We start from the raw sequence: 274539 nt of genomic DNA, 5'->3' as shown, positions 1-274539 counted from the left end.
CAGGTGTGCTGCAGCCCTTGCTGGATGCTCTGAGGCTCCTGCTTGCTGAAAAGAGGCTTTTAATTACTGTCAGTGCCCAAGTCCTGCAGCAAACTGCTCTTTCCTCTCCCCAAAGATGGGCCAGGGGCAGGTCAGGGCTTTGGGCCATTTTCAGGCACAGATTTGTGATCCAAAGTGAAGGACACAAATCCCAGGAGTACAACATGCACAGTGCAGCTGGTTTTTAACCAACAGGGCACGGGGACAGCGATTCAATCCCTGCCCAGAGCTGCCCAAGGCATTTCTGGTAAGGAAATCCTCAGAGAGAAAATCTCTTCTCTCCACAATTATGGCCACTGGAGCAGTGTTTGGACACACTCAGTTGGTGCAAGTCCACCCTTTCCTTCCTTAATCTGCCTTTAGAACGTCTATGAAACCACAGCAAAAGCAACTCCCTATTTGGCCAGGTCGAGTATTTTTTCCTCCCCAAGTTCCTGGCAAAAAGGAGGCACTTGAATAAAGTTGAAAAAAATAAACACAAGACAGTGAGGTTGTGCTTTAAATTAGCATTAATTTACAAAGCCCAGACAGACCCGCTAAGCAAACTGTGCCCATTAATATATTAACAACAGATTTTCCCTACTGCTCCTTTGGGTCCAGAGCCTGAACAGGGGCTGGTGATTAAGGCTTTTTTAATTCTAAGAGCCTCAACGACCGAGCTGGACCCGCGTGTGCCCACGGCTGGGAGGGTGTCAGGGTGACCTCAATAAAGTAGGTGACCACGGCACCTCTAATCCCCTCTTTTAATTGATTACTCTCACCCAGCCCCCGAGGCCATGAGAATGGGGGACCCACCCTCTATAGATTAGCACCCTTTAGTTTACAGATCAGCCACTTTTTCAGTCCTTTGCCCTGCAGCAATGCATGAAAATAACACTAATCTCATTAAGGACAGAAGGGAGCCCTTCAAAGTTTATTAATAATGGGAGCAGACAGGGAGAGAGTCAGGCTCTGGGTCAGATTTCAAAGCCAGGGAAGTGGCAGGAGCTTTCCAAGGGCCTGGTTTTGCCAGGCAGGAGGGATTTTGCCACATTTCCAGCTGGGTGTGGAGGTGCTGGTGGTGGCTCTGAGGAGCACTGGGGCTGCTGAGCACCTGGGACCTCCCCAGGTATGGCTGGGAAGGAATGGACAGTGCCCACCACTGGTTTGGGAGATGCTCCAAGCTCTGCTCCACTGCACAGGACTGTCTTCCCTACAACCCCCAGCTGAAGAATTTCTTGAATGGTGGCAAGATCTCATCACCTTGAAAGAGACCTGGCAAACAAGATCTTAACACCAGGACTCAGAGGCTGACGTTAAAAAGGAGAATAATTTCAAGGCCAAAGCAGCATCCTAGCCCTGGTGCTGGTAAGAGCTGATGGCTGATGGTTGTGAACCTGCAGTAGGGCACAGGCTGCCCATTTCTGCTGTCTGAGAGAAGGATGTCTTGAAGGGCCACTGGCACCTGAAACTGGGCTTATTTCATCTTCCTCTTCCTCACTGTGGGATGAGAGAAAAAACACCTTTCAGCTCAGAGGTCTGGGGCTCTATCAGTGCCATGAGCAGGCTGTCAGAGGTTATGAGAGATCACCCAATTTCTCCCAAGCTGCCTGAATCCCTCAGGAAAGCCCATGAATTTTTAAAGCACACTCCATGTGCAGTGTCCCCAGCACTTTTGGGGGATGAGCCCTGATTTTACTCCCTGCCTTCAAACAGGAGATGATGGCACAAAAGCTTTGGCAGAAGCGGGACCTCGGTGCTGCCACACCTGAACTCCACCTCTGTGATTTCCCAAGCATCCTGAGGGATTGGGGACCACTGACCAGTCCTGTGGAATGCTGTAAATCCCAGAGGATCTGCAGAGCCCCAGGGAGACACCTCACCTGTGAGAGGGCTGAACCCTGAGCAGGGCATCCCTCCCAACACATGGGGGGGTCCCAGGGCTCAGAACTTGGGATGAAACTAAACTGGGATCCTTTTATCACCTGGAAGTGAGGAGAGAAGCAGCTCATGGACCACAGGAGCTGCCCCAAATCCACAGGGTTAAACCACCAATACCCCAACAGGGCTGGATTTTGGGATGGGTCTCTGGGCTGTAACACCAAGGGTTTGAGGGGGGCTCAGCAAAAGGATGAGCTGGATCAAGAGGAGGGAGGGTCCCAGGCTGCAATCCCTCCAGGCCTAACCTAATCACCATCGCTCTGCATTATTACCCTGCCTAACGTGGCATGCTTTTAAATAAAATATGCAAAGATTTCTCAAATTATTTCCCCGGGGCAAGTGCGTTTTCTATCTTTGCTCGTGCATGTTAATCTGAAAAATGCAAATTCCACACACACCCCCATCTGTTGGGGCTCGGCCATTTATTAACTTCTTTTTTTTAATGCAAACTGTTTCTTTCTTTTATATATATATATATGAAAAAGCAATGAGTTTTGTTATCTCTGCCCCTATTTTATTTCATTTAGAGAAAACAGGTTTTAATGGGTAAAAAAAAAAAGATAATAATAAAATGGCCCCAAGGTGCTACGAATTACAACTCACTCAGCACTGGAGTTTTAATTGGAGATTGGTGTTGGGTAGGATTAGGGCAGCTAGAGGGCTGGGCCTGTTTTAAGAAGAAATGCTGATGTTCAGGGGACAAGATTTGCTTATTTATTTATCCAGGATGACTTTGATATTCAGGTCTGAGCCAACAGCACATCTTGAGAGACTGACAGCTTCCCTGTGGCTGCCTGGACTTTGGTGGCACTTCCTCAGGCTGCAGGGCTGTCCCCGTGCCCATCCTGTCCTGCCAGGGGGTGACAGTCCCAGCCTCCCCAGAGCAGCACGTGGGCAATGCCCTCATCTCTGTTGTTAGGGCTCCTTTGCAAAATCATTAAAAATACCAAGAAAAAAGCAACGACAGACAAAAAAAAACCAGGGGAAAGGAGGACCCCAGTGCCGTGTTTTCCCTGACAAGAAGCCGATGTGACAGAGCTCGGCGTGCTGAGCATAATTGGCAGCCTCTGCCCAGGAGAAGCCCATGGACAAACTTGCTCCAGGACGTGAGGATGCCCCGTCCCCGAGCCCGCGGGTCCCCATGGCAGGGGGGGAATGGGGACCGTGCTCCAGCACGGCCGCCGTGGGGAACATCAGCCTTCACCTGAGTAATGAGACAAAACCCAGGGAAAACACACATGAAAAGGAAGGGAAAGAGAAACTCTTAGGAAATAAGATCAAAGTCCTGCCTTCAAAAACGTTGTCCTGCAGCTACGAAGAAATCCAGATCACCCTAATTGCGGCAGCCGCGCGCAGCGCTTGGCACGGTGCTGGAGTGGGGGACGGGCTGGGGGGGACCCAGAGGTCCCAGCACCCAGCTGGGAGGGGCAGGAACACAGTGGGGATATGCTGGCCTTGCTGGTTTTATTTTTGGAGTACTCCTGTCCCTGATCCTGCAGGAGGCCCATGGAGATCAGCAGTGATGTCTGAATGAGAAGTGTGGTGTGGGTCCTCATGTGGAGGAGCAGGGGGAAGCTGCTGGCTTGGGACATATCATACATTGCACTTAATACAATTGTATTAAAGAAAAATGTATTAATATTTATTATATAAATACAGTATTTTATTAATATTGTTCCCACTAGACATTATAAAGAGAAACATTGGATAAACTGATGGCCAACTGCTTGGACACAGGCTGTTGGTTTATGCAGGGCAAATGGTTACAGAAAAGGAGCTGCACTGGAGAAGAAATGTCTCTCTTTTGGAAAAATGCAAAGAAACTCTGGAACCGAGGCTCTCCCAGAGCAACTTCTAGAAGATGCAATGGAGCAGAGTCATGGACTGTTGGGGGCCAAGGAAAGCCCAGGTGTGCTGGGTGCTCTGGGCACAGGAGCGTCACTATCCTGGGCTGGCCCTTGCCAACCCCCATTTATTGCCATGTTCTGGGCACAGAGTGGCTCTGCAGGCAGACACTGCTGCCTTTCATGGGGCTGGTGCAGGGATGGATGAGCCAGCAGCTTTGCCTCCTCTCACCCCTTTTCAGCAGTTGCTCCCAATCCTTCTCTCCACCATAGTCCCACAGCACCCAGATCCTACAGCACCCGGGCAGCTGAGGGGACAAGGGGGGCTGGGAGTCACAGCCTCAACCCAGCCTGACCCCTGTAATGGGTGCAGAGCACCCGGGTCCCCACCAGCATGCAGGGAAGCAGCTGGCTGGCCCTTTAAAGCCTTTTTTTTCCCTCTCTTGTTAAAAGATGTCTGGGAGGGGAGCTGCCAATCTGAAAAATGATCCTTCCTTTTTTCCATTTTCTTCCTTCTCTCCTTCTAGCTCATGCTCATCTGTTCAGGTGAACCGCAGGCACATTCATTAAATCTCTGTCTTTGACACCTCAGCTGCTTTGGAGCCCTGGGCTGCTCTTTCTCTTTTCTTTCCATGTTTTTTTCCTGTTCCCCATCTCCGAGCCCGCCTGATCAGCACACTAAGGCAGCGAGAGTGAGCTGCAGAATCGTTAACGAAGCACAACTCTGCTGGTGAGGTGCTGAGTGGCCGGTTTTGGGGAGGATGCTGGGAGCACCCACCGTCCCTGCTCGTGGACAGGGAGCACCAGGGCACTGGGAGGTGCCACTGATGGCACTGGGGTGGCACGGAGGGACATGAGCATGGTGACAGCACAGCCTGCACCCAGCCAGCGCCCCAGGGCTGCGGCCGGCAGCCAAGGGATTGGCTCGCTTCACTCGTCCTCAGTCCCACTAAATCCCCTGTTACTCCATGCAGGAATGCCTTCCCTGCTCCCCAGCCCCCTGGATTCCCCCAATCTTCCCAGGGCTCACCCTCATGCACCCATTCCTTGCCTGTCCCATAAGTCCCATCCTGACAGGGAGGCACCTATGGCTCATCTTGCCACAGATTTGCTGCTTGGCCAAGAGGGACAGAGTCCTTCTCCAGCAGCTGCCTCTGGATCAGCTTCTGATGCTGAGTGGGGCTGGAGGAAAGAGATAACCCGCCCAGCAGCCGCCAGGAAGGATTTGGCCTCGGCTGTGCTGGCCCCTGGCCGGGTACCTGCTGGCTGCTCCCAGCCCTGGAAGCCCCAGCACTGAGCAGTGAAGGGAGTGGGGGATGAGATGCTCTCCATGGCCTCTGCTAGTGGGTTCAGGACAAAGGGGCAGGAGCAGAAAGGATCCCTTTGGTAGAGGCAGAGCCCTGGAAATGAGGAGGAGGGCAGAAGGACTTGGGCTGGACCCAGCACCTCAGGAAAGCACGTGTCCAAATCCCAGCTCTGTCTGGGATGGAGTGTGTGCACCCAGGGAGGGCAGTGTGTCCTGCAGGAAGGGACAGCCTGGTGTGGAGCAGTGAGTGGCTCCAGGAGGCTCAGCAGGACTGGGACTGTAAAGCTGTGAATTCCTGCAGAGTTTTGTTAGCGGGATCGGCGCACAGCCTGGTGCCCTGCTCCGAATTAATTATCCGCTGACACGATTTCGCTTCTTTCCCTTTGTGTTATTTTAATTAACAGAGATCTCCTCCAAGCAAGCCAGCTGTCATGTAAATTGTAAAACTGTCAGCATGTACAGGAACTTAACAGGGACTGGAAGAAAGCCTTGCACAAAGGGATGTGCTACTTTCCCTTTTTGGTTTTCCTTCTCCTTTTTTTTAAATCTGGCATATTTGTAAAGTTAAAAAAAAGTGTGAAGATTAGGGTGGGGCAACAGATGAAGAAAGCCCAGATTTTACTTTAGATCCATTTCTTGAGGCAGAGGTGCAAGACAGAGGTGCTCTTAAGTACTTTGGATCAGGATTGTTTCCTTGCACATCCCTGTAGCCTGGACATTCCTCCCAGTTCCCCTCCCCTCCATCCACACAGGCTGCAGGTGGAATGAAACCTACCATAGGAAGGAGCCAGCACTAAGCTGGGCAAAAGGAGACATCCGTGGCTTTGATATAATTAATCTGGTCTCTGTCCATTGCAGATTTCACCCGCATTCATCCTGAGCTTGATGAACCCCTGTGTGCTGACAGCCAGCTGCAGGGCTGGCTCCAGCTCTACTCCTGCATCACCTAGGCTTGAGACTTTTAACTGTGAGCTGAAATCAGCCAGTTCTTCCCAAGATCAGACTCTGCAAACAAGCAAAATCGTGTTAATGGGCCCCATATGTCTTTGGTTAAAAGCTGCTCCAGCAGCAAGAGCAGCAGATGCAGAGTGGAGCCCGCGGAGCCGGAGGTACGGCAGGAGTTCATGCGAGGATACTCCGTGGACATCCCATCTCCCCTGAACGCCAGCAGAAGCCTGTGGTAACCCTGCAGCAATCAATTAATAAATGTTTAGGCAAGTCAATGAAGGTTAGCAAGGCCCCAGCTCCACGGGAAGCTCAGGGAGGACAGTGGGAAGTGGAGATGCTCCGGAGCAGTGGATGGCAGCAGGACACTGAGGGTGAGATGTGCCAGGGCAGCCAGGGGTCTCTGCACTTGGTGGGACCTCACAAGGCTGTGGGGCAGGAGGGATGCTCACCAAACCTGCAGAGGCACCCCCATTTTTGTAAGAAATTATATGCTTTTCTCACTGCCTAATTTTTGGGAGAAGATCAACAGCCTGGGAAGGGCCTGGATTTTCTACAGTGCGATTTTTAGTGCATATTTCATCCTTATAATCTCCAGATCTGGGCTATGTCTGGATGAGGACTGAGCTACTTAATTCCATTTCTTCCCTTCCTCACCACAAATGGGTTTTGTTCCCCTTTAAGAACAAAGCAAAAAGATTCCAAACCACATTCTGGTAAAGAAGGATGGATTTTCTTTCCCAGCAGCAGCCAGGGATAAAAGCCTGGAGACAGCTGAGCAAGCTACAGCATCACAGCCCAAATGCTGAGCTTATCCGAGGAGCACAGCCGGGCTGTGAGGGCTCCAGCCTGAGCTGAGGGTTTCACAATGAGGCCAGGGGCTGGGATATGCCAGTCGCATATGGAGGTTCCCTCTCAGCCCCGTTTGCATGCCAGGCATGCTGCTTGTCCACTGAAACAAATGACCTTGAGCTGTGCTGCGGGTCAATAAAATAATTTGCTAACTGATCCATCTTCTGTGGCAAACAGATGAATCAACTCCAGCTCCCTGGGCTGTTTTATGTACGGATGGGAGAGCCGTGAAGTTAAAATAACGTGTGTGGCCACATCCATCTCCGTGCAATGAAAGGATGGCTCTGAGTGAATAAAGTTGTGCATTTCTAGATGGGGAAAAACCATCTCTGCATGTCCTGGCACTCGGTGAGGTGGGTGCTGCTCCCCAGGGCAATGTGGCCCAGGCCACACTCTCCCTTAGTGGAGCATTGTGTCCCCTTGTTCCTGCTTTCCACACATCTCCTCAAGCAGCTTTGCTGCCCTGCTGTGTTCCTGATGGCCCCTCCTGGGCTTCAGCTCCCAGACAACCCTTGGCCATCCTGTCCTTGCTGCCACCTCATTTCTCCACAAGGAATGGACCAAAGACTCCAGTTCCAACAAAGGGGACTCACAGCTGGGAGCTGGAGTACAGTGGGAGGCACACTTGGGTTTTACCGGTCTCCAATGCAGCTAAGCACTAAAAGCAATTAAGAAATGACCATTTCTATCCTGGCAACACAACCTGCAGAGGGTGGGCAGGAGCTGGAGCCACCGGGGCTGCTGCGCGCGGCCGGGCTGGCTCTGTCGGAGAGCGCGGCATACTGGGGCATCAGAGGGAGCAGAAAGGCCCCGAGGCAGGCTGTGCTCACTGAGCCCCTAATCACAGCGAGGTGATTAATGCCCTTCTGCTCCCGTGCGCCGCTGCTCTGCTCCGTGCTCCCCTCGCTCAGCCCTGCTGCCTCGGCAGGTCCCACACCGGCGGGCACCCGGCACTTGGCTGTGCAGGGACGGTGCTCAGCTCTCCTGGTGCTGAAAGCAGGGATGGAAAAGGGCAGGGCACAGCAAAACCAAGGGTTCATCTTTGGCCATGATAGTCTGTGAATTAATGTCTGGTTTTGGGAGAGGGTTTTTATCACCTTTTCTTCCAGAGCTTCACAGCACTGTGTCTGTCAAGGGCCAGCATATTTCAGGAATCCCAGGGCTGAGACTCAGACCCGGTTCCTGCCTCATGCAGCCTTGGACAGGCTGGAACTGGCCCATATCCACCTCTTTGTGGATCAATCTGCTGAGTGCTTTGCTGTTGGTTTTAGGCTGGTGCAATGAAAGCAGAGTCTGGCAGCAGGAGACAGCCCAGATTTAAGCTCGGGACCTCCCCAGGGAGTGGCATCCCAGGTTTCAGTGCTGAGGCAGAGGTTGCTGGGGTTAAAAATTCCCTGTGCCCTGCTGCTCCAAATGCTTATCTTCCAAATTCTTTATTAAAATTGCTGGTACAAACACGATTTTGTAGGAGGTTCCTGCAGTCCCTTCAAGCAGGAGGAGGGTACTGGTGAGTTCCTCATGCCAGACACAAACCTGGTGCCCAAACTCCTCCTCTGACAGCTGGAGCACAGAGCTGGAAGCAGAAAGGTGGAGTCCTGGAGCCCAGCACTTGCTGATCTCAACACTGCATTCTGCTGCAGGATGGGGGATGCAGGTGGAATGTGTCCCCATCTACTGTCCCATAGTGGGGTGGGTTACCTGGCCATGCTCCTCTAGCTTCTTCCCACAGGTTAACAGGGTTGGGCACAGCTCAGCCAGGTTAGGCACAGTTCAGCCAGGTTAGGCACAGTTCAGCCAGGTTAGGAACAGCTCAGCAGCAGCAAATGTCAGTGAGCAGGAACAAGCAGCCGTGCTCATTCCCAGGAGGAGAGAGGTCACGGTTTGCCTGTCCCAGAGGTTAACAAACCCTGCACAGCCACCCTAAGGGCACAGGAGCTGCTTTAGCTGAACACCAGAGATAAAAGAGCTGCTCAGAGGAGTCAGAAAAATGGGGTCCCTTCCACAGGGCCACAGGAAACACCTCATGGCCCAGCAGCGTCACACCGTGCTCCTCTTCCTTGGCCACGTACCGGGCAAAGCTCGCTGCGCGCCGGGATCGCTGCAGGGCACTTCCTGTGAGCCATTAAAGCACGCTGGGTAATTAATACCTTCCATGCATGAGGAAAAATGAAAGGCAGGTGGGAGGAGGAGGGGAGCAGGGAGGAGGCAACTCCATTTTGAAGGCTGTCGGGGTGGTTTTCCCTTGGTGAGTTGTTATAATTTGGAGGCTCCTTCACGCTGCAGTGTTCACACCTCTCAGACATTATTCACAGCCTGGTTCCAGCCAGCATCACGATGCTGTCAGACTAAGTAGGATCCATGCTGCCTGCTGGAGCAGCTCTCTTCCTCCTCATCCCTTGGGACCACTGTAGGATGAGCTGAGGCTGCCCCACACTCCAGGCTCAGCACCCAGCCAGCTTCTCCAAATCCCCTCCATAGCTGATAGTTACAGGAAAGGCCCCTCTGTGCTAAAGAAAGCTCCATTTCAGCACCTTAAATACAGTTTCTTAACAAACAAAATGTTTATTTTCTGAATAATAATAATAATAATAATAATAATAATAATAATAATAAAAGAATTCCAGCCTTGGGGCATGTGGTGGGATGGCTGCAAGCTCATTGGAGCGTGTGTCCATTACCGTCCGTGCTCCAGACCCTGGCGCTTTATTCCGGGAGAGTGACTGACAGACCCTGATCGATGCTGATTTGGGTCTTAAATAAACACACTGGCCCTGGTTTGCTGGGAAGAGCAAGGTGTCAGCATCTGGCTGACAGGCAGAGAGAGGCAAACTTTGCCAAATGGGCATTTCTTAGCAATATTTCCCTTTTTTGAAATTTATTTCCCTTCTCTCAGCACTATGTCATGGGAGCGAGGCAGAAGCTGGGATAGGGCAGTCAGGAAGGTTTCAGAACTGAGTTATTTTGCATTTTGCTCCTTTAACTTATGTCTTCTGTAAACATAGAATGAAAGAAAAATAGAGTTCAAACATTCAAACAGCATTGTGCTGCTAAGAGCCACCGGATCTCGCTGGTGCCTGATCAGACCATCGAGCAGGGAAAGGTGCTTCACTGCCGTCAGCTGCTGTCAAGAGAAAAGCCCTTTGATAATTTGCTGAGCTGTGGCAATTCACATCTGCAAGAGCTGTAGAGCTCCAAGGAACCCCGAGCTTCTTGGAAATGTTTTTCACCAGCATCATGTAGGTCTTAAAATTACTGGAAATGGCACTTGAGACTTGAGTGACTTGGGCTGATACAGTTTGGAAAATATCACTCCGGTCATTTTTCTCGCCCTTTGAGCATGATTTTGTCAAATCAAACACTTCCCCAATGCCCATTTCTCCTTTAGTGCCACGTCAGGCATCAATAGTGAAACAGCAGCAGATAAAGTTTGCTGCTGCAACACCCCAAACACTTGTGTGCACCCATGTTCTGGTTGTGACCCTGTGGGGTGACTGTTATCTCCTCATCTCTGACCCTGCATGCCAGCAGATTCCAGCCTGGGCAGAAATGAAGGTCACAAGTTACTGAGCCAATCTGGGAAAGAAATTCCAGGAGAGCAGATCGGGATTGTTTTAATTAAAGGAAAGAGGCAGGGGAAGGGGGGCAGAGCAACAATCGAGCAATCAAACAATGTTTTTCCCTTGTGAAGATGAATAGTTTGAGGTAGGATTAAGAGGGCTGAAATTGTCTTTTTAAAGGAATGTAAAAATGTGGAAGTTGGATGATTGACAAATAAAGGGCACTTTCCTTTAATTTAAATATGTTCCTAGTTTGTGCAGAATATGTTAATTTATACATTGCCTAAATAGCCAGTAGCTATTGTCTGTAAAACCACATCAGATCAGGGCAGCAGGGCAGTTAATGTACTGGCTGGATGTTATGGCTGGTCAGTGAAGCGATCCGAGCTTCCTTCCACTGGCTCCCAAGCCCTAAATGGAATAGCTGAGCTGTAAAAAACTGCCAGGGGCATAAACTGAAGTTCATTCTGTCAGCCTTCAATAGGACAAGGCTCTCCTTCCCACAAGGACCCTCAGCCCCAGCTCAGCTCCTGCTCCTCTGTGACCCCAGAGCTGTTCCCCTTCCACTGGAGAGCCCTCCAAGCCCCTGTGCTCCCCACAGGGATGATTTCTTGGGGAACATACAGCCCACTCCAGGAGCTGTTCACAGCTTTACAGCACCCTCCCCTGACCCTGTGCTCCCCCCATGCCTCAGTTTCCCTGGCTGGAGGCTCTCCCAGACCCTCCAGCCCAGCTCTCCTGGGGCTTTGGTCACATCTGCTGCCTCCCAAGGTCCCACAGCAGCTCTTAGCCTCTCCAAAAAGTCCTGCTCTGCTCCTGCCATGCCATGACCTGCCCTGGGATTCTCAGCTGGGCCTCCTGAGCAGCCTTGGGACCCCAGCTGGATTTTTAACCCTGACATTTGGCAGCCTCTGCTCCAAACAGGTCCTGACTGTGATCCATCCATGACTGACCTGCCTCTTCCTCTGCCTTCATGTGTAGCCACAACTTGGTCTGGTCTCTGGAGCAATTTTTAATGCAGAGAGGCTTCTAATTAACAGGGTTCTGAAGTTAATTAAAACAATCTCGTTTAGATCTCTCCATGAGTGCTCACAAGGGCAATGCTGCTTCCCTGTGCTCCTTGGGAGCCTCTGCTCACCTCACAAATCACACCCCAGGGGCTGTTGTGTCTTTGGGAAAGGGTCTGGGGTGTCACCTTAAAGGCTGCCAGGTCCTGGAACATGTTTGTCCAAAGGACCAAAGGACTAGCATGGAATTCCAGACTCCACTGACTCCAGGGCCATGCTCCAGCCCTCCTGGGTCCTCCATTCCCCTCTGGGACAAAGCTGCTTCTCCATAGGTGACTCCTAAAAAGAAACCCTTGTCTCCCATGTCAACCCAAAACCAACAACATTATGGACCCGTCTCGTTCAAGAAAGGTCCATCCTCTGCATTCCCAATGCACTCCCAAAGATCAGTCTGGATTAAGTTTAGAGTGATATGATAAGTAGTAATAATACTGCTGCCTTGCCCCTAATTATTTTCAATATAATTATGTACCCTCAAGAAACCTTTTAAATAGCACACTCTCCTCAGTGCTCCGGTCCAAGGGATTCATTTGTCTCAGGAAAAAATTATTCTTGGGGCTGAATCCTTCATTAGTCTTTCCTGGAGAGACTCCTGCTGAAGTCAGCAGGGTGTGTGTCCCACTGGAGGATGTGGGGCTGTGCCTGCCTGGGCAGTGCCCACCACAGGAAGATTTTACAAGCCCCTCGGAATTCGGTTTCTTGGCAGCAGAAAGCATTTGGTAGGGAAAAAAAGCCTGGAAGTCTTCTGGAAAGTATTAGTGAAAGACTCAGTTTCACTGTCTTTTATCAGCTTCTCATGCTTCCTTCTCTTGTGTTTTAATACCACACAAGTGCTGCAGCTTCAGTGTGTGAAGAAAAAAGAGGGAAGACACTCGAAGTCTGGGATCATACTGTGTGAGCAGGTGCAAATCAAAATTGCATAACCTTCACGTCACTGTGGTGCCCTGCCCCACCTGGAGATCAAAATGGGGAAGGAACAGCAAGGCCAGTGTGTTTGGAAGGAAGGAATTAAATGCATACATTGAATTATTTATACAATATATTTTCAGGTGGTCCATTGTTCTTCTGAGCAAATTGACTTTTCATTCAGAGTGTGCTCGGGTGGGATCTTGTCTGTGGCACCCATATGGAATTTCCTGTAGCAAAAGATGCCCTTGACTGGATTCTCCACTGTCCCAGTTACCTGCTGCCCTCCTGTCCCACAGCTGGCAGCATGTCCAGGGTCTGGGATCCCTGTGCACGCTCACAGATGTGGGATGGGATTTCCATACATGCCCCCAGCCTCAGGACAGGATCCCAGCCCAAACCTGATGCGCTCCCGCTTTCCATTTTCAAACCTATGGGAAGATCAAAGCAGGGTTCAGTTTGTGGCTTTTCAGCCATTCACAATCTTTTAAAGATAAAAAACCCACATCAATGGATGCTTTCCTATGATCCTATTTTATTTACTTGCTGGCACAGTGGCTGGGAGTCCACTTCAATTTTCATCCTGCAGAGACTCTTTTGTGCCCTACAGGGTGTCCTGAGCACTCCCCTGGATTTAGGGGTTATTCCTGGTGGATGAAGCATCTGTGTAAATCAACACCTGCTTGACCCCTAGACCAAGGAACAGGACCCGTGGCATCCCCAGTCTGCATCCCTGAAATCCTTTGGGGAAAGGGAGGACTCTTAGTGGGAAGAGAGCCCAGCCCATCCCTCTCTGTGCATTCCCACACACCTGCATTCCAGACCGTCCCTTCTGTGCACCAGTGTCTGAAAATCATGGATGGCTTTCCAAGGAAATTTCCTCACTGAAATAGTTAATGAGGACTGATCCCATCCCCCAGCTCTCTCCCCCCAGCTCGCCACCCCTCTGAAAAAAAATCAGAATAATAATTAAAAGATGCCTAGAAACGCTCTTGGAAGAGCATAAATTCTGAAGATGAAAGTAAATGATTAAAATAATTAAATACTTCAAGTTGACAAGCAGAAGCAGAATCTTGCCAACGGACATTTGTCGGTAATTAGTTAATTAATCCTAACACAAATTATAAGCCATAACAAACCAGTCAGGCTGAACACAGCCGGCTGTTCGGAATTAAACTTAGAAAAAGAGGGAGTGAGAGAAAGAAGAAAGAAAAGTTTGGAGATTCTTGCAGATCTGAAGGAAGATGCTGTGCAGGAGCTGGTGTCCCTCTGGGAAGGGCAGCCAGGACAGGGGCAGGAGTTGGGCAGAACAGGGCTGTGTTCCCACCTGGCAGGAGCACAGTGGGGTGGGATGCATGGGATAGGCAGTACAGAGCAGCATTTGGGACTTCCACCCTTCTTCTGTGAATAAATTCAGCACAAAAGCTTCCCAGCTCTGTTTCCCACTCTGCCACTGGTACCAGTGTGCACTTGAGAACATCCTTGCCATGGGAATGAGCTGGTCTGGGCAGGTCCTTCAGATCCACAGGCAAGTGGTGGCTTTAATCCAGGGGTTTCTGGAAGATGTGTGGGCCAGCTCTGTGAAGGGCTCAGTTCTGGGGTGCTGGGAGGGCAGCTGGTTTGCAGCTGCCCATTAACACCCTGAAAGTGTTTCTAGGACAGGCTGGAAAAGCAGGGTCAGTGCTTGAGAGCTGGGTCCTGCCAGGGAAACTCGGTGCAAATGACACCAGGACACGTGTGTGGTCAGCAGGGACCCTGATGCCATCCAGATCACTGGGACTGGGGAAGACAGAGCCTTTGTGCAATGGGAAGAGGTTAATGAGCTGTGGGCTGGTTTCTCACCTCTGCTCACCTTGGCTCAGGTCCAATTTTCAGCCCTAGATTAAGTGAGGTTGGTGATCTACAGGCACAACACAGTGACTGACAGCTCATCTGTGGCTGCACTGCTGAGTTCACACGTCCAGCTGGGGCTGGGGAGGCACTGAAGGGCCAGGCTTTGCCCTTCCTCCAGCATGAAAAAGCTCTGGAGCAGCCAGAGTTGGTGTTCTGACAGGAGAGGACCTGCACATCCCTAGCATGGGGACACTGCTGGGTGACAGACTGGGCCAAATGACAGCTGGCAATGCAGCTTAAGTGAGAAATGGGACATACAGGTTGCAAATGGGCTTTTAACAGCACAGGAAAGAAGGCACGAAATGTTTTGAAAGAATAAACAGCTAGCAGGGAAGTGTGACTATCCCACAGATCCCTCACTGTTGGAGGAGCTGCCAGTGACTGATGTGCCACATCTGGGCACTATCATGTGAGGGGAAGTACGAACATGTGAGTACACATGACCATCTCCTGATGTGATTTACAAGCAGAGGAGAAAGAGATTACTTACAAGACAACGAGAATTAACACTGAAGAAATGCAAGTCTTGTCTCTTTTGGCCCAAACTCCCTGAGTTGCCTGCACAGTGGTTCCTATTTTCCATCAAACCCATCCAGAGCTCTGCTGAAGAGAAAGTTTCATCCGCATGTGCGTGAGCATGTGTACGCGCGTGTTCTAAGTGTTTTGCATTATGTGAGCTCTGACCTTCAGAGGGGAACAGAAGGAATATTTTCCCCCCTGAGGCTAGAGTTGTCAGTGAAATGTCTGTCTTCCTTAATAATTTCAATCCGGGTGACAGGGGACAGGGCATTTTGCTCTGAACGAACGTACTGTAAAAACTGTCAGATAGAATTTGTCTCAAGAAGCAACATTTCTATCCATTCGGGGTCATAATTACAGGCATCTTATGACCTGTGGAGCAGCACATTTTTCTCAACTGAAAAAAAGGAGTCCTAAAATAGGTGGTTTGGTCTTCTGCAGAGCTTTGGATTGAACCTAAATGGAATCTAACAAACAACGGTGATCTGCAGCAGAATGCTTTCTTCCTGTTTGCTGGCTGCTATTTAAATCCAGAACAAACTGTGCACTGAAGTGACGTAGTAGAAAAGAGGGAATAGAAATTGCCATTCACTGGGCTGGAGTAATGGCTATTTCTCCTATATCCTGTCTCCTAACTGCCTGCCTCTCAGAATTTCCTCCACACTGACACTAGCCAGCGTCTTGTTAATGAACTGAATAAGTAACTAAATGGGTGATTAACCAAATGAGCATGACGATAATTTGATTGCGCTTTCCACACTTTTAAAGCACAGGAAATAGTAAGAAAAGAAATAATTCAGTGACCAGCAGGAATTCAAAGAGTACAGAGCTAGAGGAACTGGGGGAAGCTTTGACTAGATGTGGCTGTCAATAAATCCCCCACAGCACTGCAGAAATCTCTGGCTAAATATTTAGATTTCTTGATTTGTGCCTCCACACAGGAGAAAAAAAACCTATTCATTGGTTTGAAGCAGCTTTTACTTTTATGGTTTGATTTTATAATTAGCAACAATCATGAAATTGATCATCCTGCTGTTATGTGCAGTTATGAGTCACAACTTAATGCTGGACATCATTTTGGGGTTACCAGCCTGGGTTTGTGTAGCAGAGCCTGCAGTGCCTGCTGCTTTCCCACCTCACTGAGGTCTGAGTGACAAATCAGACTGGGAGAGGGAACCCAAAGTTACCACAGTGGGGAGATGGTCTGCACTGCTGGGGAGAGAAAAAAGGGAAAACTGAGAAATAACACCCTGTCCTCAGCCATCCCAGCTGCCCACAGTGGCTAATCCTCTTCCCCACCCCAAGCAGACAGTGGTGACCATGACAGAAGCACAGGGAAGGAACATCCAGCCGAGGAGCAGGGCCCCAGCTGGACTCTGGAATGCTCTCATCCTCAAATCAATCCTGCCAGAGATACAAACGTTAATCAGCTGTTGGCAGGGCAGGTTACAATCCATTTTCACCTGCACACTCTGATGGATGCCCTGTTCTTGCCATCACAGGTGGAGGGAAAACACTCTGCAGTGAGCCTGGGAGCAGAGCAGCTCTGGGAGGCAGAGGGAGGCCTGTAGGGTTCACAGAGCCAGGCACTGGCATTCCCTGACATGTTTGCCAAGAATGGGGACCCTTGGAAGGAGTTTTGCTGGTGGTGGGCAAGGAGGACAGTGTCTGCACACTGATTAGCCTGGGAAATGTCTGAAGGGAAAATGGGGCACCCCAAGGTCAGAACAATCCCTCTGCAATGCTGCTGTGCCCCTGAAAGCAAGCACTGAAGGGAGATGCCAACAGCCTGCTCTGCATGCCAGGAGAGCCAGGCTCAGGATTTAAATCCCACTGACAAACACCTCCATCCAGGTAGTGTCTAACACGGTCAAAATAAACATGTGAAAGAGATTCTGTAGCTTTGCTCATTAAAAATTCAGCAAAAGCTGCTCTCCAGGCATTGTGGTGGGAAGGACAGAGCCAGACTTGGCATCAGGATTGCCACAGGCCGGGCATGGGATGAACAAGGCAAGGCTTGTCCCAGCCACCCATCCCTGAGGGGAATCTGTTGAGAGACACCACGTTGAGGCCTATAGAGAGTCAGTTCTGGGAGCTCTGTGGAGCCCAGACAGGAGATTAGGAGCAAAGCCCCGTGTAAGCCTTGCAGGGTTCATGTTGGGGTTGGTGATCTGAACCACACGGTCCAGCAGCTGCAGAGAAACTCAGTGAATCAAGACATTTCTATTCCCATCCACTCTGTTACCCTGCCCTGTGATCTCCTAAATCACTTCTCCTCTCTGCACCTTCATTTCCTGCACCTGAAACAGCAAGAACACACAGATTCTTTTCTTCTCTGGCAAGCAGGAGCTCCGGCAGGAAACTTCATCCAGGCATTCCAGTAACTGTAACATCATCTTTACTAACATCACATTGAGAGACAACAAAGGACAAGCACTGCTCAAACAATCCCTGGAACAATAAATCCCTCCTATCCCACCATCCTGGGTCACACCACAGCCCCACAGTGGTCATAGGAGCAGAAAGCTGAGCCTAGATCCCTCAGCACAGCGTTTCCCAGCCCAAGGCAGCAGCACAGCACCCAGGATGGCTCAGCATAGCCCTTCTGGAAGGAGAACAGGATATTGGGATCACCGGACTGGGAGGCAGAGTAGGCCTGGGATTCTCCCTTTGGCTGTGAGGAACCAACCTCAATGGTTTTGGGGGCTTTTGGACACTGTTCCTCCCCCTTTGCTGGCACTGCTGGGCTGCACGTCGGATCCTGAGGCAGTTCTTCATGGCAAGAGAGACATTGAGAGGCTGGAGTGGGTCCAGAGAAGGGAACAGAGCTGGGGAAGGGTCTGGAGCACCAGGAATGGCTGAGGGAGCTGAGGGGCTCAGCCTGGAGAAAAGGAGGCCCAGGTGGGACCTTCTGGCTCTCCATAACTCCCTGATGGGCAGGTGGGTGAGGTGGGGCCATCTCTCCTACTATGAGAAGAGTGAGCTCAGTGAAGGACAAGAGGAATTGGCCTCAAGCTGAGATAGAGGAGATTCAGATCAGATATTGAAAAAAATGTTCACTGTTTGCATGGTGAGACATTGGAACAGGCTGCCTGGGGAGGTGGTGGAGTCACTGTCCCTGGAGGTGTCCAAGAGCTGGGTGATGGGGCTCCAGAGGCAGTGCTGGTTGAGAGACTGAGCGATCTTAAATCCAACCTTCATGATTCCATGAAAATCTTATAATGTATTCAGAACCTGGGGGACATGGTTTAGTGGATGGCACAGTGGCAGCACTGGGCTGAGGATGACCTTGGGAGTTCTTTCCAACCTCAGTGCCTCATTCAGCCACCCTGTGTGTCTGGGATCTTTCCCACCTTTAACCATCCCGTGATTCCAAAGGGATAGAATTTGACCCCCTCAGATTCGAGGCCACCCTGTCCTTTTATTCCAAAGGGATGGAACTCAACCCCCTCAGATTCGAGGCCACCCTGTCTTTTTATTCCAAAGGGATGGAACCCAATCCTCTCAGATTCGAGGCCACCCTGTCCTTTTCCACCTTTAACCACTCCGTTATCCCAAAAGGATGGAACCCGACCCCCTCAGATTCTAGGTGACCCCGTCCTTCTCCACCTTTAACCACCTCATGATTCCAAAGCGATGGAACTCAACCCCCTCAAATTCAAGGCCACCCCGTCCTTTTCCACCTTTAACCACCCCATGATTCCAAAGCGATGGAACTCAACCCCCTCAAATTCAAGGCCACCCCGTCCTTTTCCACCTTTAACCACCCCATGATTCCAAAGGGATGGAACTCTTTCCCCTCAGATTCGAGGCCACCCCGTCCTTTTCCACCTTTAACCACCCGTTATTCCAAACCGATAGAACTCCTTCCACCCCAGTCCCCTCAGGGCTCCCGGCCCCGCGCGGGCGGGCGGCTCTCGCGAGCGGTGACGCCATCGGCGCGCGCGGGCGCGCAGGCGCGGCGGGGCGGGCCGGGCCGCGCTGTGTCACGGCCATGGAGTACCTCATCGGCATCCAGGGCCCCGACTATGTCCTGGTGGCCGCGGACACCGTAGCGGCCACCAGCATCATCCAGATGAAGCACGGTGAGACCCTGGAAGGCGCCGGAGCCCCGTGCTGAGCCCTGGCCCGGCAGGGCCCCGCGGTGTGCGCGGTTGGGTGCGGCGGGCCCGGCGCTCGGGCTGAGGGGAGGCTGTTCCCGGGGAGGTTTCTGGATTTGAGCGGTGCCGGGCCCTTCAGGGAGGTGTAGTGGCTGTAGGAAGTGCCGGTTTGAGCTCTGCCGGGCCCTTCAGGGAGGTGTAGTGGCTGTAGGAAGTGCCGGTTTGAGCTCTGCCGGGCCCTTCAGGGAGATGTAGTGGCTGTAGGAATGCCCGGCGGCCTCTGGAGCACGGAGCCAAAGTTGGGCTTAAATCGCCGCTTGCTCCGGGTAAAGTCCCCAGTCGTGACCGAGTGTGACCGCTCTGTGTAGGGTTGTCAGCCTAATTTACCTGTTCAGGTGAGCGTTGGCTTGTGATCCCAAACCTCGCTCTGCACAGCAGTGTAAAAGGGTTAAAAAACCGCACAGGGATAGAGGTTGTTAGAGGTTGTGAAAGCTGGTGGTACATACAAAATAAAAATTTTATCACTTTAAATAATGTTTTCTAAGTTAATATTGGTTCCAAATAGGTTTGTTCACAAGCTGTAAGAAATACGAACTTCGAACATAAGATTTAGTTGCTTTTGTTGGGAGGGGGAGAACCCTTAAATTTCAGATCTATATTTAGACTACTTATTTGTAAATCAATTTCAGCCTGGAGAAGTTTCTAGGTGACCTAATTGCCCCTTCCATTACCTGAAGGGAGCCTTCAGGAAAGATGGAGAGAGACAATTTACGAGGGCCTGGAATGACAGGACAGAGGGAATGGCTTCCCACTGCCAGAGGGCAGGGATGGGTGGGATATTGGGAAGGAATTGTTCCCTGGCAGGGTGGGCAGGCCCTGGCACAGGGTGCCTAGAGCAGCTGTGGCTGCCCCTGGATCCCTGGCAGTGCCCAAAGCCAGGCTGGACAGGGCTTGGAGCAGCCTGGGACAATGAAAGGTGTCCCTGCCATGGTAGGAGATGGGCTTTGAGCTCCTTTCCAACCCAAACCAGTCTGGGATTGCAGGGCTGGGCAGTGGCAGTGGCTTTCCCTGAGCTCCAGAGAGCAGCTCCAGTGCTGTGATGACTTCTGACATAATTTTAGAGGATTGTGACACTCGGTGCCTGCCTTGCAGCAGGGATTGTTCAGCGCCTTTTAGTGAGCTGGAGGGGGAGCTCAGAGGTGGAGGCTTGGTGTTTGTGCAAGCCCTCAGTGGAGAAAAGGGATTTTCCCTTCAATCCAACAGCTCCTCAGTGTCTGTCTGAGATATCCAAGTGCCAGATACCTGCTCTGGTGAGAGGAGAATCTGTGAGCACAGGATTGTCTTCAGCACTGTCATTGCAACAACCTGGATCCCCTCAACACAAACTTAAAACTGTTTTAAACTGCACTTACATTAAAAAATATGGATTACTGTTCCTTAATTTCCTGCTTATAGGTCAGCTTCATTATGATTTATAATCATTACTTTAATTTTCATTCTCTTTGGTAGTTTGGTTTGGTTTTTTCCTCAAAAAATGACAAGCAAAAGAAATGTTTCTGGAAAAGCTTCATTCATGTAAACTTCTGGTTTTTTGGGACTGCTGGATATAAGTAAAAGGGCATCATTTGACGTGGAATTTGTTTCTGGATTTCCTAAGATTGCTTTTGCTCAATGTGTTGATATTTCAGCTTTATATTAAATTATTTGCTTCTGTTGCAGAATATTTGAATAAAGTTGAATAGTCCCTGAGCAAAATTCTTACTCCTGATCCCGGGAAGCAAAATCTTATGCTTTGAACACAATATTCTGTGTGAAGCTTTATTATTTCCTACCTTGCTTCTAAGGTGGGAAATATTTTCTATTTCTGGAATGCCTCCTTCCTGAAGGGCTCTGTTTCACTTTAACAACTCTTGTGTTCTGTGTCACCAGCTGTGAGACACCAAATGTCAGTCTGTGCTCAGAAAGGCTTTTTACTGGTGCTCCAGGTCATGATGCAGTTATCCAAATCTCTTTCTTGCTTCTGTAAAGTCCTGATGTGTCAAGATATTAGCAAAATAATTTTTTCTTCCTCATGACCATGGCACTCAACGTTATTTTTCTCTGCCTAGACCATGACAAAATGTTTAAGATGAGTGAAAAGATCTTACTGCTGTGTGTGGGGGAGCCTGGAGACACGGTGCAGTTTGCAGAATACATCCAGAAAAATGTTCAGCTCTACAAAATGAGAAATGGTGAGTGAAGCAGGACAGGCCCTGGGGGCTGGGAGCAGAGCTAAGGGTGGTTCCCAGGTGAATGTTGGTGGAAAGTGCTATTCTCAGTCCTTCTGTAAAGATTCCTACATTTTTAGTGCCCAGCAAAGGTGATAATTCAGGCAGGATGCAGAAATAGAGTCTGGATTGTATAAACAGTATAAATTAAATCGTTTCTCCAAATCCTAGCAAACTTCTTTGCAATATAAATGACACAAATATTTTACTGACAGACTTATTATTCTCTTAATACATCCATTGCATGCTAACTGTCACCAGTTCTTCTCTTCTACTGGACAAAAAAGTCAAGCTACTTGTCCTTAATACTTTAATTTTTTGAAGCCATGTATTTCTATGGTCCATACAGATATGAAATACCCAGAGTCTGAGAACCCTCTTTATGCTTGTAGCTTTCAGAATAAACCAGATTTAGACAAAAGGCACTACATTTTGTCACTAAAGAACACTTTGTTATTTCAAAAACGGCATGGGAGGGTGAAACATGAATGATTTGGGCTGTTACCAGCTAAATATTTGTCACATTTCTCCTCCAGGTTATGAATTGTCTCCCACTGCAGCTGCAAACTTCACCCGGCGAAACCTCGCGGACTATCTCCGGAGTCGGGTGAGTAAAGCTGAGAGATCTTGGCACAGGTTCCAGGCAGCATTTCCATCCTCAAATAATGGAGTCTGAAAAAGGTGGGAGCTGCTGTCTTTGATGATGAATTTGGAACTGGCTGCTCAGGGGTTTAGTGGAGCCAAGGAACAACTGGATGTTGCATCCAGTGCTCTGGTCTGGGTAACAAGGGCTTGATGGGTCAGGTTGGACTTGATGATCTTGGAGATCTTCTCCAACATCACTGATTCTGAGATTCTATGAGTTCACATTGCTGAAATAATGTCTTAGTAAAATAGAACTTGATTTGCTTATTTTAAAAACTTATCACATCACCTATCAATAACTGATACAGCCATAGACTTAAAATTCCAGCCTTGGGCCCAGTAAACACTTTGTCACACACTGCAGACGTGAAGTGAATGAAACTTCTTGAACATCGAGATAAGGTTCTGGGTTTTCATGCAAATGCTCCAAATCCGTTTAATCTTCTTGGAAAATGATTTCATAGAGCAAAGCTGTTTGATGTACTTAGGAAAACAAGTGCCTTTTGTAAACAGCAACATGAGGCTTTTTGGTAAATACCACATTCAAGTTGGGGTTGTGTTTTCAAGTTACTGAACTGCAATTAGTGATGTTTCCCAGGGTGATTTTCAAAGTATGAGAAGCTGCTGTGAGGGGGCAAACAAACCTTTAATGATTTAAGGTTAGGAAGCATTTCATTGAGAAGAATGTAATGTGCTACATGAAAGAAAACAGGAAGAAAGAGGATGTTGAGAATGAAGTTGTTCAGCTCTGTCAAGGACAGAGTGTGGGTTAAACTGTGTTGCTGTTCTAACAATGCACTGCTCAGGCCTGAAGTCAGGTTTTACAGTAGCAAATAAAGGCCAGTATTAACCTCAGAGCTGTATTGTTGAGAACTACACATGTTGAGTGAGAGTTCTTCCAGAACTCATGCACAGGAACAGCCAGAGATTATTGTTCTGATTTCTGACATGGATCACAGCTGCAGGTAGAACTTGTGGGTCCCTTCCAACTCAGGATATTCTGTGATTCCGCACTGCTCTTCTGGTTTAAATGGCTTAATCCAGCTGCATGGCTGGCAGGTGATGGTTGGCAGTGATGCTGTTTGCTTTAGCTTGTGTTGAGGTGTGATTTGGAAGGTCTGTGTGTGTTCTGTGCATTCCTGTGCAGTTCTCAAGGCTGATGTGAAGCAGTGATGCTGTTGGGGCCTGGCCCTGGTGCTGATGGCTCATCTCAGGGCCATGACCTGCACAGATAAGTCTGAGTGTCCTGTCCCTTTCAGCAGAGGCAGCTATTTCTTACATATGATTTAAAGTACCTTTAACAGGCTTTTAGGTAAACCTGCCCATCAGGAGGCAGCACTGATGTGGCACCTTTGTCTTGCTCTGTGCCACGTCCCTTGGGGGCTGCTCCTCCCTGTGCCTCCACTCCTTGCTGAGCCCACGCCTGTCTTCCAGCTCACCTTCTGCAGAAGGCAGCAGCGTGGGGAGGACACTGGCAGAGGCAGATGTGTTTATTTACCAGAGACAAAAACGCTGCTCTGGTGCAGATGGCAGCGCCCCAGGGCGCGCGGCGCTCTCTGACACTGCTGTCACACTACACTGATCTCCACATTGCAGGCAGAAGCTTTTTTCTCTAACTTAGCACTTCATGGTTTGTTTGTGGCATTTAGAATTTTACAAAACAAGCCTTGCCATCAAGAGTTGGTTTTTTCCTGTGAATTTTGTTACATTTTCATCATAATGTACCAGAAGGATTAACACTGGTGCTTGAAACTGCATAAGGGATTCCTGGAGGCTACTAATGTAATCATGTGGATCATGAAAATAAAAATTAAAAGGTAAAACATGCCAGTGCCTCCTGTTAGGAGTAGGAAAATAATAGTTGAGAAGTAAAAAGTTTGGTGGGGAAAAGTTTGGTACAAAAGTGTTTGGTACATTGATCTCACTGCTGAGGTTGTGTGTGTGTGTGGGGGGAAGTAGGAAAAAAAGCTCCCTGCCCTCCAAAGGTGATGAAGTTCAGTCTCTGATTGTGATGCTGTTTAATTATAGGTGACAGGGTCTGGCTGGATTCCAAAGGCAGCTCTCAGCTCCCTCTCCCCATGTCCACACTTGGCAGGAGGCTTTCCCTGCTCCCACCTTTCCCCCCTCGCTGTGACTTTGGCTTCCGCCAGATGTCACAGGGCTGTGTCACCACGAGCTGGGCTTGGGCTGTTTGGCACAATTGTGCTCTTCAGCTGTAAATTCTGAACAATTTCACACATCTCCTAATTGCTGTCGTTATTTTAAATCAAACAGCACCAAGTGCAAAACTACTTGGGATGAGAAATGGTGCTTCTGTAGGAAGGGAAGTTTGGGGTAAAAATAACGTCCTGGAGTGTTAGTCATCACTCATTTGATGGCCTTTTAACTACACCAGCCTTGTCAAGAGTTGAGAATTGTTGGCATGGACCGAGTTGGAGAAGTCAAAGAAGGAATGGACAAAAGGATTGGGATGTACAAGAAATTCCAGTCCCAGCCTTGAGGTGTTACACTGCAAATTTCATTTATAATCATGGAAGTAGTAAATAGATTATGTATATTTGCTAATGTTTAAATCCTGCCTTTCTAGAGTAATAAGGCATGGGGGATAATTATTTACATTTGAGTTTTAAGAAGTCTCAGAGACCATTAGCAGGAGAACTTAAAACTGAAAATCAGTTTACAGATGGGTTTAAGTCTGTATAACACCATTTATTTATGGTTGAGTATCTCGCATATGCCAATGTTGGTAATTCCAAGTCACACAATAATTTGAGTGATCTTGTGTCATGGCTCTTAAATATCAACTTGTGTGATGTTTCAGAATAAATAAATGATGAAATACAGCCTAATTAAACCAATACAGCTGCATGGTAACTTCATTCCAAATATTCTTGGATGCTTTGAAGATTAAATCACACAATTTAAAGTGATGTTTTATATATAACTGTAGCCTGCTTTATTCTTTCATACTGACTGAAAGTAAAATATAGTGGCATGTGATTTTTTTTTTTTGTGTGTGGAAATTTACTGTATTGAGTATCAAAATGAACTTTTCCTATGATGCAGTTAATGTTTTGGCTTTAGGGTGAAATTTTGTTTGCTTTTTTAATCTGGTAGTTGCATCATCATTTTTTTTCTTGTTTTGTTGCTTTGTTGATCCAGGTTTTCCAGCAGTTTGGAGATATCCTGTTAGGACAATTAATTTAATAAGAAACATTGTGTAGATATGGAAATACTGGAAGTATATAAAAGCTGCTTTTAAAAATACATACAATGCCCAAATTTTTTCTGATCCTGTGTTTAAACATAATACAGTGCATGTGTGTTTCATGGTTTTACAAAGTACAGATCTTGGAAGGAGATGTAGGAGAAGAAGAGATGTCTGATTTATTCATGATGGTGGAACACTAAACCCAGAACATGGAGTAAACTGCCAAATATTAAAGATTAAACTTGGTACATGCCATAAAAACCAAATTGCCAGTGCACAGGACACTGTGTGTAACTGCACTGTGTGAGAGCTTTCACACGTGCTGGGACGGGCTCTGCTCACTGCGAGGGGGAGTGGGAGGAGAGCACAGGGCAGGTTAAATGAACAAAGAGTTCTTACAAACTGCAAATGTTCACCTTGTGCTCACGTGCCAGCAGTAAAAATCCACAATTTTTATGTTGAGATGAAAGAATCTGGCGTGGAAACTTCATTCAAGTTTTTTAAAGTTTGAGTGTGTTGTGAAAGCTGTAAAAACCCCTCAAAGACACTGGTTTTCAAGAGAATAAGAGTTCTATGTTTTTATTTGCTTGTGCAGTCCATGTTACCAGAAGACCTGATCACTTTTAGCTTGAGAATGTGCTGCAGACAGGATTGATGTAGCATTTTATGATAAGGAATTGGCTCATCAGCTCTGCTGCTGTTCCCTGGTGCACAGGGAGTCAGGATTCAGAGATGTGCTGTGAGTGCTCTAACAAAAACATCATTTCTCTTGGCAGACCCCTTACCATGTGAACCTTCTCCTGGCTGGCTATGATGACCACGAGGGCCCTGCCCTGTACTACATGGATTACCTGGCAGCTCTGGCCAAGGCTCCTTTTGCAGCACATGGATATGGAGCATTCCTTACCCTCAGCATCCTTGACCGCTATTACAAGCCAGGTGAGTGGAGCCACTGGACAGGAAAATTCTCCTGCTTCAATTTAGGCCTTGAGTTTATTAACCAGTGAGATTGACATTTGCTGAGTCAGGTGGCATTGCTGTGGTGCAACAGATTGGAGCTTGACTTTTTCTTAGATAAATGGAGCTCAAAAGGTTGCCTTTGGTTTTGCTAGCATGGTAACAGAAAACTAGTCAACTCCTTAATTTTTTTTCCTGTTTGCAGCATAACAGACTGGGAGTAAAGGACATTTCAGTTATTCTAAAATATGATTAGACTTTCCTGGATAATTGGCAGCTGGTAGTCTGCTTTTAATAAATAACAGTTTGACAGCTCTATCTTCTTGCTGGTCTATTGGCTCTGACATGTACATTTTCCCAGAGTATCAATATTCAGAGGTCAGTCCCAGATGCTATTGCTCCATATCTTGGATTGGCTTCATGTGTGATAAATTAAAAACATTCAAATGAAAAGATATTCCTAGCAAGTTCATCTCCAGCACTCTGAAGTGGTGGTGATAAATCACAGAGTATGGAATGGTTTGGGTTGGAAGAAACCTTCAAGCTCATCTCATTTCACCTCCTGCCATGGGCAATGACACCTTCCACTGTCCCAGGCTGCTCCAAGCCCTGTGCAGCCTGGCCATGGACACTGAGAAGTGATGGGGCAGTCACAGCTTCTGTGGGCAACAGAGAGGTTTTAGACTGATTCACAGTTCTGTGCACTTGGCAGCTGCTCATCATAACTCTTGCACAGGTTTGTACCTGTCTAAACTTTTAGTTTTAGCATCATAATCCAGTGCCAAGATACATGGCCCCATCCCCACTGTGCAGATATGGAAATGTGCAATACACAGAATATTGTTAATCTGACATCTTTGGCTTTAGCTACAAACTATTTGACTCCTGTGTGCAAAGCTGAGTTTAAGTTATTATCTCTGCTCTGAGATTAGAAATCCTTTCATCTACCTCCTTCAAAAAATGTAGCTATAAACTGATCATTTTCATTTAACTTGCCTGAGCAGTGGATGTAGGTCTGAAACAAAGCCTAGAAAGAAGTTTTAGACCCACCAACCCTGTTGGTTTTCTAGTCATGTCCCTCAACAATCTATTGTTCCATTTTCACCATTCCTTGTGGAACAGAGGAAAATAATGAACTTCATTGTCATGGCTTGTCACCCCTATAGAGTGCTGGATTTTATCCTGAAGTGTGAGAATAGCAGGAGCATCCCACACGTGCCTTGTCCTTTATTGAGCTCATACCCAGCAGGAACATCCACTAAACCCATCTCCACCTCCTGCCCCGGACTCGCAGCCGGCTGGGGCAGCTGGAGCTGATTTAGAGCTGCAATAAACTGCAGGAGAGGGAGGTGGCTGTGCTTCTCTGAGCCAGGCCCTGGCCATGGGAGGCAGAATTCCGTCATGCTTCCCATTCCCTGTAACAAATCGATTCTCAATGGCTTGTTGGGGCGTGAGCACTGTGGTGCAGGCCGTCCTCGGGACATCTGGAAAGTGTTTTCTGTGAGCTGGGAAGGAGAGGTTTTGGTGCTCAGCTGAAAAGTTGTTTAAATTTAATAAAAGTTTCTGTGGAGAGAGATGGCCTCTAATGAAATCAATCTGTGGATGTTTTCCCTTTCAGATATCACACGTGAGGAAGCTGTGGAGCTCTTAAAGAAATGTCTAGAGGAGGTGAGTTGCTGAACTCAGGCCCTGATGCTCCTGAGAAAGAAATGTTTGTTTGCATTCATTCGCTGATACTTTCCTGTTCCTCTTGTCGCATTTCTTGCTGCCTTTGCCAGAAGGGTAATAAAGGCACTGGCCAGATGTGGAACAGCTACTGAGGAAAAGGATTTACAGGCACTTGCATTGCCTTTGCACGGTTCACGTCCTCCAGAACGTAAACTTGAGCTTTTTGCGTGCTTAGCATAATATTGATCCAGACTTTTTCCTCTTATGTTTCTTCTGAATGCACTGCAGCATGCTTGTCACTTGTGTTACACTTAAGAACTCTTAGAAGCATATACTAATTCTTTTCCAACTTGTGAAGTGATACCTGAGGTAAAGCCTTGACCTTAAAGTTCATGACCAGTTTTAGTGTCAACATTAGACTCCAGCCATTTCAGACACCAAGGCTTTTATTGTAGGAAAATAGTCTTTATCCTTGTCTTTAGGAGATTGATTTGAATGTAGATTTGAATCAAGAAGAAGTGCTCCAAAGAGGTCCTGTTTGAAGTATCTTTGTGATATGTACACTTTGGGTCCAAAATTTTAGCCCTCTCTAGTTTTCCTGTTTAAATGTCTTCCTTGTTAAGAGGCCTGGCTATTTTACATCTCTACCCAGGGTTTGTCTAATGGCACCATCTTACAACAAACTCCCACTAATTCACTCCTGAGCAGTGAAAAAACCCCCTCTAGTTCCTCGTATTTCAGATCACTAGAACCAGGATGGAAATTGAAAATATACCCTTCTCTTTTATTTAAGCTTTGAGTGAATCTCATTTCTTCTTTTTGTCTTTGCTGAACAGCTCCAGAAACGCTTCATCCTCAACCTGACCTCCTTCAACGCCCGGTTCATTGACAAGGAGGGCATCCACGAAGTGGACAATATACCCCTTGCCAAAGTGGAGTCCTAACCCCAAGATCTTTCTTCAGCAATCTTCTTATTTTGTTCTCTTGGTTTTGTTTTTTTTTCTATTCATTTGAAGTACACGAGTAATGTCCTGCAGTGGGAGCTCAAATAAAGCCTGACATTTATATAGCCAGTTTTATCTTTTTATTCCACTGATCCTTCCTGAGAGGATTTGAGTAAATTGTTCCACAGTAAAAGGGAAACTTGGTTTACAGTTCATGGGGGCACATTCAGGTTATTTATCTTTCCTCTTCTGAGATTTTACTGCTCTCCAAATTTCTTTGTGGGGAAAACTGTGTTTTCTAGATGACATTGTGCTGTCATCCCTCTCATCACTAAAGCTCATCAAACCCCAGGCAAGTGGTCCATGCCAAACATGCAGCATCTACATTATTTTTTCAAAGATGTTACCACTCTTTGTTGTATAAAATACTAATCAGGTTTTCAAAGACCTAATTTACTTTTGATAGAGTTTTTTTTTTTTCACTTGAATTAGATTGATACAAAGGTTTCCAAGTAGAATGGATTTTGAAATGCACTTTTAGCTCACCTGGCAATGGTTCTGTTACTGGGAAAGAGCATTCTGCTGGCACAGTGGGTTCATAACTACATTAAATAGAATTTAAGTAGTATTTTAAATAGAAACTAATATATCAGTTGTGTGATGTTTCTTAATTGATGTGTCTGTACATTTAGAAGTACATGAAAGCAGTTCAGTGAGAAATTAAACTGCAGCACTCCTCATAAACCTTTGAATTACTCTCAGCTAGCTAGAGCTTTGTTTCCTTGAGAATAATCCCTGATGATCCTTCTAGGCTCAAGATGCTGCTTCCCTATAAAACCCCCATTCATGGAACAGCCTCAGATCATTATCATGTGGCTGATACTTGTGGTCTGCCCAGAAGTGATTTTTCTGAGAACAGTTTTTGGTGTGACTCCTTCCCTACTTGAATTGGCATTAAAATTGCTCTGGGTGCTTATTTTTATGTTTGAATAAGCTCATAAAAAGAATCTTGGAAGTAGGGTAGATGTGCAGACTGATAGTTTTGTGTTGTGGCACAACACCCAAGTTCTCAGGTGGAGAAGGTGAGTGACAGACTTAACTGTTAATTTGTCTAAGCCTTTTGGTCTTACCTCAGTGGTCTGTTTGAGAAGCTTCGTTTCTTCCCCCCAAAAAAAAGTTGTCAGTCTCAAAAGTATTCCTGTCTTCTGGAATGGATGAGAACTGGATGAGACTGAGACTTGCTTAATGACACAGAAGAAATTTGCAGCTCCAGTGCCTTAACTCACCCTGTCTCTTACTTAAATCTAATTCTTCCCTAGAGTCCCATCAGGCTTTGTTGTTTAATTCTTCCCAGAATGAGTTTAATTACAGCTGGTTTTGCTGTAATGGCTGCAATGGCTTTTATTTAAGGCCAATGGCACAGAACTCTAAAACATTTTGCTAAAACTCACTTTATCTCTTGAAAACCTTTTAAACTTTCACACTCAGCAATCCCCAGCCTGATGATTTCCTCTTGGCAGGTCACATTTAACACGAGCAGAGTCGGAGCGTTGTCGTTCCGCCACTGAAATCTCACCCCTTCGTGTTGCATTAATGTACTTGCTTAGCTTAATGCAGCATCTCTAATTTATTTTCCCACTGATGTTGAATGTTTTTGCAGGTTTCTTGTCTCATTTCAAACTCATCACTGCAGAGGGGCTGAGCTGCTGTGATATTTTTGTCACTGCATATCAAAGCAGCGATGCCTCTTCATTGGAGGGATTCATTGTTCAGACACCAAACTGTGGTGTGGAGCTTTTGAATGATGTGAGCCTGGCAGAGAATCTGCCTGGAGTTTTTATTGGCACCTATTTGCATGCAGGTGATTAATAAACATAAAACAATTATTCTCTGGTTGGATCCAGGTTGCAGTGGAACATATGTTTTGCCCAAGGGCAGGGCCCAGGATCTGAATCCCCCAAGGAAAGGAAGATCCAAGGGGTTGCATCTGAAGCCAATGGAGCAGCAACCTTGAGGAATGAATAAATACAGCCCTTGATTCCAAACCAGGAACAAAAGAACTGGCCCATGATGAGATTGGACTGTAGCCTCTAACAAAGGAGATTTTTTTGAGGACTTTCCAAGAATTCATACTTTTTAAGGAAAAGTGTGATACTTTGCTATATAATTTACTTTTTAAAATGTGCTGATACTCAAATTCAGAAGCCAGTTTTCATTTTTGATGGTATTACATGGAATCTGCTTGAAAAACCAATATTTAAGTTAATGAAAGAGTAGAAAACTTACCTGCTTCACATTTAGCCCTAAAGCTTCTGAAAACCATATTTTGCCTGGAATCCAGGAATCCCTTTTCAAAAGAATTCACCTCTCCATTTGTATTTGTCATGACAGACCTCTTTCATAAGAAATCTCTGAAATAATTGAGCACTGCAAGAAAATACTGCTTTGTACTAATTTTTGTGGTTCATATTATGAGAAATGAATGTAGTAGTCAAGGTACCTTGTTCCTGGGGCACTGTGGCCACGGTGAGCTGCTCTGCCTTGCCTTGCCTGCTAATTCTGACCATATGTTTTACTCTCAAAGCCTCAGGGCCCAAAGAGTTAACAAGGCCCTTTTTCTCGTGTTAGGTTTCCTGTTTAAGGATGGTCTTTTCCTGGGGAGCAGATCATCACCAGCTCATCTCTCCAGAGCTTGGAGTGAGCTCCAAGATCAGTTTACAGATTCTCTGTGCCTTAGGCCACATTGGGTTGGGAGTGCTTTGCTGGAAGAGGAATGTGAGCGTAGGTGCAGCGCTCACGGGGCTTTTTCTTGGTGTTAATTACACCCCTCCATGGAAGAAAATCTGTGTTTTGGGATAGACCTCCCTGTGACCAGAAGCATTGGCCCAGAGGAGCCATCAGAGCTCAGCTGCCTTGTGGAATTGGTCTCACAGAAATTTGTAATGGTGCCAAGGCAGTTCTGCTGCCTAAAAGTGGCTCTAGCACTCAAAAAAGTCCTCCCTGAGTGAAGTGACAGCCAAGCAGGGACATCAACCAAAAGCTGAAATGCCTGGAAGGTGAAACTGTCTCCCATGCTGCTGTATTCACTTTTGTGGGGAGCTGCTGGTGAGGGGGAGCCCCCCAGGCTGATTCACCTTCCTTTCCCCAGGATTTCTTCAAGAAATCCACGGCCCTGTTGTGTTAAACCAAGAGATGCTCCAGCCCTGGGCAGGTGAACGGCCTCAGGCAGGGACTGGGTATCAGTGCAAACCTGAGTGTCCTCAGCAGAAATTCATGAGACATCATAATAATAATAATAATAATAATAATAATAATAATAATAATAATAATAATAATAATAATAATAAAGTGTGTGTGATCAATCCTACAGCCTATTCTCAGCAGTCCCTAAGTTAGGGGACTGATAATAATAATAATAATAATAATAATAATAACAACTACTAAAAATAAAGTGTCTATGATCAATCCTACAGCCTATTCTCAGCAGTCCCTAAGTTAGGGGACTAATAATAATAATAATAATAATAATAATAACAACTACTAAAAATAAAGTGTCTGTGATCAATCCTACAGCCTATTCTCAGCAGTCCCTAAGTTAGGGGACTAATAATAATAATAATAATAATAATAATAACAACAACAACAACTAAAAATAAAGTGTCTGTGATCAATCCTACAGCCTATTCTCAGCAGTCCCTACGTTCATCTTCTGCTCATGGTGATCAGTCACTGGCAGAAGCTTTGTCACCAAATGGAGCTGTCACTTCCCAGAGTCAGGACGTGGGAGCAGAGGGGAGAGATCAGGCTGAGCTCTCCCAAGGATGTGTTTTCCTTTGCTCTTGTCTCTGGTTTTGACAGGAGGCTCTTCCAAGAGGCATTAGCCCATGCCAGGGCTGACATTAGGGATTATGCTCATAGGATTTGGTTGAGTCCATTTTCCCATCTGAAGCAGGGACAAATATGCCTTTTGTATTAAATAACTTGACATTTAAGGAATAAAAAAAACCTCTGCTTGCTACCTGTGAAGGACTATATTTATATATTTAAGGAAGGAAAATTATATATTTAATTATATATTATTATAGAATTAAATTATATTATATAATTAAATATATTATATAATTAAATTATACATTAAATTATATATTTAATAAGGAAAAATTCATTTATCCTACTTGTAAAAAGTTTATCCTTCAAGCCATTTTTAATTCTTTCAGGGTTTAACCTTACATAGAGTTTCCATGTGTTGTTATCAGTCATCAACAGTAATCTAATGCAGGAAATTTTCACTGATCAAGCTAAACAGACATCAGTTGTTTTAACAGATTAAAAAAAAAAAGCAAGCAAAATGTAAATGGTGGAATTAAAATATACAACTTGTCTATTTTCCATGCCCTTGACTATGTTGGTTTAGATCTGACTGGCTGAGGACTATGTTAAGAAATAAGTTAGTTGTCTTGAAAATGTAAAGTGACAGTTTAAGTGTTTTGTTTCTGTGCTAATGTGCAATTAGGTCGTTATCCAATAAGCTGATTCGTGTAGTTTAACTGGAGACAGCTGTGGAAGGCAGAGAAAACCCTTGGCTGTTGGGGCATGGGGAGAGGGTGTCTAAAAGGATCTGTTTCAGAACTGCCAGGATGGTATTTTCCCCTGTGTAATACAGCAAAATTAGCAAGATTTATGAAAAATTAAATTCTGCTGATCAGATCTATAGAGAGAAAATCAAAATGAATGCCAGCAAGTGAGGAATAATTTTTGATCTATAAATCAACTCTAAGACAGCCCTACAAGGTGGGGCCAAGCTAATCACCGAATCCTCTGAAGTGATTTCTTGGTTGGGTGTGTTTTGATTTGGTTAAATTACCTTTTCCTTAGTAGAGGTTTCCTTGATGTTGTTAAATATTTCTCATGTTTATGCACAAACATAAAAAATTGTGGATCTCCTCGAGTTAATTTCCATCAGACAAAGGAAACTCTGGGGGTTTTTGTGTCAGTATTTTGGGGATTATTGACAATATCCTGCTGCTGTACCACCAAAACACCCGTGGGCCTCAGTGGTGCTTGATCTCCTCCTGCCAAAAGTTGCACTGGGAATGTGGCTGATGCCATTCCTGCTCCCAGAGATTTTGGGTTGTAGGGAACACCTGTGTGTCTCCCCAGCTCTGGATTCAGCAGAGGGCAGTGATCTTGCACGCTGCTGCCTTCTCCCAAACTGGTTTTTCCTCTTCCTGCCTTGCAGATCAGCTGGTGGTCACAGAACCCATGGAGAGGGGACCAGAGCCTTGTCCAGCAGTGGCAGGTGGGATGTACAGGGTTGTTTCCTCCTTTAAGACACTTATTTTATTTTTCAACAATTTTATTTTTCACAAGTGTTGGGCAGTTGTGCCACGAAACAGGAAATTATCCATATTTTCACAAAGGAAGATAGCCAGTGACTCACCAAAACCCCAAAAAGAACAGCTGGAACCCATCCTGTCCTAGTTAATCCAAGCACTGACAAGCAGGGATGTGAAGTTAAGGTAAATATTCAGGGTTTTTAGGTTATTACAATTCTCCCTTGCAGAGCTGCTCTGGACATTCACTGCTGTGTGCTCACAGTGAGGATGCTCACAGGATTTTATCAGCAGCTATGCCAGGGAGGGAAAAGCTCCTCCACCACATGGGACTGTTTTCAAAGGACTTTCTGTGATCCCACAGCAAAATTTGCTGAAGAAAAAAAATCAGGAAAAGTCTGCAAAGGCTGGTTTGGAATGTGGGATATCACAAGCCATTCATTTGCTCCCTCCCAACAAGCCTGCAGTGTGCTCAGGCTGTGGCTCAAGGGTGGCATTATGGGCCTGGCTGGAGCAGAAAATGCATTTGTCTGTGTAATTAAAATGTCCCCAGTTGGATTATATGGGAATCAGAAACTTTCAAGTACATAGCCAGACTCTGACATGGGAATTAGGAAAACATTTCCAAAGCTGTCAGCTCGTTTGGTGGTTTTCCTTTTTTTTGGACAGCAGTTCCTTGTATCTTTGGAACTTTTCTTACTGGGCAAGGCTGAGTTTGGGATGTGAAAGGATTTCCAGGGTTTACTTATTCCTTATTTTCTCTGATTTAAAATGATACAGTTCAAACCTGGTTTTCTTCTTCTTTTTAAACTCACATAGTTCTTAGTGAGCACCTTAAAGAAGAAAATAATTAAAACAGGGGTTTGATTTAATTTGTCTTGCAATGTCCACTCCATACACTTGAGGAATCTGCCCGGAGCATCACTCTGGGGGCTTTGCTTGGGCACATCTGATATTCCAAGATTTTTGTGTTGGTTTTTGCCTCAGGATTGATGGCCTGTGCTGTGATGAACCAGGGCAAGGCTGCTTGTGTGAGCTCCATGTTCACATAAGGCAGGAAAGGATTTGAGGTTGACCCCTCCTGATGTGTTTAGGAGCTGTGAAGCCACAGAGTTACAGTTTTGGTTTTAGTTTCCATGTTGGCTCCAAAATTTACAGGGTACTAAAGCAAAAGGTTCTTTATGTTCAAAAGCTGTGAAAAAGCTTATTAACACATGGAATTAATAGAAAACATTTTTGCCCCAAGCTGAGCTGAACGGAGCTGTTTTTCCTCACAGGATTTGCTGGATTACTCCTTGGCTCAGCAGGTTCAAAGGCATTGACAACTTTTTTTTAGGAATACTTTAAAACAACAACGTTCCTTAATTTTTTTAGCCTTCTATTTAAGTTTTCTGCTTTACCAAGTAAGACCTTTGTATTCTCCAAAGAATATTTTGAAAGGTGCTCCATAGGGTTTTCCCATCTCTTGGGCCTTCCTCACTTTCCTGAGGAGAGCTGAATGCTTCAGTTTGTCTGAAACCTTCCCTTTTCCCCATCCTGGGATGGGCTGGGGATGCCCTGTGCCTGTTTTGGCTCTGGAGAACTTTGGAGAAGTTTTCTTTGGAGAAGTTTTGTGCCAAACCCCATCTTCCTCACAAAGAGAACCTGGACAGGGCCAAGCCTGGGCTGTCTGTGCTACAGGACTGGTCTCATCTCTCATGGTGATTACTGTGTGCTCCTGGAGGATCCCTGTGATGACCAAATTAGCAGGAAACTCCAAAAGCCATAATCTGTAATATATAATATATAATGTGCTGCTGCCATATGACAGGGCTGGGAGAGGAAATGAAATGAAAATGGGTCAGGAGTGGGAGGCCTGGGCTGAAATAATTCCCTGTGGTGCCAGGGTCCATTTAAGAGGCAAAACAGCAGCACATTACCAAGAGGGTGTAGGAAAGGTTGTTTTTATGGTCCAAACTGAGCAAACTGGCCTTTCCACCAGCCTCCTCCTCCTCCTCAGCAGTGCCTGCATCCTGTGTCCTGCCTCCCTGCTGGAAAGCTTTTGCAGGGAGTGGAGTAGAACAGAGATGCTTAAAGGTGACAGGCTTTTATCATTAGAAATGTCATTATAAACGTGCAGATTATATCTTTGAAACAGACTGTTGAAATGAATTTTGGGTTTTGTTTTTGGTTTTTTTTTTTTTTTTTTTTGTAGTTGTGGTGCAATTATAAGTTGATTTATCTGTGTTTGAATCCCAACCATTTCCTAAACTCCCCAGGTCCCTTCAGCTCTTTATGTCACATCTGTTTTCAGTGAGGTGCAGGTAACTGTTTCCTTTGTAAACTTATCTGCTGAAATAGAAATTTGCAGGGAAGACGTTTCAGCACGGGGTCTTATACAATGAGGATTTGATGTTTGATGGCACAACAAGGTACTGTGGGAACACAAATGTAACACTCCTGAAACAGAGGCACAGATATTTGGATTGGATAAAATGTTTTCATAGGAAATGCTCCTTTTTTTTTGAAACTATTTGCTGCATGCTGAGGAAAAAAATATCTCAGGAAAAGCAACATCCCTGGAAGATCCAATCTGCCCAGGAATCTGGTCGGAATTCCACGTGGCTGGCAATGAGGTCTTCAACACATGGTGAAACTCTCAGAACTCCTGAATAAAGGATCTTGGCATTTCAGGCACTGATGTTCTGAGTCCCATCCAGTAAAAGAATCCATGGATCCACTTTGATCAGGCCCGTGACAGAGGAAAATTTGGATGGGAAGACTTTGAGTGTCCAGCGAGAAGAATGTGATTTACTCATAGCAGGTGTTTAATGATAAAGAAATCCAAGATGCCACTGCAGAATTAGCTGAAACTTCTCTGCTCTGTGAGATAATAAATAGAATCACAGAGAACATGTGGAATTTTGGGCCAGAGGAGGATGATGGACCAGCTGTTTTTTTGTTGAGTGCAAGTTGTTCAGTTGCTGCCTCTTGGGGATTTTTTAGTGAATTTAATGCTCTAAACAGTGGAAAAACTCAAGAAGGATTTAAGGCACTTCTGCACAGCAGAGCCATTGTCAGGTGGGAAGCTGGAGCATCCAGGCACATCTTGAGGTGCTGCAGAACTTCTTGGCTTGGAGCAATAAATTGATTTTTCTCTGAACCCATTTCACAGCCCAAAAAAAGCTGAGTTGTCTCCATTTAACATTTTCTTTGGTTGTAACCTTTGCTACTAGAACAAAGCTATCCTGATGAGAAATCCTTCTGGATCTCAGGGATTTTAGCCTTTTCTGTGCTGAAAATAATGAAGTTAGAAGCATCTGAATGTGTCTGGATAAAAACATACAAAGGAACCATCCAGAACTTCACTGCCATAATTTTTCCTGCCTTGGAAAAGTTCTGGGATGCTTCATCTCCACAATCATGGGGACAAAGCCTGGGTGGATGTTCAATGTCTGGAATTATTATTACTATTTATGGTATCCTATGGAAATGCTCAGGTGGCCACAGTGGGAATTATTTTCCATACAAAGGAGATGAGGTGGGATGACCAAAGTGATAACTTGTGTCTCAGCATTGCCACATTCTGGGTGATGGCTGGGTCAGACTCTCTGTGCCAGCTCTGTTTGGGTAATGAAGTCTCCACATCCTGCACCTGGACAGGGAGAGCAAGGTCCACACCAATAATCTCAGGAGCATCATGTCACCCTCACAAATCACATTTATTTCACTGCCTGGTTTGAAAACATTTCCAGTGTTGGTGTTTTGATTCAGTTGCACCACCAGGAAAAGCTTCCCTTGCTCACAGGCTGTGTGGCTCCTGGATTCTGCATGTAAAGCTGGGAATTTAATGGACTCTCCTATAGGAAGGAATGCATTAACTACAGGTCAGCAAACTCTGGTTATTGGGTTGTTTCACACCAAGAGCTGTTATTACCCTGTTCCTTTTAAGGTGCCTGTTTAAAGGTAATTATTTAGTCTGTCCAAAGCTGTGTGGAATTCCAGCACAGCCTCTGCTCCCTGGTGTTAATGATGCAGCTCAGTCACAGCTCCAAGTTCCCCTTTGTTTGCCCTTGGGACAGCTGACTCTTAGGGATTGAAGAGTTTCTCTCTTTTTCTTTTTCACTTGTCAAGGATTGGTATGTGGTTTCCCTGGATTTGTCATTCATTCAAAATTAATTCAAAAAAGATTTTTTTTTGTTTCATTCCCCTTTAGAATTGAAATTCCAGCATGTTCTGTAACAAGCGTAGAAACCCCGAGCCTGGATCTATTTTAACTCATTGACACAATCCTATGTATTTTCCCACTATGAGATTTGTAATCAGTGTGGGAATTTATACTGGGCTTGAGCCTGGAATTGTGTAAAATTGTGTATTTTACACAATTGTGTAAAATGCTTTTTTTTTTCTCTTAGGATGGAAAAGGAGAGGACATGTCAGGGGATGGCCTTGTTTGACAGTGAGCTGGGAGGGGACCCCAGTACAGACAAGAATTGGCCTTGCACGACCCCTGACCCTTCTGAAGTGTCTCTGTGGGCCTGCAGGAGTGAGGGTGTCCAAAATTTTGGGGAGTCTTGATGCTTTTAGAAAGTTGCTCCTATGTGACTTGTCCATTACTCATCTTGAGCACCTGGGGTGGAATCAACAAGTGAATCCCAATCATGCAACTTCCTCCCACTCACAGGTCACTGGAGGTGTCCTGGCCTTTCAGGCACCAGACTGTTCTTCATCAAACATTCCAAAGACTTGCAGGTACCCAAAAAGGAAAATGAGGAGGGAGGGATTTTCCACCCCACGGATGTGGTGTGTAATTACTGGAGGCAGATCCTGATTCTCTGTCTGCGTTGCTCATCCGTGCTGTGTCTAAGAATTCCTTGATATTCAAAGTGCCCCAGCCAAGCCAGGTTTGCATAATGTGATTAAATTAGGAAATGATATTTCATGCCTGGATATTACAGTGTGCACACACACACACACACACTTTCATCCTGTGTTGGAGCGTCGCTTGCTCTGCTCTGATACCGTGCACCAGAGGATGTCTGCAAATGGAATTATTTCAGCATAGTTATCCTAAATAACCCCATGTAGGGAAACCTGTATTGTAGCACAAAAGCACCTTACTCTCCTTTATCATAATCCATTTAAATGTGGATTATGCTGATGCAGAACAGGGCACTCCTACTTTGGAATAATTTTAAATAGGAATAGTTTTTGTGCTTTTGGCTCACGCCCTGCATTATCCAAACTGGCTTTGAAGTGTAAACAAGCCTCTGATGTGTCTGTAATATTTCCATTCTGCTCCCTGACTCCTCCTTGTTTCTTGGCTCTTCCTTTGGGAAGGTCCAGAGCAAAACCAGACCTGCAGAGCCCGTCATTTAGGTCTTTGCTTTCACAAACCTCATACCAAGGGACGTTTCCAATCCAATTCCCAATTTAAATGCCTTCCTAAGCTTTGAAGGGAATATTTAGATGCAAGTTTCTGACGCTGAGCCATCCCCACAGATTATATTAGGACATTAAATGTTTCCTTTCACACTTTCCTGAGATGGAGGTTTGTGTTTCAAACCTCCTGTGGTCTCTTTTGGGGCTGTTTGGGGTTTTCCCTCTATTACCATCAGCCTGTTCTGCACCTCCAGAGAAACCTGTGGGGTGCAGCTCTGAGAAGGGCCCAATGCAGGGAGTGCTGCCAGAGCTCATCCCTGCAGCTGCTCCTCTGTGAGGAGCAATGATGTGTAGGGAAGGCAGCAAGGAGGCTCCCTAAAATCACCCTCTTCTCTTGTGTCAAAAGCCATTTTTACACCTGTTCCTGTGAAAAGTCACAGCTTCTTACCTGAGGCACGTAAAATTTACTTAAATCTGCTTCCTGACCATTTCATGGGTGTCCTGGCTCTTGGTTTGGTGTCATCTTTCCCTGTTTGTGTTCTTTTATCCCATAATTTTCCACACCTCTGTCACATTCTGCTCATGTTCTTCCTCCTGCAGCTTGGTCCTGCCTCGTGTGGGAGTTGCTCCCACCTGAGTTCCTCATGGATTTACCCACTGGAATTTACCAGATCTGTAAGTGCCATCCAGGACAGAGCAACACAGGGCTAGCACACATCATCTGGCTTTTGCTTTGTTAATCCTTTTTCTGACCATTCCCATTGAGTTTATTTCTAAGCTCTGGGAGCTGGCGCAGAGTCCTGCTGGTGGTGACGCCAGGAACAAAACCAATTTGGAGCTTCATTGCCTGGAGATCAGTGGGGCTGTTTTATCTCCTGCTTTATCACTGATACCATGAGGTCCTTCTGCAGCTCCTCACAGACAGGTTTAGATTTGACTACCCTGAGTAGTTCTGAAACATCAGCAAACTCATTCATCTCCACTGGCGCCAGGGCTGGGGACACCGGGCAGGAACAGCAGCTCCTGTCACCCCCAAGCTCTCTTTGTGGCAGCACTCAACCCCCAGCCATGAAACTGGGGAATTCTTTCTTCAATCTATGCAATTTTATATAATTTCCATCTAATAAAATATATAATCCATTTTATATACAGAGGCAAAGGATCTTTTCTCACAAAGACGATGGAGGTGCTTTCTTCAAATAAAAAGAGGTTTATTAAGAGAATGAGAATGACATTGTAGTGTGGGTGTTGTACATCTATTGCAGCATTAAGAGAAACAACAGCAAGTACAAAATCCTGCAGAACTTCTAGAGTCATCATCATCACAGCCTAGCTTGTCCATGCTACGGTTTGGTGGATCCAAAACTTCATTCCCATTTCTAATGGCAGAAAATCCAAAGATTTTCATCTTTCAAAAGAAAAAAAACCCAACTCAAAACAAACAAACAATCAAACAAAAAAAGACAAAACAAAAAAAAAAAACCCAACTCAATTTGATATAAATAACTTGCACTGGACATTTTAAAACTTTCAGATTTTAATTACACATAAATAAATATATACAGATTTAGAAGAGTTCCGTTTGGCCTGGTTCAAGTTCTGCTCCTTGTGCTTTATTTATTATTATTATTATTATTATTATTATTATTATTACTACTAAATTTAGAAACTTGTGTGCTGTTATCTGTGGGTTGTGGAGTTTTGTTTAGTCCTGGGTTTAACTTCACCTGCCTTATCCCCAGCCAGGAGGGCAGCAGTCGGGGGGACTCCCCTCGGTCCTGCCCTGGGACCCATTGGCTGCGTGGTTGTTCCTCCCTCGTGCCGTGGCTTTGGGGCTCCTCAGCCCACAGGAAAATCCACAGTGAGTCTCAGTCTGAAGCTGTAAACAAAGCCTGGACCTGCTTTAAATCCACAGCAGTTCTGCCAGCGGTTTTCCTTGGCCTGGTGTCGGGGCTGGGCTCTGGGTGGGGAAATGGGAAGGTTTCCTGGGTGTTTGCCTCAAAACCAGCAGATAAATCCAGGTAGAGCCAGGGCTCCATCCCCCTGCCCTCGGCTGCTCCTGCTCTGGGTCTTGCACTGATGAGGCTTTCGCTCTTTCCTCTCAGTTTTTTTCACTTGGAACAAATTCCAGGATTTCACTATGTTTTTTTTTTTTTTTTTTTAAAAAAGCAAAATAAAATCAAATTGCACATGACTTGTCTTCCTGCATCCACGTTACAAAAAAAAAAAAAAAAAAGGCAAAACCCCAAAGCCATCAGCCTGGCTTCTCTCAACCTCACTACGTTCATTAGCACTGCTTTCTTCTTAAATTCTTTAAATCTTCTTTTTTTCCCTGTCTTTTCTTTGTTTGCTTTATGACGTCCAAACTCGGCAGTTCAGAAAACAGTGCTCTGGGTCACCTTTCTTCTCCCTGGAGCCACCTCTGGTGCCCGGGGGAGGCTCCCCGGGGGGAGGCAGCGCTGTTAATTTTGTTATTTCCGATGCTTCGCCTCTTTGTCTGACGCTTTGGAGTCCCCGGCCGTGTGCCCGTTGCCCGTGCTGTTCATGAATATTTTATCCAGCCCCTTCAGGGACTCCACCAGGTAGTTCTGGAAGGCGGTGAGGGCAGCACAGATGGCCGGGCCCCCGAAGCCGTGGGTGATGAGGCTGAAATGGGTCAAACAGCTCTGCACGCCGGGCTCCAGGATCAGCGAGGGGCGGCTGTTCCCCAGCGGAGAGCGATCCTGGGCTATCAGGTCTGCAAACTCCTTGCAAATTTGCCTGAAAGAGAGAGGTTTGGTCACTATAAAGCATGTGGAGAGCTGCAGGAGACACAGTCATGGAATAATAGAACAGTTTGGGTTGGAAGGGACCTGAAAGATCATCCAGTTCCAAACCCCCTGGCATGGACACCAGGCTGCTCAGAGCCTCATCCAACCTAGCATTAAATGCTTTCAGGTGTGGGGCATCCACAACTCCTCTGGGTGTATTTTGGGGTTCTTTTCCTGCTCTCTGCCTCAACAACCACCTCCCCATGATGAGTTTTTGGCTCCAGCCTGGGGAAAGCCCCTGAGTGCAGAACTGGAGCCAGAGCTTTGAAAGGGCACATGCAGCAGTACCAAAATGCTCTCCAGGGCTGGGTTACCCTCTCCCATGCAAGAACAAACCCTCAAATCCGTGCAGGCTGTCCCCTTTCTGGACACCTTCCTTCCCCACAGAAGAGCAATGTTTGGGGGCTAATGCTGAGCCCATCTCTTCCCCACAGAAGAGCAAAGTCTGGGGGCTAATGCTGAGCCCATCTCTTCCCCACAGAAAAGCAAAGTTTGGGGGCTAATTCTGCCCTTCCAGGCTGCAGATCCCCAATGCCCCAGTGGCCCCCTTCCCTCTGTACTCACTTGGTGGCCAGCAGCATGTTTTTCCTGGTGTGCAGCTCCGTGGGGTCGGAGTGCTGCCGGCACAGGTACTCTGCTGCTGCCTTGGCTGGGAACTCGGTTTCGCAGACGTAGCCGAAATCCCGAGCCAGGTGAATGGCTTCACCTGAGAGCAGGACAGAGGGACATCAGCACTGTGCCAGCACCAGCGGGACAGGGAACTGGGAACTGGAAACTGGGAGCTGGGAACTCCTGTAGAGCTTCAGAACTGTTGGGGCTCAGTTCTGGTGAGACCGGGGCCCTTCCCTGTCTCAGTGGCCACCCAAGAGCTCTCCCCACCTTCACCTCTTGCTGCAGAAACACCACTGAGTTTCTTATTCTCATCTGTAAATGAGTCTGTGTGGGCCAGATGAGCCAGTGCCAGCTCTAAACAGCAGCTGGGTCCTTCCTTTACTACGTTTTATAAGAGCATCAAGACAGTGCTGGCCTTGGAGCAGGCTGAGGAGTGACTCTGGGCATCTGCTGCAAAAGGAAGAATAGCAGAGGTATTTCTTACTTGGGAACATCCCCTGCTGCATCTTTCCCTGCTTCATCCCAAGTTTCCTGCTTGGCCTCTCCAAATTGAGAAGAGATTGAAAGAGAAACTGGAGGGTCACAGTGTGACCTCAGCCCTGGGACTGCTGGACAAGGCAGGGCAGGAGGAAGGGGCAGGAGGAAGGGGCAGGAGGAAGGGGCAGGGGGAAGGGGCAGGAGGAAGGGGCAGGAGGAAGGAGCAGGAGGAAGGGGCAGGAGGAAGGGACAGGGGGAAGGGGGTTACATCCCCCACAGGGCCCTCGGGCTGGACGTGCAGGCAGCGTATCCATCACCCCCTGGAAATGCCCACCCATTGATGGGATTGATCCATCTCCAGGCGTCCCGTGGAAATAATCAGAGCTGATGGCCATTGATCATGCCCAACACCCGAAATCCCGGTCGGGCAGGCAGAGCTAATTTGCCTTGCCCCCCTGCTGCTCACATGTATTAGGCCATCCATCCTAAAGCATTAACCCAGATCCCATCCCAGCCTGCCCAGCTCCCCGAGCTCAGTCTATGGAGCCCTGTTACAGGGAAGTGTCTCTGCTTTCCACACAACAACAGTACTTTCCACTTCATTTCCTCCTCCAGAGAAAGAGCAAATAAGGTAAACCCAAAGACTGCAGAACTGCAGTTATTTGTGTGTTTAAAAAAAAAGAGTCAGGAAGGAATAACTGCTGAAAAACTGATACGGGGATAATAAAAGAGAGCTGAGTGACCTCATGTCAGAGCCAGGGCTGGAGCCAGGATTTATTTCTTCCGTGAGTGTGTGAGTGGCTGCACATTTTAATGTTTTTTAGAGGCAGTTTGGATGCTGGATTAGAGAGGTGCCAGGGGGAACAGGACACTTTGGGTTTAGTGTTAAAGACACATTGAGCCAGATCTTGAGGAGGAGAGGCTGCAGGAGAGTGCACAGAGGGCCATGGAGGGCAGGAGGGCAGCAAGAGCCTGGCTGAGGGCAAACCTCCTCCCAAGAGCTTAGGGGTGTTTCTGGAGTGGAAATACAGCCCTGCTGCTCCCTTGGGTCCAGGCTGGAGGTGCTGTCACAGAGCACTTGCCCAAGAGAGGTCGAGTGCTTGGTGTACGTGGTGAGGGCGCCCAAGGGAGCTGTTTCTACCTGGTGCTCCCTGAGTTCTCCAGGAACATCCTCCCCATCTCTATGAATGGCTGTGGGTCAGTGTAACAAAAAAATATTTCATTAGCACTCAAAACCCCATCCATTGACTCTTTTAAATAATTAGACTTCAGGAAGGCAGAGGGGAGAAAACAAATTAAACCAAGACGGCAAATGTTCAGGAAAGAGCGTGTTTGGGGCAGAGGGGGACAAACCAGTTTGTGTGTGCTGGGTGGTGGCAGTGCAGCAGCAGCTTCCTCTGGGTGAAGCATCCCCTGGTTCCATCATGCTTACAAGCAGGAGGAAATTATATCCATCAAACACACTCCTATTTACTGTGAGCTGGGAAGCAGGAACCCAAACATCAGCAGCCACTTGAAATCAAACTGTACATTTCTTCCTTCCTTTCTTTCCTTCATTCTTTTCTTTCTTTTCTTTTCATGGAAATCAGCCTTTCATTCAGCACAACCAACTGCCCTGGGTAACAACCTCCGCCTAATGAAGCGGGTCATTTAATTTGCTGGCGACAATGGAGATGATTTTCTATTCAGGATCCGAAGGCAGCTGCCCGCACCGAGCTGAGCAGGGACACAATGGATTCCTGAGCTCAGAGGGAGGCAGAGCTGTCATTCCATTTGTTTGCATCCCCGTGTGTGCTTTTCTCCCAGGATGCAGAGGCAGCATCATCATTTCCATGGTGGAGAGAAGTAAGAGGGGAGGAAGTGACCGAGTTAGGCAGGGGCACCTCACATGTCTGGGCAGGCTCTGCCTGCCAGGGCAGCACCTTTTCCATAGCTCTGAGGGTGGCTGCTCCACACCTGAGCTCCACCTGCAAAACCTCAGAGCAGTTTGACATCTCCTTGGTGTCTCACTCATTTCCTGGAGCAGGGAAGGACTTGGATGTGGGCATTTCCTTCTTTTACAGGTGACATCACCCAGACCTGAGCTTGGGATGCTGCCCAAGGATGGCCTGGTTGGAAGCACCTGAGCTGTGCCTTAGGTGGGCACACGGGGCTGCAGAGCGGCTGGGAAATTCTTGGCAGCTTTATTCAGGCTTTTTTTGTGTTTGGTCTCTGTGACCCAACTATTAAAAACAGCTCAAAGAAATGAGGGATGCCCTGAGCTCCAGCCAGGAGGATGCTCACAGTCCTGCTTGGCATCCATGAGGAGCCCTTTTCCATGGGCCACACCTGATCTAACAGAAATGGCTGAGTTTTGGAAAACAGACATGGAAACATAGACTAGAATGGTTTGGCTTGGAAAAAACCTTAAAGATCATGCAGTTCCAACCTCCTACCAAAGGCAGGGCAAATGCGCTTGGACATTTTCTGGGACATTTGCTGTCTTGGTTTCATTTGTGTTCTGCCCAGTGCCTTCCCAAGAGTCTGCCCATTTAGCAGGACACATTCATGAATCAGTGTGGAGGCTTACACAGGGACATTGCCATGCTCATTCAGTGGTGACCACTCCATATTTTAAGAGTTCTGGTTTATGGGAAGCTGGAAATTAAGGGGATACAAGTTTTGGCACTCCACCCTCCACAGGAGCAGGGAGGGACCCTTACCTTCCACGAGGGATGTGAGCAGGGTGACGTTGGCAGCTTTGCGCCTTCCTGCAGGTAGATTTAGTCCAATTTTCTCTAATCTTTCCCTTAAACACCGACCTCCATTTTTTGATTTGGCTCTGAGACGAGAAAACAAAGAGGGAAAATAAATTTGACGTAATTCATATTAAAACAACCATAATCCTAGTTTAAGCTTTGAGGTTTGCAAGGACAGAAGAGAAAGCTGTAAAAATACTATTCCTTGATGTACCACACCCCAGAATTTCTCATCTCTTTATCTGAGGCAAGAGCTGGAACACAGACCCTGGGGCTCTTGGGGCAGCTTACCTGCGGAGGACCCCGCCGAGGAGAGAGGCGTTGAGACACTCGGGGGGTGAGAGCCTCCTCTGCACCTCCCCGACCGTCACCTTGTACTTGGAGGTGGAGCTGAGGAGAGACAGGCGGCCGGGCACGGAGCAGAAAACCTCGTTGGGATTGGTGACCCCTCCAATCAGGCCGTCCTTGTTCATGGACAGCGTGGAGATGGTGGTGCCGTTGGCCTTCGAGGGGATGGGCACTGGAGACAAGGGAGAGGGAGAGAAGAGGAGACCATGGCTGAGAGACCCAGGCTCTCCAGGCAGCTCTCCAGCACCTCCCAGGCAGCAGCACTGCTGCTGGGATGTCTCGTTAGTTCCTTATTTTCCTCAGTGAGAGAAGCCAGGTGGGGTGATGAAAATAAACTAAATAAAGGTTGAAGGAAAGGAAGAAGCCTGGACGCTGCCCTCGCCTGCATTCCCACAGCTCCCAGCCCATCTGTAATTAAAGCCAAGGTTTGGGCTGGTCTCCTGAGGATTGTCCATGGTGTGGATGGCTGGAGCTGTGGCCAGCTGCCCTCCCTGTCCCCCTGGGTCCTCCATGGGGTGGATGGGCAGGCAAAACGTGGCTGGTCCCGCTGGCCAGGATGCGAATCCTCTGCAGGGATTGCAGCTGCAGCCCAGCTCTGTGCCAGCACACACTGCATCCCAGCAGGCAGGATCAACCTCCTCCATTCCCTGCCCCAAACCCAGGAGCTGCTGGGCTGGCCCAGAGCTCTGCTTCCATTGTGTGCCCACGGGAACCAGGGGAAAGAGTTCCTTTGCCTTCAGCTCTGGGATTAACCCCACAAATAGCCACAGCCCTAAACTTTCATCATCCCTGGCTTAAAGGAAGCTTGACAAGATCAAACCCAATTAATGCAGCACAAACTTCCCTTTGCTTAATGGGCAAAAGTCAATTAACACAAAGTTAGGCAGGCACTGGTAACTGCAGCATCTTGTTGGGCCTATGGCATGACACCGGGGCAAAGGGGCTCAGTTTTCCCATTTGTCATTCCAAAAGAAACATTCCTAGATGAAATAAAGGTTTGTAAGTTAAAACTGTGGGTGAAACTTGTGCCAAATCTCTTTGGTTTTTATGCTCTGAAACTAATACCAATTTAACTCAGGGGGAAAAATAAGCAGGTTTTGAAAGAATCCAAAGATCATTTCAGCCCTGGCATTCTTTGTGCTTCCTCAGGAATGACTGTTCCACAGTCAGATGGTTCCTGCAAGTAATGCAGCAGTGACTGCCGGGGTTTATAAAGGAAATACATATGGCCAAAATGAAACAGCAGCCCCAGGATTAAGCAGGGAGGGTTCATGGACTGGACCTATGAGGGGGCGCTTACAATCGGCACATTGAAAATCCAGCTCAACGACTCTCTAGCATGGCAATAAAAATCAGCACATGCTACATAAAAATGACTCATGTTTTAAGACTAAGGGATGAATGGAAAGGAGCTGAAGGACACGGAGTTTCCTCCCAGCACAAAACTTGCACAAAGTCAGGGAGCCAAGGGTGAGATGCACCAGTGCCCTGCTGGAGTTGGCAGCTGTGGTCAGTGTTTGCCATGACTGAGGCTGGTCTAGGGCAGAACAAACACAGGAACTTCCCCTGAGACGTAGGAAACCAGAACTATTTCCAGGAAGGAGCAACTTCAAAGCTTTCTTCCGCAGTCCCAGAACAGGTTAGGTTAGTCTCGAGGGGATCCCTTAAAATCAAAAGTCAGAGCGTGGTTTGCAAATACCCGTGCAGTGCTGCTGAGCTGTGAGGCCCTGCGGGGTCTCATTGATGGGGTTCTGCTGAAGAAGGGGCCACCCCCAAACCAGACTCCCCTGGGGAGCAGGTGTTGCTTGTAGCATGGTGTGAAGAGCTGCGTGTAACTGATCCACTCTGTAACCTGGATTATATTTGGGTACATCCGTGCATGCCTGTGATCATGCCATGGCTGCACTCAAGCTGCATGCACGGCCAGGGATCTGCACACACAGAGCCATGCAGGGAGAGGGAGAGGGCTCGTGCCTCACCACACATCCATGGGACACAGCATCTGGGGAGGAGGCAAACCCAGCTGGCACCAGGGTGACTTAACACCAGAGCCAGGGTGGGATACAGCTCTGCGCTTGCCAGGCACCCCACAGGCAGTGACAGAGAGGCACAGGTGATGTTGATGTGCAGCATGGAGACACAACACTTGGGAAACACGCACTGGAGCTTTTAGGAATGATGCTACTGTCAGAAACAAAGCCCTGGAAAGCTGTGCCCTGGAGCTGACTGCTGTGAAGGGCAAAGCCCAGCACAGCTGGATCAGCCCAGCTCTGTGCCACAAGCAAACCAGGCAGGCACCAGCACTGAGCGTGGATTTTGGCATTGCTCTTCTGCCTCGAAGCCTCAGCCAAGGCCACAGCCCTCTGATCTGGGCACGTGCAGGTGTGGGACAGGGTGGCTGTGTCACGTAGAGCTTGTGCCCTCACAGGGGATGTGAGAGAGGCATGGAGCAGGCAGCGGTGCTGGGAGCTGAGCCGGGCCCCGGAGTCCTGCAGCAGTGCTTCATCCATTAGACAGCATTGCCTCGATACAACAAGAATAAACAAAGCCACATTCGCCATTAATCACGAATTATTGTTATTGAGCCTCACCTGCTGCTGTTTGCCTGGTCTGATCTGCAGCTTGTTTGCCCATAAACATGCTGCAGGAGGGAGACAAGCTACCATTAAAGCCTGACAGCTTTGTTTCCTTGGCTTTTGGGGAACCAAAATTGTCTCTTGTCATCTGAGTAAACCAAAAGTCCCCCTCGATCTTCAGTTGCTGCTTTCCCGCTCCCGCAAGCAGCAGGTGATCGGAGCACCTGAGCCAGCCTGCAGACAAGAAGGAAGCATGAGAGCGGTGCGGGCCGGCAGCCCCGCGCCCCAGCGCCGACCCCCGGCGCCTGCCGAGCCCCGAGCTGCTCCCGCAGCCTCTGCCGAGGGCTCATCCCGGCTCCGGTGCAGGGCAGAGACCCCTCGGGGCAGAGCCAGGGTCTGCACGGTGAGGCTGAGGCGCTGAACAGCCCCGATGTGAGCGGGGATTGCAGCGCCCGGGAGAAGGAGCAGCCGGGCACAGCAAGGACCTGAGGGCCGCCCGTGTGGGATGGAAATGTCACACCGTGTCACTGCACTCGTCACCCCCCCTGCGGGATCGGCCATAGGAGACACCCGCTTTTGGCAGAGTAGGACAGCACCTTTCCCACAGGGACCCGGCTCTCCCTCCCTCGTCCCCCTGGCAGGAGCTCGGGCAGGGTCGGGTCCCACTCCTGACCGTGGAAACCCAGAAACACATCCCAGAGATGCTCGTGCACACAGTGTCACACCAACACACCACAAAGGCTGATGAGGAAGGGTTGGATGCTGCTGCCCAAGCAATCACAGCTCCAGCCCCGCCTGGTGAGCAGAATGGGGCACCCCTGGGTCACCCCAGCCCACCCCAGGAAGCTACAAATGGCTGGGCACAAGTGGGAGTTTGGGTTGATTCAGCCAAAGAAAGGGGAAGAAGGAGACCTTAGACCTTAAATAACTGCTCAAAGCACTCCTGGGGAATGCAAGGTCCTCTTTGTTATCTGTTCTTATTATTTATCAATTATTATTTATTGATGCTTGATTGCTTCACTCTGTCCTCCTCCTTTTCTTAAACTGCCTGGCATTTCTGAGAGGCAGTTTTTCCCATGGAAGTGTTTTTTATTCAGATTAATCCTGCTATTTCTAAACCAGCAAATTTAGGCGAGCTTGGCTGCAGATTTCAAAAACTGAAGCCCCTGGGAAGCATTTTGACCTGCCCTGGGAATGCTGCAGGTGGGCTGGACACAGGTAAGCACTGGCACAGGCCAAAGGGGTCAGATCTGAAAGGGAAAACAGATTTTGGAATAAGGTTATGCTGGCAGACCTCAAAGGGCTTCACACATTGCTGATCCTCAGCCCAGTGCTGGTACAGCTCCAGCCACCAAAGCCATGAACTCACTCCTGACTCAAGCCAGCTCCTTAGTGCAGCTGGGGAAAACTGAGGCACAGAGCAAGTTAAATGATTTACCAGAGCTCAGGTACGTGGGCATGATGTGTGTGTGTGCAATTCCATGTGGGAATGCTTTTGTAAGCAATCCAGGTTCAGCTGCTGCCCAAGTGTTGGGGAGTGCTGTGCTGCAGGCTGGTTACCTACAGCCTCTGTTTTCATAGCCCTGGATTTTCTGTAGGAAGCTGTGAAATCGAGCTGTTTGTCACCACATCATCTTGGCTCCTGGTGCTGCGGTGATTTGGAGAAGGGCAGCATGGCAGCAGCAGAATCTTGCTGAGTGTGGGGAGGGAAATGATCCTCATTTCTTCTGTACACCTCACAGGAAGCTTTTCCATCAGACTCAGCCTCTCACTGCAGCCTTGAACCTCACAGGGCAGGTGCCACTTGCAATCTGTTCTATTCCAGGTGTGTGTGAGCAGCCCTGGAGAGACACAAACTCCCAGTGAGCCACTTGCCTCTGTGCTTGGAGTGGGTACCCATGACTTCATCTTCCCTGTGAACCTCAAGGTTTGTGATCTCCCATCAGAGGAGCCTTTTGTGTTGAGTCAGTTTTGGTTTGTCTTTACAACCTACCCTGGTGTAACTGTCAGATGATGAACCCCCAGAACTTCATTTGCTGTGGCTCAAAAAACTCTGATGTAGAGAGTGATTTCAAACAAGTCCTGGTGACCAAAAACACCAAGGGTTTCATCCCTTGACTTCCCTGAGCTGGAGAGCACCCTGCCTGCCTGGGGTTATGTCTTTGTATCTGCCACAGCCAGAATGAAATTGTGTTATGACACAGGACAAGTCACTATCCCTGTTTGGGCTTGACTGTCCCCAGCAACAAATTGCAGATAATAATATAATAATGTCTACCTGGGAGGGATGTTATGACACCCAATTAAAACTTTCCAAGTAATCTCTGGTGGGAGATTTCTCCAGGTGAGAAGTCCTTGGGTGCTGAATGCACCAGGAGGAGTTGGTCCAGCCCCTGAGCATGGGATGTGATGATGCCCCTTGGAGCAGACAGGCAAAGGAAAGGCAATTCCATGAACAGGAGTCCCACACCTCCAGGGTGCTGCAGCCCATGGGATGGGATGGCACAGCTTTGTCTCCCTGAGGGTTTTCAGGAGACAGCTGGGAGAAAGATAAAAGCTCGGCTGAATGGATTGCTCAGCTATGAATCCAGAGAATGGAATAAGGAGCCTCACTCCTTCAAAGTGTCCCAAAGGAAAGCACAAAGTTTCTGCCACTTCTGGCTTGCAGAGGTAGGTCCTTTGGCTTTTAAGTTTAAGAGGTAAAAAGAAGGAGCAAAACAAACCCATTCTTCAAAGGCTTTCACCTAGAAAACCTTGGAGAATTTCCTGCTTTTGCCCAGTGAAATCCAGCACGCAGCCCTGCGCCTCCTCTTCCTCATCCTCCCTCTTCTGCACGGTCCGGGCTGAGGATGCTCCGTCATTCCTTCTCCTTCCTCATATTTGTTCACCGAAGTCTGTGGGTGAAATTACCATTGTGATTCCTGGAAATGGGCACTTTGAAATGTAAATGTTCGGTGGAAAAGGTGCAGCTGCAGCCCGGCTCAGTCTTCGGTGCGCGGAGCTGCGGGAGCCGGTGTCCGTGCTCAGGGCTGGCAGCAAAACATCGATTTCTGGGTTTAAGGGAAAAGAAACTTTCCTACAAAAAGAGAAAAATACAGAAGTACAGAGTCGTTTCCATAGGAGAAATGCGCTGCTCGCTTGCAAAATTATCTGTTAGCAGGAAAAATTGTGGTACTTGGGAATTGAGTTGCTTTTCGTGGTGTTATTTGTTCTGTTCCATTTCCAGCTGGAGCTCTGGGTGCTGTAAGGGGAAAAACGGGTCCAGAGGGAACATGCAAATCGCTGCCCGTCTTACAAGTCTGTTTTCTTCTCTCTCCAGATACACTGCAGGTAAATTCTCTTCCTCGGTAAGGCGGAATCCCTGAATATCGGAGCTTTTATTGCGACATCCCTTTAAAAGTGGGAGTGTGCTACTGTTGAGGTTGCATTTTAAAGAGCTAGCAGTGAATCGCCTTAGGAGACAACCTGGGACAAAGCAATCGCTCATCTTCAGGCACAGCAGCTCTGTCTCCAGCCCCCACCAAAGCCGCTGAGCCCCCCGTCCCTTTCCAGGGAGGCTCGGCTACCTCGGGCATCGCTGCGGGGCAGAGCTGAGCCGTGCCCCGCACACCTGCACCCTCCGAACCTGCCGCAGGTGCCGAGGTTTTGGTTCCACGGCTCTGCAGGTGCAGCGGTGACAGCCCCGGTTTGTTCCCTGGCCGGGGGTGCCGCTGCTCGGACCCGCTCCGGGTCCCGGCTATGGATGTTTGTGTGCAGCCCCCGAGGAAAACGCTGCAGAGAGGGGAGGGATTGCTGCTGTCTTCCGGGAAGAGCTGTCAGCGAGCTCATCTAACCTTCGTTTGAATGTCTCTGATGTAAATTATAAGATGGAGATACATATATAAAAAAATATCTGGATGTGGGTGTGAGCCAGGGCAGCTGCTCCTGCCGTCCCTTTAAAAGCCCTTTTTCAGGGAGGAGGTGCTGCAGAGTTCAGCTGCACCAATTTCCTGGTGTTTCAGCAGAGAGGTATTTATTGATGGTCCAGGGAAGGAGGTCAGAGCCATCAGCTGTATTTCAAACGCACACTCTGTAATTATCCTCTCTTCCCAGAGGGGATTATACAGGTATTCTCTTTATCTCGAATGCACAACCTGAACCAAGTCCCCCTGTCAAAGAGCCTCTCTAGGAACCACCATCATCGGCCTTTTCAAATGGAAGGATGGAAAGAATCTTGGTTTTATCTGTGGCTTTTCGAGATCGCTGAGCTCTGATAGGGAAATGAATCTCGGACCCTCAGAGGAGAGCAGGGATACAGCCTCAATCTATTCCCATGAGAAAGCTGATCAGGAGAGGTCCCATGCCTATGCAAAACTCCCATATTTAACATTTTGTTTCCCATGCAAATCCATTCATCAGGTTGGGAAAGAAATATGAAGTTGCCATGTGATATTAATTCCATTTTTCATTCTGTACCTCTGTTTGACCCAGTGAAGTCCCAACCATGAGTCACTGCAGGTGTCTCCTGAGGAGCTTTGGGATGGATCTACAGAGCAGGAAGGTTCAGACTCCCCCAAATCCATGGGTACAATGGCTTGGTTAAGAATGGTCCCTGCTGAGTACATCATGCTTTGATAGGAATGGCCAGCTGATATAATATTAAAATTTACTCAGCCCCCTGAGCTTCTGCAGGACTTGGGAAGGGGACTAGAAAGTGCTTTGCAATTGATAATTTCAGCTAATGCATTTTCTGCTTCACCATTTAGGAATGACTCGACCTCAAATATGCTGCTGTTCAGAATAGTTTGTCAGTTTTTTGGGAACTGCTCACAATGAATTTGTGGTGAGCTCCCACATGTTTCCTTTCTATGCTTCATTTCATGGAGTGCATTCTATTCTGCTGTCTGGGGAACCCTGATGTCACAGGCTGAGCAGTAACTGCAGAAACACTGCACTGGAAGGCACCAAACATCAATGATTAAAATGTCCCCCTAAACAGTAAAACTCAGGTGTCTGAACCTTTAAAGGGAATGAATGAAAATTATTTGGGTTCTGCTTTTGAGTGACGAAGTGTTTGGAGATATTTCCTGCACTGCTGGTTGGAAACTGCCCCGATGCAGCGACTTCATTGGAGAAGTCAGTTTAATCTGGTAATTCACATTATTTCCTTCCCCCTTGATTCTAAATTACTTTTTCTGAATCTGCAGCTATGCCCTTCTATATCTACATTAGAAAATTAACCATTTCAATTTCAGTTCAATTACTGAATAATTATTTAAAATTCAGTCAAATTCTGCCCGTTTAGAATTCATGTTTCACAGCACAAACCAAGCAGGTTTAGAAACGGGAGGTTGGAGAGCCAGAGGATTTAAGCCACACTGCTCCATGCTGACACCAAGGGAAGTTCCCCATCCATTGTCACCCCTGGCTGTGCTGCAGCAAGTGCTCCCAGCCCCACACACTCCATAACTCTGCCTGCAGCATCAACCACCCCAAATTCACTCCTTTAGCAGCACAAACACTTTGGCACCCAGTCTATGAGCTCTTTATGTGTTTAATCAGTTTAATCCATTTCACAACAACATGCAGGGCAGCTTTTCCCTGTATTCCCTACAGATGCACCTGAATTTGTGTGGTTGGGATCTCCATCATCTAAAAGAGGAGAGCAAAGCTCTGACATCGCGGGGAGCGATGACCGATCCCGTGGAAGCCATTGCCATGTTCCTGTCAATTTGTTAAATCTATTCAGGTTGTTGAAGGGCAAAAGACCATCCAGCAAAGATTAGAACTGAATAATAACAGAACAAATTCTTCCCTTCGTACTGAGCTCGCTGCCAGCCCGCCAAGCTGGCGGGGTTTCAGTCTGGGTCTGACCACAGCAACGTGAATCTCTCGGTTCAGCGGCTCCTCGGAGCTGCCCTTGGCCAGGGATTGCTCTGGGGACAGGCACTGCTCACCCACTGTCACAGCAAAAAAGGCTTTTCCTTTTCCTAGCTCGGATGCCCTGGGTTGCTGGCACCAGTGTATTGCTGCGACAAACCCTCTGATGATGGTTTTTCAATGGCCACCCCATCTCTTGCTAACTGGGATCCTGTGCTGGAAACCTCCCAAAGCACCCTCGGTCAGATCCTCTGCTCGAACCTCTCCAGCCCTGGGAGGGTGGCTCTGCTTTCTCCCACACCTGTGGCCACTTTGGGGCTCCCAGGAAGCCCTGGGGACACCACTTGCTCCCTGGGACCTGTCTGACCAGTCCGGAGGGAACAGGGCTGACCCAATCCCTCTCTCCCTGGCGCCTCGGCACTCTGGTGACTGATGCCAAATAAATGCCTGAGATAGAGGGTGGGGAGACTCAGCCCGGCTGGAATCCCAAGCACGCACCGCAGACACTGCCATGGATTTTTAAGCCACGAAGGTGAACCTGCTCCCAGCTCCCCTTGTCCTGCTCCAAGCCCCAAGCTCCTGCCATGCTGTGTTTTGGGGTTGTTTAATTGCAATGGGCACCTTGGGCTCTTTTCTAGCAATTCCCTCTCGCTCCCATTCTCTGCCCTTTCTCCCCAAACCACAACCAAAGGGAAGGCAATACCCAGGCACAGCAGAGCTGGGCTGGGGACAGGCCAGGGAGACGAGAGCTGAGCACGCAGAAGCTCCAAGCATCACATCCAGATTTGCTAATTAGTTCCTCCATTAAGAATTAAAATAAACAAACAAATGGAAGGACAGCAAGAGTGAGTAATTCCCTGGATCACACAGGAAAGGGTGGGATGGTTTAGTGGTTAGAGTGCTAGTCTAGGACTTCAGAGAACCTCATTTAGGCTCTTCAAATAATTAAGAGAGATTGCAAACATTTTTTTTCTGAGATCATCTATCTTGGAATATTATTAAACTGGGAGGAATAGTTTGTGTTTGCCTCTGCTCTGCTGCAGGTTTAGTGTGACCCTGGTCTGGAGTGACATTGATGGGTCCCTATGGGTCTTGCCTGTGCTGCCCTGGGTGTGTGTCCTGATGGACCCCAGTGAGGCAGGAACCTGTGCTCTCACACAAATTAAGATCTTGGCACCACTTCCTTTGCAGGGACAAACACCACTGGTGCAACCTGGCCAAGGCTGTCCTGCTGCCAGTCCACCTGTGGATGAAATAGCCCCTGTGGGAGCCAGGGTAGTGATGTGACAGTGGCCACCAAACTGCAAAGATACCTAACAGCCCCCAAAATGAAGGGGAAGGTGCTCCAGAGCAAGCCCAACACGTCTGTGCTGCTCTCTCAGTGCTATCCATGGAGAAGCCTCACCTGTGGTTCTCCTCCCAGAGCAGAGGTGCTGCTGCTTTGGCTCAAGCCACATGCCAAAAAGCAACCCAAGCTGGCTTTCCTGAACCTACCCTTTAAGAGTTGCTCTTTATTTCAAACAAAGAAAAAAATTCATTTAGAAACATCTAATTAAACAGTAAGTCATGACAAGGTACATGAAACTTGGAGATAACACATGCCTGGGAGGCAGTGGGGAGGTTGAGACAAAGCCCAGCGCCTTCACCAGTACCCGCGTGTGTTATCTCACATGAACACACACCTGGGCTTATCCTGGTGCAATTATAGGACATTAAAAATATAATTTTAATGGAGGAATGGTGATCTGGATGCAGTTCAGAGTAAAAACTTTCTTTCAAGTTTCTCTGTTTGATTAGTAGGTGTTCCTGCCGCGCACCGTGAGCGCGCGAGGCAGAAGCGGCAGGCTCGGGAGGTGTGACTGTGTTTTGAGGAACGCTGCTCTATCTCCCTGTGTGTGCGAGGGCTTGTCGAAACTTTAAAGCATTCATGAGCACCACTAAGGCAGCAAAACTTCCAGTCAAGACCCGGCTTGTCCCGGGTGAGCCCCTTTTCCTACTCAGGCAAACTACCGCCGCAGATGGAGCTGCAGAGAGCTGGGAGGGCTCCCCAGCGAGCCCAGCACCCTGCAGCTGACTGGAAGCCAAGTACCTCCACCCACGGCCCTGGACAGTCCTATAAAAGCTGTGTCTTCACAGCCCCAGGTGTTTTACAGGATGACCTCATTTATTACCTTGCTCGTCACAGGAAATGATGTTTATCTAATCTACCATTCTTTCAGGGTTTTTTTTTCCCCCTGCCACATCTGGCTTCTTACATTTCTTACAGCTCAGTTCCTCCTTGCACCAAAACAAAGGAGAAATGGCACTGCTGCCGTCATGCCAGTGCCTCAATCCCACCAGTTTGAGAAGAAGCTGAGAAGCTTCAAAACCTGGAGCTCGCGTGCGGTGGCGAGTGGATCTAAGGATCTCAGTCCTTAATCTCCCTCCTCTGCTGCATTCCTTAGTAGTGACAGCTACTTCTTGCAATATTCCTGACTGTGGGCTCTGAGGCACAGCTTTCCATCTGCCTGTCCAGTATCCAGCCAAACAGGTCCACATTCCTGAGCAGAAACGCTAGCACTGCCCCTCGGAGCGGCTCAAAAGCCTCGGATGGAAACTGGAACAAGTCACAAACATGAGGGAAGGCAGCAGCAGCCAGGACCAGATCCACAGAAATGAGGGACAGTGGCAGCACCAGATCCATAAAAACAAGGGACAGTGGCAGCACCAGATCCACAAACACAAGGGGCAGTGGCAGGAGCAGGTCCCACTGCCCCAGCACGGAGCTGGGGACGCGCGCTGTGCGTGCCTGGGTGCCAGGGTGAGCCCACGCTGGTCACACCCTGCTCTGTCTCTACTCCAGGTTGTAAAATGCCACAGCCAAAACTCGTGCCCGCGAGCGGGTGCACCAGCCCCTGTGGCTCACCCTGCTCCTTCTGCCACAGGGCCCCAGCTCTCTCCTGCCCACCTCCAGCAGGACCCAGGGCTGCTCCCGCACCCCAGCGTGTCCCCAGGTGCCAGGGAAAGAGATTCGTATTTTTCTTTGTAATAAAAAGGCTCTCCCAGAAGCTTTCTGCTGATCCCAAAAGGATGTGAAAGCAATAAAACCCCTCCTTATTTTACAACCAAGCTGCAGGATTTTTTGCTACTGAGCACAACGACCTAAATGCTTGATTTCATAACCAGAAGGTCGCACCCTGCACCAGGAGCTCGGGACTTGCTGAATCCCCAGTTTTATGTCTGGGGGGGTCTCACAGCCAGACCTTGGCAGCTGACCTGGGCATCCAAACATCAGGGCAGCAGGTGAGTGGAGCAGAAAATTCCTGAGCTGCTGTAGACTAAAGCAGCCAGAGCCCCAACTAAACTTTTTCAGAGCTAATTTTAATGTTTCTCAGTCTAATATTTCCTGGTCTTATATAAATGCTTGGAAGGGAAAGTAATACTAATACTAATACTACTAATAATAATTATAATAACTCAACCACAAACAAAACAACAACAAAAGAAAGGCAAAGGAAACAATTTCTGAAATACTGCTGGGAAAAAAGGAGAATGAACAAATAGGGGTACAAGATATTCATCAATGCTCTGCTGTCCTATCCAAGATTTTATCCATTTATTCCCAAACGAAATCTATCACCCCATTTGTCACGACATCACGGGGGAAAAACTCATCGTCTGTTTTTCAGAGCTATCACATCTCTCCCTGCTCCAAGTGAAATCCCAGCTCACACACCGCACCCCACAACCGAACCGGACCCTTCACCCGGGATTTCTCGGCGCCCTTCATCACCCGGCGCCTCCAGCCCTAGGGATCACCACGGCGATAACGAACCAGAACCAGTCCCGAGGGCAGCGGTGGAAAGGGGTATTTGAACGCCTGTTCCCAGCCCGGATCTGCCTCCCTGGGCTGCACCCGCTGCCGGGACCCGGCTGCCCCCGCCGCGATGCGGGATGGGGGTCCCGGGGCGGTCCCCGAGCCCTTTCTGGGGTGAATCCCCGCTTTTCCTCTCCACTGGTTTCATTCGGGGTTACCTGCACCCAAGGAGCCGGAGCGCTGCGGGCTGGGGAAAACACTCGGAGGGGATAGGGTGGCAATGCACCGCATTTCCGACATGCCCACAAAATCCCTGGAATTATATTAACGGCTGGAAGTTTAGTTGAGAAGGAAAAGGAGGGAAAACAGACACGCTGTCAGTGATGCTCCCACACAGCGCTCCGGGGCTCCGGGGGCAGCATCTTCCCCTCGGCGGGCTGGGGGACATCGGCAGTGACCCCCGTTCAGCGGGGATGGCCCCGAAATCCCGGGATACGGGAGAGGAGAGGCTGCGGGGACAGCGCGGGGCTGCGGGCTCTTCCCGCCCGTTCCGGGCTCTTTCTGACCGGGGACGAAATGCGACTCCAAGGACGGGAGTTAAAAGGGAGGTTTGGGGATCTGGGGCAGGTGATTAATATTTTGTTGAACCGGGACAATAGTATCAGGCTAACTAATTAGACGGGATAAATCTGTTTCCACACGCAAAGATTTCTATCAGGTTTGTGTCCGACGGCCATTCCGTCAGGAATTCCAGGATTAATCGGCGTTTGGGATCTCGGTGCGATTTAGGACAAAACTGCGCTTTTTAAGTTTAACCTCGCTCCCTTCAGAGAGGGGGTTCTCGAGCCCTGCTGCCCAGCCGCTCCCTCCGGCTCTTTCTGCCCGGAACCCGCCGGGAGCTGCCTCACATGGCTTTAATTTAATTTTATTTTTCCTGGGGTGTCATTCACCCGCGGGGGCCCGGGCTCGGCTCTGGCCACGCTGGGCTCCAGAACACAGCTCAAAGCTGCCAGAGCCACATTTTATACATTCTAAAAAATTAAATAAAGCCGAATGTAAAGGAATTTATTCCCCGGGCCGTGTGGAGGGCAGAGGCGTTTGATCCGGGATCCCCGGCTGCGGCTTCCATAATTCCTCCGATTTCTTTAGAGCTGAACTCGCCCGTTTGGGAGCTTCCAGGGGCAGGGAAAGAGGAGCGCGGCCATCGGCTCCGGATGCCGTTCTCCCGATCCCTGACAGCGGCGCGGGTGACGGAGCGGGGCCGGGACAGAGCCCCCGGTGCTGCCGCCGCTCCCGGGAGCCCCGGTGGCTCCGTCCCGCCGCTTCCAGCGGGGCTGCCCAGCTCCCCCCGCACACACGCTCGTGGCTTTGGATTTATCGATTTCCCCAGCAAACTCGGAGCTGCGCTCTCCAAACACAGCAATAATAAAAGAGAAAATTAAAATAATAATAAAGAGGGCAAAAACAGGGACGGAAAAGAGATATTAATATTTTAAAAAATATTAAAATTTCCAGACAAGAACGGGCGTGGAAGAAAAAGTGTCCGTGAGCACAGGGGCTGCGGTCGAGCTTTTTGCACCATTTCTGCCTTTAGCCAGAGATATTTTAATTTTATTTTTCCTTTCTTTTTTCTTTTTTTAAATTTTTCTTTCCAAGACTAGGGAACTAGAGAATTTCCAAGGGCAAAAACCAGGCACTAAACAACGACAAATCCTTCCGATAGAAGACAAAAAAATCTAAGTAAAGGCGCTTTTGGAAAAAGGAGGGGAAAAACCTCACTGAACCACTATAACTCTAAGCGAACTTCCAGACTAACATTCCCACTCCGGGATATTTCCCGAGCGTTCCGGGGCGCTCCTGCCCTGCCCAAGCCACGGAGGTAAGGTCGGTGCCGGCTCACGCACCCCTCAGCTTCTTGCGACCATTCCTCACTCCCGAATGTTTAATGAAACGCCTCTCCAGCATTCTGATTAAAGCTCAATTAATGCGGGTCATTAATGTCCCGCTGGCAGCCGCGTGTTCCTAGAATGGCCTTTTCTAGGGAAAGGGGATGCGGCGCACCGGGGCGCCGCTCCCCCCGAAACGACCGGCGGCAGCTGGGGAAGAACAGCACGAACGGGAGGTTTTTCATGCAGTTACCGGGGATCGGCTACGGCCCGGACCAGCACCGGGACTGCGGGGCTGCAGCACCCACCGGCCCACGTTACCGAGCCGTCCCCGTGGCTGCGGTTCCGTTCTGGTTAAACGCATCCTCCCCATGCACAAAATTCTGTAAAAAATCGCGGGGAGAAGCCAAGAGCAGCGCTGGAATATTCCATAGTAGAGATCGCCCCGAGAACCAAACCGGACGCTCCCGAGCCCCTCTCATCGCTCTCACAACGGCCCGGCGGAAAATTTAGTACAGAATATTTTAGGGAGTTGAGCTGTTTTACCCACCGGTTCCTTGGGATGTGGGGGACTGGTCAGGGTGCGGGGCAGAACCGGACGCGGGAGATCTCGGGGGTCGAGCGGGACCTCTGCCCGCAGCCCCGATCCCCACGCCGGTCCCGGAGGAAAAGGCATCGCCTCCCCTCTGGTCCCGGAGCGAAGCCCCGGTTCTGGAGCGGCAGAGGTGGGGGGGTCTCCGCAGACCCGCATATTGCCGAGATGGGGCTGCGGGACAGGCAGCACCGGCCCCAGAGCCGCGCCACTTCTCGTCTCCGTTAAACGCGTCCTTGCCCTCGGTACCGGTCCCGCCGAACGGGCCCGATCCGTCGCGGTGTGAAGCGGTTCGCGGCCCGCGCTGCCTCCCCCGCCGCCGGGCGCGGGGATCCGACCGGGGACGGCGGCACCGGAGCACCGGGAGCTGCCGCCGAGCGCCGCCGGGGCATCCCCGGGCTTTCCACGCAAACCGTACGCGGCCGCCGGCGGGGTGGGCCCCAGGGCTCCCCGACAGCAGCGTCCGCCCGTCCGGGCCCTTCGGTACCGGGAAGGAGCGGCCGTGGTACCGCCCGAGGGAGAGCGGTGGGCCGGGGGCGGGTGGGCGCGCTGGCCCGCCGGGACCCGCCGCTTTCGTTTCAGTCTCGCCAGGGACAGCAGCGAGCCCTTCCCGACGGGCGGGGAGCAGCCCCGCGGGAGGGCGGACGCGGGGGGACCCGAGGGCAGGAGCGGGGCCCGGTCCGGTGCCGCTTTCCGCTGAGCCGCCGCGCTTTTCTTACCTTTCTTGATCACGGACTGATCGAGCAGGTTCATCCCGCCGTCGTCCACGGCCTGAAAGCACCGAGGGAAGGAAGAGCCGTCAGCCGGCCCCGGGCACCGGCTGCCGGCGGCGCGGGGACGGCCCGATCCCCCCGCTGCCCCCGGCCAGAGGGAATTCTGAGGACACGACCGAGCCCCAGTAATGGGAATCCCCGGCCCGGTGTTTCTGTTTGCCCGGGGGTACGGACGCCGTGGGGCCCGACTCGTCCCGGCCTGGAATCCTCGGTCGCACAGGCAGAGGGATCTGGCCCCGTCCCCGGACAACCAACCCACCCCGGGCACCCTCCCGGTGCTCCCGCCGTCTCCCCGTACCTGGATGTCCTCGAGGCCGTGGTGGCCGAGGCCGTGGAGGCCCAGCGGGCCGTCGGCGAGGCCGTGGCCGCCGTCGGGCAGCCCGTGGAGCAGGCGGGGCACGGCGGGGTACTCGCGGCGAGGGTCGAGCCCCAGGGCTCGGTGGGTCTGCGAGAGCAGCCCCGGCTCGTCCTGCCGGCCGCGCTGCGGGGGCCAGGCTGGCTGCTGGTGCTGGTGCAGAGGGCTGAGCGCCGCGTACGGGTCCGCCAGGTGAGGGTAAGCGGGCTCCTGGCCCTGCGGGTAGGGCAACGGCGGCTGCGGGTACGGCGGGGGGAAGTAGGGCGGCTGGAAGTCGGCGGCGGGCGTGTGGCAGAGCGGCGGCGCCGAGCCATAGGGCGCCTGGTTGAGCGAGGGCAGCTGCGGCAGGCGGGCCCCGGCCGGCGCCCCGGGCAGCCCCTCGGCTCGGTCCTGCGGCGGCGAAAACAGCGGCGGTGAGGCGGGCACGGACCCCCGGCCCCAGTCCCCGACCCCCCGTCCCGTCCCGTCCCGTCCCGTCCCTCCCCACGCGTGCTCGTCCCGCACTCACCATGCCCGGGTAGCTGTGCACAAGCATCGGTGCGGGCCCGCGGCAAGCCCCGGGCGGGCCGGGCCCCGGGGGTGCCCCCGTCTCCGCCCCTCTATCCCGCCGGAGCGGCGTCTCCCATCGCCCGCCCGCTCCTCTGCGCCGGCCCCGACTCCATGCACGCCAGTTATAGCGGCGGGGGCGCGCCCGCCGCCCCGGGAGCGCGCGTCAGAGCGCGGGGACGGGGACGCGCCGCCCGCTCCCGCGGGGCCCCGACGGCTCCCGACAGCGGGCGCGGCGGGACGGCGGCGGGAGGCGGCCGGGGCGGGGGGCGAGGGGCACCCGCCGGCCCCTGGGAGCGTGGCTGGTGCTACCCCCGCGCCGTCGGGCGGCCCCGGTCCCCGCTCCCCGGTCCAGCACACCCTCCCCGCGGTGCCACCCCGGGTCCCCTGGCCTGAGAGTCCTGCTGCGGAGCAAGCCCCGAGGGTCGGGAGAGCCCCAGAGTGCGGGCGGGCTGCGGGGCTGCGGCGATGCTCTACGGTTTGACTTTATTAGCCCGAGCCGGGTGCGGGGCCCCTCCGGGAGCGCTGCGAGGGCCCCGGCGGCAGCTGCGACCTCCCGGGAGCGCGGCAGGAGCGGGGCCCGGGGCCGGTCCTGCCGGGAGAGCTCGGGGCTCCTCCCGGGGCGCTTCACCCTCCTCCCCGACGGGGAGCGGGGAGCTGCATCCCGGACTGGGGACAGCGAGAATTGGCTGGGGATGCTCCGGGTCTGGCTCCCAGCCCGAGGAGACGGACGGGAGGACGGGCGCCGGGTGCAACAGAGCCAGGGGGAAACGGGGAGCACCGACGGGCAGCGTGCCTGCCTCTCCGCCCTCCTCCATCCCTCCCTCCGCCTCTCCGTCCCTCCCTCCGCCTCCCCATCCCTCCCTCACTCTCTGTTTGAGCCCTCCCTCCGGGGCAGGACGAGGCGGGCCCGCAACACCGGGTCCCTGAGCGCGGCACCGGGCACCGGACACCAGCGGGGCGAGCCGGCCAGGGAAGGAAGGTCCTGCCAGCGGCACTGAGTGACCCCAGTGCCATCCCCCCCTCCCCGATATCACGGCCACGCGGGTCCCACGGCCGAGCGGCGATGCCCATCCATCCCCACGGGCACACGCACACCCTGGGCCGCTCACAGCCCGGCACACGCTGGCGGCACCGGACACACGGTGACAGCTCCCGCGGCCCCCGGGCGCCGTGGCCGGGCTGTGTCACCGCGGGTCCCAGCGGCCTCACCGTGCCACCCGCAGGGCGGGACCTTCCATTGGCAGCGCGTGTTTAACGTGGAGCAGAGCACAAACCCTTCACCCCCAGCTGCAGCACGCCGCGCTGTGTGATCGACATCAACAAACACAGCCCCACACTGCAGTTAATTTAATTCCACTCTTCCTGCCCCGAGCTACAGCTCCCTTCATTTTCATTTTTCCTCTGAATTCCCACAACTCAGACCTCTTTGATTTCCAGGTTTAATTAACAATGCTCATTAAATGAATTTTTATTCATTTCTTTTAATATTACCCTGCCACCTGTCTTTAGGAGGCATGGGCTGATCGTTTATTCTAATTTATTTCTGTTAAAGATGGCATTTAAGGGTGGGAGGAGGGATATGAAGAGGTATAGAGGGTTGATCCATTCAAATCTCTTCATCCCCCTCAAATGCTCTTCAAGGACGCTGCTCCTGGAAGTTCTGTATTTATTTTCCACCAGATCCATTTCATTTGCTAGGAAAAATTGGATTGGACATGCTGTATTTTGCAGTTATGTTCCAGTTCATTCTTAATGTCCCTTGCTCGTCTAGTGCGTATAATGTCGAGTCTTTATTCATCTGAAAGAGGTGAAACTGTGCAAAATCCAGGCAGGAAGGGCTGTGAGTCAGCCTGCACAGGACAGCAGGCAAGCAGGAGAATGGTCCCTTGCAGCAGCTTGGAGGGAAGCTGTGTTTCCACCCAAAAATGAGACGGAGCAGAGGAAACCTGCAACACTGACAGACAAAGGGAAGGAAAAACAAAAGGCAGAGCTGTCCCACTGCCCCTCACAGAACATGCTGGGGAAACTGGGGTCATGGGAACACATCAGGCTGGGGCAGGGCCAGGCCAGCCTGGAGCTGTGGGGCTGTAGGGCTGTGGGGGGGTTGCCCTCCCCAGTACAACACAGCAGTGCTCAGGAAGGAGAAAAGGGACCTTGCAACAGACTCTGGGCTTTAGGGAACCCCCAGGAGCTCCCCTGCCCTGGCACCTTCTCTCACCTTCTCTGGGAACACAATCAGCACCTTCCCAGCCCTGGTGCCCTGCCCAGCAGCACCCTCAGAGCCCTACAAGAAGCAGAATTGTCCTTGCAAGATGACCAAGACCCACCTGAGTCCTTCAGTGCCCCAGACCCTCTGTACAGCACCTGTCTGATGATGAGGGCAAACCAAACCCCTGGGCCTCTCATGGACAGGAGGCACTCATTAAACCATGATGAACAATTATTCACTTTTTGCTGTCCTGAGGTCCCAGGCAGGGCCCAGGACTGTCACACAAGGGGTTGTCAGTGTACTCTCCCAGCAGCTGCCTGGCTTTATACTGGTTCAACCTGGCCAGGACAATTGCTGGGATCACCTGAGCACTGGAGGCTCAAACACAGCTCCTTGCTACCTGCTTTTTAGCATCCCTGTTTAAGGACAGCTGTGCCACCCCTGCTACATCTCATGGCAGGAAGGAGGGGGCTGCCCTGGGTTCTGGCAGCACAGCAGCCAAATAACAACCTTATGAAATATTTAATTTTATTGCTAGGGCTTTTGGGGTGACATGAATAAATGCTGTAAGATAACGCATACCATGGTCAGGTTTGCAATGGCATTATGACATTTAAGCTGCCAAAGAGAAGCAGAATGTGGATCTGCTCCTCTGGGGCCATGTCCATCTTGTTGGAGCACAGTGAACAATCATCTTGCTCCTGGAGAGCTTGTCCTGGTGCTGGAAATGCACCGGGAGATAAAGCACAGTTTGCTTTGGGTGTTGCTGGCTGCAATCCCACTCTGTGCTGGGATCTCAAACACTGGCAGAGAGGGGATGTTAGATGATGCCACATCCACCTCTCTGGCACCAGATCACCACTGCCTGTGGATGCCAGCTGCCAGAGGCAGAACCTGTGGTTGGGCTTGCAGAGCTCGGGGTGGCTGAGGACATCCTGCAGCCTTTGAAGCCTTGGCCAGGCTGCCAGGGCAGCATCTCCCTCGCGTGGGCTGGGCCAGCCGGGCGTGCTGGGGCCTGTGGACTGGCACACATGGAGCCAGAGGAGGTGCCCACGTGGCACGAGGCTTCCAACAGCTCCAGTGCCCTCCCCTCCTGAACATGCAGTGCTCATGTTGTTAGCACTCAGTCTTGGGGAGGCAAAACAGCCTTTTTGGGGGTGCTCTGTCCAGGAATGTTTGGAAAGTGCCCTGGGACAAGAGAGCAATGATACTGCTCAAGGAGCTCTGCCATCTCCACTGGCATTCAGCCTGGTAACATCCCAGAGCCACGTGGGTGTCTCACCCCTTCCATTGTCAGCTCAGAGCTGTGAGGGGCTCATGAGGAGCACGTTTTGTTTCATGCAAGGAAACAAATGCATGACAAGATATCAGGGTCCCAGGGAGGGTCCAGCTCTGGCAGGGCACAGATGGTTCTGCTCACACTTGAGGGGACCTTACACCAAGGAGTGTGAGAATGAGGTGCAGATGCTCCTCTCCAGGCACCTGCTGGTGGCCAAACCCACTCCCTAAGATGGGGAAGGATAAAACTGGAAAACCTTCTGGGCTCTCTGTTTGCTCCCAGGTAGCCTCTCAGGGAATTAAAGAGCAGTAGCCAAAGGCCTCTGGGTTAGGACTGTGCTAGTGCTGGAACTGTGGGCTCAGGCTGGATCTCTGGTCAGGTGTTGGAGCTCCAACCACTGCCCACGGGAATGAACCATGGCCAAACCAGATCAGCTGCCCACAGCAAGCCCAGCAGTGCACTGGGATAGTGGAACATCCTCCTGGTGATACAGGTCATATCTCTCATTAGCACTAATTAGTGGCTGTCATTAATGGGAAGCCCACACCCCTGACCAGAGGCAAGAGAGCATACAGGACTGGGAGCACTTGAAGGTAAAGGCTTTCAGGGTTTGGGTGTTTTTCTGACACTGCATTGTATTCCCAGCTTTTCCTGCTGCTGTGTCCCTGTGGTGCAGGGATGTGTTCCTGGCAGGCTGAGGAGCCTCTCCCAGCCCAGCTCCACAAAGTTCTGCTCTTTTCTAAGGCCAGGAGGCTCATTTGCTGGTTTGGCTCGCACTGCTCTGCTGGCAGCACCTGCCTTTGTTCCAACTTGCACTGGCTGCTCAGGGCTGAGCTGAAAAGATCTGAAGATACTTTCCCTGAGCAGCAGCCTCCTCTCCAGTTGTGTAAGGCACTCGCTCTAATAAAGCAGCGAGCCAAAAACACAGTGTAAAGCAGGAATACACCCAGAGCCAGCCCTCCTTTTGAGGCAGCTTCGTGCTTGATTTTCCCTTGATCAGACGATTCACAGCCCCCTCCAATGAGTTCTGATCAGCGCCTCGGGCTGGCAACAGAGCCGGTCCCGGCGAGGCAGCAGCGCCCAGAGAACTCCTCGGCTGACACCTGGTGGAAAAGCGGGAGCAGGGAGAGCCGCCCCGATCAGCCTCAGCCTCAGCAGCCCCAGCAGCGGCCGCTCCTTCTGGGAAATGCCCTCGGGACAGCGCGGTACCCAAGAGCTGCAAGGCCAAGCCGGAAAGCCGGTGCTACAAGAGGTTTACTCCACGGTGCATGTGGCCTTTCTCTTCTGTAAAGCAAGACGTTCTTTGGTCTGCAGGGAATCAGCAAGGGGGAGTTCACTCATTTTGGCTCCCACACCCTAAATGGAGCAGAGGCAGACTGAATCCTTCACATTGCAAGAATGGAAATCTCTCCCTCTGCATCCCATCCTGGCAGTGAGAGGGAGGAAATAGAAAATCCCATGGATGTACTTTGGGCAGGTGTTTGATGGGGCAAAACAGGCAAAGCAAGTGGTGCTGGGGAGGTTTTTTAGGTGTGAACTTGGGATGATGGTACCAGTGGAGGATATGAACTGGGGGATCATCTGGCAGCACAGCATCTTCAAGTCACAAGGAGCTATTCCCAGTGCTACCAGTAAGTAATGAAGTTTTTCCCATTCCTGCCTTTTTCAGAGTTCTATGTGTAGTTACTAATATGTGCAGGACTCAGAGAAAATAAGGTGAAAACCTGCAGGGCTTACTGTGACCATATGAACGGGTGAAGCAAGGATCCTGTCAGGGCCCTGGGCAGAAAGAAATCCCAGCACTGAGGAGTGTAAAAAAACAAACTGACAAAATGTCTTTAATAACAAAACAGGCTGTTTTTACAGAGAAATCCTCACAACAGGTTGAGCAAGGGCATGGTGAAATGTTCTGAGGAGCAGCAGTTCTGCACACTGATGTGGACAGTGCTGATCATGCTGGGTGCTGCTGCATCACTCCAGTTTTGTAAAGTTTGGTCATTAAAATGGGGTTTTTTTGTGCCCATCTGGCAGCAGAGAGCACAGCAGAAGTGCTGAACAGACTTTGTGCAGGTGTCTGGTTTCATTTCCCACCTGGAGTGCTGCTGGCTCCTCCCTGCTCAGCCAGACACTGTTCCAGAGCTGCCATTCCATACAGATTGGCCCATTCTGTGCCATGGTGGGACAGGATCACATCCCTGCACTGCTGGCTGGCTTTGGCCAGCTCCACCAGCACGGCCTGGAACGCAGTGACGAGCTCACAATCCACAGAGGCTGGAGCGACCTGGGACAGCAGCTGTGCCAGTCCCTGCAGCCAGTGTGTCCCCAGAGCCACGTGTGGCAGCCAGGGGAGCAGTGGCACGCAGCCAGCCCAGGCCTGCATCCCCAGGAACCAGAGCTCAGCGATGTCATCCCAGGCGCTGGCGTAGGCAGGGGACAGGGCCAGGGCCAGCCCGTCGCTGCTGGGGTCTGCCTGCGCCACGTGCGCCCGCGAGAGGAAGCCAATGGCAGCTCCAAAGAACTCCCTGGCACGCTGTGTTCCCTGAAGGGCTGGGAGGAAAGGGAAATGAACGTTACAATGCAGAGCTTGCTCACTCAGAGAAGGGCCCTGTGGAGCAGAATATCTTCCTGCCCTAGAAATCTCTTCATCCCAGCACACCAGCCTGCTGGTTGTTTCACTATTCCTTGCTCCTGAACATTTTTGGTCGATCATTTTTCCAATGACAAACTGGACCAGTTTCCCTTCTATTTGCTTTTTCCAGCCCAACTTCCCAGCTCCTGGTCTCTGCCCATGCAGCACAATGTGGGCTTTACCAATGGGAACTTCCTTTACCTGCTGACCCTGCAAGGATCCTGGCCATCATCAGGCCCAGAGTGGCAACGTTTGCTGCCAGAACCAGGTGATGCTTCTGGGGCAGCAGAAGTGGAAGAGACTTCAGCAACACATCCATCAAGGAGGAAAAGGTTTTGTCACGCCTAGAGAGAAAATAAACCCTTTTTGACACATTTCCTGAGCAGAGCCAGAAGCACCTGAGAATGTCAAGGTTAAAAACAGCACCAAAAATATAAAGAAATAGGGGTTGAAAAAGGAACATCCCTTTTCAGCATGGCAGGTTAACAGCTCCTCAAGCTTGGTGCACAAGGCACTCTTTCTTCCCACTGCCAACCTCAGAGCCAGCTCCCACAGCTCTGTTACCTGGGCAGGTCTGGAGCAGTCACAACCAGGTTAAGGAAAATCCCACACATGGTCTGCAGGCTCATCTCAGTGCTTGTCAGAGGTGCTGGGGCCGTGGACTCAGAGGTCAGAACCTCCCACTGCTGCAGGAAGTACTCACACAGCAGTGCTGGTGCCCCTTCGGCAATGAGGATGTCCCGGGGTTTGTCCTCTGCTGTCAAATGGCAAAAGCCAGGCAGGAGAAATCTGGAAGGGGAAAGAAACTGGGAGCATGAGGTAGAATGGGTCTGAGCCCTGCATTTACATCCATCTTGGGGGAGAAAGCTCCCATGGAAGTGGCACTGCAGGGAGAATGAAAATAGAAAAACTATTTGAGCAGCTTTGCACTAAAATGCAATAAATGTGCGCTTAAAATGCTCACCTCAGAGCATCCTGGGGTAAGGCAGAGCCCTCAGTGCTGACCAGCTCTGACTGGGGAAGACTCACAGCTGGGCTGCCCTCCTTGAAAAGTTTCCTGGCATAATCAACAAGGAAAGGCAAGAGCTCACAGATTTCCTGCTTGAGGGAGGATGTTTCTTCTGCCATCCAGGCTCCAAGGACTCGAACAGAGGCAAAGATGAAAGGATCTTGCAGCTCCTCCTGTTTAACCTGCATGAAGAAAGCAAAGTGACACATTATTGTCACTGTCCATCAACTACCACAGGCCTGGAAACCACAGTGGGACAAGAGGGAGAGTTTGCTCCACACAGAGCCACCCCCACAACCTGCTCTTTGTTAAAAGCCCTGCCTTACCTGTCTCAAGTAGAATATTACAGCTCCAAATGCCTCCTCCATAATCCTCATCAGCTGCATTTTCTGCACGTTTTCTAGCAGAGGGTTCTCTTCCCTCAGGCACTCCTGGATCCCCATCTCCATAAGGACATAGCAGGCTGTCACCACTTCCTTCTTCCCCTCCACCTCCAGGGGATCTGGCTCCTCCAGGGTCAGGCGGACCTCCACACAAGCCAAGTTCACCAGCAGGGCCAGGAACTTGCTGCCAGCACTCCCTGCTGGGATCCACTCAGCCCCACAGGCCTGCACGAGGCTGGCTGCGAGCTTCAGAGCGGGGTCCCGCTGTGACTGGCTGAGTTTGCTGCCCAAAACCTCAGCCAGCCCTTTGTAAAGTCTGCACAGGCACTCGGAGCCCTGCAAGTTCTCTGTGAGAGGATGTGACAGGGGGATGAAGCGAGGCAGAACCTCACACAGCTCAAATTTGGTCATGTCTTCAGCCTTGAGGAAGTCACTGGAGAGCTTGGTGAGCACAGCCAGGAGCTGTGGAGCATCTCTCTGCCAGCACTTGGCCTCTGCTATGGCCAACAGCCCCACAAGCAGCGTGAGGGCACGCTCAGAGCCATGACCACCATTCAGGTAGGCCTGGCACAGGGCAGACACTGTCCCTTTGGTCACCAACTCCCTGGGGCCTCTGGCTGTAGCCAGGACAGCGCTGAGGCACTGGTACACATCATCAACCATGGATGTGCAGTCTGGGTCGCAGGGGGACAGCAGGACGTCATTGAAGGTCGGGATTTTGTTCAGGATCTGGGAGTGCCCAGCTAGCTCTGGGTCGGTGCAGAAACAGGCCAGCAGGGTGAGGCCGAGGGCACGGAAGGTGTGCGGGGGGCAGTCGGCTGGGGGCTGCTGGGAGATCAGCAGGCGGGTCGGGAATGTGAACCCGATGGCGTCGAAGATCTGGCGGCGGGTCTTGGCATCCACCTCTCCGGCTCTGACTGCTTTGGTCACCTACGAGGCAAAACAGGAGTGAGTATGAGCATAGCAAAAGGATTTGGTACATGTACAGGATAGAACTGCTGCAAATCAGAAACCAAAACAACTTTATTTAGTGGAGTTGTTTTGGGAAGTACCCAGTGAGCTGGCACTTGATCCAAGTGCTAATCCAGACATTTACTACGGTGTTTCAAGAGTGTGGCAGCACCGACTGACTCTCCACACACCCAGGTCAAGGCCAGGCTCTCTTGCTTTGCTGAAGGGAACCCCAAAGCTCTGAAGCAGCTTTGCTCTGAGCTCCCAATCCCCCTTCCCACATCCCCCGGGCACTCCCGTGTCCAGCAGGGTGTTTGGCCTCCCCTTTACCCTCTCCTGAGGCGATCCCGCGGTTCCTTACCAGGAGCAGCGCTGCGAACTGCTCGCTGTCGTTCCTCGCGTCTCTGAGCACACTGAGGCACCGCTTCAGCGTGGCGAGCCTGTCCCCGGCGTCCGAGGCCATGGCCAGGAAGTGGGGTTGAAGGACTAGAGGGGAACGCGGGCAGCCTTCCCTCGGCCCCTTCCCTCACGGCTCCTGCCCCTTCCCTCAGCCCTGTCCTTCACGGCTCCGCTCCGCTCCTTTCCCTCTGCCCCTTCCCTCACGGCTCCGCTCCTTTCCCTCTGCCCCTTCCCTCCCGGTTTCCGCTCCTTCCCTCACGGCGCCCCGCCCGCAGGCGCGCGCCGCCTGCCCCGCCTCCCCCTCCAGCCAATCCGCGCGCCGCCTCCGCGCCGCCGGCCAACCGCGTGCGGCCTTGTTGGGCGGTGCCCGAAGCCGCCGCCTCCGCGCGGAACTGTGGGCAAATCACCTGTGGCTGCGCGGCCTCCGCGCCCGCCCCGCCCGGTGCGACCGGGAGCGGCGGGGGAGCGAGCGCCGGGGACCCGCGGCTCCGCAGCCCTGGCACTGCCCGCACGGCCGGACCCAGCCCTGGTGCCGGGAGGCGGTGGTTCAGCTTCCGGGTGAGCGTGCGCCGCCATGGCCGCGGGGCGGGAGGCCGCGGTGCCCCCGGGCCCGCCGCGCTGGAGCCCCGGCCGTGCCCGGCGCCCGGTGCCCGCCTGAGCTCGCCGAGGAGCCGCTGAGGAGCCGCCGAGCCTCGCCATGCGCCCTTGGTACGTACGCGCCGTCGGCACGGAGCGCGGCCGCCTCCCGCGGGGCCCGGGCCCGGCCCCGGGGGCTCCGTGCTGGGGCTCCGGCCGGGCAGGGGCGGGCACCGGGGGCTGGGGCGGCGGAAAGTTCCCTCAAGGACCTGTTGGCTGAGCGGGCGCGTGTTTACATCCTCCTCCCTCGTGAAGTTTTCCTCCCGTGTCTGTTCCTGCTCTGCTGCGGACGGTTGAATGCAATTCCTCGAGGTGTAACCAGCTCTGAGTGCTTGTGGAGCGCCGGTGGAGCCGGCTGTGACAGCATTCCCTGTGTGACAGCATTCCCTGCCACAACATTCCCTTTGCATTCTTCAGAACTGGCCTATTTAATGCCGTTTAGTGCCTAATGATGCTTTCATTGCTCCCTTAAAATAGACACTATTTATTACCTGTGAAATAATTAATGTTCTCCTACCTATCACCTAGAGATAATTTGCATTCAATTAGCATATACGGCTATTAAATAGCCTTTGGCATTAGAAAGGCAGAGAAGTTTGGCGGTCTCTGCCCTGTGGGGCAAAACAAGAAGCAAACCAGGGCGTTAGCTGCCAGTTTCCCAGCGTTGCTGTGCTGTCGTTTCCCTGTTTCTGGCTGGCACCAGCCAGCACGGACGTGCCTGTGGTGACATCTCCGGGCAGATGTGCAGGGGTTGTCCCTGCCTGTGTTATCCTCACGCTGCTGCTGAGTGTCCAATCCTCAGGCATACATGAAATTGGAATTTCCTAAATTTCCTAAGTAGCCTGTTTGAACAGCTATTGTGATATCAGATGAAAAATGGGGTCTGGAGGAGAAAACCACAAGGGAAAGGCTCTCTGCACTCAGCACTGGGAGCTGTGCCACTACAGATTTCATTTTGGTATCAGACATTGATAGTTCCTTAGCAACAGCTGGACTAATCACAGCTGATAAGACATTCCTTTTCCTCCACAAATGCTCTGTTCACTTTGCACTCTCGCTGGATCTGTGCAGGAACATTTCAGTTGCCACAGGGTGTTTTGTGTTTCATACCCTGCGTGTTTCTAGAACCCTGCTGCTGCCCACAAAGGCCATGGAGAAGAGGTTGGAAGCCAAGCCCAGCATCAGCACCCGGTTCCTGTCCCAATACTGCCTGGGAAAAGCTGTGAGGGAGCTGGGAATTCTGCAGCTGTTCTACCTGTGCACTTGCCTGTGTGCCTCGTGCTCCTCTGCAGGTGACTCTTCTGTTCTCTCTGAGACTCTGTATATGGATTTTTATGGTCTTTATCCCTCTTACTTGTTTAAAATACTCTGAGAGAAAAGTGAAATGATTTACTGGTAGATTATAGGGTTGGTTTTTTATTGGTTTCCTTTTTAATTGTTTTTTTTTAACTGAGAAACCAAAGCAGTTGTTGTTTTCAAACCAAACAAAGCACCACCCTTAGCAGTTACTAAATGTGCTCTCAAAAGTGTAGCTTGTATCTCAGAGAGAGCTTTTTCTGACCTTATTTTTTGACAAAAGGGACAAGTGATAATCTGGAAAATAATTTAATTTAAGGGAAGCAACCTGGAAAGGCAGGAATGTTTTTTAGCCCTAAGATGTTTAATGCTCTTCCCAAGAGCAGTGTGTCAGAAGTCTTTATTTGCCTACAGGCAATGGTTATGTTTGTTTTTTTTTTATTTCCTGTTCAAACTTGAGCAACCAACCTCCTGCTCAAGTAAATAACCAAGTCAGTGCCTAGGATTGGAGTTTTCCTCTAATGGATTGTGTGATGTTTGGTTTGGGAAGGGGGTTGGTTTGCTTTGTTTCCCAGTTATGTGGACATGTTCTCCAGGCAGCTGCAGTGTCCCTGTTGTGTTACTGGACCATCCTGGACAGTTCCCAGTGGCAGATTTGATTAAGCTAATGAGCTGTGTGATTTTAATCAGCTAATTCAGACTCTGGAAAAACATATTTGTGTTCCTGCTAGGGGTTGTGTGTTTGAATGATGAGTGTTTCCTTTTTGGCTGAGCTTCCTGCCTGCATTTCCTGGCTTTAGTAATTTCTTGGAAGTTCAGAGTTAGAGCTCCTATGAGACTCCTAGAGGGGTGTTCTAGACAGTGTTGGTGTGTTTCAGGGCTGCTCTGCTTGGAAGAGTTAAAGCCAGGACTCATAGAACTGTTAAGGTTGGAACAGTGCAGCTCTGAGATCATCAAGTCCAACTGTTAAATGAGTGAAGAGTCCATTAAATTAAAGCTTTTGCGTGTGCAGAAATAAATATAATTATATGGGCATAGCTACCCTGATGTGGACATTTTTTCCATTGCAGAGTTTTTGTTATTTTGGGCTTGTTTGTGTCGCTCAGGCAGCGGAGTCTGTGAAGCTGAGGAGGAGTTATGGCTGCCTAGAAATGAGCGTGGTCATGTGGAGTTACACAAGGGGGACTGTGTTGACAGAACTGACTGACTGACTGTGGGGCAGGTTTAAAAAGTCCACAGAGTCAAGCCTTTAATCATTAATCTGCTATCAGGCAGGATTAACTGCCTGGGCAAGTCTGTAAACCTGAAGTTATTAATAGAAGCTGTTCCTGTGTGTTCCATTCCCCTGCTGCTCAGCAAGGCTGTGAGCTGCATCCCTGGGACAGGAACTCCTGAGTTCCAGGGAAGAGCAGTTTTCTCCACTGATGTGACAAAAACAGTATGGAAAAGTGACTAAGCACACCCACTGTGCAGGTGTCTTGTGACTTGTGTGGTGCTGAGCTTAGGAGGGAACTCATCCTCAGGAATGTTCCTGCTTTCCACAGATGAATGCAAGTGTAGATTTTGTTTTCTCCCAGGGCATGTAGAGTTGTCTGAATGTTTGATGCCCAGCAAAGGCCATGGAATTTGAAAATGCAAAGTGAAAATGAGTATGTCTCTGTGGAAAATTCACATCTGGCGTGCTGGGAGTTGCCTGTTCACTTCTGTCATTCCTGAGAGTTATCTGAGTTTTAACTGTCCATGTACAGCAATTCAGAAGAACATACTGCCTAATTTCAAATAAATATGTCCCAAGCGGCCATTAACAGAGTTCTGGAAATGAAATGTAGCCAAAATGTTATTCAAATCTTGTTTTGGCAGAGTGTTAGAAGAGAAGCAGAATGTTCTCAGCATGGCAATGTTGTGTCATCCAGGCTAAGTCATGGCTCTGACATGCTGAGATGTTTCTGGGGGTCCAGGCTTTACATTTGAGATGAATAAATATATTACCTGTGTTATGTAGTGATTTGTCACAAGGGATATCTTCCCTGGGAACATTTTTCTTTTAAATGTGCCCCGTTCTGTGTGTGCCCCAGTTCCAAGCCTGGTACTAGAAACTGCTGCTGAATTTCACTGCTTCCATATCAAGCCTTAATTTGAGTGGTATGTGTGAGCCAGGCCTGACACATGAGGAGAGATGGATGAGCAGTGATGGAGGAGGAGGAGGAAGGATTTTAGGAATGTGGGAAGCAGCACATTTCCCTCATGCTTAGGATATATTAGTAACAGTGATTCACCTTTAACAGAAAGGGAATTTTACGGGCAAAACGTAAATCTGAGTGGATAAGATCCTGTTGAAATTCACAGGGATGGTGTAATTCTTCAATTTGTTATTGTTTCTCCAAGTCTGGAGAGAGTGTGTGTGCATGCACATGGCTTTGGTGTGTACTCACATTCCATACTCTGTTCTAATTCCAGCCCCATCAGGTTGGTGCCAGGAGCTTGTCCCTGCCTGTGACTGTGACAGTGGTGCCAGGGGCTGGCAGTGCTGGCATTTCAGGTGTGATGAGGCTGGCAGTTGCCCTGGGCACACAGATTCCCTGTCTGCTCTCTCTCCAAGGAAGTGCTGTGTGTTGATGAGGTGTGACAAGGGTGCTGAGGTTTTCAAAGATCCTGGTGTCAACTTGTCTTGCTGCCTTTCATTGCTCAAGTGAGGATCTTCTCCCCCTTCTGCATGGTGGTGGGTCCAGACACCCACAGGGAGCTCTGTCCCCCACAACTCAGTCACTAAACTCAAGTTCATTCTCAATCAGGATATTGTAATTTAAATTCAGGCTTTATTTAAATGGAGAAAAATGTTTCCTATTTGTGTTGTGTTCAAGAACTCCACTCTTGACAGGGAGGGAGCCAGATCTGGAGCATATTCTCCAGCTGCACAACTCCTCAGGCCAGCAATACTATTTGTAAAGTAATCTTCCAATGACCTATTATTGCTTGGATGCTGAACACAGCACAGTGTAACAGTCCCATAGGTCATTAGGCTATTTTTAGGGAGTCCTTAATCTGCAGAGCTCTGAATTTTGGAAGCCTTTAATCCATTGATCCCTGCAAGCACTCAAAATTTTCATGCTAAGAAAAAAAGAATCCATATGCAAAGCAGTTGCTGCTTTACTGCAGAGCTGAGACCTGAAGTGACTTGACTCTTAACTGAAATTATGTCAAATGTTTGAGGGTTTTTAATGAAAAACACTATGGCAGGGTGGGTGGCAAGGCTTTGCCTTGCAGAACCCTTTTCTAGAGACTGTTAACAACTTCCCAAGTGGAGCAGATTCAGTCAGAATAAGCAACTGATGTCAAATATCAGCATGGAAGAGTTCAAAATGCCTCTGTACTGTGCACCAAGCCAGAGCCACCATTTGCAGTGTTTTCTTTCTAGGCAGACTATGGGCAGAGAGGCAAGGCCATAACTGGTTAAAGAGCTGTGCCTGGGATTTCTGGGTTCATTTTCTGCCTCTGAACTTCCTCTGTGACCTTGGCCCAGCTGCTCAGTGTGGGCATTATGGGCTCCTCTGGAACAAGAACATTTCTGTCTTCACTTCTGCTTCTCCATCCCTGTTGGAAAGGGTGGTGGTGGCTTAGGTAGAAGCAGAATTGTTCCTTAAAATGTTGTGTATGTGCTGGATAGTGAGGCCAGGTAGAGATTCTGAGAAGTCAGATTTACTTTCCTATGTCCCTCTCCTGCATTATTCCTGTGTCCCAAATAGTGATGAGATCTATTATCCACTGCTTTAAAGGGCTGAGAATTGTCTGTTTGTCTTCCCTCCTCTTTCCCAGATGCAAACTGGAACAGATCTAAATGTGAGCTGGGGAAGATCCTGCTCGGTGGCCGTTTGAGATCGTGGGCAGGTCACCATCTGCAGCTTCTGGAAGGGTTCCATACTCTGAGCTCCTGTCTGACCACTTGCTGCCAGCACCCCACCTGTGATGCCTTTTGGTTCTTGGAAAATATGTGCATCCAGGTGAACTGCACCATGCCTGGCACATGTCAGGCCAACAAGACTGGCTTTTCAGATTCTGTTTTGGTGTTTTTAAAGAAATCAAAAAGCACAGAGCACTTGTTGAACTTCCATATGGAAGGTAATGGGAAGACTTGGAGTCACAAGTGGTTGGACTGGGATATCCCTGTCCAGAGGAAGAAAAGACTGAGGAGATCATTGCAGAAGTGGAGGTTGGCAGGGAGCAGGGGGCAGCTCCTGAGAAGGGATCTGGCAGAGAACTCCAGAAGCAGCCAGAGTGAAACAGAACGCTTGAAGGATCAGGTCCTGAGGCACTTAGTGGCAGACAGAGCTGCTCCTGAGAAAGAAAATCAAAAGCAAGACTTGCTGAAAAATGGACAGAATCCAAGAGAACTGAACCCCAGAAGCCCAGTCCCTCCTAAGAGCAATAATGTGAACAGGTCACAGGATGCTGATGGTGACTTGCCCCAGGTAAGTGATGGGTGGGGCTGTCTGGGACAGCTGTCCCCTCCTCCTCAGTCTGGCTTTAGGTTGATTTTTGACTTGGAACTGCTCAGTGATGGGATACCTTTTCAGGTTCCAGTTTCCAGCCTCCTATCAACAAGGCACAGCCAGTGGTTTGGGGTTTTGTTGGGATTTTGGGGTAGGTTTTTTTACTCCCCTTTTCTTAGCTGGGATAAACAGTGTTGAAGTTGGAAAGTGAGGCAGGATGGAGTCTGTGAGAATGCTTATCCTCTGTATTATCACACAGCGTGCTTGCCAGATGAGAAGGAAAGGTGACATGTCAGTGGAAATTGTCCGGGAGCTGAAAACTGTTACCTGTAAAAGTACCTGTTCAAATCCACACAATTCAAAAAGCTGTTTTCATTGAAATGCTGAATCAAGGCAGTTAAATACATTATTTTATAGAGTCATGCACAGAACTCACAGTGTACTTTGATGTCAATCTGCTCGCTTGAGTTGGCATCTTAATTCCAAATGTTCTCTTTTTTGAAGAGTGCTCCAGTTTCTCAAATCCTCCAAAGCTTACCTTGGCACTGGTGAATGAAATCAGTTTAGTCTCTACTCCAAATACATACAGTGTTAAGCCAGTACATCATGATGTTACAGAGAATTTGGCACATTTGAATTGTTAAGTGATGTTTGTATTTTTACATCTGCAAATGATTTTTTGAGCCTTATCTCAAAAACGCTTGTGCACTCCTGATGGCGAAATATAATTCTCCTTTGTTAAACTGCTCCTGAAATAGCTTTTGCCACGTTTCAGGGGTTTGGCTTTGTACAAAACTCTGGTTCTGGAAATGACTGACTTTTTCAAATCCTGCTTGCAGGTAGGGCTGTGACTGCCTGAGCCACCACCCTGGAGCAGGATGTGGCGAGCAGCCAAGGGACACTGCTGAGAGCTCCTGGGCAGCCAGGGTGACATGTGAAACCAGGCACTAAACCTGACAAATGTTTGATTTTCCAGAACCCCCCCCCAGCATGTGAGGCTGACTTGAGCTCAGATTTCTTTCTCCCCTGCAATGCTGCAGTGTTTCCACCCTCCCTGTTCTTTCCTCCTCCTAGGAGTTGAGCTGAGATGGTGACCCCATTCTCTCAGCTGTCATACATGTGAGGAGATGTCTTTGCAGCCACTCTTAAATGTTTTCTCTTGCTCTTGGGGAGCAGCTTTTACATCTCCCTGCTTGTTCTTTTTGCAGTTTTGCTTTCCAGGTTATCCTGCTATTACTGTCCAATGTGTGTCTAGTTAAACTGGTTGCAAGTATTAAATTACACTGATTAATCAGCTTCTGAATGTTGCTGAACATGCAGGATTTCCCATCTTTAGGAATTGCTCCCTTTGTTATTAATGTGCACTGTTGGATGTGTGCTGGGGAAAGGTTTTTCTGCTCCTTGATGATTTTTGCTAAGAAAGTCCATGGCTCTTAACTAAATGGAAGTTCATAAAAATAAAACGTTTTACTAAAATATAGTGATATAATAGAATTCCTGACATTTGCATTTTTGAGGTTTAGGATGGAGTTTTTGAGGAGAAGGAAGAATTAAAATACCCACCTGGGCTAATTCCAGGATTATTGAACCATCCAACTTTACCTGCAAAATGCAAAGCCAGCTCTGCAGCTGTCCTTGCACTTCAAATCCAAGAGCAGTTTAATGTGAGCCAAGGATAAAACATTGGGGGCTGTGTTCTTGGACATGGCCAGACCTTCCAGGAGGGAGGTATTCCAGGCTGGCACCAAAATAAAGTTACACCCATGCTGAAATCAATAGAATTTCTGGGTTACATTTGGCCCAATCCATGGAGCACATGGCTGGGTGTTTCTTGCTGTTCTTTAGGAAGGGTTGGAAGATGGGGACAGTACTGGCTGTCACACCTGAGAGCATCAAACACCTGAAGTAGGAGAGGAGATTTGAAATCAAAGTGCTTTTTCTCCTCTGCTGCTGCTGAGCATTGAATGTATGGAAGGTAAATATTTTCCTTTGCTTTTGCAGGCTCAGAGAGAAGGAAAATGATAGTTTTGGGAAAATATCGCCTCTGTGGGTTTTAATTTTCCTTGTGCAGCTCTGATGGCTCCACAGCCATCTGCAGTGGCATTTGCTAATGTGCAGTGAGCATTAATTTCTGGTTTTACTGGATCCATGCTATGGAACCAGGATAAACCACTGTGCATCCTGCTCATCAGCCCTTAACTAAGAGAGATTGGTACTTTTTCATTCAAGTGAGTGACATTTTCCAGGCACCAGTTTTTTTTCTGTCTCGTTGTAAAATTCCTTGTCAATTTTAAAATATAGCCAGGCAGGAGAAGTGTTTAACTGTAGCACTGCTGATGAGCAGGGATGCTGCAGCACTGCAGCAGCTCTGCAGACAGGCTGGGGAAGGCTGGAGCAGGAGTGTTGCAACAGAGCCAGAGAAGTCATTCCTGCCCTCACATCAAGCCCACTGTTTGGCTCTTGCTGTCACATTTCCTGCAAGTGCTGGGTGCTTTTCATCCACAAGGAACAAGGAAACGTCTCTCTTTACCACCAGCACTAACTCTGTAATGGTTTGTGACATTACCTTCATTTTAGTGCCTTAAGAGTCTTCACAGATGTGGCACTTAGTGCAGACAGCAAGGAAATCATCTAAGCTGAAAAGAGCCCATTTTGTGAATTCAGACCAGGCCTATTTAAATTAAAAAATAGAGGTAATTCCCAGGACAGAGGTATTTTTCTCTCAAGTAACTTGGGCTCAGTGTGGATTCTGATGCACAGGGCTGCTCTAGTCCCTCTACCAGACATGGGACTCTCAGACAAGGACACTGGGTTATTTGTCTCAGGCCAAAGGCATTTAGGGGTGGAATCAAAATTGTCTGAGGCTCCTGTGTTGACTCAGGCCAATGTGTCACTCCTCTCTATTTTCTAAGCTAATAAGATAGGACAGCTGGCAAACTTCTAGTCTCCTTGTCATTTATCCCCAAGAATGAAATAATCTGTTCTTTGCTTTAAAGAATTCAGAGTTATGGAGCAAAGATAAGAAATGTCTCAGCTTGCAAGCATTAGAGGCATTTTTGACTGTTGTGTTGCCCCAGGCAAAGCTTATCTAATTCCAGCTCTCCACAGACATTTGGCTGTCAATTCATCCTGAAGATTTTTGGAAGGAAGAGGATCTCTCTTAACTGTAAAGTGGGGTTTTTTGGGAATTAAAAGTGAGTCAAGAAAGCATTCAGCTCACTGGAAATATTACCAGGCAAAGTGGGGACTCTGCTGTGGCCAGCAGGTGAATGTGGATCTCCTGTGTGTTTTTTGTGGCTCTTGTTCTTGTGACCCTTCTGGGTTGATTCTTGAGAGGCAAAAAGTTGTTTCCCATAGTGAAGTCATGGGAACATTCTGCTCCTGTGCCTTTCCTAAAGAGTCTGTCTCACTTGGGTTGCTGCCTGGCTGTTCCCTCTTTCTCCTGCCAGCATTTCAGACTTTATCTTGAGGAATGGGAGGGAGTACCCTTTGCAGTTGTCAGTGGGTGGAAGATGATACAGCTTGGGACATCCAGCTGTCCTGAGGCCACTGAGAAAGAGCAGCATGCCAGATTTTTCCTGCCTGGATTCCAAAGAATCCATACTTCTGTTTAAGTAAGCCCATTATAAAGTAACCAAATAAAGGAAGACAACTGATGTCTGTAACACTAACAAACAGTGTTTGATTCCTTGGTACATAAAGCTCAGATGTTAATCAAACAATTGTTTTACATTCTGTGAGCAAAGGGAGCTGAGATATGGTGAGAGGAAATTATTTGCCCAAGGCTGAAACAAAAACCTTGCAGAGAAGCCCTGAGTGCCTTCAGTGCTGCTCCTGGCTTGGCTGGCTGTTCAGTGTGGGCAGCACAGCTTTATTTTTACAACCAACATTTAGTGTTTTCTAAAGCCCAGCCCATTTACTGACAAGGATGTTGCCCACCATGGTCTGGAGTGTTTTCCCAGTTCCTGTTTCCTGGACTGAATGCCAACAGCATGGTCTAAAAGTATATTGAGTATATTTCCTCCAATAGGAGCTTTTAATCACTCCTCTAATGGGCAGTAGTGGTGGGAAATCCAGCTCCAAAGCACTTTCTGAGTCAAAGATGGTAAATTGCTCTATTTTAAATATTTAGCAGATGTTCTCAAAATAGACTTAGCTAAGAAAAAAAAGGTGCTACACATGGACTTCACATGGTGGAGGGTAAATTGTCAGGAGTATGGCCTGGCAGGCTGGGAGCTGGGATGGGGCTAGGTAAAAGGAATTTTTTGATGAAAGAAAGGAAATTGTTCCAGCCATTCTGATTATTTTCAATCAAGTGGCTCATCCTGTGTGGATGTGAGCAAACTTTGTGCCCCCCAACTCCTCTCCCTGCCCAGCAGCATCTCCTGGGGCAGGCACGCAGGGAGCTGTGTGTGTCAGCTCACCTTGCTTTGAAGAGTGATTCCAAAATAAATTTCCTCTTGCTGTAACAATTCAGTTATTACATAAAAATGCCACTGCAATCCTCCTGCTTCATGTTGGCCAACTGCATGGCTTCAGGAAAAGGAAATCACAGCCAGAGTGAATGAACCCCAGTTTGTGGTCCCTGTCTTCAGGCTCTGTCTTACCCCACCTTTCTGTTCTTTTGCAATTTTGAACCTGGATCTTCTCTTATATTTACCATATCAACAGCCTTGGTACTTAAATGCTGTAGCTAAATCTGGTGTTAACTGGTGTTCAGCTGGGGTAGAATTGTGTGCTCTGGAGGAAGAACATGAAGAAACACTTCAGAAAAGAGAAGGGGAAGCTGTAAAAATTCCTGCTTCTGGAAAAACAAACCAGGGATTTTTCAGCCTCACTAACTGTGGAGGAGGAGAAAGGCAACTTCAAACTGCCATTCAGTGTTCAGATCAAACTCAGACAACTTCTTCCTTTCCAGATCCACACAGGAACATCTGCACCAGAATCATCAGTGCTGGCTACGTTCTCCAGCCCTGTGGCACTGGACCTGACAGCTCCAGGGAAGACTGAGCAGCCTGGGCAGCCTGATGATGCCCAGCCTCAGTTTCCCACAGCCAGCCCTGTGCCAGTGAAAAGCACAGCAAAGGCACAGGCAGAGACTTCTGTGCCCAGTGGAGTGCCCACAAATGGCAGTGTAACTACAGCCCAGAGCAGCACTGCTGCAGCCCCAAGCACTGCTGCCACCACTCCAGGTGAGGACTTGCAGGGCTCCAGCAAATGTCACCTGCTCAGGCTTTTTCAAGCCACAGCAGTGTGGAAGAATATATATAGATATATTATAAATATATTTGTAAATATATGGTATCAAGGTACCATAATTATCTATCTATCTATCTATCTAACTATCTATCTATCTATCTATCTATCTATCTATCTATCTATCTGTCTATCTATCTATCTCTATGTCTGTATCTATATCTATCTATATTATATCTAGATGTAGATATATAGATTATATAATAGATATAATATACATAAAAATAAGTATAAATATATATAAAATATATAGATAGCTATATATCTATATATGTGTATATATCTATATATAGCTATATATTATATATAGAGTATATTATATATAATATAATTTTATATATAGTGTATTATATATAGCATACTATATATTATATATAGTATATATATAGTATATATAATATATGTATTAAAATATATATTAAATATATAGATATCTATATATATCTATATATCTATCTATGTTATATATAGATACAGATATAGTATATTTTATATATATAGTATGTATAAAATATGCATTACAATATATAGATATATAGATATCTCTATATATATATAGAGAGAGAGATAGATAGATATATATATATATATATATAGATAATTATGGTACCTTGGAGAAAATACTGAGGCATCTGTGTCAGCACATGTGCTGTTGGATCCCAGTAATTCCTGAGGTCTGGAATGGAACTTGAACATCATAAATCTGCATGTGACCATTGCATGTGAGGACAGCTGGGAATTAATGAGGATATCTTAGTTCCCAACGTGAAGGCTGAGATGTGATGCAGGGCAGAGTCCTGGGAAATGTTTTTCCAGTAGCCTTGGCACACTGCTATCCATCAAATCCAGCAGAAATCTTAATGTGTGCTCAGAAAAGGGTGTAACTGATTCTTTTCTGTCCCTGAAGTGTCACTGCACAGTTCAGCCGTGGAGAACAGTGTACTTGGCTGTTAGCCCATGCTTTGCTCTGCAGCATGCTGATGTTCCTGTTCACACTGGTATTTCCTAAAACAGACTGTTGCAAGTGCACCCAGGCCAAAATGCCCTTTGGCAGCTCTGTTCCCTGAGCAGGGCTGGCAGCTCTCCCTGGGGCATGGCTGCACACAGGGAATGGCGTGTACTGCCCGTGTGCTGTCTCAGAACTCACTGCAGCCAGGGTGCTGAAGCATTCACTGCTCAATTGCTTTTGAATTTAGGGTGCCTTTCCCTTACAAGGGAACAAATGGAAAGTGTGAGGGAAGCACTGCACCCAAAGATGGTTTTGGCAGGAAGTTCATTGGCTGCTTGTGCTGACAAGTTAATTTTTTTTAAATTATTTTTTTAAGTTTAGGCTTACCTCACCTAAAAGTGGAAAATATGCTTTAAAAATCTTCATTGGTTTGTCTGGGACATCTAACATAGCCAGGGCCTCCTGGTTTTGCTAACCAATGCAAAGATGATGTAAAGAGTAGTTTTTCCAAGGTTTTTTATCTGTTTGTCTGGATTTTGTTTTTATTATTTCCTAATGAGATCTGATTGCTTCTTGCCTTGGAACTCTTTGAAGGTGAAAGATTGATGGAGTATTTGAGAGGGAAAAAAAAGGTGGTTAATTCCACTAGCTATTAAAATTGGAAGATAGATAAATAATAGATAATAAAGGTGGGAAAATAGCAGAATGTCTAAGGTCCCCTTTTCCCATTTTTTAAATTTAGATTTTTTGTGCATACCTCTGAAACATTGTCTTTGACAGGGTCAAACTAAAGAATGAATATTTTCTATGCATAATTCCCAGGTCCAATAATAAAAAGATAAATATAAAGCAAATGGGAAGGGAAGAGAGAGATGAGAAGGCCAAGAGGTGTTTTTAAGAAATGTGTTGAATTTTCTGGTTATCTTAATGCTAATAAAAAGCAGAAAAAAATATGTCCCTGGCTATAGTTTTCAAGGTTATCCTGTAGTTTTTAAAAGGAACCTGTCAGTTTATTTGAAATGGAATGGCAAGAAAATTCTTGAGCGGGGGGTGGAAAAGAAAATATAAATAAAAAAGGACCAAGTTTGTATCTTGAGCTTCCATACCCAGTGTGGCAGCTATGCAAGTTTAAAAAAATTCTCTTAGCCCTCAAGCAATTTTTCAAAGAAGAAATTCTGTGGATTCTTTATATATTTGTGAAGCTTTGGAATTGCAGTTTGGAAGTAGCAGTGTTTGTCTTGCTGTGCCATGAGCCTGCAGCTGAGTTCTCTGCCAAAAAGCTGTCAAGTAAAACCCTTCCCATCCTGCTGGACCTGGGTGAGGAGAGTCCCTGTGCAGGGCCCAAGGGCCAGGTTTCAGCCCAGTATCTGCAAAGAAGTGACTAAAAATTGTAAACCCCCATTAGTGCTTTTACATTGACAAGGAGAGCAAAAATCTGAGATGGGAGGGCTCTTGAGGAGCAGGATGTTTACAAAATACATCATCATTTGTAGCTGGGGTTTATTCCATCAACTGAAACCAAGCTGGGGTTTATTTTTCCCCTGTTCCTCTCCAATTCTGTGTTTGTCCCTTTCAGCTATGAAGGAGCTGGTGGTTTCTGCTGGAGACAGTGTTCAAGTGACCCTGCCAAAGAATGAAGTTCAGCTGAATGCATTTGTGCTTCCTGAACCACCACCTGGTAAAGCTTCCCTGGGAATTCTGTTAAGGGCTTGGGATGTGAAAAGGCAAACAGTCATTATGTGTGGCATGTATTAAGGGCAGTATTGAAAATGTCTTTTGTCAGAGAGCACTTTCCTGTGGAAATTTTTCATACTCAGCTATTGCCTTGTGCTGCCTCTCAGAGAAAATAGTGAGGCACAAAAAAAAATGGAAAGTGCTGCAAAGCCAGTGGATTTGGGAGATTGTGGGATGAGATGGGAGAAGAGATGGCACATTCTCAGGGTGGTGTATGAGGAAGAATTGGACTTTTAGCATCTATTCTTGGTATTAGCTGATAGGAACTGAGTTGTTTTAGCAAGTGATCAAAATCTGAACTGGGGTATTTGCCTGCTGAGGAACACATTCTATACACTCCTCATTTAATCAAATTGTTGGCAGGTATTTTAAAAATTCTTAACTCTGTCCACTGTGGCAGTGGGAGCTGTAGAAGCAGGTGTGATCCATGTTGTGGGCAGCAGGGATTGATTCATTCCTGCTCAAAAATTGGCATTCCTGTGTCTGCAGGATCTGAGGATGTGATAAGGCTTTTCTCTCTTATTATCCTGGAGCTGTGATTGTTCCAAAGCTCTTTATTGCCTTGGAGGCTGAAAGATGGGTTTTGATTCCAGAGTAAATGAGTTTAGAAGCACAGATTGTCTCTTTTCCTGGGTATATTCCCAAAAAGCCACAGCCCAAGCTGTCTCATTTCTCCACAGTGCAGCAGAATGTGCCTTGTAAATGTTTAATACCTTTGCAGTTCTTTAGCATGGCAGAAAGACAGGCTTTGAAAAAAAACATCTGGACCTTTTCTTTTTGTTTAAGGAACCACATATTCCTATGAGTGGGAGTTGATTACTCATCCAAAAGACTATAGTGGAGTAATGGCAGAGAAGCACTCCCAGACCCTGAAGTTGTCTAAGGTAAAGCTTTGGCTACTTCCTATCCTGCTGTGTTAAATGCCAAGTGGAGAAGATGGGGACCCCACCAGCCAGGAAAGACTTGTTTGGGGTTTCAGGGTGAATAGGAAATTGCATGGTGGGCAGGCAGCCAACATTGAACTGCAAGCCCTCTTCTGAGGCTCTTAGAAAAAGGAGATTGATCTGGCACAAGGGAAGGAGGAAATTGATTTCAGGAGGTACAAGCTGCCTACAAGCAGTGTGACAAGGCACACAAATGGGACAGTTTAACAGTAACAAGGGGAGGGAATATTCCTGGAACAGTGGGGTAGTCTGCTTAGGTCTGAGCCTTGTACTGCCCACTGGAAGAGGGTCTTGCTGCTTCCATTAACAAGACCCCTGCAATACCTCATGACATGTCCCTGCTGCTGCTCTTAGACAAGCTCTGACAGGGAAAGGGTTGCCAGTTCCTGCACGTGGGGATTCTTAACAAGGAAATGACTCTAAGTACTGTGAATATACAGTTCTGTACTTGAGACATTCCTCTGAGCAGCCTGGATTCTACTGCACTCAGAAAAAAATTATACAGGCTTTAGTGAGGATATCATGCAGAGCCAAACCTTTGGAAAAGAGTGTGCAGGTCTCTGTCAGGGTTTCAGCCTTTTGGGTGTCAAGATTGTTATCCAGCACCTGGTCCCTCATCCTCTCATTCTGGCTCAATAGTGGATGGTGAAGAGGTGACTGCCTGGCTCATGTCACCTAGAAGGAAAAGAAGAAACACTTGCATTTATAAAAATACACAAGAAGAGATTTTCTTCTTACATGCAGCCTTTTTCACCTCAAATGCAATCTGCTAGCTCAGATTCCTGTGGCCAGACAACCTGAACTAATCTCTATTATCTCTCTTCTGTTTGCCTTTTGTTGCTGGAAAATAAAGCTTGACTGACAATCCTGTGGCAGAGAGAAATAAATACAAGTCTTTCTGCATAGCCATTATAAACTAAAATACCTGTGATGCCATTTTGGCCTGGAAACCCTCCTTTGCTGTGTATGTAGAGGCTGAAGCACAATTGCCTGGGTGCTCCTGTGCCAAAGCACAGGAACTTGACCTTCCAATAGGTCCTGACATGGTGCCACCAACCTGTAGGTAAATAATCCTTTGTGTTTGTTTCCAGCTTACTGTTGGCCTCTATGAGTTCAAAGTCGTTGTGGATGGGGAAAACGCTCATGGAGAGGGATATGTGAATGTAACAGTGAATCCAAGTGAGTGCTGGGATTGGGTTTTCCTTGACTTCAGCCATCTCTGACAAGCCAAGGCAGCTGTACCATGGGGTTAGATTGTTTGGTTTGGTGTGGGGATAGTTCATTGTGCTATGAACTTGCAGCATGTAATATATACATCATTTAATATACACACATATATATGTATATATACACACACACACACACACATATATATGTATATATTAAATAATTTCCTAAGATTGGAAGCTATTGCTAAACATTGCTATTTTTTCTGTACTATATCAAGCCAACCACTTGATAAAAGAGCTCTAATCATGCTAGGGAAGTGCTCAGCAAACATCTCACCCTGAAAGGCCACTGCCTCCATAAAAACTAGCTGCAGTCTGACAAAAATCTTATAGCAGCAGGAGCAAAAACTGAAGAGAAGCCAGAGCTTTGAAGCTCCTTTGGAGGTTCCTTTCTTTCCTGTCCATAAGAAATATCATTCCCAACCACAGGCAGGTTAAGTCAAATCTCATTCCCTATTGTAAGACTTGGTTTGCAGATGAGCTGGTGGAGGTACAGCATCTTGTGCTGCCTCACTTTTTATGTGGCCTGTCTAAAGAGACAACCACAAGTGTCAATAAAACCCCTTCATTTTGCAGTCTTCAGCAAGACTTCTTGTACAAGCTTTGTGGGCAAAGAAGGGCTCTTGCACTCCCTAAATTAGCAAGAGTGTGTGGCTGGTCTTCTGGGTGCTGTGGCTGATCATTTCCTTATAAGCAGTGAGTTTGCAGCTGGCAGCATGCACCAAAATCCTTCACTTTTCAGAGCAGCAGCCACACTGTGGCAAGAAGCTGTAGGTGCTTGACCCAGTAGGGAAAAACTGATGCAGTGCAGCCTTCCCAGAGCACTGATGTGCTGGCTGTTCACCCCACACTGTTTGAAGCCCTTTTTGGCAGCACTGATTCCCCAAGCTGGTGTAGAACATGCTGGAAGCACAAATCACTGTTGCTGATAGTTTTGCAGTTCCTTGGCCAGGACTTTGTGCCTGTAGTGTGATGGTAACAGCTGGGTTGTTGTTGCAGAGCCCCGGGTGAATCAGCCTCCTGTTGCCATCGTGTCCCCACCATTCCAGGAAATCTCCCTGCCAACCATTTCCACTCTTATCGACGGCAGCAGTGAGTACCTGCAGGTTTTAGTGCAGCATCCAGCAGGGGGCTTTGTGTTTGGTCCTGGGCTGACCTTTTGCATAAAGTTTAAGAGAAACAATGACCTTGTCAAACACAGTTCAGTGAAAAGAATTGGCCTCTCTGGCCAGGAGAGCAGAACACACACAGCAGCACCTCTCCATGTTCCTTTTGAAGGGCACTGGCCTGAGCCAATCTCCTAAAAAAGGAAAAGCTCTGGAGGTTGCTGCTCAGAATCAAAAAGTAATTACTGTCAGTCAAACTTACCGAGCTCTTGGCTAAACTTCAAATGTGTAAGTTACTGACACGCCACCTTCAGTGATCCTGGCCTGCACTAGAGCTTTTCAGGAGTTCCTTTAAACAAATTCAGGTTGTCTTAGGCCCAGCTAGCATTGATTTGTTACAGTTTGGGTGTCTGAGCATAACAGGGACTTTGGGCTTCAGCCAAAAATACTAAACCTAGGGCAGAAGTGGGGACTGACCATTGGAATCTGTGAAGCAGCATTTTCCAACTCTTTGTGTGTGTGTGTTTTCCTCCATTACTGAAACAGAAAGCACTGATGATGATAAAATTATCAGCTACCACTGGGAAGAGCTGAAGGGTCCCCTGAGGGAGGAGAAGGTTTCCAGTGACACTCCCATACTGACACTCACCAACCTGGTACCTGGGAATTACACTTTCAGGTAGGTCACACCTGGCAGAGTCCATCAGCTCTCATCCCTTAAGAGTGAAATGTATGAGATTCCTGAAGTGTTAATCTGCTTTAAAAAAACCCAACACAAAACATGGAGAGAACTCCATTTTGTGATGTTCCCTCTCTCCACTCCTACACTTTCAAGTAGTTTTGTAGCTTTGCACTTCAGGAGAGATAAGCTGTCCAGCTACTTCTTATTCTTGCCTTGTAGCCCTGGTTGAGATGATGGCTGCTCTGTCAGTGCTGCAAAATGTCTCTTGAAATGTCAAATCTAAACTCTTTGGGTAAAGGCTTAGGAAGAAATGCAGTCTTCAAATCCAGTTTTTAAATGCAATGTGTTTGTCTCAGATAAGTGAGTGAGGTATAATGGATTGATGCACAACCCTGGCAATAGGTGGTGGCTGATTTTACTTTTGTATTTGTCCTGTGTTTTTCCTTTGGCCTGTATTTTGGTGTGATGTCCATCACTGCATCAGCAGATCTATTTAAAGTAAAATAACCTGGAGTAGCTCTTAGTGATCACTGCTTTCTTGTTAACCCGTTGGCATGAACTTACCAGATCCATGTTCAGGTCTAGATTTAGCAGAAAGCAGTTGTGTTTTGTGGTACCAGCCTACCTGAGGAGATGTGCTGTGTCCAGGCCACTTGGGGGTTAGAATGCACTTCTGTGTTTCACCTTGGAACTGGTTGTTAGATTTCAAGTGAGAGATGGATGTGACTGTTGAATTACTTGCATCACTTTGAGGCTGATAATTGGACATTTGGGGGAAGTTTCTATTCAGAAAAGTCTGTATTCAGCTCTGGTCACCATCACTTCTTATTTCCCTCTTCAGTCTAACAGTTGTGGACTCAGATGGTGCCAGCAACTCCACCACTGCTAACCTGACTGTGAAGAAGGCAGTGGATTATCCTCCAGTGGCCAATGCTGGCCCAAACCAGGTGATCACCCTGCCCCAGAACTCCATCACTCTCTATGGCAACCAGAGCACGGACGACCACAGCATCGTCAGCTACGAGTGGCTGCTGAGCCCCAACAGCAAAGGGAAGGTGATGGAGATGCAGGTCAGTGTCTCCTGTGCTCCATCTGGATTGCTCACTAGCTGGGATTTTATCTGTAATCCAACCAGTTTTAATGGACTGTTAGCAAATGTCTTTTAGAATCCTACAGAGCAAATGTGTGATATAAGTATGTGCCTAAGGTTAAATCCTTGTGAAGCTGGTGGTGGTTTAGTGGCTGAGCTGGAGCACCAGCCTCACCACTGGCATCCTGTTCCTTTCTTGAGCAATGCAGTTTTAAAACCTGCTGAAGAAGGGGGATTGAGAGAGGTGGGAACTTTTGAGCTGAATCTTGGAGTCTGAATTTCACTGATACTGGCCAGACTCTTCTCAGTGCTTAACAGTAAATGTTGGAACTTGTTTCTGTGTCATCATTTTAGTTTTAAAGACTATTACTACTGTCAAATTTATAGAATAAGAAAGTCCATGAATCGGGTTCACAATGTGTGGGATTTGCACAGGGCTCCCCAGAGATTTTACTGGAGTTGGGAACTGTTGAATCCCTAAAGGTCTGCTTGTATGGCATATTACTCTTGTTATGCCCCACAACAGTGTCCTTGTAGTATGCATAAATTTAGCTGCAAGAGCTTTGCTGAAGTGGCACAGACTCCTGCTCCCATAGCAGGAGTTGGTAATAACCCCCTAGAATGTGCTGGTAACAGTTACTTTAGAATCAGAGTCTTCTGGCCCACCATCATCTGCACGAGGATTGTTTCTAATCCATGAAAATCTTTTCTTACAGGGTGTGAGGACACCAGTCCTGCAGCTCTCTGCAATGCAGGAAGGTGATTACACCTACCAGCTCATAGTGACTGATTCTGCTGGGCACCAGTCCACTGCAGAGGTCACTGTGATAGTCCAGCCAGGTAAGCTGCCTTTACCTGCTCTTGCTGCTTCCCTTCCAGGGGTTGGAGGTGAGCAGCAATCTGTCAGCGACCTCTAGATCTTATGGTGACTTTCAGAAAAGCTGATCTGATTTAGGAACATTCTGGGCTGGTATATTGCTGATAAACGAGCAAAAGAAAGCTTGTAGGAATATTACCTTTGTGGGCCATTCTCTTATTTTACACAGTGTAACCTAATTGATATTTTCCTACAATAAAGGCAGGATTGTATTTCCAAACAGCTGTGTCTGCCCACAGTGCTGGGTCCTGGGACAGGGGCAGGAAAAGTGGAGCAGTACTGAGAGAATGAGAGCAAAAATCAGAATTCCTAGTTTTCAGTTTCATTTTATTGCATATGTGTGAATTAAATGCTTATTGAATTTCTTAACTGCTTTTAACCTCACTTTATCTGAATACAAGGTAGTGGGCAAGGGATGTACTGGAAAATCTTATTGGTGGTGTTTTAAGCTTCACCTTTATGGTGTGTGTTAGAGAAATCCTGCATTCTTTTCCAGAAAACAACAAGCCCCCAAAGGCAGATGCTGGTCCAGATAAAGAATTGACTCTTCCTGTGGACAGCACCACTCTAGATGGCAGCAAGAGCTCAGATGACCAGAAGATAGTCTTCTATCTTTGGGAAAAAACACGGTGTGTATCACCTTCCATGTTCTTGTGTATCCAAATCTTTCATTTAAAACAGCCCCACACCTCTCTTGTGTTCAGTCATGGTCACATGGGGCCTGACAAGCTTTACCTGAATAAGACAAGGATTTATATTTGGTTGGAAAGAAATGGGGTTTTCTTTGAGCATGAGAAATAGCTTTGCCTTCATCTCTAGGCCTGGCTCCCACTCTGAGCGTGGTGTGGCTCAGCTGTGTTTCCATTCACAGCAATGGAGCTTGGGTCTCATGGAGAGACAGACCCTTGTAATCAACAACAGCAGGGCCTCCTAACTCGATGCTTTTGCAGTTTGTTTAAAGGAGGCAGAGTTCTCTTCAACTCTAAATTCCCTGAAATGCTTTAGGGAATTCAGGAAAAAGCCTATGAGCAACTTGCAGTAGCTTTTTCTGTTTGTTAATGCAATGTCTGTGCAAAGCCCTAGAAATGAAGGACTGTTATTGCTTTGCACCTTTTTTTTTTTACAAAATTGGCTCATTGTGCAGTTCACAAGCCAAGTTCCTGAAAGTACCACTATTTGTAAACACCACCTAAGTGCTGTTATCAGTATTCCTCTGGTTTAAAATTAACCAATGCATTAACCTGCCAGAAATTATGCTTTTTGTTCTGGATTCTGCACTTATTCTTTAGATTATCTTGCTGTAACTGGAGAACATAATTTTAATTTTTATAATGGCCTATTATTTCCAAGCTCCTGTTTGGAGCGAGGTTGCCTCCAGTGCTCTGTGCAAAGTTTAAACTTATCAAAACCCCTGAAAAAGGCCCAAAACGAACCAAACCCCTTGTGTCTTGGTTAGGGGTCCAGATGGTGTGAAGCTGGAGAATGCCAACAGCAGCATTGCCACTGTCACAGGCCTCCAGGTTGGGACATATGAGTTCACTCTGACAGTGAAAGATGAGAGGAACCTGCAGAGCCAAAGCTCCGTCAACGTCATCGTCAAGGAAGGTACGTCCAGCCATGAGCAGAGCTGCTCAGCCACTGGTTATCTCAGCAGTTCAGCAAAACCTGTGTTCAGAGACACAACAGGAGTAAGGAATGGAGGGAGACAATGTGGACAGCACTGAAGTGGCCTTGAGATTTGCCTTTTTCTGGAGGAATGGTGTTTTCAGCTTAATCCTGCAGCATTTCCCTTCTCTTCCCTGGGGTTAGACTGGGATTTCTGGAGTACACTGGAGATCTAATGCAGTAATTTTTGATTGGGCATTACAAGATCTTTCTCCAAGTGTTTTCTCTCTGTTTATTTAGAGATAAACAAGCCACCCGTTGCAAAGATTGCTGGTAATGTTGTCATCACCTTGCCCACAAACACAGCAGAGTTGGATGGATCAAAGTCCTCTGATGATAAAGGGATTGTCAGCTACTTGTGGACCCGAGATGAGGGGAGCCCTGCAGCTGGGGTGAGCTTTCTTTTGTAAAGGATCACAAAAATCAGTGCAAGGTAGTGTTGACAGCTCCTGAGGAAATACAAAGCTCCTTGTTGGGCTGTTACTCTGTCATATCCTGAAATATGACAATACATGGTGCTGCTTTGATCCTTTGTTTCCTCATACTTACTTTGTTCTGCCTTCCAGGAAGTCTTAAATAATTCAGACCATCATCCTGTCCTCCTCCTGTCCAATCTGGTAGAAGGGACCTACACATTTCACCTCAGAGTAACAGATGCCAAAGGAGAGAGTGATGTGGAAAGGACCACGGTGGAGGTCAAACCTGGTGAGCCTGAGTTTTGTGCCGTACCACATTTGCCTGCAGCCCTCTGGATACAGCACACTGGGATTAAAATGTGTCATCTAGTCTAGTTTAGAACTGTAAATGTCAAAAGTTTTGGGGGATGTGGTTGTGTTTTCCTGTGGTTTTTGAGGGCTGACTCTCACTGCTTCTGTTACCTTGTGTCCCTTCCCACAGTGCCACTCTGTAGTTCTGTGTTCAAATCAGAAACATCCTGGAAAGATAACTAAAAACCTGCCTTGTGCCCAGGCTGCTAAATAGAAACTCTAAAGATCTGTACAATCTACATTCTGTCTAGATCCTAGGAAAAATAACCTGGTGGAGATGATCCTGGATGTGAACGTGAGCCAGCTGACGGAGCGGCAGAAGGGGATGTTCATCCGGCAGATTGGGGTGCTGCTGGGCGTCCTTGACTCAGATATCACCGTGCAAAAGATCCAGCCATACACTGAACAAAGGTGGGGTTCATCTGGGAGGGTACACAGCAAGGAATTGCTCGAGGGTTTGGAAAATCAAGGCCTTTTGGAAAGCAGATTGGATCACTGGGACATGTGGAGTTGTTAACATTGATATTCCTGCTTGCATCAGAGGTGCCAAGCAGGTCTTGAGTATCTTTCCCCTCTGGAGATGGTGCATTGCCCTTGAAAACTGCTGCTGCTGGTGTATTTTCACCTCAAACCTGTAAAATAAGAACAAATCTGATTTGTTTTTTGAAAATTGTGGAGACTCTGTAAAGGGATGTTCTGCAGCTGGAGAAGTAACAGAGCTTGGTGCAGGAATTTGCTGAAACACTTAGAACACACCAGAGTGTGTAACAATCCCCTTCACCTTCATGCCAGATTGGTACCTCATACAATCACAGACTGGAGTGGGTAGGAAGAGACCTTAAGGATCATCCAGTTCCAACCACACAGCCCAGACAGGGAGCATCTTCCACTAATTCTGCAGAAGCTTTATTGGCTACACAACTGCTTCAACCTAATGTATAAAAAATGTTGAAAGCCAATGTAATTTCTGTTTGAAGAGATAGAAAAGCTTAATTTTGATTGCTATTTGGCTTACAGAAAACTGCATTTATCCTAAACCCATGGAAGTTGACTGCTGATCAGGGCTGTTGACTGGTCAGGGTGGTCAGGGTGGTATTGCCTACCTGGAGAGTGGCAACAAGCCATGAGTGGAAATCTGTTGAAATAAGTGCAATATTGCACTTAGTTTTTATTAAAAGGGGAGTAGTTTTAAAGTACCTAAAGCACTGAAGAAGATTTAAGGGACATGCTTAAAGTCCTGCAGCAAGTCAGCAATAAATCTGCTGTTACTTTACACCTAGCTGAGTGCTCTGATGTATCGATTCCTTTGTGTCCACATGGCCTGCTGTAGCAGGAAAATCAGAATTCATTGTCCATGCAAACCTAGAGAGCTGAGAACAGAGGAGCCAGCACTTTCTGTTGTAACTGTAGCTCTCTGTCTCTGCCATGAGCAAACCAGTCGCCCCTGAGTAAGGCAAGTAAGGGATTCTTGTCATTAATGCTTCATCTGTTTATGTGTTCAAGCAGACAAAAGAGTGGGAAGTGTTATAAAGGAGCAGAGATTGTTTCCTGACAGATGGCTTTAAGATCCCATTTTTGCTTCCACTGTCAAAGTAACTTGTGCTGTTAAAAAAAGAGCTTTTTCCTCTGACTGTTGGTTTGTTCTTTTTCACATACTCTGAGGGTTTCACTGATATGCCATTGACTCATGAGCTCACTAGTGATAATAAATCCCAAACATTCACGCATCCTTTTGTGAGTCTAAAGGATCCACAGGGCTCTGCAAGGTGAGCAAGCCATGAGGAACAAGTTCTTCTATCATAAAGTTAATGCAGTAAAGCTGCAGAATACAGAATCCTTCACACCTGGGTTGGTTTTGGGCTACAGCACTTGGTGCATTCAAACTCAGCTTTGCAAAGACTTCCACTCTCTGGTGTTGGAGCTCTGTGCTGAGCATGTAAATGGACCCCCAAGTTTCAGGGTAGTAAACTCTCAGGATCCCACAAAGAGGAGGGAAGGAAGGAGAGTATGAAAACAGCAAGACCTTAAAGTCTGGGGATTTGATGCTTAGCATGAACATGCAAAGATCTGCTTGATGTGCAAATTTGAGTGCAGCCATAGCTTGGAAAACATGAATGGATCAGATATTCTGAAGGGTTTTCTACTGTAAGACCAGGTCTGCTATTACTGCTTTCAAACAGAGCCAGAAGTCTGGTCTTCAAATAAATTTGAGATTCTGAGTAAGTCCCTCTAATGACAGACTGGAGAGTGTGCTCTCCACCTGATGTTTGGAGAAGCAGCAGGTAATTAATAATTTTTGCCTCTCTTCCAGCACGAAGATGGTGTTCTTTGTGCAGAACCAGCCTCCCCATCAGATATTCAAAGGACGAGACGTGGCCTGGACGCTGAAGAACGAACTGAGGAAACAACAGTCAGACTTCCTCATCTTCCGGGCCCTGGAGATTAACACAGTCAGTAAGTGAGAGTCTCTTGGGATAGACTGAACATCTTTTACCTTCCTTTCAGCTGCCTGACAGAAATAAGGGTGCTAAAACCACCCACATGCCCACACACACTCACTGCAGGAGCTTTCATGTTAATAAATGGGAAACAGAAAATAAGTCTATTAGACTATTCACTAATTGCTTATTTACCAATTAATTCTGTCTATTCACTATTCAACTTCTTATAAATAATTACTTGCAGTGTTGCTGTGAAGATTCGAGTTCACAAAACCAAAAGCAGATTGATACTTATGAAACTAAAATACAGTATTAATGGACTATAGCCACTGAAATCAGTGTCATCCTGAAAACAATGAACTGCACATCTTGGTAGCTGTGAACCCACTTGTTTCCTGTGCAGCACAAACATCAGTCTGCAGGAAATGTTCCCCTTCTATCACTATTTTACATCTTTACATTAGCACTGCTTTTCTTTTATGAGATCCATCCTGTGAGGATCATTTGCTGATCAGTTAGAGATTTGAAACTAGAATTGCATAAAGTAATTATTTTCATTACTTCCTGATTTTACCATTTTGTGGCCTTCAGAAGCCATTTTTCAGTTCTGTTTGGTGCCTCCAAAGGATCTGTTTGTTTCTTGTCTGTCTCACAGTCGGGGTTTGAATTGGAAAATCAAAACTTTGTTTAAAAACACTTACTTGACTAATATACAAATTCCATAACTTGTATATCAAAATGAGGATTTATTAGGCAAAATATATGTTGCTGGTGAAGTTGGATGTTTCAGTTTGGCAGGAAGCCCAGGTGCTTACTTTGCACTTCTCACCTCTTGTGATTACGGCTGAGCTATGAATGAGCTACAGAGGGGCCACATTCAGATCAGAGCCTGCAGGAGGGGTTGGCTGGATTGAACTGTTTTGTCCCATTTTTGCCTCACCTGTGAGTCATTTAGTTCACCTTGCTGGTTTTGGCCCCCAGCCTGTCAGCTGAACTGCTCCGAGCACGGGCGCTGCGACTCCTTCACCAAGCGCTGCGTGTGTGACCCCTTCTGGATGGAGAATTTCCTCCGGGTGCAGATGGGGGACGGCGAAAGCAACTGCGGTACGTGACCCCCCCGGGTGGGCACCTTGGCACAGAAACCCCTGTTTGGAACCCAGGCTGGGCACATGCCAGGCACCTGCTGACTCCCTGTTGTTCTGATGAGATGCTGACACCAGCACACAGACCCTTGTCTCACCTCTGGGCAGATGTTTGACAGGGGAGTGAGCTCCCTTCACAGCCTCCCAGTGGACACTCACTGAAGTTGAGTCTATTCTGGGTGTATAAAGCACAGCTCTCTTCTGTCATCTCTGTCCTGCCACAGGAGAGCAAATTGTATAAACCAGCACACAGTGAACACTGCCCAGCAGGTCCACACACTGGATCCCCTAGGGGATCTGGTGGTGCTGCCAGTGGGGAATGCCAGCCTCTAATTCTGCAAAGAGGAATGCCAGCCTCTAATTCTGCAAAGAGGCATGCCTTGCCTTTTCTTTCCCAAAACCAGTCCCCTAAAATCTGCACTGTCAGTTGTACGAGGTGCCAAAATGTGTTTATCTCTGGGGTTTTGCTTGCAGAGTGGAGTGTGCTGTATGTGATCATTGCATCTTTTGTCATCGTGGTTGCCTTTGGAATCTTGTCGTGGATGGTGATCTGCTGCTGCAAGAGGTGGGACTGAGACCAAACCCCTGCTGTATCCAGGTTTCACAGCCAAGTGTCTGCAGTAGGAGGTTAAAGATTCAATCCCATTGTCCCAGCAGGTCATCTGCTAAGCCTTGGGATGCTGGGTTTTCTCACTTAAGTGTTTCAAGTTAAATATTGAAGTTCCACAACTCTGGGTTATATTAAGAAGCAAAATTTGGATTAACCTATAAATGTGCAACTGAGCAACATTTTAATGTTTCGCTTTGTAATATGAACATAATCCTAAATGCAAGTGCTTTAGCTTTGAAGATCAGAGTTGTTTTTCTTCTGGCTCTTTCAGAAATGGACTGTTCCTTAATTCCTTTTTCTCCCCTTTAGACGGAAAGGAAAATCCAAAAGAAAAAGCAAATACAAGATTTTGGATGCAACGGATCAAGAAAGCCTGGAGTTAAAACCAAATCCCAAAGCAGGTAAAACATGAGAGGGAAGAGCTCAGCACTTCCAGAGTGCTGACTGGGGACTCTTCTTTGGTAGACTTAAAATAACAGTGAAGCAAACGTGATGTAGGGACTGACAGAGGGGTCTCAGAAGATCTGAGAGCTTGTCTCAGATCTGTATATGGGGTATTTAGTAAAGTCATCTATGTAGGTTTGGAAATTGGGGCTGAAACTGGCCTGGTCCTGGTGTCTCCACTTGGTACCTCAGAAGTAGGAAGTGGATGCATTAAGCTGTGCAGAACAGTCTGACTCAGAAAGCCCAAAATTGGGTCTTGACTGTAACTTCTCCTGCTCTGAAGTTTTTCCCTGGGTTCTGGTAGTTCCCTTCCTGCCAATATGCAATTCTTTGGTCATTCTCTGCAGCAAAGCAGGAATTCAGTGGCACTAAACATTACACTGAACTGATCAACACCTGAGAACAACCTCAAAATACTTGTGTATTGGAGAGATTGAGGTTTATTTCTGCTCTGCTACTCACCCACCACAAACAACTGGTTCATCAACTTATTTATTCTTGCTCCTGTGCATAACAGGCTGTGAAAATTTCACATTTTAGCTCATCCTCTAGTTTTCCAGTAAGCAGGTGCATTTCAGAGGGAGCTCCATGAATTCCTCAGTGCTCCATGTGGCTACAGGTCCGTTGGCCCATTCCAGAAGGGCAGGATTTGTCTTCAGTGTTCTTAGCCAGCACTTCCCTGCCTGCATTGCTGACCTGAGAGTGCTTGTCAGTGCTTTGCAAAGATCAGGAAGTTATTTCAGGCTGGAGTGGTTTTATCTGATACATGAACCAAGCCATGGCCACCTGCTGACTGACCAGGAACAGAGGGAAGTGTTGGGAAGGATGTGCCAAGTACAGCCCTGCTGAAAGCCAGGCAGCTCTGCACTGCTGAGTGTGTGTTTCATGTCAGAGTGTGTCCTGGTTTTGTTTAGAGAAGGAGATGTGTTAACTGTGCATGGAAAAGAGTCCCTGATCCTTGTTTGCAGCAGAAAATGACTGCTCATCCTGGTATTATCCCACTTAATGGTGTTCCAGCAAAGTGAGCAGTGCCCAAGAGCAGCATGGAGGGCATTGCAGTGACAGACTGATCAGCTGTTCCTCTGAGGACCAGGCTGTCCCAACTGCTCAAACACAGATACCCTTGCAGGAAACCTGGGTGTGTTTCCCTCCCTCAGCACCCAACTCTGCTTTAATCTGACCATCTGTCACCTCAGAGCCCACTGTGCAATAAATGTGCTAAATGTGCCTCACCATTTGCTCTATGGTAACTAAACTCATCTTGCTGTTTCTGAGGCTGGCTGCTGACTGAAGTCTTTTTCCCTGCTAGATATGTCCAGGGAGCTTTCTGCTAACAGAGGAAATGTTGCATTTCTCCATTAAGGAAAAGCTAAATTTAAATATTTCCTCTGCCGACAATATCAGTAAATGTCTCTCTCCCGTCCTTGTGCATTAATCTAAATTCCTCCTGCTAATTTCTCTCTTCCCTTGCAGGCAGGAGTAGCAGAGAGGAGAGTAGGGAGAGGGTAGTGAGATGGCAGAGATCTCCCTCACACACCTGCATATTCTCTAACTCCAGTTGTGAGCCCTCCAAGCATTTTCTAGGCAATGCCCCGAGCAAGGTCAGGGAGACAGAGCTCCCACGTGTGCTCACATCCCCTTCTGGTCACATCATTGCCTTCCTGTCTGCTTGTTGTGCTTTGTGCTGTCTTGGAGTGTTGTTGTGACCTCTGACATGCCAGAGTGTCTGAGACAGGATCACTTTGGCTTCAGCATCACAGGGAATAAGAGACACACAGAGGAAGGTCAGATTCTGCTGCCTCTTAGACGTGATCGGAAAAGGAGACTTAGAGGGGATGGAGCAAGGTGAGGTCCTCACCGGTGTTAAAAGCTTTTCTAACCTGGGAATGTTTCCCCTTCAAGGTGGCAGACAGAAAGCCCAAGTCCTCAACACGAGCCTGATGCACTCAGAGTCTGAGCTGGACAGTGATGAAGCCATCTTCACATGGCCTGACCGGGAAAAAGGGAAACTGCTCCGCAGCCAGAACGGCTCCTTGCGCAACGGCCAGCTGAGCCTCAAAGGCAAGAGCCAGAGGGAGGAAATCCTATAGCCCCCCTTGGACAGCCTTGGCTGGAGCTCAGCAGGGAAGGCCAATCCCATCCCTGTCCTACCATGGCCTTTGGAGGCCACTTTGACCAGGACAACGCTGCTAACTCGTTTCACAGAAAATAACTTTGGTTTTCTGGGTTTCTTTTCATTCGGTTAAAACTGGTTGTACTTGAATTTGAACTTCAAGGGAAATCAAAGGGAGGAGAAGGCAACTGTGAATCCCCAGGAGAAGAGTCAGAAAAGGATGGAGCTGGCATCTGGAGAGGGCAGGACAGAACCACTTGGAGCAACTGTGAATGTGCAGGACCCTCCTAAGCCGCCTCAGAGTGCAGTGGAGGGAGCACCTGTGGACTTCAGCTCACTTGTCTTGGAGCTCCTTGGAGAAGGAAAGTCAAGTCCTTGAGCTCTGCTCTGAGCTCCCTTCAGGCTCCCATAGCCTAACACAGGCTACTTGTGCTGTCCAACAACTTTCTTCTCCTTTACTCTCACCTTCCCTAATGGTTTGAGCACTATTTTAATGTAGACTTGTCCTTTCACATGCACTTGGCTGCTGTTGGAGTGTAGAGGAGGGGGAATGTAAACACTCTGGCAGTTTGCAGGTAGGAGAGGGGTTTGTGGCTGTTCCAAATCACTGTCAGGCTGCTCTCATGATGGGTGTTGGGACTTGGTGCCTGTTCATGTGTGAAAAGCTGACCTGTGGTTACTGCCCAGGCTGGGAGAGCCCCTCCTGCAGCAAAGTCCTGCTTGGTACCAGAGCTGGGGACACACACACCCACCTTTGGTACCTGTGTCCAACGTCTGGCTTCATTCCAAAGCTGTGACATGTTCTGTGGCCCCAGCACCTTCTGTTGGTCACCAGGCCGTCCATGAGGCTGGACATTACCCATATCTCAGTTATGGAACACTATGTACTGTGGTTTTTTGGTTTGGTTTTGGTTTTTTTTTTTCCCTTAAAATTTGCACATCCCAGGTGATGGGGATTGGTGTCTGCAGTCCCCAGCTGGCTGCTCCTTCAGGCTGGCAGCTCACTGGCCCTGTGCTGTTGTGGCTGCAGAGCCCTGTGTGCTCCTATTGCAGTGTCAAGAGCACACTGATGTCCTTTTGTGGTGGAAAAGGGAACTCTGGGTGCCCAGGGGTGGTGGGCAGTGCCAACAGCACGTGGCACAGTGTGTCACTGTGTCCCTGCTGCCTGAGCCCAAGGGCAGCAGGGGGGTCCTTTCCCATTCCCACTCCCTTTTCTCACTGTGCTGCTGTCGTGAGTTGCACCCTGTCCTCGGGCAGAGCTCAGCCTCGTGCTGGCATGAAGGATGCCACTGCGTCTCTGGGGATGGGTGGGCAGTTCATTGCCTTTCTTTGTGTTTAATTTAAAAACTGGAAACTGGTTTCATTGGCTTTTTTGTTTTTTCTTCTTCTTATTGAGCTATGAAAGCCAAAAGGCTTTAAGTTCCTCAGTTGTATTTATATTGCTGCACTACTGATTTGTGTTGAGCTAGATGAAGATTAAACACTATTGAACGTGAGGGGATGTTCCCTCACTGAATGTAGTCATGGCTGCTGCTGAGTTTGTTTTTTGGGCAATCAGCTGTTCCTCAGGCCCAGCTCTTGCAGCTCTCCCAGTGCTGAGGCTGTGGCATTTGCTGGCGTCACAGCACGGGCCACCCTCTGCCTCTTGTCTGGCACACAGCTGGGGCTTGGCTCAGGCTTCCCCTCCCTGGAGGCTCCTGCACCCTCCACACCCACCCAGGACCACACACAGGGAGGGCTGACCCTGGAGGCTCCTCAGAGGGCACAGCCCAGCGCTGGCTGTCCCATGGCCCCACACTTAACTCTTGGGTGACACCACCCTCATGTGCCTTCGTTTGGATGTGAGCAAACTGTGGGAACAGGAGGGTTTGGAGCTGCAGGGATTGAGCAGGTGTGCCCTGAGGCTGCAGCTGTGGGAGCACTTTGTGCTGGCAGAGGGGAGCTGTTGGGCTCTGCTGAGTTCTGGTCATTGGGGATTTTTGGAGCCCCTCTCTCCTGCCCAGCCCAGGGAGGGCCCCCAGCAGCAGGTGGGGGCTCAGGCACTGCAGGGGTCAGAGCCCTTCTCAACAGCCCCAGGGTGGGCTTTCAGTGAGCCTGGCTGCTTGTTACAGGAGAGGGAATTACAGTCAGTGCAGCTGTTACCTCCAACACCTTTGTTCAGCTGCAGTTGTTTCCTTCAACCCTGTGTTCCACTGTGGGGTCACAGCCCTTCAGGTGGGGGTGCTGTACTGAGGGGCTGCACCCCAACCCAGGTTTGGGGAGAGCTTTGGCCTTCCCTCTGTGCCCAGTGGGCTCATAGTCACTTGCCATCTCTGAGTGCAGGTTTGTGACAGCACAGCACAAGCTCACATTAGATTCCTGGCTCCCATTAGTATTCCCTGGCTGTGCAGCCTCTTCCCCCTCCACATGTTCACCCTCAGTGCCACCAAGGCTTTGGGAATGGGGACAGGCTCTGCACCCCAGCTTTGGGGGGCACAAGGATGTGTGGAGCTGACAGAGGTGAGGAAACCCCCCGGGCTGAAGGTGGGAACTCCTGGCCCGAGGTGGGAGCAGGATGGGCTGTCTGCTGCAGTGCCCCAGGAGCACAGCCCTCCCCAGGTGAGTGCACAGAGCCTCCCTGGGGTTCTGGAATTCCTTTCCCTGCTCTCCTCCTCTCCCAGTGTCACTAATTTTGCCGTTGGTTTGTTACCCGAGCGCCGTGAGCGTGACCTTGCTCAGGAAGGTTTCTGCATTGCTATGCTTTATGATTTCACAATTAGACACTGGCTACAAGTTGCCCACGTGTGGAAGTTAAAGGCTGAGACATCTGTCAGATGAACCAGCACCTTCACTCAGTTTTATTTCCTTTAGCATATTCAAGTGCTGGTGCAGATGTTTGAGGCAGATTCTATAGTTTTTAAATAGTTTGCTCTTAAATCTTTTCCACATCCTACTGCATAGCTGGGGGTGCCCAACCTGTCTGCACTTTGGTTAATGATGTTTGGGGATTCCAGTGTTACTTGGGTCAAGACTAAAAGTCTTTTTTTTTTTAAACAAAATGCTTCTTGCACGTGGGAAGATGTTTCTTGCAAATGGGAAGATGTTTTACTTCTTTGTCCAGTTTCAGCTGTGGGACAGTTCTCACCTAAGACTGGATTTCACAGGAAAGCAAAGCAGCAGCTGCCCCACACCTGGATAGCAGCACCTCCTCATGCAGCAGAGAAACATTGATTAGTTAGTGGAGTCCTTGAGGGAGGTGACTGTGGCCACCCAGCTCTTGCTGGGGCTGCCTGTGTAGGGAGCACTTTAGCACATGGCAACCAGGAGGGACCCGATGGACACAGGTGTTTTGGAGAGGGGAGGAGATTCACCTTCAGAGCTGTCCTTCTGTCCATGCAGAGTTCACGTGGTCTGCGGGGTGGGCTGGAGCCTCTGAGTTCACGTCCCTCAATGTCACCTAAGGACAGAGGAAGCCGGATCTGCTGAGCTCCCAACTTGGCTCTGCTTGGCGGGTGGGGAGAGCTTAGAGCAGCCCTGGGCAGCGCCTGAAGAGGAGATTGGGGTTTCTCACTGCCCTCAGGGCAAAGAGCTGCTCCTGCCTCTGGCAGTGTTTGGCCTGTGTCACATCCCTGGGGGGGGATCAGGGCCTGGGCTGGAACCTCTGAGCATCCGCAGTCTGTGAAATGGGTTTTATTGCTGGAATTTCACAGCTCAAGAAACTGAGGCAGCTGTGGCCAAGGCAGCAGCTCGAGGGCTCTCCCACCACGGCTGTCCCGGTGTTTTGGTGGCTCAGCAGCCCAGGGAAGCCCCGCAGTCCCTCGGGTGCCGGGATTTGGCCAAGGCCAGGCGCCTGTCGGACCGTGATGGAGCCGGGGAGGTCGGGGCTGCAGCCGCAGCTGCACCACTTGTGCCTCCCTAAGCAGCACCGTGGCTACAAAGAGTTAAAAAAACCCAAAAAGCTCTTTCCGGAGCCAGAGGAACCCGGTTTTTCCTGTCTTAGTACTCATCCTGCTGCATGTGCTGTCCTTGCTCCGACCGTGTGGATTTGGCGCTGCTCCCCAGCGCATTCCTGTCATTAGGATTCCCTGGATTGCTGCTGCTTCCCTTCTTCCAGCCGGGCTCTCCCTGACAGCAGCTCCCACACCTCGCCCGGGTCTCCCGTAGCCACGGGGGGGACACAGTAACGATTGTCCCTGTGCCCAGGGTGTGGGCACACTGCAGCGTGCTGGTGGCTCCCTGGGAGCTGGGGACACATTGTGGCACCCTGCAGAGGTGCCAGAGATGCCACAGTATGTCACCTCCACCACCGCTGGATGCGGGAGATGCCCCCGGGGCTGTTCCAGAGCCGGGCAGGAGCGTTGGTCACGGCCCGGAGAGAGGCCGGGATTTGCGGGGGCTCAGCTGCAGGACCGACCCTGTGCCGGCCATGTCCCAGTGGGAACTGGTGGCCCCATCACAGCCCCATCACAGCCCACCTGGTCCCCACCACCAGCACCCCTCACGTCCCTCCTGACCGGGCACAGACCCAGCGTCACTCCCCGGGGGTTGTTAGAGGCATTTGGGGGCGAGCGCGGCTGGCTCGGAGCAGGAGCTGCCGAGCATCCCTGCCCCTGCCGCCCCTCTCCCGCTGCTCCTCCTGCTGAGGCAGAGCCCCGAGGGGCATCGGGGGCGATGCGGCTGCTGCGGTGGAGGCCCGCGGGCACCGTCACCCTCCGTCCGTCCGTCCGTCCGTCCGCCCGTCGGTCCAGGCGGGGCCCCGTGCTCCGAGTGAGTCCGTCTTTCCATTGTTCAAACAATCTCTTTTCCACACGCGGTGCCAAAGGCTCCCCGCTCGCTCCCGCACGCGCCAGTATATTTAGCTGCCTCTAAGCCTCTACCTTTCCTTATATAGGAGAGGCCAAACGAATTTCTCACTCTCATTATTAATAGCCTGAGAGGAGCTCTTAGGAGGCTGCCAAAAATAGCAGGCAAACAGAGCGCACCCGGGGTGGGGAGGGTGTCGTGGCAGGCAGGGAGCCGCCGGGACCGCCGCGGGAGGGATGCCACGCTGCTGGCCCTGGCTTTTCCCTTTGGGAACCACGCTGAGGTGTCTCCCAGCGTCCTGCCCCGGGCAGGGGGTCCCCCTTGCCCTGCCAGCTCTCTGCAGGTAGGACAGGTGGGGCTCCGGGTGGGCAGAGCAGCCCTGTACCCCCGGACTTGGCAGCTGGGGATGCTGGAACAACCGCCCCGTGGTTGGGGACGCCCCAGGTGGGTGGCCTGGGGCAACCCAGGGATCTCCATCCCCACGGGGTGCCCTGGCCATGGGAATCTCGTGTGGCTGAGGTGGTGACAGGTTTTACCCTTCTGTGCACTCCACGAGCTCCGTTTTGCCCTCGAGCTGCCCTGGGCTGCTGCTGGGCCCAGTGGTGTGTGCCGGCTCCCCCACGACATGGCTTGGGACCCCCGAGGGCACCCGAGGGATGTGGGGCAGGTGGCAGAGCTGGCCGGCTGTCTGCACGCTGGTGGCAGCCCTGGCTGTCTCTGTCCGGGAAGGAGAGGGTTTCTCAGCAGAGATCACCCAGAATCGGGCACGTGTGCCGAGACACCGAGACACCGAGACCAGGATGGGGAGAGCGAGGAGGGAGCTTTGGGGTGCCCAGCGAGCGAAGGGTCTTCAACTGCACCCGTAGATGTTGCATCCCCGGTAGGGTCTGCCTTAAATCCCTCCCTCCTCCCTCCCTCCCTGGCGAGGAACTTCTCCCGCTGAACTGGAGGATGCTGCAAGCTCCTGCGGACGAGCCGGAGGAGTCCTGTGGCAAAGTCAAGGCGAGCAGAGAAGCAGCGTGCTCGTGCCGGGTGTCACCGCAGCTCGCTGCCGCCAGCCCAGCCTGCTGCGGCCGCTGTCACCTCCAGCACCGTGAGTGGCCTTGCGGGCGGGAGGTGCGGGGTCTGCGGGGGGCAGCGGGGCTTTCCCCGCCGCCAAGGTTTAACCTTCAGCGAGCCCGGCCGGTGCTGAGCCCGCCGGGGCCGGGGATGCTCCTGCTGCGGGCGCCGGCAGCGGCTCGGCGTGGGCGGGGAGGGGACGCCCTGGGGAGGGGGACACCGCAGCCCCCCCTGCTTGGGGCCAGCCCGGGTGCAGGCGGAGGAGCGGGGGTGGCAGCAGGTCCCTGTGTGGCTGGGGGGACAGTGGGGCCCCCCGGCAGGTCCCGGCTGCAGAGGGGTCCTGGGTGGTGAATGCTCGGGCTCTGCGGGCAGCACCCGGCCCTGCTGCCCGCGGGGGTCCCCCCGCAGCGGGGCGGGTCGCCCCCTCCCCAGGGAGACGAGGCGACCTCCGCCACGCAAAGTGGGGACACCCCGCGCCTGCGGGATAGGGTGGGAAACCCAACTTCTGGGCACCTCGGCATCGCTTTTCGGACTGGCACGGAGGGAAGCGCTGACCACCACGGCCGGGTCCACCAGGGTCATGCGCCCACCGCCCCGACACGGGCAGTGCCGGGCGAAGGGACGGCAGGACGGGACCCGCGGTGCTCCCCCGGGCACCCTGTGCCAGCGCTCCCCTTGCGCCCACCTCCCTCCTGCTTGCTGGGCCTCTTGGTGTTTTATAAGACACTCAGCAGCTGCTGCAGTGGGTTTGCCGGGGACGGATGAGCTGGGGGAAGCCGGCTGGGGGGGCAGCGCTGGATGGGAAAACTTGGAAAGGCCCCTGCGGGGCAGCGGCTGCAGAGCTCGGCCAGGGACGCGGCGCTGGCGGAGCCGGGGGGGAAAAAAAGACTCTTCCTTTTATAGCCAAGCCGGGGTTGTTGGGTGCCTGCGGACGCGTGGGTGCCACTACGGCCGGCCCCGGCAGCCCCCCGGCTCCTCCACCTCCTCCTGCAAAGCCGCCTGGTGCCCGCAAACCACCCTGCCCAGGCAAGGAGCTGCTCTTGGGGCACGTAGAGAGCACGGGGGGCTGCCCTGGCCGGGGACTCAGAGCCGCTCTGCGGGCATGGAGAATTCCTGGAAGAGGGTCTGCTCCAGGCCACAGCTCCCGGGTGGGTTTCGGCTCGGGGTTTACAGCAGCGCTGGGGCTGGGGAGGGCTCGGGGATGCCGTCGGTGATGGGGGGCACGCCCAGGGCTGCAGAGGGGTTGGTGGTGATGACAGGGAATGTCTGGGCACAGGGAGGGCAGTGGGGTAGAACCGGTCTGTGGAACAGGGCAGGGGCAAGGAGGGGAGGTGGGAGCAGGCAGGGGGGGCCCGGGCTGGAGCAGGGGACACAGCGAGGTGCCCCGGATGCAGTGAGGATCCCCTGGAGCTGGTGCAGCCCTCCAAGGTCACTGGGAGAGCCCAGCCGAGGGCTGTGGGAGCAGTGCCACGGGCTGGGGCTGCGTGGGCCACTCGGGCTGGGGTGTCTCTAATTCCCAGCACTGGGAGGCTGCCCAAGGTCAGCCGAGGTGACTGGAGATGAACTCGGCTGCGATGTGAGAGCCCTGGCTCTGTGGTTTCAGGGTGGGTGGGTTCAGCCCTGAGCTTTTGACTCCCACTGCAGCCTGACAGTGCTGGCAGTGCCTGGGACCCCAGCACTGCTGCAGCAAATCCTCAGGGCAGCATGGCACTGCACTGCAGGGCCGGCAGAGCCCCGGGGCTGGACTGGGTGCATCTCTGCAGCCCCGGGCTCAGGACACCCACTCTGTTTGCTTTGGGGTGGTTCAGGGCTGCTGGTGCTGCCAGACACGCTGTGCCCACTGCTCCTGCTGGGCTGGGCCCTTGTCTTGGCTCCTGGGAGCCGTGTCTGGGATCCTCAGGGCCGCATCCCTGGGGAGCAGCCATGGGGGAGCTCCTGGGTTGCTGCCAGAGCATCCTGGCTGTGTCATGCTGTGCCCCACAGCAGTGGTTGGTGTCTTGGGGGGCCACTGAGCAGTGACTCTGCTGCCTGTGGCTGCTGTGAGCTGGGCTGGGGACGTGAGGCTGGACTTGGCCCCCGGGGGCTCCTTGCAGGGAGCTGTGGTGTGTGTGGCCATGGCTCCTGGTGCTGAGTCACGGCCACGCCATGTCCAGCCAGCCCCTCCTGCCCACAGCCAGGCCCCCACGTACCTCTCACCCCCTGTCCTGAGAGGAGCCAGCCCTGGGAACCCCAGAACACACCCTGTACCTGCCATTGTCCCATTCCAACTGCAGATGTAGGGCTGGGAAGGTCACTGAAGTCAGGGCGCATCCCCTCTGTCACCCTGCCATGGCTAGGACCTTCCCATTTACCAGGCAGATGGTTTTGATCCCATGACACTGTAGTTAACAGCTACGTGTGCTGGGCATGGGAGGCCCCCACAGTCCCTCAGACTGTCAAGACTCTGAGTTCTCAGCTGCATCCCTCCTCCCATGGGCAAAGGCACCTCCGGCATTCCCAGTTCGAGCTGCAGGGTGGGGAGAGGGTGAGAAAGCCCTGAGTCCTGTGTCCTTCTCCTGGTCCTGCAAACGAGATGGGCAGGGCCATGGGGGTGTGGGAGGTGGGTGCCCACCTACACTGACTTTATGTGCACCAGCCTGAAACACTGCTCTGGCACATGGGCAGATATGGGGATGTGGAATTTGTGGGTGATGGGGGATGCAGGGGGGCAGGGGAATGAGTTGGTGCATCCTGGCCCAGCAGCAGCAGCAGAGGGAACCCCTGCCAAGCCAAGAGCCAGGGCCAAGGAGGATTCCCCTGTGGAAATGGCTGCAAGCACAGGCACCCACCCCTGCCACCCATCCGTGCTGGCCTGTGTGGGCTCACAGGACACGGCCCTTGGCTGTGCCCCCATCTCCTCGCAGGTGCAGCTCCACAGGTGCCCCCACAGCCCAAACCACTGAGCCTCAGCTGCATCCCGGAGCATCCCGGCACCCTCAAAGGGCAGCCAAAATCCCCCAAAACACCAACCTGAGCACTCTGCAGCCCCCCAGGGGCTCTGGGTCCGAGGCACACATGGGTTGGCCATGGCTCCAAACACGAGGAGCTGTGGGATGGCTGCAGGCACCGGGGCCACTTGGGCAGTGCCTCCACCTCGGCTGCACCGGAGAGAGGAGAAGGATGGGCCTGGGGGTGGGCAGGAGGTGCCCCCAAAGCCCCTGGCCAGTCTCGGGTTTCACCATGGCCACGGGCTCCTTCCAGGATCTCACTGGGGCTGGGGGACACGGCCGGCAGAGGGACAGCCCCGTGCCCCGCGGCCCCAGCCCCGCGGCGCCCGCCTCTCCCTCCCAACCCTACATACTTCTTCATATGCCCATATGGAGCCGGCCGGTGCTATGGAATGTTAAGAAGTATGTATTTTTGGGCTGGGACCCCCACGCCGGGAGCCCCCATCTCCAGCAGCGACCAGACGGAGCCTCCGGAGAGACGATGCGTCCCTGGGGCTGGTAAAAAGGAACCAGATCAACTTGCAACTGGATTTGGTCCCCTTCAACCAGCTGCAGCGGCGCATGAGCCACGGCACCCGCTGGCCCTGAGCGCTGCCGCCGTGCAGCCCCGAGCGGGCTCGGGCTGAGGAGCGGCTGCAGGGAGCGGGACAAACGGGGGTGCAGAGAGGGGTTTCTGCTGGTTTTTGAGGATGCCCTGTGGGGAGGAGGCAGAGCGGCTTCAGCTCTGCTCTCCAGACTGCTCTCGGTGCTCGTCGGAGCCGCGGAGTTTCATCGGTCCCAAACCTGCTGGGGAAAGGCCCCGTGAAGCCGCCGGAGCCCTGGCACAGCCCGAGCAGCCCCAGCCCGGCGCGTCCTTCCCCCGCTGCTCCCGTCCGAGGCCTTCGGGGCCAAAGGGCTCCCTGAGGGGACAGCCCAGGGTGCGACCCCGAGCACGGGAGAGCCCCAGTCCTGCTCTAGCAGAGGCAGCACCATCAGGAGTTAACCAGAAAGCGAAACTTCTGAATTTCGCGGAAAGCAGCTGACACACAACTGCCGTGCCTGGGGGGAGCTTTTCCGAACGCCGTTGGCCCCTCAGAGCGTAAACAAGACTTTGGTGTCGCGGAGTGTCGCGGTGGGTGTCTGGGGACAGCAGCCTCGCTGATGCGCTGACAGGAACGGGGGCTGCTCCCCTCGCTGTGCCGGCGGAGCAGCCGGGGCTGGGGAAAGAGGGAGGGGGTCTCTTCTTGTGAGGGGAGGGCCGGGGTCTGCTGGGTGGGAGAGGGGCGGCTGGGGGCGATCGTGCCGGGCAGCAAAGCCCCGCTGACCCCACCTGCCGGCCACGCAAAAAAATCTTCTTGCTTCCCAAGGTACCGGGATTAGAGCAGCCTCACTGCAGCTCTCGCTCCTGTCCCGCTGCCCATGAGTAAGTTGGGTGGCTCGTGGGGTGGGGGGCCCGGACCTTGGCGTGGGACAGATCGAGGGGGCACAGGGACCCTGGGGTTCGCCCCTTCTCCCCTCTCCTCCCGGGCCTCTGCAGGGCTGAAGGAGGGCGGTGCTGGGAGAGCTGCTGCTGCCTCTGGGACCCTGCCCTGCCCGGCACAGGGCACGGGGCTCCAGCTGAGAGGGGCTTTAGTGCCCACATACCCGCCCATTTGTCATTTTCTTTTTTAGGCTTTCTTCCAGTTGCCGTGGCATACTTCGCGGTACTGGTCATAGGCGCTGCAATTTTGGGTGAGAATTTGGCACGGGATGAGCAGCGTTTGGGTTCTCTTGTGGCGCTGCTGAGAGGGAGGGGACAGCTCTGGGCGCTGTCTGGAATTCTGCCTGGAGTTCTGCCTGTCCCCGCTGCTGCAGCCCTGCACGCTGCTCCTCTCCTGCTGCCCAGGGCTGTCCCCGTCCCTGCAGCCCCAGCCCTCGCTCCCCGCTCTGCTCCCTGGGTGCTTCTGGGGAGGCCGGTTCTGGTGCAGGTGGCAGGGGGAGATGTGGCTCACAGAGAGCACCCTAACACTGCTCTGCCCTCCCTGCAGCAGCCGCAATGAATCAGGGCATGGACGCTGCTGGGAATGCCGGGGGTGCACGTGGTGATCCTGGTGAGTGGGGAGGGCAGGGGTGCTGGGCTGTGCTGGGTGGAACACGGGGTTGTGCCCTGGGCTTACTCTGAAGGCAAAGCAGCTCATGAACCCCTCAATGGTCTGAATGTGCCCAAACTGTGGGAAAGGGATCCATCCCAATGTGATGGGAAAAGCCCAGACCCGCAGGGGTAGGGTTGGGGCTGAGGGCATTGGGGCTGTGCAGGCAGGTGACAGCTCTGTGGCAAGAACTGCTGTGCCCACTGGCAGCAGTGGTCAGAGGTGGAAATGGAGAGCAGAAAGGGGCTGGGTGTGCTCATGGAGCAGAGCTCACTGCAGGCCAACTCTCTGGCACAGACTGGGGAGACTTGCTGGAGAGACATTGTCCCTGCCTCGTGCTTGTCCATCAGCAGACAGCCTCGATGCTTCTGGGACCTGATAGTCATGTCTTTATAGGGGGGAAACAAAAGGCCAGCCCCCCAGGCGACAGCCAACACCATGCTGACCAGAAGAAGAAAGCCTGATCACCATGGACAGTGAACAGAAGGTGATTTCCTTCCTTCCAGGCCGCCTGCTTCATGTCTTCCCACCAGCATGAACTAGCATGCCCCCACTGACCAGCAGCTGCCCCTTTAACAGATTTGGGTGGCCTTGAGCAGTAAATGATTTTGAAAGCTTTAATAAAAGTGCATTTCTGGTGTGGGTGTGTGTGGTGGTGCCTGGTGTGTGTCGTGGCTCAGGTTCCTGCCTCATGCTTGTCCCTCAGCAGGCAGCGTCGATGCTCCTGGAACATCACACTTCTGTCAGGCTGCACAAATGGCCTGACTCTGCCCTCTGAGCAGCAGCTGATTGCATCTGGAACAGATCCAGCTCCCTGTGTTCAATGCAAGGGAGCAAAAGCAAGATCCCTTCCTTCCAAGCACATGGGTTCGTCTTCAAACGGCTGGTGCTGGAAAGTTCCAATCCCTCCCACAGCTTCTGCTTTCAATGATTTGGAATAAAGCAGTAAATAAGCAATAAATGCACAGTGCTGGCATGTCTGCATTGTGGTACTTGGGTGTGCGTTGTGGCTCAGGTTCCTGCCCTGCAGCTGGGGATGTGCTCCAGGAAGAGATTGCACAGGCAGAGTTTCCAGCCTTGCTCCCTGTCCCCCTGCACAGCCACTCTGTTTGATTTGGGGTGGTTCAGGGCTGCTGGTGCTGCCAGACACGCTGTGCCCACTGCTCCTGCTGGGCTGGGCCCTTGTCTTGGCTCCTGGGAGCCGTGTCTGGGATCCTCAGGGCCACATCCCTGGGGAGCAGCCATGGGGGAGCTCCTGGGCTGCTGCCAGAGCATCCTGGGGGGAGCATGGCTGTGGTGGCAGCCACCATGGTGGCTCACAGCAATGCTTGGTGGCTCACAGCAATGGTTGGTGGCTCACAGCAAAGGTTGGTGGCTCACAGCAATGCTTGGTGGCTCACAGCAATGCTTGGTGGCTCACAGCAAAGGTTGGTGGCTCACAGCAATGCTTGGTGGCTCACAGCAAGGGTTGGTGGCTCACAGCAATGATTGGTGGCTCACAGCAAGGGTTGGTGGCTCACAGCAATGCTTGGTGGCTCACAGCAATGGTTGGGGTCTCACAGCAAAGGTTGGTGGCTCACAGCAATGGTTGGTGGCTCACAGCAAGGGTTGGTGTCTCACAGCAAAGGTTGGTGGCTCACAGCAAGGGTTGGTGGCTCACAGCAAGGGTTGGTGGCTCACAGCAATGCTTGATGGCTCACAGCAACGGTTGGTGGCTCAGGGGTGGCACTGAGCAGTGACTTTGCTGCCTGTGGCTGCTGTGAGCAGGGCCAGAGATGTGAGGCTGGATTTGGCACTCAGGGGCTCCTTGCAGGGACCTGTGGCCGGTGTGGCCACAGCTCCTGGTGCTGAATCGCTGCAAATGAGGTGGGCAGGGGCATGGGGGTGTGGGAGGTGGGTGCTGGCCTACACTGGTCCAGGTGCACCAACCTTCAACCTCTGCTCTGACAAATGGACAGGGACATGTGGAGGGTGTCCTGTGGAGTGCAGGGTGGCAGGGGAATGAGTTGGTGCATCCTGGCCCAGAGCAGCAGCAGCAGCAGCCACAGTGACCCCTGCCAAGCCAAGAGCTTGGGCTGAAGGGGATTCCCCTCTGGAAGTGGTTCCAAGCACAGGCACCCACCCCTGCCACCCATCCGTGCTGGCCCGTGTGGGCTCACAGGACACGGCCCTTGGCTGTGCCCCCATCTCCTCGCAGGTGCAGCTCCACAGGTGCCCCCACAGCCCAAACCACTGAGCCTCAGCTGCATCCCGGAGCATCCTGGCACCCTCAAAGGGCAGCCAAAATCCCCCAAAACACCAACCTGAACACTCTGCAGCCCCCCAGGGGCTCTGGGTCCGAGGCACACATGGGTTGGCCTTGGCTCCAAACACGAGGAGCTGTGGGATGGCTGCAGGCACAGGGGCCACCTGGGCAGTGCCTCCACCTCGGCTGCACCGGAGAGAGGAGAAGGATGGGACCGGGGGTGGGCAGGAGGTGCCCCCAAAGCCCCTGCCCAGTCTCGGGTTTCACCATGGCCACGGGCTCCTTCCAGGACCTCACTGGGGCTGGGGGACACGGCCGGCAGAGGGACAGCCCCGTGCCCCGCGGCCCCAGCCCCGCGGCGCCCGCCTCTCCCTCCCAACCCTACATTCTTCTTCATGTGCCCATATGTGCGACCCCGAGGACGGGAGAGCCTCACTCCTGCTCTAGCACAGGCAGCAACACCAAGAGTTAAACTGAAATTAAACCTGAGAGAGTTAAGAACTTCTCGGAAATCAGTTGACTCAGACCTGCCTTTCCTGCCGGGTGGGGCGAGGGTGGGTCTATTGATTTTCGGCCGCCATTGGCCCCCTCAGAGCACAAAAGACACACCAGAGGTTGAGGTGCCGCCGTCCCGCGGTGGGTGTTTGGGGACAGCGGCCTTTCTCTGAGGAGGGGACAGGAACGGGGGCTGCTCCCCTCGCTGTGCCGGCGGAGCAGGCGCTGATCCCTGGGACGGGCAGGTTCGCGTGCATGGGCTTGGGGGTCTCTTCTTGTGAGGGGAGGGGCCGGGGGCTCTTGAGTGGGATTGGGGCGGCTGGGGGCGATCGTGCCGGGCAGCAAAGCCCCGCTGATCCCACCTGCTGCCTGTGCAGAGGAATCTTGTTCTTGCTTCCCAAGGGACCGGGATTCCAGCAGCCTCATCGCAGCTCTCGCTCCCGCCGGGCCCACCATGCGTAAGTTGGGTGTCTCGTGGGCTCTGGGACACGGGACCTGCAGTGGGACAGCCCAGAGAGGGGGGGCACAGGGACCCTGGGGTTCGCCCCTTCTCCCCTCTCCTCCCGGGCGTCTGCAGGGCTGAAGGAGGGCGGCGCTGGGAGAGCTGCTGCTGCCTCTTGGACCCTGCTCTGCCCGGCACAGGGCACGGGGCTCCAGCCGGGAGGGGGCTTTACTGCCCACACTGCTGCCCTTTTGTCATTTTCCTTCTTAGTTCCCGTTCCAGTCATCCTTGAAATTTTAAAGGTCGTTGGATTAGTTGTAGTCATGGCAGGAATTACAATTATAGGTGAGAGTCTGGCATGGGATACGCCGCGTTTCGGTTCTCTTGTGGCACTGCTGAGAGGGAGGGGACAGCTCTGGGCACTGTCTGGAATTCTGCCTGGAGTTCTGCCTGTCCCCGCTGCTGCAGCCCTGCACGCTGCTCCTCTCCCGGTGCCCAGGGCTGTCCCCGTCCCTGCAGCCCCAGCCCTCGCTCCCCGCTCTGCTCCCTGGGTGCTTTTGGGGAGGCCGGTTCTGGTGCAGGTGGCAGGGGGAGATGTGGCTCACAGAGAGCAGCCTAACACTTCTCTCTCCTCCCTGGAACAGCGATATACAAAGACAAGATAATCCTCAAAATAAATAAGGGATCTTTTTCCTTCCATTTTCAAGCTGGTGAGTGGGGAGGGCAGGGGGGCTGGGCTGTGCTGGGTGGAACACGGGGTTGTGCCCTGGGCTTACTCTGAAGGCAAAGCAGCCCATGAACCCCTCAATGGTCTGAATGTGCCCAAACTGTGGGAAATGGATCCATCCCAATGCGGTGGGAAGAGCCAGGACCTGATGGGGTAGGGTTGGGGCTGAGGGCATTGGGGCTGTGCAGGCAGGTGACTGCTCTGTGGCAAGAACTGCTGTGCCCACTGGCAGCAGTGGTCAGAGGTGGAAATGGAGAGCAGAAAGGGGCTGGGTGTGCTCAGGGAGCAGAGCTGACTGCAGGCCAACTCTCTGGCAGAGACTGGGGAGACTCTTGCTGGAGAGACATTGTTGGCTGTCCCTGCCTCGTGCTTGTCCATCAGCAGACAGCCTCGATGCTTCTGGGACAGACACTCCTGTCTTTATAGGGGGAAAACATAAGGACTGACTCTGCCCTGCAAGCAGCAGCAGGCATCATGCTGTCCATTGGAAGAACTCCTGGTGCCCACTGCCAGCGAGCAGAAGGTGATTTCCTTCCAATTGGCTTCATTCATGTGTTCCCACTACTGGAACTGGAAAGCCCACAGAGACCCCCAGCTGCTCCTTCAAAAATTTTGGATTGCCTTGAGCAATAAATGCTTTTGAAACCTTTAATGAAAGTGCATCGCTGGTGTCTGTGTGTGTGTGTGGTGTCTCTTGGTGTGCGTTGTGGCTCAGGTTCCTGCCCCACAGCTGGGGATGTGCTGTGCTCCAGAAGGGATTGCACAGGCAGGGTTTGCAGCCTTGCTCCCTGTCCCCCTGCACAGCCAGGGGCTGCTCCCACTGCAGCCTGACAGTGCTGGCAGTGCCTGGGACCCCGGCGCTGCTGCAGCAAATCCTCAGGGCAGCATGGCACTGCACTGCAGGGCCGGCAGAGCCCCGGGGCGTGACTGGGTGCATCTCTGCAGCCCCGGGCTCAGGACACCCACTCTGTTTGATTTGGGGTGGTTCAGGGCTGCTGGTGCTGCCAGACACGCTGTGCCCACTGCTCCTGCTGGGCTGGGCCCTTGTCTTGGCTCCTGGGAGCCGTGTCTGGGATCCTCAGGGCCGCATCCCTGGGGAGCAGCCATGGGGGAGCTCCTGGGCTGTTGCCAGAGCATCCTGCATCCTGTGAGCATCCAGCCACTCCCCACCCTGCTGCTGCTCACTCCCACTTTTTGTCTCTGGCTGTCTCTCTTTCTCTCTCCCCCCCACTCCTTTTCCATTTTCCTTTCTCCTTCTCTACCTTTTCTAACACTTTTTACTAGGGTAACTAATTTTTTTTGTTTGTTTTTTCGTTATCAATAAACAGGTTTCAGATACAATGTTGTCTCAGTTGACTTAATTTCGTTCCAGACCATCTATCTTTACAAGAATTCCTTGTAGTTCCCCAGAATATAAAGCCAGAATCTCCCTGCAGGGACAACCCCAAGGTCCAATGTCCTGGAGATGGGGGAGCCCCAGCCCTGCTCCAGCAGAGACACCAGTATCAAGAGTTGATTAGAACGAAACTGAAACTCAGTGATTGCGCAATTTCCCGTACATTACCTGTCCTGACACTCCCCGTTGGGATCCTTCCTGCTGCCCTTTGACATTCAGAGGACAGGAGACACAGGACAGGTTGGTGGTGTGGGGTGCTGTGCTGCCACAGTGGATGTTTGGGGACAGCACCCCCTTTCTCTGTGTAGGGGGGGCAATAACGGGGGGCTGCTCACCTCGCTGTATCGGTGGAGCATCCCCCAAGCCCTGGGCGAGGCAGGAGCCTGGGCAGAGTCTGAGGGTTCTGTGCTTGTGTGGGGGACCGCGGGCTCCTGGGTGGGACGGGTGTGGCTGGGCACGATCGTGCAGGACACCAAAGCCCCGCCAGCCCCACCCACTGCCACGGAAAAACGTCTTGTTCTCGTTTCTCGGAGGACCGGGCTCACAGCGGACCCAGTGCAGCTCTTGCTCCTGGCCAGCCCACCATGGGTAAGTCGGGTGGCTCGTTGGGTCGGGGACACCGGACCTGCAGTGGGACAATGTAGGACAGATTTGGGGGGGAAAGGGACCCTGGGGTTCGCCCCTTAGGGTGTCTGCAGGGATGAAGGAGGGCAGTGCTGGGAGAGCTGCTGCTGCCAGTGGGTCCCTGCCCTGCCCGGCACAGGGCACGGGGCTCCAGCCAGGAGGAACTTTAGTGCCCAACTCCTGCTCATCTGCCATTTTCCTTCTTAGACTTTCTTCTACTTGTCGCTGCATTCCTCATTGGAATCCTCATTAGACCTGCGCTTGTAGGTGAGAGTCTGGCACGGGATGAGCAGCGCTCAGCTTTGCTGGTTGTGCTGCTGAGGGAAAGGGCAGCTCTGGGCAGTGCCTGGAGTTCTGCCTGTCCCCGCTGCTGCAGCCCTGCACGCTGCTCCTCTCCTGGTGCCCAGGGCTGTCCCCGTCCCTGCAGCCCCAGCCCTCGCTCCCCGCTCTGCTCCCTGGGTGCTTCTGGGGAGGCCGGTTCTGGTGCAGGTGGCAGAGGGAGATGTGGCTCACAGAGAGCACCCTAACACTGCTCTGCCCTCCCTGCAGCACTGGGAAGAGGTGAGGCCATCAAGTTCTCTATGAATTACAAGTATTTTGGCTTCAGTCTCCGAATCAGTGAGTGGGGAGGGCAGGGAAATGGACTTTCCTGGGAGGGAAGACAGAGTTGTACCCTGGGCTTTCTGTAGAGCCAAAGCAGCCCTTGAACCCTTCAGTGGTCTGAACCCAACTGAAATCTAGCAAAGGGATAAATCCCCAATGTGGTGGGAAGAGCCAGGACTTGCTGGGGCAGGGATCAGGGCTGAGGGGATCAGGGGTTGTGCAGGAAAGGTGACAGCTCTGTGGCAAGAACTGCTGTGCCCACTGGCAGCACTGGTCAGAGGGGGAAATGGAGAGCAGAAAGGGGCTGGGTGTGCACAGGAAGCAGAGCTGACTGCAGGCCAACTCTCTGGCACAGGCTGAGGACACCCTTAGGGGGGTGCAGCCTTCCAGGTGCCCCCACAGCCCAAAGCTCTGAGTGTCGGCTGCGTCCTGGAGCATCCCATCACCCACAAAGGGCAGCCACCCCCAAAACACCATCCTGAGCATCCTCCAGCCGCTGAGGGGCTCTGGGTCCAAGGCACACGTGGGTTGGCCATGGCTCCAAACACGAGGAGCAGTTTGGTGGCTGCAGGCACAGGGGCCACCTGGGCAGTGCCTCCGCCTGGGCTGCACTGGGCACAGGCTGAGGATGGGACTGGGGGTGGGCAGGAGGTGCTCCCCACAGCCCTGCACAACCTCTGGCCACTGGCTCCCATCCAGGCATTGGATGGCTTTGTCATAAACCATGTTTGAGTCACCAGGTGCCTGTGACAGGTGACAGACTGGGCTGACAATGCTCTCTGTCCTCTATTGTGCCCCATGTGTGACCTCAGGGCTCTCCCCACACTCAGTTGAGTTTCAGTTCCTGCATTCTCTCTATTATTTACCTCAAATTCTGCAGCAGTGTTGGTAAACAAGGCAGCACAGTATTTCCCCAGCACCCTGAGCTTTGGCCTCCCAGGGCAGTGCCCATGTCCAGGGCCTGGGCTGGTCATGGGAGCAGGGTCCAGGCCCAGAGGTGTGGCCCTGCTGCCTGCACTGCCCTGGCTGTGGGGACACCTGATGGCAGCAGGGAGCTGAGATCTGGGGGATCTGCTCCTCTGTGGGGTGCTCCCCCTTGCTAGGGGGGATAGTGGGGGCCCTATGCTTAGGCAGGGCCAGCTGGGGAGCCCTGGGCTGATTTCTCCTCCTCTTCCTCAGGACTCCTCACAGCTCTTGGTCATTGTGCTGCTTTGGGCTGGGCTAGGGGTAATTTTAATTTTCCTCCCAGGGGCTGCTCTGGGGCTGTGTTTTTGGTTTTGTGCCAAACACAAGGTTGATGCCACAGAGCTGCTTTGTTAGTGCTGAGCCCAGAGCCCAGAGCCAAGGCATTTCCAGGCCCTCACACGGCCATGTGAGGACAAGTGACCCCCACTGACCAATGGGATATCCCAGACCGTGGGACATAACATGAATGGACAAAGGAGGGGACCTTTGGAATGATGGCGTTTCTCTTCCCGCGTCTGTCCCGTCTGCAGGAGTCCCTCTCTCCCGGAGGAGCTGAACCCCTCCCTGCCCACGGGAAGCAGGGACTGAATTCCTGGGTTTGCTTTGCTTGCGTGCACTGCCATGACCCCACACTCTGGAACCCCCCTGGTGTAGTAGTCACATATCCTCTGAACAGAGAGAGACGTAATTCTCTCTCCCAGAATTTTCCTAGGAAGCTGTGAGAAGCCTGTGAGAAAACTCAGAAAAAGTATGACAAACAATTCTTATCTCCACTTGCTGCATCTGTTGTTGTGCAAATGTGGAATGTGTTATGGAGATTGTTTATCGAAGAGGGATTTCGTAATTGGACTCTGGTGATGGTGTTTTGATTGATTGACCAATTAGGTCAAAGCTGTGTTGTTACTGTCTGGCAAGGGCAATGGGTTTTTCTTAGTAATTGGTATAGTACAGTATAGTGTAATATAGTGTAGTATAGTGTGGTATAGTGTAGTATAGTATAGCTTAATAAAGCATTTGCTCAGCCTTCTGCAATCATGGAGTCAATGGACATTATTCCCTGTTTAGGGGTTCACTGCCACAATACCCTGTTATCATGGCTGGGACCCCCACTGCTGTCCTGTGCCCCCCTTGCTGTATCTGACCCCCTGAATAAAGACTCATGCTCAGCCCTCTGCCTCCTGCCTGGGTGTGGCTGGGATGGGGCAGCCCCAGGGAGAGCACCGGAACCATTCCAGTGCGCCGGGCACCGTGGCCAGGTGAGCAACGCTGTGGGCAGCGCTGCTTCCTTCCCTCTTCCACCTTCCCTGTCCTTTTCCTTTTTGTTTTCCTTTTCCTCTTTTCCCTCCTGCCCTCCTGCCTTTTTCCCTGTTAGCTGTGAGACAAGAGGCAAAGGAGCTGCCACTGGAGCAGCTGCCCGAGCAGGTAAGGGTCTGGCACTGCCAGGCTGGGGCTGCGAGTGCTGGGAAGGAGAGACTCAGGGAGCTGCTGTGAGGGAGGGGCAGCACCAGCCTGGAGCCGCAATTTTCCCTCTTGGTGCCAAAACTGGGCTGACATCTATCCCGCTGTCACTTGGTGCAGGAGACTTTGCCAAGGCGTCCAAGAGGAAGCCAACTCCAGAGGAGGAACCCAAGGAGGAGACACTTTTGGATGAGAAATCTGGGGAGCACACAACTCCTGGTGATGAGCCCAAGAAGGAGACAATTTCAGATGAGGTATCTGGTGAGGACACAACTACTGGTGATGAGCCCAAGGAGGAGACAATTTCAGATGAGGAATCCAAGGATGAGACAAATCCAGGTGACAAACCCAAGAATGAGGCTAGACGAAGTAAAAAGAAGGGTAAGTTTATGTTAGACATCAGGAAAAAGTTCTTCACTGAAAGACTGATTTGGCACTGACATTGTCTGGCCAGGGAGGTGGTGGAGTCACCATCCCTGGAGGCATTTAAGAAGACACTGGAGGTGGCACTCAGTGCTGTGGTTTATTTGATGAGGGGGTGTTAGGTCATAGGCTGGATTTGATCTCAAAGGTCTTTTGCAGCCTTGTTCATTCTGTCATTCTTTGTGACTTCCCAAGGGAAGCCAAGCAGATGCCTGATCCCAAGATCCCTGCCAGGCAGCCTGGTAGGCACTGGGAAGCCCCAGCAGCCTGGGCACCCTCTGAAGAGCTGTAGGAGCAAAAGGTGCCCTGAAATCAGAAATGCATTGCAGGAGGGGCTGTAGTGGTGGTGGGTGTGCAGTCAGGGCCCAGGTACCTGCTGAGTGCCCTGGGATTTGCTGTGCTCCAGGAAGGGATTCCAGTGGGCACTGCTGCCAGCCCTGCTCCCTCTCCCCCTGCACAGGGAAGGGCTGGCAAGGCAGTGGGTGAGTTTGTTATGAACTCTGTTTGATTGACCTTGTGCTGGTGGCAGGTGACAGACTGGGCTGACACCTGCCCTGTGTCCCGTGCTGTTCTGGGTTGGTGGCTGTGGTGGGCAGGGCAGGGCAGGGCAGGGCAGGTGGGCACTTTGGGGTGAGCCCTTCTCCCTGTTCCTGCCAGCCTGGGGGGACACTGGGACCCACCCCTCCAGAGGCCTCTTCCCAGGGGTCTTTGGGGGCTGGAGGCAGATGAAGGCAGGGGGAGGTTGGAGGAGCTGCTGCTGGCTCTGGGACCCTGCTCTGCCTGGCACAGAGTGCTCAGCACTGCTCAGGGAGCTTTGCTGTCCATGCTCATGTCCTTCGTCCCTTCCTGCCATTTTTTTTCTCAGGGAAGAATGGAAGTATCATTAGAACTGTCATTGGAGCCACAGTGGGAGCAGGTGAGGGTCTGGCACTGGATGAGCAGCGCTCGGGTTCACTGCCCGCTCCCAGCCCCGCGTGGTCCTGGGGACGGGGCTGGGCTGGGGGCTGCAAGTACCAGGGCTGGGGAGAATTGGGGTGCAGGTGGGAGGAGGAGGGGCAGCTCTGGCTGCTGCCTGGAATGGAGTTCTGCCTGTCCCCGCTGCTGCAGCCCTGCACGCTGCTCCTCTCCCGGTGCCCAGGGCTGTCCCCGTCCCTGCAGCCCCAGCCCTCGCTCCCCGCTCTGCTCCCTGGGTGCTTCTGGGGAGGCTGGTTCTGGTGCAGGTGGCAGGGGGAGATGTGGCTCACAGAGAGCAGCCTAACACTGCTCTGCCCTCCCTGCAGGATTGGCAGTGGTTGGCGTCCCGGTGCTCATCGGCGCGCTGGGGTTCACCGGGGCCGGCATCGCCGCTGGCTCCGTCGCTGCCAAGATGATGTCGGCAGCTGCCATCGCCAACGGCGGCGGAGTGGCTGCTGGCAGCACTGTGGCTGTGCTGCAGTCCATCGGTGAGTGGGGAGGGCAGGGGAGCTGGGCTTCATCTCCATGGCAGGGAAAAGATGCTGGCTCTAGAGCAGAAGCAGCCCTTGAACCCCTCCCTGGTCTGAATTGCTCCAAACTCCCTGGGCTCTCCCTGCCTGGGAGGAGTCCTTGGCTGGCTGTGCCCAGTGCTCGGTCCCTCAGCAGGCAGCCTTGATGCTCCTGGGAGCTCAGATCTCGATTTGTCTTTACAGGAGCTGCAGGTCTTTCTCTTGGTGCCAAAGTTGGGCTGGGCTCAGTTGGTGCAGCAACCGGTGCCTGGTTCTCCAAAGGGAAGAAACCTCCAAGTGACAACCCCAAATAAAGAAAAAAACCCAAGTGACCAACCCAAGAAAAAGTACCTCGGGTGACAAACAGGAGGAGGAGACAACTCCAGATGAGGAACCCAAGAGAAACGAAGCAGGTTCCTGATCCCGAAGCCTTGCCTTGCACAATGCAGGTGCTGAGAAACCCCCACAGACCCCTCAGATCTTTGCCTCCCCTTTTAAAAGCTTTGGATTGTTGTGAGCAGGGATTTCCCTGAAGCCAATAAATGTGCTTTGCTTGCGGCAGAGTTGGTGTTTGTGTGTGGCTGCTCTCTTGGGTGATGGTGGCATTAGAGGGGGACAGGGCACAGGGGATGCTCAGTCCCCAGGACTGAGCTGCTCGCTGATGCTGCCCCCAGCTCCCCTCCTACACTGGTCCAGGTGCACAAACCTCCAGCACTGCTCTGTTAAATGGATGGGGGAATGTTGATTTTGGGGTTCCGGTGGGGTACAAGCGGACAGGGGAATGAGTTGGTGCATCCTGACCCAGCTCAGCAGCCGCAAACGGGGGCTGCAGAGAGGGGCTTCGGCTGGTTTTTGAGGCTGCCCTGTGGGGAGGAGGCAGAGCGGCTTCAGCTCTGCTCTCCAGACTGCTCTCGGTGCTCGTTAGACCTGCGAAGTTTCAGGGGTCCCTGGGGAACCTGCTGGGGAAAGGCCCCGTGAAGCCGCCGGAGCCCTGGCACAGCCCGAGCAGCCCCAGCCCGGCGCGTCCTTCCCCCGCTGCTCCCGTCCGAGGCCTTCGGGGCCAAAGGGCTCCCTGAGGGGACAGCCCAGGGTGCGACCCCGAGCACGGGAGAGCCCCAGTCCTGCTCTAGCAGAGGCAGCACCATCAGGAGTTAACCAGAAAGCGAAACTGAGCGAGCGGCTTCCTTGCTGATTTCTCGGAAATCAGCTGACCGGCCATTCCCCTTAGCTCCACCTCCCCTGCAGCCCTTGGTTCCTCAGAGCGCAAGAAACACACGAGAGGTTGGTGGCGTGAGGTGCCGCGGGGTGGCGGAGGGTGTTTGGGGACAGCAGCCTCGCTGATGCGGTGACAGGAACGGGGGCTGCTCCCCTCGCTGTGCCGGCGGAGCAGCCGGGGCTGGGGAAAGAGGGGGGGGTCTCTTCTTGTGAGGGGAGGGCCGGGGTCTGCTGGGTGGGAGAGGGGCGGCTGGGGGCGATCGTGCCGGGCAGCAAAGCCCCGCTGGTCTCACTTGCTTCCTACGCAAAAAAATCTTCTTGTTCCCCAAGGTACCGGGATTAGAGCAGCCTCACTGCAGCTCTCGCTCCCGCCCAGACGACCATGGGTAAGCTGGGAGGTTCCTGGGGTGGGGGTCTGGGTCCTGACGGGGGCAGATCGAGGGGGGCACAGGGACCCTGGGGTTCGCCCCTTCTCCCCTCTCCTCCCGGGCATCTGCAGGGCTGGAGGAGGGCGGTGCTGGGAGAGCTGCTGCTGCCTCTGGGACCCTGCCCTGCCCGGCACAGGGCACGGGGCTCCAGCTGAGAGGGGCTTTAGTGCCCACACTGCTGCCCTTCTGCCCTTTTCCTTCCTAGGTGCACGTGTAGTCACCGTTGCAATCGTCATTCTGCTCATCATTGGGTCTGCAATTGGAGGTGAGAATTTGGCACGGGATGAGCAGCGCTCAGCTTCGCTGCTTGTGCTGCTGAGAGGGAAGGGACAGCTCTGGGCGCTGTCTGGAATTCTGCCTGGAGTTCTGCCTGTCCCCGCTGCTGCAGCCCTGCACGCTGCTCCTCTCCCGGTGCCCAGGGCTGTCCCCGTCCCTGCAGCCCCAGCCCTCGCTCCCCGCTCTGCTCCCTGGGTGCTTTTGGGGAGGCCGGTTCTGGTGCAGGTGGCAGGGGGAGATGTGGCTCACAGAGAGCACCCTAACACTGCTCTGCCCTCCCTGCAGGAGCAGCTGCAAAGGATCGCTCCTCTGACGGTGAGTGGGGAGGGCAGGGGGCTGGGCTGTGCTGGGTGGAACACGGGGTTGTGCCCTGGGCTTACTCTGAAACCAAAGCAGCTCTTGAAGCCATCCCTGGTCTGAATGTGCCCAAACTGTGGGAAAGGGATCCATCCCAATGTGATGGGAAAAGCCAGGACCTGATGGGGTAGGGGCTGGGGCTGGGGGGTTGTGCAGGAAAGATGACTGCTCTATGGCAGGAAACTCCTGTGTCCACTGGCAGCACTGGCCAGAGGGGGAAATGGAGAGCAGAAAGGGGCTGGGTGTGCACAGGAAGCAGAGCTGACTGCAGGCCAACTCTCTGGCACAGGCTGAGGACACCCTTAGGGGGGTGCAGCCTTCCAGGTGCCCCCACAGCCCAAACCACTGAGCCTTGGCTGCATCCTGGAGCATCCCATCACCCACAAAGGGCAGCCACCCCCAAAACACCATCCTGAGCATCCTCCAGCCACTGAGGGGCTCTGGGTCTGACACATGCATGGATTTGCCATGGGTCTAAACACAACCAACCAAGGTCCATGCTCAGGGGTGGCTGTGGGCACAGGGCCCTTCTGGGCAGTGCAGGGGACAGACTGGGCTGACACATGCAGTGTGTCCTGTGCTGTTCTGGGTTGGTGGGGCAGTGAGCAAGGCAGGGTGGGTGGGCACTTCCAGGTGTGCCCCTTCTCCCTGTTCCTCCCAGCCTGGGGGAGCACTGGGACCTGTGGCACACCCCATAGCATTGTCTAATACCCCGTGGAGGGCTGAGACTTAACAGTAGGAATTGCAGAGTCATGATGAGATATTAAAATAAGCTCCTGTCTTCTACCTCTTGAAACCTAGCTTATGTCTGTAACCCCATAGGTCACTTTCCCTTAACCCTTACTATTGGACAAGTTTGGATCCCTCTGTACCCTATAAAAAGGGGCTGTTTTAGCCCATTCAGCAGAAGAAGAGCCATCTCTGGAACCCTTCACAGACCCCTCAATAAACCATCGCTGTGGAACGCCAGGACCCTTCTTCTCCTCTCTCTTGTCTGCTTCTCCCTGTAGCCCTCTGGTGCCATAGCAAGCAAGCAAAGAGCTGAAATCATAAGAGAGCTGATAATCACTAAAGAGCTGAAACCCACTAAGCTTGCTTAAGGTAGCCAGCGGCTACGAGCTGACTGGGTATTCAGGAACTCTGTCTGCAAGAGGGACTGAGTTATCTGGATAGGACTGCCTTGCTCAGGGGCTAAGCCTGCTCTGCAGGCTAGGGCAGGGGGGAGACCCCTTAGGGACCCGCCCTACCAGTGGCCTCTTCCCAGGGCTCTTCAGAGGTAAAAGGCAGATGAAGGCAGGGGGAGGTTGGAGGAGCTGCTGCTGGCTCTGGGACCCTGCTCTGCCTGGCACAGAGTGCTCAGCACTGCTCAGGGAGCTTTGCTGTACATACTCATGTCCTTCCTCCCTTCCTGCCATTTTCTTTCTCAGGGGAGAATGGAAGTGGCATTGGAACTGTCATTGGAGCCACAGTGGGAGCAGGTGAGGGTCTGGCACTGGATGAGCAGCGCTCGGGTTCACTGCCCGCTCCCAGCCCCGCGTGGTCCTGGGGACGGGGCTGGGCTGGGGGCTGCAAGTACCAGGGCTGGGGAGAATTGGGGTGCAGGTGGGAGGAGGAGGGGCAGCTCTGGCTGCTGCCTGGAATGGAGTTCTGCCTGTCCCCGCTGCTGCAGCCCTGCACGCTGCTCCTCTCCTGGTGCCCAGGGCTGTCCCCATCCCTGCAGCCCCAGCCCTCGCTCCCCGCTCTGCTCCCTGGGTGCTTTTGGGGAGGCCGCTTCTGGTGCAGGTGGCAGGGGGAGATGTGGCTCACAGAGAGCACCCTAACACTGCTCTGTCCTCCCTGCAGGATTGGCACTGGTTGGCCTCCCGGTGTTCATCGGCGCGCTGGGTTTCACTGGGGCCGGCATCGCCGCTGGCTCCGTCGCTGCCAAGATGATGTCGGCAGCTGCCATCGCCAACGGCGGCGGAGTGGCTGCTGGCAGCACTGTGGCTGTGCTGCAGTCCATCGGTGAGTGCGGAGGGCAATTGCTCCAAACTCTCTGGGCTATCCCTGCCTGGGAGGAGTCCTTGGCTGGCTGTGCCCAGTGCTCGGTCCCTCAGCAGGCAGCCTTGATGCTCCTGGGAGCTCAGATCTTGATTTGTCTTTGCAGGAGCTGCAGGTCTTTCTGTTGGTGCCAAAGTTGGGCTGACTGCTGCCCTGGGCTCAGCTGGTGCAGCAACCGGTGCCCAGCTAACTGAGTGAAAGAAACCTCCAAGTGACAACCCCAAAAAAAGGATAAAAACCCAAGTGACCAACCCAAGAAAAAGTACCTCGGGTGACAAACAGGAGGAGGAGACAACTCCAGATGAGGAACCCAAGAGAAACGAAGCAGGTTCCTGATCCCGAAGCCTTGCCTTGCACAATGCAGGTGCTGAGAAACCCCCACAGACCCCTCAGATCTTTGCCTCCCCTTTTAAAAGCTTTGGATTGTTGTGAGCAGGGATTTCCCTGAAGCCAATAAATGTGCTTTGCTTGCGGCAGAGTTGGTGTTTGTGTGTGGCTGCTCTCTTGGGTGATGGTGGCATTAGAGGGGGACAGGGCACAGGGGATGCTCAGTCCCCAGGACTGAGCTGCTCACTGATGCTGCCCCCAGCTGCCCTGCACTCAGTCTGGGGCAGGGGAGAAGTTACAGCCCACACCAGAGGAACAGAACCCACTGTGAGTGGGAATACCAGGTGGCAACCACCAGGGGTTGCTGTGCAGGTGATCAGCTGCAATTTTAACTGTGGCTTAAAAACTGCTGAGCCCTCCCCATATGAAATCTGTGAGATTCTGCTTCCAGACTGTGTCCTGCTTTGTAAACTGCTCTTGGATTCCAGTGTCATAGAGGAAAGGAGGATGGCTGCACTCTTTTATTAAGGTTAAAGGTTTTTAATCACTTTTCCAGAATCCAGATACAATTGAAACAAAAACTCTTTTTAGGGTCTCAATAATTCACTTCTGAATACCATAGATTGAACTCTATAAATTCTCGTATTAGAAAATGTCTGTTTAATATAGGTTATGATGCACTGCTGACCTAGTTACATCTGAAGTAACACTTTGCAGTTTTATAGCACCTTTCATCATGGGGCTGCAAAGCATCCTGTGGAATTCTGCCCCATAATGCCCAAATGAGGTGCTTGGTGTGCGTTGTGTCTCAGTTTCCTGCCCCGCAGCTGGGGATGTACTGTGCTCCAGGAAGGGATTGCACAGGCAGGGTTTCCAGCCTTGCTCCCTGTCCCCCTGCACAGCCAGGGGCTGCTCCCACTGCAGCCTGACAGTGCTGGCAGTGCTTGGGACCCCAGCACTGCTGCAGCAAATCCTCAGGGCAGCATGGCACTGCACTGCAGGGCCGGCAGAGCCCCGGGGCTGGACTGGGTGCATCTCTGCAGCCCCGGGCTCAGAACACCCACTCTGTTTGATTTGGGGTGGTTCAGGGCTGCTGGTGCTGCCAGACACGCTGTGCCCACTGCTCCTGCTGGGCTGGGCCCTTGTCTTGGCTCCTGGGAGCCGTGTCTGGGATCCTCAGGGCCGCATCCCAGGGGAGCGGCCATGGGGGAGCTCCTGGGCTGCTGCCAGAGCATCCTGCATCCTGTGAGCATCCAGCCACTCCCCGCCCTGCTGCTGCTCACTCCCACTTTTTGTCTCTGGCTGTCTCTCTTTCTCTCTCCTCCCACTCCTTTTCCATTTTCCTTTCTCCTTCTCTGTCTTTCCTAGGACTTTTTAGTAGGGTAATTTCTCTTTTTTTGTTTGTTTTTTCGTTATCAATAAACAGTTTTCAGATACAATGTTGTCTCAGTTGACTTAATGTTGTTCTGGATCATCTATTTTTAAAAGAATTCCTCGCAGTTCCCCAGAATATAAAGCCAGAATCTCCCTGCAGGGACAACCCCCAAGGTCCAATGTCCTGGAGATGGGGGAGCCCCAGCCCCACTCCAACCAAGACAACATCAAGAGCTGATGAGAATGAAAGTGAAATTCAGTGATTGAGCAATTTCTCATAAATTACCTCTCCTGACATTCCCTGTTGGGATCTTTTCTGCAGCCCTTTGACCCTCAGAGCACCACAGCAGACACAGGACAGGTTGGTGGTGTGGGGTGCTGTGCTGCCACAGTGGATGCTTGGGGACAGCACCCCCTTCTCTGTGTAGGGGGGGCAATAACGGGGGGCTGCTCACCTCGCTGTATCGGTGGGGAGAGATAAGATAGAATTGAGTTCCAGGCTGTGGGATGTGCCTGCAGAATGCCATGGCAGCATGGAGAAACTTGTCTCCCCTGACCTTAGGAAGAAATGCCACTTGGTGGATACCCTAAGGAGGGGGACTGCTGGAATCTTACAGTCACCTGAACAGCACGAGATGACCCCATGGAAGGGCGTTAAGAACGTTGCTGATGTGGCAATGTGTGATAGGTGACTTAGTGAAAAAAACCGTACAAGGAAATAGTGGGTCTTGAGCAAGGGTATAAAACCAACTCCTTTCTCCCAGTAAATATCTCAGTATCCCTGCAGGTCTGAGTCTGTGCCTCCTTTGTTTACACATGCAGAGCACACATAGCTGTGGGCCAGGCAGGAGACTGGGTGGGGACTGAGGGGTCTCTGCTTTTATAGCATGGCCAGGGTCTCCTGGGTGGGAGAGAGGTGGTTGTGATGATGCAAGGTGGCAAACCCTGCTGACCCCACCATCAGCCCATGGAAAAACATCTTGTTCTTGCTTCCCAAGGGACCAGGCTTATAGCAGACTCATGGCAGGTCTGGATCCCAGGACCATGGGTAAGTTGGGTGTCTCATGGGGTCTGGGACATGGGACCTGCAGTGGGGGGGGGGCACAGGGACCCTGGGGTTCGCCCCTTCTCCCCTCTCCTCCGGGGCCTCTGCAGGGTTGAAGGAGGGCGGTGCTGGGAGAGCTGCTGCTGCCTCTGGCACCCTGCCCTGCCCGGCACAGGGCACGGGGCTCCAGCTGGGAGAACCTTTAGTGCCCACACCACTGCCCTTCTGCCATTTTCCTTCTTAGACTTTGAGCCATTCATGATTGCATTTCTTCTGGGATTTGTCGTGGCACTTCTGCTTACAGGTGAGAATTTGGCACGGGATGAGCAGCGCTCGGCTTCACTTCTGGTTGTGCTGCTGAGAGGGAAGGGACAGCTCCGGGCAGTGCCTGGAGTTCTGCCTGTCCCCGCTGCTGCAGCCCTGCACGCTGCTCCTCTCCCGGTGCCCAGGGCTGTCCCCGTCCCTGCAGCCCCAGCCCTCGCTCCCCGCTCTGCTCCCTGGGTGCTTCTGGGGAGGCCGCTTCTGGTGCAGGGGGCAAGGGGAGATGTGGCTCACAGAGAGCACCCTAACACTGCTCTCTCCTTCATGCAGTATTGGCAAGGAATAAGCCTGTGGACTTGACTGTGAATACCAAGGTTGCACATTTCCATATTGGTGAGTGGGGAGGGCAGGGGTGCTGGGCTGTGCTGGGTGGAACACGGGGTTGTACTCTGGGCTTACTCTGAAACCAAAGCAGCCCATGAACCCCTCAATGGTCTGAATGTGCCCAAACTGTGGGAAAGGGATCCATCCCAATGCGGTGGGAAGAGCCAGGACCCGCTGGGGTAGGGTTGGGGCTGAGGGCATTGGGGCTGTGCAGAAAGGTGACTGCTCTGTGGCAAGAACTGCTGTGCCCACTGGCAGCAGTGGTCAGAGGTGGAAATGGAGAGCAGAAAGGGGCTGGGTGTGCTCATGGAGCAGAGCTGACTGCAGGCCAACTCTCTGGGCACAGACTGGGGAGACTCTTGCTGGAGAGACATTGTTGGCTGTCCCTGCCTCGTGCTTGTCCATCAGCAGACAGCCTCGATGCTTCTGGGACAGACACTCCTGTCTTTATAGGGGGGAAAGGAATGACCTGGCCTGCGAGCAGCAGCTGATGCCTTGCTGTCCAGAAGAAGGACTCCCGATTACCATGGCCAGTGAAGAGCAGCAGATTTCCTTCCTTCCAAGAAGCCTGATTTCTGTCTTCCAACTGCTGAAACTGAAAAGCCCCCACAGAACCGCATCTGCCCCTTCAAAAGTTTTGGATTACCTTCAGCACTAAATCCTGAGAAAGCTTTAATAAAAGTGCATTTCTGGTGTGTGTGTGTGTGTGTGTGTGGTGGTGCACAGCCCGAGCAGCCCCAGCCCGGCGCGTCCTTCCCCCACTGCTCCCGTCCGAGGCCTTCGGGGCCAAAGGGCTCCCTGAGGGGACAGCCCAGGGTGCGACCCCGAGCACGGGAGAGCCCCAGTCCTGCTCTAGCAGAGACAGAACCACCAAGGGTTAACAAGAAAGCGAAACTGAGCGAGCGGCTTCAGAGCATCTCAGAAATCAGCTGAACCGACACACCCTTGCTCGTACTTCCCTGCAGGCTTTTGTCCCTCAGAGCACAGTACACACAGGACAGGTTGGTGACGTGCGGCCGGTGTTTGGGGACAGCAGCCTTTCTCTGAGGGGGAGACAGTAACGGGGGCTGCTCCCCTCGCTGTGCCGGCGGAGCAGCCTCCAAAACCCGGCCGGGCAGGAGCCGGGGAGGCTGGTGGTGGTGCGGGGTCGTCTCTGATTTTAAGGGGAGGGGGCGGGCGTTCCTGGGTGGGAGAGGGGTGGTTGGGGGCGATCGTGCCGGGCAGCAAAGCCCCGCTGATCTCACTTGCTGCCTACGCAAAAAAAAAAAATCTTGTTCTCGTTCCCCAAGGTACCGGGATTAGTTCAGACTCATCGCAGCTCTCGCTCCCGCCCCGACGACCATGGGTAAGCTGGGAGGATCCTGGGGTGGGGGTTTGGATCCTGACGGGGACAGATCGAGGGGGGCACAGGGACCCTGGGGTTCGCCCCTTCTCCCCTCTCCTCCCGGGCATCTGCAGGGCTGAAGGAGGGCGGTGCTGGGAGAGCTGCTGCTGCCTCTGGGTCCCTGCCCTGCCTGGCACAGGGCACGGGGCTCCAGCTTAGGGGGGCTTTATTGAAGATGGGCTGGGCTGTGCTGGGTGGAACACGGGGTTGTGCCCTGGGCTTACTCTGAAGCCAAAGCAGCTCTTGAAGCCATCCCTGGTCTGAATGTGCCCAAACTGTGGGAAAGAGATCCATCCCAATGTGATGGGAAGAGCCAGGACCTGATGGGGTAGGGGTCAGGGCTGAGGGGATCAGGGGCTGTGCAGAAAGGTGACAGCTCTGTGGCAAGAACTGCTGTGACCACTGGCAGCAGTGGTCAGAGGTGGAAATGGAGAGCAGAAAGGGGCTGGGTGTGCTCAGGGAGCAGAGTTGACTGCAGGCCAACTCTCTGGCAGAGACTGAGAAGACCCTTAGTGGGGTACAGCCTTCCAGGTGCCCCCACAGCCCAAACCACTGAGCCTTGGCTGCATCCTGGAGCATCCCATCACCCACAAAGGGCAGCCACCCCCAAAACACCATCCTGAGCATCCTCCAGCTGCTGAGGGGCTCTGGGTCTGACACATGCATGGATTTGCCATGGGTCTAAACATGAAGAGCTCTGTGCTCAGGGGTGGCTGTGGACACAGGTGCCATCTGGGCAGTGCAGGGGACAGACTGGGCTGACACATGCTGTGTGTCCCATGCAGTTCCAGGTTGGTGGTTGTGGTGGGCAGGGCAGGGCAAGCAGGGCAGGACAGGATGGGTGGGCACTCCGGGGTGTGCCCCTTCTCCCTTTTCCTCCCAGTCTGGGGGGGCAGTGGGACCCACCCCTCCAGAGGCCTCTTCCCAGGGCTCTTCAGAGGAAAAAGGCAGATGAAAGCAGGGGGAGGCTGAAGGAGCTGCTGCTGGCTCTGGGGAGCTTTGGTGTCCATGCTCATGTCCTTCTTCCCCTCCTGCCATTTTTTCTCAGGGAAGAATGGAAGTGCCATTGGAGCTGTCATTGGAGCCACAGTGGGAGCAGGTGAGGGTCTGGCACTGGATGAGCAGCGCTCAGGTTCACTGCCCGCTCCCAGCCCCGCGTGGTCCTGGGGACGGGGCTGGGCTGGGGGCTGCAAGTACCAGGGCTGGGGAGAATTGGGGTGCAGGTGGGAGGAGGAGGGGCAGCTCTGGCTGCTGCCTGGAATGGAGTTCTGCCTGTCCCCGCTGCTGCAGCCCTGCACGCTGCTCCTCTCCTGGTGCCCAGGGCTGTCCCCGTCCCTGCAGCCCCAGCCCTCGCTCCCCGCTCTGCTCCCTGGGTGCTTCTGGGGAGGCCGGTTCTGGTGCAGGTGGCAGGGGGAGATGTGGCTCACAGAGAGCAGCCTAACACTGCTCTGCCCTCCCTGCAGGATTGGCACTGGTTGGCGTCCCGGTGCTCATTGGCGTGCTGGGGTTCACCGGGGGCGGCATCGCCACTGGCTCCGTCGCTGCCAAGATGATGTCGGCAGCTGCCATCGCCAACGGCGGCGGAGTGGCTGCTGGCAGCACTGTGGCTGTGCTGCAGTCCATCGGTGAGTGCGGAGGGCAGGGGAGCTGGGCTTCATCTCCATGGCAAGGAAAAGATGCTGGCTCTAGAGCAGAAGCAGCCCTTGAACCCCTCCCTGGTCTGAATTGCTCCAAACTCCCTGGGCTCTCCCTGCCCGGGAGGAGTCCTTGGCTGGCTGTGCCCAGTGCTCGGTCCCTCAGCAGGCAGCCTTGATGCTCCTGGGAGCTCAGATCTCGATTTGTCTTTGCAGGAGCTGCAGGTCTTTCTGTTGGTGCCAAAGTTGGGCTGACTGCTGCCCTGAGCTCAGCTGGTGCAGCAACCGGTGCCCAGCTAACTGAGTGAAAGAAACCTCCAAGTGACAACCCCAAAAAAAGGATAAAAACCCAAGTGACAAACCCAAGAAAAAGTACCTCGGGTGACAAACAGGAGGAGGAGACAACTCCAGATGAGGAACCCAAGAGAAACGAAGCAGGTTCCTGATCCCGAAGCCTTGCCTTGCACAATGCAGGTGCTGGGAAACCCCCACAGACCCCTCAGATCTTTGCCTCCCCTTTTAAAAGCTTTGGATTGTTGTGAGCAGGGATTTCCCTGAAGCCAATAAATGTGCTTTGCTTGCGGCAGAGTTGGTGTTTGTGTGTGGCTGCTCTCTTGGGTGATGGTGGCATTAGAGGGGGACAGGGCACAGGGGATGCTCAGTCCCCAGGACTGAGCTGCTCGCTGATGCTGCCCCCAGCTGCCCTGCACTCAGTCTGGGGCAGGGGAGAAGTTACAGCCCACACCAGAGGAACAGAACCCACTGTGAGTGGGAACACCAGGTGGCAACCACCAGGGGTTGCTGTGCAGGTGATCAGCTGCAATTTTAACTGTGGCTTAAAAACTGCTGAGCCCTCCCCATATGAAATCTGTGAGATTCTGCTTTTAAGCTGTGTCCTGCTTTGTAAACTGGTCTTAGATTCCAGCGTCATAGAGGAAAGGAGGATGGCTGCACTCTTTTGTTAAGGTTAAAGGTTTTTAATCACTTTTCCAGAATACAGATACAATTGAAACAAAAACTCTTTTTAGGGTCTCAATAATTCACTTCTGAATACCGTAGATTGAACTCTATAAATTCTCGTATTAGAAAATGTCTGTTTAATATAGGTTATGATGCACTGCTGACCTAGTTACATCTGAAGTAACACTTTGCAGTTTTATAGCACCTTTCATCACGGGGCTGCAAAGCATCCTGTGGAATTTTGCCTCATAATGCCCAAACGAGGTAGGAAAGTCTGGCCAATTTACAGAGGGTACAACCCAGGTACAGATTGGGAGGGACAAGGTATGAGGTGTCATTGATCCTCAGGAGTGACGGGAAGTGTGCGCTGGGGGTGAGTTTGTGGCTTAGCTGGGGAGAAAGTTCAGGTGCCACCACCCTCACCCTTCCCTCCAAAGCTGCAACCTGGCTCCCAGCAGGTCAAGAAGATGTTTGCAATTTGCTCTGGCTGTTTATGCTATAAATAGGCAGAAGAGAGGATAAAAAGCCCAGCACTCACAGGCCCAAGCTCCTCTGTTGACATATCCAAAGGTTGATTTAAGAATCAAGACTACCAAGCTGGGGTGTGTGGCTTGTGCTGCCCACATCCACTTGGATTTCCCAAGATTAAAACCATGTTCTTGGGATTCATTTTGAGATGTGGGGTGTAAAGCTCTAACTTCACTGTTTCATTGTCATAAAATCCCTTTTCCCATCCGAGAGGTGAAAGTCAGGTATCCCAGGTCTTTAACAAAAGTTGAATATCTGCTGAAAATCCTTTAGCTTAGGCAATGTAATGTCCAATGGACATTTCAGTTCTGTGGCTAGAGGAATCCAAGCTGCCCAAGTTCTTTTGAGCCTTTATGACTTTAAAAACCATTCTGCATCTGTGCAACACTCCCTGGAGCAGAGCCAGCACTGGTGCCAGTGGCTGAGCACCAAGGACCTCCTGAATGAGATGTTTGGAATATAAAACCATTAATCTTAGGGACTTAGTATTTATATTAGTGTTTTGCCATGTACCATCAATTACCTGCCTCCCCAAAGCACATTCCCAGCACCTTGCAACAGCTCTTCTGCCACTTGCTCTTCCTGGCATGTCCAAAATTGTTCCCTCTGAAAGCACAACACAACAGAAAACTTCTGGAATGCTCCTTGGGATTGTGGTGGGAAAACTGAAGATAAAAGGCAAGTTCTTATAGCTTTGCTGCTGGAAGAAATTGGTGCCAGTGGTCAGACTAAATGAGTGGTTTTTTCCCTTAGTTTAAAAAAATCCACCTAAAAAAGGGCTGAGGACAACTTCCTAACAAATGCAGTAACATTGTGCAAAACCATTTGGCCTCCTCATCGTTTCCAAACCAATTGTTTCCTCCTGGGGGAGATGCAAAAGCAGAGTGAGTCCTACCTGCCCAGCTCTGGTGCTGGAGCAAAGGGATTTCCCTGTAAGGCAAAGGAGGGGATCCCATGGGGACTCCTCTGTCACCTCACCCATTGCAGGTGTGAAGCTCTGGCAACATGAGACAAGACCTGCAGCTCTCAGAGGCACAACACACCCATTTCAGTGCTCCCAAAACTCCTTCTAGCCTTTCTCCTCAGCAATGGTCTGTCATTTTTACAGACTTTTGGTGCTCATACACAGGTAAAGAAAAAAAAACCCCAAAGGTTAATGCTTGGGAACTTAAAGGCTCAAAACTTATTTCTTACATAGCATCTTACAAGGCTGATGATGCTACAGGGGAAGTACTGCCACAGAGCAGCTCTTTAATGAAGGCAGCAAATCTTTGTGTTGCCTCTGGAATGTTTAAAAAGGACAAGAGGCCGAGGAAGAATGGGGAGGAACCCGTTGTGCTGAGGGAAGCAAAGTTCCAGCCATACCAGGGTTATGAGCACAGTAAGCACTGGGTGCTGGAGCATTTGTTCTGCCTTCTTTGGTTGTTAAGGCAACAGTGAAATTGCTGCTCAGGAGACCTGGGAGTTACTGAGATTGTTACCAAAAACCAATGACTTTATTGCACATTCCTGTGAGTCACCTCTGTGAGCCCTGGCACTGAGGCAGCAGCACAGCTGGGGACGGGTGATGAGAGACTTTGCTGCTGTTTTAAGTCTCCAAGGAGTTGGAAACCATTCCAGAGAAATCCTGGAGTGTTTTTTTTAGCAGTAGTTGGCAGAATAATTCTCAAGGTAATTTAACTTCCTTTTGCACCCAGTTCTGTGGCTTTCAGAGTGCCCCCAGTTGCTTTCTTTAGTGAACTGAAGTCAGGATGGAGCAGCAGGTTTGCACTGAGCACCTCCTGCACTGGGAGCTGCTGGAACCCTGTAGCAGGCAGTTTTCCATTTTTCTTTCTCACACCCATCTTTATTGATTCTCTGTCCACACTGAAACTACAGTTTAACACTGGATGTGGCACTCAGTGCCATGGCCTGGTTGACAAGCTGGTGTTAGTCTCAGGGTGGACTTGATGATCTCAAAGGACTTTTCCAGCCCAGTTAACTCTAGGATTCAGCAGGACACAGCAAGATTTTTTGTTTGTTTGTTTGTTTGTTTAAAAGAATATCTCAATAAATGTTGTGTGCTCAGCAGTCAGAAATGTTGATTACAAACAAGACCGTGTTCAGAACTTTGAGCCTGTGTGTATAATTTGTATATACTTTAATCCTTCAAGGTAATCCTTCTTCTGTTATCTGTGTGAACTTGAGTTGAGCTGACAAGAAATCCCTCAAGAGGCAAAAACAGCCCAGGCAGACCCTGGGAAAAACAGACCATTGCCAAAGGGCCTCCAAGCAGGAGTGAAATAGAAACTAAAACTACTTACTGTGTTAATTATTACCATGGAACTGCAGTGAAATGTTTCTCATGTCACAGCCACCACACCAAAGGAGTTTACACAATGTTTAACAACTCTGCTCTCAGCCAGTGAAAGTTAAAGTCATTTCACTTGCCTATCTTTCATTCTCAGTGCCTGCAAAAAAATTGACCACAATTAAGGTGTTCCCAGACAAGAAACAGTGAGGATGTTCAGAGGAAGAAAAGTGTTTCTCATAAGGTACAAATATCCTACGTTATTCTATGGGAATATTTCTGTTAAGGTCTATTAAGAAACTCTCAACACTTTGGGATTATTTTTCACCCCATCCCCATCCTGCCCTCCCCACAGCCTGTCCTCACTGCTGCCTTGCTCATTCCCAGGGGGTCAGGGAAGGAGGCAGCACCTCCAGCAGCTGCCCAGGAAACACAGGAATTCCTGGAGCCTCCCCTGTGCCACCGAGGCTCTGGGCACACCTGTGAGCAGCAGACACATCTCAGACATTCTTAATCCCCTACAAACTGATCTTTCCAGCATGGTTTTGTTTTCCCTGAACCTTCCCAATCCAAACCACTGTGCCTGCAATGTGATTGTTCAATGTACCAATGGGGAGGGGCAGGTTGGTGTCCATGGAGCAAGAACTGAGGCTGCAGGAGCATCCCTGTGCTGAGGAGTGGCCAAAACATCTCCCCCTGCCAGACCATGGAGAAAGCAGAACCTTTGCTCACAAATGACAGACACAGATGGGCTTTGGTCAGACAGAATCAGGGGCAGGTTTTACTTTTCACATAATTTTCTGTATTAAAAAATACATCAGTGAAATCTGTTACAGGCAGGGACAGGACTACCGAGTACACAACGTCAATAGACTACTTTCTGATTTTATTTTTGTTAAATTACTTTTGTAACTGCTAAAAAAATAATAATAAAAAAAAACGACCAACCAAAACAAAACAAAAAACCTGAAATATTATTCAAGGCTGTTGATTCTCATCTCTTGAAATTTTAGTGACAAGCTCAAATATCAGACCCTTGTTACAGAAGATGGATAACTGACCAGAACTAGATAAAAACCATATAATTCTCCTCTTCAAAAATAGCTTGGGTTTCCAATGAATTTGTGACCACTGCTCATCAGAAACATACACCTAGAGCTTGAGAAAACAGAGATACAGACAGTATCTGATAATGTCCTGTCCTCTAAACACCACATGGGAGCTTTACTCTTCCAAAAGACTCAGTAACAGCCAAGCCTTAAAAAAAAATCTCTTTCAATTTCCAACACTATGACTAAATCTCTTTGGGTGGGGCGGGATAAAAACACACATGGTCATTTTCTACCACAGTTCTGTTGTCAGAAGTAATACTGCATCCTTTGTACAACACTGCCCGTGTTGCAAAGGTGGAAAGAGGAAGAGTGTGTGTGTGTGTGTGTGTGTATTCCTGTTTGAAATGACAAAGCCCTCTCTAGATTTGCCTTACAAAAGAATCAAAACCATAGGAGTAGGGAAAGAGGAGAAAGGAAAGCTGCCTTAAGGGAAATAAACTTTCCACGCACCACAGTATTCACTGGGTTATATGGACAGACTGCAGAGCTACTGGCCTGGGCAGGGAATTCTGCACAGAGCCCAGGGCATCCCCTCCTGGACATTCCCCAAAGGTCACTCAGAAGTTTGACCTGCAGCACCTCTTCCAACACAGCTAGAGTTGGTGTGAGCCCGGAGCGGGAGCTGGAGTCTGGTCTTGTGTGACCAGTTAAGAGCAGCCAGAGTTGTCCCTTGGGATGGTCAGTGGCTCCTGCCTTCCTAACATTTTGATCCCAGTTTTCAAAAAACAAAAAAATTATAAAAGTGTAGGTGTAGGTGTATTTATAACGGAAGGTGTCTGTTTGTCTAAACCTCACCCCTTTCTCTCGTATCCTCTGGAAGAGCTCAAGGATCTCCACGTGTTCCTTGGCAGCAAGGGCTGCCAGCAGGCTGGGAAGTCACCTGAGCCACAATCTAGCTCTCCATGCCCGCCAGTGTGAGGGTAGATTTTACACAACCATTTTCCTTAAAAATATCTCACAACTTTTAAAAATTCCTAAACAGATAAAGGATTTATGCACCAATCCAATGGGTGAGTTCCACTTGGATTTGTTCTGAGGATTGATTGGTGCTGCAGGAGGCTGGGATTTGCAGCTTACACAGCTTGCTTCCTTTGCTTCCTTCCAGTTCCAGTTTGTACATCCACTGTGGTACAAAATCTGCCTGTAGGTGACGTTATCTTGGCTTATTTGAAACACATTTTCCAAAGGCTGGACGTATTCACATTTTGGTGCTTCTGATGTGTATTCAAAGGAAAATACCCCACTGCAGTTAGTCTGATAACTCAATATCAGAGTCCTCTGATTTGACTTTGGCAAGTTCTTCGTGTACCTCCCTCACCATAAGAATCCTTGTTAACATGATGTCCAAGGTTCCTGGGTCTATTGGCAATGTGGAATACCATATGGGGCTGTTGGGAACACAGGAGCGCTCGGGCTGCAGGTAGAACACATCACTCCTCTGCTTCACACTTTCAGAACTGCCAAGGCAAAGGAAACACACTTTAGGATGCATTTACAATCTTACCAACAGTTTAATAGAGAATCAGCAAAGAAATCAAAGTTACATTGGCATGGCAACACTGTCTCCCCCTTCTTAAGAGGGAACAGTTAAGTTGTTTCCAGGTCACCCAGCATTAATTGCTTTTAAAGAAACAAAGAAAATCAAAGTAACTTCATTACAGCAGTGGTTCTTCAGTGTCATCCAATTAATGGTATTTCACATTTCACATGCAATTTCTGACTTAAACTGGTTCTGGGATTCCAGAATTGCTGCATACTGTGGACAAGTGGAAATGGCCTCAAGGTTTAGACTGGATATTGGTGAAACTTTCTTCACTGAAAGGGCTGTCCAGCCCTGGCCCTGCTGCCCAGGACAGTGCTGGAGTCCCTGTCCCTGGAGGGATTTAACAGCCAGGTGGATGTGGCACTTGGGGACATGGGTTGCAGTGCCCTTGGCAGTGCTGAGGGAACAGCTGAATTTGATGAGCTTAGAGGGCTTTTTGAACCTAAATGATTCTAAGGCGGTGTCTAAGAGTGAGTGAAACCAAATCCCAGCTTGCCTGGCCATGCTGCAATGCTGAGCCCATCTGCCTGAAAGCCTGACTGACTCCAAGGCAGCCTCCAGGCTCTGGTAGGGCTCTGAGTCCCTCCTGCCTGGTTTTGGGATAATCACACCAAAACAGCAAAGGAAATTTGTACTGCTGCCTACACCACTGCAGAGGCTGAGCTATGAAATACGATGGGGAACAGGAAAATGCTTCCCCAGCCCAAGAACAACTAAAAGCTTCTAATAATGTGCCAGTGAAGACAAGGAAGGTAAGAAGAGGGAGAGAAAGAGTCTGGACAGCTGCATGCCTGCCTCTGCCTCAGGAATGGGACATTTGTAGTAAGCTCAGCAGGTACATTTCTGAGGATGATTTATCTGAGTTTCAGCTGACACTAATGAGAAGCTGTTTCATTTTATATGTGTATTTCCTTTGAAGAGAGAAGAACATCACCTTCCACCTGCTCAAGGATCTAAGTAAAGTTTCTATATAAATAGGAGAGAAAAATGATTTATATCTCTGTCCTTGCTATAGTCTCCTTCCTAACTCCTAAACACAAGTTAATCTCACATCTCAGCAGGTAAAATTTATCAGGAGTTTTACCTAATTCACTCTTCTCCTATACTCTTTCACGAGAAACATGATGTTCCTTGGGTGTTAGTTATAATCCCCTCACAACAAGGATGGTGTGTGGGAATTAAGGGAGAGGAGAATGCCATGGGCACTGTAGTAATGTCTCACATTTATATCAAAGAATTTATTTATTTAAAGAATACATCTCTCTCTGTAACTCTGCTCTTGACTCAACATGAGTAACAAACAAAATAAAAAGCTGTTTGGGGGTCTCAGAGCAGTGCTGCTGTTGGAATTCCTGTTCTGCTCCCACTGAGGGATTGGGAAAGCACAGGCACAGAATGTCTGAGTGGGCTCCTTGCCCAAATGCCTGTTCTAATCTACACACAGACCAAAACTCAAGTTCTGTCACTCACCATTTTGATAAGTAGAATTCATAGAGTCGGACTGGGCACCGGAGGGGGTTATCTGTGTTTTCAGCCATTTCCACTGCTGTGGGAACCTCCTCATCTTCACTGCGTTTCCTCTTGCCTACTGATAATTTATCTGGATACACAAAAATGGCATCACAGCAGTTCAGTGAAAAGCAGCACCTTCAGAAACAAGGCCTGGCATCTCAGCCCAGCACCCAGTGGTGACTGCATCACCCAAACCCACTCCTTGAACTGGTTCTGTCCCATGTCACCATCCAGCCATGGTCACCTGTGTGATCTGCTGTGTGGGCAAGGACTGCACATCCTACAGGCCAGGTCCACAGCCCATTCCTCATCTAGAAAACCCATAAGAACGAGCAGGAAAATATGGAGGATATCATTTTAGTTATTAAAGACGAATTCATGTAATGCACTGGAGCTAGGAACTGAAGAAGCCAAAAGGAACAAAGACTTCCCCTTCCCAAGTGCCGAAATTAATTGAGAACAAAAATCTGTGTATCTTTGTCTCTAAGTACAAGCCTCATATTGTTGTTCTCCACTGGGGCTGCCCCCCACACAGACCCAGGATAAATATGGGAATTAAAATGGCACAATAAAGGTCTGGACCTGCAAAACCCAAGATTGTGAAGTGCTGAGAAAAGGACTTCAGGAAAGGCCTTTAACTCCTGCAGTATTAATAGAGCTTTATGCAAGTTGAGGATGTTATGAAAGACTTTAAACAAATTTGCAGCCAAATCTGTGACACCTTTGTAAGTTTTTCCTGGGTGCCTTGGCTCTTTGAGAATTTCTGTTTAAAGCAGTGAAAATACTGCAAATGTATTCAGGATAGCAGCATATGCTCAGCTGTGCTTACTGCAGAACACATTTCTCCCCAATCCTTTTCAAAAGAGAAGCAGACAATACAAAATCACAGAACTCTCTGATTCTGTAATTCACACCACACAAATGTGACTGCCCAAACACCAATGATAAGAGAGCACTCACCTGATTCTACCTCTTGTTTTTGAAAGGGTGGGAAAAAACGTAAATATGTCATCTTAGTATTATACTTGAGAGTTCGGGTGCGCCTCATAACATGGGCAAAGGACAGTTTCAGGTGCTCACTGACATTCTTTAGTTGGAAATATTTGGTGTTGAAGAACAGAAGAGTGTTCAACAAAACGATGGGGGAATATGCACCCAGCTGCTTACATTCCCACAAGTGTTCCTCTTCAATTCTTGAGAACATATAACCTATAAAGAATGGGTAAAGAAAAAAGAAAATAGTTATTTATGCATATAAATCCTTTCTCAGCTAACCTCTATTCGTGAACCACATATCAAATCAAATTCACACCTATCATCAGTGTGAATTTGATCACCTATAATCCAATAAAACCAGAATATTGCATGCACAAACGTAAGAGGGAGCAGGGAGAACCAAGCTGTGGAACAGCATGATCTTCCAATACCTGAGGAGAAGGATAAAAAGGAACTGCAGACACCAGCAGATTCTCACTAAGTTCTAATTTCACTGTATTAAGCCACAGTCAGCCAACTGCAACAACGTGTAATTCCTACAACATGAAGTATGAGTTTAAAATGTCCCATTTTATGTATAAATAGCCCATTGTGATTATCCTAAATCAGGAAAGGGAGATGTGGGGGCTTAGAAGAAATTTGTTGTAAAAAAAAGTCACAGTGAGCAGCAAACTATAGGTAACTGGATTATTTCTGTATGAAATAAAAAGTTCATTTTTCTAAATGAAAAGGCAGTTGTGGAGTTGCCAACATTATTCAAATTTCACTGATACTCTAAAGATGTTGTGTGCTCATTGGGCTGGGGTTCAGCTCTATAAACCACATAATCAGGCTTGAAAACCAAATAAAAGTATCTGCAGAATTTGGGAAGTATTAATTTGGACTTGAGACAAGATTCCAATGATTTGTTAATGTGATCCCCAAACTCACCAGGAGTATTTCCTGCACTAATAGGGAAATATACACAGATGTTGCAGTACCTCATCTCAAATATAGAATTAAATTCTGGCTACTTGTATTAAAAAAAAGAGCTAAAACTTGAGGGAAGAAGAAAATGAATGTGCTGAGTGCCAGAATGGAAATCCTTTCTCTCCAGAGGCAAAGATACATTTCACTGTAATCATAACTGCTAAAAACAGACATAAAATCCATGGTGTAGAAAGGGGAGACTAATGTGAGAGCTTCAGATCACATTCCCTTCCTGGCCCTGAGAAAACATTAATTTATGATACAGCTGTGCCATGCAGATACATAAAACAAAAGCATTGTCCTACCATTTGGAAGAATTGTAGGTTCCCAGATTTTCAAAAGTTTTGTAAGTTCAATCATAAACCTGGAATAGGGCTCGGTGAAAATGTTATCTATTCTACCATTCTCAAACAGGTACTGCAAGAGAAAAAAACAGCAAGAAAACCAGTTTATGATTATAGAACAGTGTAGAGAAGATACAGCACATCAAATTCTTTTCCTTTCTTATCTCCCAGTGGCTTTTGGGGCCAAACGCTTTGGTGAAATCTCCAGCAAAACAGTAAATCAAATTTTCTGCAGGGACTGGGACCACTCCAGTATGAAAGGAGAGATCTCAGCAAGAACTGTGGTTAATATTTCAAGCTCTAGAGCTGTTTTCTGCAAAATCATATTCTTAATATTTTTGAAAGAGTCTGCCTATAAAAACCAGAATAGTTATTGAGAATTTTTCTGTTGAAATGAACTTTATATGTTAATACCTCCTGACAAGAGACAGAGGCTGCTGAAATTGCTCAACTTGCAGCACCAAGGAAGAAAAGTTCCTTAAACTTTTCAAGGAGCAGTTTAAAAAAGTTTTCTAAAAGGAGTTTGTATCAATAAATAAGTCAAAACTGTGACACAAAAATCCCTGATACTCTGAGAACTTATCAATGGCACTTTGAATTTTAACTCTTTCTATACTTTCTCCAAGCATAGCAAGGGAAAAAAAAATAAGATAATTTGATGTCTAATTAAATAGGTTTTATGTCAAAACAGCTTTTGACTCTTTATCTCAAAATGACTGTTTCAGAACAGGACCAAGCAGGCTGTCCTAAAGGAAATAGAAATGTATGAACATGGAGTTTTAAACACAAATCAGCATTATTATAAGATTGTACTGCTACTGTTGCAAGGCTGGTAATAAGGACTTACTACATTTTTCTTAGTATTCACTAATTACAATGCAGTTATTCCCAGTGTATTTTCTCTGTAAATATTGCCAGAGGTATCTGTCTTGTCACTGAGAATCCTTCCTGGGCAACCTCTTCCACATCAAGTTATATATTGGAAGAGCTCTGTGCAATTATTTTAGCTCTAAACCATTCCATCTTAAAACAAGAATTTCTGAGGAGCAAATATTTCCTAAACATGAAAAATAATCCAAAAAGTTCCAAATCCAAGTACTTATGTCCAGGTAGAAACACTCAGCCCCAACATCACACTCCTATAAAAGGACAGAAGAACTTGGTCACTGTGACCGTAAGAAAATCCAGAAAAATGGGTCCTACATAGGACTAAGGCAAACAATGAAACACAAAAATAGACATTCTTGCCTCCTCTAGAAAGCCCAAGCTGCTCTGTGGGGCTGTGGATGTCCCATAAGTGACCAGAGCAGTTCTGCATGTTCTCAGCAGTGCCCCAATCCCAGAGTTACCTGCTGAATTCCAAGGCACAAGTATAAGATGCTGTCAGGGTCGTATTTTTCTCCGTTTGGTCTCCGCACCTCTTGAATAAACTGGCACAAACCAAAACTCAGCTCAGCAAATGTGCATGAGAGAATGTCCTCCTTGAGCTTCACAGGATGAACTGGGGTCAAAGAAATGATCAGAAAAATTCATTCAGCACATTAAATCTTCCCACTTTCCTTATTATTTCATGTAGGCAAAACTCCTAAATTCCTGTCTCATACATGAATTACCCTGTATGATTAAATGGTGAACTCCTTCCTATCTGTTGGCTGAGAACTGAATGATTTGGCCAATAAAACCCAGCCCAGCTGCATGTGCAATCAGTATAAATGTTACAATGAGTACTGAGGTTGCAGGAATTTGGAGTCCAGACATGTAAATGTTTGGGAGTCTGCTGAACCCAAAATGTGGGACAGCAATGGCTGCAATGAGCTCGAGGCTGATAAATGGATTTCACTCCTCCAGCTGGACTCAGGGGAGAGAGAGACTCACTCCAGAATCAGAAAAAGATCCTGAGTATTTCTAACCATGAGTTGAGTGCAGCAGATCCCACTTAAAGGAAGAGTTCAGTGGGACCATGCAGGTTTGGAAAGGGAAGCAGCACAACCAGGAATTGATTGATCAAATAATCTGCAATGAAATTACCAGGCTTGGCTGCTCCACACCTCAGAAATGCCTGTTTGGGAATAAGCAGGGAATCTTTCTGGGCACAGTTTCCTAGAAATGACTGTAATATTTACTTCTTTGGCCTCAAGAAGAAAACATAGTAACTCATGTGAATACTCCTTTTCTGGGAAATAAACCCCAGCTGTTCTCATGGAGTGACAACAAAAATTCCAAGTAAGAGATGAAAAAGCAGATCTCATCCTAACTAGAATTTTTCCCTTTGTGGGTCTTTCTTATCTAAGTCCTGTCATGCTTAGTTCTTTAAACTGCAGAAGTATTTATTATGTTCAATTCTAGTCCTAACTTAAATGCTCTGCTTGACTCTGAAAATTTGCCCACAAAACTCAGTGCAATGATGTAAGATCTGAGACCAGGGAAAAGGGGAGTTAGACATTGCCAAATCCCAGTTCTGCTGGGCTTTTGTAAAAAACAAAAAATAAAAAATTAATCATTGGAAAAATAAACAAAATTGTATTTAATTGTCATTGTTATCTATCCCCTCTGTGAGACATGAGGAGCAATAAAGTTTCAGGCAGGTTGCAGCACAGAATGGGCAGGCTTTTGAAATGTTTCTTTCCAGCTGTGAAGCCTAGAAATAAGGTGTGAAGATTTTGATGTTGGATCACACGATTTTTTTACAGCAAACAGTTCTGCTGACCAACAAATACTTTGGGCATGTGCCAGCTGCAGATAAAATGGATGGGGCCAAGTTGGTGCTGTCAACTTAGAATTATGGCCTGATAGATCTGTAATTTCATGGTTCTATAATAGCTCAGAAAAGCTCTGCAGCTGCAGAAAGCATCTGTGCTGCAAATGAAGAACTACTGCATGCAAAGGAAGGCAATGTGGAGATTTCTAGTGCTTTAAAGACTTTTTTTAAAGGAAACATATCAATTAAGAATGTAATAGCTATGATTTTTAAATGCATGGAAAGATGCAAGACAAAATTCTATAAAATCTATTCTCTACTAATGGGCATTGCAAAACTCAGTGGTATCTAATCCTAATTTCCACCTGAACAATGAATCAAGCCAAATGCTCTTCAACTAAGTATTTCTGTTTCCACTGAGAGACAAATTTACCTGAAAACTTCAGGTCCCCTTGTTCCTCCTGTGCATTTTTCCATTGGACCCAGTTTTTCCAGGCATTTACCCCATACATGTATTTTAGGGTCATCCCAGAAACAGAGCAGCCAGGGTAGGAGCCCTGCATCAAACTCCGGGGCTCCACAGCAACCACAGACTTCTTCCGTCCCTACAGGCAAGCAAAGACATCCAAACAAAGCAGCATTTCATCAGCTCCTCATCCATGGCTGGTTAGATTAGGGCACATGATGTGGTTATTTCAAAACAGAAGGGATTTGTGTTGCAGAAGTCATTCCTTACCCTTCTTTTTGGCTGGGGGAAGCCATCCCTGTGTCTCCGTCTTGCCCGTGAACGTGAATGTAAACCCGGTCCTTTACTGAGAGGGTCAAATGAGTCTGGAGTCAAATCAACACCATGAAGAGTTTAATCACATGATTTCTCAGCCCAGGTAGAAGTGTCACTGTCACTGAGATACTATGGAACACCTTACAGCTGACAATCACACCTGTGTATTCAAGTAATCCTGACATTTGACTAATTTAGCAATCTGTGCATGTGCTGTATAAAGATAGCAAATTCTCAGTAGGACATAAAAGCCCCCCAAAAAGTGGGTGTATTTATTCAGGCAAATATCTTAGCAACTACTCCACATGGATTATACCCAGGGACACAGAAGTGATGAATTCAAAGGAGGTAAGCCAGAACTTCCTGCTACTCCTGTCAGGGATTCTGCAGAGTGCTGTCTTAAAGACAGCAGTAATATTCTAAAAATAGTAATATTTTGTAGATGTGATCAACTATTGCAGCTTTAAACATCCACTGTCACTAGATGAAAATGCACAAGCAGGCTGCTGGGACAATGTTCATGCAGAAAATTGTGTGTGCTTTTATAAAACAACGAGTTTTTCTTCACATGACACCGACCTGATGGGAAATCTGCCTCCAGATCCTGTTCCACATCACCTTTGGAGAACTGCTTGAGCTCTGGATCAGGTTCTGGCAGGGCATTGGACCGTAAGGTGTAGTGATTCAACTCCTCCTCCCAGCTGTGAGGGGTGGACACTGCTTCTGATTCCAGATCTCCACTGTACGTGCTGCCCTGGTCTGCAACGAGAGGGACCACAGGGACCATGTGCTACAGGAAAGGCAGAACCAGGAGTTTGCAAGAAAAGATGCAGCAGGATCAAAATCCATTTGTAAAATAAAGAAATCTGACTGACCTTTCTCAAATATCTTGGGGTCCAGGAAGAGCTCGTGCTCAGATGTTTGAGATCCTTTAGAAAAAGAAGGAAATCTGTATCTACACGTGGCTGACAGTTTGCACAACTAATACAAAATACTTTGAACAGCAAAAACCTATCTATTAGGTCATAACATGAACACACATGCTATGCCTTCTCCTCCACTGGAGCTCTCCTAGCAGCTTTCTACCTTGGTCATGCTATTGCAGGGGAAACAGAAATCACAACTAACATAGGTTTGGGTTTGCTTTTCCTTCCATCCCTCCCTGTTATTTGAGTCATCTGTAGACCAGTAGGATATTTTGTTTATGTCTTTCCAGCTTGTTTCACTTTCATTACATGGATTGGTTGCTCTCCAACAAACTCTGACCTGCCTCACCCTCCATAAAAAGCCTGATAGGAAAATTTTCTTTCAAGGCAGCTGCTCTGTCTTCTTGATTTTGACTCTTCTAACACATCTTGTACTGATCTGGAGGTTTCTACCTCTGGTAACCTGTCCCTGTCACCACAAGTCAAATCAGCCTGTAGAATGAGGGAAAGGGAAATTCTGTGGTGAGAAGACCTTCACCTCATTGCATTTCATATCCTCTTTAAAACCACCACCTACCACCATGAGAGTGTGTTTTTTCTCTCTCTGCATCTTCTGCAATCATTTCTGCCATCTGAAGGAGATCAGCTTCAAATGGATTAATGGAAATCTTTTCCTTGTTTTCCTGAATATTTTCAATGATCTTATCAGCATTATCCGGGGTGGTTGGGATGAGCATGGGAACTGGTACCTATGGAACATGTGGAAAATATCAGAACATACTTAGGGGTGAAGGGAAACAGCAAATACACCTCAGGAGGTCACTCCCATTTAACCTTATGTATATTTTAGGACTACTAAAATGAAATTAAAAATAACTCCAGACTGGACAGCTCTGTACTCTCCCTAATTTGGTAGTTTTGTGTGATGATGTTTAACCAAATATGATGTAATAAGGAGGGAAATGGCATCAAGGACTCCAAATACCACTTGCATGAGCAGACAGAGCACCCAGTGATGCAGTGCTGGGTGTGCTGGATGTAAAACAAGCCTGCAAACCACTGCCTTCAGTGGTGAGCTGCAGCATAACTTACAGGTACTGGCATCCCCAGGGGAACTGGTGTGTACTGGGTGTAGAGGTGGAGGGGCACTGGCACAAACACTGGTACAGGAACAGGTACCACAATGATCTGGGGTTGAGCAGGTGCTTCTTCTCCTTCTGTTGTACCAAAAACAGAACAGACAAAAAATTGTTGGAAAATACCATACAACAACCTGAAAACTAGTTAAGGTTTAATTATACATTCAAAAATACTCTCTGTTACATAAATCATGTATTACTCTCTCAACTGCAGTACAGACAATTCCAACAGGGGTAGGAGATCACACACCCACCTGTCTGGCATTCTTTGTTTTGTGTGTGAGGTTTGCAGGAGGTGGCCTTAGTCTGGGTGATGGGCTTACACAATAAAGCTTTGTTTTTCAGAAGCCTGGGTGGTTTTGATGATGGCAGCTTTAGGGCATCTGTCTGGGTACTTGCCTGTTTGGAAAACACAAAGGAGGGTCGAGTCAGTATAGGTTTGAAAGATAACATAAGACTAGAGTTTGTTCTATACTAGGGGAAGCTGAACAATTTAAAACTGTATTTGCTGATAAAAATGATCATTTAAAAACTACTGCAAAATAAGCTTGCTTATTTGGTGCTTTCTGGTCTCCATCTTAATTTAATTTGATTCAACAATGATGTTGTTTAAAGCTAATTTTGCTAATAAAGCTTATTTTGTTAACAGTGCAGTGAACAAATCCGCAAGAATATTTGGTTTCTGTCGTCAAATAACTGCTATAAACTTTTGACCTTGGAATTTTACTGATGGCAGAGATATAAAGAGGAATTATGCTAAGATACTTTTGATGACTAAAAGTCTGGCTGATACAGACACCGATAAAACTGAGTAAACTAATGTGAAACCACTGAAAACAAATAAATGTACAAAAGGAACAGCAATGCTGGCAGCAGCAGTATCATTTCCTGATACACACAGACTGACTATTCATGCTTGTACTAATGTCCTGCTAACTGTAATTTTCAGTCATGCATTCAAATAATAGGATCTATTTCAAGAGGGAAAACTCATACTCTAATTCATAAGTGACACTCCAGCTAAAAGCAAAGCTGTCAGTCTTCCAGAGCCTAAAGCTACTTAAAAGCATCTCTGATTTTAGGAGAGTTGTGAGTTGTTACACCACATACCTCAAAGAGCTCAGGAATAGGGACTCTCAGAGTTATCCCCAGAAAAGTGGTGACAGGGGCTCCCCACAGCTCTGTACCACACTGCCAGGGGGTGGGGAAGGAAAATGAAGCTGCAGGAGCTTGGTCATGTCAGTCCCAGCAGCCCAGGCTGGTCCTTTTGCTATTCTATCCCATTTCTGAGCACAAAAGGCAGCCTCAAGTGCAGAAACCACACATGAATTACTTGGGAACCACAGACACCTCAAGAGCTACAATCTTAAGTTTTGCCTTAAAATATCCAATCTGTCAGTGGACACAAGGCTTTTGTACCATCTAAGTTCTATCAATTTTTAAAAAAAGCATCTGCAAGCTGGATGAATTTTTAATCCCCATAAAAAATTAGTTACAAAATGATTGTGCCAAATTCTTGGATAATTTACTTGTTATTGATACAATCTGAAAACTGAAAAAAGTCTTGTAAAACTTACATCTCCTATTGTTTTTGCTGTCACAGTAGGGACTGCACCTGTGAAGGAAAAAAAAACCCCATAAAATAACATGTCTACTTATCATCAAGAACAACAATCCATATTCTGCCAAGGTCAAGAAAAAGAATTCCAATTAAAACTCATTCCCTGATGTATGTACATAAATTTAAGTCATTATTTATCCCTAGATAAAGGAAGGACAAAAGCAATCATCTGCAGCGATGTGAAGCATAATGAAGAAGTGGCCGTTGTTCTCAGTAAAATCCCTGAGCAAATATAAATGTTCAGGAATAGAGATGTAAAAGTACAGGCATGGTATTCAGCTGCCTTACCCTGTAAAACATTGTTGGAGTTAACAGTAGGCTGGGCAGCTGGGGTGCTTGCAAGGGACACCACGTTTGCTATGACAGGGGTTGAGTCCTTTCTTAAAGAAGGAGGGCCTGAGGAGGAGGCTGGTGCCATGGAAAGGTTTGCTGGACACAGTGGACAGAAGAAAATGAGAATAAGCAGTAAGATAATTGAGAAAAAAAGCATTTCTGAAACAACACCCACCCTTCAGATCTGTCTCCAGGTGGAAGAGGCTGCTGTGTGAGAAGGGGATGTAGGTGTCGAGTTGCAGCATTTCAGTTTAAACAGGAGCTACTTCCACAAGCAAATCAAGCAAGAAGGGAAAAGAGCACCCACCAATGTCAGCAGCAGATTGCACCAAATTCAAACAATGTGCACCATGGCCTAAAAACTGCCAGTTAATATTTATTGGGTTTGGGTATCCTACTCTTGCAGCCACTCAGTGGGAAATTATGCCCCTCTTTAAGATCAGTGATATTCCTGCTTTTTCTTTCCCTTTTCCTTCCTATCTTTGAGGGCCTTTCATCTCTTTGTGTCTCTACAGAAATTCATAGTTCCTGTTCCTGTGGGCTTCATTCCTACCCTTACTCCCATTCCACCTGCTCAAGGAAACAGCTACAGCACTTGTACACTTTGGGATTGATAATTCCCAAGAATAAACACTTTATGACACAAAATGGGAAGTCTTCATATGCCTACAGACTGCACAGAAGTGGCTGGTTTAAGTGCATATATAGGAGTCTGTATTTAAAACCACTAAGTCTATTAATTTCACCACTTGATTGTTAAAAGAATATTAACATTCTACCATATCTTCTTGGTGTTATGAAGACGAGCTAGATATTTAACATGTCTGCACTAAATATCAGCAGAGTTTACCCCAATGAAGCAGGTTTTTGTTTCATGAAAGTGACTGAAAGCAAGTGTTTTTGCTTCATCTTCTTTAAAATTTGTTTGGTACACAAAGCACTTGCATTTCACACCTACAGAAGTTTGAAATGGTCTCAAGTAAGAGTGATCTAAACCAGAGCCCACTCAGCAGCAACAGAAAAGCTCCCCAGGAGAAGACAGATCTTAAAGAGTTCACTGAAGTGAATTTGCAGATAAACATCCATCTCACTACCCCACACATCAAAAGGCAACACCATCCCCAGGCTGCTTTACCTGTGTTGTTTGGGACTGGAGGGTCAGGAGCACCTTGCTGTTTACAGAACAACAGAATACAAAGCAGATTGCAAAAATGCTTCATCTCCCCTTGCCATTTGATGGACTCGTTGAGTTTACCTTGTCTCTTACAACCATCACACTTTGCCATCTAGGAAAACAGAGTGAGGGAGAAATTGAATACATTTGGAAACACCAACAAGGGGTACAGGTATAAAATCCTAGAGGATGTGAGAATATAGCTTACCTGGTAAAACAAAACAGTGAATTTAGACATGCACTCCTCTGAGCAAAATTCTTCTGTTTTCCCCCCAAAGTGATTCTGGACCAGTTTGGGGGAGGTTTGTAAACAGTAACTGCACATTTTACAGTGGTTTCCCCAGCGCTTGGACAAGTCGTGTTTATAGAGCAGTTTACAAACTAAAAGAAAACAGCAAAAATATTCTTTAATTCTCTAATTCCTGTACTAAGTGATGTCTCTAATAATTCATTGAAACATACCATTAAAATGTAAACTGTGAACAGGGTTCTGTGTTCCTAAACCCAAAAAAGAGATTCCTAACTTAAAAATGTTAGATTTCTTTTAGTATTACTGATAATTTTTAGGCAAAACACTTGTGACTTGATTTCTTTGAGGCAGGGTTTTGCCCTTTCTTACCTTCACTACAGAATGTTTTATCTATGCCTGAGACTCTCACTGTCTCCTTGATAATTTTCTCAAACCTGCAGTATTCACACAAAGCCATCATATTGCCCTTCTTCTTATATTCATCACAGCAGGTCTTCCCACAGAACTGGAACATTTTACCCTGCAACACAGCCAGAATGTTTTGGTTTCAGTGTTTGAATGAGTCACATCCCAGATAATACATTTAAATTGTTAATAGAAACGCAGAAGAGTATTTATACCCTTAGAAATCAGCAACAGAGCACTGGCAGATGAGTCTCCCTATTTAGTTTTATAATAAAGCAAAATTTCTTGCAGAAAGCCCTCACCAATGGTCTTTGTCCTTGGATTAAAAGGTACAAGAGGACAGGGATGTGTTTATTTAGACAGGCAATTGTTTGGTTTGGGATTTTTTTCTGGAGTTCTTTTTTTTCTGGTTTTAAGACCATAGAGATAGTATCAGTATTAATTTGATATTGGTTAAACCAAATGAGTTTCAAAACCCTTCATAGCAGGTCTGTGCAAGCAACAAAGCAGTACTGACAGACCAATGCACATAAACTACGATTTTTTGAGTTTTGGTTCTGAAAAAAGAGCTTTGAAAGCCCTGATCTTTATTACCTTGTAGTCAAGTAGTTCTGGTTTGGTGGCAAATGATCTGTTACAGTGCTGACACTTGATTTTCACAACAGAACGGGTAAAGGTGACCTGCTGGCACTGGGCAGCCAACCTCTGGAGCCCTGCTGCAGCTGGGCTGCTCGTGGAGCTGGGGGACACAGTTGAGGTGGTGCCAGTGCCTGAGACTGTCCCCGAGGAGATGCTGACAATGACCTGGCCCTGAGACAGGGGCACCACCGAGGAGTTCAGTCCTGTAGGCTTGTTGAACAGATTCTGTGGGAAAGCAAAGAAATAGGCTTTACTTTACAGGGTTCCATCTTACACCTGGGTATTTCCACCATCAATTTAGCATTCTGTTAATTCAGCTAAGAAGAAATCCTAGATGTCACACCTGAAAAGCTACTACACAATTGTAGCTGCAAAAATTTCGTATGCTCCCATCTGACATAGCCAAGTGATACTGAGGGTTTGCTGAGGTTTTACAGCTGTTGCACTGAACTTGAACACCTGAGGGTGAAACAGAGAAGAAAAAGTGATTTATGCAACATCAAGTTGTATTGCAGCTAATTTTGCACAGTGCATACAAAAACAGAGTCTGAGTGATGAGCCAAGGCACAGACAGAAGCCCACGATGATGTTTCCACAGATTCAGAAGCAGACACTGCAGCTGCTGTGCCTGTTGCTTGCCAGAAATTTAATTAATCTCCCAGTATCCCTAGGATGTCAGTAAGCATTTTTCTATTTTTACATGAAAAATAGCTGAGAATGTTTGCCTAGCTCTATGCAACATTGGGCAGAGGTAATAAAGCTGATCACCCCAGGGAACAGGGGCCAGGAGAGTCCCAGCAGTGGGATGGCACATGTCCACACAAGAGGTTTGTCTAGCTGGAAAATCCACCAGCTGCACTTGCAAGACCAAAATAAAACAGATTTAAGATTGGTTATCATGTGGAGTTCCCTAAAACCAAAACTGAAATAGCTATACTATCACTGCTGCATTTATCTACAATAGAATGCCCTTTCATTCCCATCTCAGCACTTAAAAAATCACTTCCCACCCACCCAAAAAAGAATATCAGCCTTAACTTTCAAGACAAATAAAGCTGGGATATGAGCCACAGGAAATGAAGTTTCTATAGAAGTAAAAGGAGAAGCTTACCTGAAGAAGTGATCATTTTTACTCTGTATGCTGACAAACAGTTAACAGAACAAAACAGTTCCGTCTTCCCCAAGTTATTTGTGCCCTCCACCATCTCAGCTGAAGACCTCAGAGATTTACACAGTGTGCAGGGTGTAATTTTAGCTGACTTCTGTGGAAACAGGGAAATTGCTTAATCATTTGAAACTTGGCATTTTTTATTAACCCGGAAATTGTCGCTAACATTTACAATATTTGTAAAACGTGCTGGTGTGCTTGAAACAGAGCTTGTTTTCTAGCTGTGTTATTTATGGTGCAGATTCATTGATCTGAGCTGTGGTTTGAGCACCTTCCCAGGCCACTTTAACCAGTACCAGGCTGTCTGGGTACTGCAAAAACTCCTACAGGTACTGCCACAGATCAGCACCTTGTACCAGACAACTTCCAACATCTTGCTGAGGGGATTGACATTTTGCTTATGGTTTTTAATGCATCAGCTCTGTAGATAAAAAATATTCCCACTGAAGAGATGAGAAAACAAGGAACAGGGAGAAGCAGGTCCCCTGATGGTGTTTGACAGCAAAATGGGAAAGAGATCCTTATTCTAGTAATAATCACAGTTTTCAGTGTGCGGTCTACAAAGTTCTTTTGAAGAGAGACACAGGAAAAAGCCTGATTTTCATAGACACATTTTCTGTGTTTAAGGTTTTTTTAAGGTCTTTAAATTTGGAAAAAACTTTGAGAATTAGTGCACCAGATTATTTTAATATGACAGCCTTAAAAATGCACTTTGTTCTATTACCAGCTATTCCAGCTCTTCACAGGACAGAACAGAACACAAGCTTTTAGGGATTTTAAAACACCCACAAACCTCCAGAAATTATCAGAATGTACCTGACAATTGAGCTGAATACTGTTTAAAAATCAATTAAAAATAGATATGACTTAACCTTATAAGCTTTGAACATACTGTATTTTCAAGAGAATTATCACATATGGGGTTTTGATGTGTGACATAAAAGCAGCATGAAAATGTTTCCAGCTTATTTAATTTTATCTCCAGATTTGTTTCAGAGGACAACTAATTCTGAAGGCAATTTTCTGGATGAAATACATTTACCATAATTTTTTTTTTCAATTCATTAGGCCTTTCTTGACCTAAGTGGCCTGGATAATGGGACAGCAGAGTCAAGTCATGAAATGAAGTTCCATTCTTTTATCAGAGGGCAATTTTTTCCTAAAGTAATTGCTTTAGAATAAATAATTCAAGAATAATTGAGCTATTATAATAAATTAAGGTTCCCTTAAATGCTCAGGTCTTCAATAATAAAAAATAAATATGAAAAGTTTAAAAGTTAAAATCATAATTATCGACTAATTATTACTTTTCCTTTCCATTTAATTCAAGGGCTACAATTTAATAAAGAATACTCTTTAAGGAGCATCTCAAGGCTGAAAACAGCCACAGGAGGCTGCTGCTGAGTGGTCCCACTGTGTCTTCTCCCACACTGGAATTGTCTGGTAGCTGGTCCAGTAGTGACAAAAAACCAGAGCAACACATGTGGGCAAAGATTAAGCAGCAAATTATCATCCCTGGATGTGTTCAAAACCCACTCTGACCTGTGACACTTTGTGATATGGTTTAGTGGGCATTGGGTATTTGGTTGAAGGATGGACTTGATGATCTTGGAGGGCTTTTCCAACCTTAATGATTCTGTTATTCTTGAAAAAATAGTTGAAAAAAATTCTTGAAAAAGCAGTTACCTTAAACCAATATAGTAACTGAAATAATCAAACAGTAAATTGGGTGTTAAAACACTTAAAATCTAATAAAAATTAGATGGATTCTATTTCTAGTATTTTGTCCAAATACAGAAATCATGGAATCCCAGAATGTTTTGGGTTGGAAGGGACCTTAAAGCCCATCCTGTTCCACTCCCTGCCATGGACAGGGACACTTTTCACTACCCCAGGTTGCTCCAAGCCCTGTCCAACCTGAGTTTGGACACTTCCAGGGATGGAGCAGCTTCTCAGGGCAGACTGTTCCAGGGTCTGCCAACCCTCACAGAGAAGGATTTCTTCCCAATGTCCATCTAAGCCTGGAATTTCTTCCCAATGTCCATCTAAGCCTGGAATTTCTTCCCAATGTCCATCTAGGCCTGCCCTCTGGCAGTGGGAATCCATTCCCCCTTGTCCCATCACATATACCTGCTTGTAACCTGTCACACAGATGGAACTGCAGAATTTTTTGGACTGTCCCTCTATCTGCAGGACGTGACACTGGCCAGAGCCACTGTAGCAGTATCCCCCACAATATTCACAGCAGTTCATGGTCAGGTTGTTGGCTGAGCGGAACTGGGAGAAACAGGCGTCGCTGCAGAGCTTGTGCACCACGTTCTGGTAATTCACCTCATGCCTGATCTGCAAGAAAAGGAACATACAGCAAGGACAGGAAGAATATGTCTGGTCATCTCTGAGCCAGCTGTGCTGAGCTAAAGAAATTTAAACATGGAAAATGGAAATTACCACTGCATTCTTCTGGCACATGCTGCACTTGCTGGAAATGCTGTTGGTGTGGATAGTGACAATGGGTTTCCTTTTCAGTTCATATGTGGACAGACAAGACTGGCTGCAGAAATCCTTACTGAAGTCTGTGTTGTCAAACTGGGCAGTGATTACGTCCTTTGGATTTAGAATTTCTCTGTGGAAAAAGAAAAACAAACACAGAGATAAAGGATTAATGGGGGTTTCATGTCAACTTGCTGTTCTTGATTATTCTGGAGACTAAACATTCTCCAGGAGAGGATGGATCCATTTAATTGAAACCTTGAATACATTAACTCACCCATGTTTTAGTTTATTTTAGGGATTCATAAATCTGTTTTTCTTTAGAAGAAATAATGCATAAAATACTTTTTGAAAATGTACTCTTGTTAGTAATTTTGAGAGTGAAATGACATTTTGAAATGGCAGGCAGATGCTGGACCTTTTGAAACACAGTTTTTCATATTTGGCTCATTTAAATATAAAAAAAGAGAAGATGCATTCTGCACCACAGAGGCTTTTAAATCTATGTGTGTGTAAAACCCAATTAAGGAAATGGAACTGCAAGCAGACAGACCAATTAACAAAGAACAGCATCAGCCACCAATTTTTGAAGGGAAGCATAAGAGGAGCAGCACTACCAACACAGCAAGGGGCACAAGAACAGAACTGAAGCCTTTCATTATCTGCTTGAATATCAATTATTAGTAGAACAAATGAAAGCACTGTCCTACTTTGAGCAGCTTGAGCAGGTTTTCTTGGTAGAAGCTGGTGGGCGAGAAGCTGGAATGGTGTATCCAGTGAGGCACAGTGTGGAGCAGAAGAGCTGGGTTGAGCCTTTCCTCTGGTAGGCAGTTTGCCCCTTCTGCAGGATTTTTTTACAGCCAGAACAGGAAACCCGAACAGCTGTGCTTGGAACTGAGGGTAGCATTTTACTCATGCCAGAGGATGCCACAGCAGGCTGGAAACCTGATGACAGCTGTGGAACTAAAAAAAAAACCACACAGAGAAAACACAGAGTCAGTGTCACAGATCCAGTACAAAGAACTCACTGGTGTGTAGGGGCAGGCACAAGGCTCATAGCTTTATTTGGGTTGTCAGGGTCTAGGGGAGAATCAAATAGCAGATGAACTCTCCACAAATACATGCCCTGTGCTGGTTTTCTGCATAGCAGATTTTTGTAACTACTCTGAAGATGGAGAATGCACTTTCAACATCCCTTTCATGGAATCATAGAATGGTTTGGGTGGGAAGGGAATTTATAGTTCATGCCATTCAACCCCTTGGCAGGAGCAGGAACACCTTCCACTACCCCAAGTTGCTCCAAGCCCCAGTGTCCAACCTGGCCTTGGACATTCCCAGGGATCCAGGGGCAGACACAGCTGCTCTGGGCAACCTATGCCAGGTTCTCTCTACTTGCACAGGGGAACAATTGTTTTCTAAGATCTAATCTAAATCAGCCCTCCTTCAGCTTAAGACTATTTAACACATTCAGTTCTCCTATGCATTTCACATTCAATTTTCCTATGCCTCAAAACCACTATTATTTTTAATCTCAATTTCATTCTCTCTAAACCAAACTAGTTCTTCATTCCTACTGGGATCAGACACAGCGAATGAAATGCAGAGTGACCTGCAAGACTATTTGCAAAGGTGACACATTTTACAGATTTAAATGAAATTATTCTTGCCTATTCCTTACCAAGAGGATTGCCACTGACTGAAAATACAGCACTGATTTTCAGCTCCCCTTCCTGAGATTTTGGCTGTTGGCCGTACTCCTAAAACAAAGGAAAAGGAAAAGGAGAACAAATACACACATGTAATAACAGGTTACATGATTCCCTTCTTTCACAATGCTGCATTGAACCTCAGGGAGGAGTGGGTGTCCTAAGCCTGCTCCAAAGGCTGGGTGACAAGTGAGCAGCACACACAGCTCCTTCTCAGAGCTCCACAGCAAACCACACCTGAGGGGGCACAAATGCACAGGTGGGGCTGCCTGCTGCATCCCCCTCTCCAGCTGCACTCCAAGACAGCTCAGAATTCAGCCAAAGCTTAAGGAAATCTCTGCTTCCCATTCCAACTTTCCAGCTGGAAGTGCTTTTGCCTTGCCCCTGTTCTGGGAAAGAAGTTTTATCTTCACATAAAGGAGGATAGCAATGAAATAGAGCTGGGACCTCGTAGGGGAGAGTTCTGTTTTAACCAGGAGTTAGGACCTTGGAGCAGCCTAAGGTGAAGCTTTACAGCAGACCAAGGCTGGACCATCACAGTCCCAGCTCCAGCATGAGGGGAATCACCTCACATTTGGTACAGGATGAGAAAATCCCTGGACAGCTGCTGCTGGAATAGCTGACATGCTAGAAATGACTGGCTGAGTCCCCAGCAGCTATTCCCACTGCCAGCACACTTCCTGCCCCTGCTCTCCCCAGAAATCTGAGCCAGAAAGCAGCTTGGAACACTCCACATGGAAATCTTAATAGGCTGAATAACATAATCTCTTGGAACTCCAGAGATGATAAGATTTAGCCTACTTCCAGTCGTTTGGGAGCAGTGAGGCATGATGTCATGTTATGACTGAGCTAAATTCACAGTTGCTGCCTGGCTGCCAGGGAAACCAACTCAGAATCACTAAGCAAAAGGAAGCTCTCCCTTCCCAGTGGCAGTGAGAGGCTCCCCCAGCTTCTGCCAGCTCCCAAAATCCCACAACAACCTCCACTGAGCACGTGCCCAAACTGAGCACTCCTCTCACTCCTGTGGGAAAACTGGAAGTTTCTATGCTAGACAAGCAAAGTATTTCTCAGCATGTTTCCCAGGAGACAGGCAGTGGTATTCCTTGACCATGTCAACCATCAGACTCAAACAATCAAATCTCACGTTGAGAAGCTCAAAGCTGGGTATGGGCATGCTGTGATGAGATTCTTAAGCACCATTTTTATTATTATTATTATTATTGAAAAATTAATCATTTGCAGACATACAGTTTTTTAAGCACTTTAACTGTAATTGTATCATTAGTCAAGAGCAGGAAAAGAAATGGAGGCAAATCCTGACATCAACTGTGCATGATCAAGCAGTTTCACAGCAGCTTAACAGTGCTGAAAGCCAAAAACTTTCAGCTCCAACTATTGGTTACAGCAAGGAATGCTCTTATCTTTCAGGAAATATTAAAAAAAAATCCATAAAATCCCCCCCATAGAAATTCCAATCTAAAGCAAAACAAAATGAACTCGGTTCTCCTACTTTTCCAGTATCAGGCAGAGTTGATAATCACAGGATTTTACTCCAGGAAGGAATTTTTTGAACCATACGATATTTGACATTTAAATTCTTCAAGTCTTCATTTTTACTTATTAATATGATCTTTGATAACCACAGACATCTCGCCTTGCATTCCACACAAATCCACACAGCAGATGCCATCTTGGGAGGACAAAAGAAGAGACAGATTTAACTAATCTACACGTGGTTTGACATTCTACAGGTTCAAGGAAAAATAAACCCAAACAATCCCACAGAGACTGAACAAATCAGAAGGACAGTAAAATCTGAAGTTGCAAATATTTTACTTATTAAATTGAGAGTATTATGGGAAAAGAAGAAAAAGTGCTGGGAAGACAGGCCCAGAGAGCAGAGGAGGTTCAGCAGAAGGACAAAGACTGATGCTAAAAACTAACACCTACACAGGAACACCAACACTCATGTGTTGGTGCAAAGGGATGCATCATTTTGGGAAGTTTTGCACACCTTTCACATATAAAATCTGACATGTAACCCAGATCTGAGCAGTGAGGAGACAGGAATTGCAGCACAGCTCATTCCCCTGGTGTCACACAGCAAACCAGGGGCACAGAGATTGGCTGGAGCTCAGCAACCCTGGCCCCAGCACTGCTCAATCCACAAGTCAGACCTTCTCCAGATTGCAATTGCTGAGTTTTACCTGTATCACCACAAAAAGTGTCAGTCTTGAATAAGAAAGTCACTTAAACACATACTTAAATTGACTTCACTGATGTGTAAGTACTTAAATATTTTGCTAAGTCCTTTAAGTGCTAATTTAAAACAGGAACAAACTACTGTGTTTGCAAAGGCAGCTTTTAAGAAGGAAGTAGCAGCAATAGCTGCTTTAATTAATATCTCTAATTATGAGCACTCATAAGTTATTTAACAAAATGTGATTTACAGGTTATTTCCTAGTTAGGTAAAGTGTCTATGTTGCCACAGATTTAGTTACAGAAGTTTTAGAGCACTTGGCTTTGTTTCTAACTGAAAAGAAAAACATTTTCAGAGACAAGGTAACAAGACATCAAAAAGTTGAGGGGGGGTGGGTAATTTTTTCATAGTAGTGTAAGAGGGAAAAATCCTTCAACTAAACTATATTCTTCAAGTTAAATTTAGGCCAACAAACCAAATAAATGGCTGAATTTTTGTTCAGCTTAAGCGGTCAGCTGTCAGACCAAAATGAGAAATGCAATGGGAAACTTACCTCAGAATTACCAGGTTCATCTTTAATTTTGTCTAATAGTCCCTGCTGTGGGGCCATAGCTTTAGCATATTCGTCATCCAAAGGCTCCTTCTTAATTCTAATATTTGGTGCAAAGGAATTCCCCAGCTCTTGTCCAATAGATTCCTTACTAGAAAATAGGTAGCTAGACTCCTGAAACAATAATATGAAAAAGAATTCACCCTCCTGCATCTGCCATGAGGAGTTGGGCTGCTGCCAAGGGGAGTTTGTGTTGCAGACCAAGAGATTTGGGTCCTGCCAAGGTGGGAGAAATGCTGGGCAGCAGCTGCTGCCTCAACCTCCCTGCAGCCCCCTCTCTCATCCCACCCCCAATGCTTTCCACTCCTCTGGCCCAAGCAGAAGACACCCAGCTCTGTAAGTTGGTTGTTTGGGAGTGTCTCCTGTGGATACAGCTGTTCCCTGGCTCATGTGGAAAAAAAGCAGCAGGTCAGGTGGATGCATCCAGCTGTAGGTTCGGCTCACTGGTCACTCCAATCATGCTGAACAGGAAAGTGGCTACCAAAAGAATCCTCAATCCAAAGAGAGGCTCAGGAAAATTTTACAAAATTATATGTACTGTTTAAGTAGCAAAGATGTCTAAGAGTCAGAAGATCAGTTTCCTTAACACTCAAATTTACACTCAAATACAAAATACGTATTTTGAATTATTCCAGCATATTGCTGCACTTGCAAAAGTGGTTGAAAGATCTATAGCTTACCCTGAAGTTAGTTTCTGGAGTTTGTGGCGCTAACTGCGTCCGTAATGTTTCTTCTACTTGATTATGAACTGAGGAAAACATATACATTAAATAGAAATGAATACAGGTTCCAATGCATTTCCTTTAAAACTATCAGAGTCTCATCCTGCTCCCCAACCCCAGTGTCTGACAGCACCTCACCACTATTAAACTACTCCCTTTCTCCTCCCTGTAGGGAAGGTGGTAATCCCTAAAGAGAATTGACTCTTTTTTAATTATTCTATTGGATCATTATTTTCCCATTCCAGCAAAACAGTTGCAAACTTCCGATGCAAATTCTTCACTCAGAATTTTCCACACCTCAGCAGGTTTTGAACTCCCCTGTTTTGACATTTAAATCAGAAAATACTTTTCAGAGCAACATCTTCCAGCTTTTCCTTTGCTGTTCTGTTCTTTTGCCTTTTCCCCTCTTCTCAGGAAATAGCATCTTCTGCTTTTTTAGAACATATCATTTAAAAACTTTGGATTTGCCTAGATGCTGGATGCTCCCAAGAGCATTTATCATTCTGGTTTCAACTACTGACTACTTTACCTGATCTTTTAACTGTAGGTGTTTACAACTTTCTGAAATACATCCTATGTACAGAAACATTCTTCCCTTGACTTCTAACTGAAGGTACAAGTAGAGATACATCTGTCAATTTATTTCACAAGATATTTTTATTGCTTCTCTATCATTGGTGCCACCTGGAAGCACTGATTTGAAGATGCTGTTGCTGAACATTGAAAGTTTAAACCTCAGAACTAGAAGCTGTGAATGTGAACAAGCAGCCAGGAGTGCCTCACGTGCTGGCTCACCCTCCCTCTGCTGAATAAGATTAAACCATGTGGTCCTGCTTGGTTATTCTTAACTCCTTCATTCACTGCTCTGCTGTAACTTTCAGAGCTTGAGAAGACAAAAATAAGTGTGTGGGCAGCAAGATTATGGAGACTGTCAAATGAGAAAGGGATTTTAGGCATCTTTGGTTCTTTCCATGTTGGCTGGATGAAGTCCAAGACACAAGTATTTGAGGAAGAAGGGGAGCAGTCTCCCAGGAAAAGCAGATTTCAAGCTATGTTCTGGCTTAGTTCCTGCAGACACTAACTCCTTTCTAGCAAGCCTTTCCCTGATACTATCAAATCCACACTGCTTTAAATGCCTAGGCACTAGTGAAGAATTGGTGCTTTGCTCAAAAAATCTTTAGTGGCCATCAGCTTAACCTAAACTTCATCACCTTTTCTTTTAAGAAGCTCCATGGTCTATAAAAAACAGTGAGAAAAACCAAAAGGAAGCTTGAATTGTCACCTAGCTTGGTTTAGGAAACCACAACAACAAAGGTTATGTTGAGGCTCTGTAACAAGCAGTGGAGGATGAGGCCTCCCTGACACTGCCAAGCCCTTTGCAAATCCTCCTCCTAAGACAGAGTTCATTGGATTGCAGGATTCTTCATAAAATGCTCCCCTACACACAGCTCTGCCTGTTCTCTTCAACAAGGTGATGTTTTTAATAATTATCCCTACTGCTGATTTCTTTCTAATTCTTTCTTCCTCTTTGCTGGGCAGCCAGGTCTATGATGGCAACAGTTACCTGCTTTGTCAAGAAAACTGCTTTTCAATCTAGAATCCATATCTTTAGGGATTTTTTCCAACCGTTTTTCACGTTCTTGAAAATGTCCTTCTCTATTCTTGTCCTTTGCTGAAAAAGTCTCTTTGCCATTATCTCGTGTTCTGCTAAAATCTTTTCGAAGTGATTTAAATACGGGGCCCTGCTCAAAGGGGGAAGTGAGATCCTTCTGGATTGCATTCTGAACCTGAATTTCTTTTTCACTGTCCAGTTCATGATCTGGAACTCTCTTGCCCTCTTCCAGATGATCTTCATCATGAATTGCTGAAGAAAGAGCGTCTTTTGGAGTGAAATTCTGATCATCTTCGTTGTCACTCCCAACAACAGGTATGCCTGCAAGATCCCCAGAGTTCAGAAAATAATCATGATCATCACCCTGCAGTGAGTTCTCAGGTCCTGCTCTGTTCAGTACTCCGTAAGACAAGCTGTCCAGGGCAGGTGTTAAGTTGTGCTCAGCGTCCTCAGACATCTCTGCATCCAGAATTTCACCACCTAGGGAGAAAAAAATCCCAGTGAACTGTCAGAAAATTGACCAATTTCATGTGTAATGAAGGAGAAGTGTGAGTGTCCTAATCTGGCTGATGCTGCAATTTCTTGAATATTCTCAGCCTTTTCATGCCAACAGAACTGTGAAAACATTGCTGACATAGGGATGGTTCAGTTGCCCTCACCACTCTGAAGCAGAAGCTGAACTGAGTAAAACTAACCCAAGAAAGAAAAAATATTAATTTCCATTCACCTCACTTGTAGCACTTGTGGAGAAGGCAATGCAGGAGGGAATGAGCAGGAAGGGCTGGGATGAGGGCAAGACAGTCTTGTTCAGCAGCAATGACACTTCCAAGAAAGGCTTTGTGAAACTATGACATTAGAGAATAAATAGAAATACTTACATTTCTCTGTAATATCAAATACCGCATCAGATTTATCTTCAAACTGTAAAAAAGGAAAGCACTGTGTCATTGTCTTGGTCAGCTGCCATGTACTTTGCTAAAAAGTATCTGATCAAAACCAAGCAGAAGGATCACAATTCCTCCTCCTCCTTCCTTCTTTGCCTCAAGCAAATTTTTATGAATTAAGACAGTTACATCACTGAGAAGCCACACTAACCCTAATGAGCTCAGAATACATAGAAAAGGCACACAAGGAAAATTTAGAAATAGTGTTGCTTCCCAGAGGAGAGAGGAAAGGGAATGTCAATATTCTCTACTACCTGGGATACCATTACCAGGTCAAGGCCACCGATTCTGCCCTGATACTCCACGAGCCTTCGTTCCCTCTGAACATCAAAAATAAAAACCAGGAGCATGGCAGCTCCCACTGCCATGGGCAGCACAGGCCCAAGGGTTTCACCTCTCTTACAGGGAATTTTCCCCTTTCCAGGAACAGGGAAATGCAATGTTTAACTTCCCAACACAGAGAGTGTCAGTGTGAGCATAAGCACAGAAGACCCAGATGCTGAGTGAGTGCTGCACAAACATCTGTCTGCATTAAACATCCTCTCTGACAGATGTTGAAGTTGTTGGCATGCTTGGATGGTGCCTGGAGAAGGATAATTAAAGTTTTCTTCAGAATGTCCAACTCATTAGCAGCCTTCTTTTCTGCCCAAGAGATAACAGTAATTCATTTAAGCCCTCTCTCCTTTCTCTGCCTTGCCAGCTCTACACTTCTTTCCTGCTAGATCCTGCTCACACTGCAATTCTTAAGCCATCTTAGGGAAAGTAATGGGATTTGATAGCAAAGGGATGAGCCTTAATTTCATTTAACTCAAGTCATTTAGTTGATAAATCCAGTATTTCTCAGGGCTGTGATGGGAGCTATCAGTTTGGTAGCAGGCAGCTCTAGGAAAGGATGACAACAGACTGTCCCAGAGGTCATTTGATGGCAAAATGTCCCTTTCCAATACCACTTGAAGGTCTGCAAAGACAAAGTAGCTCCTTCAGCTTAACTGGACACACATGGAACAGTGAGGACATGTCCAGCATGGCATCAAGTCAGTTGGATACTGCACCAGAACTTTCTAGATTCTCTGAGCAGACACTTGAGGCTGGAAAAGTAAAAGAGAACCAAACCAAACCAAACCAAAGGATACAGTTCCACAAGGCTGATGCAAGTCTTCTCATGTAATTATCTACAGGGAAAGAGTAAGGAAATACCTCCCAGGAAGGTTTGCAAGGCCTGAGCTCTGCTCCTGCTGTAATGATCTCAGGAGTGTCTGGAAGATGGAAGTTGAATGTTGATCTAGAAGCCCATTAAGAGTCAACTAAATTGACCCAGGTGTAAAACTAATCCCCATAAATACTGGATATACTAAGTGCTCCTAGAAGCTGCTGAGGACAGGGACAGCAGGGGTGGGTTACTTTTACAGAAGAACATGGAGAGGAACTTGTTGCCATTTGATAATAATATCAGAGCATGAAGTTTTAGGAGGCAAAAACAATAGCCCAGATCCTTGACTCTACACTGACCTTTTTTTGATCCTTTTTTGCTTCCTGTCAGGAATTCTCTATCCTCTCCAAAAATGTCACAACAGATTTTGATGGTAGGATGAAGGGAATTTTCAGTTGAGCTTATCCTTTTCTCAGGGTAGATTTGTATCAAAGTAGTTCTTTAACTCTTTTGAGATCCAAAGTACCTGGGGAAAATATTCCAGGTCCTACACAACCCTGGCTGCCTTACACACCCAAACCCTAAGTATTCCTTCTGCTGGTGGTTACAAATCTTTTGCCAACAGCTGACAAGCCCAGGAATGCTTGTATTAGCAATGGATACATTTTGCAGTGTGGATCTGTCTCACTGTTTCATTCAAAGAAACACTAACAGGCAAGTCAGCACAAGGGGCCACCTGCAAGAGCATGAGGGACTCCCAGAAACATTCTAGAGAAGCTGGAAAACATTTACAATCTACCTGGAAAGAACCCAAGACACTTCCCAAACACAAGGTCACCCTAGGGAAAAAATCCCCCTTGTTTTGTTCCTTCACTCCTTATTTTGTGAGGATATGAAAAGAAGAGATCATCTTCTTTCAAAAGGTTTGGGTACAGAGGATGATCTGAGTCTGTGGTCAAAAATTTTCCCTGGAAATATTTATAAACCTATTTATAAACCTATAAATTTATAAAAGTCAATGTTTTAGGCTATGCCTTTAGGAACTCCAGCATCTGACAATACCAGCAGCCTTATCTAAGCCACCATCTAGTTTCTGACTATGAACAGCATCAGAACTCCCACATAGTGAAAATTTAAAGGGAGAAAACCTGGGAAAGTGTTGGGATGATTGTGTGTGTGTACCCATATGTATCCACACACACATAAACATATATTATAAATATATATATATCCCTAACAAATTACTCATTCTATAACTGGACTGTCCCTGGAATTAGAGCTAATATTTTTTTTTCCAGCATTAATGTGGGGTATTTTCTTAGTTATACACTTCTAGTCCCTTCCCCAATGTCACTGCAGTCCTGTTTAATGCCACCTCAGGAGGAAATTTTGTGTATCACCAGTTACAAAAATGTATCACTTTAATAAATCATGGACATTAGCTTTTAACTGGATTATGGTCTTGTATCACACAGAAATGTGAACAATAATGCCCAACTTACTATTTCTACATTATTCTATTACAATTCTGCAAGACAATTCCATCTCTCCAGTCCTCATGCTTCCTCCTTTCATCGCTGTTAATTCCTTTCATTTCTTCTGCTCAGATTTTTTAAGATTTAGTGAGAAGTGGAGCAAAAGTACTTGAGGGGCCAACATGGAACTGATGGCATTTCCTCTGGGTCACTTTTGCCAGAACTAAGGAGAAAGGTACCTCAACACCCTGCATTAAGTCTTTGATAACTACAAAAGGAAAATCTCATTTTCAAAAGAAAAATATAGTTTTCTGTTCAAATACTCAGGCTTCAACTCTTCAACTCAGTCCTCAAAACACACTGGCAGTTGTAAAACTAAACTCAATAATTCAGTATTCTAAACCACCTTCATTAAATCATCTCAGCAAATATTTGCCAGAGAATAATAATTCTTAGTGGCTTTAATCATTTAACTCTATAAGAGTTTAATACAGAACAGTTTAAGTTTGGTATTAGTGAAATTCAATGTTTTAGGCTATGCCTTTTTAGTGACTGCCTCATTAGCTAGGACTACACACAAAGTGGTGCTCTGCCTACTCAGGCTGTTAAAAACAAATAAATGAATGAATGAAATGAAACAAGAATACAGAAATGGTGACAAAACAATGAGGTATTTCTGAAAGCAGTGTGACTTGCTTAAAAGTAACTACTCTATAAAAAAAGACAGCATTGCTTTTATAAACAAAATAAAATTCCACCAGATATGTCACTGGTTTTTTATAGATGTACATGAGATTGAGGGAGCAGGGTCACAGCCTCAGCACTAACCTGCCTTTGCTGGGAGTGGAGGACACATATTTACACTTCAATACAACATGCTAATTTGAAATAACTAAAAAGCTGATCCATACCTTCATGGTGTTCAACATAGCCATGTCATCCACAAATCAAACAATTCATAGATTATTTTGGTGCAATATAAAGAGAGAAGCTGCCTATGGCTACAGTATTGCTTTGTATGCAAAACATACAAAGCAATACTGTATGTTTCTATACCATTAAGAAATAAACAAAACAGTGTATCTACTTTACACACACAGAATGTCTTTCTAGTAAGCTTCTGAAGTTTGATCCTGGATTTTAACATACCCATAAGCAAACTGTGGAAAGGAAGCAGATGTTAAGAGAACTGCAATTAAAAATAGTCAGAAATGATTCTCACTTTGCCTGTAGTTTCCTTGTCCCTCTATGCACACAGCGTTACCCCCACTCCAGAATTCCCTCAACTGACAAGACACCAAAAAAAAAATAATAAAAAAGGAATTGAAATTTCAATCGCTGTTCTTGAGGCAGGTGGGGTGAGCTCAGGAAGCATCCCCTGACCTTTTCCACGTGGCAGGGCCCTGGCAGGGATGGCAGGAAGGGATGGCAGGGAGGGGTGGGAGGAAGGGATGGCAGGGATGGCAGGGATGCCAGGCAGGCAGGGATGGGAGGCAGGGATGGCAGGGTTGGCAGGCAGGGATGGCAGGGATGGCAGGCAGGGATGCCACGCAGGCAGGGATGGCTGGAAGGGATGCTGGGCAGGGATGGCAGGCAGGGATGGCAGACAGGCAGGGATGGCAGGCAGGCAGGGATGGCAGGCAGAGATGGCAGAGGATGGATGGCAGGGATGCCAGGCAGGGATGGATGCCAGGGATGGCAGGCAGGCAGGGATGCCCGGCAGGGAGCAGCCAACCACGCTGCATCTCTGGCACCGCTGAACTCCGCGGCACACGCGGGATTCCCCAGCAGGTCCTGCCGGAGCCGCTCCCTCCGAAGCACGGGCAGCCCTGGGGATTTGTACCTGCGGAGCAGCGGGGAGGGAAGAGCCGGGGTAACAAAGAGCCGGGCTGCTGCACATACCTGCCACAGGAAAGGAAAGGCTGCGGCAGGAAGAGAACCTGCCGGGGTCACTGCCATAGAGCCGAGCAGAGCCCCCCCTAGGCGGCTCCGGGACCCCCGGCACCGCAGGGACAGCGCGGGGACAGCGCGGGGACAGCGCGGGGACAGCGCGGGGACAGCGCGGGGACAGGGCAGGGCCAGCGCCCTCCTGCCCGGGGACAGGCTCCCAGTCCCTCTGGGCACAGGGAAAGAGCGAGCTCGGCACGGTGGCTGTCGCTGAGGCTTCCCTGAGCCATGCTGAGCACTCGGAAAGATTGTTCTAAATCTAGGCTGAGGGTAATGCAGTGGAGATGGTGATGGGAGTTTTTAAAGGGAAATCCCAAAGGGAAAAAAGCAGGCATTTCCCAGCTGCTTGTGGTTCCCTACATTCTGTTCAAGAAATAGTTTCACCTTCCATCTCACTTAAACATCAATTTTTAAGTGTCAGCACAGAAGATTTAGGTAATACAGTGGAGATGGTGATGGGAGGTTTTAAAGGCAAAGGCAAATCCCAAACATGTAAAAAAGCAGGCACTTCCCAGCTGCTTCTGGCTCCCTACATTCTGTTCAAGAAATACAGTTTTACCGTACACATCTTCAATTTTTAAGTGTCAGCACAGAAGATTTAGGCATGTGCTGCTCCCTTTTCATTTCTGCATTTTAAGAATTCTGGATCATTCACAGGGACCAGTTCAGCATGGAATTTTATGGTCCCTTTCTGCCACCAGGTTTTTCTGATATTCCTGAGCTTTTGGAATATTCACAGGCCAATTCCAAACAAACCTTATAGTTTCCACACCCACCCAGCACACACAGAACCTGCAGACTGTTACCAACATGTATAGGGCCAAGATGAATTTGTCAAACATACAGAAGTCACAGAGAGCCTTATTTTTTTCTGGAATATTGGTGGGTTTAATCTATACCTACAAAAACTATAGGATGATCCAAGCCCTTCTCCCATTCACACACAGAATCATGGATTTGAGAAGGAAGCAGCTTCACATGTCATGGTTTCACCTGGCAATCTCAGGACCCCAGACTGGTTTGGGTTGGAAAGGACCTTAAAGATCATTTTGTTCCAAACCCTGCCATGGGCAGGGACTCCTGGCACTACCCCAGGCTGCTCCAAGTCCCAAAAACCTGGCCTTGGACACTTCCAGGAATGGGGACAGCCACAGTTTCTCTGGGCAACCTGTGCCAGGGATTCACTACCCTCAAAGGGAAGAATTTCTCCCTAATATTTGTTATTAACAACAAATTTCCTTGCAATGGTCTTTGCAAAGACACCAGATTTTGATGTGCTTTGGGTTTTTCAATTAAGAAACAGACACAAACCACACAGCAAGCAAACAAATCAAGACATCCACAAGAAAGACTTTGTTTCCAAACAAAGAATTTCTTCCCTCAAAACCTCACCTCTGGCTCTGTGCTGAACTTCTCTGCTGCTGGTAAGACACAAACAACCACTAAGGTTGGGATTTGGTTACACTGAGGCTGTAAATGAGCTGAAATAAAAATAATTCCAGTTTCTCACAGCATAAGGCAGGAGAACTAAATGGGAATTACAAAATGTAAAAATGGCCAATATCAGAGCAGGGTCTGTGTCACAATATGTATGTTTATGCTGTGATGCTCAGCAGTAACTTACTCCAAACCAAGTGTTTCAGTTCAGTTACATATTTTAGCTTATTCCACAAGCAGGCCAGCACTGTCCAGATCACAAATGTGTGCTTTTGGCCAAAGCTTTCAAAAGTATGGCTAGTCAGAAGGTTGTGTTCTGCAAAGCATGGAATCCCCTTAATTGCATTTAGCTCAGAAGCTGAACAGCTCATTAAGAGAGAGCCATCACTTGTCCTTTAGGGAAAGCCAGTCCCTGGAATACAACCAGCAAGTGCCAAGGGTGACAATCCAGGGTGGAAGAGCAGCTCTAGAACCTCAGGAAGATTTCTCTACTCAATGAGATCTACTCAATGAGAACCTCAGGAAGATCTCTCCACTCAATCATTCCAGAAAGATGATTAACTATGTTAGTAATTAGTTGCTACTAGCTATATTACTAATAGGAGAAAAAAATAACCCCAACCCACTGGAAGTTAATTTTTAAAGAGAGTGAACTGTTTGAACCTGAAGTTCTCTGCTCGTCATTACAATCTGTCCTCAATTCAGAAACCCACAAGGTGGTTTTGTGAACAAATTGGGAAGATTTACAGCTGTAGCACTCTTTGCTTGACAAACCCAGCAGGAGCATGTCCTGCCCAGCCCCACTCTGGTGACTGGGCTCAGCTCCACCAGGTACTGCAAATCCTCTCCCTTCTCCTAAGAGCTCAGTGCCAACAGCAATTGATGGTGCAAATGGGAGAGCCTGGATGTACACCCAATTCCATTTCAGTATTTCTGTCCCTAAAGAGACAAAATATCTACTTTATTCTTCAAAGTACCTCCCTAATTCTGGCTTCCTCTTTGCCTTTTCCACGATTAAACACAACAAAATCCTGTTAATAGCCTGCATTAACTGTACTTCATAAAGCTCTCTGAGCAAACAGCACCATATAAAGATGAATTTCAATGCAGATGAAATCTTTTCATGTTCTTTCAAAGCTTTTAAGAAATATCAAGACTTGCAGAAATACACAAATAAGTTATTAAAAATATAATAATAAAAAAGGAAGTACTCCAAAATGCCTCCTGTGGGAATAACTCTGTATAGTTGTGCTAATTCTGTTTCAAGTTCTTCTCACCTAAATTTAGACAACTAAACATTAGTTTATTAGGCTAATGATTCAGATTTCCTCCCTTTCCAAAGGAAATTGAAGAATTCTGGCAGCAGCAATTCATCCTGCCCTGGGACTGTGCACCAGCATCTTCTCAAAAGAGAAAAGGACCAAATGTAGAATTAAAGTCTTGGCTTTGTCACCAAAAATCTGATGTATTAAACTTTGGTTATGACAACAATTGGTCATCACACTTTTTTTTACTAAAAAACTCAAAGGCATTAGACACAACACACTTTTAAATTATCTAATGTAGAGGCAACCCCTACAATACTTCCAACTACTCTTAAAATTAAACAAATGTATCTAAAACAGTAGAAAACACAGTAACCAAAATTAAATACATTACCATGTATTTATCTTCAATCACTATTTGCAGAAAAAACAGATGCATCACATAATTTTTGGATAGATATTAGTTTGGTAAAGCAAATTATAGTCTCTTAAATGTCTGATTTCCCTTGGAATTTCTGAGGAGCACTTCCAGAGGAAAAAAGAATGGCACTAGAGGCAGAACACAGGCTAAGAGGATGGACACTGCAAGCTCCCCAATCCTGCTGACCTGTCCTCAATGAAATATTCTCTGCTGCAGAAACCTCCTTCTGAAGAGTTCAGAGGATCCCAGAGAATGAATGTAATGAGCAACAGCACAAGTGAGGTCCAAGAGCTCTTAGGCCTTTGCCAGCCTCATGGAATGGATGATGGAAATCATCTGAACGGAGTCAGTGATGACAGAAAACCTTGGAGTCGTGAGAGAAAACTTCCTGTAAGGCTTCCCTAGGGAAAGGCATTGTGGAAGGGATGCTGGGGTACAGGTCACCAGGCACAGACTCACAGGATGATTCGGGTTGGAAGGGACCTAAAGATCGTCCAGTTCCAACCCCTAATGAGAGAAGAGTTGAGAGAAGCACTTCAAGAACATTGTGAGTGATTTCAGAATTAAATCCCACAATTCTAAAGATGCAAAAGGCCTTGAATTGGGCACAAAGAGCTGACTTAACTTTCTGTATTTTACACAATGTGAAAAGTCTTAACCTAAATGCCTGGGATCCATTATGCTCATCTTTGTAAAGAGAATTCAAAGATGATGACATTAAAACATCCTTTGAGAGGTGCACAAGCCTTGGGAGAGAAACATTTTCATCATCTTTCTACCATTCTGGAGTAATTCGGCAACAAAACTTTCTAAATAAGATGATCTCCTTCAATTTTTAATTACAGTCATGCAAAATTAAAAATCTTTTGCAAACATCTGTTTTATTAATGTGGACACCCAAGTGTTCACCTGTTCACATCACATTAATTTCCAACAGTCCAAGTGTCAAATTTCAGTACAGCCCAAACTGTCTTGCCTGGTCCAAGGGGTTATCAACAACTGGTGTAAATAAATGAACATTCCAGTCAAAACATTTAACTGTTCAAAACAATGATATTATTCACAAATTGAAGTTGAATTGCCAAAAATATTTTTATAAACTGCATTAAAAACGTACTAGCAGGTATCTTTCAAGTTAATATTGATCTTATGTAGTAAATGTTTTCCTTAGCTTACACAACAGTTTGACTTAGGGCAGAAATTAACCTGCTTTAAAACAATTTAGCCATAAAAACTTCCCAAAACCTCTTAAAAATCAAATTAGATAAACTTCTGTCAGTCTTAGACTGGCAAAAAATTTATTCTTTCGTTTGTTGCTCATTCATGGACTGAGTTAAAAGATGGTGGCTGCTTATCCCTGGGATTTGCAACATGCCAGTTTCAGTGTATGTGCTTCTGGAATAATTGCAGAGATTCTAATCCTGAAAAGAACAATTCTGAAAACACCACCAACTGCTAAGCTCCTGTCTGAAGAAATCATTAAATCACTCTTTATTTTCTCCACACAAAGGAAAATAATTTTTACAAGAAATGCTTGTTATGCCTTAGGCACAAGACTTGGGAGAATCCAAAACCATGACCTCCTGTAGAATGGGAACTGGGCCACTGTGGGGAAGAGAACTGGGATATGCAGGTCTTCCATGGCCTCATTAATTATTAGGAGATCTCTGTGTGCTGGATTCACAGTTTGCTAACCTCACTCCTCACAGGCTCCATCAACCTTGGGAGCACCCCAGGATTCACTTCTCCCCACGCTCCTCAAGAACATCTTGTGGCAAAACCAGCTTTGGGACGATGCCTCACGGGCAAGTTGTGTTTCCTCTTTCCTAATTTACTTGTCCAGAGCAACACCACTTTCCTGCATCATTCCTAACTTTTACTGAAGCCCTCTGCTTCAGCAGGAGCAGAGAACATTGTCAATGCCAACAGCATGGGAAGCTTTCCATAACCTGCAGGGACACGTGGAGCAGTAACTGATGGAGACTTGCAGACTTGGCACCCCAGGAATAATCAGCCAACAGAGAGAGAAATGATTTTTCCTGAGACCAATGAAGATGATATGACCAGATGATAAATTTGTTATTCCTCACTGGGTAACTGACAATTTTGGGAAGAAAAAAGGCAACATTCTCTTTTTCTGCATGGAGCACCAAGTAACTCTACAGGTAAAAGGAGCACGTCAAGGCAATGAGCATGAAGGAACCAGAGACACCAGCACAGACTGCACAACCTCTGAGCAACACTTGGCTGTCCTCATGGTGCACAAGTGTTTCCTGATGTCCACTAACATTTCAATCACTGGCAATGAAGTTTAATTCAAGATTTCTCAAGGCACTGTCCTACATGCAGCCATTTCCCATCACACTTCTTGCAGCTAAACAATATCTGATTCCCCCAAAGACCTGCACGTTTATGTACTGTCTGTAAGCAATTCCACAAAACTCCTGGAGCCTGTAAGTGAAGTGTTTGAAAGACACAGGTTTAAGAGATTCAGAAGTGATGCTCACTCCCTAACTGCAGAGTAGTCAGACATCTACACAACTCACTCAAGTGAGACCCTGAGAGGTCATGCTCTCTTTGGTAACAATTAGTTTCAATGTTTATCAACAATTACTGTCACAAGTTTCAAGTTCCCTGATACAAATTCAGCAATTAAACTTCTCTCCCACGCGCCAATGGAAAACTTGAGCCTCTGCTCTTGTCTTTCCCAAGGCTGGAGAATGGGAAAGCTTCTTCATCTTTGGGGAAAGGGAACTAGACAGCTCAGTCTTGTAGTGGGCTATTGACTCTTCCACACAAGTAGAAACATGATTGAAACCTCATTCCTGGCAAAAAGCTTTCAACTAAATGCTACATGTGTGAAGGAAAGAGGACTGGACTCATGGTAAGATTATTTTCAGCCCTACTTAAAACATTCACCCACAGTTCCTTCACATCTACAAAGTGTTGGCCACAAAGAACCTTCCACTGGCTTGAGAGATGAATTAATTCTTCAAGTAAAGTTGGGCTTGACCATCTTGGAGGTGTTTTCCAACCTTCATGATTCTATGATACCAAATAGATGAGAATGGACAGTGTGCTTACAGACCAAGAGGTGACAATGATGGCCCAAGCTGTGACAACAAAGGACCGAGAGCTGGGATGTTCATGGCTAAAGGTACTGGCACAAGGGTTGCAGCCAAGTCCTGGACGGGGCATGGCTAACACGAGTCACACAGGGGTTGCAGCCAAACCCTGGGACAGCCATGGGGAACAGAAGCCATCCAATGCTTACAGCCTGAGCACCCAAGAACTCGATGGTGCTGCCATCTTGACTCACTCTGGCCTGACATGGACAACTGGAATTAAGAGGAGCAGCAAGGACATCGTGCTTTAAACAAGGAGACGGACGGTGACGACAGCTCCTGCTTAGCTGCAAGTTTATTATTTAAGTGATGCCAAGACGCTCGTGGCGGTGATGCTTGGGCACTGCCCTGGGGGAGAGGAAGCTCAAGGGCCCCGAGGGGCAGCGCTGCTGGCCTGAAGCCGGGCAGCTCGTGCGGCTCGGTGCCCCTGGGACCCCCGGCGGGGCCGCGCCTCGCCCGCCGCATCCCGCCCCGGCCCGCGCCCCCCGCGCCCCCCACTCACCCTGCCGCGGGGGCCGGGCCCCTCCTCCTTGGCCTCCGCCATGTTGCGCCCCCCCTCAGCTGTCCCAGCCCGGGGCGAGGGGCCGGGGGTCACTCCCTCTCAGCCTCCCCCGCGCTCCGGGGGGCGGCGGCTCCGGGGGGCTCCGCGACGCGGCGGGCGGGGCTGAAGGGGGGCCCGGCGGCTCCCCGAGGGCGGCGGGGGGGGGGCTCGGACCCGCCAGGCCGCGGCCGCTGCTCCCGGAGCTGCCCCGACCAGCCCAGCGCGGGGCCGCTCCGCGCATGCGCCGCACGCCTGCGCGCGCCCGCGCCTGCGCGGCGGGGGCTCGGCGGGGCCGCGGGGTCGGGGGTGCCCTGAGGCGGGGGGGACGCTCCGGGATCCCGTGGCGGGAGCGGCCCGGGGGCTCCGCCGCCCTCACAGCGCTGCCGGCGGCGACACCGGGGCGGCCGCCTCGTGGAGCGGCTGCCGGGGCTGTCGCGCTGGCGGCAGGTGGTCGGTGGGCTCCTGGGGTGAGGGCCCGGCCAGGCCGCAGCACCGCCCTCACGGCGCCCACCTCACCTGTCCTGCCTATTGTACCTCTGCTGCGTCATGCGTGAATGAATTCATTTTGAATTAAGTAATTTTTTAACTGAGTTTAATTGAATTTTGTTGGTACTGTTGCAAAACGTGGAATACCTAAAAAAATTTTTAAGGATGTTCTGTGATGTTTGATGCCTTGTCAGCAAGGAGGAAGGTTTAATCCGTGGAACAAATAGCAGCTCACAAGATGTAAGCGATGTCCAGGTATTAGAGAAACAAGTTATTGTTGGTAGAGTTGCCTTGTTAAGGGTTAGGCCTGGACATGCTTCATGATCTCAGCCCTTGAGGGAGTTTAACAAAGCTTGGGGAGAAGGATGTTCCAGGGATGGTGGCCACAAGAAATGCACCATGGACGGGCCACAAAGACACCGGGCAGGACTGCAAGGTGAGGAACAGCCAATAAACCCAACCTGGTAATTGTGCTGAATCAACTGCAGCTGGGTGAAGGGTAATTGTGGCAGGGGAAGATCACCACTGCCAACCCATGGACCACTGACCCAAGAAACCACCAGCCCAAAAGAAAGAAACACTGAGCATGCACTAATTAGCATGAATAGCAAGAGAATCATTACCCAGCAGAACACTAATTAAAAGAGAACTATGTAACACATAGCCAATGAACACTGATGGCCTATTAAGAAAACCTTTGAAACCATATGTGAGATTCAGATTATTGAGGGTTTTTTATTGTGGGCAATGTTGGACATTGCCAGCACCCAGAAGTTGGTAAGGACAATGCATTCTTGTCTCTTTAATAATTAAATAATCTATCTGCTAATTAAAACTTGGTCTTAAAGGAAATCTCCACTTCCCAGTTTATCTGATTTGCACAATTATAGACTGGTGCTGAGCTGCAGCTGCATTTCAGTGGTGACTGAAGTGATCCTTATATAAACACTGTCCTTCAGCTGGCCTGAAATGCTGGATGCAGAATATTGGGATTCATTTAGAAAATCCTGTCAGGTCTCTCTTAGAAATCATGGCATTCCAAGGACAGAGAGATAATTAATGTGATAATTTAATAATTAATGCTTTTCACTTATCCAATAATCCTCATCCTCAAGTCTAAATTAAAATAATCCTTATCTTGAAGTCTAAAATAATTACAGTTGATGAGTTGTTTTGTGAAATTTCTCCAAAAAAATTGGGGTTTTTTAATGGCAAAAGATGTTATAAGGGAACTGTGAGCCTGATAAGAAATTTTATAGTAATTTTTTAAAAAAATTAAAAATTCTTTTCTTTGTAGATATCTAATTAAAAATTTAGATAGCTATGAAGAAAATAATGAATATTTAAATATTTTTTAAATGGGGACAAAATACAATAACGTTAAAAAATTAATAGGGATTTATATTAAATTTTTTAAGAGTTAGAAATTCTAATGCTGTCTCAATATGGGACTGCACATCAGGGTTCCCCAGGTGTTTTGCACAAAAGCTCACTGTGAATACACAGTTGTCCCAAAAGCATGGGGGTCACAACACAGATTGTGGACCAGCTGAAAATGCACAGATTTCTCAATAGGATTTATCTAGGAAGACAGAAAATAGAAAAATAAATTTACTATATAATAAATATAATAAAGGATAACTATTTATTAACTTAACAAAAATGCTGAGAAATTCGAGTATTTGAGGCAGACCTTAGAAGTTTGAGTTTGGTTTAGGAATTAAGATACTTAGGAAAATAAACTTGCTTTTTCTTTTTGCCCTCTGCTTTCTGAGGCTTTGCAAATGTTGCCTTCATGTTTTCAGGCTGAAGTTTAGAAATTGTAGGTGTTTTTGTGTTGACTAAACCTCTTTTTTCTTGTCATCCTAGTGCCAAATACTCAACCACTCAGGATAACCTCAAAAGCCACGAGAACTCGACAAAACTACTGTAACTTCTTGGGGCTACATTGTAAGTTTCCATAGGATGGTAGAAAATTAACTTGTTCAAGCCTTTTAATGGGAACAGACATTTTTGTACCATTGTGTTGTTCTCCTAAGGAATCAGGGGAGTGATGGAACTTTGAACATGCAACATAAAATGCTTTCAGACCACTGCACAAAGAATTCTGTGAGAAATAGATCCTGTCACTACAACAGGTGGTAAATCAGCCATGTGCTGTTGAAATCTCTGCCTGCTGCAGGTTTGCTGAGGGTGAAGGGGGTGACAGTGAGAGCCACCATTTAAAGCCAGCTCAACCCTGGTGTGGGCTGAGACATCCAAACCTGTTCTTTGTAGGGTGTTGGAACCAGAGCAGGAAATTCTTCAGCTTCTTCAGGCTCTTGACTCTTGGGTGTTGTTGGCCCAGCTTTGGCCTTCCAGTGCCTGAGGAGGACAGCAGGAAAGATGCACAGAGGCTGTTTCCAAGGCCTGGAGTGACAGGACAAGGGGAAATAGCTCCCTACTGCCAGAGGGCAGGGTTAGATGGCAGATTTGGAAGGAATTGTTCCCTGTGAAGGTACAGGGGGCCCTGTGTGTTCACAGGAGGCCCTGGCACAGGGTGCCCAGAGAAGCTGTGGCTGTGCCTGGATCCCTGGAAGTGTCCAAGGTCAGGCTGGATGGGGCTTGGAGCCTCCTGGGATAGTGGAAGATGTCCCTGCCCATGGCAGGGTTTGGAACAAGATGATCTTTAAGGTCCCTTCCAACCCAAACCATTCCATGATTCTGTGATTCTGCAGGAACTGTCTGTGCACTAATGTGGCTAAAAAAGACACTGCAGAATACATAGATAATGTGGTGATGACTCCTGCAGAACAGACCAAGATAAATGCCTGGATAAGGCAGGAAAAAGATAAGATTGTTCCACACTATTGTTTTTGAATTGCTTTTTAATTCACCCCTGGAGTGCCCATATTCCAATCTGCTGCACAACCCTGAGTTGAGACTATTCCTCTTTAAACCAGTGACATTTAAAAAAGGAACCACAAAACCCCCTCCACATGCAGGCTGCAGTTCAGTGAACTGGATGAATGATCTTTGCACATCCCCACGGGCATGCACAGCTGAATATAGATCACCCAGAAAACCTGTCCAGAGTGGGGCTGGGCACCCCTACAAACCTGCCAGCTCTACAGAGTGGGGCTGGGCACTCCTACAAACCTGCCAGCTGTCCAGAGTGGGGCTGGGCACCCCTACAAACCTGCCAATGTACAGAGTGGGGCTGGGCACCCCTACAAACCTGCCAGTGTACAGAGTGGGGCTGGGCACCTCTACAAACCTGCCAGCTGTACAGAGTGGGGCTGGGCACTCCTACAGACCTGCCAGTGTACAGAGTGGGGCTGGGCACCCCTACAAACCTGCCAGTGTACAGAGTGGGGCTGGGCACCCCTACAGACCTGCCAGCTCTACAGAGTGGGGCTGGGCACCCCTACAAACCTGCCAGCTCTACAGAGTGGGGCTGGGCACCCCTACAAACCTGCCAGCTGTACAGAGTGGGGCTGGGCACCCCTACAAACCTGCCAGCCCCGTGGGTTGGGGCTGGGCACTCCTGTTTCTGCTCCAGCACAGAGTCTGCAGAGAATTCCAGCTGCAGGTGGAACAGCCCTGCTGTGTGTTTCAGGCCAAACATGAATTAATAATAATCAATAATCTTGTTTTCTTTCCAGTGAGCATCCAAATAGGACAGCTTTGGGAGATGGGTGGAGGAAAATACAGCTGTTGCAGATGTTGTACCCACAAAGAATCATGAAATGGTTAAGGTTGGAAAAGACCTCTGAGATCACCAAATCCAACCATCAGCACAGCATCACCACCACATTCACCACTAACCAGGTGGTGCTTTGGGCACTTCTTTGTCCTTGTTGCTGTCATGGACTGGAAAGGGATGTGGAGATGAGCAGCCAGTGGCCTTTTCTGTCCCAGAGATGGGCAAAACTGTGGACACCTCTTAATTTTAGGTGCTCTCATACTGCAGGCTCTTCTGAAGCAGGGCTGTAATGCTGTAAGAAAATACAGGGAATATTTCAGGGGAAAAAAACCTGCAGTGGTGTCTCCTCTTGAGCCCTGAGCAGACAGGGGGGACCCAGGGGCAGTGAGGGTGTGGGTTTGTGTCCCAGCTCAGGGGCTGCTCTGGCTTGTCCCTCCACGTGCTGGGTGGGATTTGCGTTTCCCTGGCGCTGGTGATGTCAGGAGCTGCCAGGACAAAGGGGAACAGGAGGCTTGGAAACAACAAGGATCAAGGAAAGAGAAAAGCCAAGTTTTAAAAAGCAAACGCTTAGTCATAGAGCCACAGACGCAGGAGGGCTGGCAGGGGCCTATTTCCATCCTGAAACTCCCCCTCATTCCCAGACTTGCTCTGGCTGTGTTTGCTGTTAACATCCCCTTCCCCCACCACCCACAGATAACTGAAGGAGCAGCCGTTGAAAAAGGGAAAAAAAAAAAAAGAAAAAAAGGCAGTTGCCTTGCTCTGCCTGCAGGAGAAATGTCAGGAAGTGTCTGGTGGTGGGTGGGATGAAAGGAGGAAGCTGAACTCTAAAGAGAATATTCTAGCTCTGCTCGTACAAACAAATGCCCCTCTGTATTCTGTTTGATAAGAACATCCAGGAGCAGGTCCTCCTGCGTGCAGGAGTGTGGAGTAACTTACACACCCCTGAGTGATTTATTTGTGCATGCTGCATTACCCCCAGCACTCCATGAACTGGAGGGGAAAAGATGGAAACAGCTCAGGAAAAGCACAAGCATCATCAATAATTAATAGTGCCTTTTTTATAATAGGAATGATCCAATATTAATTATGAAGTTAATTTCTGTTTGGATGGTTTGTGCATGTGTATGAAATTTGGACCAGGATTTAAGTTCAGTGCAATCATGCTTTTATTCTAATTACAATAATTATAAATCTATTTTGCATCCTCTTTTGAAGTCTCAATAACACAGGCTTTTGTTTCCAAACATGCCAGACTGCAGTTTTTGCACACCAAATATGGCAGCTCTCAGCTCCCCAAAGTGAATCTGGTTATAAATAAAAAAGAAATTGTTTTGCTTCATTGTCAGTGTGCAAATGTGAAAATAAGCCCAGAGCATGGGTCAAGATAAGTAGTTTGGATTTCTGAAGTCACAGAGTCAACAGGGGAGAAAGAACTTAATTGCACACATCATGAAATATTTAAACAGCCAGTGACCAAGGTGCAGATGTGGGATGCAGAGTTATACAGCTAATTCTGTGTTACAAACAGCTGATGCTGCTCTGCATCAAGGACTCTGTATCTTTCTTACTCTGGAGCCTTAAAAATTGTCAGTGCACCATTTTGAAGCTTTTTTTTTTGTACTGGGTGATCTGTTGGGAAAAATTCTACAGCAGAAGCACAAAACCCAGACAGAGAACTGAGTTTCTTATTTATTTGTAGACCAGCACCCTCTTGGGACATGGGTGCATCTCATGCACAGCAGACTGGTGGGTGGAGGTTGCCATAAGAGCAAGTAGAAAGTTTCTCTTTGTTGCACTTGTTTTCTTATACAGTCATTATCTATTTTCCAGCTGTATTCATGCCTTTCTTGTGCTACCAGGACACTTATTGGAAAGTTTTTCTAATGGAAATCCAGTTTATGGTAACAAAAGTTTTGTAGCAGGTTCATGGCAGATTCTTTTGCTGAAGCAGAAGAAAGGAAATGTGAGTTTTCTCTTAACTTTTGGGTCTTTCCTTTTGTTTTTCTATCTGCTCTTGTCTCCCTGAAGAAAATCCAAACTCCCACCCCAAGTAGCAGTGGGAGAGCTCAGGCTGGCACCAAGCTCACCCTGTGAGCCCCCAGAGTAGAATGGGGTGAGATCAGTAAAGTCTGCACAAGACATCTCAGATTGCTTGCAGGCTCTGCTAGCCATCATGTCACCATGATGTTTAGATCTTATTATTTGCCATAATAAGATGCCAAAAGTAATTTTCAAAAAGGAAACTGTTAGACTTTTGCAAAATCTGCTTGTGCTCAAGGTCTGGGATAGGTGTCAGGTTGTCAGAGCAGTCATCCCCTGGGAAGTCTCTTCAAGTGGCTGCTGCTACAGCAGGATTAATTTTATCTTTGTCTTCTGAGAGTCACTGAAGGATGACATGAATAACCTCTGGAGTTCTTTAGCCATTTGTGTTGTTTGGAGACCTCCTCTTGAATCTTTATTGGCAATTACTGCCCTCTCACAAACTCTGGTTGCTGCATTTTAGCATCATCCTGAATTCATGCTGTGACTACATCACTTTTTCCAAAGGCAGAATAAAACTGCTAATTTTAAAATTTCCACCATTTTTGTGTTATGAAGGAAAAAAAGGTTTTGATTTTCTGTTTCATCTTTTGTGTTTGTCTTTTGGAAATAGCAGTGTATTAAAAAAATAATTATATAGAAGGCATTGCCAGTCTTCAGATTTTTGAGAAAGTCATGGCAGCCTTGTGAAATACAGCAGTGTGAGTTTACTCCCTTCTGCCCCACTGCCATTCCATGCATAGCCAAACATTAACCAGAGCTCAGCTCAGAGTGCTGGGATTTTGCAGAGTTGGTGTATCTGTTCCCCTGCCTGTCTCTGTGAGACAGAAGAACAGGATTCTCTGTAACACTTACATCCCATTCTTGCCACATATTTATTGTCACAGAATCCCACACTGGTTTGGGTTGGAAGGGACCTTAAAACCCACCCAGTTCCACCCCCTGCCATGGCAGGGACACCTTCCACTGTCCCAGGTTGCTCCAAGCCCTGTCCAACCTGGCCTTGGACACTTCCAGGGATCCAGAGGCAGCCACAACTTCTCTGGGCACCCTTTGCCCACCCTCACAAGGGAGATTTCTTCCATATATCAAGCCTAAATTTCCCCTCTTCAAAGGGGGAAGCCATTCCTTGTCCTGTCACTCCAGTTTCTGATGCAGAGTTCCTCTCCAGCTTTCCTGGAGGCCCCTGCAGATCCTGGAAGATGCTGTGGGGTCTCCAAACAACCTTCTCTTCTCCATTGAACAGCCCCAGCTCTGCCAGGCTGTCTCCATGGGGAAGGTGCTTCAGCCCCTTTATTAAATTCACATCTCTCCTCTGGACTTGCTCCAACAGTTCATGTTCTCCTTATGTTGGGGAAGCAGAACTGGGTGCAGTATTCCCAGGTGGTCTGAGAGAATGCCCTGGGATAAACCTGGTGGTTTATCAGCCTGCTGGCCTCACTCCTTTGGATACAGCCCAGGGCACAGCTGGATTTCAGGGCTGCATCTAAAGGACCCTGGCCAGTAGGTGACAAAACGTGACAGAGTTTTAAATTCTCTTTATCAAAGAAATACAAAATTAAATTCTTTCTAGTAGAAAGCCACAGAAGATTAAATTCTCTTAATAGATGGCATGCATACTGTTAACTGCAGGGCAGTGGGATAAATTCTAGTTATGTCTGTCTCATTTCTCTCCACAGCTCAAGGACATGTCTGGATTGACAGCTTTGTGCTGAGTGTTCCTGCAAGGCACTGAGCATCCTTAACTCCAATTAACATCACTGGGAATGGAGGGCTCTTGGAGCCTCTCTGAAGACAGTCTTGGCATGCTCAGCTGTCCCAGGATCACTCTGGGATCACCCACTGACACAGCAGCTACTGCTGAGAGAGGAGACACAGGCAGCAAGAGGAGGGAAAGACCACTTTATCCAGATTGTGTGATCTTGTCAAGTCACAGAGCTTCCCAACCTCAGAGCTCTCTGTTTTTAAGCCTATAGGCATATTTGTGATGGTATAGAGGAAAAACCTCTTGGAGAGCAGATTTAATCCATGCTCAAGGAGAGGTGAAAACAGCCCTGGAGGGAGAGGAGGACCCTCATCACTGAGTGCCAAGGAAAGCTGCTGTGAGCTGAAGAGCCTCTGCAGCAGCTCTTGGCCACTCCTGCAGTCCTGCCTCAGCTTCAGATACCAGGTGATGCTATTGGCATTTTGCTTCCTCCTTTATTCTATCAAAGGTCACTTCATGACACTGTGGTGAGCCCCTGGATGATGGAAGGTTCTGCAGGAACCCCTATTCTTCCAGGAAGGTTTATCCCAGTGCACCACAGGTCTATTTAGCAGAGCCTGCAGCAGGCAAGGGTTCTACCCTGCACCTTCTGGGTGCCTCCCTGCTCTGCACTCCCTTCCCACTCCTCCCTTTGCTTCCTGATTCTTTAAATTTCTGAGCACCTCTAGTTCTGGGACATACTGGAATTTGTGCACACAGCCCTTGAACTGTTTTCTTCTGGGTCAACATTTTCCAGGGAATGCCCAGGGAGTGCAGACATCTCCTCACAGCATTTAATTGCTTCTTCAGTAGGAAGGGATGTTAGTGGGATTTGTGTTTGTTTGTACTTGGGACACTTACAGAACCTCATGGGGTAATTATTCCTAATTAGCAACTTGGACACACGCTGCTCCTTCCTCCTACAATCTGCAATTAATAATACAGACATAATTCAGATTTCTCCTTGCCAGTCTTGTGTTTATGTTTATAACAAGAGGAAACAGTTTAGGGGAAAAAATGTATCTGAATCAATCACCTGCTGAGCTCCACACAGGGATTACCTGAGGATTATCCTGTGCTCGTGGCAGCTGAGACATTCAGAACTTTGGGCACCTCTGTGTCAGCCTGATTCCCTGTCATATTCCTCTAAGGTCTTTTCCTCATTAGTCACAGACTGCTTCTTACCACGGCTTAATTCAATTTTTAGATCACTTGTAGGGTATGAAAAATCCTCCTCAGAATTAGTAACACTAGTGGTATTTTAAAATAGATTCATATTTTGAGGGCCAGAGAGGTCTGGAGTTCTTCCTTTTTTGCTTCTCTCAACAGCCCCTATTAAACTGAACAAATGTATGTGTGCACTGAACATCCCAATGAAAAGATCAGTGTAAGGATGGAGAAATGTTTCAACTCTTACCCCAGATGTCAGAGAACATTTCCAGTCTCAGATATATTTGTTTACAGTGGAACATACTGGGGAGAACATCCCAAGCTTTTTTCCTCAGTGTCTGTTTTTGCACAAAACCAGCCAGCTGCCCAGCATGCACACTTACAAAGCAGGTGATTGTTAACAGAGTTGTTTTTACTTCAAGTCCTGCTCAGGCATCAGTTTTTCTCTGATTTGAAGACCAGGATAAACACTTATATTGCAGCTGCAAAACATGGACCCTTACCCTGGCCTCTGCTAGATCTGGAGAAATTCAAAGCCACTTTGCAGACTTCAGATAAATCCTAGACATTCTTGTATAGATTTTTCCTAGAGTCATAGAATCACAGAATATCTTGAGTTGGAAGAGACCCAGAGGGATCATCGAGTCCAACTCCTGGTCTGCCCAGACACCCCATCAATCCCCCCTTGGGTCCTGTCCCTGGTCACACAGAGCAAGATCTGAGCTGCCCCTCCCTTTTTCTGTTCTGATCTTTGTTCTGCAGATTTTTGCAGAATTGGGAGAAGAATTATACTCTTTATTTCTTTTGAAGAATGATAAAAATTAGTAGCTCCCAAAAATACAGTTCACTTATACCTAAGACACAGCAAAGGCAAACTCAACCCTTTTCCACTCAATATCATTTGTTTCCTGAAGAGACAGAACCAGATGTGACAGCAAGGTGATGCCAGTTGTTAGTTTGTGATAAGAGCCATTCCCAAATTTGTTCTTGCAGTGATTTAACCTCTGAGACACCTCGTGGTGGAAACCCTCACTGCTGGCAGCAGGGCCACGGCCAGAATCCATTTTAAAACAACCTGGAGTTTCCATCCTGCAGTGCTTGGAAGTGGCTGAAGTCCCACAGCCAGTGTAACACTGATTTGGGGCCAGAATCAATCTGTGGTTCCTTTTTAATTTAAAATATATAAAGCCACAGAGACATTTATTTTGTTGCTCTCCTATAAGGAAAGGCTGGGAGAATTGGGATTGTTCAGCTGGCAGAAAAGACTTTGGGAAGAGCTAATTCTTTCCAGTACCTGAAGGAGCTGACAGGAAAGGAGAGACAATTTACAAGGGTGAAGGGGAATGGCTTCCCACTGCCAGAAGGCAGGGATGGATGGGATTTTGGGAAGAAATTGTTCCCTGTGAGGGTGGGGAGACCCTGGCACAGGGTGCCCAGAGCAGCTGTGGCTGCCCCTTGATCCCTGGAAGTGCCCAAGGCCAAGCTGGATGGGGCTGGAGCAACTTGAGATAGTGGAAGGTGTCCCTGCCCATGGCAGGGGTGGAACTGGATGGGCTTTAAGGTCCCTTCCAACCCAAACTCCTCTGTGATTCCATCATTCAATGAAGAATGAAACTGACCTTTGACTTCCCCAGGGTATCAGAAATATTCATGCAATTGATGATGTTTTACCGAGCACTGCCACAGTTCAGGTCTGTGAAATTAATGTGGGACTTTCCCTTGCGTTTCACACGGGGTTTGATTTTTTTTTATTTCCGAGCTGAAACGGAATGTGAAACATTCCTGGGAGCTTGAGAGGGGGATGGATGGAAACACTGCTGAAGGGAAGGTATAAAAATGGCACTGCTGAAAGCAGGGACACTAAAGAGCTGGAATGTGCTTTTGGCCTGTTTTCTGTAATGAAACACGGAATGTTGGGACTGTAACCACCACGGTGTTGGTACAGATGCTTTATTTTTCACCCCAGAATGCACCGTGGACATTTTGGGGAGCTGGCATCGCTTTTTGTTCGCAGCACGCTCTGTCCTGCTTTCCTGGGGTGTCTGGAAAGTACCTGCGGACTGCAGTTCCCAAATCAGGGCTCTGTGAGACTTTTCACACAAAACACTGAACGTGACTCCCCGTGCTGGCGCCGGGGTTCCTCTACCACCCTTGAATGGATAAATCGGATATTTCCTATCCCACATTTGGTTTCAAAGCAGAAGCGAAGGCTCCGGCCGCGTTGAAGCAGCGAACTGTAATTGAAAATACGTTTATTTGACATTTTTCCAGCCATAGCCAGGGTTGAGCGCGCCTTGAGGCGCCGCGCAGCCGGGCCCGGGCCGCGCCTCCCCCTGACTGACAGCCGAGCCAGCCAATCACGAGCCGCGCTCCCGCCGTGACAGCGCCTCCCGCCGCTCAAACTGCCCAATCAGCACGCGGGGGGTTAACGGACCGGCCCGTTCCAACGTCGGCGGTCAAACGCGCCAATGGACAGAGGGCAGGCTCCTTACCAATGAGATCAAAGAGTTAGCGGAATTGCGACACGCTATTGGTGACTTTGCTTGTCAGTCACTGCCGCCAGTGCGGGTGGTTGGCTGGTGGGGAGGAGGGGGGCTTCCGGGGGCGGGCATACTATATTAGGGGCGGACAAAGGCGGCGGCGAGGCCGTCCAGCTCACCGCCATTTTGCGCAGCGGGCGCTGAGCAGTAGCAGCCGCCGCGACCGGAGCTCTCTTCTCATCTCCGCCTCCTCCCTCCGCTACACCATGTCGCGGGATCGCTTCCGTAGCCGTGGCGGCGGTGGCGGCGGCTTTCACCGGCGTGGCGGCGGTGGAGGACGCGGCGGTCCCAACCACGATTTCCGCTCGCCGCCGCCCGGCATGGGCATGGGACAGAACCGCGGCCCGATGGCGGGTGGCCCGCAAGGCCCAGGCGGTCCGCCGGGAGGAGGCCCGAAGCCTGAACCGCCGAAGCCACCCACGTCCACCTCTGCTCCGCCTTCTTCATCCTCCTCAGCCTCCGCTACCACGGCGGGACCCACCGGCAGCCAGGCGGGAGCGCCTCCATCCTCTGCGCTTCCCGCGGGGCAGCAGCCACAGCAGCAGCCGCCAGTTTCGGCTCCTTCCTCGTCTCCTTCCGGTGCACAGCCGCAATCCAAGCCCAGCCCCAGCCCCACACCGGCCGGCGGCCCTAAGAAAGGACAAGGACAGTCTCCCGGCGGCGGCCCCAAGGGGCCGGGCGGCCCGCAGCAGGGGCCGCACAAGGGCGGCCCGGGGCACCGCGGCGGGCCGGGCGGGGAGCCGCGGGGCCGCGGGCAGCAGCACCAGGGCCAACAGAGCCTCGGGTCACAGCAGGGCTCGGGAGATAGGAGCGAGAAGCTGTCGGACGAGGTGAGTCACGGCCCCCCCACACCTCCCTCAGGCACAAGATGGCGGCGGCTCCGCGCGCCCGCGCCGCCATCTTGAGGGGAGGAGCGGGGGAGAGGCGGTGGCGCCTCAGCGGGATGCGAGCGGTCCCCGGTGTCAGGGCGGCCCCGGGGCTGCGGTTTGCGTTCCGTCGCGTTGCCCGGGGCTGCGGTTTGGGTTCCCTCGCGGTGACCCCGGTGGTGCTGGGGCTCCGGTTTGAGTCTCTTAGCGGTGCCACGGGGCTGCGGTTTGGGTGTCTTCGCGGTGCTGCGGTTTGGATCCTCTCGCAGTGGCCGGGCGGTCCCGGGGTTGCGGTTTGGGTTCTCCGGGGGTCCTCAAGGCTCCCCGCAATTCTGTGTGTAGCACTCAGTGATAGCTCGAACTGGTCTGATTCTTTATAGGGGTTTAAAGCGAACCTCTCTCTGCTGAGGCGGCCCGGGGAGAAGACGTACACACAGCGCTGCCGGTTGTTTGTTGGGAATTTGCCTGCTGATATCACAGATGAAGACTTTAAAAGACTGTTTGCCAAATACGGGGAGCCGGGAGAGGTTTTTATCAACAAGGGGAAAGGCTTTGGATTCATTAAATTGGTAGGCATTCGTGTTGTGTGTTCATCCGTTTCATCCTCGCGGTGTGGTGATGTACAACTTAGTTTTCTAAGGCTGGGTTTTGCACTTCCCCCAGGAATCTAGAGCTCTTGCAGAAATCGCAAAGGCAGAGTTGGACGATACCCCCATGAGGGGCCGGCAGCTCCGCGTTCGCTTTGCCACTCACGCCGCTGCCCTGTCGGTGCGGAACCTCTCACCCTACGTGTCCAACGAGTTGCTCGAGGAGGCTTTTTCCCAGTTCGGTCCGGTGGAAAGAGCTGTTGTGATTGTAGATGATCGAGGTAGATCAACAGGAAAAGGCATTGTTGAGTTTGCATCAAAGCCAGCTGCAAGGAAAGCATTTGAACGGTGTACTGAGGGGGTGTTTTTGTTGACAACGTAAGTACTTTGTCAGGATCTTTTAGTTTTAAGCTGAATAAAGACTGCAGGATTCTAGTTGTTCAGAATAAGGGCTTTTAGAGGAGTAAAACGAGTATTTTCTGTTCAGCACTCCCAGGCCAGTTATTGTGGAACCGTTGGAACAGCTGGATGATGAAGATGGTCTTCCAGAAAAGCTTGCTCAGAAGAATCCGATGTATCAAAAGTAGGCACTATCTTTTGATATAAAGAGGGCATTAATGATGTTTTAAGTGGTATTGTCCCTGGCACTGAGGATTATGGAAAATTTTTCAGAAACAGGCTTTAGATTTTCGGTTGTATTGCCAGTTCTTGGGGGGGTTTTTTTGTTAGTTCATAGTTTAAAGTAACAACGATTTGATTAGTGTATTCACTAAGTGTTACACAAGCCGTTTTCTACATTGTAGTACAAAGAAATAGCAGCTTGACACATGGTTTTGGTATATGTAGAAACTTGAAAAATCAGACTTGAATTGTTTCATGCTATTGTTAGAAGCTGTCATCTCCCTTAAGGCATGTCTCGGATTGGTGATCCCGTGGGGAACTTGGAAATTTACATTCGTGGTTTGAAATGAGAAACAAAGTAAAATTTTAACTCATTGCCTGATTTGTGTGAACTTGTTGCGTGTGGATTTGCCTTATGAGCTGACTGCTGGCATAAAGGAACAAAGTATTAAAGAGTCAAGAGAAATCTTTTCTGAAACAGCAGCTTTATGTTAGAATCTGTATTTTAAACCTGTTGTAGGAATTTTATATTTTTCCAGATCACAAAAGGGAGTGCAGGGAGGGAGATCCAGTCAGTCTTGCTTGGCTTAGAAAGAGCTCAAAATTCCTTGCTTTGATCAAAAATTATCTCAAAGCTGCCTCTAAACCACTTACAATGTGGATTAATACGGTGCTCCAAGCATTGAAATAATTCATACTGGTAGTGCATGGAAAGCTTTTGAACTTGGTAATTTTGTTCCATAAATTACTGAATTTTAAATTGGAGTTTATTTATATGACAACCTGTTGGCCCTCAGGCACTTTTATAACTATTTACTTGAAAGTGAGGGCTGTTATTTGCCTTTGACACAGAGTGCTTTGGCACTGGAAAACTCCACCTTGATTGTGCCTGCTTGGGCACAGGCCTGTCTTTTTTGAAGATTTTCCACCTGCAGTTGTCAGCAGTGAAGTGTCTAAAGACAGTTAAGAATAAGGCAAACAAGCAGTAGCACTCTGCAGATTTGCTTGGATGTGATAGTGCAGGAGTCTCCACATGTGCTGTGATAATTATTTGTGTTCAGTGCTGTTGTCTGAGTGTGTGAGATGCAGCAGTTCCATCACAGCCAGTTCTCCTGTGGTTGTCAGGTGTTCTCAGGGTGTCCTTGATGTTCCCTGATAATTCAGTTATTTGGGTCGTGATCTTGTATTGACCTTGAGTTTCCAGGATTGCCCAATCTGAGTCTCTTCCTTTCTGCAGGGAGAGAGAGACTCCTCCCCGTTTTGCTCAGCCTGGCAGTTTTGAATTTGAGTATTCTCAAAGGTGGAAATCTTTAGATGAAATGGAAAAGCAGCAGAGAGAGCAAGTTGCAAAAAATATGAAAGATGCCAAGGACAAACTTGAAAGTGAGATGGAAGATGCTTACCATGAGCATCAGGCAAACCTCCTGCGTCAAGGTAACGAGTTCTGAACTCTTGCAATCTTTTTGCTTTAAATGCTGGCTTAGGTGTATGGCTCTTTAATGGTTTAGTGAGGAAATTCATGCTTCTGACTATGAACTTGAGAATTTCAGAGTTAAAGAGGCACTGGTAGTTTTTTGAAATTTCAGTGGTGTATTGGTCAGAACAGTGACACTGGAATGTACTTCTCTGCCACAGTGCAGATCTAATTCAGATGTAGTTAAAATGGGACATTGTGTGGAAAAGCTGCTCACAGGCTTCATTCCTGCAGACCTCATGAGGCGCCAGGAGGAGCTGAGGCGGATGGAAGAACTTCATAATCAGGAAATGCAGAAACGCAAGGAAATTCAGCTGAGGTTAGTTTGGCTTTCATGGGATTTTATTAAAAATTATATTTACCTTTTTCTATTTTCAGTTACTTACATATGAAAGTTTTTATTTTTCAAGAAACACCATTGCTGCTTCAGTTTGTGTTAGCGAAATTGAACTGCTGTGTAAGTTTCTCCTTAAATATTTTGACATCATAGAGTATGTTTGTTTGTTTTTTCTGAAGTGTAATCTTTCAGTGCTTTTATATTGCTGGAGCAGTTGATGTTAGTGTGTGCTCAGTGTGCTCCACTGCTGGGATTTAACATCTGCTCTGTGGTGACCAGGCAGGAGGAGGAGCGCCGGCGGCGGGAGGAGGAGATGATGATCCGTCAGCGGGAGATGGAAGAGCAGATGAGAAGACAGAGGGAAGAGAATTATAGTAGAATGGGTTACATGGATCCAGTAAGTGACATGGGGGTGGGTTTGGGTCACGTTACCATGCTCAGGAATTTTGTAGATTTATTTTCAAGATGGCTGTGTTTGCTTCCTTTGGGTTGGTGATTGTACTGTGTGTGTATGGGCAGTGGCAGTAGTTGGCTGTACATGTGCTTTGTCTCCTGAAAAGTTTGGAATTTGGTGGTTGATTATCCAAGTTAAAAGTTGTTTCTTCTATGCAGAGGGAGCGAGACATGAGAATGGGTGGTGCTGCCACAATGAACATGGGAGGTAAAGAACCTTTTAAGTAATTACTTTGTGTGGCTAACTTAGAAATGATCAGAATATGATTATATATTTCTCTCTCTTAGATCCTTATGCTTCAGCAGCCCAGAAATTTCCACCTCTGGGAGGTGGTGGCGGCATAGGTTATGAAGCTAATCCAGGAGTTGGCCAAGCAGCCATGAGTGGTTCTATGATGGGAAGTGACATGGTAACGTATCCTGTGGTGGCTTTAGCTTAGCACACGGGAGTTGTTGTGGTTGGGAATGAGTTCTCCAGTGTTCGGATGGTTGTGGAAATGTCACTGTTAACTGCTGACTCTCTTGTCAGGTGTTTAACACAGGACAACGTGGCAGTGTGTAGCACTAGAGTAGTTGATAACCTTTATGGTAGCTTACACACTCAGAAATTGTTTGTAAGTGGATTCAAATGTGCTCTTAAGCATATTTGCAGTTAACTGACTTCATTGGACTTTGGAAATTCTGCGTCACTGTTAGGCTTGGAAGGATTTTTTGTGAATTCTAGAGAATCTGACAAATTTCATCAAAATACTTAACGTGGTAGGTTTTCAGTAATTTGATGTTCTGTACTGATGGACAAGAGAGATTTTTTTGTTCTCCTTCCCAATGTGTAACACTGTTTTGGCCCTTCCAAGCCTAGGTAGGCTGGATGCATGTTGGTCTGGGTGTGCTGTTCAGTCCAAAATCTGCGCTCAGGTCTGTCCTAGCAGCAGATAAACTTAAATTACCAATGGTAAACAGCATATCCCTTAGTCTGTGCTGATGTTGCTGTAGAAGAGCAGAAATGCTGGTTTTTAGCTTCAGGCATGTTCCAGCTATCCTGGACTGTAGCCATTTGTGGTTCCTGTCTCCCAAAGGAATGATAGCCCGGTCTGTTTTCCTGTGTTGGGCATGACACAAAGGTAGAGCCTGTTAAAACCACAGCATATCTCCTGGTCTGAGGTATGTTTCCAAACTGTACTAATTTCTGGCACACTACATGTGTGACTGGGCTTGGAGCCTGTTTGGTGTTCCTACACTGAAGCACCACGGATGCAGATGACAGAAGTGTTCAATGGGCAGGATGGGAATCTGTTGGCTTAGGTGGCGATACCAGTGTGCTTTCACCCTCCTGAAAGGGTGTGCACCTGCAGCACAAGCTGAACTAAATGATTTTTGGGTGGGTTTAGGCCTCTGGCTTAATGAGCTGAGCTACCATAGTAGCTTGTCAGATACCTTCTGTTTTATCTTTTTGGGGAACATATCTTTGGAATGGTAACTTCCCAGAGCATCATTGATTCAGTAGACAGTGCTGTTGGCCTTAAGGTACCTCAATAACCTACTGATACATGAGCAGTTCCTGAGCTTCCTGTGAGCAGTTAGGCAGTGTGTGGTGGATACTATGTACATTTTTCTCCTGAAAACCATGGTAACAGGTGCATGTTGAACTTGTGTAATCCCTGAAATGTGATCTGGTCAAAAGATGTGACAGTGAGGTGGATTAACTGCCTGGAGTTTCTTAGGTTGGGGATCTCTGCCACACAATGCGGTCACAGTTCCTGGGCTGATACCTTTAAACAAAGCTGGAGATGAGCTGAAGCTGCCATGAATTAGGCAGAAATAACCTAAGTAATATTTGTGAAACTCCTTTCTTGGAAGGATTGATGCTGACTTTCAGAAGTCAGGAGCTCTGAAGTGTGCAATTTCAGTTGCAGATACTTTTTGTAACAAACCACCTACCATTGTTCTGTGACTCGGTAGTGGGAACCTTGGTTGAAATGAAAATTTAAAGCTCTCTTTGACCTCATAATGTGTAACTTCTGTAGGTTGAATGCTGATCACACCTAGTAATACAGTAACTGAACAAAGTACATGCAACTAGACGTACTAGTAAATAGACCTGAAGTCTCTGCTTTATTGCAGAGTAACTTAGCTGTTACACCTTGGTGTGAAACCTTTTCAATTGCTGTGAAGCTGTGAATTTTCCAAGAGCTTGTGGTGAAGGTGGGGTGGGAAGGGAGATACTGCCTGGATGCACACAACCCTCTGTGCATAGCTCTAACTGGAAACACTGAGTGCTTGGACCACGTTTTGCATCTGATGCAGCACCAGCAGCTCCGGAGTACGTTGGGTTTGAACAAGTGCCAGTCTTTGCTCGAGCAGTTGTGTTGGTTAGGTAAAGCACTGGTCAGTAGCTTTTTTCACTTTTTTTTTTCTTCTTGCAATGCAGTAGTGCTCACAATGAGTTTTGGTACTGCCAAAGGCCTCTGCAGTTTAGTCAGCAGACCGTAGTCTTAACCCCATCTTGAAAAGCACATGGTCTCTAGACAGCACATGCCAGTCCTGGTGAGTAGGCATTCTGTTACATTTGATGAATGTCAGCTCCTGCTTCAGCCAATTGGAGCTGCATTCTCTCGTTAGGCTTATTTGGAAATGACAGTGATGTAATCTGAGCTTTTACTGCACTAAAGGTGAGACGTTCACAAGCTATTTGCATTAACTTGGTTGAAAATTTTGCTAGAGCTCATTTGGAAAAGTTGTTAATTCACATCTGCACTAATGCTTACATTTCTAGCACTGCAGGGAGGATCTGTTCTTTGTAACAGATGTATGAGAATGCATCAAGTGGGAACATACCTCAAGGCATGTATTACAATAAACTAATTTTTAAATTACCCTTTTTTCCTTTCTATGTTCCCGGTACCTGTGGATCGGCTCAATGGTGATTGTATCGACGAACCTTGACTACGGAACCTTCTAAAAATATATACTTAACACACATGGACATCAACTACTTATAATGAACTGTTAATTCTGTTCCAATAGCGTCCTGAACGCTTTGGGCAGGGAGGTGCGGGGCCCGTGGGTGGCCAGGGTCCTAGAGGAATGGGGCCTGGAACACCAGCAGGATATGGTAGAGGGAGAGAAGAATATGAAGCCCCAAACAAAAAGCCCCGATTTTAGATGTGACCTGTAGTTTCATTCCAGTTTGTTTTTGTCTGTCTTGTTTAGACACCGACTTCTTAATTCTTGCATTTTAGTAAGAAAGCTACGTTTTTATGGATGTTAGAAACTTACTGACCTAATATTTGTAAGTGGTCTGTTTGGGCGAGTACAATTTAATTATGTAATGCAGTGTTTCAAAATCAAATTTAGCTGTTTTTTTGATGTATAACGTCCCTAACTTGATGGCAGTGTACCTTGTGCCACTGAATTCCCAAAGTGTACCAACCTTTTTTTTACTGTGCTTAAAATAAATAGAAAACTAAATGTAGTAACTCTTCTTGCCAGTCGTGGTTAAACAAATGAGGCCAATACCACACCTGCCACAGTAACCTGAGAGCCTCGAGCTGAGGTCGGACCTAGACCAGGGTGTGGAACTACAGTGAAGAGTGAGATCTCTTCCCACAGTGCCTCTCTAGCCAAAGATTGGGTTAAATTGTAGCCGAACTTTGCAGTAGGTGCAGATTTTTTGAGCAGTAATTGTGCTGCAACAAGGAAGCAAATGAAAATCTTACAAATGCTGTAAGATACATTATTTAAAGCTTCACTGCAAGCAGTGCAGTAATGAATTCCATATTTTAGCTATGGGTGGTGGGATGGTAGCACTTACCACCCTGGCAGTTACTGCTTGGAATCTTTCAAAGACTTTAAGCAGAAGACTAGCAATGGTTATTTTAAAATAAATTCATAGAATGCCTTGTATTGGCTGACTTCCTCACTAAAGGATTGTTAATGTGATATTTATATGCTCTTAAGCTGTCTTGAGATTACAGGATCTGGCCTTGCTCCATATTGTACACCTGCCTGAAATTGCTTGGCAAAAAGACCAGAAGTGTTACTCGAGTGATTAAGGTTAATTTGCTTATGTCCTCATGCTAACAGTGGACTAATTTGCCTAGTTCAGAATACAATCATTTGTATTATGGGGACTGCAGGAACTATTCTTAAATTGTGTAGCTGGTGGGCAAATCCTAAAATCCTGTATGTAAAATACAGCAATCAGCTTGCTTGCATGATGGTTATCGCTTTTTTATTATTGATGTTTGGAGATAATGCTTCAAAAGTAGTATCTGAATCTGGAGTTTTAAGAGTTACTACTACACAGTGCAAATAAACTCCCTTTAAGGTTCTTTTTGTAGAAGATCTGATGAATTCCTTAGTTTGCTGTTCCTTTTATTAAGCCCCAGAAGAATTTCAAAGCATTCTGGACTCATTGGTAAGGTAGTTGCTTTGCTTGTTATTACAATGTACCAGGTAAACTGGGAACGTGACTTCCCAGTGTCAAATACCTCAGTGTTAATGCAGGATACATCAACCTGCTTGGCACAAAGTAGGTAAACTTAGCTTGGCTGTACCTTCACATGATCCCAACCACTGGAGTTCTGTGAATAGCTTTAATCTTCCCAATATCCTTCCATTCCTTATGCTGAGCATTGGCCAATTCTAAATTTTCTGCTAAATTTTCCCTGTGGTTAAAACATAAAGTGTCAGATTTCAGGGTTTTAGGGTCTGATCCCTCTTGAAGTACTGTTACACCTTAAATGACAGAATAGCAAGTTGGGAAGTGCTGATACAGGTAACACTGACTGGAACATGAAGCTCACTAAAGAGTGATTCAGTTTGTTTGGTGAATGCTTTTTGTGTACCCAGAAAAGTTTGGGGGTTGATAACATGCTACAACAATGAATTGCTCTTGAGGAGGGAATTTCAAATTGGCAGTTCCTAAACTGCAGACCAAGTATTTGGAAGTTACTTGTATTGGGTAGTTTACAAATGAGCAGTATGGATGCAATTTGCATTATTGAAGCGGTTTTAAACAATATCTTTTCTGGAGGGTGTTCATGGGACACCCTCAAAAGGTGAAGGTGTCCGAGGTGGGGAATTCTAAACATGAACATTAAATTAATTTTTTCAGTTTATTTTTCAGATTACATGTCATTCTTTATTAAAAGAGATGCTGGTGCATATCCTAAAGTATGTTCTTTTATAGTTCTGTAACTTGGAAGAGTGAAGGATGCTGCTGTCTTTGTACCTTACAGAGCTTTTCTTTGGGTACCCCTGTTTTGTACGTAAGCTACTGTTGCTAGGTATTAAAATAGCTGAGCTGCAAAACCATGATTAGTAAATATATTTGAAAGATTTGGCAGTTTTCAAAAGATCTGAAAGTTTGGTTAAATCTGGCTTTGTTGTAGCTGCATAAGCAGAATTTCTAAAACAAGTTCTGCTTTGAGTTGCATGTACTAAACAGGCATATATGATGAACTAGCCAACTTCTTTTCAAGACCTTTTAAAGATGGTGTCTTAAAAGCTGGCAAACATGTCAACTTTTAAATCTGATAAAAGTTACTAAATGTGGGAGGCGAGAAAGTGACATTCCTTTGATCTATTCCTATGAGGTTTTGGACTTCTTTCATAAACTCAGATTTATATAATTGAATCTTCTAAAATCATTCAGAAAAGTGCTTTGCTGGTCAGACCTGTTTTTGGATGGTCTGGATCACATAACATTTTTGTACTGGACTTGGAGGACATTGGCTGTTGCAATTTAGCTTGTTTTATCAAAATTGAGCCCATTTTGACACTCAGAGCTCTAAAAACTGCAGCAAGTAGAAACTGGTATCGTTACACATATGTCTTCACACTTTCTCAGAAATGAATACAGAATAATCTTACCTTCTGGCGTAGATACACTAATCATTTATACAGCTGATGAGAAATTGAAAATGCTTTTGAGATTTTGTGGTATTTTTGTGGTAGACAAATTCTTGGCTTCTCCTTGGCAACCATTTACTGTGGCAGCAAGTTCTTGCTGGAGTTTGAGACTGCAATTTACACTTTAAACTAGTGGCCTGCTACATAACTGCACTTAGCCAGCATTTCTGCAGTTCATAACTGTGAGGAACGTAGTACCACAAATGGCAATGGACATTAGGACCCGGATGTAGTATTCCTGCTTGCTCCAAGATTCTCATTGCCGACTGCGTCCAGGTAGGTAACAAGCAATATAATATAACTTGGTGACTTTCTGTGTAATCTTATACTGTGGGTATTCTGACATCACACTTCTGACTGTGGAATTACAGTGCAGCACTCCATACCTGTATGCTGAGCTTGCATCAAAGCTGTGTGGTTTTCGGTTTGAAGCTTTTGTCTCGTTCAGAGACAAGAAATAACTTACTGTGGTTCTTAGATGAGCATTTCCAGACCCGATTCCTCTGTACTTACAACTTGGCTTGGGTGGATTTTTCTTAGTTCCGATGTAACGAAGATATTCTTAAATGAGCACTGTGGGGAAGAGGGAATGTGATCTTAAACTCAGTTCAGCAGTTGACAAGGTGCTCTCAGTGCCTGGAAAAGAACACGTTTAAACTTTCTGTAGTGATGAAGTGGCCCATCTGCAGCTCATCCATGTGTAGAGTCTTGGCTTGGTGGGAACGTGTAGTAACCACTGCTCTTGCCTCGTGTGTGCTGTGTGAGAGTCACCTCAAGCTACTGGTACAAGCAGTTCTGAGACTGATCCAGAATATTTTTGAGGACATAAATGAGTGCTTGATTGAATATCCCTGTGAGTTTCATAGAGCTTATTGGACATTGCAGTAGTCTTTATTTTATACTTTGATTGACAAGCCTGATATATTCCTCTGCTTTAATTGACAGTGATGAGATTCTGTACTTCTGCCTCGTAGAGTCATCTTGATAGTGTAATGTACAATTTCATTTTTCATCAGTCTTGGGATGTAATTCTAAACTCTTCATTACTAGAACTCCTGACTATAGTGTTCCAGGATTAACATGCTTACGTTGCTAGACATCCAGACATGCTGATCTCCAGCTCTTTTGCATTAGCTCTTGAACCTGAATTTCAAGGTCCCTTGTTCCAGTGAATGATCTGGCTCTTGTCTGATACTCAGTTTATTTCACAGGTGTTGTAATGTGTTTTCCCTTGTTCTGCAAAGTTCTGCTTTGCATACTTGTTTCTGGTATTATTGTCACTTCTGGACCCTTCTTTGTTACCTTCCAGGCAGGACTCTTGCTGGTGAACAGGGATCTGCTGGACAACCTTGCCCTCTGCTGTAGCCACCTTTCCATGTTCCATTGAACCCTTGAAGTAGCAGGTGCACCATGAGTTAATGACAACAGGTCTTTGGTTACACCACAGTGAGTGTAGCCCATGCCAGCTGGTCACACAGTGACACCTTGTCACAAAGTCAGTTTGGCTTTTCATGATGGTTTACCTTTACCTGTGACTTGAATCCATTTTGTGATGGCTTATCCTTACCTGGGACTGGGATCCAGTAGCAAACCTGCTGGCTGCTGCCACTGTGCTGTCAGGTAGCAAAACTGAATTAGTGATCTTAAACCATTGCTCAAGATCTGACTTAAGTTTTTCCATTGTGCTCTGGATACTTGACCTGCAGGAATGTCATGGAGGGGTTATTGGCACATCTGCCTCATTCTACGTACTTGAACTAAGCAGGTTTTTGACACTCTTGGAGCAAGCAATTTGTGACTGAAACCATGGGGCTCAAACCAGCTCTGGCTGCAGTGATGAAACTTGGTGTGGTAGCAAACTTAGTCATGTCTGCTCTAAGTCAGTCTGTAACAAGTGGGTACAAGAAATGACATTCAAGTGCTTGCATTGTGTTTCATCTTGGTTTTATCTGTGTGTGAAACACACTTTTTCTCAAAAGCTTACCTGAAGCTCAGAAGTGTGGTGTCAGAATACATCTGCGTACTGCTAGGCCCTCCGAGCAGAGCCTGCTGCTGGCAGGAGAGCACAGCACAGCGTGGATGGGGCTTTATTGTAACATTAAGCATACAAAGTGTTGATTTGCTTGCAGTTCTCCCCATAGCTAAACACTGAGGCCTGTGAGTAGTTTTAGGACTGGAGCAGTAATGGGGTTGCATGTCTCTGTTAATCATTGCCAGCTGCAGTGACATGAACAGGAAGGCCAGTGTTCTGTTCCATTATGTTCAATGAGGCTGAGCATGTTGGGAAGGATGCATCCAAGTATGCTGCTCTGGGGAATCACTTGGCTTCTTCCACTACCAGCAAGTTTTGGAATCAGCTAATTAGCTTCAGATTTTTTTTCACTCTCCATACCAGCTAGTGGGGCTGTTAAATAGCTGCTGCCTGGAAAAGGAAAAAAGGGAGGATTGGCCTTCTCCCAGCTGTGTCATTGCTGCTAGGTAATGATTGACACGTTAGGACTTGGCTGTGCAATCCCGCAGTGGTCTGTGAACACCCCATCTCTCTATAAATGTTGCTTCTGAACACCAGTACTGAAGAGCTAACTGGGGAGGGCTGGGAGGAGTGTGGCTAGCAGGGAATTTGCAGTGTTCAAAGGATGCACAAAGATATAGTATCCCTTATGCATGGTGTTTGTTGCTATGGCAGAGAAAACAAAACGTGCATAACTCCTGCTCCCAGGGGCTGTGAGGAAACCCAGGTGGGAGGTGGGTTGGAGGCTAAAGCCTGAAGTTGTCCCTGCCTGGTCAGATCATGCTGTGCCCAGGGTGGGTTCTGCCTCCCAACTGGAGCTGTGCAGAGCCTTGTACCACATCCCCAGCTTTCACCATTGCAGGTTGCCCTCAGCTATAGTAAAGGGAGGCCTTGAGGAGGGAAGAACCTTGCTGAGGATAAAAGCAGTGACAGTGCCAACCTCTAGTGTCTGCCTTTGGCTTCTGAAGCACTTGTTCTACTGTAGAACATGAGAGCTCCAAGAGGCCAGGACCACTGCACTCCCTCAGGAAGGGGAAGAGAGAGGGCATTGCTACAGGAGACCAATAGGATCATAGAGTTGGAGTAGCTGATGAAATTAAAGCCTTCACATAAGGGATAGTATACCTCTGGCTGCAATCAAACCTCACTGTGCTCAGACTGGGGTTATGGTTTGTGCTCAGGGTGCAGTTCTTCAGGCAACTGCCTGCATATTCCTTCAGCTCTTGATGAGTGTTCAGGCTAGCCTATTTCTGCCCCTTATTCTTCCACGTAATAGTTTGGAATAATTGATAAATTCCCCCTCATAACTAATCAGTCCATGTATGTTAAAATCTTATTTTTAAGTTAGTTTTTAAATGGTCACAATTTGCTGTGTATGACTCTAATAACTTCAGTTGTTATCCTTTAGGTGAAGATGAAAGCTGAGTGACACCGGAGTGCTCATCCATTGGAAGTAAGTATTGCTTTTTTTGTCCTGGATGGATGAAATAATAAAGGTTTTTGGTCACTTTGTGTTCAGTCACTGAGTACCTTTGAATTGGGGAACACTGAAAAATGGATACATTAAATATGTAGGGTAGAACACAGTCCCAGCTTGTCACACTGTGGGCTTGAGCACCCTGACTCCACCTGGGCTTGATATCTTGACAGCATCAGCTAAAAATACCTTTCTAGACGTGGGTTTGTACAAAAGATTTCAAAATCACTTGGGGGTGTAATAACTTGGGAATGTTTTTCCAGTTGAGGAGTTGAACATGAGCACATCCAGCACGGTGCCCAGTGGTGTGTGGAGGGACCAAGGGAACAGGTGGACAAGTAAGTAGTTGTTGTCCTTACGCTGCTGTGAGGGCCTGCTAGCCCATCACCCTGTGCTGGGTTATGTAATTCCTGCCTGAAACATGTGATTAATCTCAGTTCTGTATAAAGTTTCTGCATCTTGCTTCTGTAGAGCCAAAATGTAACCGTTGTCTGAGGCTTTTCAGCCCCGCAGCAGCAAATAAATTCTGTCCTTTGTGTGCAGCAGGTGGTCATACAAGAAATGACCATTCCTGCACTCAGGCTGCAGTTGGTGATTGTCAGCATGGGAAAAGGAAAATAGAGCAGCTGCTTCTCAGATGTTAATTCAACTAAACCTTGTTAAAAAGCTATTTGCTGAAACACTTGAACAATGAATTAAAAAAATAACCTGGTGTATAAATCAGCATGTATAGGAGTGAAGCAAATAGCAGTTCAGGGAAATAAACCAACTTGCAGAGCTGGAATTAATGACATTTTCCCTCTAATTTGCCACTAAACTACAAGGGGATACTTCAGATATTTAAAATCTTGTTTGAGGAGCAACCTGCTGGTACCTTAACTCGGGAGTCACAGGTGAGTAACAATAGACCTGTAAGGTGTGAAGCCAGTGGGATTCAATGGCTGAATTCCTCTGTGGTTTGTCACTGCTGCTCCTTGCTGTGGGGTAGGAAAACAAAGCCATATCTGGTCTTAAAAATACATTAATTCTGTTAATTTAATCTAAAATCTGATGTGAATACTTGAGAATATTTGGCAGGCCCATGGCCTGTGATTTCTGAATGATGATTCCATGTCATGTAGTTTCTGCTGTTGTTTTCTGTCTTTCTTCCACAGTCTTCCTAATTGTGTGCTTTGCACTTGCAGAAAAAGAAGTCTGAGTGCAATGAAGAGGAACCAGGAACACACAGCTCTTAAAAATAAAATATTTAAATATTTTTTATAAATGACTTCTGTTTTATTCCAGAGGGTATTCAGTGAATAAGCAATCTGTCAGTGTGGAGTGGTATGGCTGGGTCTGAGAAACACAAATTTCTGGAAATTTCACTCATTCCTTACTCCCATTTTGTGTTACATAGTTTGTATTGTAGAATTCCACATCTTTACCTGTGCCTGGTTGGTTTTTAATATCTTTCTTGGTGATGACTGTAGTAATTAAGCCTAAGATGCCAAGAGTTAGAGTTCTGTAGAAGCCAGAGCAGTGCTGGATTTAGCTATTGCAGCACAAATTGCAGTGGTTCACATTGCTTCACTTGATTCTTTGGCAGCTGCACTGTGCACATACACTGTGGTTCATGCTGTCATTGATTAAATGCAACCCTTTGTTTAAATATCAAGTTGTTTAAATGTTGAAATACACCAGTGGTGGCTCTGCTCATTGTAGCAGGGTTTCCTCCCACAGTGCCACAAAGTGTCGTCAGCATTTGGCTGGGACCTGCTTTGCCAGGTTAGAAACATGAAAATAAATTGAATTTCATGTGGCAAAGTGGAATGAAACACTTGGGAGGGGTCTGAATGCCTGGGAGTGCTCATGGCAGGGGGGTTGGTGCTGCAACTGGGAGCTGCTGCTGTTCTCCCTCAGCAATCAGGTGCTGGTTGAGGGCAATCTGAGGTGTTTCACTCTCATTTCATGACTTCGTGGTATTGTGTGGATCTTCAATAGCTGCCCTGCAGGGGCTGGGGTTCAGTGTCTTTGTCTCCACAGCTACTGCAGCTTGTGCAACAATTTTTCTTCAGATTCTGTTATTTTCCGGTAACTTGTCCTCATTTCCACTGTTGCAGCACTGGCTGCTTCCTGTGGGAAAGTGTTGCAGCATTCCATGTGCTGAGCTGCATCTCCTCAGCTCCCTGCTAGGAGCAAACTGCAGCCTGTGTCCTGTAGGGACAGGATGGGTTTTCCCTGCAGCTGCTGATGGCTGTTCCCATCACCTGGGCTGTCCTCTGCTGAGGCTGACACCTTGTTCTACCAAATGGTTCATTAAGTATCTTCTCTAATCAATAAAAGATCAGAGAGCAGATACACTTGAACAGTATCCTGGGAGCAGTATGTGCTGCTCTGATCCTACTGAGTTGCTGCACTCGGTTTTTTAGGTTTTTGATGTTTATTTTTTCAATTCTTTTCTAACCAAAGAGCCTTCCAAGCTGTGAATGCCTGGAGCCTGCCCTGGCATGTTGCTGTCATTGCATGGTGTGCCAACCCTAGCTCCAAATCATGTCGAGCAGCTGAAGAATCATGTGCTGCCAGGAGTAAAAATAGTGTCACTGCCCCTGGCCCCTGTCCAACCACTGCCTGTGGCAGCCCCTGCAACCTGGTGGCCGAGCTGGGGCCAGTGCAGGACCAGGCTGGCCGTGCTTTCTGTGCCCCACAGTGTTTCCTCGTGCTTGGAAAACACTTCAGGCTCTCATGATTTATTGGCATTAAAAAAATATTTCCACTTGAATTACACAAACGTCAGCGCCCGCGGCTCCCCTGGGGCCCGGCTCTCGCCAATCCCGAGCTGCCGTTCCTGGAGCTCGGCCTGTGCTGGTGCTGGAGCAGCGCGGGCGGTGACGCAGAGCCCGGGAGAGCGCAGAGCCCGGGGGAGCGCGGCCGCCTCCGTCCCCCCGAGCGGCCTCGCTGGGGCCGGGGCATCCTCTGCTGCTGCTGCCCGCTCCATGGGCTCCTGCCTGCTCCATGGGCTCCTGCCCGCTCCATGGGCTCCGGCCTGCTCCATGGGCTCCTGCCTGCTCGCCATGGGCTCCTGCCTGCTCCATGGGCTCCTGCCTGCTCCATGGGCTCCTGCCCGCTCTCCATGGGCTCCTGCCTGCTCCATGGGCTCCTGCCCGCTCTCCATGGGCTCCTGCCTACTCCATGGGCTCCTGCCTGCTCCGGAGCTGTGCCCAGCGCTGCCCGTGCCCTGCCTGCCCATCGGTCCCCGCAGCCCCTCGCACCCAGGTGCTGCCATGATCACATCTGCTCACAGAGCCCACGAGCCCCCCCCAGCTGTGGGATTTATTGCGGGGTGGGGGGGTTCCCTTTTTCCTCCAGCTCTGTTTCGAGGGGAGGACGTGTCACAGCTTGGGGGGTGACGCTGCACATCTGAGCATCCCCTGCCCCGGCAGCATCCAAGGGCGAGGGCGTCCCCGAACCTGCGGGGCTTGGCCGGGCTCAAGCGGGCAGGGAACAGAGCGGGGCCGGGCACGGAGCGGGGCCGGGCTGGGAACGGGGCCCGGCTGGGAACGGGGCCGGGCCGCTCCGCCCCGCTCCGCCTCCGGGCCCGCCCGTCCCGCCATGGCGGCGGCCTTCACCGCCCTCCGTGTCCTGCTTGGGCTCTTCTTCTTCCTCACGGGCGTCCTGAAGGTCTCGGACTGGCTCTCTGCCGACCTGCACCGGCACATGGTGAGTGCAGCCACGGGCTCGGCAGGCTCGGGGGCCGCAGGGCCGAGCCCGGGGGGAATGAGCAGCATGGAGGCAGAGCAAAGAGCAAAGAGCACTTTGGTGTGCAGGGCTGAGCCCTGGGGAAAGGAGAGGAACAGGTTGGGGTGCAGGGCTGAGCTCCAGGGGAAAGGAAAGGAACAGGTTGGGGTGCAGGGCTGAGCTCCAGGGGAAACGTGCAGGGCTGACCCTGTTGTGGTGCTGGGCTGAGCCTTGGGTGAGAATGAGCAGGTTGGGACTACAGAGGTTCAGGGTGGAGCACTTTGGGTACAAGGCTGAGCCCTTCCTTCATTGTGAGTCAGCCCAGAATCCCTTGGAGCGCAGGGCTGATCCCCTTAGGGTGCGTGGTTGAGTTATTTAGGATGCAGAGCTGGAGTTATTTAGGATGCAGAGCTGATCCCCTTGGAAGACAGGGCAGGGCAGAGCAGACACACTGGAGGGGCTGTATTTCCCCAGCCCCAGGCTGGGGCTGCCTCACCCCTCTCCCACCCTTCCCAGGCATCGGAGTTCGTGCGTTTTGCCAAGGTGTTTCCCCTGAAGGACTTGGGGTTTGTGCCGGAGCCGGGCAGGTACCTGGCGGCCGTGGGCTGGGTGGAGGTGACGGCCGGGCTGTTGCTGGCATTTGGGCCCCAGCTGCTGCAGGAGATCAGCAACTTCATCCTCAGCGTCGTCATGATAGGTGAGAGCCAGCGGGCACTCACTGCCCATCGTGGGGTCTGGGGACACCCTTGGCCAGAGACCCCCATTCCTGTGCTCTGCTCCTTGCCCAGGTGCCATCTACACTCTGCTGGCGCTGCAGGAGCCGCTGGCCATGTGTGCCCCGGCCACCCTCTCCCTCGGCCTCCTCCTGCTGCTCAACATCCGCGGGTACCCAGCTGCCCCCCGGCCCAAGTTCGAGTGATGAGAGGCGGGAAGGACAGACGGGAAGGACAGACAGGAAGGACAGACGGGAAGGACAGACGGCTCGGCTGCTGGGGAGCAACACCTTCATGGTATTTTCAGGGATGACATCGCATCCTTGCTGATGAGACACAGTGTGTCCTCTCCTGCCTCTGCCAGTGACTCTGGTGCTGGCTGTCCCCACACTGTGGGACCTGGGCTGGTGCTGTGGGATGGTGGCCATGGCACCACTGTGACACTGCTGTGACACTGCTGAACTCGCACAAGGTGTCCGGCTCTTTCCAGTGTTTGGCCACACTAAGCAGGGGCTGGCTCTGCTCTCTTTCAAATTTTGGAATAAAATCTCTTGTTTTTCATGTTTTGCCTCCCTGTTTATTTCTGCCTTCCCTCCACGCTGAGCCTCGGGGGCTAAGGGGATGTCCTGGGGCTGGAGAACCCAGTCCCTGGGGACAGTGCCTGGACACAAGGCCTGGGGACGTGTGGGAGCTGGTGCAGGAGCTGGCACAGAGGCAGATGGACAGTGGGGAGAGCCCATCTGAGGTGGGATCCCACAGCCCCCCAACAATGTGCCAAGCCCCTTGCTGCACACCAAGGCAGTGACAGGAGCGAGTGCCCAGGCAGGCATGTGCTGTTTGTGGATCTAGCTCCCACAGGGAGCCACCCTCTGCCCCCCCAGATGGGCACAGCATGCTCAGGATGAACCACAGCTCACGTGAAGTGGCTCCCAGCAAGGGGGCTGGGATGGCTGTGTGGGGAGTCTGGCTATTGGGATGAGCAAGGGGTGTAAGTCACCCCTGTACCCCTGGTGGGACCTGAAGTTAGGTGTCACCTACCTCAGGGTGACATCTTTGGTGTCCTAAAAGAGCACACACAAATTTCTTACCACACAAAGCAGTGACTCAGATGCTCACAGATCTTGGGGGGGCCTCTAGGGCTGCTCCCCTTAAAACCAGCTTTGAAGCCAACAAAAGCACAAAGAGGCAGGAGGAGGCAGATTCCTGCTTTGATCCCTTTGGGGCATCCCTCTTGTCCCCAGCTGCTGGGTGCAGAAACCTGACCCTCTGCTGCTTTCATCCAGGCGTGGGTGGGAGAAGGGCCCTGGGAAATGGAATTAGATGAGGTTGGGGGCACGGCAGGGGGGTCAGCCAGGCCAGTACTGGCCACTCCCACACGTCCCCAGCCCCGTCAGCCGGCGCAGGGGATCTTAGGGTGGCTCCAGCAGGGAATTCCCTGTTACATACACACACAGGTGCTCTCCCCACTCCAGCTGCTGTCCCACAGGCAGTAACACAGGGGGGTTTGGGATGGTGGGTGGGGGTCAGGCAGCCCCTGCCTCCCCCAGCACTTAAAGCCGTCCCCAGCCTGGCTGGGTCACAGCGAGGAGCAGCCAGAGGGGACAGAACCGCTCCCGCCTGACCCAAGGTAAGTAACAATCGTGGTGTGGGTGGGATGGAGCATTCACTGTGTGTATGATGGGGAAGGAGGAGGAAAAGGGGACCCCTGAGGGAGTCAGACTCAGGTCCCCCAGGCTCAGCAGCTTGTGCTCTCCATGCCTCAGCCCGGGGCTGGGTGCCGTGCGTGCCGAATCCAGCCCTGCTGTGCTGGAAAACACCAGCTGGTGACTCAGTGCCTTCGTTGGCGAGGTGTGGGCAGGCAGTGATGGGAGGTGAAGTAACTGCAGCCCTGGATACAGCCACTGCAGCACAGTGTGCTTTCCCATGGCCAGGACCAGAGGCAGACCCTGCTGTGCAGGACTGGGGGGCACGGGGGGTGCTGGCCCCCTGTTTGTACCCCCTGTCCCTACCTGGGTTTCTCCATTCTGCAGCTCGCTGAGCCAGTCAGTGACTTCCTCATGCCTGGCTCCATGGGGAATTTGGGGTGCTGGGAGAGGGCTGGGGTGGGTGGCCCCACAGGCACGTGCTGTGTGGGAGGTGTTAAGCCCTGCAGCTGCCGACTGGAGCCAGTGTGGCACCTTCGGGTGCCTGCGGCTGCAGCTCTGTCCCCTGGCTGTGCTGCAGCTGTGCCTGCCACTCCTTGCAGGATCTAGATGGGCAGTTGACAGTGGTCTCTATGCTCCCTTGTTGTGTGGGGGGACAGAGCTGGGGTCTCCTCCTCTCCTGTGTGAGCTGAGCCCTTCTGGCGGATGAAGGCATCCCCTCAGGGCTCTGCCTTCAGTGCCCAGCAGTGCCAACCAGAGAGGTCGTCCTGTCCAGGTCAATGTCCCTCCCCTGTCCCCAAGGGTTGTCCCTGACTGTTTGCCCTCTTTGCAGGAGCCAGGGATGAACAGCTCAGTGCCGGGACCTCTGCTGGTGGAGCACCCTGGAGAGTGCCTGCCCAACAACCCGGCGCAGTTCGTGCTGGTGCCCATTGTCTACTGCCTGGTGCTGTGTGTGGGGCTGCCGGGCAACCTGGTGGCATTGCTGGTCTTCCTGCAGAGCGGCAAGGTGAGGAAGGCCATCCGCATCTACCTCATCAACCTCACGCTGGCTGACATCCTCTTCAACCTCACCCTTCCCCTCTGGATCCACTACTACCTGGCTGGGGGGAACTGGCTCCTCTCGGAGGCCACCTGTCGCCTGGCAGGGGCCGCCTACTACCTGGCGACCTACAGCGCCATCACCTTCATGGCCCTCATCAGCTTCAACCGGTTCTGCGCGGTGCGGGCGGCGCGCCGGGTGCTGCCGCTGCCGGGGCCCCGCGGCGCCGCTCTGGCCTGTGCCCTGGCCTGGCTGCTGGGGCTGGGCTGTGCCGTGCCCACCCTGGCCACCCACCAGACCTTCCCCACCCCCGCCGGGACCACCGCCTGCTTTGAGCAGCACGGGCGGCAGCGGGGCTATGCCTACGCCATGGTGGCTTTCTTCTCCGCCGCCTTCCTGGTGGTGCTGGGCACCTACGCCTCCATCGCCCGGGCGCTCTCGGTGCCCGCCGCTGCCTCGCCAGGCTCCCACCGGCAGCAGGCCCGTGCCATGGTGCTGGGGATGCTGCTGGTCTTTGTTGTCTGTGTTGCCCCCTACCACCTGACGCTCGCCCCCTGGGTGGGTAGCCGGCCCCCCGCACCTCTCTGTGCTCCCCCCGACACCCTGGATGTGCTGCACACGCTGAGCGTGGCCCTGCTCAGCCTCAACAGCTGCCTGGACCCCGTCGTTTACTGCTTCTCCATCCGGCGTTTCCGCGCTGACCTGCACCGCACCCTGCGCAAGATCGGCCGGTGCTTCCCGCTGCCCCCGCCGGCCCCGCCCGGGCCAGCTCCCGCCGCCCGAGCATCCTCCTTCACCTCCTCCTAGCGGGGTGGGCACCAGGGCCCTGCCCCCGCCTGCCCCGGTGCCACATTCCCGCTGGGACCCGGTCCCTGTTGCCAGGTGAGGGATCGGGAGCAGCGTGGGGGGAGCTCCGGCTTCGTGCGCTCCCCTCCTCCCACCCCGCTCTGCTCTCTGTGCATTCCCACGCGCCCGCAGCTCCTGCTCGAGCACGGATCCTGCCCCCCGCATTGCAGGCACCGGCAGGGTGGCACTGGCACTGGGAGAGCGGCACTGGCGCTGGGAGAGCGGCACTGGCGCTGGGAGAGCGGCACTGGCGCTGGGAGAGGGACTCACCCAGCAATGGGAGCTGAGCCACAGTGGGGTGGTGAGGGATGCTCAGAATGGCGAGGGATGCTCGGTGGTTGCTGTTGTCTCCCGGGGATCCCCATCCTGCAGGGACACGCATGACCCAAGACCCCCATGGCATGAGCTGGGCTGCTGGAGGGGCTGTTTGAGGCCCCCTATCATGTCCTGCAGTGTCCCTAAGCCTCATGCCTGCAGCCCTCCTGCTCTTGGCCAGGATTAAAAATGAACCAACCAAAGGCTTCTTGGCTGGGCCCTCACCGAGAGGTTTCTGTGCCATGGATATGGGGCAGCCCCGACCCCCGCAGCCCCTGCCCCCAGCCCAGCCCGGCTCCTACAGCAGGACCCTGCACCAGGGCGGATATTGGGGCGGACATTGCACCCGGGGCTGCTGACCCGCACCCCCTGCCCGGTTCCCTGCCCCGTTCCCTGCCCCATCCCCTGCCCTGCCCATGCGGGGGCGGCCGTGCCGGGCGCTGCCCCCACCCCGCACCCGCCGCCCCCGCCCCGTGAGCCCCGGCGCGGCGGGGGCGGCGGAGCGGGCTCGGGGCCGGCCGTGGGCGGTGTGTGGGCGGGAGATGGTGTTTTCCCAGCCCTGGCTCGTTCCTGCTGCCAGCACAGCCCCGCTCCCGGTGCTGCACCGGCGGGAGGGCAGAGCCGCTGCTGTGCAGCCAGGCGGGTTCTGGGTGTGGTGGGGGACAGGGGTGCATCAGCTGCCCCCCAGCTCGGGGTGTTGCTCCCCCAGCACAGGGCTGCTCTCCAGCACACTCCAACCCACGTGCATGGAAGGAACCGGGCTGGAGGAGATGTGATGCCTGGGGACTGCTGGCATGGCATGGGATGGGATGGGCAGGGTGGCAGCGGGCACCAGGACGGGTGGGTGATGCTGTGCCCGTGGGTGGTCAATGATTAAAGGCTGCCTGGATGCCAGCAGAGAGGTGGAGGTGCTGGGTAAGGGCTGACCCTGGGGAATGGGGACTCTGTGCCATGGCAGCTGTGCACCACTGTGACCCAGGGACACCATGGCTCAGTAAAGCCAGTGTGGGTTCATGGGATGCCCGTGCTGCCCGTGCTGCCCGGACACTTTGCCCCCATGGCTGGATGATGCCTCCATGTGCCACAGTGCTGCTGCTCAGCAGAACTGAGACGTGTCCCAAGGTGCCTCTGCTCCACACCCGGCCCCAGGCCAGCTGCCTTCGACCACCCAGTTCTTCCCCTTTTGAAGTTCCTATTAAATTTTAATCCTTTTATATAACTGCTGAAGGAGGGGGCAGAGCTCTGCTCCCCGCCTGCAGCAGGAGCAGCCGTGTCAGCAATGCAGGATGCTACAGGGCCTGGTGGGCTCTGGGACTGGAGATCTCTTCCTGGGGGCACCTTTTGGGGGGCTCTCTGCACACCAGGAGTGGGGACAGCCCCAGCTCTGCCTCTGCCAGGGTGTCCTGTTCCGTGGGAAAACCTTGGCACTTGAACCACAGCACTGGGACATGGACAGGACTGCTTAAAAACACACACAGGGCACTCATTTGGGCCACATCCCCCCACGCACTGGGCAGGGCCTGGTGAGGTGCTCTGGGCTCAGCTTGGCACCAGGATGGGGCTTGTGCCACCGTGCTGCTCCTGCCAGTGTGCAGGGCGTTACCCAGGTTATTGTTCCTGCACTTCCAGCCCGTGCTCGCTGTAATTATTATTATTATAATTATTATCAAATTACAGGGTGTGGTGTGAGTGGCTCAGCGGGCAGGCAGCAGCGGGTGGCCCTGGGTCTGCTGAGGGAAGGCTGGGCCTCAGGGGCTGCACCGTGCCTGGGGCTGTCCTGGCACCGCGGGGCTGTTCTGTCACTCAGGGGCTACCCCGGGGCTATCTCAGTACCCCAGGGCTGTCCCTGCACTCTGTCCCCTCCCTGGCAGGCTGTGTGCCCGTGGACAGGCGTGGGTGACAGTCCCGGAGTGCCCTCGGCTCGCTGGGGTGATCCAGGGGGATGCCCACGGGTGGGTACCCCTTGTCTCGGTGCCAGTCCGGCTCTGCAGGAATTCCCACGGGCGGGTACCCCTTGTCTGGGTGCCAGTCCGGCTCCACAGGGTGCCTCGGGGGATGCCCACGGGTGGGTACCACTCATCCCGCACCCTCAGCATCTCCCCGGCCCCACGTGCGGCTGCCCCCGCTCTTCCCCCCCGTGGGGTCCCGGGGCGCCGGGAGGCGGCGGCAGAGCCGCACCGGAGCCATTTTGCGCCGCCGCCGCCCGCTCTGGCTCCCGGGGAAAATCCACCGCCGTGTCTTGGCGGCGCCGCGGCGGCCCCGCTCCGCTCCCGCCGCTCCGCGCCCGCCCGCGCTGCACTGCGGGGCCGCCGCCACTCGCATGCTGCCGCCCGCCGCGCTCCCACGCGCGGGGCGCCGGCCCGGGCCGAGCCGGGACCAGCCGAGCCCAACCGAGCCGGGCCGGGAGCAGCCGGGCCGGGGGCGGCCGAGCCGGGCCGTCGGGGAACCGCCCGGGAGCCGGCGGAGGATGTAGGAGGCGGGAGCGGGGTAAGAGCGGCGGGGGTGGCCCCGGTGCCGGGGGTGCCGCGGTGCCCAGCGCAGAGCGGGGGCCGGTGCCCGGGCTCCGCCGTGCCCAGCGGGGAGGGCGGGGGGGGTGCGGGAAGCGGTCCCGAGGGTCCGCGGTGCTCAGTGCGGAGGGGGCTCTCACCGACGAGGCACCGGAGCCGTGCGGAACCGGCCCCGCGGGAACGGGACGTGTCACCTGCGGACCCATCCGGCCCCGCCGAGCGGCTGTCCGGGGGTGAACCGGGGAGGAGGGAGCCGGGGGATGGCCGGGGGCGTCTCGGCGGTACCGTGGCGCTCAGCTCCGCCAGGATTCCCCCGTGGGTGGGGGAGAGGGGGTCCCCATCTCCTGCTGCCCGAGGCACTGGGGAGAGCGGCACAGCCCGCAGCCCCTCCAGCCTCCCCTGGATGGCGACGCCAGCCATGCTGCGTTCTCCCGCTGCGGAGGGCTCGGGGCAGGCCCAGGACCCCTCCCCACCCACCGGACTCCCCCTCCTCATCCTGCCGGGGGGGGGGAGGCTCGGACCATGCCCGGCCGGGTGCTGAGCTGTGCCCATCACCGTGCATGCAGGCGCCGTGGTCCCAGCCAGCCTGGCAGGCAAGCAGAGCTTCGGGGGCCCCTGTCTGGCTGCTCCCTCTTGCTGCTGCCTTCCTTCCTCCAGACTGTTGGGGTTTCTTGGAGGAGTCGGTCTGGTCCCTCCATCCTGTGCCAAACCTGCAGAGCAAGTTGGTGCTGGGACCGCTGGTGTGTCTCCATCCTGTGACATCCAGCCCTGCATGTCACCTCCCTTGTGGGGTCCAGGGTTGTGCTGCCCACAGCTGATCCCTGCCTGTCCCCTGGCCAGGAAGAGGGGACAGAGCCTGGCTGGTGGGGGTTGGTTATCCCTGTGGGAATCCAGGCAGCCTTGCTCGGTGTAAATGGGAGCAGGATCCAGTCAGCAGTGCAGATTCTCCTTTAGGAAATTGATGTAATTTTTGGTCTTTCTCAGTTTCTCAGCCCCATGCTCCACTGTTCCCCCCTGAATGCATCCACGGTTCCCAGCCCTTGAGGACTCTGTCTGTGCAGGGATGGAGCAGGGGAAGGCCACTGGGAGATGGGCTTGGCTGCAAGGAGCATGTCAGCCCTTTCAAGCTTTATTACAGCGCCGGCAGGGCTGGGAATGCAAAAATAGCCATCAAAGTGACCGTGGAACATCCGAGCCTGGAGGGGCCCCTTTTGGCTGTGGCAGTGGTGGGAGCACTGACGTGGGGAGATGTTGGTGTGAGCCAGCTTTGGGGCTGCCCTGGGTGTTGTCACCCCACTGAGCCAGGGCACCAGGACCAGCTCCACGTGTCCCTGCTCTGGTGAACAGGGTGACAAAACCGTGGTGTCCCTCTCCAAGCCTGGGTGAGCTGGTGCTGAGCTTGGTGCCCAAATCTCCCTCCTGAGTGCCAAGGCTTGTGCCACGTGGGCTTGGAGGAGCAGCCCCCAGCCCTCTCAATCCTCCTGCTGGGCCTGGCTCCCAGCAGCTTGGGCAAGGCACGGGATGAGTGGAGGGTGTTGGGAAGCCCAGCCTGGGGGTGTTTGGGGGCCCTTCCATCAGCAGCTCAGAGGCAGAGCAGTGCCAGCACCTGTGGGATGCAGAGCCTGTGTGGGTGGCTGGTGGCTGTGCTGGTGAGGGTCTCCCCAGCTCTGCCCACCCTCAAGGGCAGGATCAGGCCCCGTGCTGGGGTCTCATGGCCAGGTGGAGCTGCTGCGGTGGGGGCTGGGGCTCCAGATCCAGGTTTTGCAGACGCTCGCATCTCTCCAGCAAGCTGAGCCGAAACCCTGGATCCCACCCAGCCAGAAATTTGGATCTGGAGCCAAAGGTGACTCTTGGCCCTTATTGCCAACACGGGAGAAGCTAAAATCTGGATCTGAGCAGAAACAGGAGGAGCCTGGATCCAGCGCAGGGGCTGAACGTGTGGCTTGTGCTCCTTCTGGCCATCAAATTGGATTTCCTGAAATAGCCTGTTGAAGACCAGAGCCCAGCAGGGACCGAATGACAGGTCACCAGGGGTGTGGAAGCCCCATCACGATCCTGGCTGCCTGCTTCAAGACGTTGGCAGCCAGCAATAATAGTAATATACGGTGCCATTGCCGGGAGAGCGCAGCGCTGGAGAGCTAAGAATAGCAGGCGAGACGTGCCAGCAGAGGGGGACTCTGGGCCGGGCGGGGGCCGGGGCTGCGGCTGGACGTGCCCTGGGGGACACCCCGGCCATGGGGTGGCAGCTCCTCCCGGTGGGGAGACATCCCTGTGATGCAGGTGGCTGCGGAGGGCAAGGGGAAGGGGATGTGGAGAGGGCTTGGTGCTGCAGAGCCTGGGTAGTGCCCCTTCAGCCTGGCCTCTGGGCTTTGCCATCCCCAAGAACCAGGTGTAAAGCCTGCTCTGAGAAAGTGGCCTTCAGATCTCGGCCATCCCAATGGCCCTGTGATGCCTGGTCCCTCTATGAGCAGCAGCACAGGGGGGCCAACTGGAAATCCATGGACAGGGCAGACAGCTCAGCACTCCACACCCACCTCCCCCAAAGCAGGCAGGATTGAGCCCCTTCTGCCCAGTCCTGCTCAGCAGCTCGTTCCAGGGCTGCACAGTGTCACTGGCAGGGGACAGAGAGGGCCAGGCCACCACAGGTCCAAAAGCTGAGCTCTGTCAGCCGCCACAGCACGTGGCAGTGGAGCAAGTGCCCATCGGGGTAAGGAGAATTAATTTGTACCTTCCCCATTTCTGCAAGGCCAGGGGTGCTGCAGCACCCCGTGTCCCCCTCCCACAAGCAGCTGTGTTCCTGCAGTGCCTGTGTCAGTGCCTCTGCAACCTGCCCTCAATCTTAATTAGATTTTCCACGTCGCCCCCCAGCTCACTCCTCCCCAAATGCTGGAGCAGGAAGAAGCCATGACATGGTTTCTAATCAGCTTCTGAATTCAGATTCCTTTTGGCTGTTGTTGGAGGCTCCCCTCAGCCTTTGTTTGGTGCTGCCCAAGCAGGGTCTGGGAGCCCTGGGAGTGAGTGGCTCAGTAGCTGGGACACCCTATGCAAACCTGCTCATGTTTGGTGACAGCAACTTCAGGAACACCCCCAGCACCTGCCAACCCCATCAGAGAGGCATCCAGCGGGCACTGTGGCTCTGCCCAGCACTGGGCACCACTGCTGTGTTTTCCTGGGGTTCATTCTGCATCACTCCTGGGTGGGAGCTGGGCACGGTGCCCCGTGGCTTGTCCTGGTGTGGCTCCACTGCAGCCAGTGCCGTGCCAGGTTTGGCTCTGCCTCCAGCACCCAGACCTTGTCAGCAGCAAGTTGTGGCTCTGAGCAAAGCCAGGGGATGCAAACAGTTCCCAGAGCTGCCATGCCCCAATTAATAGCCTGTGAATCACGGTGCTGTTGGAAGAGCAGATGTTTGTGGCGGGGTTGCCAGAGCTCAGTGTTTCACCAGGAGTCTGCTTGGCCTTAAATTGGCAGCTCTGGGCAGTGGGTGGTGACGGGGCCTTGCTGCCTGCCTGGCCCTCTCCTGCAGGAGGATCAGGAGATGTTTGGGCTGGGAATCAGCTGAAGTTTTTGGTGGGCAGAGGGAAGGGGGAGAGCAGCCTGTGTGTGGGCATGAGGGGTGCTGTGTTGGAGTGAGAGGACCACAAGAGCTGAAGGTATCGAGTCCCATTGTGACAGGACCTGCTGATTTCCCAGTCTTGGGGAACCTCTCCTCTTCCCAAAGGGATGCAGGTGCTGTGGTGGCACAGAGCGTGCTGGGGCACTTGTTTGGTAATGGTGAATGGTTGGTACTGGGGAAACACTGTATGCCTTGGAAGTGGCTGTCCCTGCTGTGGTTGGTGTCCCCAGACCTGGGACTGGGGTGAGACCCCATTGATGAGCCCCAGCTTGGTGCCATCTGTGCAGCTGAGCTGAGGGATGGCCCCAGTTTCATGTTTTGTTCATGACACCCATCTGCATCAGGGCCCTCTCTGGGTGGGGGCACACTGGGGACAGCCCCATGGTGGGGGAAGGACATGGTTCCCCTGCAGCAGGTGTGTGTGGGGAGTGAGGGGAGCTGTGGGGTGCACAGCCGTGTGTGGGGTGAGTGGGAGCAGCCAGGTGCACATGGCCATGTGCAGTGATACAGAGCTGCTGAGTGTCCATCTGTGTGTGCAGGGCCCTGTGTCCGTCCATCCATCCATCCATCCGTCCATCCATCCGTGTGTAGGTCTGTGTGTCCATCCCTGTGTGCAGGGTCCTGTCCATCCATCAGTGTGTGGGGCTGTGTGTCTGTCTGGCCATGCAGGGCCGGGTGTCTGTCCATCCATCAGCCTGCGGGGCTGTGCGTCCATCCGGCTGTGCCGGGTGTCCGTCCATCCGCCGGCCTGTGGGGCTGTGTGTCTGTCTGTCCGTGCAGGGCTGTGTGTCAGTCTGTCTGTGCAGGGCTGTGTGTCCATCTGTGCAGGGCTGTGTGTCTGTCTGGCCGTGCGGGGCTGTGTGTCGGTCTGTCCGTGCGGGGCTGTGTGTCGGTCTGTCCGTGCAGGGCTGTGTGTCCATCTGTGCAGGGCTGTGTGTCAGTCTGTCTGTGCGGGGCTGTGTGTCAGTCTGTCCGTGCGGGGCTGTGTGTCTGTCTGTCCGTGCAGGGCTGTGTGTCCATCTGTGCAGGGCTGTGTGTCGGTCTGTGTGGGGCTGTGTGTCGGTGTGTCCGTGCGGGGCTGTGTGTCTGTCCATCCGTGCGGGGCCGTGTGTCAGTCTGTCCGTGCGGGGCTGTGTGTCTGTCCATCCGTGCGGGGCCGTGTGTCAGTCTGTCTGTGCGGGGCTGTGTGTCGGTCTGTCCGTGCGGGGCCGTGTGTCGGTCTGGCCGTGCGGGGCTGTGTGTCTGTCCGTCCGTGCGGGGCTGTGTGTCAGTCCGTCCGTGCGGGGCCGTGTGTCGGTCCGTCCGTGCGGGGCTGTGTGTCGGTCCGGCCGTGCGGGGCCGTGTGTCGGTCCGGCCGTGCGGGGCCGTGCGTGGGCGTGCGGCGCTGCTGGCGTGGGCAGCCCCTTCCCGGGGGTGCTGTCGGTGCGCGGGGGTGGCCGAGCGCGCCGGGGAGCGCGCGTGGGTGTGTCCCCAGCGCGCGGGGGCGACGGCTCCGCCACCGCCTCTCTCCGGCTGCGAGGTGCCGGTGCCGGTGTCGGCACCCGGAGCGTGGCCGCCGCCGCCGCCGCCGCTGCCGTGGGTGGCCGTGACCCCGGGGACGCCTCCGGCCTCGCTGCGCGGCCTGGCCGCGGCATGGGCGGCCCGCGGGGAATTTGCAGGATCACAGGGAATCCATCCTCCGGCTCCTGCCCAGCCCAGGCCGGCAACTTCATGGCTTAGCAGCGGCGGAGGGTGAGTGGGGCGCTGGGTGGGAGGGGAGAGGGCCTGGCTGCGTGCAGGGGGCTCCGTGCCTGGCAGAGCCCCAGTCCTGGGAGAGCCCTGCTTTGTGCCCAGCCGTGCCAGTTCAGCGAGATCCCCCGGCCCGGCCAGCCCACAGCCCTAACCCTTTCGTGGCCAAATCCTCCTCCCTGGCAGCCACGTTCTCTCCTCGGTGTGCAGCCTGTGGCTCCCGGCCAGCCCTCGCTCAGACGAGCCTCGGCACAGCCCTGAAGCTCGCCCGACCGGGATGGGGAGATCCCAGCCCCGAGGTCTCTGCTCCTGTTCCCTGCAGAGCTGGGCTGGGGGCTGTGTGTGCTGTAGGGGCTGTGTGTGCTGTAGGGGCTGTGTGATGGGGCTGAGGGCTGTGTGTGCTGCAGGGGGTGTGTGCTGGGGCTGGGGGCTGGGAGCTGTGAGAACTGGGGGAGGGGATGTGCTGAGTGGGGGCTGTGGGGAGCAGGGCAGGGCTGCCCCTCTGTGTATGCGAGGGGCAGGGTCCCCTCTGTGTGTGTCTGTGTGTCTGTGTGTCTGTGTGTCGGTCCGGGGATGGAGCTGGGGAGCCCCAGCTCTGCCTGCCAGACGGCCCCGCTGCCGGGGAGCGGCACAGCCGGTGCTGACATCTGTGCTTCGAGCCCTGCCTGTCTTCAGTCGGCTCCTTGGCACAGTCACAGTGGCAGTTGGGTCCCTCTGTGCCTCTCCGTGGATTCCCCCATCACCCTGGCTCTCCGTGACACAAACCTGTATCTCTGCTGTGTTTCCTTGGAGGGGAAACTGAGGCAGGAGGGAGGGAAGCAGCAGAGCCCTCTCCCGATCCCTGTCATCCTGAGGCTTGATCCCACGCCTCACCCTGGCTTGTTTTTTCCTGCCAAGTGATGCCAAGAGCCGGGGGGGAGCGAGGGCGTCCTGGGACACAGCTCTGGGCTGTGTCTGCCCGGGGCCCTGGAACCACCCAGCTCCTCCTGCCGCTGTCTGGCACAGCCCTGGCCTGGGGCTGCCACAGGGGCTGCTGGCGGGGACACCAGTGGCACGTGTGGTTGGGCACTGTGGTGACACTGGTGGCAGTGGTGGCCATGGTGGCCATGGTGGCTGTGGCAGTGCTGCTCATGGTGGGAGTTTATCGTGGTGGGAGTTTCTAGTGGAGGCCATGGTGACAGTGGTGGCACGGCAATGGCAGTGGTGGCCATGGTGGCAGTGGTGGCCGTGGTGGTGGTGGCCATGGGGGCAGTGGTGGCACGGCGATGGCAGTGGTGGCCATAGTGGCAGCGGTGGCCGTGCTGGTGGCGGTGGTGGCACGGTGATGGCAGTGGTGGCCATGCTGGTGGCAGTGGTGGCCATGCTGGTGGCGGTGGTGGCACGGTGATGGCAGTGGTGGCCGTGGTGACAGTGGTGGCCATAGTGACAGTGGTGGCCATGCTGGTGGCGGCGATGGCAGTGGTGGCCATAGTGACAGCGGTGGCCGTGCTGGTGGCGCTGGTGGCGCTGGCCATGGTGGCCACAGTGACAGCGGTGGCCGTGCTGGTGGCGCTGGCCATGGTGGCCACAGTGACAGCGGTGGCCGTGCTGGTGGCGCTGGCCATGGTGGCCGTGCTGGAGCCGGGCGCTGTCCGCGGTGCTGATCCCCCGAGCCCGACCCGCAGCACGAACCGGCGGCGGGTCCCGACCCTCGCTGCCCCCGGGGGTGCCCCTGAGGTCCCCCCTTCCCTGGGCACGTCCCGCCCTGCCCCTGCCCTTTGATGTGCGGCAGCTCCAGACAGGGCTGGCGGGGCGGGGACCGCGCGGAGCTCTGTGCCCTCACCCCGGCTGTGCTGTGCCCGGCACCCACACCCTGCCCGCCGGGCTGGGCACGGGCACAGCCTCCCCTGCACGGGCGCTCTGATCGTCCCGCCGGGCAGGTCGGACAGGGACGGGCTGGAGAGCGGGACAGGGCAGGGCAGGGCGTGTGGGGACATGGGCCACCAAGGCTCCAGCACTCCCTGCCGGCTTTGGGACAGCCAGGGAGGGGCTGCCGGCCCTGCTCGGTGCTCCCGGGCACGCACGGGTTGGCTGATGTGCCCGGAGCAGCGCTGCTGGTTGGTGACACTGGGCTCACCTCGGCCCCCCAGAACCGTGTCCCCAACCGCAGTGCCGGTGTCACTGCTCCCAGAACAAAATGTCAACCCATGCAAATGAGACTGCGGGAGCGGCTGATTGAAGGGCCCTGCCCCGCCCCGGAGTTGCAATCAAATATGCAAATGGCTCCCGAGGAGGCTAGTGAAGGCTATTAATAGCGGGGATGAGGCTGGGAGAAAGCGTGGTGTTCCTGAGGGAACGAGCTGGTTCTGCTTGTCCCTCTGCCCAGCGTGTCCCTCTGCAATGCCTGGGCAGGTGACAGGTACTCCCTGCAGGGAGCCCGGGGGCACCAGGGCTTGCTTTGGCCACCAAACCCTTTGAAGGGCAAGTGCTGCCCGTGTGCCCACTGCCCAGCGCCCACAGGGAAACCCAGAGGGACAATCACAGCTGCTGAAACCCCTGGGCTGAGATTTCAGCCCTGGGGAGTCCAGCCAGGGGGGATGAGGTGCCCAGAGGGACCTGGGCTCTGCTGGGGGGGTTCCTGTGGCTCAGCCTGGGCAGGGAGCTCAGCCTGGGGCAGCTCTCACTATGCTGGGGGAGGAAGGGAGGGAGGAAGGGGCTCCCTCCCACCCCCCACCCTTCACCCTGTGCTTCCACACCCCCCTCCCTCTCCTGGTGTCCCTTGTTGCCATTGAGGCAGGTGATGTCCCTCTCCTGCCAGCTCCAGTAAGAGCACAAGGCACTGGTGGGAGCCACACTGTCCCCAGCCAGCCCAGGGGTCTCGGTGTGCCTGACCTCTGCTGCAGCCCCTCCACCCCATCTCTTGGGTTTTGGGCTCCAGGAACCATTTGACCTTTTTATAGAAAATTGCGGAAGTCAGGCTGGAGTCAACAGTAACTAATTATTTAAAATCTGAAACTGGAATAATTAGCCCAATTAACAGTCTCAGGTGACGTCTGATTCCATCTGATAACGGCCCGAGGAAGAGGGAGAGTAATTAACCTGTCAGCCTGACATTTGTAGGTCAGCACTGGCTCCTCATGATGTCGGGGTGGGCACAGGGGTATTTTGGGGGGGGTCCCATCTCTCTTGCTGCAGGGAATCTGCACCTTTGGGGGTCCCAATGGAGGGAGGGGACTGTGGATGAGCCCAGGTGGTACCTGGGGGAGATGGGCTGGGGGGACGGGGTGCTGGGCATGGGCAGGGGCTGAGTGTCCCCCAGAAATGCCAGAGCCGCTGGAGAGGCAGCACCTGTGGGCCTTTAAGGTTGCTGTGGAAACGGGGCTCTCGTTACCAGGAGGAGCCTCCTGCTTTCCAGGCAGGGCCCCCTTCCCTGCAGGAGGGGATCCCCACCCCGGGCACCCGGGACTGCACAAAGCCCCGGGGCTGTGGAAGGGACAGGGCCAGGGCATGGAGGAGGGTGGCCTTGGGTGGCATGGACCCCTCAGTCCAGCTCGCCCTTGGCATGGCCGGTGGTGCCAGGTAGGTCTGGGCACACACCTGGACACGGCTGGACCCACATGGACACATAAGGACACACGTCCATCCTGACCTGCCCGTGCAGCCCAGCCCCTTGGGGACCCTGTCCTCACACCTCAGCTGGCACATGGACCCAGCCTGGCGCTGGGGCTGTGCTGGCTGCCCCCGGCAGGGCACAGGGAACAGAGTGTGCCCAGGCACAGCCCCCGGCCACAGCCCGGTGCCGCGCTCAGCTCCTGGAGTTTTAATGAGGTAAATTGTATAAAAAGCTCCGTTTGCCCTAAATGCCCATCCCTGCGTGAAGCTGCTGCAGCACAGCCCGGGCACATCCCTGGAGCTGGGCAGGGGGCTACGGGGCTGGGCACACGCTCCCGGGCTGGGCACGTGGCAGCAGCAGGAGGAGGAGGAGGACGAAGGCGGTTTAGCACATTTGCAATCATTTCCCTCCTCCCCCCCAAGTTTACAGCTTAGCTCAGCGGCTTATCAGCCTCCAATCTCATTAAATCAGGCAAATTGTAGCATCTGATATTTTATGGAGATTAAGGTGTGCGCCCAGACTCTATAATTATCGGCAAAGATGTATTTACAATACCTTGTTGCTAGTAAACAAAAAATAACTTCGGATCAAAGCTCTCTTCCAGGGGAATAAATCTGCCCATCGAGTCCTCGCTGTGGAGCACGGCAGGGAGACACCCGGGGTGGGTGGGCATCGCCGGGGGGACACGGAGGGGGGCGTTCCGGGGATGTCCCCGGTCCCACGTGGCCGCTGTGAGTCCCCTGTGCTGGAGCCATCCCCAGGGTCTCCCTTGCTGGCATCTCCCTGGTTGCACCCACCCCTCCGGCCGCGGCTCCAGCGGGGATTTCCACCGCAGGGACCTCCCCGCTGAGACAAGCCTGGGATTTATCGGCACATGTGCGTTGCCCCTGGATTCCTCACGGCGGTGGCAGCGCTGCGGATTACCGATGTGGTGACGCTGGTTTATTGCTGCTTGAAGTGGATTTATCCGTGCGGCAGGGCCCGGGCTGGCTGCTGGTGTAAATCACCACGGCACGGGGCCGGCGGGAGCCTCGGGGCTGTGGCTGCATCCTCGGCATTCCGGCCTCCCTGGGGGTTTCGTGGCTGGGCTCCCCACGGGACCATCCACTCCACAGCACAGATCAGCTGCCCCTTCTCCATCTCACTCTTGTGCCCACTGAAACGAGAATAAAATGGTGATAATGCTGCAGACGTCCTCTGGAAAGGGCTCTGAGGCAGATGAAAAGCCCTACTTAAGAGTGAGGCCATTATTATTAATAACTTGGAGCCGGGCTGTAAATTCAGCCGACACAGCTATTATGGGAAATGAACCTGCTCCTGCCGTGCTGGCTGCCAGGTGTGGGATGGGGATGGAGAGCAGGGCTGGATGGCCCCGTGGCTGCTGCTGGGCCGTGTCCACAGCTGGGGCAGCATGGCCAGAGGGGGCAAAAACACTTGACTCCATCTCTGGGATGATTTCTTGGCTTTTTCCTGGAAGGCTGGAGGTGTGAGGGAGGGATACTGGGGTAGGAAAGGACGTGACTGAGCTTTGCAACGAGGCTGAGATCTGGCCCAAGCTCAGGTCAGGGGTGATGCAGGGTGTGAGGAGCATGGGCAGAGCCAGGTGCTGGGACAGGCCAGGGTGGCACCGCTGAGGCTGGGCAGGACCCTCCATGGCCATCCTGGGCTGACTCTGCCCATCTGAGGAGCATCCAGGGCAGCATCACGCCTTGGCAAAGGTTGCATTAAAACAAAAATAACTCGGTGCCATTCAGTGCCCGGCGCCTGCAGCCAGGTCAGAAAAACACAAAACTGTTGTGGCTCCCGTTCCATCGGGATGACTTCACCTCTGGCACTGCCACCCCTGAGCAGGGCAGGTGGGGGCCCAGGGTGGCAGAGCTGGGCATGGAGGGGGCGTGGAGCGCCATGAGGTGCCACAGGGGTGTCACGGGGGTGCAGAGCACGGCCATGGGCTCGTGGTGCTGCCTGTACCCAGCTCGGGAGCTTCTGCGGGGGAATGAGCTTTGATATAAATATCTTTTTGCTCAGCACACGACCTACTTTCCAGACAATGCCATTAGCCTCCCGACTCCCTCATTCATCTTCTGCCGTCCTCCCCCAGCCCTCCCTGCGCTGGCACCCGCGCCAGCACCGCACACAGGCCATGGAGGGGTGAGCCAGGACGGGCACCTGGCTCGGTGGCACCCTGGGGACCCTGTGCTGGCCTTGGGGACATCCAGCAGCCCCATTCTCACAGCTGTTGCTGCCTGTCCTCTGCTCCTGCTGTGGCTCGGTAGAGGGTGGCTGGGTCCCTTGGGGGTTTCTCCACCCCATCCCACAGGATACCCAGGTGTGTCTCCTCCCTCTGCCTCCAGCCCCATTCCCTGCCAAGTCCATGGCCTGGGTGGCAAATGGCCCCATCCAGGGGCATCCTCAGCCAGGCCCAGCCTCGTTGGGTACATCCTGGTCAGGGCAGAGGGGAGCACAGCAAAGGAGCCACGCATTGGCCCAGGGGGAGTGTGTGGGGTCAGGACCCCTCCTGAGCACCCCCAGAGCTGGTGCTGGGCTCACACACACGTGGCTCATCTGAGGATGATCCTGCAGGAGCTCCACGTGCTGGCAGAGGCTGTGCTGTGCCGTGGGCAGTGGTGAGTGGCTGGTGGGATTGGGGGCAGGTTGGGCAGGGGGTGCCCAGTCCCGCTGCCACGACAATGCCCAGCCCCTCTGGCTCGTGGGGATGGCTCTGACACCAGTTTTCCCCCAGCAGCTGGAAACATCTCTCCAGGCCCACCACCTGCACACCTCCGTGCACCCCTGGGATGAGCCCCCGCTCCTCCCCTGCAGCTAAAATTAAATATTCAATTTGTATTGCTGGTAAATCCTGCAAATCTCTTTTATCTCTAAGCTGTTGTAGCAGGAATATCGGTGGTGTAATCTCCATGGGGGCTCATCCCACTGCCCTTCACAGCTCCCTGGCTTGGACCACGCTCTCTTTTCCCTGCATTTCGCTCTGGGATGCTTCTGGATGGTGGAGCAGGTCTCCAGTGCCACCAGCAGAGCTCCCCATGGCACCCATTCTGTGGGTGCTGCTGGCTTTGGGGACAAGGGTGTGCATGGTCCCCAAATTGTGATGGAGGTGCTCTTGGCCCAGGTGATCCAGGTGGTCCCACCAGAGCATCCCCCACGCCTGCTGTGTCCTCACTCAGCAGCCATGTCCCCCCTCCCCGTGCTCTGTCCCTGCGCTAAGAGCGTTGTGCAGAATTATGTATTTAAATATTTAGGTTTTCATCAGCTTTGCAAATTAAGCCCATCCATTAAAGCGGCAATTTGGGTCCTCTGCTGGCAAGCTGGGCTGTGCCAAGCCTCGGGCTGGCTGTGCTCATCCCAGCCCTGGCCCCAGGGGATGCAGCCTGGGAATGGGACGTGATGGCCCCGAGCATCCCTGCTGGCACAGGGACCAGGGCTCTGCTTCCTCCTCGTTCCTGGAAACTCCAGCCCCTGTGGGCCCTTGGGAGGGGTGTGGTGCCCTGAAGGGAACCGGTTGGGATTGGTCTTATTTGGAATTGGTGTTATTTGGGGTGGAGCAGAGAGTGCCTCGTCCCGGATGAGGAGCAACGCTGGCGACAGGTGAGAGCCCTGGCTCAGCCAAGCAGAGCAAGGATGGCAGTGCCAGCCTGCTGGGGGCTCAGTGGGAGTGAAGCTGGGCAGGGAAGGGGCAGCCTGCCCCGGGGCTTGGAGGAAATGGGCAGGAGGTGGTCGGAGTTGCCACTGGTGCCACGCTCAGCGCTAAGGCCGCGCTGCCCCCAGCTCACCAAAGAGGCTTTGGAGTGATCCCTGGCTTAAGCCATTACACAGCATGGCTGGGGAGTAAGTGGCTCTTTAAGCCTTGGGGCCTAGCTGGTGCCTCCATGTGGGTGGGAGGGAAAATGGGGGTGATGGGGAAATGGGGTTCATCCAACACCAGGAGGGAAAATGGGGGTGATGGGGAAATGGGGTTCATCCAACACCGCTGCCAGCTGGGCTCCCTGGCACAGCCACAGGGCCTGAGGGAGCTGCCATGGCCCCCAGTGCCCCTGGCACAGGCAGATTTAACTCCTGGGAGATGCTGGAGCCCATCTGGGGCACTGCTGGTGCCTGGAGTGCCCATGGGAGTGTGGGCAGAGCCCAGGGTGAGCGCAGCACAGGGGATGTCCCTGCTTGTCCCTTCCCTTCACTGCAGGTGAACAGCAAGCTATGGTCTCTCCCTGGTGTCACCTGCCTGTCCCCCTTTCCACCAAGCCCTGGAGGCACCACAGGAGCTGCTGGCCCCAGGCAGTGTGGGCAGATGTCGAGGGTGCCATGGGAGGGGAGCTGTCCGTGGGCATCACCAGTGATGGGTGCTCATCTGTGAGCCTCAGTGCCCACAGTCCCTGTGCCAGCTGGCAGGGGCTGGGCTCCCTGCAGCCCTGCCTGGCCTGGGGGTCCCTCCATGGGCATCTCCCAGCTCTGCTGGCTGCACTCCTGATGCTCTGGCTCTGGGGTCCCACCTCTGGCAGTCGATGCCCTGTGTGCCATGTCCTGTGGCAGGATGAGCACTGCTGCAGGGCTGGGGGGGCTGGAGCTGCCTGTGCCATGGGGCTGCTGGATTCTCACCCCTGCCAGCCCTTCCTCTGCATGCTGCCATGGCCCATTCTCTGTGCCACCTCTTTCCTTCTCATCCAGCTTCCCATTCCCTGTGCCACCTCTTTCCTTCTCAGCCAGCTGCCATGGCCCATTCCCTGTTCCACCTCTTTCCTTCTCAGCCAGCTGCCATGGCCCATTCCCTGTGCCACCTCTTTCCTTCTCAGCCAGCTGCCCATTCCCTGTTCCACCTCTTTCCTTCTCAACCCACTTCCCATTCCCTGTTCCACCTCTTTCCTTCTCAACCAGCTGCCATGGCCCATTCCCTGTGCCACCTCTTTCCTTCTCAACCAGCTCCCCATTCCTTGTGCCACCTCTTTCCTTCTCAGCCAGCTGCCCATTCCCTGTGCCACCTCTTTCCTTCTCAACCAGGTTCCCATTCCCTGTGCCACCTCTTTCCTTCTCAACCAGCTCCCCATTCCTTGTGCCACCTCTTTCCTTCTCAACCAGCTTCCTGGCACCTTGCTGCCATGCCCCCAGGCCCAGATGTTCCCCATCCTAAAGGGCTTGTGAAGATGTGGCTCTTCCACCAAGATCTGGTTTGGGCTTTGCAGGGATGGAATGCCAGACTTCTTCCTTTGCCTTGGCAGCTCCAGGATGCTCCAGCTCCTTTGCACACCCAGCACAGCAGCTCTTACCCCCAAAGAATCAGGTCTGGGGCCAGGGTGGGTGGTCCTGGGCCGTGTGTGCAGTGCAGGGAGGGGGTTCCTGTCCCCCCGAGGTGGCAGCAGGCAGAGTCAGTGGTGTTGTGGTGGGAAGTCCCCGCGCTGGCGGCCGTGCAGGGATCCCTGGCAGCTGGGCGCCTCGTGGCCGTATTTCCTCGCTCTGCTCCAGGAGTAATTGCTCAGATGGGGACGTGGGGCAACTCCCATTCCTCTCCCGGCATGGTAATGAGTGAAGAAGACTCAAAGACAAATGGCTCATTAAGAAGCAGTGCTGCATTGCAGGATTTTTCATCCCACCAACCGCTGCATCAGCAGAGGCAGCACCTCTCGCGCTCGCTCTCCCAGCCCTGGAGAAGGAGCTGTCAGGCAGCTGGGGCTGGTGCCAAAATTAATCATGTGCTTAATAACGTACCCAGCCCGTCAAACGGCCTGTCCTCAGCCTCCAGGCTCTGGAGCAGGGTGGCTGTGCTGGACTGGAGCCCTGGGGCATCGTGGATTTGGGGTTGGTGCCTGGGAAGTGCCCATTCTGGGTGAGAAGGGATGTGTCAGGGCAGAGCTGAGCCAGGGGAGATGCCCCCAGCCTCGGGGTGCCAGAGCCCCCCAGTTATGTCAGGGTGTCAGGGTCTTCCAGATTTTTTGGGGTGCTAGAGCCCTGCAGCCCTGTCGAGGTCCCAGCCAGCTGTGCTGGCTTCTGTGGCCTTCCCAGTGGCCTCAGTAAACACTTCCTGCTCCACTCATATTTGCAAATCCTCAGCTTGTGTTCATCTTTCATGACTTTTAACAAATCTTGCCTCATCCCTTTTTTCCAGCGGTGCCCGGTTGGATCCTGCCCCTCACAGCCCTCTGCAGGCAGCGCCTGCCTGCAGCTGCTCTGCTTTCTTTTATTAACAGTAATTGGTTTTGATTTCCTGATTGCAGCCAGTGTATTTTCTGTGATCTTTGCATCCTGCTCACACTGTTTTCCTCTTTCCCTCCTCCTCTTTCTCTTTTTGTTTTTCCCCTTCCCCCTTTCCTTTTCATCTTTTTTCCCCTTTCCTTTCCTATTCCCTTTCCCTTTCTTCATTTTTTCCCTTTCCCCTTTCTCTTCTAAATTAGGTGATCTCTTACTAAGCCCCTCTTTTTTCCTCCAGACGGAGTAAATTTTACTAATTCAGCCTCATAAAATAACAGAGCAATTAGTAATAAAATAAAATGTTTGCTTTCCACAATCCTTCTCACTTACAACGAGCTGGGAAAGAGTAAATAGATTAAAAGCACGGTGGAAAGGACCTGGCGGTATTCCATATTTATTTTCTTCCGAAGACCGTAGATCAAATTTGTTCAGCCCCTAAGTGGGAAAACCACTTTATTTTATTTTTTTTCCCCGGCTCCAGCTCGCTCACGCTGCGTGTTTGTTCTCTCCCGCTTTCATCCCAAGCCATAAAGGTCCCCAGCAGGACCCAAGCTGGCAGAACCTCGCATTAATTTGCAGAACGGGCCGAGCTCGCACTTCTCCCGGGCTGGAAGGTGGAAAAAAAGTCCCTTTGGTGACGCTGGGAAGGCGGGGTGGCGGGAGGAGGCTTTGTGGAGCGAGCGGCCGGAGCCGGAGCAAATGAAAGTCGATGGCGAGGAGGCCGCTGGGCCGGCTCTGGCACCCGCTGGCAGGAGATTGCATAACAGGATGGGACTGGGGATGGTTTTGGGGCTAAACTGGGTGAAACACGTGGCCGTGGCCGTGCGGAGCTGTCCCCGTTGCTGCGCTGGTGTGGGGCGGCCTCAGGGGAGGATGGAAGGCTGGGCTGATAAAGAACACACAGGGGAGGTGGCTCAGGCTGGTTTTGGGGGGGAACACCCTCGCTCTGGCTTCATCCCCACCCTGTTCCTCCCCCAGAGCTGCTGCCCCAGGGATTCCCAGCGTGGAGGAGCTGCTGCTGGTGAGACCATGAGGACAGCATCCCCCTGAGCGCCGGGCGGTGAGTGCCACCAGCAACCTTCACCAGACCCCAGCAGGGGCTGCCCATGGTGGGGCTGCTGGGGAAGGGCAGGGGGCCAGGACCCCCCGAGTGCAGGGCCACCAACCCCAGCTCTTGGGGTTAGACCTGGAAGTGTTGGAAAGCCCAGTCTTGCCCTGTGTCAGGGTGGTTTGCCGGACCCAGACATTGTGGTGGGGTTTTGATGTCCTCTCACATCCCCGCTGGTGTTCCTGGAGCTGGAGGAAGGATGGGAGCATCCTGGGTGCTGTGGGGTCCCAGGGAAGCTCAGGCTCCTGGGAGGGTCTGCCCTGAACCCCTGCAGCCCTGGGGCTCAGCACGGCGCTGCCTCCAAGGCTGGGATCTCATGGGGCAGCTGCTGGGAAGCGGAGCTGCCTCTGCCAAGTGCTCCCATGGGAAATTAAACAGGAGGCTGAATTTCAGGATGGCCTGGAGCACCAGGGACTGCGAGCCCCTCTCCTCCCTGAGCTGACCCTCACAATGGGGAGAGACATCAGAGGGAGGTGGTGATGGGGAGCCACTGGTGGGAGTTTCTCCAGGCTGGAAGCAATAAAGGCGAGGAGTGAGTTATTTGTAATGGTAATTATGCTCTTCCAGTTTATCCTAGCACATAATTGTGTGGGCGGTAGGTTCCCACTGGTGGTAATTACCCTGGTGTTAAATGGCACAAAATTCAGCTGGGCTGGGTGTTTCCCCCTTGACTTAAATCTGTGCTTTGGTGGCACAAATCCCTCCATCCCAAGGGCTGCTCAGTGCGTTGGCCTTTGGAGGGACAGCTCCAGCTCTCGGCCATGTGCCATGAGGAAGCCCTGGCCAGCCTGCCCCAGTGCCACTGCCAGCCTCCCCGCCCTGCCCTCCTGGCACAGGAGGGGACAGGAGTGGGCTCTCTCATCATGACATGAGGCCATTCCTGCTGGCACATGGGATGGGTACCCTGTGCTGTGCCGCCCATTCTGAGCCCCACTGGGTCTCTCCCGACCCTTTCTCCATCCCGAGGTTGCCCTCAGGGAGCCCGGCTGGTCCCTGGGCAGGCCGTAGACGCCTGTGTCGCCTTGGTGAGCTGGGACACGGCTCCTCCAGCACGGCGTGTCCCCACCCGCTGCCGGCGCTCCGCAGGTGCGGGGGAGCGGCGGCGCTGCCTCGCCTCGCCCGCGGTTCCGGCTTTGTTGAATTCCTGCACCTGCCGAGCACAAAAGCCCGGCGGGCTCGTGCTGACAGGCTCCGCAGATATTTTGACTCCTTCTTGCCGCCGCGGCAGCAATATTTGGATCAGCTGCGAGCTTCCCTCCCCGAGCAGGAGATGATAGCTCAGCCTGCGGAGGCAGAGCTGGGCTGGGAGCCTGTTTGTCTGTCTGTCCTTCCATGCTGCTGCTCGATCCCAGGCCAGGGAGGCAGCTCCATCCCACGCTGCCGCTCCTGCTCCTCGCAGCAGCTGTCTGGGGAGGGGAGAGGATTCATCTGTACCAGCTGCACCTTCCGCTCAGCAATTAGGGAGCCTTGTTAGAGCAGGAGCGGGATCTGAGGATGGGGAGCAGTGCAGGATGGAGCCATCCAGCCTCAAAAAAGATGGGAAGGAAGGTGGTGGTGGCTTAGGGCAGATGTGTTCCCAGGGCCCTGTCTGCTGCTCAGGGCCAAAACGCCACTGCTGCCCACTCCCACACCCCTTGGGGACCCTCAGCTGCTCTCTCCTCCAGGGCTGCTTGGGGCACAACCCCCTCCCACCAGCCCTGGCCCTCCCAGTGTCCCTCGTTTCCAGTCTCCATGGTCAAATCCCCACGTGCCACAGGGAGCATCCCACGGTCACCTTTCCCTGCAGCCAGTATGGGAGACGTGCTGCCTGCAGCACCCTGCCTGAATCTGACAACAAGAGCGTTAACGACGCCTGTTAATTAGCCGAGATACTCTGGAGAATAAGTAATTTCCTCATTTACAGTCCAACCAAAGACAGAGCCTTTGAGGGGCTGCAAGGCACACAAACCTCCATGCGTGCAGGCGGCTCAGCCTTGGCTGGCACAAGCTCAGCCTGGCTCAACGCCGTCCATCCCCCTGCTTCGCCCTGGGGCTGCCCTAACACAGCACAGCCACCTCTGCTCCTGGCTCCCCATCCCGAGGGCTTGCAGGGAGGAGAGCCCTGGATTGTGGGTCTCCATGTGGGGCTGGATGGAGACATCAGAGCAGGGCCCCCCCGCGCCCCGCGGCAGCTCATTAGCGGCGCTGTGAATCGCAACGGCTGAAAAACTCAGCCAGAGCCGCTTTCTAATGGAGAAACACTTCATAATATTTGGTGTTGCAGAAGAAAACAAGGATCTGCTGATGGCAGCATGTCCTCCCTTGCCGTCTGCAGGCCCTGCTGCCTGCATCGCTGCTGGCAGCACTTTCTCCTTCCCACTGCCCCCTCCGAGCACCTGAGCTGGGGGTAACCCCAGGTGCCTGGCCCAGGCACCGTGCTCCTGTCACCACATGGAAAGCCAGAATTCTGGCACATCACAGGGCTGAATCTTGCCCTGGAAGCTTCCCAGCCTTCTCAGCTGGTTCTTGTGAGGTAGCCCCAATGTTCTGCTGGTTGTGGGGGTGTAGAGGGGATCTTGACACTGTTCTTGTCCCTGTCCCCACAGATGAGCCCGCAGGGGCATCCCGGCAAGATGCCGAGGCTATGGGGTGGGTGCTGAAATGATGAAGGGCTACCATGGGGAGCGTAGCCAGACACAGCCCTCCTCCGGCCACCGCTGCCGCTGCATCCCTGACAACTGCGAGCATCCCGCCGACTGCATCCCCGAGGGCCGGCCGCCCTACCTGCCCAGCCCCAGCGAGCCGTGTTCCCTGGAGCATCCCTACTGCCCTGGCGCGGGCAGCGAGTGCCCGGGCGGGCCCCTGAGCGAGCCGCCCTCCGCCAGCGCCAGCAGCACCTTCCCGAGGATGCATCACGCGCAGCAGCAGCAGCAGCAGCAGCAGCAGCCCTACGACTCCTGCGACGAATGCATGGCGACCGCCCACCCCGCCAGCAAGATCAACCGCCTGCCCCCCACGCTGCTGGACCAGTTCGAGAAGCAGCTGCCGCTGCACCACGACGGCTTCCACACGCTGCAGTACCCCCGGGCCGGCGGCGCCGAGCCCCGCAGCGAGAGCCCCAGCCGCATCCGCCACCTCGTCCACTCCGTCCAGAAGCTCTTCGCCAAGTCCCACTCCCTGGAGGCGCCGGCCAAGCGGGACTACAACGGCGCCAAGATGGACGGCCGCGGGGACGGCTACCACCACCACCACCACCACCACCATCACCACCACCACCACCAGTCCCGCCACGGCAAGCGCAGCAAGAGCAAGGACCGTAAGGTGGACTCCCGGCACCGGTCCAAGATGTTGGGCTGGTGGAGCTCCGACGACAACCTGGACAGCGACAGCAGCTACATGGTGTCCGGCCGGCACGCCGCCGACCAGGGCACCCAGTACTGCGTGGACGCTCCCGAAAGTGCCTTCAGAGACTTGACCTTGAAGAGTCTAAAGGGCGGCGGGGAAGGAAAATGCCTGGCCTGTGCCGGCATGTCCATGTCTCTGGATGGCCAGACGCTCAAGAGGAGTGCCTGGCACACCATGACTGTCAGCCAGGCCCGTGAAGCCTATCCCAGCGCCGGCGGCACCGAGAAGACCTTGATGCTTCAGGAAGCAAAGGCCAAAGACCGAGCGTACCAGTACCTGCAGGTGAGGGGCTGGGCAGGGTGAGAGAAGTGGGGCTGACTGTGCTGTGGGATGAGCCAGGGCTGGGACCCTCCATCCAGCAGCCTGGGGTGCTGTGGGGATGCTCCAGCTCTGCTCCGTGTTCCCAGCACCTGTGCCCCATTCCCATGGCCCCTCTGTCCCCTCGAAGTCCATCTGCTGCCTCCTGCCCTGTGCTGCATTTAGGGTCAGACAGCTCTGTCAGCTCAGGGCCACCAGCAGTCCTGTGTCTGCTCCCTTGTCACTGCTTTTATCCTGCCTGTGTGTCTGGCTGGGTGCCACTGCCTGCCTCATCACCGGGCTCCCTTCTAGGTCACCCCCCTTCCAATTAAAAACTAATTAACTCTTCTCTCCCTTTCCTGGGGGAAGGAGACAGGGAGCAGCAATGCTGTTCTGGCTGGGAGTGGGGGTGGCCAGGGCCTGTCTCCATTGGCAGCAGGGGCATTGGGGCAGGGTGCCGGCCCCATCACCCTGGCTGGGGGCCCCAGGGGACACCATTCCCCTGCCACTGCCCTATAAGGACCCCGTGGTGCTGGCGTCAGCAGCACGTGGTGGCACTGGTGCCCGATACGTCAGGCGGGTGCTGCGCTGGCATGGGTGGGATTTGGCCCAGACGCTCCTGCCAGAGGGGCTGTGAGGTGGGAGCTGCTGCACCGCCCCGTGTTGTGGGAATGGGGAGCTGTGCCTGTTAGGAGGGATCTGCTCTCCTGGATTTTGGAGCTTTCCAAAAGGGTCAGAGCACCCAGGGTCTGTCCCTGCAGCTCTGGGGTGCATGGGGAGGGCAGGGGAGCTGGGCACACGTGCTGGATTTGGGCCGGATTTGGGCTGGCAGGTGCATCCCACCTGGCTCTGCATCCCACCTGTGGGACCCCGGCCACCACATCCTCCCACGCTTGCCTCCTGCTCCAGGTGCCGCAGGACGAGTGGAGCGGGTACCCGGCGGGCAAGGACGGGGAGATCCCGTGCCGGCGGATGCGCAGCGGCAGCTACATCAAGGCCATGGGCGACGAGGACAGCGCCGACTCGGACATCAGCTCCAAAGTGCTGCCCAGGGCGGCCACGCGGCGAGACAGCTACCGCCGCTCCTCCAGCGCCGACCAGGCCAGGACCAAGTAAGGGCTGCTGCCTCCCAGCCCCGTGCCAGCTCTGCAGGCAGCAGTGGGGCCATGGGCCAGGGCTCTCTGGGAGGACAAGTGGCATGTCCCTGCTCACGGCATTGTCCCCACTCACAGCACCCTCCCTGCTCACAGCATTGTCCCCACTCACAGCACCCTCCCTGCTCACGGCATTGTCCCCACTCACAGCACCCTCCCTGCTCACAGCATTGTCCCCGCTCACAGCCGCACTCCCCAGCGCAGCAGCACTCGGCCCCGTCCCTGCTCTGTGTCAGGGCACTGGGGGGGACATGGCTATGCTGGGCTTTTGGGAGGGACCTGCTGCTGCAGCCACGTGCAGACCGTGGGGAGAAGAGGCATGTTCAAAGGGGGATGAGTGAGACGTGCTCCAGCCCCTGTAGGTGACACTTTTGGGGACAGTGAGGAGTGGGGACAGCAGCAGTGGCCAGCGGGAGGATCACTGTGGCTGCGTTTCCCAATGCTCTGCTGGAATGTGTTGCTTTTGGTGCGATCCCTTCTATTCCCACTGTCTCTCATTAGGTTTGCAAGTAGGCACTATTCTGATTCATATATCTGTAACTGTCCCAGCTGCTGCACGCCACCGCGAATGCTCCCGCGGGGACAGAGCTACGGCCGTTCCTTCACCACCGGCCAGGTACGTCCTGTGGCTCAGGTTCCACGGGGCAGGCTGGGGCAGGGATGTCGCTCTGAGCATCCCCTGCCTTGGCTCAGCCTCACCCACCGCTCTCCCCAGATCAACGACGAGCTCAACCACCAGTTTGAGGCCGTCTGCGAGTCGGTGTTCGGCGAGGTGGAGTCGCAGGCCGTGGAGGCGCTGGACCTGCCCGGCTGCTTCCGCATGCGGAGCCACAGCTACCTGCGGGCCATCCAGGCAGGCTGCTCCCAGGACGACGACTGTCTCTCACTCTTCTCCATGTCGGCCCCTCCTGGGCCGCCCATCACCAGCAGCATCCTGAAGCCCAGCACTTGTGAGTCCTGGGGGGTGGCGAGGGCTTGGCCGCGTGAGGGAACCCCACATCTCCCTGCCTGCTCACCTGGGCACCTGCCAAGGGCTGCTGCTGCCCTCCTCCTGGCCCTTGACCCCTGTAGTGCCCAGGACAGGGTGTCAGTGTCCTGCTCATCACCCAGTCCCAGGCAGGGGGGTGCTCTGTGTCCCCAGCACCCATTTGCCATCCCCTCCTTCTGTCCCCATCTCTGCCCCTTGCTGCAGCAATGTGGCCAGTGTGGGTCTGGGGTGTTTTCCAATCCCAAAACCTGGTCAAACAGCCCCTCTGAACTCCAGCCCACATCTAACCCAGCTAACGGGCAAACCCTGTGGGACCATGATCCCCGTGCTGTGGGAGGAGACGGGCAGCATTCCCCGGGGCCCCTGTTCGTGGCGGGAAATGAGCAAGTGTCTGTGTTTTCACGTGCCTTTTCATCCTGCGCCTCTCCCACAACAGCCTTCAGTTACAGAAAAGCTCCACCTCCCATCCCTCCAGGAACCAAAGCCAAACCTCTCATCTCCGTCACGGCGCAGAGCAGCACCGAGTCCACCCACGAGAGTTACCTGCCCAGCGAGGTCGCCCGCAGCCCCGCCTGGTCCAAAGATGCCGCGGCCCGCTGCAACTCGGCCGAGAGCCTGGAGAGCTCCAAGGTGACGGCCGTGGCCCTCGACCTGCCCCCAGTCCAGCCCCGTGCTGCTCCCAAGCCCTCCACCCTCATCATCAAGGCCATCCCAGGCCGGGAGGAGCTGCGGAGCTTGGCTCGGCAGAGGAAGTGGCGTCCCTCCATCGGTGTGCAGGTGGGCTCTGCTCCTCCCTGCGGGCTGCCCGAGTGCTGTGGGCCATGCTGAGCCACCACGCTGCGCTTTGGGGCTGCCCTCCAAGCTCTCTCTCTGCCCCTTGGCAGGTTGAGGCCGTCTCTGACTCGGATACGGAGAGCCGGAGCCAGAGGGAGTTCCACTCCATCGGGGTGCAGGTGGAGGAGGACAAAAGGTACCACATGGCTGCACTGATGCTCTGGGTTCCCAGGGGCTTCCTACACACCACCGCTACCCCACAGCTTCTTCTCCCTCTCCCCTCTGGCTGAAACCCCAGAGCTCAGCAGCATCCCCATCCCAGGCTAGCTGCCCCCACCTGGAGCAGGATTTGGCCTTTCCTTTGTCCTCTCTGCTGCCCAGGGGAAGGGGCTGCCCTATTCCTGTCTCCTCTGCTGGGCTCAGCCCTTAGCTCTGAGCCCACGCCAGGTGCAGATGAACCTTTGGGCATTTCTGTAGCTAACCATGACATTTTGGCTGGGATGGGAATGCCAGGTGTGCCAGAACCTGCATGGCCTGCAGGAGGGGAGCTCTGGCATTGTGCCCATGCAGCCTGGTACTCCTCTCCATCCCTGGTCCAGCACTGGTAGCCATGGAAACAGGCTGAGAGCAGAGGAGATGAGGGACTGGCAGATCGCAGCTGCTCAGGGTTGTGCCTGTGGCCTTGAATGCTCTGGGATCCACCCCGGCATCCCCAGCCCCATCCTACCTATGGGTGTCCCTCACCCTGCCCCTGTCACTGTCATACCTGACAGGGGTGATTTATTAAAAAAATATGGATATTGATCTAGTACCGATATCCAACGGTGATGGGCAAGAACTCTCTAACAGTTTAGAGTTAGAAAGTGTATGTTTATTGTGGGATAGCTCCCAAATACACACTGCAATTTACAGGTGATTACAGAGTCCTTTTATCTATACAGGTATTGAATACCCAAAATACAAATGCATATTCATAACTTTGGTATATCCCATTCCCCACTCTGTATGGTAATTAGTTCAAACGCTATTAAGTATGTGTAGTTTGGTCCTTGAAGTGGGTCGGTGGTCCTTTTCATGGGGAGGGGTCCCAAAATGAGGAAGTAAATGAAGTCTTCCTCGTTCTGACCTTTCTACCTTTTCAATGCAAATATGACAAATGAACCCTCGGTAGAACTCCCACTCCCTGTCTTCAATTGGTTTCAGAACAGAGGAGGCCTACAATTGTCTTATGTTCCTAAAAGCTATTTATCAGTTTCTATATTCTTCATTATAAACACAGCTAACCAAACATTGTGCTGACAAGCAATCAGTTATGAGTTAACTACCAACTCTTAACTTCATCAAGCCTAACCGTTTATTTTAATTAACTCCAATAAAGCTTATCTCTAACTAAAATCTTAGCTCCTCTAAAACTCTAAATTCCTTAAAGTTTATGTCTCAGGGGGATGGGACAATCCCTGCTGGCAGTGAGGGTCCCCACTCTCTCCCTGTCTCCACCGGCTGAGCGCTCCAACAGTGTCACAGCGACTACTAACTCTTAACCTCATCAAGGCCTACCCATTTATTTTAATCAACTCCAACAAAGCTTACCTCTAACCGAAATCTTAGCTCCTCTAAAACCTCTAAATTCCTTAAAGTTTAGGTCTCAGGGGGATGGGACAGTGAGGGACTGGCAGTGAGGGTCCCCACGCTCTCCCTGTCTCTGCAGGCTGAGCATTTCAAGTGCTCCAACAGCGTCACAGCGACTACCAACTCTTAACTTCACCAGGGCTTACCCATTTATTTTAATCAACTCCAATAAAGCTTATCTCTAACTGAAATCTTAGCTCTTCTAAAACCTCGAAATTCCTTAAAGTTTATGTCTCAGGGGGATGGGACAGTGAGGGACTGTCCCATCAGGCAGTGAGGGTCCCCACGCTCTCCCTGTCTCCGCAGGCGAGCGCGCTTCAAGCGCTCCAACAGCGTCACAGCGGGCGTGCAGGCGGACCTGGAGCTCGAGGGCTTCACCGGGCTGGCCGTGGCCACCGAGGACAAAGCCCTGCAGTTCGGGCGGCCCTTCCAGCGGCACTCCTCGGAGCCCGAGTCGGGCCGGCAGTACGCCGTGTACAAGACGGTGCACACGCAGGGGCAGTGGGCGTACCGCGAGGATTACCAGCTGCAGTACGACACGGTGGAGGTGCCCCGGAGGGATGCCTGGATCGAGCGGGGCTCCCGCAGCCTCCCCGACTCCGGCCGCGCCTCCCCGTGCCACCGCGACGGGGAGTGGTTCATCAAACTGCTGCAGGCAGAGGTGGAGAAGATGGAGGGATGGTGCCAGCAGATGGAGAGGGAGGCGGAGGACTATGACCTGCCCGAGGAGAGTGAGTTGGGTGGGGTGACACAGCGAAGGGAGGGGCTGGGGATCCTGCAGAGCTGGGGGGGCACAGTCATTGTCCTGCAGTGCTCCCACCTTGGAGCATCTTCCCTGCCAAGGCTGATCCTGCAGAGCTGGGGGGGCACAGTCATTGTCCTGCAGTGCTCCCACCTTGGAGCATCTTCCCTGCCAAGGCTGATCCTGCAGAGCTGGAGGGGTGCAGTCATTGTCCTGCAGTGCTCCCACCTTGGAGCATCTTCCCTGCCAAGGTTGGAGGGGTTGGGTGAGGGCAAGAAACACCGGGAAACCCTCTGGGGCTGGAGGGATGTGAAGGAGAGAAGTGACAGGATGTGCTGGAGGGCTCTGAGCTGCCTGTGACTGTCTGCTCTCCCCCCAGTCCTGGAGAAGATCCGGAGCGCTGTGGGCAGTGCCCAGCTCCTCATGTCCCAGAAGGTGCAGCAGTTCTACCGCCTCTGCCAGCAGAACATGGTGAGTGTGGGCAGGGCAGCGTGCCAGGGGCCAGCTGTGCTGGGGAGGGGGTGTCTCATACTCTCAGCAGTGACTATGGACCACCATGGAGGAGAGCTGGACACAGAGCCAGCACAAGGGGCTGGCATGGCCCCATGGCCAGCAGAGCCAACATCCCACTGATGGATGAGGATGGCACTCTGTCCCTCTGTCCCCACAGGATCCCAACGCATTCCCTGTGCCCACCTTCCAAGACCTGGCTGGCTTCTGGGACCTCCTGCAGCTCTCCATTGAGGATGTCAGCATGAAGTTTGGGGAGCTCCAGCAGCTCAAGGCCAATGGGTGGAAGATCATGGAGCCCAAGGTGAGGGCAGGGCTCTGCCACTGGCACTTGTACCTGTCACCTCTTCCTCCCTCCTCATCCCCAAGCACAACTGCACCCAAACCACTGCTGGGCTCTCACTGGTGGCTGCTTTTAGCAAACCCTTGAAAAACAGAGCTGGGAAAAAGCGAGGGTAGAGAAGGGCTGTTCTCCCACTGATGTATCCCAGCGAAGGGCCAGGCAAGGGTCCTGGCACAGGATGGATAAAGGGATGTGCAGCCCTGCCTGGCAACCTGTGGGAGGGTCTGTGGAGCCTCTCAGCATGGCTTGAGCCCGCTGGGATGCCCATTGCTGGGAGGTCCCAGCCTGAAGCCCCTGTTGTCTGTGCAGGAGGAGAAGAAGGTGCCTCCCCCGATACCAAAGAAGCCGCCGCGCTCCAAGGTGCACCCGGTGAAGGAGCGCTCCCTGGACTCGGTGGACCGGCAGCGGCAGGAGGCCCGCAAGAGGCTCCTGGCAGCCAAGCGAGCCGCCTCCTTCCGCCAGAGCTCGGCCACTGAGAGCGCGGACAGCATCGAGATCTACATCCCCGAGGCGCAGACCCGGCTGTGACCGCAGCCTCCGCTTTTCTACCCGGACTGGACGGCGCGGCCGTAGCTCACTGTGATGGGGGGCCGCGGGGACACCCTGGGGCAGCTCTTGGCCCCACTCACAGCTTCTCTCTTTTCTATCTTAGCCCTTTCGTGGATCCGACGGCGGGTGAACGCAAAGCCCGGTTCTGCCCCGTCCCCTTGCCCCCCACTGCCCGCATGCCCCTGCCAGCCTCTCCTGGGGTCCGGGGCTCTCCCTCCCTCCCTCTGCCCTCCCTGGGACTGTGTCCCAGCTTTCTGTCCCCTTCCCACTCCCCAGCCCTTCTGCACAGCCGCCCCTGCATCCCAACCCAAAGAGAGGTGACCTCCAGCCCCCGGCCCCGCCGGGCTGGAGGGGAGGGGGCTGCAGGCAGGCCCCCCCGCCTCTCTGTACTCAGTGCAATCCCCTGGTGTGTGGCGGGGAAGGGCCCCCAGCCCCTGCCCGGCCACAGCCCCCCAGCCCTGCCCTGCCGGCTCGAGGCTTTGGGACGTGCTGGGGACAAAGGGGTCCCCTCGCTGCTCCCCCCGCCCGCGGCTCAGGTGCCGTGGGGACCCAGGGCTCCCTCCCCTATATACATATATAAATATAACCCAAGGAATAAACCAGAAACTACACGTGACCAGCGCTGTGTCCTGCCTGGTGGGACGGGCCAGAGCAGCAGAGGCCCCCCGGTCACGGCGAGCCGCCCCGCTTCCCTCGCACGGAGCATCGCCACGCGCTTCTCCCCTTCCCGCTCAGCCCTCCGCCCCCTCAGCCCATCCCTCATCTGTCCGTCCTTCCCTCCTGCCAGCCTGGAGGCCAGGAGCACCTCTGCAACGTGGCACTAGCCAGGGACAGGCACTAGCCCCCCCTCCCGTGCCTTGCTGCAGGTGGGAGATGCTCCCCCGGTGAGCCCACCTGCAGTGACAAGGACCACACTGGGCTTGGCACCAGTGGGTGGGACCGGGGTGTGGGCATGGCCAGCAGCTGTCCCTTGAGTGTGGAGCTAGAGACACCCTCAGGGGGACACCCCTTCCTCCTGAGCTCCCGGAGCCCTGTGGGGTGGGACACCCCGGGATAGGGCTGTCACCTACCTGATGCCTCTCAGGGCCAAGGGACACCGTGGGATGTGGCTGTTCCCAGCTCCCCCATCACTGTGCACAGAGCCAGGAACAGGGTGGAGAGCTCCCTCCAGGGCAGAGCAGCGTGGTGGGGCAGGAGGCTGCATCTGCCTCATCCCTGTCCTTAACCCCGTCCTCCAAACATCCTGTCCCCCCCTCAGTGTCCCTTTTTGGTCCTTTTTTGGTGGCAGAGGGGGGAAGACCCCACCCCTGTCCCTCACTCTGCCGCGCCAGCAGCCCCACGCAGCATCACCAGCCACCCCCCAGGGCAGGGCCAGTGGGTGCCAGGTAGCTCCCGAAATCTGGGGCCAAACCTCCCGAAATCTGGGGCCAAACCTCGCCCAGGCCCTCAGGCAGGGCGGTGGGGTCAGAGGCAGCTGGGGACGCCTCGCTGGGGTCCCTCGCTCCTGGGGGTCCGTCGGTGCTAAACACCTCCGTGACGGCAGCACCCACTCAGCCACCCAAAGCCCTTCCCCACCCCACTCCCCCTGCACCCCCAATTTAGGGATGTGCCTGGGAAGGGCCCCCGGCCCCCGCCCCGGCCAGCGCCGTGCAGTGACCGTGACACGTGGCTCCCTTTTTATTGTAACGAACCGCCGCAATTAATAAAGATGACTTTGGTTACTCCGGGCCAGCGGCCGCTTCCCTGCGGGGACATGGCCGGCACCGGGCTCGCCTTTCAGCTGTCTCCCATCCTTTTGTGTCCGTGGGGTGGGAAAGGCATGGGTGTGGTGCGGGAAATTGGTGACCAGGCGGTGGGAGAGGCGTTTTTGCAGGTCTCCTCGTGGATCTCCCCATGGAAACCTCCCACGGGTCTCCCCATGGGTCTCTGCCTCTGAGTCTGTCCCCATGGGTGTCCTCCTGTGGGCGTTTCTCTCCCTGTGACTCCCCACGTGAGTCTCCCCAGTGACACCGCTGTGGGTGTCTCGCTGTGACACTCCTCGTGACTCCTGCATGACTCTCTCTCCCCGTGGCCAAGACACCCTCTGTGATCTGTGCGTGTCTCCCCCTCTGAATCGTCCCTGGGGCTCCCCTGGGGCTCCTCCCTGTGTGTCCCCCCATGGGTGACACTCCGTGACTCTCCCCGGGGGTCTCCCCGTGACACCCCTTGTCCCCTGCAGGACTCCCCTCCATGTTCCCCCCTTGTCCTCCCCGGTATGTTCCGCCATCTCCCCTGATGACTCCCCCTCGTGTCGCCTCCACGCTCCCCTTCGTGCTCCCCTCCGTGTCCCCCCATGTCACCCCATGACTCCCCCTCATTGTCCCCCCATATATTCCCCATGACTCCTCCTCGTGCCCCTCTGCATCCCTCAATCTTTTTCCCTTCGGTGTTCCCCTCGGTGTCCCCCACGTGTCCCTCATGATTCCACCTCGGTGTCCCCCCCGTATCCCCCCCATGTCCCCCCCGTGTCCCCCTCGATGTCCTCTATGATCCCCCCCTGTGTCGCCCATGATTCCCCCCCTCGTGTCCCATGACTCCCCCTCAGTGTCCCTCCCGTGTCCCCCCCCCCCCGTGTCCCCTCGGTGTCACCCCCCGTGTCCCCAGCCGCTCTCGCTCCCCCTGTGTCCCCCCCGTGTCCCCTCGGTGTCACCTCCGTGTCCCCCCTGTGTCCCCCCCGTGTCCCCAGCCGCTGTCACTCCCCCCGTGTCCCCGCCGTGTCCCAGCCGCTGTCGCTCCTCCAGCGCTGCAGTTCCCTCGCTGTCCGCCAGGGGGCAGCCCCGCCCCGCCGCCCCCTCACGGCCGTGACCGGAACGGGCGGGGCCGGGCCCGGGTGAGCGGGGCCGGGGCCGGGGCCGGGGCCGGGCCCGGGTGAGCGGGGCCGGGCGGGGGTCCCTGCGGACCCGGGCGGGGGTCCCTGCGCGGCCCACGCGGGTCCCCATTCCCTGTGGCCATTGCTGAAGGCCCGGTGCGAGCGGGCCCGGCCGGTAACCGCCGGCAGGCATGTGGTCCGTGCTGTGGGCGGCCGTGCGCTCCAAGGCCCCGTACGTCACCTTCCCGGTGGCCTTCGTGGTGGGGCTGGTGGGCTCCCAGCTGGAGTGGTTCCTGCGAGGAGACCCCCCGGCCACGGCCCAGGAGGAGAAGAGCATCTCGGAGCAGCGGGAGGACCGCAAGCTGCAGGAGATCGTGGGCGAGGACCTGACCAAGGTGGTGAGCCTGAAGGACAAGCTGGAGTTCGCCCCTCGGGCCGTGCTCAACAGGAACCGGCCCGAAAAGAGTTAATAAAGGGTGATTTGGGCAAAGGCGGTGCCCTGGAGCTGGGGATCCCCTGACACCTGCACTGCTTCCACCAGCCTCCCTCCTGCACCTGCTGCTCCTCACCCTGCCGGGCCCTCCGGAGGGTCAGGTTTGCCACCCCATGGATTTGCTCAAGGTACCCAGAGCTCGGTGGCAGAGCGGGCAGGGAGCCGTGTGTGGAGATGGAGAGAGTCTGAAACTCCTCAGCTCTCACCAGGCCTGGCTCCTGCACCACAAAACACTCTCGGCCTGGTTCCATCTGTGTCTCCTCAGGTTTGATTTCTTCCATGGTGTGAAAGTAGAAGAAGTTTGGACCTGAGTGCCATGGGATGGGGTCAGGCTGACCGCCAGTGACAGGAAGAACTGCTGCCCTGCTTCCAGATCCCCTGTGGCTCTTGATGAACCCCAACACAGCCCCACGCCACAATGTGCTACAGCAGCCATGGAGCTCTCTGGGGACCCCCTCCCTGCATCATCCCACCCAGGAACGGTGACAGGGGGAGCTGAAAGTCTTGGTCCTGCTCCGTTGTGGTGCTCTGAGCGTGGTGATGTGTTGGGAATGGGGAGATCTCTGCCCTCTGCACAATAAACTTCTGTCAGTTCTCGGGCCTCTGTGTCTCCTGCATCAGCCCCAGCCCTGTCTCGGGGCATTTCTCTGCTCCCTGCATGTTCAAGAAGCAGCTGCTGCAGTGGGACAGATGCCATTGCTGTGCCTGGCCGGGCATTGGCAGCAGGGTGGTGGGCAGGAAGGAGGAGGAGGCACCAAATTCCCAGCCTGTGCTGTGGCTGTGCCTCCCTCCCGGCTCCCCCAGCTGCGTCATCTGCTTCCGTTTGACCTCTGTACCCCGAGGAGAAGGGCTGTGACAGCACAGGGTGGGTCCCAGGGGACGGGGGTCCCACTGGGGTGCTGAGCAGCGAGAGGCTGGCAGCAGGCACTGGCCGGTGTCCCCTCCAGGCTCAGGCATTGCTGGCACGGCAGGGACAAACCGCAGCCAGAGCTGCCTGAGCAGGGCCAGGGCCGGGGTTATCGCTGCCTCCTGCCTTGTTTTTTCCCGTGGTGCCTGAGCAAGGCCCCCGGCTCTGCCCCGGCCCGGCCTTCCCCTCCCGGGGACGATAAATCTGCGGTGCCGGTGCGAGCGCCGAGGTCAGCAGGCAGCAGCCAGCACTCACACCGCGCTGTGCTGTGCCCCGGGGCCATTCCTGCCCCGCTGACAGCTTTACTGCCCTGCTCCCGGCTCTGTTTGCTGCCCGAGCTCTGCCCTGGGCTGGACTGCTGCCCTCGGCTGGGCTCCTGGCCCACCGCCGCCGGGAACACTCTGACCTTTGCTGCGAGGGCAGCTGGGCCTCGGCAGAAGGTGCAGGAGGAGCCTGGGTGTGATTTAGAGCCTGTCCCAGCCCTGTGCCGCTGCCACCTCCCGCCAGCGCCCACCACGCTGTCCCCCTGGCAGGCTGGCACTGTCCCCTGAAGTAGCCCCTTCCCCTTTGTCTCCTGCTTTCCCAGCCATGCTGTGGGGTGACGGCTGTTCCCTATTGTGTGCTGTGGTGGGAATGGTCCTGTTCCTTCTCCCAGCTGGGACCAGCTCGGAAGCTGTCTGTGAAATGCCTTTGTTCACCCCGCGCCGGAGCGGCTCCCCCGGCTGTTTACAGCCCATTGATCCCCTCGTTCCCAGGCCCGGCCGGGCACAATCGGCCTTTGGGGGGGCCTCGCTGCCCCATTTCCTGCCCCATGCAGTGTCAGTCAGGGAGGCTGCTCCAGCACAGCGCTGGAGGGATGCCCCGGGCAAGGACTGAGCCCTGATGGTGACAGCTTGGGCATTGATGGCACCTGGCCGGCAGCGCCTGCCCTGCTCCCATCCCTGCCTGTGGCACTTCCAGATGTTTTCCGTGTGTCTGGGGATTCCCGTCCATCCGCCGGCATCGCTGCAGGTCTGTGGATTCCCGCAGGCGCTGGGACAGGGGTGAAGCCGCTTCCCTGACTCGTTGCCTTTTCTCCTAAGCCTCCAGTGCTGTAAACCCACCCTTCCTCCCATTGAATCCCAACAATGTGCCGCTTGGGAAGTGCCGGCGGGACAAGAATAGGAGCGGGCAGCTCTCAGGGCTAGAGCGAGCAGCCCTCACGGAGAGCCAGAGGAAGCTTTGCTGAATAAGCCATTATGGTAAAACCCTGCTCACAGCCACTCGCGTGCAAATGCTCGGTTTGGTGCAGGGGCTTTGTGATCCAGGCTGCTGTGGAAGCCCTGCCTGCAGTGAGCCTGTCCCCAGGCAAGGAGTCCCACACCTGGCCAAGAGGTCAGTGTTTGGTGTGAGAGCATCCTCCAGCTTCAGGGATGTCCCTGCATCCATGACTACATGGTGCCATGGATCAGGGGTTGAATCCAGCAGCCACAAGAACTCCAGGTCCCAGCCCAGCCTGTGGTGGCCGTACCCCGGGTTCCTAACTATCCTAGCTATCCTCTCAGCAGCCCTAGGAGGATGAATGGGGCTCAACCAAACACAAATCCAAAAGATCCTAGCCTTTTCTTCCATCTCCCACCTAGGCTGGAGAGCAACCATTATCATCTACAACCAGGGGCTCTTGGCATGGCCCGAGGGCAGCTGCAGCTTCCCCATGGACCCTCTGTCCTGCCCAGGTCCTGCATTGCTCCTGGAATCCATCATGAACAGCTCATGAGAGGAGGAGAGCTGGTTTCCTCAGGCAGGATGCTGGCAGCGAGCTGTGCCCCAGCTCACTGAGGGGACTGGGACAGCTGCTGTGCTGGGGGGACAGTGACATCCCCCTGGCCATCCGGAACACCTGGATGGCTGCTCTGGATGTCCGGTTAGATCAGAGCAGGGATGCTCCAGCTGGGGATCAGGTGACCCTGTGCTGGCATGGGGATGTGTGACCGTGTTCACTGGGGTCCCAGGATGAGGGAAGAGACGAGCATCTGACTCCATGTTTCAGAAGGCTGATTTATTATTTTATGATATATATTATATTAAAACTATCCTAAAAGAATAGAAGAAAGGATTTCATCAGAAGGCTGGCTAAGAATAGAAAAAGAAAGAATGGTAACAGAGGCTTGTGGCTTGGACAGAGAGTCCGAGCCAGCTGGGCTGTGATTGGCCATTAATTAGAAACAACCACATGAGCCCAATCCCAGATGCACCTGTTGCATTCCACAGCAGCAGATAACCATTGGTTACATTTTGTTCCTGAGGCCTCTCAGCTTCTCAGGAGGAAAAATCCTAAGGAAAGGATTTTCCATAAAAGATGTCTGTGACAGGGATGTCCCAAGGCCTGGAGTGATGCTGCTTTGTGAGGAAAGGAGCAGGGTGGGAGCTGGTGAGGAGAGCAGGGGCTGGCAGGGACTCACACTCTGGTGTCCCATCCTGGTGCAGTGCAGTGGCCCCAGGACACCCTGGACCTGTCCCCAGTGGGGTGACCCCGGGACACCCAGACCTTCCCAGAGCACGGCGTCCCCACAGCCCTGGGGCACAGCGGGTGCTCACCCCGGCTGTGCTGGAGAGCAAATAAAACATCCCTCAGCGTGTGTCCCACAGCCCCTGGAGACTTCTGCTCCCTCCCAGCCCAGGCTTTTCCCAGGCTCTGGTTTTGCCCTTTTTCGGAGAGCAGCCAAGTCTTTCCCAGCCTCCATGTCTCGCTTCCTGCTATGGCTCCCTCCATGCTGCTCCTGGAGGCTCCTTCTGTGGCCAGAAAAGGCCTTGAAGTGCCGTGGGAGAGGAGCAGCTCTGCTCTACACCAAGTCACGTCTCCCTTGAGCCATAGCTGGGGACAGCTACAGGGGAACATGTTCCCTTCCCATTCAGCCACAGGGGAACATGTTCCCTTCCCATTCTCTTCCCATCAATCCCCAATGAGGGGATCAATGGCTCTTCCTGCAGGTACAGCTCAGGCTTGATCCTCAGCACTCCAGGACCACTGTGGGTCCTTGTTTTTAGGCCACATGGATATTCCTATGCCACAAAAAGCCCCTGGCTCTGCTGGCAGCAGCCTCTGCTTGCCTGGCGTTGCATGAGGATGATGCCCTGAGCTGCTGGCAGGGTTAGGAGCCATGCCAGGGTGGGCACAGGGTGCTGGGCACTGCAGTCCTGGTGCCTCCACACAAGGAAACGGCCGGGGGTGAGCGACAATGTCAGGATGCAGCTATTGAGTGCATTTCCTCCCTCCTGCAGTTCTCACACAGGGCTGCATTGTCTGCCATGCCCGTGCATGGAGGGACCCTGGTGGAGGGCTAAATATAACCCCAGGGAGGAAGGGAGCTCTGTGGGGTTTGCTTTTCCTTCACTGTGCACCATTGGAAAGGGCAGGATTATTCCTGGTTTGGGGTTGCCCCAATGGTGGCTGCTGTGGGCACAGAGTGCTGGGGTCAGGGCTCTGTGCCTGGCCTGGGAGGATGCTCCTGACTGCTCCCACTCCCCCTGAGGACACACCTGGGCATTGACAGGGCCCTGTGGGCAGGTGTGGCCATGCTGTGGCCCTGCCTGGCACCCTCCTGCCCAGCTCTCTGCCCTTCTTCCCCCTCAGCTGTGATTCTGCTCCCACCTCGGCTCTTCCTGAGTGGGTCAGATTTAGACACTTGGTGTTTGCTGTATGCTGGGAAAGGTTAAAAATAAACTCCTTGGTGCTTGGCCAGCACCTCAGGCAGAGCCTTTCAGGCAGGACACTCCTCTGTCCCAGGCCATGGCAGAGCTGAGCATGGTGCCTGGCACAGACTGGTCCTAACTGGGAGGAGGGCAGAAACCTCCCTGCAGAGGAGCCCCAGGGCTGCTGGGGACTGTGACTGGCCTTAGACCAACATCCCCAGCAGGAATTGAGGTTCTGGGGAGTATGTGGTCCCTCCAGCACTGGCAGAGCTGCCTCAAAGTGTTTCCTAACTCTGGGGGTGCCCATGGGAGCCCCTCACTGTGCCGACATGGGGCTCAGCATCATCATCCAGGGCCGGCTGTTGGGGGAGCGAGTGCCGTTCCCACAAGGGACCGGAGGGAGCTGTTGACTCAGGAGGGAGTGTGGAGGTGTGAGAAATGCCCGTCTGGCCTCTGTCTATCCCCGGGCTGTGCCAAAGGGCTCAGCCTGGGCTCTTATCAGCTCCAAACTTTTATTTGCCTAAGGGCTGCCCACCCACCTTCTGGGAGGCTGCTGCCAACCCCAGCCCCGCTGCTGCCCCCTCCCCAGCCCGGCCCGCAGGTAAACCCCTGGCTGTTGTTGTTGGCAGCACGTCCCGGCGGCGAGGGGGTCGCTGCAGCTGCCCCGAGGCACTTTGTCACAACACGGGAACAATGGTGGGACACGGAGCTGTGTTTGTGCAGCGCCTGGGCACTGCATTATCCAGGCAAGGGGATTGGGGGGGGGGGGGTCTCGGCTGTCCTGTTTTCCACCTTGCAGGGTCGCTAGGAAAAGCGTGATGCTCCCTCTGTGCCAACAAAAACAGGAGTCCAGGAGAGGGGAGGTGACCCGGGGACACGGTGGTGGGTAAACATGGCATGGCTGCTCTGTTCCCTTTCACTCCTTTTCCTCCTGACCCAGCACACCAGGCTGCTCCCCCCAGAGCTGCAGGGCTGGTACCTGGGGAGCACTGGGATGTGCCCCCCATTGTGCTGGGGTGGCCTGGCAGGTCCCAATTGGGCAACACTGGGAGCATGGCAGGCTCCTTCCACAGCAGATCTACCCCAGCATCCTCCAGGAGGGCACAGGCAAGAGCTGGGAGCCGTTGATGTGCCCAGACCCCACCCCAGGGGGTTTCACCCCCCTCATCCCCAGCAGGGAGGAAGCCAAGGGTGGGCTTGGCTCCCAGCCCAAGGGCAGCATAGCTGGGTGCCTCCCTCCTCATTTCCTCCAGTGGCCGATGGCAATGATACTGCCCCATATCACCCATATTTCATTTTCTCCAGGGTATTTTTAGCCTGTCCCACCCTCACTGGAGAGGCTTTTGACAGAGAGCAGGCTCTGCTCTGGCCTAGCTTGGCTGGGGAAACTAAACAACAGCCCCAGCCACATTGTGTGCCTTTATCTGTGGCTCATTTCCACCTATTATGCAGCCACGAGCAGCTCTATGGCCTCTGCTGGGTTTATCTGCAGTGGAGGGAGAGGGGCTGAGCTCTGCTTTGGGCCACCATGAGCCTGGGACGTGACAGTTCTGTCAAAACCCTGAGTTAAGGCTGGCCTCAGGGGGACAGGAGGCCACAGCAGGGAGGGTTGTGCTTTCAGTGGGTGAGTGGCACCCACAGCATAACTGGGTGTTTGCTTTCCCCTTCACCCCAGAGGACAGCATTTCCCCCTCCTCAGCTCCAACCCCTCACCTGCCCTCTCAGAGGCAGCTGGAGGCTGCAGGAAGCACAGTCACACCTCCTTCACTTTTTCTCATTCATCCAACTTTATTCAACAAGATGCAACACAGAATCTGCCAGGGGAAGGGAAACAGTGCTGAGGGCAGTGCCCACACCCCAGTGCCCTCACATCTGGGTCACACAGGACCTGCAGCCCCTTGGTCACAGCAGGACAATCCTCTCACACCATCAGTGGGCTGGGGAAATGAGGGTGACAGCTCCTGTGACAACAGATTGTCCTTCCAGTCCCCCCTCCCCAGCCCCTCAGCCCACAGCAGGAGATGACTAGTGCAAAGTAATAAAAACCCCAAAACTATCAGGTGCTGGGCTGATTCCTTCCTAAACCCCACAGGGCTCCAAGGCACATGGCCAGGCTGGACACAGCTCCCCAAAGTCCCTGCAAACTGCACCTTTAAGGCAGAAACTCCATGCTCAGCCCAGCAGGTTAAAAATAACTTAAAGGCACACATCCCATGGGAAAGAGCCCAGGGCTGGGAGGGGAGGAACTCACACTCCTCGGTCACCCACAGTGACCCAGGGATCTGCTGGTGACAACAGAGCTGGCTTAACCCCTCCGTGTCCCATGGGGAGGGGGCAGCTTGTGCAGCAAGCCCTGGGCAGGTGCCAGGGCCTCTGGAACGGGATGGGGCTGGTGGCCAGGGTCAGTCAGCGCTGCCCCAGCCCAGCTTTTCCTGGCAGTCCCCAGCTCAGCCTGCTCCGTGTGGAGGCTGCAGACGAGCAGCTTCCCACGGCTGCGCTCCTGGCTCTGGGGTCTGGCTGAACCGCAGCTCCCAATGGCCAGCAGCCTCCAGCCATGCCTTGGGGACAGCCTGTTCCACGGCGTGGCTCCAGGCCTTTCTCCCTTTCCCACGGCAAGGCACACAGGACACGCTGTCCCGGGGAACTTCGTGCAGTTTCCTTCCTTGCAGGGTCTGTGGGGGAAACCGGCGAGAGCTCCACGGCCGTGCTCCCGAGCGTCCCATCCCAGTCCCAGGGCGGGCAGGTCTCTGGAGCCTCCGGAGGGGAATGTGTACAGCACAGAACCGGGCAGGAGGCAGCTGCCTGCCCACAGCCAGCACCTTCGCAGGCACAAGGGACCGAGGAGTGTCCCCCTGCAGGCCGGGGCCAGCCCGGCACTACACGTACTGCTTTTTGGAGGCTGAGCTCCCGGGCCGGCTGCCCGGCTTCTCCTCCGGGGCGGAGGCTTCAGCAGCCCCGGGGGCGTAGGGGTCCGACAGGGGCCTGCTGCCACCGCCCAGGGCCAGGTTCTCCTCGTTGCGGTAGTTGGCCCAGTTCTGCTCGCTGGAGAGCTTGTTGTAGGTCTGGTAGGAGGGTGCGTGGCTCTCGGCCATGGGCAGGAAGGGGTAGTGCTTGGGAGAGTAGGGACTGGAGACCATGTCATCCACAAAGGTGTCCTGGCTCGGTCCAGCTGGCCCTGACACTTTCTTGATGTTGCTAAGGAGGCTCTTGCAGCAGAGGTGGAAGAGCTCCAGGAGGTTCAGGATTAAGGAGATCAGGCCCATCACCAGCATGAAGATGATGAAGATGCTCTTCTCGGTGGGGCGGGAGATGAAGCAGTCCACCTGATGGGGGCAGGGGTCCCTCTTGCACACGTAGCGGGGCACCATGGAGAAGCCATACAGGTACCACTGGCCCACGAGGAAACCGGCCTCAAAGATGCTCTTGCAGATGACGCTGGTGATGTACGTCCACATCAGCGCCCCTCGGATCTTGAGCCGCCCGCTCTCTGTCACGTAGATCTTGGACATCTTCTTCTCCAGGGCTGCCAGGGCCTGCTCGATCTTGGGGTCCTTGCTGTGCATAGCCCGAAGGTCGCTCTCCTGCTTCTTCAGCTTCTCCTCCTTGCGGGAGAGATAGACAACGTGGCCCAGGTAAATCAGGGTCGGGGTGCTGACAAAGAGGAACTGCAGCACCCAGTAGCGGATGTGGGAGATGGGGAAGGCTTTGTCGTAGCAGACGTTGGTGCAGCCCGGCTGCTTGGTGTTACACACGAAATCCGACTGCTCATCCCCCCACACGGACTCCCCGGCCAGGCCCAGGATGAGGATGCGGAAGATGAAGAGCACGGTGAGCCAGATCTTCCCGATCACCGTTGAATGCTCCTGGACTTGGTCCAGCAGTTTCTGCAGGAATTCCCAGTCACCCATCTTCTAGGAACCCTTTGCCTCTGTCAGCAGAGAGAAGACAGCAGCCACGTCAGTGCCCTGTTCCCATGCTGGGGAGCACAGGGCAGATGTGACCACCCAAACCCTGCTTTTTCAGGATATAGCTGCTCTGCGGAGTGTCCCAGCAAACCCTCTGAGGAACATCCCACTTCTGAGGGAGGGAGGGTTCCAGGCAGCATTTAGGAGCCCCAGAGGGCTCCTCCTACACGGTGCAGGAACAGGGAGCTGGGAGAGACAGGGATTCTCCCCTCCCAGCGGCACCCACAGCTCCTTGTGGCTCTCGAGGCCCCTCTGGGGACAGCTCGCACCCACAGTGGGGCTTTGGGGCTGCCCAGGGAGCTCAGGGCACCTGAGAGGAGGCACCGTGGGGGCTCACGAATTTGCTGCTGCCTTGGATTTCCCAAAAAGCAGAAAGCAGGATGGTCTAGTGGGGAAGCACAATCCCTTGGGGTACAGCTGCCACCCCGATGCCTATTCAGGGCTCACCCCAAACTGAACGGCCAGCCCCTCAGTATCTCCCTTGCTGCGGGGCGATGGACACCCAGCCCCAGTCCCCTCCCATGGCCAGGGGATCCCCAGCACCGCTCACCACCCTGCTGCCACTCCCGGGACTCTGGGCAGCCAAGCCCGGCTGTGAGGGAGGGACAGAGCGGCCGCAGCCCCGGCTCCTCATTAACCGCTGCTAATTTAGCACAGAAGTGCCGGCTGTGTCGCTAAAGGAACCCCCGGCAGCGGTGGGGTGCCCTGTTCCCAGCACGGTATCTCCGAGCGGTCCCGGTGTCTCCGAGCGGTCCCGGTGTCCCCGAGCGGTCCCGGTGTCCCCGCGGTGCCCGCACTCACCTCCGCCGCGCCGGGCACGTCCCGCGGGACTTGGGCCGCGCTGAGTGAGAGGGGTCGGCCCGGGTGGCTCCGCTTATTCGGGGCCCGGGGAAGCCGGAGGAGGAGCGTGGGCAGGAAACTGGGGGCCGGGGCTTAGCACCGGGCCGGGCCGAGCTGCAGGTGTGCGGGCCGCCCCCTCCCGCGGCCCCCGGAGCAGGGGGCGGCCCCGGCGGGCGGGGCGGGGGCGGCCGGACCCGTCGGGGCCGAAGCTGGGGGGGAACGGTGGAAGCTCGGGTGCCTCTCACACTCTCGTCTACGGCTGCGGGTCCGCCACTGGGCAAAGCCGCCGAGCCAGAGACCCCGGGATGCTCCGTCCGTTCCCCGCCGGTGTCCCGGGGATGTTCCGTCCTTGCCCGCCCCGCCCGGACCGCGGCTATGGCGCTCGTGGTTTGCCCCCGAGGGTCCGTGCGGCGCGGCGGGCGCTGGGTGGTGCTGGAGCCCCACCGGAGCCCGGCTGCGGTCCCGCATCCCGCCGGTTCCCGGGATGAACCGCACCGTGCCTGGCCCCCATCCCGTATCCCGCAGGATCCCGGGCTGAGCCCCACCGGAGCCCGGCATGAACCCAACCGGTGCCTGGCCCCCATCCCTTATCCCGCAGGCTCCCGGGCTGAGCCCCACCGGAGCCCAGCCCCACCGGAGTCCCGCATCCCGCCGGTTCCCGGGATGAACTGCACCGTTCCTGGCCCCATCCCGTATCCCGCAGGCTCCCGGGCTGAGCCCCACCAGAGCCCAGCTGTGATCCCGTATCCCGTCGGTTCTCGGGATGAGCCCCACCGGAGCCCGGCCGGGAAGTCCCGCGCAGGTTCCAGACAGAGTTTTGCTGTCGGGGCTCTCAGCACACCCCGGTGCGGCTGTGAAACGCGGGCGAGCCGAGCGGGGCTGGGAACAGCCGACCCTTTGCTAGTGCTGCTTAAGGAGAGATTAAATGGAAATCATTTCTATTTATTGTAATATTTATCAAGGTTTAGTAAATAATTGATGCTCATCCCTCCTTGATTTCCTTGGGGGCCAGCGTGAGGTTCTGCTGAATTAAAGTTTAACGATGCGTGACAAGCTGGGAGAGGCGGAACGGGCGGACGTGAGCTCGGCTGTGGGCTCGACCAATGCCCAGCTCAGACAGATGAGAAGGACCTGGCTGCACGCTCCTGAGGAACCTCTGCAAATCCATGTCTTCTGCCCTCACCAGTCCCCCAATTTCCAGCATGCAGAGCAGATTTTGGTGTCTCCAAACACGACATTTATTGAATTTTTGGATCCGTAGCTTGTGCCAGGTGTGATGTGCATCTGAGGTGAGGGGGGACACAGAGGCACCAAGAGAAGCAGCAGAGCCAGCAAAGGCTTTTGGGCAAGACACGGCTTGGTGCTTGTGTGAGCCAAGGGGGAGAAATAGCAAACTGGGCAAACTGGGCCAGCAGAACAGTTGCCAACAAACTGGAGCCCTGGTCCTCTGTCATTACTTTGGGTGCATGAAGAGAGCTCTGGCCACGGAGCCCAGAATTCCTTTGGTTTCTTGGTACAAAAGAAAGCAGTGCATGAGTCACAGCTCTTCACGGTGAGCTGGGAGGACTGGCATGCACTGGGTGACACCAGCCCTGGCTGGGCACCAGCTGGGGGCACTCACACCCAGCATGGGAACAGCAGAGCTGCAGGACCCAAGAGAAGCTCTGGACACAGGGAGGATCTGCGTGCTGCTGTGATGTCCATGCTTGTGGCACTGCCACCTGCAGAGCTCCAGGGCTGCCCCTGCCTTACCTGTGTCTGCTCAGGCACCCGTGGGTCTCTCTCCAGGGACATTACTTTGTTGGGTTTAGACAGTTTTCACACAGGTCGACTCTTGAGGGTTCAGGGATTTGCCAGGCTGGAAAAGCCAAGTTGAGGGGAATGTGAACCAGCTGGGATGGGTGAGGTCACAGCTCTTCTCCTCTGTGGGAAGAACAGACACCCTCAGTCATGGCCACAGGCAGCCAGCACCCACCTGCCACCGAGCGTGTCCACACCACTGGGACAGCCGGGGATGTGCCCGTGGTCCCAAGCAGGAGAGTTCCCATGGATGTGTCCCCCTCCCCTTACAGCCACTGAGGTCCTGGTTGAAGAGTCTGGTGGTGACCCGTGGTGCCAACCATCCCTGGCACATACCAGGACACTTCTTCCCCCACCACCCTTCCCAGCACCCCTCAGAGAGCAGTCAGGGCTGCCACACACCTAGGCTGGGACTTGCTGTCCTTCTCCTCTGACTTGACGTGGCAGTGGCAGGTGGAGGCCTTGCTGTAGCTGACGGAGCGCTTGGTGGATTTCCTCCACTTCCTTGTCCTCTGGACAACTCGCTTGAAGATGAGGTAGAAGATCTCACAGACGGTGAGGATGATGCAGATGGAGGAGGCTCCAACCATGAAATAGGTGAAGACCCTTTTCTCGGTTGGCCGAGCGATGTAGCAGTCCACGGTGTTGGGACAGGGATCCACGTTGGTGCACTTGACCAGCCGTGGCAAATCGAAGCTGTCCCACATCTTGTGGAGGAGGTAGAGGAACAGGATCTCTATGATGAGCTTGAAGAAGAGGCTGAACAGGTAGGTCCACCACAGCCCGCCGTGCTTCTTGCCCGTGTTGCTGTAGAGCTTGGGGCAATTCTCTCCGTTCTTCTCCCGGTTCTTCCTCTCGCGGTCCTCCCGGTAGGCCACGTGCATGATGACCAGGAGGGAAGGACAAGTGACAAAGATGAGCTGCAGGGCCCAGAGGCGGATGTGGGAGACGGGGAAGAAGTGGTCATAGCACACGTTGGTGCAGCCCGGCTGCCGCGTGTTGCAGTCAAAGTCCTTCTGCTCATCACCCCAGACCTTCTCGGCCGCCACCACGTAGACCAGCACACGGAAGACAAAGACCATGGAGAGCCAGATGCGGCTGAAGGCTGTGGAGTACTTGTTGACCCCGCTGAGCAGCCCCTGCAGCGTTTTCCAATCCATGGCAGCTGAGGGAGACCAGAGTCACCCAACCTGGAGAGGCAGAAGGAGCAATGGAGGCACCGCTGGGGCTGCACATCTCTCGCTGCACTAACTCTCACTGACCTCTGAACCCTCTCCCCCAGCACATTACACTCATCTAGGATGGGGGCTCTTCACCCCTGCAGACAGTAAAGCCCATCCTCACACTCCTGGTGACAGAGGTGACTCAATCGCTCTGCACTTCCTTCTGACAGAGCCTTTGCTGTCAGGGATGAGCCACCCAGCCAAGTCCCTGCCACCAGCTCTGTGCCTGATTGTGTGTGCTGGTGCAAACTGGCAGCACGACTGCTGGAGCAGGCCAGGATCACCAGCCAAAGGGGAAATGGCTGCTCCTGTCCCAGCTGGTGTGCTGGCACATGCCAGGGACCTGTTTTCTGTCTCACAGGTGATACCTGAGGCAGCCCAAACAGAGGTGACAGTGGGGCTGCAGAAAGTGAGAGTCCGTGTGTGTCACAGTCCGTGTGTGTCACAGTCTGTGTGTGTCACAGTCTGTGTGTGTCACCCTGGCCAGCGCTCTGCTCCTGCTCCGGCAGCAATGCCGGAGGTGCCGATGGCCAAACCGGCTCTGCAGCTCAGCCTGGGGCTGCCCTGTGTGAGGAGGGAGACATGCTAAGCCTGACCTGGAGCTTTACTGCACCTGGATTTACAAACCCAGGTGGTTTTTACAACCCTCTGGGCTGTGAAGGTGTCTGCCCTGGCAAAGGGATTCACAGAACACTGGGTGTCTCCCACTTTTAAGGAATTGCTGCTGCCTCTTGCCCACCCAGTGCCTTCCAAGACGTACCTGGAGGAGGCTCAGGCTCCTTCCCCGCTCACCGGGGGCTGTGGGGTGGGGAGTGTCCAGCACGGGGCATAGCCAGGGCACGATGGCAGAGTGGAGATCAGGGTCCTCTCATCCACTGCACTGCGGTGTCCCAGGGCTGTGGGGTGGAACAGAACCTGGAGCACTGCCTGGAGCCCATGGAACACTCTGGGACCCTGTCCTTGGCCAGGGCCACCCCACAGAAAACCCTGAACCTGTGGCTGTGCTCCCACACTTCTGGCCCAGGGACGCACCAGGAAGGGTGGCTGGGCTGAGTGGCCCCAGGCTGGGGTCCCTGGGGTCCCATGTGCCAAGTGCCAGGGCTGTGCCTCTGCCCATGCCCACACACCTTCGCTCACCACCCTGTCTGGAACCAGATCTTCCTCCCTAGCAAACCCTTGGCCAGGAGTCAGGGTGGGGAGAAATCACCGCGTTCCCACCCAACCCTTGGATTTAAAACTGGGAGAGGGAAGCTGCTGTTTTCCCCCAAAAGCTGGTGGAGATGGAACCTGGAGACTCTACAGCCCCCAGTGCCAGCCTGCTACTTCACCCACAACCCCAACCCTGGTGCCAGTGAGACCGACCCAGCACCCACCTGCCCATAACCCACCTGCCCAGCACCTGTGTGCCCAGTTCAGCCCAGCGCTGGCTCCACTCATGGGCCCGCAGCGGGGCAGGAAGGGGCTGTGATCTCCGTGCCAAGCTCTGTGCCAGTCCCCGTGGCAGCGGGTGTGTGCAGCACTGTGAGCCCCCACGGGCTGCCCAGTGCTGGATGGCAGCCAGGCAGAGCAGGGGCAGCTCTCAGGAGTGCTCAGCTGTGCCGGCAGTGCCCGTTTGCCTCCCGCAGAGCCCGGCACCTTTGCCAGCCCCCGGGATGCCAACCCACTGCGTCACTGCCCCGTGTGGGCGCAGGGCGTTGGACCCGGCAGCGCCCTGCTCCCACCTGGGCTGCAAACTCAGCAGAAACGCTTTTCTCCAGGGGTCTCTGCCCCTTTTGGGAGTGGGACAGAGGTGGCCATGGGGTGGCCGTTGCTGCTCCTCAGGGTGCCACGCCGTGCCATCCCCCTTCATCGCCCCTGGCACGGCCTGTGGGGTCTTGATGTGGCACTGTGTGATGTTGGGATCCCCACTTCTGACCCCACAGCCACAGCACCACCCCGTTACACCTTAGCACAGCTCCCACTGTCCCCTGTTACCCCGCAGGGCTGTCCCCCCTCCGCCCTGGCAGCCCCAGAGTGCCCTGTGCCCCAGCAGGTACCTGTCCAGGTGGGAGAGCCAGAGGAAGGTCTGGATCAGATCGAGGAAGGTCTGGATCAGATGGAGGAAGCTCCTTCCCAGCCTGAGCCCTCCTGCACACGCAGGGTTTGAGTGTGCAGGGGAGGGGAAGGGTGGTTGGTTTGGTTCCCAGTAACTGGGTGAGTCTGGCAAACAGCTCCAGAGAGGCTCTGGCTGCACATGCACACACACGCTCGGCTCCAACAACAAAAGGCAGGTCAGATCCCGCAGGGAGATCGGCACAGACGCATTCCTCCACAGGAAACTCCTTCCAGGTGATGTCCCATCCCTGCAGGGCACTGCAGACTGGCAGCAGGGCCAGAGACCCCGCAGTGTCCCCCAGCTGTGGGCCCGCCAGCGAGCAGGGCTGAGCGTCCCAGATTACGCAATTGCAACCCACTTTTGAAATGATTTTGCCTTAGTAATAGTTTTGCAACAGCTCATCGGTATCTCCAACCTACAGGAACTCGCAGGCACCGCCCTGGCGGGGCCGGTGTGGCCAGGTGGGACCTTTCCCATCGAGCAGGGTGGCACCAGGGTCCCCGTGCAGCCGGACCCTGCTCTGCTGCTGCCTCGTGCCGCACCCCCATGGCACCTGCGAGGTGTCCCTAAGGGGGATGTGATGTCCCTCTGTGCCTCTCCCCAGAGCACCCGGGGGCTTCCAGGAGGCTGAGTCAGCCCCATCCCACCGGATATCCCATGGATAGATGCCTGTGCCCAGGAATGTGCTCACCTGGTTTCTAGAGTGCCCCGAGGCTTCCCTGGAATCCTCCGGCACACCCTGGGGCCGATCAGCCGTGCTGGAGCCACCTGGGCACCTGGCCAGGGCCACCCCTCCCATGGGGACACGGACACGTTTGAGGAGCCCCGGGCTGCTTGGTGCCTGCAGGGATTTGCTCCCTGCTCTCCTGGCACACAAGGAGCCTCTTGCCCCGAGGCTTTTTTGTCTCCGGGAGGGCAAATAAAGCCAGTGAGGGTTTGCCAGGCTGGGGACAATGGATTGGGAGTTTAGGAGACTCAAAGCAAAGCCAGGTGGCAGCCTGGGGGTGCAGGATGGGGTGAGCCTGGAGGAAGGGACAGCCACAGGCACCCCAATCTCATCTGAGAGCCACGCAGAGGCTCTGGAACTTTCCTTCACCTCGGAGCTGCCTGGATCAGGAATTTGAGCTATGTTGATGCAGAGAGCCGGTGTGGCAGGAGCTCAGCAGGAATCTGGGGGCTGTGGGCTGTGAGGTGGAAAAGCCTGGGGAGGGGGAAGTTGCCAGAAGCGCTGGCAGCTCTGATTCCTTGCAGAGGCAGCTGCTCCCTGCCCCACGGGCAAACCCTGTAAGGGCCAGGTGGAGAGAGGGGCCGGATCCCCCTGGGCAGCCCCTTGCCTGCAGTTTTGGAATTTCTGGAGCGGCCCTGTGGTCACGGTGAGAGAGTTCAGGCGCATTTGGCATGGGCAGAAGATCACCCTCAGGCAGTTGGGTGGGGAGCTGAAACAGCCCATGCTTTGCAGTGCTGGAAATGCTGAGCTGGCTGTTTAGGTGAACCCATAAATCCATCAAGGGGCACATCCCTGCGCCCCCGCTGCCATCCCTCTGCCAGTGTGGGTGCAGGGACGAGGTGCCAGCGTGGTTCTGCAGATCTCAGCACTTGGGAGCTTAAGGGCTATGCCCAGGACCTGTCACCCTGGGGCCACCCTGCTCCAACACAGCAGGGTGACAGCTGAGAGGCCTCAGGGCCAGATGTGAACACCCAGGGACTTAGGGAGGCCCAACCTTGACTCCTCCATGAAGAAAAAGCCCAAACTGTGGAGCTGGATGCCAAACCAGCAGGAAAAGCTCAAACATAAAACCCTTTTTAGAAGGGTCTTAAATGGAGCATGGCAGGACTGTGCCTGCCAACAGCTGTCCCCCTGCAGGGCCACATCCCCAGGGATGAGACTCCCCCAAGAACAGGGGCAGAGGAGTCATGGGGGCCTGGGAGCTGGCAGCCAGGGCTGGACATAAATCAGAGAGATTCTCCTCAATTCCCAGCAAACAGGCAGGTTTTGGCCAGGGCAGAAACAAGCCCAAGCTGGGGAGGCCAATTTACCCTGACCTGTGCATGCAATCCCCTCCACATCCCTGCCTGGGCTGCAGTCAGTGGTGAGTTTCTTTAAAATCCCCTCACCCCAAGGTTTAAGAGGTCTTCTGGGACTCTACAAGCACATACAGGGAATTTCCTGTGTGAGGACACAAAATCTGGGAAATATTCAGCTTTTATTGTGACACACCCTCTGGTTTGCTGACTCTAGTCCTGCCTCTGCATTCCAGGAGATATCCCAGTACCCAGACCCCCATTTTTGGCACCAATATCAAAAGAAGCAGCTGAATGCTTCAGTTTTTCTGGCTGACTGCTGCTTATCCCAAGCCTGGATGGTGCAAGACACTCAGAGCTCTGCAATGTTTGCTCTGAGCATGACAAAACAGCACAACAACATCCAGCAACTGGATCTTCAGGTGTCTCTCAATGAGCAGCAGCTCCAGCTGTGCTTTGGTGTGCAGAGGTGGCACAGGGAGGTTCTTCTGGGGCTCATTTCTGTCCCCATTAATGCCTGCACAGGGGAACTCCTCGGGGTTTCACTCTCCATCCTGGAGCAGGAGTGGCCAACCTTGCTGGAAAACAAACAGCCCAGCCCATGCTCTTTAATTCGGGGCAATGGCTCGCACACAAAGAACAACTTGTGTCCTCTGACGTGATGCACTTCATAAAGAAAACTTTCAAGTGGATAATCCAGCAGCAGGAGTGGATGGAAGGAAGGCAGTGCCAGCACAACTTCCCCTGAGAAGCTGAAAACATTCTTATTTCATCATCTGTACTGATGTATTTGATTTGTACATCTGATAATACAGATGTATTTCCCCATCTGTGTCTCTGACCCCAGAGGTCCCCAAACTCAAGGAGCTGCTGTGGGCTCAGAGGGCTCAGTGCCTGTGGCCAGGATTCCCCCAGGGCTTCTCCACCATCCTCACCCTCACCAGTGGCTGGTTCAGTCCCAGCAGTGCTGCAGCCCCACCTGCCCTTGGCTTCCCTTCAGCCCTGCCTGTCCCCAGCAGCCCCTCAGCCTCCCATCCAGCTGTTGGAAAGAACTCAGTTTTGCCCATGGAGGGTCTCAGCTGGATCACTGCAATGATCTGTCACTGAGAATGGCCTCAGTCACATAATAAAGGACACAGAGATGGTGTCCCCTCACCACCTGTGCCACGTCCTTTGGGACAGAGCCAGGGAGCGCTGGCACTGTCACTGCTTATGGAAAAAATAATTATCACACCCTCTGAGCAGAGCAAAACCAGTAACAGATCGAGCTGCATGTTCAGTGTTAATGTTACTTGTGAGTGCATTTGCCATGAAATTATTGTTAATTATTCATGCCAGCTAATGCTCAGCTGCTCTGGTGGCCTCGGAAGTGGCAGCACCGCCCGTGTCACGGCCGAACGCGATCTATTACAACAACAAACGAGATCAAATTCTGCCATTTAATGTCATTGTTTAATCAATGCTCGGGGTGTTTTCCTCTCCTGTGTTTGGCTGTTTTGCTCAGGTGTTTTGCCCTGGCCAGGCAGGATGATCCAGCAGCCCACAGCGGGCTCTGCCTGCCTGGCCGGATCCTGAGCTTCACTGTGGTGGCTGCAGCACCCGGGACCTGCTCTTGTCCCCACTCAGCTAATGAGTGTTATTAATGACAATTGCGTCAGTCTGAGGTGGCCCTGACACCCACGGAGTGGCTGATGTAGGATGAGAGGTAGGGAGAGGGGTTTCCTGGGGGATCAGGGTGTCTGTCCTGGCTGGTACAGGCTCAGAGCGTGGGCACCACTGTCAGTTCACAGCTGCCATGGAGCTGCTGCTCCTGGCACTGCCAGGGACAGCACGTGTTCGACAGCCCCTGCTTTACCCCAAATTCAGCAGGATGATGTAAAGTGCCTTTCCCAGGACAGGAGAGGCAGAGACCCCTCAGGCACAGCCCAGCTCCAGGGTGCTGCCACCCTCAGCACTCCTGCACTGGAGCACAGAGGAGGAAGAGCAGCCGGGAAGCTGCAGGCCAGGCAAGCAGCTCCTGCTTCCTCCTGGGCAGCTCTAGGAACCAGCCTCATCCTTGGACAGCGTGCTGGGACAGGAGGCCGTGAGCGGGGTGGTGGCCGTGGGGGGTTTGCAGTCAGCCCCATGGAACCCCTGCTCACCCGTGCCCACAGGATTGGCACAGGACACAGGGCAGTCGTGGCTGCTCTGCCTGCTGTCCCCTCCTTCGGCATTCAGGCACTCGTGGCACCGCTTCCCAATCAGGTAGGTGGCCTCGATGAGGTTCAGCACCACGCAGACACAGGTGGTGACCACCATGAAGAGGGTGAAGATGTTCTTCTCGGTGGGCCGGGAGATGAAGCAGTCCACCACGTTGGGGCAGGGCGGCAGCTCGCACTTCACCACCCGGGGCAGGGTGTAGTTCCTGTAGAGGCGGAAGAAGATGTAGAGGAAAACCAGGTCCACACTGGCCTTGAAGATGAGGCTGAGCAGGTACGTCCACCAGAGCCCGCCCCGCTTCTTGCCAGGGTTGGGATAGATGCGGCGATAATTGTCCCCTTGGGTCTCACGGAGCCTCTCCTCCTTGGCCTCCCTGTAGGCCACGTGCAGGAGGACCAGGAGGGACGGGCAGGTCACCAGGATGAGCTGCAGGGCCCAGAGGCGGATGTGGGAGACGGGGAAGAAGTGGTCAAAGCAGACGTTGGTGCAGCCCGGCTGCCGCGTGTTGCAGTCAAAGTCCTTGTGGTCATCGCTCCAGACCTTCTCGGCTGCCACCAGGTAAACCAGCAGACGGAAGATGAAGACCAGGGAGAGCCAGATGCGGCCGAAGGCTGTGGAGTACACATTGACAGCACGGAGCAGCCCCTCAAACCAGCCCCAGTTCATGGCTCCCCAATCCTCTTAGCCAGCCTGGGAAGAGAGGAAACACCGTGACACTGAAGTGTGGATGCCATGGGACACAGAGAGAGAAACAGCAAGAGAGAAACAACAGCAACTTCTCACAGCGGCTTGTGGGAAGTTTTCAGGGGCTAGAAAGATGTGATAACTTGTTAACTATAAACAATTTGCAAGTAGTGTTTTTTGACTTTATTTTTCTGTTCCTCTCAAAGACAGTGTGTAAGGAAGATGTTTCTGTTAGGTAGCCAATAGAATAAAATCTATCATACCGCTCCATAAAGCCACGGGGTTCTTTTAAATAAAGCCTTCTTTGCCTTTTCTACAATCCTGCCTCTCACCTCGGCACAAGAGTGACACTGAAGCAGCAGCAGTTCCCCACTGGAGCCCCTGTGTGCCTCAGAGCACTGAGCCCTGCTCCTGGGGCCACCTCTGACCTGTGGCCCGCAGGGATGCAGGGACACCACAGACAGCACCGACCTGCTCCAGGTGACACCACAGACAGCACCAACCTGCTCCAGGTGACACCACTGATAACACCGACCTGCTCCAGGTGACACCACAGACAGCACAGGCCTGCTCCAGGTGACACCACTGATAACACAGGCCTGCTCCAGGTGACACGTCTCCTCCAAGCACTGTCCCCTACTCTGGGCACCTGACACCACTCGAGGTTTCTGCCGCAGCCACAGCATCCTGCAGCCACCTCCGGTGCTCATCCCCCATCCCGCCCCAGCTCCCGCCTCGTTGCCCAGGTATTTGTTATTAATTTCCCTTACGTTGCCAAGCCTGGCCCAGGCAGACAACAAATAGGAGCAGCCGGGGCGTGACTCACCGGGCTGCGCTGTCCTCTCCCACCACTGGAATCTGCCCGGTGCCGCCGCTCCGTGTGCCCACGCCGTGCCCAGGGGGCACCGGGGAACCCCCGGCAGGGCAGAGGCAGCGGCTGGGCTGGGGGGGCTGCACAGCCCCTGCAATGCCGAGGGGCTGCCGTGGGGCCGGGCATCCAAAAAAACCGATTTTCACCGACCCCCGGCACCTGCGTGGCCGATTTGAGCCCGGCTTGCATCGTGCCGGATAAACGCACACCCTGCAAAGACTCCCAGGGCTGCGTTTGGCGCTGGATCTCCTTAAATATTTTGCCTACCAGTGGAATAACAAGATTCCCCCTCGCCGAGGGGTGAACACACCCCACAGCTCAGCCAATGCACCCACCTGCAGGACTGGAGCGGCCACGGAGCTCCCGGTTCTCGTCCCTGCCTGGAGGAACGCGCACACCCCAAATTCCTCCTTCCCTGTGCACGCTGCCGTGCCCGTCCCCCTGGTGCCAGGCTGGGCAGAGGCTCTTCCCCAGCGCCCTCCCCACGCTCTCGGGGCCGGGGGTCGCAGCAGAGGGGGTCCCCAGGCCGCTCACCTGCGGGTGTCCCTCGGCAGCGCTGCTGCAGCCTGCCCAGGGCAGGAGAGCATCACCCGGCCCCAGAGACTGCACATGAGTCACCCCCGCGCTCCTGGGAGCGAGGAGGAGATTCCCGGGGGAAGGGATGAGGCTCCAGGCGGATCCCCACGTGTCCCGTGGAAGACTTCCAGCCAGATTTCCCGAGGCGAAGGGCGGCCCCGCACGCAGCGCTGCCGTGCCGGGAAGGGCCGAGCCGGCTGCTCCGCCGTGGGGAGGGGTGGGAGCTCAGGGCTGGCTGTCCTCGGCTTCTGCAGGGATGTCCAGCACTACCTGGGGTCCCTCCATGCCTTCCCTGCACCCATCTCCCCTCGCTCCAAAGTGGCCGAAGCCCTGGGAGCGCCCCCCTTCTCAGCTGAACACCACCCTTTATAATCCTGTTTGATTGAACCTCTGCACCATGGCAATAATTTAGCATTTATCCCTTGCCACCCTCTATTAAATGGGTGGTAGCTGATAATTTCACTGGCAATTAGTTAAGCACTACCTGGGGTCCCTCCATGCCTTCCCTGCACCCATCTCCCCTCACTCCAAAGTGGCTGAAGCCCTGGGAGACCCCCCCCTCTCAGCTGAACACCACCCTTTATAATCCTGTTTGATTGAACCTTTGCACCATGGCAATAATTTAGCATTTATCCCTTGCCACCCTCTATTAAATGGGTGGTAGTTGATAATTTCACTGGCAATTAATTAACTGCTTACCTGTGCACCCCTCACCTGCAAGCTGGCACAAGTTTCTTCCCCATCCACCCCTCCTTGATACCAGAATCTGAAGCCCCAGCTCAGAGAACCCCTCTGGGAGGTCTGGCCCCCATCTCGCAGCTGTGGGGTGCAGGGATGGGGGTCAGAGGGGAGGGGAGTCCAAGGAGGTGTGGGGTGCAGGAGTTCAGGTAGAGCTGGAGTCATTTGAGGAGCAAACACACATTTCATTTGCAATTCTGCTGGGGTTTAAAAAAAAAATGTAGAGAAACAAATCTAAACAGCTGTAAAGTAAATTACCAGTGTTTGCGGATGGCTCCAGGGAAGAGTTCTGCAGTTTGAAATCAAACAAGCCCATTTTTATTTTTTTTTTATTTTTTTTTAACGTGCCTGTGTAGTGGCTGTGCTGGGAAGGGGGGTCCCAGGGGCTGTGTCCCCCACACAGGCAGGGAGGACCCAGAGCAGCACCCACCCAGCAGCACCCAGTGGTGAGTGGGGGGATGTTCTGCCCCGGGTACCCCTGATTTTGTGGGTGTCAGAAGTGGCTCTTTGTGTCTTTCTGGGTTAAAATCCCCTATTTTGGGGACTGCCAGGTGTGATGGGTGGTTTCTGCTTTGGGTAGAGCCCCTCCATCCCTCCACAGGTGAGTCCCCAGTGCAGGGGACACAAAGGTGTATTAATGGCAGCACTTTATCTTCCAGGAACAAGCCCCATTAGTACATTTTCACTACAACATGAAATATTAATAACACTTTGCATTTATATAGCGTCATTCATCCCGCAGTCACCAGCCAAGCTGCTGACATGAATCAAACACTGCAGCCAGCTCTGGAGGAGACAGGTAAATGGGATTAGACCCATTTTCCTGCTGCACACACTGAGGCCCAGGGTTTTCTGCAGGTCACCGGTGCCACTGAGGATGTTTTGGAGACAAAAACCCGACCACACTGCTCCGACCGGGCCTTCCTCCTCCTGCAGCTGCTGCAACAGGAATTTGCTGTTCCCGGTGCTGTGCTGACAGTGCACGGAGGGGAGTTAGGAAACCTGTCAGCCCACTGAGAGGCAGGCCCTGACACAACCCCCGGGCTCCGGCAGCGTGAAAGAGCAAGCAGAGAACCAGTGGGGAAAGAAAGGGCTCTTTTCATCTTATTAAAGAGCCTTGCACTTAAAGCCTCCTCCAGCTCGCAGCGCAGGGAGATTGCGAAGGCTTTTACACACCAGCCGAGCAGGACTGGCTCCTGCAGCCGGAGATGCTGCATGCAGATGCTGGTTAGCAGGGCGGAATCCCGCCACTGGTGATGGATAAGGACAGATAAACAAGTCCTGGGCCAAGTTCTGGAGAGGTGCTGAGCGGCAGGGAAGGGGTGTGGGCACAGCCCCTCCGCCCACCGCCCCCAGCTCCGTTGTTATTCCATGAAGAAGGCACCTTGTTTGCAGATAATTAAAAACCCCCAAGCAGATTAGTGAAAATTAAACACCCAGAGCAGGCTGGATGTTGGCTCAGCCGTGGGGGAGTCTGTGAGCGTCGCTTGGCTGCTGCTTCCAACCCTGCCTCAGCCCAGGGACCCCCTTTCCTCAGCCCCGTGGCTCCCCAGATGCGTTCCCCATCCCACAGGAAGTTCTTCCACGGAAAATCTGTGTTCGAGGAGTGTCTGGATGGGAAGCAGGCAAGCCCTCCCTGGTCGTGGCCGTCTGACACGGCCAGCACCCATTAATCTTACATTTCTATGTGAGGCTGCAGGGAGTAACCTCATTTCTAGGGAGACCTTAATTAATCACCGATTCAAACTGCCTCGATGAGGTGGTTTGCAGCCGAGGAGATAAATTGACACGGCCAGCAGTGGCTGAGGATGAGGATGGGGTTAGCAGGGACCTAAATCATGGCAGGTGATGGTGGTGAGCAGAGCAGGGGACAGTGAGAGCAGGGGACAGGGCACATCTGTCCTGTGAAACCTTCCTCTGCCCTGGCAGGCTGATGAATGGGACATGGGAGATGCTGCTGTGGCTCTCTGCCCCTGAAAAGGCAGAGATGAGAATGTTCTCAGCCTGTGCAGCCCATGGCCCCGTGAGGATGGCAAGGGAAAGATGTGGAGGACAAATTCCAAAGCAGGAGGGGACCGTGGGCAATCACGCAGCCCCAAATCCCAGGCAGGGAGGGGCTGGGGGCTCGATGTCCTCACGGCAGGAGCAGAATGTCACGGACAGACCCATCTCTGCCTGTTTTGGGTTGTTTGGCCAAATAATCACCGCGCAAAGGACATCGCCGCCCTTGCCACTGACCTTGGCAGCCTCCAAATGGGCGGCTCGCAGGTCAAAGTCTTTATATCCCATCACCATTCTCCTGAGTCACGCTGTCTCCTGGCAAGTTACATTCTTTTCAGATGGCAGCTAAACGGGAAAGAGGTCGCGCTCCCAATACGGCGACAATGGGACATGACAGCACTTTTCTGAGTGATTAAGCCTCAGGTGATGGCGGGGCTACAAGACAAGTGGCTGAAGGCTGAAAGGCTTTAATCACCTCGGACACGGCGCTGCATCCTCGCACTCCATCCTGCCAGGGTGGGTTTTTAGTGCGAAACAGCAGCGATAATAAAAATAATCCAGCGCAGCCTGCGCACCCATCCGTTAGTTATCCGTGCTGCTGTTAATAACCAGCCCGGGCAGCCTGTTGGCCCTCAAAGATCCTCCCGCAATAAATCAGCGCTGATGCCTTAAAATAACTGTCCGGGGCTGCCGGAGCTGACACTAGATGGCATTGGGAGAACGCTCAGCCGCCTTCCCCGGAACAGTCTGGCAAAACAGAGCAGAAAACTCAGGATGACGGAGCAGAAAATGTCTCAGCTGGGGAGAGGCCACCAGCTCACCTCCATCCTCACATGCACCAGTTCAACTCCATCCTCACAGTCCTCACTTCACCTCCATCCTCACATCCACCAGTTTAACTCCATTCTGAACCCACCAGTTCATCTCAGTCCTCATGTCCACCAGTTCATCTCCATCCTGAACCCACCAGTTCATCTCAGTCCTCATGTCCACCAGTTTAACTCCATTCTGAACCACCAGTTCATTCCCATCTTTACATCCACTAGTTCAACTCCATCCTGAACCCACCAACTCATATCCATCCTGAACCCTCCAGTTCATCTCCACCCTCACATCCACCAGTTCAACTCCATCTTCACAATCCTCACTTCACCTCCATCCTGAACCCACCAGTTCATCTCCATCCTTACATCCACCAGTTCATCTCCATCCTGGACCCACCTCATCTCCATCCTCCCATTCCCCAGCTCACCTCCAGCATCTCACCTGCACTGAGACCATGGTGGTGGGGCAGAGCTCAGGGTGTTTCACCTCTTCTCTGAGCTAGTAAAATAGGTTGTCCCCAAATTATTTTTTCCCAACGAGAAGCTGCACTCGTGGCTCCCCAGAGCCCAATGCCCGCACTGGCACCAGCACAGCCCTTTGGGACTCGTGGTGGCCTCCCCTGGCAGGGGTAGGAGCACCTGGGCACCTGCAGAGGGGATGGTGATGAGGAGTGGGGCTTTAAAGTGAATCCCAGACCCCAAACGATGCTGCTGCCCCAGCCTCCCAGCAGCTCCCTCCACACGGAAAGGTTTTCCTGCTGCAGCCTGGGCTGGTGCCTGCCCTGCCCTGATCAATCTCTCCCTGGAGATCTGTTTGTCTGTCTGTCCATCCACCCCTCAGTCTCTCATGCCTGGGTGCAGACAGGTCCCTCCAGGGAAAATCCCGGGATATTCTCAGCGGAGCAGCACAGCTCACTCACCCTCCCAGCCCTGCAGCTCGGCTTGGAGCCAGAACCCGTTTGCAGGCGCCAGCAGCAGTCTGGCCTTCCCCCCATCACTCCCGGCTCCTTCTACCTGTCAGAGCCAGTCTCTCCTTCCCCCAAATCACCTCCTGCACCCCACTGAGCCGAGCTGACTTTGTCTCTTAATGCTGCATTGTGCCGGCAGCCCGAGAGCCACAATAGAGCTCCTGATTGCAGCTCCCTCCCTCCCTCCCAGCCCCAGCCCCACTGGCAGCACATGGCACACGGCTCTGCCACAGCCCACCCTCCCCTGCCCTCCCAGGAGCACCCCAAAAGCCTCCATCCTCCAGAAAACTCCACACATTTGGATTTTATGTCGCTGCTGTTGGGCTGATGCTACGGGTTTTGGGGTGTGCACCGCTTTATCCCCATGTTGTAGGGCTGGGGTTCTCCTCCCCTGTTCTCCTTGCAGGGTGAAACATAACAATGCCAAGACTCAAATCCTCTCCCAGGCACCTGAGCTGGAGAGCTCCACTTTTTTGGGATCTCTGCCCAGGCAACCTGACGTGACAGGATTCTTCCAAAGGCTCAAAACTTGCTCTCACTGTCAGGACAAGAACACATTAAGAACAACCCCTCTCCCCTCTCAGCTGGCTTGCACCTCTCCTGGAAACTCTGGGCAGCAGAACTAAACTCTGAAAAGGGCCCAGACTTGGCTTGAAGCAAGAGATTTCACATCATCATGTCTTAAAATGTCAGCACTTTAATTAGCTCCATCTGAAGCTGGAGTGGGTTTGTCACCCCTCCTGCTTTCAGTTCAGGTTGAGAAATTTGCTCAGGCTGACCTTTTCCCTCCCAGACCCAAAAAAATCCCCAATCCATATTGGCATTTCCTAAAAATAGGACAAAATAGCCCCCCAAAAATACCAGCCAGCTGTAGGGATGATGTTGTGCAGCATCATGCCAATGCAGGGAAAGGGACTTCAGCTGTGAGATGCTTGCCCTGGCAGAGCTGAGGGGATGTTCCCAGGTTCTTGTGTCAGGTTTTTCCCTTTTACCTCCTTCAGACACTGCTGCTAGGCCCCCTTCTCCCAAAGGGATCCACAGTTAGATCAAGGTGTCCCCTGCTCAGTGTTTTCTACAGCATCATTTAAATCTCCATCTCACTCACCCTTTTAATTTCATTTCTTGTACCTGTACGGCTGCTGGAGCCATAACTTACACTCCAGGATAATTTCTTGCTCTAACAGATACAGTGAACTTCTTCACTATCTGCTGACCAGCAGGGAATGCTTCTCCAGGTGGGATCCACTGGGTAATGATTCCATTTCAGCTGCTGGAGATGGAGGCTCCAGCCCACTTATCCTCCGTGTGCGTGTGATAAATTAATAAAAGCAAAGCCAGAGGAAACACCTGAAAAAACACAGGGAAGTGGGAGGTGACAGGGCCCCACCACAGCTGCTGGGCTGGGAATGGCCATGCTGAGGTGTCACAACACCTCCAAGGGCTTCACACCAGGCTGTCCCCAGCACCAGAGCAGAAGCCACCAAAAGCCAGTGGCCACTGTCAGAAGGGTCACAGGAGTGTCCACCACAGTGATGGCTGGAGAGATGTGGAGCTGTGGAGGGCTCAGGGATTCTTGGGTTGCTGTTTGTTAATTGCTGCCCTGAGATGTGCAGGATGTCTCTGTTTCAGCCCATGTGGCTGAAGAACGAGTCTGGGCTCTTCACTTTTCGCTCTTGAGGTTGTTTATTAATTCTTATCTATAAAATTTTCTTTCTGCCCAGCCGAGATCTGCTCAGCAGGGCAGCCACAGGCACTCTGACTGCCCCAAGGGTGGTGTTGTCCTTTTATACTACAAACCACATATAACATATTTACACTTAATTCCCAATACCTATCACCTGTGTTAGACAGTGCACTTCTACTCTAAACCAACCCCAAAGTGCCAACATCACTGCAGAAAATGGAGAACAAGAAGAAGAAGGAGAAAGGCTGGACACGCCCAAGTTCCTCCATCTTGTCCCCATAACCCCCATATCAAAAATCCTAAAATCTACATTTTCACCCTGTGATAATTTAATTATTATTCTCTTCAAACCTGTGTGACTTTCAGGTCCTCATACAAAGCTGGCAACTTGCTCCAAGGGTCATAATCAAATCCCCAGGTGTTCTGGGCTGTGTGCCAGGGTCTCTGAGCCCCCTGGAGGGGTCCTTGGCAACTCTGGACACCCATAGGGATGCACTGAGTTCTGACAAGGGATGTTGGGTTTGAGTCTGGCCCATGGAGCAGTTCCTGGGGCATGGGCTGGTGCTGTCCCTGTGCCCTCCTGGCGTGGATCGCTCTGCTGATCCCCTCTGCAGAGCGAGGCAGAGCTCCAAACGCCTTCCTCAGAGCCTGATCGTTCCTCAGCGCGTCAGAGGAAGAAGAGAGGCATCAAAAGCAAGCTGGCTTTTGCTCGTTGCTCATTGCTCGTTGCCTCCCCGCTCATTGCCACCCAGCCTGGAGCCCCGGCCCCGCGGCGCTCGGCCTTTGGTGGAGCGTGACTCTCCTCTGCCATGCAATTATGGCTGGGAAAGGAAGGGCCAGATCGCCCCGGGAGGGGGAACAACGAGAGCCTTTCATCCACACCCCGCCTGCCGCTCGCTATTCTTATCCCTCCTGATCAAGGGAAGCGTTTCCTCCTCCTGCCATTGAAGCCGTGACGTGGCTGGGGCAGCGCCGGGCTGGGATGGGCTTTCCCCAGCCCCACGCTGCAGGGCATGACCCTGCCAGGATGGGTTTTGAGCGTTGATGGGTTTTGATGGGGTTTTTGCATTGATGTGGAGATGCAGGTGCAGCTCCGGCGCTGCCGCCCGCCGGGGAAGGTCAGCCTTGGTTCGCGCTTGATGTGGGAAACGCCGGAGCTCCAACCAAGGGACGGCTCCTGTGCCTGTAGGAGGAGGAGGAGAGGAGCTCTGGGAGGGAAATGCGGTCATTGGGATTTAAAAATTCCCTTGTGCTTTCATGAGGGAGGCTCGGGCTCTCGTTTTCTGCTTGGGTGGCTTTGCCCCCAGCTCTTGTCCTGGTGAGGAATGGAAGATCCCGCGAGTTACCCCTCGAGGTTGTGTCCCACTGCCCTGCAAATGGAAGGTGCCATTAGCACCAGCCATGGTGCCTTGGTGGTGAGGAGAAACCTCCCCAGGAGCCTGTGTCCATCCCACCCCCTGATGGCCAGGCCAGGTGGTGGATGGTGTAACACAAACACAGCCAGTGCCTGAAGGAGGCCACTGTGCCCATCTCTGATAAGTGATCCCAAATCAGCAAAACCATCCCAGGAGACCCCACACTGCCCTGGGGATGCTCACAGCTCACATCTGCTACAGGAACACTTCCCTCGTGCAGCACACGGGCGTTGCTGACACTTCCAGGCTGTCTTTGCCACTCTTTGGTTCTTACAAACTGCTCCAAGGTTTCTGGAGGTGCTGGAAGAGGAGCACTCCAAAAGGCAGCTCCTCCTACCCTCAGGAGCAGACCCAAGCCAGGGCTGCAGCCCCCAAAAAACCCCAGGCTGGGCTGGAGGGACCCCACTGAACCTGACCTGCTCCACCACCATGTCAGGCTCCCAGCTCCTCTCCAGCCTGTCTGGAAACTGAGGCTTCTGAGCTCCTTCTCTGTGCCACCAGAGCTGCAGGACATCAGCTTCACCACCTTGAAGGACCAGGAGCTCTTCCCAGATGTCCGGGATCCCGCAGAGAAATAAAATCCAGTAAAAATTCACTCTTCAGTTTGTTCCCAGGGAACTCCTCACCACCAGCCCCAGGATGAGCACTCCTGCTCATGGATGAAGCCTCATGGATGAAGCCTCGTGTTTCAGGAGCCTGGGCTGCTGTCTCCCAAGCTCCAGGGTCACAGATTTCGGGATTTTTGGCTTGTGGCACTGGGGGTGTCCCAGAATCCTGGGGAGATGCTGAGGTGGAACAGCCCCATGGAGAGGAAAGCAGCTCCCCACACCTCCTTGCACTGGGCTCCTTGCTGCTGGTCCATGCCTGACTGCAATCAATGTAACCTTTTAAAATTAATCTACTTTCTCTCCTCTTTTGCACACAAATACAGTTGCTGAAATTCCTCCATTTCCATGACATTTGGGAAAAAATTTGTGTCTCAGCGGAACGCTTTCTTTACACTATAGATGTCATTACTTTAAAGGGGAAATTAAAGTAAAGGTGGTGTGTATTTTTTTTTTTTTTTTTGCCTGTGATATTGGAAAATAAAGGTTCTTTCTCCCTCTAAGTTCAAGCAGCTGCCAAGTGGAACGAGCAGAGCAGCCAGGACAGCCGGGGTCTGCTCCCAGTGCTCCCAGTCATCCTGCTCTGAAACCAGAGGAAAATCCCTGCTACAAGTTCATGGCCAAAGGTCAGTGACCAGAGAGCCAGGGCAGCAGCCCCAGCACGAGCACAGGGAGCTGCTGCCTTCTGCTCTGGCTCCTGATTTCTCCACACAGGAGGGAAATTGGGAGTGGAGGCCCCAATCACCCACCCTGGAGCAGGGGGAGGCAGCAGCTCCCGGCTGAGGGGCTGGGCAGGAAAGGCTGAGAGCCCCAATTTACACATCACTCTGCTTTTGGACCTAAAACACAAAATGCAGGCCTTCTCAGCTGTGCTCCAAAAGCAAAGCTCAGGTCACTCCCAGCTCTGGAAGGCAAGGAGGGGATGAGGAGCTGTGGCCTGTGTGTCACAGGAACAGAGCTGGACTGGGATGCAAAGGGACATGTGTCAGCTTGTTCCCATGGGCATGGCTGTAAAACAAATCTGAATGCAGGAGGGAGGAGAATCTTCATCCATGGAAAGGGTGGGAGATGCTTCCTCCTTTGGAGATAAACATGAACTCCCGTGGAGGTGGACCTGTTGTGCTCCAGGACAGCAGCCAGACCTCCAGCTGCCTCTGGGAGAGAAGAAAAAGGGTTTAAACAGCGAATTCAGGCTCTGTGGGTGTCCCCACTGCTCCCCCTCTATCCAGAAACGCCCTCACTGTGCTGTGTCCCTGCCCAGAACAGCCCTGCAGAACCACCAGGGACTCTGCCATCCCTGGGAACACCTTTCTGTTTGTGTTTCTGGGCTTCTGAGGATGCAGGTCCTGAGCATCTTTGTGTGCACATCCCCTGTGTTTCTGAGCATCCTTAGATGCAGGTCCTGAGCATCTTTCTGTACACATCCCCTGTGTTTCTGGGGATGCAGGTCCTGAGCATCTTTGTGTGCACATCCCCTGTGTTTCTGGGCATCTTTAGATGCAGGTCCTGAGCATCTTTCTGTGCACATCCCCTGTGTTTCTGGGAATGCAGGTCCTGAGCATCTTTCTGTGCACCTCCCCTGTTTCTGGGCATCTTTCTGTGCACCTCCCGTGTTTCTGAGCATCTTTCTGTGCACCTCCCCTGTTTCTGGGCATCTTTCTGTGCATCTCCCCTGTTTCTGGGCATCTTTCTGTGCCCATCCCCTGTTTCTGAGCATCTTTCTGTGCCCCTCCCCTGTTTCTGGGCATCCTCAGATGCAGGTCTGGGCAGAGGGCACGGGCAGGGCAGCAGGACCCCCACGGACCACACAAGGTCTCCCATGGAAGGAGGATGGAAAGGGCAGGGCATCACCGCCCCGCCAGGCATGGTGAGGAGTGTGCAGTGTCACACAATGTCCCCGGTCCCCTGGCATGTGCAGGATGGTGCCCACAGAGCCCTCCAGCCACCCCTCAGCGCCGACGTGGCTGGACTGCCTGGGAACAAGCCCAGCATCCCGCTCCTTCTCTTTCCCAGGCTAATTTTATCCTCCTCCCAGTGACAGATTGAGGGCTTCAAAACCCAGCCCCTGAACTCTCCCCGGCTTCCCCGCCATGGAAATTGCAGCGCGGTGGTTCAAAATGGGAGAGCAATTTGCAAAACAAATAAGTCTCGGATTAGCTAACGAGTGTCAGGCTGACCTTACAGGGACCCCTTCATTAGGAGACACTGAGCACCGATTAACTGCTCTGGGATGGAGGGAGCCACTTCAGACTGGTTTAATGAATTAAATATATGCTCCTATTTGGCTCTTAATGTAAAAAAAAAAAGTTAAGTACAGTAATTGTCACGTTCCCGAAGTCAGTCATCTCCCTACCTCGCAGTTCACCGAGACTTTCCCCTTCCCAGCACCAAAGTTTAATTTGTTAATGTGCTTCTGGTGTCACGGAGCTTCCCTCCATTAACACCAGCCCGTCAGAGTGTTCTGCTCAGGGAGCTCGGGAGTGCTTCCCTCCAGGTCTCCTCCTGCTCTCCAGGAATATTCCAGCCCTTGGATTGCTCCAGGCTCTGTCCTGGCCAGCAGCTCCTTCTGGGGCTGTGTCTTCTCCTCTCCTGCTCCTCCTTGTCACACAGGACAAGAGAAATGGCCTTGAGCTGTGCCAGGGGAAGGTCGGGTTGGACACCGGGAGGAATTTCTGCATGGGAAAAGCTGCCAGGCATTGGAACTGCTCAGGGGGGTTTGGTGCCCACCCCTGGAGGTGTCCAAGGAAGGGCTGG

General features: G+C 51.7%; 16 protein-coding genes and 2 long non-coding RNA genes across 33 annotated transcripts; 12 read left to right on the top strand and 6 right to left on the bottom strand.

The window, feature by feature from the left end:
* Positions 1–18775: 18775 nt before the first annotated feature.
* Positions 18776–28769, top strand: PSMB2 (proteasome 20S subunit beta 2). Its single transcript, XM_054648270.2, has 6 exons — positions 18776–18933; positions 21057–21179; positions 21752–21822; positions 25848–26010; positions 27647–27696; positions 28533–28769. The coding sequence occupies exons 1-6, from the start codon at positions 18843–18845 to the stop codon at positions 28638–28640; spliced, it is 606 nt and encodes a 201-aa protein (XP_054504245.1). The 5' UTR covers positions 18776–18842; the 3' UTR covers positions 28641–28769.
* Positions 28770–41805: 13036 nt separating this feature from the next.
* On the bottom strand, positions 41806–62691 carry TFAP2E (transcription factor AP-2 epsilon). The gene is made up of 7 exons (XM_054648361.2): positions 62665–62691; positions 62100–62546; positions 61748–61799; positions 46263–46491; positions 45936–46054; positions 42709–42850; positions 41806–42094 (listed from the first exon to the last, which is right to left on the bottom strand). The coding sequence occupies exons 1-7, from the start codon at positions 62689–62691 to the stop codon at positions 41806–41808; spliced, it is 1305 nt and encodes a 434-aa protein (XP_054504336.1).
* Positions 62692–68003: 5312 nt separating this feature from the next.
* Positions 68004–71786, bottom strand: NCDN (neurochondrin). The gene is made up of 6 exons (XM_054648248.2): positions 71527–71786; positions 70158–71144; positions 69787–70013; positions 69387–69611; positions 69024–69166; positions 68004–68740 (listed from the first exon to the last, which is right to left on the bottom strand). Exons 1-6 carry the CDS (start codon positions 71626–71628, stop codon positions 68274–68276), a joined length of 2151 nt encoding a protein of 716 aa, XP_054504223.2. The 5' UTR covers positions 71629–71786; the 3' UTR covers positions 68004–68273.
* Positions 71787–71935: 149 nt separating this feature from the next.
* On the top strand, positions 71936–102552 carry KIAA0319L (KIAA0319 like). Its single transcript, XM_054648247.2, has 21 exons — positions 71936–72272; positions 73326–73492; positions 77310–77962; positions 82902–83175; positions 85765–85866; positions 86709–86806; positions 87958–88045; positions 89095–89187; positions 89748–89880; positions 90725–90953; positions 91690–91813; positions 92347–92479; positions 93307–93455; positions 93756–93907; positions 94082–94220; positions 94534–94693; positions 96594–96736; positions 97705–97827; positions 98340–98430; positions 98785–98876; positions 100822–102552. The coding sequence occupies exons 2-21, from the start codon at positions 73351–73353 to the stop codon at positions 101007–101009; spliced, it is 3306 nt and encodes a 1101-aa protein (XP_054504222.2). The 5' UTR covers positions 71936–72272; positions 73326–73350; the 3' UTR covers positions 101010–102552.
* A 7983-nt stretch (positions 102553–110535) lies between these two features.
* Positions 110536–116534, top strand: LOC129130169 (uncharacterized). 3 transcript variants are annotated; one of them, XR_008535507.2, is made up of 5 exons: positions 110536–110971; positions 111207–111262; positions 111511–111570; positions 115795–115860; positions 116304–116534. It is a non-coding gene; the product is annotated as an uncharacterized LOC129130169 (long non-coding RNA). The 3 variants fall into 3 exon arrangements; XR_008535506.2 differs by lacking the exons at positions 110536–110971; positions 111207–111262; positions 111511–111570 and adding exons at positions 114771–114849; positions 115111–115166; positions 115421–115495; XR_008535505.2 differs by lacking the exons at positions 110536–110971; positions 111207–111262; positions 111511–111570 and adding exons at positions 114797–114953; positions 115111–115166; positions 115421–115495.
* Positions 116535–117476: 942 nt separating this feature from the next.
* On the top strand, positions 117477–123373 carry LOC143691858 (interferon alpha-inducible protein 27-like protein 2). The gene is made up of 6 exons (XM_077189652.1): positions 117477–117513; positions 117807–117861; positions 121045–121305; positions 122213–122263; positions 122628–122789; positions 123015–123373. Exons 2-6 carry the CDS (start codon positions 117858–117860, stop codon positions 123122–123124), a joined length of 588 nt encoding a protein of 195 aa, XP_077045767.1. The 5' UTR covers positions 117477–117513; positions 117807–117857; the 3' UTR covers positions 123125–123373.
* A 606-nt stretch (positions 123374–123979) lies between these two features.
* Positions 123980–127604, top strand: LOC129130167 (interferon alpha-inducible protein 27-like protein 2B). 3 transcript variants are annotated; one of them, XM_054648438.2, is made up of 7 exons: positions 123995–124091; positions 124356–124411; positions 124659–124718; positions 125015–125044; positions 126514–126564; positions 126929–127090; positions 127233–127604. In XM_054648438.2, exons 2-7 carry the CDS (start codon positions 124408–124410, stop codon positions 127322–127324), a joined length of 399 nt encoding a protein of 132 aa, XP_054504413.1. In that variant the 5' UTR covers positions 123995–124091; positions 124356–124407; the 3' UTR covers positions 127325–127604. The 3 variants fall into 3 exon arrangements, with proteins under 3 accessions (XP_077045891.1, XP_077045892.1, XP_054504413.1); XM_077189776.1 differs by lacking the exon at positions 125015–125044 and having other exon boundaries at positions 123980–124091; XM_077189777.1 differs by lacking the exon at positions 126514–126564 and having other exon boundaries at positions 123993–124091.
* Positions 127605–131356: 3752 nt separating this feature from the next.
* LOC129130168 (uncharacterized) lies at positions 131357–134123 on the top strand. Its single transcript, XM_054648439.2, has 5 exons — positions 131357–131518; positions 131807–131862; positions 132950–133000; positions 133365–133526; positions 133752–134123. The coding sequence occupies exons 2-5, from the start codon at positions 131859–131861 to the stop codon at positions 133841–133843; spliced, it is 309 nt and encodes a 102-aa protein (XP_054504414.2). The 5' UTR covers positions 131357–131518; positions 131807–131858; the 3' UTR covers positions 133844–134123.
* Positions 134124–137874: 3751 nt separating this feature from the next.
* Positions 137875–176815, bottom strand: LOC129130119 (zinc finger MYM-type protein 4). Of its 5 annotated transcripts, none has more exons than XM_054648363.2 (29): positions 176530–176815; positions 165142–165184; positions 164216–164743; positions 162610–162677; positions 161873–162043; positions 159092–159170; positions 158124–158376; positions 157372–157546; positions 157054–157266; positions 154867–155017; positions 154099–154214; positions 153711–153980; positions 153081–153231; positions 152670–152842; positions 152423–152573; positions 151243–151383; positions 150911–150948; positions 149588–149732; positions 149287–149411; positions 148772–148943; positions 148144–148197; positions 147848–148027; positions 147224–147318; positions 146921–147092; positions 145139–145290; positions 143751–143862; positions 142441–142689; positions 141439–141568; positions 137875–139882 (listed from the first exon to the last, which is right to left on the bottom strand). In XM_054648363.2, the coding sequence occupies exons 1-29, from the start codon at positions 176569–176571 to the stop codon at positions 139675–139677; spliced, it is 4557 nt and encodes a 1518-aa protein (XP_054504338.1). In that variant the 5' UTR covers positions 176572–176815; the 3' UTR covers positions 137875–139674. The 5 variants fall into 5 exon arrangements, with proteins under 5 accessions (XP_054504338.1, XP_077045887.1, XP_077045889.1 ...); XM_077189772.1 differs by having other exon boundaries at positions 154867–155014; XM_077189774.1 differs by having other exon boundaries at positions 164627–164743.
* A 52-nt stretch (positions 176816–176867) lies between these two features.
* On the top strand, positions 176868–185478 carry LOC143695596 (uncharacterized). Of its 2 annotated transcripts, XR_013184984.1 has the most exons (4): positions 176868–177490; positions 178924–179004; positions 182570–182702; positions 184459–185478. It is a non-coding gene; the product is annotated as an uncharacterized LOC143695596 (long non-coding RNA). The 2 variants fall into 2 exon arrangements; XR_013184983.1 differs by lacking the exon at positions 182570–182702.
* Positions 185479–188324: 2846 nt separating this feature from the next.
* Positions 188325–203230, top strand: SFPQ (splicing factor proline and glutamine rich). 5 transcript variants are annotated; one of them, XM_054648084.2, is made up of 13 exons: positions 188325–189063; positions 189480–189668; positions 189763–190064; positions 190174–190269; positions 191545–191741; positions 192016–192100; positions 192398–192515; positions 192731–192779; positions 192860–192981; positions 195596–198760; positions 201904–201948; positions 202236–202310; positions 203157–203230. In XM_054648084.2, the coding sequence occupies exons 1-10, from the start codon at positions 188440–188442 to the stop codon at positions 195731–195733; spliced, it is 1920 nt and encodes a 639-aa protein (XP_054504059.1). In that variant the 5' UTR covers positions 188325–188439; the 3' UTR covers positions 195734–198760; positions 201904–201948; positions 202236–202310; positions 203157–203230. The 5 variants fall into 5 exon arrangements, with proteins under 5 accessions (XP_054504059.1, XP_054504061.1, XP_077045858.1 ...); XM_054648086.2 differs by lacking the exon at positions 195596–198760; XM_077189743.1 differs by lacking the exon at positions 195596–198760 and having other exon boundaries at positions 202797–203230.
* Positions 203231–205503: 2273 nt separating this feature from the next.
* On the top strand, positions 205504–206960 carry TMEM35B (transmembrane protein 35B). Its single transcript, XM_054648410.2, has 3 exons — positions 205504–205668; positions 206203–206383; positions 206475–206960. Exons 1-3 carry the CDS (start codon positions 205561–205563, stop codon positions 206603–206605), a joined length of 420 nt encoding a protein of 139 aa, XP_054504385.1. The 5' UTR covers positions 205504–205560; the 3' UTR covers positions 206606–206960.
* A 1923-nt stretch (positions 206961–208883) lies between these two features.
* LOC129129969 (platelet-activating factor receptor-like) lies at positions 208884–209888 on the top strand. Its single transcript, XM_054648114.2, has one exon. The coding sequence runs from the start codon at positions 208884–208886 to the stop codon at positions 209886–209888; it is 1005 nt and encodes a 334-aa protein (XP_054504089.2).
* Positions 209889–212432: 2544 nt separating this feature from the next.
* DLGAP3 (DLG associated protein 3) lies at positions 212433–241134 on the top strand. Of its 3 annotated transcripts, none has more exons than XM_077189778.1 (12): positions 212433–212729; positions 228856–228937; positions 231571–232651; positions 233576–233778; positions 234322–234436; positions 234536–234770; positions 235245–235585; positions 235693–235778; positions 237518–237942; positions 238333–238424; positions 238624–238767; positions 239116–241134. In XM_077189778.1, exons 3-12 carry the CDS (start codon positions 231626–231628, stop codon positions 239332–239334), a joined length of 2886 nt encoding a protein of 961 aa, XP_077045893.1. In that variant the 5' UTR covers positions 212433–212729; positions 228856–228937; positions 231571–231625; the 3' UTR covers positions 239335–241134. The 3 variants fall into 3 exon arrangements, with proteins under 3 accessions (XP_077045893.1, XP_054504227.2, XP_077045894.1); XM_054648252.2 differs by having other exon boundaries at positions 212434–212729; positions 234370–234436; XM_077189779.1 differs by lacking the exon at positions 212433–212729 and adding an exon at positions 217673–218093.
* A 1058-nt stretch (positions 241135–242192) lies between these two features.
* SMIM12 (small integral membrane protein 12) lies at positions 242193–243290 on the top strand. Its single transcript, XM_054648246.2, has 2 exons — positions 242193–242824; positions 242962–243290. Exon 1 carries the CDS (start codon positions 242395–242397, stop codon positions 242671–242673), a length of 279 nt encoding a protein of 92 aa, XP_054504221.1. The 5' UTR covers positions 242193–242394; the 3' UTR covers positions 242674–242824; positions 242962–243290.
* A 5769-nt stretch (positions 243291–249059) lies between these two features.
* GJA4 (gap junction protein alpha 4) lies at positions 249060–252404 on the bottom strand. Its single transcript, XM_054648297.2, has 2 exons — positions 252042–252404; positions 249060–251203 (listed from the first exon to the last, which is right to left on the bottom strand). Exon 2 carries the CDS (start codon positions 251181–251183, stop codon positions 250152–250154), a length of 1032 nt encoding a protein of 343 aa, XP_054504272.2. The 5' UTR covers positions 251184–251203; positions 252042–252404; the 3' UTR covers positions 249060–250151.
* A 1850-nt stretch (positions 252405–254254) lies between these two features.
* Positions 254255–255040, bottom strand: GJB3 (gap junction protein beta 3). Its single transcript, XM_054648358.2, has one exon. It carries the CDS (start codon positions 255038–255040, stop codon positions 254255–254257), a length of 786 nt encoding a protein of 261 aa, XP_054504333.1.
* Positions 255041–261257: 6217 nt separating this feature from the next.
* Positions 261258–262085, bottom strand: LOC129130123 (gap junction beta-5 protein-like). The gene has a single exon (XM_054648367.2). The coding sequence runs from the start codon at positions 262083–262085 to the stop codon at positions 261258–261260; it is 828 nt and encodes a 275-aa protein (XP_054504342.2).
* Between the last annotated feature and the right edge of the window lie 12454 nt (positions 262086–274539).

The sequence above is a fragment of the Agelaius phoeniceus genome, chromosome 22, assembly GCF_051311805.1.
Source record: "Agelaius phoeniceus isolate bAgePho1 chromosome 22, bAgePho1.hap1, whole genome shotgun sequence".
NCBI lineage: Eukaryota > Metazoa > Chordata > Aves > Passeriformes > Icteridae > Agelaius > Agelaius phoeniceus.
The sequence above is the reverse complement of the archived record's forward strand: the minus strand, read 5'-3'. Positions and strand labels throughout refer to the sequence as shown.

What these genes read in the sequence shown, in the direction of transcription:
- PSMB2 (XM_054648270.2), top strand. Translation starts at nt 18,843, where the DNA reads ATGGAGTACCTCATCGGCATCCAGGGCCCCGACTATGTCCTGGTGGCC. An exon ending in CATCATCCAGATGAAGCACG is followed by an intron (nt 18,934 to 21,056) that starts GTGAGACCCTGG and finishes TTCTCTGCCTAG; the next exon opens with ACCATGACAAAATGTTTAAG. An exon ending in GCTCTACAAAATGAGAAATG is followed by an intron (nt 21,180 to 21,751) that starts GTGAGTGAAGCA and finishes TTTCTCCTCCAG; the next exon opens with GTTATGAATTGTCTCCCACT.
- TFAP2E (XM_054648361.2), bottom strand. Translation starts at nt 62,691, where the DNA reads ATGCTTGTGCACAGCTACCCGGGCATG. An exon ending in ACGGCCTCGAGGACATCCAG is followed by an intron (nt 61,800 to 62,099) that starts GTACGGGGAGAC and finishes CGGTGCTTTCAG; the next exon opens with GCCGTGGACGACGGCGGGAT. An exon ending in GCTCACATCCCTCGTGGAAG is followed by an intron (nt 42,851 to 45,935) that starts GTAAGGGTCCCT and finishes TCCTGCTCTCAG; the next exon opens with GTGAAGCCATTCACCTGGCT.
- NCDN (XM_054648248.2), bottom strand. Translation starts at nt 71,628, where the DNA reads ATGGCCTCGGACGCCGGGGACAGGCTCGCCACGCTGAAGCGGTGCCTC. An exon ending in TTACCCCAGGATGCTCTGAG is followed by an intron (nt 69,612 to 69,786) that starts GTGAGCATTTTA and finishes TTCCCCTTCCAG; the next exon opens with ATTTCTCCTGCCTGGCTTTT. An exon ending in ACTGCTCCAGACCTGCCCAG is followed by an intron (nt 69,167 to 69,386) that starts GTAACAGAGCTG and finishes TTTTCTCTCTAG; the next exon opens with GCGTGACAAAACCTTTTCCT.
- KIAA0319L (XM_054648247.2), top strand. Translation starts at nt 73,351, where the DNA reads ATGGAGAAGAGGTTGGAAGCCAAGCCCAGCATCAGCACCCGGTTCCTG. An exon ending in CACTGCTGCCACCACTCCAG is followed by an intron (nt 83,176 to 85,764) that starts GTGAGGACTTGC and finishes TGTCCCTTTCAG; the next exon opens with CTATGAAGGAGCTGGTGGTT. An exon ending in CACGGTGGAGGTCAAACCTG is followed by an intron (nt 94,221 to 94,533) that starts GTGAGCCTGAGT and finishes CATTCTGTCTAG; the next exon opens with ATCCTAGGAAAAATAACCTG.
- LOC143691858 (XM_077189652.1), top strand. An exon ending in TAGACGAAGTAAAAAGAAGG is followed by an intron (nt 121,306 to 122,212) that starts GTAAGTTTATGT and finishes TTTTTTTCTCAG; the next exon opens with GGAAGAATGGAAGTATCATT. An exon ending in GGCTGTGCTGCAGTCCATCG is followed by an intron (nt 122,790 to 123,014) that starts GTGAGTGGGGAG and finishes TTGTCTTTACAG; the next exon opens with GAGCTGCAGGTCTTTCTCTT.
- LOC129130167 (XM_054648438.2), top strand. An exon ending in CATTGGGTCTGCAATTGGAG is followed by an intron (nt 124,719 to 125,014) that starts GTGAGAATTTGG and finishes CCCTCCCTGCAG; the next exon opens with GAGCAGCTGCAAAGGATCGC. An exon ending in GGCTGTGCTGCAGTCCATCG is followed by an intron (nt 127,091 to 127,232) that starts GTGAGTGCGGAG and finishes TTGTCTTTGCAG; the next exon opens with GAGCTGCAGGTCTTTCTGTT.
- LOC129130168 (XM_054648439.2), top strand. An exon ending in TGGAGCCACAGTGGGAGCAG is followed by an intron (nt 133,001 to 133,364) that starts GTGAGGGTCTGG and finishes CCCTCCCTGCAG; the next exon opens with GATTGGCACTGGTTGGCGTC. An exon ending in GGCTGTGCTGCAGTCCATCG is followed by an intron (nt 133,527 to 133,751) that starts GTGAGTGCGGAG and finishes TTGTCTTTGCAG; the next exon opens with GAGCTGCAGGTCTTTCTGTT.
- LOC129130119 (XM_054648363.2), bottom strand. Translation starts at nt 176,571, where the DNA reads ATGGCGGAGGCCAAGGAGGAGGGGCCCGGCCCCCGCGGCAGG. An exon ending in CAGAACTACTTGACTACAAG is followed by an intron (nt 153,232 to 153,710) that starts GTAATAAAGATC and finishes GCTGTGTTGCAG; the next exon opens with GGTAAAATGTTCCAGTTCTG. An exon ending in TAAAACATTCTGTAGTGAAG is followed by an intron (nt 152,843 to 153,080) that starts GTAAGAAAGGGC and finishes GTTTTCTTTTAG; the next exon opens with TTTGTAAACTGCTCTATAAA.
- SFPQ (XM_054648084.2), top strand. Translation starts at nt 188,440, where the DNA reads ATGTCGCGGGATCGCTTCCGTAGCCGTGGCGGCGGTGGCGGCGGCTTT. An exon ending in AAGAATCCGATGTATCAAAA is followed by an intron (nt 190,270 to 191,544) that starts GTAGGCACTATC and finishes TCCTTTCTGCAG; the next exon opens with GGAGAGAGAGACTCCTCCCC. An exon ending in TGCCACAATGAACATGGGAG is followed by an intron (nt 192,780 to 192,859) that starts GTAAAGAACCTT and finishes TCTCTCTCTTAG; the next exon opens with ATCCTTATGCTTCAGCAGCC.
- TMEM35B (XM_054648410.2), top strand. Translation starts at nt 205,561, where the DNA reads ATGGCGGCGGCCTTCACCGCCCTCCGTGTCCTGCTTGGGCTCTTCTTC. An exon ending in CCGACCTGCACCGGCACATG is followed by an intron (nt 205,669 to 206,202) that starts GTGAGTGCAGCC and finishes CACCCTTCCCAG; the next exon opens with GCATCGGAGTTCGTGCGTTT. An exon ending in CCTCAGCGTCGTCATGATAG is followed by an intron (nt 206,384 to 206,474) that starts GTGAGAGCCAGC and finishes CTCCTTGCCCAG; the next exon opens with GTGCCATCTACACTCTGCTG.
- LOC129129969 (XM_054648114.2), top strand. Translation starts at nt 208,884, where the DNA reads ATGAACAGCTCAGTGCCGGGACCTCTGCTGGTGGAGCACCCTGGAGAG.
- DLGAP3 (XM_077189778.1), top strand. Translation starts at nt 231,626, where the DNA reads ATGATGAAGGGCTACCATGGGGAGCGTAGCCAGACACAGCCCTCCTCC. An exon ending in GCCGACCAGGCCAGGACCAA is followed by an intron (nt 233,779 to 234,321) that starts GTAAGGGCTGCT and finishes GTCTCTCATTAG; the next exon opens with GTTTGCAAGTAGGCACTATT. An exon ending in GCCTCTGCCAGCAGAACATG is followed by an intron (nt 238,425 to 238,623) that starts GTGAGTGTGGGC and finishes CTGTCCCCACAG; the next exon opens with GATCCCAACGCATTCCCTGT.
- SMIM12 (XM_054648246.2), top strand. Translation starts at nt 242,395, where the DNA reads ATGTGGTCCGTGCTGTGGGCGGCCGTGCGCTCCAAGGCCCCGTACGTC.
- GJA4 (XM_054648297.2), bottom strand. Translation starts at nt 251,183, where the DNA reads ATGGGTGACTGGGAATTCCTGCAGAAACTGCTGGACCAAGTCCAGGAG.
- GJB3 (XM_054648358.2), bottom strand. Translation starts at nt 255,040, where the DNA reads ATGGATTGGAAAACGCTGCAGGGGCTGCTCAGCGGGGTCAACAAGTAC.
- LOC129130123 (XM_054648367.2), bottom strand. Translation starts at nt 262,085, where the DNA reads ATGAACTGGGGCTGGTTTGAGGGGCTGCTCCGTGCTGTCAATGTGTAC.